The 205,592-nt window shown below is 41.7% G+C and overlaps 2 protein-coding genes across 2 annotated transcripts; one reads left to right on the top strand and one right to left on the bottom strand.

Moving 5' to 3' along the window:
• The first annotated feature begins 50,366 nt into the window (after positions 1-50,366).
• Positions 50,367-137,365, top strand: rab40c (RAB40c, member RAS oncogene family). Its single transcript, XM_060840908.1, has 6 exons — positions 50,367-50,949; positions 105,997-106,057; positions 114,254-114,314; positions 121,968-122,045; positions 133,009-133,231; positions 135,635-137,365. Exons 1-6 carry the CDS (start codon positions 50,784-50,786, stop codon positions 135,910-135,912), a joined length of 867 nt encoding a protein of 288 aa, XP_060696891.1. The 5' UTR covers positions 50,367-50,783; the 3' UTR covers positions 135,913-137,365.
• Positions 137,366-146,696: 9,331 nt separating this feature from the next.
• On the bottom strand, positions 146,697-179,930 carry mettl26 (methyltransferase like 26). The gene is made up of 6 exons (XM_060840380.1): positions 179,637-179,930; positions 167,473-167,635; positions 162,895-162,954; positions 154,145-154,212; positions 153,933-154,011; positions 146,697-149,270 (listed from the first exon to the last, which is right to left on the bottom strand). Exons 1-6 carry the CDS (start codon positions 179,834-179,836, stop codon positions 149,214-149,216), a joined length of 627 nt encoding a protein of 208 aa, XP_060696363.1. The 5' UTR covers positions 179,837-179,930; the 3' UTR covers positions 146,697-149,213.
• Positions 179,931-205,592: the final 25,662 nt, after the last annotated feature.

The raw sequence follows: 205,592 nt of genomic DNA, 5'->3' as shown, positions 1-205,592 counted from the left end.
GAAAATTTGAATTTGAAGATGAATGTAAATAGAGTGAGACAGGGTTACCATTTCAAGTCAATGTGACTGCACAAACTTCATAATGGACATGAAATGTTAACCATGTTTCTTTCTCCACAGCCAGACCTGCTGGGTTTCTCCTGTATTTTTTTGTTTTTATTCGATCTGCCCTATTAGTTAGCCAATCCTCTCTGCATCATATTGCCCCCCAATATCATGAGCACTTATATTTTACACAAAGTCTTTATGTAGCACTTTACAGAATACCTATTGGAAATCTAAATACGCTATGAGGAAAAATGTTGTTAAACTTGAAAGAGTTCAGTAAAGATTTACAAAAATGTTGGAACTCCCTTGAGTTACAGGAAGAGATTGAATAGGCTGGGGCTATTTTCTCTGGAGAAACGGAGGCTGAGGGGTGACCTTACACAGGTTTATAGAATCATCTGGTGCAAAGATAGGATGATTAGCCAAGGTCTATTTTTTCCCAGGATAAGGGAGTTGAAAACTAGAGGGCTGAGGTTTAAGGTGAGAGGAGAAAGATTTAAAAGGTATCCGGGGGCAACTTTTTTCACGCAGAGGATGGTGCATGTATGGAATGAGCTGCCATAGGAAGTGGTGGAAGCTGGTAGAATTACAAAGTTTAAAAGTCATGTGGATGGGTACATGATTAAGAACGGTTTAGAGGGATATAGGCCAACTGGGGCAGATTTATTTAGGATATTTGGTCAGCATGGATGAGTTAGATTGCTGTACAACTCTTTGACTCTATCTACTACTGGTTCCCACTTATCCACACATTAAATCTTCAAAGAACATGAATAAAATTGTCAAATGTTTCACAAAACTTTCACACAACCATGTTAGCTCTGCCTGTTATGATATGCTAAATGTCCTGCCCTTACTCCCTGAGTAATGTTTGCTGGCATTTCCCGAATCATGGATGTTAGACTAACTGCTTATAATTTCTTGCTTTCTGTCTTCTTCGATTTTTAATTAAGAATGTTACAGTTATGGTTTGCAGATACCCTTACAGATACTAGTGAATGTTTGAAGATTACAATCAATGTATCCATTATCTCTGTATCCACTTCCTTTAAGATGTGAGAATGCAGACCAGAGATCCAAGAGATTCCTAGCTTTTAGTCCCATTAATTTGCCTTTATTGACAGTAATTGTAGTAAGTTCTTCCTTTACTTTATCCCTTGATTTTATGCTATTATTCGGATGCTTTTAGTGTCTTCTACCATAAAGATAGATTTAAAAGACTTATTCAAAGCCACTTCCTTATTTTTCATTAGTAATTCCTCAATCATATTCTCTGAAGGACAAATACTTATTTTACTTATGCTGTTTCTTTTTATGTACTAGCAGAGTGAAATAACTCCAGCGAGGCCGATATCCCATTGCCAATTCACCCTTTATTTTTATGTAGAAAGTCCTTGACATTGATCCAGCTCCCTCAGAGCCTGCTCGGAGAGTGAGCAGAACCTCTGACACTCCTACTCTTATCTGTCAGCCAGGGCTCCCTGATGGGGCCAGGTTCACAGCCCCAATCACGGAATTCAAATTCTATGAGGTCCACCTGGATGACCTCATTACAATCAGCACATTTCTCCCTTCTGAATCCAAGGGCATAGGCCAATTCTTTTTGTTGAAGCTCCTCCTGGGGCATTTTAGTACAGGGTCAGGTTACCCCAACTCTGCCTTGGATACAGGTGATGAGTAACATACAGTAGCTCACTTCTTGCACCTGGAACATCTTGGAAAAAAAATACATTCTCCAGGCAGCAAAGGCATTGAGGTGGCGACATCCACAGTGTCCATCTCAGATTCCCAGGTATCTTCAACATTCGTTGGAGATAGAAAACCCACAAGTTTCAGAACAGTTGGAAAAGCTGTTGAGGAGCTGGGCATGTTTAGCTCCTGCAACATTTGTGAATTTTCAGCTTTCATATGGTCCAAATGCTTGTTCAGGACCATTGCACCTATCCGAACTTTATACGTCACTGGACCCGACCTTGTGTCAACCATTCCTCTTACCCATGCTGGCCCATTCCCGTGGTTCCTACAGCAAATGTATCCCCCTGAAGTAAACTGTCTGTCTCGCTTAGCAGAGTCTTGTGTCCTGATGCCATTTCACCCTCCCCCACCAGGTCCAGGAAGATCAGATTAAAACTGATGTGGAGTCTTCTTCCCATTAGCAACTCTGCTGAGTTACCCTGTTGTTGCATGAGGGGTGGTCCTGTAAATATATCGGACCTGGGACAGTTTGGTATCTAGTGAAGCTGTAGGCTGTTTCTTCAAGCCAGCCTTTAAAGTTTGCTCTTTCTGCCAGACCATTGGATGATAAATGGTATGGAGTTGTTCTTATATGCTGAATACCATTCAACTTGAGGAAATAGCTGAAAATGTGTTGCTGGAAAAGCGCAACAGGTCAGGCAGCATCCAAGGAGCAGGAGAGTCGACGTTTTGGGCATGAGCCCTTCTTCAGGAAGGAACTTGAGGAAATACTCAAATTCACTGCTAGTAAACAATGGCTCGTTATCTGTGAACAACACTTCTGGGGAGTCTATGTATTGCAGAAGATGTGCATAGTTTTTCTATCACTATCCCTGTGTTTGACAAATGAATGCTATGCACATCCAGCCACTATGAGTGGGCATCCACAATGGCCAAGAATGTTGAGGAAGGACATGCATAGTCAACGTGTAACCGAATCCAAGGCTTACTCGGCCTTTCTTAAAAACGTACGAGCTGCGAGTGGCAATTTTTGACCTTTTTGCGCCATCAACGCAGCTATGTTTGCATCCAATCCTGGCCACCAGACATAATTTCTCACCAACATCTTCATTTTGGAAACCCTGGCTGACCCTGGTGGAGTTCAGCCACTATGTGGCAGTGACCTTTGCTCATGACAATCACTCTTGCTCCTCATAATATATGCCACCCTCTACTTTGTCTGGTCTCGCCAGGTCCAAAAGGTTTTCAATTCTGGTTGAGACCAGCCTTTGGTTTCCCCCATCACCACCAGCTGTTTCAGTCCAGAACTTTCTGTGTATAAAGTCTGATATTGTCAGCTGCGACTGGAAGTGTGTCCAGAAAATTTAAAACAATTGCAAACTCTTCCAGTGGCAGTACCGCTGGTGGTGTCCGTGCCAGTGGGAGGTGACTCAATGCATCTGCATTTGCTACTTGGCTTCTCTGAACAGTCTTCCGTCTTTTAATTAAACACCCTTAAGTATTAGAGCCCACCACTGAATTTGGCCTGAAGCTATAGGTGGCATTGCCTTGTCCTCTTTTAGTAGACTTAGCAGGGGTTTGTGGTCCATAAATATTACAAATTTCTGTCCATAAAGGTATCGATGGAACTTCCTGACTCCAAATGTGGCAACCGAACCTTTCTTCTCTCTCTGGGCTTATTTACGCTATGCATATGCTATGGGACATTCCTCTCTGTTGGGCTACCTGTGAGCTAATGCTACCCCAGTGCCATAAGGGAAGGCATCACATGTCAACACCAGATGGAAGGATGTTGTGAAACTTGAAAGGGTTCAGAAAAGACTTACAAGGATGTTGCCAGGGTTGGAGGATTTGAGCTACAGGGAGAGGCTGAACAGGCTGGGGCTGTTTTCCCTGGAGCGTCGGAGGCTGAGAGGTAACCTTATAGAAGTTTATAAAATCATGAGAGGCATAGATAGGATAAATAGACAAAGTCTCTTTCCTGAGGGAGGGAAATCTAGAACCAGAAGGCATAGGTTTAGGATGAGAGGGGAAAGATATAAAAGAGACCTAAGGGGCAACTTTTTCATGCAGAGGGTGGTACGTGCATGGAATGATTTGCCAGAGGAAGTGGTGGAGGCTAGTACAATTGCAACTTTTAACAGGCATATGATGGGTATATGAATAGGAAGGGGTTGGAGGATATGGATTGGGTGCTGGCAGGTGGGACTAGATTGGGTTGGGATATCTGGTCAGCACGAATTGGACCAAAGAATCTGTTCCGTGCTGTACATCTCTATGACTCTATAGATTCTCAGTCTAACTAAGGTTTTGTGCAAACCTAAGGGTTGGAGGACAGAACAAATTTTATTTAAGGCTGGTTCTGTAATCACTCAAACGGCCGCACCAATATCAACCTCCATTAGAACCGGGTGACCATTTAACCAGGCATTTGTTTTGATTGGTTCTGATTTAATTGTTCCAAACAAGATGGAGGTGGGCATTCCAGAGTGTGCTGTCCCCTGGATACTTATTTTGATTATCCTTTGTATGCTTCTGACATTTTCCCAGTCTCTGGACTACAGCATTCTTTATGTTTCTCTTCAATCTGATCTGATCCTTAACTGATTAGTGTGATAGTTCATCCTTTTTATAGACAGTTTCTCAATGGAATACATTAACATGCTTGGATCTCGAGCAGGTCAGAAACACACAATAACACAATTATGTTGAACTCTGAAATTATCTTTTGTGTCTTTAAGTGCTTGGGTAATGTTCTCTTTCACTGATGTTTTTACTTGAAGGCTAATTAGCTGATCCTAAAAAAGCATTGTACTGGTTACTTTTCTCTAGAGGCCTCACTCTGAGAGCTGAAGAACAATCCAAGACATTCTCATTCCTTCAATACAAGCAGAACGGTAGATCTCCTGGTGGAATAATAGCAATTCTCATTTTCCATTTGGGTTTTTCAGAAATGAACCATAGGAATTAATTTTTAATTTTTTTTGTTGAGAAACTGACTGTAAAAAGAAGACAATTGACTAGCCAGGGAGGGAATGAAAGAAAAACAATGTGGCTTTCCAGAAAACTGTGATTGATAGATAGATATTCAGGGATTAACCCAAAAGCAAAATACTGCAAACAGTGGAAATCTGAAATAAAAACTAGAAATGCACCATTGATCAGGCACCATCTTTGGAGAAAGCAACAGAGGCAACAATGTTTTTAATCTCAAATGCATGAATATGGACACAATAGGGAGCTCTCTGATAGGAAGATGGGAGATTTAGTGCCAGTGGAGTTGAAGTGAATAGCCACAAGAATGTGACAAATAAAGAAACAAAAGATGGGTCCAGAGAAGGTGCAAGTGGTTGAATAATGATCAGCTGTTGTCCAAACGCAAAAACAAGATAAGCCGTTGAGGTAAACTGAAGAACTGCTGTGAAAATGAAACAAAATTGAGAAGGGTTGGCAGGGTGTGGAGAGAGAATTGCTGAAATGAGTGTCTGGAAATATTGAACTCAAGTTTGGGCTCAGTGGTTAGCATTGACGCCTCACAGCACCAGGGATCCACATTCGATTCCATGCTTGGGCTACTGTGTGGTATTTGCACCTTTTCCCGGTGTCTGCAGGTGCTCCAGTTTCCTCTCAGTCCAAAGATTGGTTAGGTGAAGTGGCCATGCTAAATTGTTCCATAGTGTGCAGGGATGGGATTGCAGAGTAACAGAGGGATCTGGGTGGGATGCTCTTTGGAGGTCGGTGAGGATTCGATGTGCCAAGTGGTCTGCTTCCACACTGTAGGAATTCTACAATTCAATGCTGAGTGCAGAAGACTGTCAATAATTGAGAGACAAGGCTCATCTAGCTTGCAGTGAGTCTCATTAGAACAGAGCAGCAAGCCAAGGACAATGAGAAATATCAGGGTGATGTGAACTGGCTGGGAAGTTTAAGGGCAAGCCACCAGTCGCTCAATCAGTCATAATTAATACTGACCCAGAGGTACTTTGCAAAGTAGCCAACCAATCTGAGATGGTCTCCCCAGGAGACAGCATCGTGAGAATTATTTACCAAATTGAATAAAGTACACATTACTTGATGGCTCAACTTGAAAGGGTTTGTGGGCCTTAGACATTGAGGAGAGAAAGAGTAAACGGTGCTGGAGCTCCGATGGGGGGGTGCTGGGGATTGTCATTCCACAACTAGGACTGCCACAGATTAGGAAGGCAGCTCACCATCACCTTCTGCAGGGCATTAGGGCAATAAATCTCACCACCAGCACCCACATTCTGTGAACAGATTTTGAAAAAGAAGAGATGTTTTTGAAGGGGATAGCAGAGTGGGCCCTGGTGTCAAAGAGGGAATGAGCCCTCAGAATGCTGAAAGTGGAGGACAGGGTAAGATGTATTTGGTGGTGGCCACATTCTGGAGGTAACAAAAACCATCATCTGGAGATGATGGTCCATCGAAAACAGAAGCTGGTGGGGGAGGAGAGTCCCATCATGATTCTAGGAGGGAGGGGAAGGGGTAACAAAGAATTGATTTTCGTGTCCAGGTGGACTCTGGCCGGTAGTGAGTGTGATAAGAACGATGCATGGCTGAAGACCGTGATGTTTCTTACCCTGCTAACACCAGCGAAGGCAGCGAAGATATCACAATCCCACGTTGACTTGTATAGTGAGTTAGAGGAGATTGCACTGGAAGATTCATGGAGCACAAATGAGCAAAAATTGGTGGGCATTGCAATAGAGGTCTGTTGAAGGTCTCACGGGAGGGGTCATGCCCCAGTTCAAATTGGGAGGACAGAGATCCAAAGTTCAGGTTCTCAGCATTTAGAAGAAAGATAATTTCTGTGCCCTAACTATTGCTAATGCATTAACCATCCCCTGACAGTTTACAAAATATTCAGTGAATATAATGGAATTTGTGCCCATTTTTACCAGATTTCCTTCTTGACTCCCTTCACTTAGTTTTCTGGCCTTTATTGTATTGGTACTTAATGTACCTTATTAAAATCGCAAATGACATTCATGGTGACTATGACTGTGGGAAACTTTACCTCTTTTTCTTTCTTGACCTACCTGTAGCATTAGCATAGCCAACCTCCACATCATCTTCTCCTTTCTCTCCTCCACTGTCCTGCTGTCTTGAATTGTCCTTGCTTGAAATCATTGTTAGTGCATCATCTAGTGTTACATTATCTTCCTATTCCTCCACCATTACTTCTGGAGATTCCCAATGAGATAAAATTGCCCTCCACCTTCATTTTTCATCTAGGTGATAGTCCTGAGTGATGTCATCTATTATGGACCAGGCCAGACCCCCTCACAATATTTTAAGAAGGTAGCCTAGACCCTAACTTTTTCTTATTTTAAAGGCAGGTGTGAAGTGGATATTCCAGGTGTGATGCAGCTGGTCAAACCACTCAGCTTTAAGCAAAACAGAATCTATTTAAGCACTGCAGTTAAAACATGTACAAATGAAAATGCAATTTGGAATAACTTTACTATTGGAAAGCTTAACTGACCCAATACAGCAATTTAACTAACTGTTCCAATCCAATAATATCCCATAAACTCAGCCCTTGGCAAAAAGGTAAATTGAAACACAGATTCTTCCAGGCAGGAGAGAAGAATTTTCCAGAAAATTTTCAGAGAGAAAGTCGGTCAGAAATCATTTGCTGAAGCTTGCAACCTTCCTGGACTCCAGCATCTTGTGACTGCCACAGCTAAACCAAACTAGAAAAAACCTGTACTGGGAGAACTAGCTGCTCCCCTGCTATTGTTAAAACAGTCTCTTCCTAAACCCCTCAGCACCTCTGCCTTTATGACCCGCTTTTTAAAAAAAACCCAAGGACAAAATAACCTTGTTAAAGTGATAGCATTATCACACATCCAAAAGCTCCCACAGATGTATTAACGTCAAAGTGCTTAATCTCATCATTATCTCTACAATCACCTTCACTAATTCCAATTTAGCACACTAGCTGCCTTTGTGAAGGGTATAAATTTCCACCACCTAAACACTGGTAAGTTATTGCCTTTGTTCCCCTTCACATACTCCGTTTCCTGTCTAGGCTGATGCAGACTGTTGTGTTTAATCCCAAGTTGAGCCTTTGACCACATCTCCATCAGAAAGACTGCCTACTTGAACCTCCATAACATTGCTGAACCCTGAACACTTCAAGCCCTATCATTGCCTCATCCCTTCAGTTCAATTGGAGACTCCAGAAATCGGATCAGACCATTCTGGAGAGATGTTAGGAAACACTTCCACATGTGGCAAGTGTTTGGAACTCTCTTCCACAAATGCCAGTGGATGCTGGATCAGTTGTTAATTTTAAATCTGAGATGGATAGATTTATCTAAAGCAAAGGTATTAAGGGATATGGGCCAAAGAGAAGTACATGGAGTTAGACCACAGATCAGCCATGATTTCAGGCTTGTTAAAGTGGCTTGAGGGGTGGAATGGCCTCCTCCTACTCCCAATTAAAAATCACACAACACCAGGTTATAGTCCAACAGGTTTATTTGGAAGCACATTGGAACCTATTCCCATGATCTCTTCCAATTCTGGCCACTTGAGTACCCTCAACTTTAATTGTCACTAAACATTGGCAATCATGTTTTTCACTGCCTTGATCCTGAAGCTTGTTGTTTCGAAAGGTCTGGCAAGGTAGCCTGAGACCTTATCGAACTTGGGACCAGGTAATGGCAATATGTTAAGGGATAGTTGGGTGAGAAGTTGGAAGGGTAGACCTATAGAAAATGGGGAACAAGGATTCAGAGAGGTGAAGTTAGTGGTATGTGTGTTGAAGTAAAATTCATATAAACAAGGAGCAGGAGTATCACTTATCCCTGTTGCACACTGCCCATTACATCTTCCCAGGACTCTTTCATGTCTACTCACTGCTTCCTGTTAGTCAACCAAACTTCTATCCATGCCAAAATACCACCCCTTAATCCATGAGCTTTTATTCGCACAATAACGTTTGATGTGGCAACTTATCAAATGAATTCTGACTTGAAAGGTATATGCCTGGACTCAGACTATCCAATAATTAACCATTGGTGTTTATCAGTGAACTCTGGGTTTTCCTCCTGAAACCTCCTACCTCCCTGCCTCTCTCTTTTACTATGCTCCCGTTTTGGTAATCTCTCCTAATATCTCTTTCCAAACAGTCTGGACAGAGTGGACAAGGAGAAGTTGCTCCTTCTTGTAAACGGAAGCTGACTGCATTCATGTAAAATATCTTTACTATATAAATGATAAATATATATATAAATGTAAATTATTATTTCTATGATGACATCTGTGGGTTCAAAAGTTATATTTTTGAGATAAATCCTAACCAGAAGGGAAACTGAGGAAAGAAATTGACTCTTCCAGTTTTAAAGGAAACTTAGACTGAAATTGATTGATTTATTGTCACTTGTACTGAAGTACAGTGAAAAGCTTTGTTTACAAGCAGTACAGGCAGATCATAGGAAGCAAGGATGTACAGAACAAAAGATTTAGACAGGGGCATAGAGGTAACATTGCACAGGGCATACAAGAGAGATCAATGTTAGCAAGATCAGCATTATTTGAAGCTACAGAGTCCATTCAATTGTCTAATAACAGCTGGGAAGAAGCTATCCTTGAACTACTGGTATGCACATTCAGACCTCTAACTTCTGCCTGATGGAAGAGATTTTAGGAGATCATTACCAGGTGCAAAGAATCTTTGATGATGTTGGTAGCCTTCCCGCAGAAGTGAGCTATGTAAATGGAGTCCATGGATGGAAGGTTGGCTTCCATGATGGCGTGGGCTGTGGACATCACTCTTTGTAGTTTCCTATAAGTCTGGGGAGAGCAATTGTAATACCAGGCCGTTATGCACCCAAACAGTGTGCTTTCAATTTTGCATCTGTAGAAGTTGATGAAGGTCCTTATAGACTTGCCAAATTTCCTGAGTTACCTGAGGAATAAGAGGCGCTGTTGCTTCTTGACTGTTGCAACTCCAGACACAGAGCAATGTGGTTGACTCTTAACTGCTCTCTTTAAAGATTCAGCAGGACATTAGCTTCAAAGACAATTAAGCATGGACCGTGAATGTTGGATTTTCCAGAGATGCCCATATCCTCTTAACAAAAGCAATGAGAAATAACTGCAATATCCCAAGTATCTTTAACAGTACAGAGCCGATTATGGTAACAATAAACATTCTCTTTTCAGGAACAAAAATACACCAGCAAAATCATAGAACCGTTATGGTGCATAAAAAAGCCATTTGGCCCATCATTTCTTCACTGTCTGTGTGGGTATATTAACTTCTGCCAATTTCCTGCTTTCTCCCTATAACTTTGCATATGGGTTGCATTTATATAGTCATCTCTTATTCTCTTGAATGTCTCAATCACCCCTTTCTGGACCACATGTCCAGGTAGGGCATTCCAGACTTAACAACTCACAAGTGATAAAATATTTCTCTTCTTTTGCAAAACACTTTAAAACTGTGCCCTCTGGGTCACTTTTTGGTTAGGATTTGCCTCAAGGATTACATCAAGATGTCATCTCAGAAGCAATAATTTACATTCATATATATCCTTTATGTAGTAAAGCATCCAAAGATGTTCCACATGAGTGCAATCAGCATCCATTTACAAAGGTGAGCAATTTCTCCCTATCTAATCTGTCCAGACCGTTTGTAATTTTGAAAACTTTGATCAAATCTCCCCTAAGCATTCTCTTCTCCATTCTATCATCTTCATTCTATCTTTATAACTAATTTCTCATCACTGAGTACTGCACTCTCTCCAATGCATTCAGATCCTTCTTAAAGTGGGGTGCACAGAATGCAATACTCCAGCTGAGACTGAACCAGTTTGCTATATAGAGTCAGTGTGACCTCCTTATAGAATGTCTCTGAATCACCTCCCCCAAGACATGGTTCATGCTGGAACTTGTGTAGGAACAGGATGTGATGTTACTCAAGTGGTAAGATCAGAAAATGGTTTTATGTTCTAATAACATCACTGTTTAAATGCTTCTTGAGCCTGCTGCAGATAGGAATTATTTTGCCTGTAAGATGTATCTCACTGTAAAAACTGCAGACTCAGTTCTAAGCACAAATGGAGCGACAGGAAACTAAAATCATTGCCATTGACTTTTAAATCAAGGATAGTCAATACATTATACTAATGAATAAATTGTTTCAATTTGTTTTATATGGTCTTTCTCACTGTGCATTCATTTTTGAGCTTTTATATCTTAATAAAAGACAAACTGTAATAGAACTCTAAAATCTTTTTAAGGCAGACATTTTACAAAGAGCAACCAATTACAGATTAGAATCATTTTTGTCAAACTCTTCCCATTCTGAAACAACGTAGGCCATATGGTGGTTTAGTGGTAAGGTCATGAGGTTAAGAGCTCAAAGACCCAGGATAATGTCATGAGGATATGGTTTTAAATCTCATCATGGCAAATGGCGCAAAAGAGTTGAGATGAGGTTCCCCTGAGAGAGGGCACTTGCGCCCACATTTACTGAGTCACTACCAATTCAACAATACTGCATTGTCATGGATCTTCAGAAAGGTAGACTATAGGAAGTCTATGACATGATTAAAGTCCCAATTAATATGGTGCATCAGCTTTGGGTATGAAAGTGCTGGTGCTCAGAGCTTGAATTACATCAGTTTATGTTCGAGTTGCATACACCACTGTCATCACCATGCTATAAATTTCATATCTGTCACATGAGCTAAAGATATGAGAAATATATATTCTTATATTTGTGTAAAGTCCGCTAAGCATTTCTTGGCATAGAATAGTGCCAAGTGGGCACTCTGATTGAGTTTCTGATTTACCCACAGCAGAGCTGGTATGTGACACTGCCTTTCCACACAACTGTTCTCAGGTCTGAGTAAATATCAAGACCATTGTGATTTCAAGCAGCTTTGTTCCTTTGGTAAGAACATTTGTTTTGCAATAAACTGAGTGTTGATTTAAGTCCTGGGGCTGCCTGGCACTCAAATATATCAACTCCAATTATGATAAATGTTATCAACTGTCAGGTGAAATGCTTAGGGCAACAGAGGCAAGATTTAAATCATTCATCTCTCCCTACCTCACGCAGACTGCCTGTTGGGCTAATAGAGCAGTATTAAATAGATGTTCACAGCGTGAATTATTCTGTGTGCCTTGTTAAAATAACAGAAAGTTGAAGTTTGAAAAGTGCCAAGAGCAGCAATTACTGCAGATGTGGAGTTATAACTCAGTATGGAATACTAAAGTGTACAGGGACCATTATATGCTTGACCGGTCAAATTAATGGGTTTAAAATTAATCAGAAATCCCATAGATATTCATGGTGCAATCTCATCTTCTGCAATGTTGGATGAATATATACAATTATTTTTTCTCCTTACTTCTACGATAAATTGAGTGCAAAATTGAGGAGCAATACATAACAATATGTGTATGATTATATATAAAGACCAAGGTTCAGTATCAGAGTAGGTAATTGGCACTAGCTGTACACAATATCAGGCCATAAATCTTCAGGTTTTGACATCAAGAGCACATGATGGTCAAGGGAATGTACTGAGAATTGTGTTCCAGAACACTACAACAGTAGGTTGTAATGTTCTGCATTAAATATTTTTTTCATAATCATACTTGGTTGATTAACAAGACAATAACTGTAAGGATGGTTTTTTTGTGTAGAATTAATGGGTTTCTGAGCAGAACCATTTATTTACAGGTCTTTTTGAATATAAGCACTTCATATTTTAACGCTTCCAGTTAAGAAAGTAGCAGATAAGCAGTCAGAATCCATAGTTGCTGGAGACGAAACTTTCACCCCTTTTGAGAAACAGGCCCCCAAAATGCACGCATGCTAATATTGAAGCAGGTTTAGGGACACAAAGCAGGAATCATGGCCCCATCTCAGGTTTTGTGCAATACTTATTCTTACGTCATTTCACATTCTTGTCAATAATACAATTATTGTCTTGAAAACTACACAGAAAAGTAGTTTAATGCCAATCTACACAATGGTAAAATCTACACAAGTTATTTTGAGATGTCTTCCTGATCCTGCTCCCCTAGTTGCATTTATTGCCAACATGACCAGAATATGTTTTCCATTCCTAGGTGTCCTTGACAAATTGATGATGAACCGCCTTCTTGAATTACCATTGTCTATATGGTATAGAGGCACCCACAGTGTTGTTACATAGTGGGTTGCTTACGATTGACTCAGAGACAGTGAAGGGACAATTCCCAAGGCAGGAAGGTGTGTGACTTGGAAGATGATGGTGTTCCTTTGTGCACCTGCTGCCCTTGTACTTTTGATGACGGTTATCATGGGATTCAAGGTGCTGCTGAAGAAGCCTTGGCCACAATGATGTGGCACGGTGGCACAGTGGTTAGCACTGCTGCCTCACAGCGCCAGAGACCCGGTTCACTGGGCAGCACGGTGGCACAGTGGTTAGCACTGCTGCCTCACAGCACCAGAGACCCGGTTCACTGGGCAGCACGGTGGCACAGTGGTTAGCACTGCTGCCTCACAGCGCCAGAGACCCAGTTCACTGGGCAGCACGGCGGCACAGTGGTTAGCACTGCTGCCTCACAGCACCAGAGACCCAGTTCACTGGGCAGCACGGTGGCACAGTGGTTAGCACTGCTGCCTCACAGCGCCAGAGACCCAGTTCACTGGGCAGCATGGTGGCACAGTGGTTAGCACTGCTGCCTCACAGCACCAGAGACCCGGTTCACTGGGCAGCACGGTGGCACAGTGGTTAGCACTGCTGCCTCACAGCACCAGAGACCCAGTTCACTGGGCAGCACGGTGACACAGTAGTTAGCACTGCTGCCTCACAGCGCCAGAGACCCAGTTCACTGGGCAGCACGGCGGCACAGTGGTTAGCACTGCCGCCTCACAGCGCCAGAGACCCAGTTCACTGGGCAGCACGGTGACACAATGGTTAGCACTGCTGCCTCACAGCACCAGAGACCCAGTTCACTGGGCAGCACGGTGGCACAGTAGTTAGCACTGCTGCCTCACAGCGCCAGAGACCCAGTTCACTGGGCAGCACGGTGGCACAGTAGTTAACACTGCTGCCTCACAGCACCAGAGACCCAGTTCACTGGGCAGCACGGTGACACAGTGGTTAGCACTGCTGCCTCACAGCACCAGAGACCCGGTTCACTGGGCAGCACGGTGACACAGTAGTTAGCACTGCTGCCTCACAGCGCCAGAGACCCAGTTCACTGGGCAGCACGGCGGCACAGTGGTTAGCACTGCTGCCTCACAGCGCCAGAGACCCAGTTCACTGGGCAGCACGGTGACACAATGGTTAGCACTGCTGCCTCACAGCACCAGAGACCCAGTTCACTGGGCAGCACGGTGGCACAGTAGTTAGCACTGCTGCCTCACAGCGCCAGAGACCCAGTTCACTGGGCAGCACGGTGGCACAGTAGTTAACACTGCTGCCTCACAGCACCAGAGACCCAGTTCACTGGGCAGCACGGTGACACAGTGGTTAGCACTGCTGCCTCACAGCACCAGAGACCCGGTTCACTGGGCAGCACGGTGACACAGTAGTTAGCACTGCTGCCTCACAGCACCAGAGACCCAGTTCACTGGGCAGCACGGTGACACAGTGGTTAGCACTGCTGCCTCACAGCACCAGAGACCCAGTTCACTGGGCAGCACGGTGGCACAGTAGTTAGCACTGCTGCCTCACAGCGCCAGAGACCCAGTTCACTGGGCAGCACGGTGACACAGTAGTTAGCACTGCTGCCTCACAGCACCAGAGACCCAGTTCACTGGGCAGCACGGTGGCACAGTAGTTAGCACTGCTGCCTCACAGCGCCAGAGACTCAGTTCACTGGGCAGCACGGTGGCACAGTAGTTAACACTGCTGCCTCACAGCACCAGAGACCCAGTTCACTGGGCAGCACGGTGGCACAGTAGTTAGCACTGCTGCCTCACTGCGCCAGAGACCCGGTTCACTGGGCAGCACGGTGACACAGTAGTTAGCACTGCTGCCTCACAGCACCAGAGACCCAGTTCACTGGGCAGCACGGTGACACAGTGGTTAGCACTGCTGCCTCACAGCACCAGAGACCCAGTTCACTGGGCAGCACGGTGGCACAGTAGTTAGCACTGCTGCCTCACAGCGCCAGAGACCCAGTTCACTGGGCAGCACGGTGGCACAGTAGTTAGCACTGCTGCCTCACAGCACCAGAGACCCAGTTCACTGGGCAGCACGGTGGCACAGTAGTTAGCACTGCTGCCTCACAGTGCCAGAGACCCAGTTCACTGGGCAGCACGGTGGCACAGTAGTTAACACTGCTGCCTCACAGCGCCAGAGACCCGGTTCACTGGGCAGCACGGTGGCACAGTAGTTAACACTGCTGCCTCACAGCGCCAGAGACCCGGTTCACTGGGCAGCACGGTGACACAGTAGTTAGCACTGCTGCCTCACAGCGCCAGAGACCCAGTTCACTGGGCAGCACGGTGACACAGTAGTTAGCACTGCTGCCTCACAGCACCAGAGACCCGGTTCACTGGGCAGCACGGTGACACAGTAGTTAGCACTGCTGCCTCACAGTGCCAGAGACCCAGTTCACTGGGCAGCACGGTGGCACAGTAGTTAACACTGCTGCCTCACAGCACCAGAGACCCGGTTCACTGGGCAGCACGGTGACACAGTAGTTAGCACTGCTGCCTCACAGCGCCAGAGACCCAGTTCACTGGGCAGCACAGTGACACAGTAGTTAGCACTGCTGCCTCACAGCACCAGAGACCCAGTTCAATTCCTGCCTCAGGCAACTGTCTGTGTAGAGTTTGCACATTCTCCCCATGTCTGCGTGGGTTTCCTCCGGGTGCTCCGGTTTCCTCCCACAGCTCAAAAATGTGCAGGTTAGGTGAATTGGCCACGCTAAATTGCCCGTAGTGTTAGGTGAAAGGATAAATGAAGGGGAATGGGTCTGGGTGGGTTGCTCTTCGGAGGGTCGGTGTGGACTTGTTGGGCTGAAGGGCCTGTTTCCACACTGTAGGTAATCTAAACTTGAATCTAAACATGACGAATGATACGTTCCATCACTATGGTAATGACCATGAGTAAACTAATGTGGCAGTAATTGGCCCAATTGCATTGTTGTGCTTTTTATCAGCAGGACATACCTGGTCTATTTTCCACATTGGCCAGATCGTTGTTAATGTGGTAGCTGTATGTGGAACAGCTTGGCAAGGAGCACTGCTAATTCTGGAATGCAAGTCTTCAATACCGTTACCAACATGTTGCCAGGAACAACAGCCTTTGCTGTATCCAGTGGCTCCAACCATTTCTGAATATCACCTGGAGTTATTCTAATTGGCTCAATGATGGCATCTGTGGTGCTGTAGAACTCAGAATGAGACTGAGATGAATTATCCTGCCACCGATGGAGTGGGCTCCCAACTTTCATTGAAGCAACACTGATACCATTAATTGGAGAGTATTCAATCTGAATATTGACTTGTGTCTTAATGACAGTTTGGAGGTGAGTTACACACCATAGAATTCTCAGCATCCGATCTGCTCTTGCAGTGAAGTATTATATGGCTGAACCAAAAATAGAAATTTCTGGAGTAACTAAACAGGTCTGGGTAGAAAGCAGAGTTAATATTTCAAGTTCATTGATGTTCATCAATATCCATGCTTGGGCTGACAAGGGGCAACTAACATTCCTGCTACTCAAATGCCAAGCTATGACTATCACCAACAAGAGAATCCAATCACTGCCCCGTGACATTCAGTAGTGTTACCATCACTGAATCCCCTATTACCAACATCCTTAGAGTTATCATTGATCAGAAACTCAACTGGACTCACCATATAAATGCAGTGTCAGAGACTAGGAATACTGCAGCGAGTAACTCACCTCCTGATTCCCAAAGCCTGTTCACCATCTACAAGGCACAAGTCAGGAGTGTGATGGAATACTCCCCACTTGCCTGGATGAGTCCAACAGTCAAGAAGCTTGACACCATTTAGGACAAAGTAGCCCACTCGATTAGCATTGCATGCACAAGCATCCACACTGTCCACACCGAAGTTCAGTAGCAGCAGTGTGTACTATCTGTAAGATGCACTGCAGAAATTCACCAAAGGTCCTCAGACAGCACTTTCCAAACCCACGACAACTTCCATCTAGAAGGACAAAGGCAGTAGATATGTGGGAACACCACCACCATCACGTTTCCCTCCAGGCCACTCACCATCCCAACTTGGAAATATTTTGCTGTTCCTTCGCCGTCACTGGGTCAACCCACAGGGTCAATTCACTCCCTAATGGCATTGTGGGTCAACCCACAGCAGGTGGACTGCAGCAGTTCAAGAAGGCAGCTCACCACCACCTTCTCAAGGGAAACTGGGCACAGGCAATAAATGCTGACCAGCCAGTGACACCCACATCCCACAAAACGAATCTCAAAAAACCTGACAGCAGCTAGGAAAAAGTGGTATAGACATTGAAGACAGGATTTTGGACTGGGTGGAGAGGGGTTGTGGGTAAGACATGAGCAGAAAGGTGGAGACAGAGCCTGGAAAGAGAGAGAGAGAAATAAGAGGGCTGAGCAGAAGAGGGGATTATTGACAGTAAGCCAGGACAGGAGAGAAGCTGAACAGGTAATGGTGAGTCTAAGAATAGGAGATAATGGGCAGGTTGTGCTGAAAGCAACCCATGTCATTACAGGACCAGGGTGTGTGGTGGGTAGAAAACATGGAAGGAGGTAATCAGGCTCTAAAGTTATTGAACTCAATGTTGAGTCTTGGTGGCTGCACGGTTTCCAAATGAAAGGTGAAATGCAGTTCTTTGACCTTTTGCTCAGGCTCACTGGAACACTCTAGTCCCAAGAAACAAATGTTGGCGCAGGAACACAATGGGATGTTGAAATGTCAGGCAACTTGAAGCTCGGGACCATTTTTAGGGGCAGGATGTTCTGCAGAGCAGTCGCTCGATCTGCGTGTTGTCTCCCCAGTGTAGAGGAGACCACATGGTGAGCAGCAAATGCTGTAAACAAGATTCAATGGGGTGCAGGATAATTAACCTTTCACGTATTTACTTTTTTCTCTCTCCATAGATATGGCAAAACCTGTTGCGTACTTCACAAATAATTTGCTTTAATAAGATTGTTTTGCTGGTGAGGAAATACTAAGAAACCTTCCTTCTGAGATTGACCCTCGAGATCGAGGATAACTTTCTGACACTCTGGTATTGTGAATCCTGGGGTGACTGAGTAGTCCAACGTTGGATCTGACATCTTATCAAAGAAAGGAAGGTAGTATTTGAAGAAGCAGATGGCTGGGATGCTCAGGTTTTGCTGCTCCTTTCACTGTTTTTGCTTGAACTAGATCTGGGTCTGTCAGAGATGCTTAAAACGTTTGGCATTTGGTGGATGCTTCTTCTCCAGTTTGGGCAGTCTTGGGTAAAGATTCTCACAAGTCAGTGGGCATGTTGCATTTTCTTGGGAAGACTTTAAGGACATACTTGAGTTGTTTCCTCTGTCCCCAGTAACCTCTTGATGAAGCACAACAAGATACTTTGACTAATTGTTTGCTGGTTGCTCTATCTTGTAGATAGAGTCATAGAGATATATAGCATGGAAACAGACCCTTTGGTCCAACTCGTCCATGCCAACTCAATTTAGTCCCACCTGCCAGCACCATTCTTCCCTCCCATATCCTTCCTATTCATATAGCCATCCAAGTGGCCTCTTAAATGCTGCAATTGTACTAGCCTCCACCACCTCCTCTGGCAGCTTATTCTAAAAACATACCACCCTCTGAGTGAAAAGATTGCCACTTAGATCTCTTTTATATCTTTCTCCTCTCACCCTAAAACTATGCCCTCTAGTTCTGGACTCCCCCACCCCAGAGAAAAGACTTTATCGATTTATCCTATCCATACCTCTCATGATTTTATAATACTCGATAAGGTCAGCCCTCAGCCTCCGACGCTCCAGGGAAAACAGCCCCAGCCTATTCTGCCTCTCCCTATAGCTCAAATCCACCAACCCTGGCAACATCCTTGTAAATCTTTTCTTTAAGGAAAGTCCTAATGTATTCTGCACTTACGTGAGAAATAAGAGGATGGCCAGAGTGAGTGTAGGGCCAATCAGGGATAGTGGGGGGAACTTGTGTCTGGAGTTAGAGGAGGTAGGGGAAGTCCTTAATAAATACTTTGCTTCAGTATGCACTAACGAGAGGGACCTTGCCATTTGTCAGGGCAGTGTGATGTGCTCGAACAGGTTGATGTTAAGAAGGAGGATGTGCTGGAAATTTTGAAAAACATGAGGATACATAAGTCCCCTGGGTCATACAGTTATAAATGTGTTGCTGGAAAAGCGCAGCAGGTCAGGCAGCATCCAAGGAGCAGGAGAATCGACATTTCGGGCATGAGCGCTTCTTCAGGAATGAGGAAAGTGTGTCCAGCTGGCTAAGATAAAAGGTAGGGAGGAGGGACTTGGGGGAGGGGCTTTGGAAATACGATAGGTGGAAGGTGTCAAGGTGAGGGTGATAGGCCGGAGTGGGGTGGGGGCGGAGAGGTCAGGAAGAAGATTGCAGGTTAGGAGGGCGGTGCTGAGTTCGAGGGATTTGACTGAGACAAGGTGGGGGGAGGGGAAATGAGGAAACTGGAGAAATCTAGGTTCATCCCCTGTGGTTGGAGGGTTCCTAGGCGGAAGACGAAGCACTCGTGTTGCTATGGTCTGGCGAATGAGAAGTCCAATGACCTGCATGTCCATGGCGGAGTGGGTGGGGGAGTTGAAGTGTTGAGCCACGGGGCAGTTGGGTTGGTTGGTCCGGGTGTCCCAGAGGTGTTCCCTGAAACGTTCCGCAAGTAGGCGGCCTGTCTCCCCAATATAGAGGAGGCCACATCGGATGCAGCGGATACAGTAAATGATGTGTGTGGAGGTGCAGGTGAATTTGTGGTGGATATGGAAGGATCCCTTGGGGCCTTGGAGGGAAGTAAGGTTGGAGGTATGGACGCAAGTTTTGCATTTCTTGCGGTTGCAGGGGAAGGTGCCGGGAATGGAGGTTGGGTTGGTGGGGGGTGTGGACTGACGAGGGAGTCACGGAGGGAGTGGACTTTTTGGAACGCTGATAGGGGAGGGGAGGGAAATATATCTCTGGTGGTGGGGTCCGTTCGGAGGTGGCAGAAATGACGGTGGATGATACGATGTATGTGGAGGTTGGTGGGGTGGTAGGTAAGAACCAGTGGGGTTCTGTCCTGGTGGCGATTGGAGGGGCGGGGCTCAAGGGCGGAGGAGCGGGAAGTGGAGGAGATGCGGTGGAGGGCATCGTCGATCATGTCTGGGGGAAATTGCAGTCTTTGAACAAAGAGGCCATTTGGGATGTACGTTATTGGAACTGGTCCTCCTGGGAGTAGATGCGGCGGAGTCAAAGGAATTGGGAATATGGGATGGCGTTTTAACAGGGGGCAGGGTGGGAGGAGGTGTAGTCTAGGTAGCTGTGGGATTCGGTTGGTTTGTAGTAAATATCCGTGTTGATTTCGTCGCCTGAGATAGAAATGGAAAGGTCTAGGAAGTGGAGGGAGGAGTCTGAGACGGTCCAGGTGAATTTCAGGTCGGGGTGGAAAGTGTTGGTAAAGTGGATGAACTGTTCAACCTCCTCGTGGGAGCACGAGGCAGCGCCGATACAGTCATCGATGTAGCGGAGGAAAAGATGGGGGGTGGTGCCAGTGTAGCTGCGGAAGATGGACTGTTCCACATATCCTATGAAGAGGCAGGCATAGATGGGGCCCATGTGGGTGCCCATGGCTACTCCTTTGGTTTTGAGGAAGTGGGAGGATTGGAAAGAGAAGTTGTTCAGGGTGAAGACATGTTCAGTCAGTCGAAGGAGGGTGTCAGTGGAAGGGTACTGGTTGGTACGACGGGAAAGGAAGAAGCGGGGGGCTTTGAGTCCTTCGTGATGGGGGCTGGAGGTGTACAGGGACTGGATGTCCATGGTGAAGATAAGGCGTTGGGGACCGGGGAAGCGAAAATCATGGAGGAGGTGGAGGGCATGGGTGGTGTCTCAAACGTAGTTGGGGAGTTCTTGGACTAAGGGGGACAGGACCGTGTCGAGATATGCAGAGATGAGTTCAGTGGGGCAGGAGCAGGCTGAGACAATGGGTTGGCCGGGGCAGTCAGGTTTGTGGATTTTGGGCAGGAGGTAGAAACGGGCGGTGTGGGGTTGTGGGACTATGAGGTTGGAGACGGTGGCTGGGAGATCCCCTGAGATGGTGAGGTTATGGATGGTCTGGGAGATGATGGTTTGGTGGTGGGAGGTGGGGTCATGGTCAAGGGGGCAGTAGGAGGAGGTGTCCGCGAGCTGGCGTTTAGCCTCAGCAGTGTAAAGGTCAGTGCGCCAAACTACTACTGCGCCTCCCTTGTCTGTGGTTTGATAGTGAGGTTGGGGTTGGAGTGGAGGGAGTGGACGGCTGCAAGTTCTGAGAGTGAGAGGTTGGAGTGGGTGAGAAGGGTGGAGAGGTTGAGGCGGTTAATGTCGCGGCGGTAGTTGGCTATGAAGGGATCGAGGGCGGGTAAGATGCCAGCACGGGGTGTCCAGGTGGATGGGGTGTGTTGGAGGCGGGATTTTTGCTGCGGAAGATGGACTGTTCCACATATCCTACGAAGAGGCAGGCATAGCTGGGGCCCATGCGGGTGCCCATGGCTACTCCTTTGGTTTGGAGGAAGTGGGAGGATTAGAAAGAGAAGTTGTTCAGGGTGAGGACCCCGAACTCAAATTTACCTGGACCGTCTCAGACTCCTCCCTCCCCTTCCTAGATCTTTCCATTTCTATCGCGGGCGACCGAATCAACACGGACATTTACTACAAACCAACCGACTCCCACAGCTACCTAGACTACACCTCCTCCCACCCTGCCCCCTGTAAAAACGCCATCCCATATTCCCAATTCCTTCGTCTCCGCCACATCTGCTCCCAGGAGAACAAGTTCCAATACTGTACAATCCAAATGGCCTCCTTCTTCAAAGACCGAAATGTCCCCCCAGACGTGATCGACGATGCCCTCCACCGCATCTCCTCCACTTCCCGCTCCTCCGCCCTTGAGCCCCGCCACTCCAATCGCCACCAGGACAGAACCCCTCACCTACCACTCCACCAACCTCCACATACATCGTATCATCCGTCATCATTTCCGCCACCTCCAAACGGACCCCACCACCAGAGATTTCCCTCCCCTCCCCTATCAGTGTTCCGAAAAGACTACTCCCTCCGTGACTCCCTCATCAGATCCATACCCCCCACCAACCCAACCTCCATTCCCGGCACCTTCCCCTGCAACCGCAAGAAATGCAAAACTTGCGTCCACACCTCCCCCCTTACTTCCCTCCAAGGCCCCAAGGGATCCTTCCATATCCACCACAAATTCACCTGCACCTCCACACACATCATTTACTGCATCCGCTGCATCCGATGTGGCCTCCTCTATGTTGGGGAGATAGGCCGCCTACTTGCGGAACATTTCAGAGAACACCTCTGGGACACCTGGACCAACCAATCTAACCACCCCGTGGCTCAACACTTCAACTCCCCCTCCCACTCCACCACGGACATGCAGGTCCTTGGACTCCTCCATCGCCAGACCATAGCAACACGATGGCTGGAGGAAGAGCGCCTCATCTTCTGCCGAGGAACCCTCCAACCACAAGGGATGAACCTAGATTTCTCCAGTTTCCTCATTTCCCCTCCCCCCACCTTGTCTCAGTCAAATCCCTCGAACTCAGCACCGCCCTCCTAACCTGCAATCTTCTTCCTGACCTCTCCGCCCCCACCCCACTCCGGCCTATCACCCTCACATTGACTTCCTTCCACCTATCACATTTCCAACTCCCCTCCCCCAAGTCCCTCCTCCCTACCTTTTATCTTAGCCTGCTGGACACACTTTCCTCATTCCTGAAGAAGGGTTCATGCCCGAAACATCGATTCTCCTGCTCTTTGGATACTGCCTGACCTGCTGCGCTTTTCCAGCAACACATTTTCACCTCTGATCTCCAGCATCTGCAGTCCTCACTTTCTCCTCATACAGGTATACCCAAAGTAACTACAGGAAGCAAGGAAAGAGATTGCTGTACCTTTGGTGATGATTTTTTGCATTTTCACTGTCCACTGGAGTAGTCCAGATGATTGCAGGGTGGCAAATGTCGTTCAAGAAAGGGAATAGGGATAATCCTGGGAATTACAGACCGGTCAGTTTTAAGTCAGTGGTGGGTAAATTATTGGAAAGGATCCTGATACAGGATTTATGATTATTTGGAAAAGCATACCTTGATTTGAGCTAATGAGCACGGCTTTGTGAGGGGCAGGTCATTCCTCATAAGCCTTACTGAATTCTTTGAGGATGTGACAAAATACAATGGTGAAGGTAGAATGGTGGATGTAGTGTACATGGATTTTGGTCAGGCATTTGATAAGGTTCCCCATGGTAGGGTCATTCCGAAATCAAGCATGCATGAGATACAGGGAAATGTGGTTGTCTGCATAAAGAATTGGCTGGCCCATGGAACACAGTGGATGGTAGTCGGTGGAAAGAATTCAGCCTGGAACTTGGTGACAGTGGTGTTCCTTAGGGATCTGTTCTGGGACCTCTGCTTTTTGTGATTTTTATAAATGACTTGGATGAGGAAGTGGAAAGGTTGGTTAGTAAGTTTGCCAATGACACAAAGGTTGATGGAGTTGTAGCTTGCGATGAGACATTGACAGGATGTAGAGCTGGGCTGAGAAGTGACAGATGGAGTTCAACCTGGGAAAGTGTGAAGTGATTCATTTTGAAAGGTCGAGTTTGAATGCAGGTTACAGGTTAAAGGCAGGATTCTTGGCAGTGTGGAGGAACAGAGAGATCTTGGAGTCCACATCCATGGATTCCTCAAAGTTGCTACCAAAGTTGATGGGGGTTATTAAAAAGACGTACAGTGTGTTGGCTTTCATTAGCAGGGGAATTAAGTTTAACAGGTGTGAGGTTATGCTGCAGCTCTTTAGAGGCCTGGTTAGGTCACATTTGGAATATTGTGTTCAGTTCTGGTCGCCTCATTACAGGAAGGATGTGGAAGCTTTCCAGAGGGTGCAGAGGAGACCAGGATGCTACCTGGACTGGACGGCATGTCTTATGAGGAAAGGTTGAGGGATCTAGAGCTTTTCTACAGCGAAGGAGGATGAGAGGTGACTTGATAGAGGTGTACAAGATGATGGGAGGCATAGAGTGGATAACTAGAGACTTTTCTCTAGGGTAGAAATGGCTATCATGAGGGGGCATAATTTTAAGGTGATTGGAGGAAGGTTTAGGGAGATGTCAGAGGTGGGCTTTTTACACAGAGAGTGATGGTTGTGTGCAATGCATTGCCAGCAGTGGTAGTAGAGTCAGATACATTAGGAACATTTAAGCGACTCTTGGATAGTCACATGGATAATAGTAAAATGGAGGGTATGCAGGTTCATTTGATCTTAGAACAGGATAAAAGGTCGGCACAACATCGAGAGCCGAAGGGCCTGTACTGTGCTGTAATGTTCTATGTTCTATGTTCAAACTATAGAATCAGGAAGTTGTAGGATTAAACCCCTCACCCTGAACTGAGCATGTTGGTATTTTACTCCAGTAATAAGGTATTGTTATGTTGTTTCAATTAAACTAGCCTGAAGGTAAACATTAAAAATCCCAAGGTACTATGTGAATGAAGACGATAACTGTCCAGACTAACATTTCTCTTAGAACCTTGGTGTGTGCAAAATGCTTGATGTGCTTAAGTTTCTTTGGGACATTTCTGAGCAACACGATAATGTGTTGTATAAATATATACTTTACATGTTACTGCAATTGGTCAGAAGCAGCAAGAACGTAAGTCATACCTTTCATAAACAAAATAAACAAGTAGACATCAAATATTTTTACATAAATATTGTGCCCATCAATATATGGAGTATAGGATTGTTAACAAAACAAGAGATGAAATTCGTAACAGATTCCTGCAATTTTGCTGCCCATCAACGCTAAAGAAAAAAACTCTTCAATTTTTTACATCCTAGACATTGGCATCCCAATAATTTAAATGATTTTTATCCTGGTAAGTTTTTATAATAGCTCCGAAAGGAAGGAGGAAGTTTACTGGACTTTCTAAAAGATCTCTCAACAGGTGGAATCTGACAGGGAAACACTAAAAGAGAAAGGCAAACTACATTTGGAGAGGTCTAACAATGGTGAGCAAAATGTTTGCTGTTGTGGTCTGTACCTGAAAAGGTCAACTGACATCACAAGATAAGATCCGCCCATCAGGATGTTAAGAACTATTCCTGGGAGTTGCTAAGCAGTGTCTTGCAGTGCCAGTTGCTATTGCTAATATCCGCTTAGCTAACAGAAATGTATACCCATTCTTTCATTGAGCCTAGTGCCTCACAATAGGCTATTATTTCTTTTAAATATAACGTGGCTACTAAATGCTAAATAATGAACCTATACCATTTATAAAGATAGAGCCTACCTTCTGCCGAATACTTCATGTGGGCATACTTCCCCACTTTGTATCAGTAATTGAACTACTAGATTCACTACCACCAATCCTTCTTATTGGTATTTGTCTAAGTTATTTATATCAAGTGGGGAAATCATTTAAATTAATAAGAAGGGATTGTGGCAGCAAACCTACCCAAGGCACCTGAAATGGTTCCAATGAACGCAACCACAATAATAACCTGTGCTGACAATGGACAGATTTAGCCTAAAATATACCAGTTTCCTGTATATGTAACAATAAATAAAAACAAACTGTATTTAAGGATCGATGTAGAATTTGTTTCACAGTTTTTTTTGTTACAACACCTATCCAACCTATCAAATCTGCGCCTGTTCCTACCTCATGAACAACTTGCCTTGTCACCTTCCCCTTTCCTTCTCCTGATAATTGTGCACATTCTTCAATTTCAGATAACCATCTCTTCATCCCTTGAATGTTTTGATAGAACCTGCCTGCACCAGACTCTCAGGCAGTACATTCCAAATCCTACCCACTTGCTGCATAAAAAAGTTTCTCCTTGTGTCTCTCTTGTTTCTTCTGCTAATTACCTTAAATCTGCACCCTTTGGTTCTCAATCCTTCCACCATTAGGACATAGAACACAGAAGAGTACAGCAGAGGAACAGACCCTTTGGCTCATGATGTTGTGGCGAACATTGGGAACAGTTCGTCTCTATCTAGATCTATGATTTTGAATATCCTGAACAAATTTCCTCTCAACTTTCTCTGCAACGAAGAAAGTGGTCCTAAATGGTCTCTAATTTATTTATTTAACTGAAGTTCTTCAATTCTAATAATGTGGCTCAAATATGCATGATAGAAGCTACATACTATATTCATATGCAGGAACCTCTCTTCTGTAAGTAAAAGGAACAAATCTAGGCATTGTACCTCTTTTGACTGAAACAAAAGTGTGCAGGACAGTAGTTTCCTCCATGATAATGCCTTGACCAATCAGATAGTGCATATAGATCATGTCTACCGCTCTGCCCTCTTCGTTACTTCTTCAAAAAACTCAAACAAGTTTGTGAGACATGATTTCCCATGCACAAAGCCATGCTGACTATCCTTAATCAGTCTTTGCCTTTCCAAATACATGTAAATCCTGTCCCTTAGGATTCCCTCCAACCATTTGCCCACCACCGATGTCAGACTCACCAGTTTTTAGTTCTCAAACTTTTTCTTACCACCTTTCTTAAATAGTGGCACCATGTTAACCTACTTCCAGTTTTCCAGCACCTCACCTGTGACTATCGATGATCCAAATATCTCAGCAAGAGGCCCAGCAATCACTTCTCTAGCTTCCCACAGAGTTCTAGGGTTCACCTGATCAGGTCCTGGGGATTTATCCACCTTTATGCATTTTAAAACATCCAGCACCTCCTCCTCTGTAATATGGACATTTTCTATTTCCCCATATTCTATATCTGTCTTTCTCCACAGTAAACACTGATGCAAAATACTTGTTTAGTATCTCCCCCATCTCCTGCGGTTCCACACATAGGCTGCCTTACTGAACTTTGAGGGACCCTATTTACTCTCTCATTACCCTTGACCCGAAGGGTCTATTTCCATGCTGTATATCTCTATGATGTTAACAGCAGATTTCGTTATTCTAAGGCTGTCTGGTCCCATTCCAATTCTCCTACTGAAGCATAACTATTTTAATTTGTTTAATCTTCTGAAATGGGTTATAAAATAGTTCATTTTCAGTATATGTTTCTTTCTTTTGACTGCGGGGACCTGCAGTGGTTTACTTGGTTTTAAACACAATTTCCAAACCACGGCTTGCGAGTGGGTGCTGCCCGAACATGTTCTGGAGGCAGCAGCTCCAGCAGTATCAGTGATGGCATCGTAACCCAATGTGGGAAGGGCAGTATCTGCGGCATCAATAACAGACAACTGAAGGCTCCCGAAGAATGAGATAAGTGCAGGACTCGTCAACGACTGTTGAACTTGAAACTGTATTCAAAATCAGAAGTTGCTGGAAAAGTTCAGCAGATCTGGCAGCATCTGCGAAGAGAAATAAATGGTCTGCTGAGCTTTTCCAGCAACCTTTTTGATCTTAGAGTCGGACAAAAGGTCGACACAACATTGAGGGCCGAAGGACCTGTACTGTGTTGTACTGTTCCATGTTGTTCTGTTTTTGTTTCTGATTTATAGCATCTGCAGTTCTTTCAGTTTTTTATTTAAACCTTACTCCTTTATTTTACTAGTTTATATTAGGAAGGACTTTAATGCCAAGTAGTAACTGATTTCTTTATTTTTCTACTTATTCTATGAAGAAAATGCTCAATTTGTTTGTTTCTTTTACTACTTTGTATCTATGCTTTTTATATCTAGGTAGGTTTGCACCTAAGATAGTGCCGTGATTGGTGACATTATATACTTTTTACTGTACACCTGTACATCTGTACTTGAGTACACATGATGATAAAATCAAAATATAATAAGTGTCATCAATTTGAGCTGCCAATGTGATATGGCCTTTGGCTCCAGTAAGGTTTTTTTTTACCCCAAAAAGCAATAATTATGTTAGCTTCCGTAACATAAAAATTAGTACTGAAAGATTCAACAGACATTTATTACAGCTTCTGGCATATACATGTATTACAGATATAGGCACTTCACGGTCTGGGCTAATACTTAGCTATTTGGTCACACACAGCAGCGCACTTTCATCAGCATGTCATGTTTCAAGTGGCCCCATTTAAGATGGAAATATGAGATCTTTACACCCTCAGGTCACAGGCCTGCAAAATGGTGCTGATATCATGAGCATGCCTCTTAACAATATACTGAATACTACCTCTGAGGCATCATACATTATCCACATGATTATTGAAGCAGGAGTGAGCCATTCATCCCTTTCAGCCTGCTCTGTCATTTAACTGCATTGTGGCTGATCATCTACCTCAATGCCAATTTCCCACACTATTTCTAAATTCCTTGGAGTCATTAATATCTATGAATATACAAATTAGGGGCAGAATGGACAACTTTGTTATTGAGCCTTCTCCATTATTCAGTAAGATCATGGATGACAGGAATGTTCCACAGTGTGATGCTGGAAAAGCACAGCAGTTCAGGCAGCATCTGAGGAGCAGGAAGGATGTCGATTTTCCTGCTCCTCGGATGCTGCCTGACCTGTTGTGCTTTTTCAGCACCACACTCTCAAGTCTAATCGCCAGTATCTGCAGTCCTCACTTCCTCACATCCTTGTCTGCCGCCAATAACCTTTCATCACTGCGATTAACAAATATCTATCTACTTTGACCTTCAATATATTCAGAGACATGGCTTCCACTGCCTTTCGAGGAGGGATGTTCCAAAGATTCATGAGTCTATGTAAAAGATTTCTCTTCATCTCTGATGAGGGAAGACCCTTACTTTAAACAGTAGCCACAAGTTCTAATACCTCCCAATAGTGTAACCATGCTTTCCACATTCACCTTGTCAAGATCTCTTAGGATCTTGTACCCTGCAATTAAGTCACCTCTTATGCTTCTAACCTCCAGCTAAAAGAAGCCTAGCCTGTCCAATCTTTCCTCATGTGACAATCTACTCATTCCTGGTACACCTTCTCTGAACTACTTTCAATACATTTATATCCTTCTTTAACATACAAAACACAATACATCAGATGATAGGGTGGTAATAGTAGGGGATTTTAACTTTCCAGAAATAGAATGGGACTGTCATAGTGTTAATGGATCGAATGGAGAGGAATTTGTTAAGTGTGTACAAGACATTTTTTTTATTCAGTATGTAGATGTATCTAAGAGAAGCAGCTTGGGAAATAAGGCGGAGCAGGTGACTGAGGTGTCAGTGGGGGAGGAATTTGAGGCAAGTGATCATAATTCTTTAAAATACTTGTGGAAAAGGATAGAATTGATCTAAAAGTTAGAGTTCTAAATTGAAGGAAGACCAATTTTGACAGTGTTCAGCAAAGTTGATTTGGGGTGGATAAAAGGATGGCTGGAAAGTGGGAAGCCTTCAAAAAATGAGATAATGAGATTCCAAGGACAGCATGTCTCTGTTAGGATGAAGGGCAAGGCTGGTAGATGTAGAGAAATTGAGTTTCTGGTCAGGAAAATGAAGAAAGCATATGTCAGGTATAAACAGCAGGGAGAAAGTGAGATGCTGGAGATCAGAGTCAAAGGGCGTGGCACTGGAAAAGCACAGCAGGTCAGCTGAATCCTGATGAAGAGCTTACGCCTCGAAACATCGACTTTCCTGCTCCTCGGATGCTGCCTGACCCGGCTGTGCTTTTCCAGTGCCACACTTTTTGACTATAGGCAGAAGGGATCGAGTGAATCTCTAGACCAGTATAAGGACAGTAGGAGTTGAAAACGTGTTGCTGGTTAAAGCACAGCAGGTCAGGCAGCATCCAAGGAATAGGAAATTCGACGTTTCGGGCTGATGAAGGGCTTATGCCCGAAACGTCGAATTTCCTATTCCTTGGATGCTGCCTGACCTGCTGTGCTTTAACCAGCAACACGTTTTCAACTGTGATCTCCAGCATCTGCAGACCTCATTTTTTACTCTAAGGCCAGTAGGAGTACACTTAAGAGGGAAATCAGGATGGTAAAAGAAGGGACATGACATAGCTTTGGCAAATAGGGTTAAGGAAAATCCAAAGGGTTTCTACGAATACATTAAGGACAGAAGAGTAACTAGGTAGAGAATAAGGCCCCTTAAAGATCAGCAAGACCGCCTGTGTGTAGAACCACAGAAGATGAGGGAGATACTGAGCAGGCGTTTTACATCATAGTGTTTACTGTGGAGAAGGATATTGAAGCTAGAGAACTTGGGGAAATAAATAGTGATAGCTTGAAAAGTGTCCATACTACAGAGGAAATGGTGCTGGACATCTTAAAATGTATGTATGTAGATAAACCGCTGGAACTCTCAAACTTGTGGGAAGCTAGGAAAGTGATTGCTGTCCCCATTGCTGGGATATTTGTATCATTGACAGCCACAGGTGAGGTACTATAAGACTTCAGGCCAGCTAACGTGGTGCCAATATTTAAGATTTAAACATAGTTTCTTAAGGAAATCATGTCTCACTACTTTTACATAGAATCCCCACACTGTGAAAGCAGTTAATTCAGCCCATTGAGTCCACAGACCCTTCCCACACAAACACTCCCCGCTTCCACTATCCCTGTAACCCTGCATTTTCCACGGCTAATCTACCTATCCTGCACATCCTTGGACCCAATGGGCAAACTTGTTTAGCCACTTTAACTAATCTGCACTTTGAATTGTGGGAGCAAACCAGACCACACAGATGCAACTCAAGCAGACACAGGGACAATATGCAAACTCCACAGACGCCTGAGGCTGAAATCAAACCTGGGTTTCTGGTGCTGTGAGGCAGCAGTGCTAACCATTGTGCCACTGTGCTGCCCCACTTGAAGGAGTTTTTTGCAGACGTGATGAAGATGATTGATGAAGGCAGCGCTGTGGACATTGTCTATACAAATTTCTGTAAGGGGTTCAACAAGGTTCCACGTGGTAGACTCGTTAACAAGGTTAGATCACATGGATTACAGGGAAAATCAGCCATTTGGGTACAAAATTGGCTACAAGGTAGGAGGAAGAGGGTTGTTTTTCAGACTGAAAGCCTATAACCAGTGGGGTGCTGTAGGGATCAGTGCTGGGTCCACTGCTTTTTGTCATTTATATAAATGATTTGATTGTGCATATAAGAGCTATAGTTAATAAATTTGCAGATGACACCAAAATTGGTAGCATAGTGGACAGCAAAGGAGGTCATCTCAGAATACAAAGGGACCTTGATCAGATGGGCCAAGGAGTGACAGATGGAGTTTCATTTATCATTTAGATAAATTACATTCAAAATTACATTTTGGAAGAGCAGGACTTACATATTTAATGCTAAGATCTTGGGGAATGTTGCAAAATGAAGAGTGCAGGTTCACAATTCCTTGGAGGTGGAGTCGTAGGTAGACAGGGTATTGAAGAAGGCATTTGGTACACTTGCATATTCTGGTCTCCCTGCCATAGGAAATTTGTTGTTAAACTTGAAAGGGTTCAGAAAATATTTATAAGAATGTTGCCAGGGTTGGAAGGTTTGAGCTGTAGGGAGAAGCTGAATAGGCTATTTTCCCTGGAGAATCAGAGGCTGAGGGGTGACCTTATGGAGGTTTATAAAATCATGAGGGGGCATGGATAGGGTGATTAGCCAAGATCTTGTCCCAAGAGTAATGGAGGCCAAACCTATAGGGTATAGGTTTGAGGTGAGAGGGGATGTGGATGTGTGGAATGAACTGCCAGAGAAAATAGTGAAAGCTAGTACAATTACAAGATTTTCAAGACATCTGGATGGGTTTAAAAATTGGATGGATATGGGTGAAATATTGGCAAATAGGACTAGATTAATTTAGCATATCTGGTCAGCATGACGGGTTGGACCAAAGGGTCTGTTAACTTCACGACTTTTGTGTTCATTCCCCTTATAATAAACAATGCAATTCTATCAACTTTTCTAATTACTTGTTATTCCTGTAAACTAACCTTTCGTGATTCATGCACATCCAGATCGCTCTGCAACCTCTCGCCATTTAGATCATATGCCTTTTTCGTATTCTTCCTGCTGAAATGGACAATTTCACATTTTCCTATATTATTCTGTTTGACACATCTTTGACGACAGATTTAACCTATCTACATCCCTTTGCATATGTCCACTTCACAATCTACTTTCCTACCTATATTTGTGTCATCAGCAAATTTCATAACCACAACATCTTCAGTATCTTCATCAAAGTCATTTATATGAATTGGTAAAAATCGAGGACCCAGCACTTATCCCTGTGAACACACTCATTACATCTTGCCTATCAGAAATTGAATCAAGTCTGTCTACCCTTTCCTTCCTGTTAGTTAGCCAATCTTTATCCAACATAGTCCCACTACATCACAACATTTAATTTTTCACAATAACTTTTGGTGTGTCATTTTATCAACTGCCATCTGGAAATTTAATGCATAGTATGTTCACTAGTTCCTCTTTATCCACCATACCTTACTTCTTCAAATATTAGTTAAACTTGATTTCCTTGTCACAAAACCATGTTGAGTTGCCTGACGATCTTCTCTTCAACTTTTTAAAATGCCATGCGATAACATCATTAATCATAGTTTCTAACATCTACCCTCTGACAAATGTTAAGCTAACTGGCCTGTAGTTTCCTGCGTTCTGTTTCAGTCCATTTTTGAATATTTATTACTTTTCATTTCAGTGGAACTTCTCTGAATGTAGGGAATTTTGGAAAATTAAAATCATTCAATCAAATATTATATTAGCAATTTATTTTAAATCCCTACAATGAAGTTCATCTGGACCTGGAGAATTGTCAGCTCACAGCTCCAATAATTTGCTTAAGTACCCTTGAGATTGTAATTACCTAAGTTTCTGAGTTCCTCCCATCCTTCCATTTTCTGCCTTACAGTTATCTCTGGGATGTTACTTGCATTCTGTACAGTGAAGGCTGATATAAAATACACGTACAGTTCTTCTAAGTTGCCTTATTTTCCATGATTAATTTCTATAGAAGCAACATTTGCTTTGAGAGCTCTTTTCCTTTTTAAGTATCCACTGAAACTCATTGTTTTTATATTTCTAGATAGCTCTCTACTTTTTCTCCTTGTTAATTTTTTAGTCAATCTTTCCTTTTTCTATTAAAACATTGTCCAATCTTCTGACTAGTTGCCCATCGTTGCACAATTATATCATTTTTCTTTAATTTTAATTCTATCTTTAATTTTTCTTAGTTACTAGTAGATGATGGGTCCTCCCATTGGAAGTTTTCTATTCTGTTGGAATATAACTATCTTGTGCTTTCTGAAATATCCTCTTAAATGTCTGTCTGCTACTGTATCTCTATTGATCTATCCCTTGATTTGTCACTTCTGTTTCGTTAGCTCTGCTTTCAGTATACTATGTCAGTGACCTTGAAAAGACATGCTCATGGCATCATCACTGTATCATGGCACATGACCTGCATCTTTCACCTGACCTGGAACATGTGAAGCACAACATGCTACTAGAAGCAAGCTCTTGCACTGTAACCAAATAGCTTGAAAGCAATCCAGGCAATGAGATACATAAGAATTTAATGTCTGTTAGGTATTTCAACACTACATCATACAAATCTAGTTTCTTATGTTGAGGGATAACATAAACATTGCCACATCAGGTTAAATAACTTGCTGGAGACAAAATCCACATTTTGGAGGGGGAGTGGTGAGGAGGTTTATGATACAAAGACAGAAACTGCTGGAGAAACTCAGCAGGTCTGGCAACTTCTGTGGAGAGAAAAATAGAGTTAACATTTTGGGTCCAGTGACCCTTTGTCAGTACTCAAACCAGTTGAGAAATGTTGATATTATGTTGATGGCAGCAGGTGGGGAGAGAGGGAGTGAGGTGAATAGGTGGAGACAATAGGAGCAGCCCTCTGAAAGCTAGTGCTTCCAAATACACCTGTTGGATTATAACCTGGCGTTGTGTGATTTTTAACTTTCCTCCATCTTGCACTGATTTTTGCTGAAGCAATGCAGTAGGCCTGATACAAAAATGTTGACATGGGAACACCATGGTGAATTGAAGTGGCTGCTAACCAGAAGCTTGGATTAGAGCAGAGGTGTTCGGCAAGGCAATCACCCAGTCAATGTTTTATCTCCCCAGTGTGGAGACCATCACATAATGAGCAGCAAATACAGTAGACTAAATTGAATAAAGTGCAGGTAAATCACTTCCTCATCTGAAAGATGTGTCTGGGGGCTTGGATAGTGAGAAGTGAGGGGGTAAAGAGGCAAACATTGTAACTTCTGCAATTGCATGGGAAGGTGCCATCGGGGTTGGGTGTTGAGTGGAGGAAATGTAGACCAGTTTGTCCCAGAGGGAACAATCCCTGCAATATGCTGACAAGGGAAAGCTGGTGTGGGTCTCCATCTGCTGCAGATAATATACAGGTGAGTGGAAGGAGGCATCTGAGTGCCTCTTAAAGGCCTCAATAGGTCCAAGCATGAATAGCTTGGCCACATGAAAGTGAGGAGAAAGTGAGGTCTGCAGATGCTGGAGATCAGAAAATGTGTTGCTGGAAAAGTGCAGCATGTCAGGCAGCATCCAAAGAACAGGAGATTCGACGTTTCGGGCATAAGCCTTCCTGAAGGAGGGCTTGTGCCCGAAATGTCGAATCTCCTGTTCCTTGGATGCTGCCTGATCTGCTGCGCTTTTTCCAGCAACACATTTTCACCACATGAAAGTGAGGCAGGGCTGGGGTGGAAATGTGAAGCAAATGTAACAAACACCATATCTAATTTGGCAAATGAATGGAATAGCACATACTAGTTAGGGTCTTCTTATCACAAGTAGCAGTGCAAAACATGAAAGCTTACAACCTTTTGTTACATACTTGCATTCTATAACTCATCAACACACTGAAGCAAAAAATGATTGCTATAAGCAATGGAAAACAAGATATTTTTAAGTTCCAATTTTAAGATGCAAGTTTTGCAAAAGACAAATAAGATTCTGTTTTAGTTTTGTTATGTGGCATGGGCCAGATCTGTGTTAAATACAGTAGTTTCCATGGTGATTGGTCTGGAGACAAATAATTAATTGATACGGGTCTCTGGAGATAGGTCTCTGGGCTTCATTCTATTTTGCACATTTAAATTTCTGATAATTTTATCTTTGATTGTAGAACTGTTGTTAGTCTAGTGCACTGTACTACAGCTGTGCCTGCTAGTCCTGAGGTGATCATGATCATTTTTGGATGGAATATCAGACAAGCAGATGTGAGCTAATTGTGAATGCTGCAGCCATTAACACAATAGAGGGTCTGATGAAATTCTAATAGCAAAACCAAACAATTAAACAGCTATTTGACCGCTACTACTTCCCATTCACTCAGATGTTGGAAATAATTAAGATTGGTTCCCAAAATGTGGGAAAGTGTTCAGGATTTTATCTACATTATTTGCCTGTGTTAAAAAGCCTTTGACTTGAAGTGCAATCAACCAGCCGACTAACCAAATACATTTCCTAATCTTCTGCTACATGTTCACTTGAAACTACAGTAATGTTATAGCAACAAGATGGATCTCCATGGAGGTTGCATTGAGAAAAAAATTGATAAATTAAACAACAACTATTATTAGCTGGTCAAGATGGCAGCAGAGTAGGGCTCCTGAGTTCAGGGCTTGCCCACTTTTCCTTTCTATCTTCTCTTTTCTTGTTTTTAGTTTTCTTCTTTTTTTACTTACCTTTTACTTTACTTACTATTGTAAAGAGCTTGGATGGCATTGGTGGCAGCAACTTACCCCTGCAAGTACTTGTCAAGGAGGAGAGTGAGCCCAGCGCTTGGAGTGTAGGGTGGGGGTTAATAGAGCGAGATCTGAGACAAAGTTGGCAAATTAGGTCCAGCAGCAAAAGATAGCACCTGAAGATGGCAACCTCATCATTGCCACTGGTGGTGGGCCCAGCTGCGAAAGATGGCGCCTGAGGATCAGCGACTTTGATGTTATTCTGAGCGCTGGCTCAGAACTCAAATGTAGATGGTCTTCTCTTTAAGCTATATCTTTTCATTTTTTTCTTATTCTTAAACTATCAAAGTGGCACTAGATTGTGTGATATATGAGAGCTTTTCACTGTATTTCATTACATTTCTCACTGTAAAATACATGTGACAATAAAATAATTCAACAGGGGGTCATTCAAAAATACTAGGACTCCGAAAGATTCCATCATGCTGTTATTTTAGCTTCAAGGATTGATCATAAGGATTAGTGAGGTTTAACTGACAAAGATATTTTAACTGCCGAATATACAAATTACAAAAATCATTTTAATTGATCACTATGACTCTATGAGTTGTTACTGTGATATTCACTTATTAGCATGGTGAAGAGTTTGCAGTGGGTAATCTCTATTATTTCCAGTGCATATTCACAAACACAAGATAGATTCCTAACCCTAAAATATGCTGTCCTCAAGCACTTTAAGCATAATGACAGATTCAGCTTATTGGATCTGTCTATTGCAATGGAGTGCATTGGGATGGACTGCAGATTGTAACATTATAATCATGCTATACAACAATAGAATGGATGGTTTTATTACTAATGCAATTACAGTATCTAATTGACCAAACTGTACAGAATAATTTACAATTGTAATTGATGCTGCTTTATATTTACAAAATGGTACATTGTTCCTAGCCAGACAATGTATGTAAGCATACGTGTTATTCTACTCATAACAGGTTAATGAAAAACATCAATGTTCATGAACCCTGCATAAGATTTCATTAAGCAACAAAATCAATGATTTATATTTAATCCAAAATAATGTTCACCTTTTAGAGAGACAAAATTATTGCATGGTGTTAACATGAATATGACACATGGTTCTGGGAAATGAGACGCATTATTAATTTGGTGACGTGAAGCAGTTTCCTAACATGAGGACAGAAATGTCAAGATAGCAGATAAACCTTTATTGCACAAAATAGTCAAAAAAATGCTAACATACTAACACAGAGATTAATAATACTTGCTGTTATTTTAGTACAAATGTCAACCAAGAAGAAACGTAATTAAATGCAGAAATCAAAACATTGTTGTCAGAGATGTTCAGTTTCATTGTTAGTTTTGAAAATCAGCATCTTGTTGTCCAGCTCACCTTTCAAAAACATTGAGAGGTGCAAGGTTCCTTTAATTGAACGGTATCTATAAAGTTATCACAAAAATACCTTTTAAAAATATGATGAATTTTAATCATTATTAGTCAGCCTTTCTGGCATTGAAAATGAATTACTGTACTTCAAGTGATGTTGGAAATCATCAAATTAAAAATTTCAACTTTTCTCTTTACTGTTATTCTCTGCTTTCCTAACCCAGTCATTTTTCACCCTTTCTTTCTTTTCCTGCACTTAATTAGACATTAAATTCACCCACTAAACTCTAATTTTCTTCTTGTAGTACTTCCATAATCTTTCAAGCTGGTGGGTTAAAGGGACACATCATGTCTGTTCAGTCAATACCCCAATAACCTATAGAAGGGACTGCTCTAATTCTGGCTCACCCTTCCAGTAACTTGAAGTGCAAATATTTAGGAGATTAAATGGGCAAACAAAGTCAAACAAATTGCAAGTGCCAATCACTGACTAGTTACAGCAAATTATGGGTCAAAAACAGGTTTTATATTGTTTTCAGAGGCAATATAAATGATAAAAGATCAAGATGGTGGTGACAGAGTAGCAGCATTCAGGCTCCTGCTCATCCATTGCTTTCTTCCATTTCTCTTTTTCTTTCTTCTCTGTCTCTACTTTCCTTTACTCTACAGTTCTCTCTTACCTTTCACCTTGGGGAGCTTGGTCACAGAAGAACCGGCAGCATTGGCGACAGTGGCAAGTTTGGGCCCAGCAGCAAGTAATGGAACCACAGCGTGGCAACTTTAACGTTGCTGGGCCCAGCACATGACTCACGTGGTGATAGCAGTATCAGCATTGACAGAGGCTCTGATGTCAGTGCTGATTCAAAGGGTTACTACTCTTGCACTTGTTCAAGAAGATTGCGGATTATGATACTTCAATTGATTCCAAGATGGCATCAGCGATTTGGGCCCAATAGCAAATGATGGCATTGGAGTGTGGCAACTTCAACATTGGTGAGTCTGGCGGCGATTACAGCGGTGGCAGTACTGTGGCGTTGATAGGTCCAGCACAGGCAGTGTTGGTAAGCCTTGGTAAAACTCTTGGCCAAGCCGGCATGGATGATATGGACATTTTCATTTCCTTTTGTTCCCATTTCTTTAACCTCAGTTTTTAATTCTAACTATTGCATCCGAAGATGGCTCCGGACAGTGGTGACACTCTCTGCACTCCTGTACACTTGTACTCGAATGCATGTAACAATAAAATCTAATCTAATCTAAATTCTTTAGAAGAAAACTTTAAAACTGGAAATTGCATCTGTCAGTGTTAAACAAAAAGGATAACATTTACAAGAATGGAGAAAAAGCAAATTCACAATGTTAAAAAATGACTTAATACTTGGCATAAATTGTCCACATCCTCAATTCAATGATTTATTAGAGGTGACAATATCTAGTCAATATAATTAGGGAACTTTATATGCTCCAACCCCCGTCTAGTTGGTTTAAGTTAGTCTATGTTTAAAAGTATCTATGTTATTTGAAATGCTATAATTTTAAATGATAAGCTCCTCCATTTCAGCTCTATCTTCATTTCATGGGAATAAGCTACATATATCTTCAGGGTAACTCCATTAGAAAACAGGTTAGCACATTTTTTATAGTGTCAGATCTAAGGAAAGGCTGCAACAACATATTTCTTCCATGTGTTGTGTCCGTCGAACAGTTGCCTTTGAGAATTGTGCTGCATATCCAAGATTGGAATTTCATATATACAGAGGGAATCACTTTGATCTTACAAAATTATTAGCTCTTCAAGAGATATTGATCCTTTCTTTTCTTGACTGGTCAATGGGCTTGTCAAAAGGAATGTGAAAAATTACATATCACAGAAAACAAAAGCCAGAATTCTAATTTACAAAAAATTGATTTTTTTTTAAAAAACGACGAATTACATATTGCATTCAGGTTTCACAGAAAACCACTTTGTAATTTTCACAACCTGGTTCAGTTTTAAGTTGCTTGTGGTTTCATTACGTTGGAATCCTTTTTCCCATTTAATGACTGGACATCAGTGATCAGTACCACTCAAAGCCCATTAGAATTTTAAGCATAAAAACTGAAAGAACTGCAGATGCTGGAATTCAAAAACAGAAATTGCAAGAAAAGCTCAGCAGGTCTGGCAGCATCTGTGCAGAGAAATCAGAGTTAACAATTCGGGTCCAGCGACCCTTCCTCAGAAATGGACCCAAAACATTATCTCTGATTTCTCATCATGGAATTCTAAACAGTTAATTTCTCAGTCAATTAAAGAGTGAAAGCAGCTACCTCTATCATGTGGTTCTTCCCAATAAAAGAATTTATAGTCATAGAGATTCATGTTGGAAGCAAAATTAGCAATATTACTAGGTCTGCTCACTATATGACTCTTGAATATTCATTGCCTGTAACAGGATCTCTTCCTTTGTTACCTAAGACAATCTTTCCCTAAGGTCTTTATTTCATGTCAAATTAAAGAAATGTGTAGTGTTCTCGTGATCTCTTGGAAATATCCTTTCTACTGTTGCTGGATTTTAATGCTTAATTACAATCACATATACCGAATTCTATACATTACTGTGTACAGAAAAGAGTTACTACTTATTTTGAGTAGGTTAATACCTTAAAAATTAAGGAAGAATGAATTTTGTGTGTATGAAGCTTAAAGAGCTAATATTAAATGTTATTTCTAAAATTTAAACTTCATGTGTCCAGATTTTCAGGCTAAATATTTCCTCCATTGGTTAAGCTTGAACCAGTAACTAATTAATGTCATTGAGAAAACCAATTGGAAACATTTACAATGAATTTAAAAAGTGTAGCTTCGGGTGCAGTTTTGAATACTTGAATAAGACGCACATATTTAGTAGGAACAAGAAATTCATAAAAACATATTATTAGTGACCCTCAGAACTTTCTCAATCCATTTGCATTCTTTATCAAGAATGAAGAGACAGACAGGAGACAAGAAGATAACTAATATTCAGGATTTTTATTGCTCATGAATGAATCTGCAGATGATTGATTGAGCTGTTTGAAGGCTGCTGAAGTGAAGGAAATTCCCCAGGAGTTTGCAAGGATAATCTGTTCTGTTTCAAGAGGCTACTGCATAAGTTAACATGATTCCTGCCGAGGACAGCACCTACAAGCAATGCTGACCCCACTATCACTGTCCTTTGATTTTTCTTTATCCTTTCATGGGATTCTCTGGAACAGATCCTATTGATTAGAGGACAGCTAATATAACCCCACTATCTACAAAAAGGGAGGCAGAGACACAGGAGGGAATTATAGAAAGGTTAGCCTGACATCAGTAGTGGCAAAAATGCTAGAATTCATTACAAAAAATTTAATTGCAGAACACTTGTAAAACAGGGACAGGATTATGAAAGGGAAACCATGCTCGACAAATCTATTTGAATTTTTTGAAGATGTTACAGGTAGAGTTGATAAGAGGGAGCCAGTGAATGTGGTTTACTTAGAATCAGAAGGCTTTCGTTAAGGGTCTATATGAGAGATTAGCATGTAAAGTTAAAACACATGGGATTGGGGAGTATGAGCTATGAGAAGGATACAGAGATGTTTCAGTATGAGTGGGCAAGTACTTGGTGAATAAAGTATCATGTGGATAAATCTGAGGTTATAAACTTTGGCAGCAAAAATAGGAAGGCAGATTTTCTGTCTGAATGGCAATGACATGGTGTATATGTTGTACAAAAGCCTGGGGTGTTCTTGTAGACCAGTCATTGAAGGTAAGCATGCAAATACAGCAGGTGGTCAAGAGGACCAAGGTACATAGCAAGAGACAGCAGCAGGGATGTATTGTTACACTTGTATAGGGCTTTGGTGAGATCACACCTGCAGTACTGTGTGCCAATTCAGTCTCCTTATCTGACGAAGGATGGTCTGTCTATGGAGGGAGAGCAATGAAGGTTTACCAGATTGATGCCTAAGATGGTAGGACTGACATATGAAGAGAGATTGGATTGGTCAGGACTATATTCACAAGAGTTCAGAGGAATGAGAAATAGAAATCCATAAAGCTTTAACATAATTAGACAAGGTAAACAGAGTAAAGATATTCCTGTTTACCGTGGAATCCAGAATTAAGAGACACAATCTAAGAATATGGAAAAGGCCATTTAGGACTGAGATGAGAAATTTCTTTCCCAGACTGTGGTCAGTCTGTGAAATTCTTTGTTACAGAGAGCGATTAAGGCCTAAAGATTGAAGGTTTTTATGGAGTTAGATATAGTTCTTAGGGCTAAAGGGATTAAAGGGTATGGGGAGAAAGCAGGAACAAGATATGATCAGCCATGATCATATTGAATGGCACAGCAGGCTCAAAGTGCTGAATGGCCTACTCCTGCTCCTATTTTCTGTGTTGTTGGTAAAACTAACATTTGTTGCAAATGTCTAAATGATGCATAAATGCCCTGGAACTGAATAGCTTGCCAGGCCATTAAAGAGCTAAAAATGTGTTGCTGGAAAAGCGCAGCAGGTCAGGCAGCATCCAAAGAGCAGGAGAATCGACGTTTCGAGCATGAGCCCTTCTTCAGGAATCTGAAATGTCGATGCTGCCTGACCTGCTGCACTTTTCCAGCAACACATTTTCAGCTCTGATCTCCAGTATCTGCAGTCCTCACTTTCTCCAGGCCATTAAAGAACACAGTTAAGAATCAACTACATTGCTGTACATTATCCAATGCCACAATCACTCCCATTAGTCTCATTTCAGATGGTCTTCCAACATGCATATTTACATTGGTTCACTGTTGAATCAGATCCTGCGAAAATAATCCTCCATATTCATTTAGAGACAGTTACAGACGATATAGAAAATGCCACAAGCAATTTAGTAGATATTGTCAATCAGACTACACTGATTTTGCCCAATCCAATGTGACTTTCCATTCAATGCCAGTGGAATGCAGCATGTGGTCCTGCAAGGAGCATGAGGGAACCAGGAAACAAATTCAATGATTAAATGTTGACAGATAAGCATAATCAAAATTGCAGCAAAAGGTTAGATTTGCCATGCCACACAAGAATTGAAATGATATATAGACTATTACCATTTTACCAGTAATAGATGCAGTTATTACGCTTCAGATGCAGTGACTTGTATTTTCCAACCATATTCCTATTTTTAATCATGTATAATATAAATTAGTTCTACTTCTCACAGAGATATGGTGGCTGTGGTTATGTCAATGGAATTAAATTTCATTACATCAATTATTAGAATCTAAATTTGATTAATAAATCTGGAATTCAAAGCTGGTTTCATGAAACTGTCATTGACTGATCATCTGGTCTGGCCTGGTCTGCTACCTCAGAGTCACATTAAGGAGGTTGACTCTTAACTGCGCTCTGAAGTGGCCTAACTAGCCACTTAGTTAGAAACAATTAGGAATGGGCGATAAATGATGGTTTTGTCATTGACAAGCTATGTCATTTAAAAATAAAACAGCATTGGCCCTGTCTTATTTGCTCAAATTATTTTAAAAAAACAGTGAGTTCTGGAAATACTCAAAGGTTAGACAGCATCTGTGAAGAGAATGACAGTGGCTGGAATCTGTCAGTGGACATTGGCGAGAACATTGGGAAAATTGTGTGGGATAGACAGCTTTTCTATGTTGAGAGGAAAATATCCCATTTTCCAACCAAATGCTGAATGGTGAGACAACATTCTTGCTGGTGGTACGAGAGGCCTGTTGGCTTACATAAACATCTCAATATTTCCTAAGCTTGTTTCATTAAGATGCAGCTTCCCATTTTCCAGTCTGTTGGATAGCAATTAGACAGTGACAATTCCCGATATGAAAGTCAAAGCGGGTACCTGGCAATGTCAGCTTGCTGCTTGCTTCTCTGGATCTCCCCCTCTGACACCAGCATCCAACACAGAGTCATCGAATCATAGAGATCCGCAGCACAGAAAAATGCACTTCTGTCCCTCAAGTTTGTGTTGGTCAATAACAATCACCTAACTATTTTAATTCTGCTTTCCAGCTTTTGGCTAACTGCCTTTTATTTCTTGGCATCGCAAGTGTGCATCTGAATATTTCTTAAATGTTAGGAGAGTCTCTGCTTCTACCACCCTTACATGGAGTGAATTCAATATCCCCATCACTGTCTTAGTAAAACATTTTTACTTCATCCTCTCTAAACCTCCTGCCTCTTCCGTTTAATCAAAGCCCTCTGATCATTGATCCCTCCACCAAGGGGAAAAGTTCCTTCCTGTCTATCTTATCTATGCCCCTCATAATTTTAATAATCTCTGTCATGTCCCCTCTCAGTCTCCTCTACTCCAATTAAAACAACGCAAGTCCAACCAAAGTCTGTTCATAGTTAAATTTCTCCAGGCAACATCCTGGTAAATCTCTTCTGCACCCTCTCCAGTGAAATCACATCATTTCTAAATTGTGGATTCCAAAACTGTACACAATACTCCGGTTGTGGCCCAAGCAACATTTTATTCTAGTATCATCTCCCTCCTCTTAAATTCTATGCCTCTGCTAATAATGGCAAGTATCCCATATGCTTTTTAACCACTTTATCTAACTGTTCCACTACCTTAAATAACTGGTCAGCATACACACCAAAGTCCCACTGATCACTGGTGTTTCCCGGGGTCCTTGCTTTGTTTGTCCTGTCCAAGCGTCCTACCTTACTTGTATCTAGATTGAATTCCATTCGCCATTTCACAAGCCATCTGGCCAGCCCACCTATGTCCTCCTGTAATCTAAGGTTATCAACACTACTTACCACCTCAACAATTTTCATCTCATCTGCAAACTTACTGATCAATCCTCTGATGTTCAAGTCTAAATTATTTACATAAACCACAAAAATCAAGGGCCCCAACACTGACCCCTGCAGAACTCCACTTGACAGAATCACAGTGATCATTACCCACTGTTTCTTGTCACTCAGCTAATTCTGGATCCAATTAGACAAACTTCCGTTGGCTCTTATCTTCACTAACAATCTCCCATGCTGGATTTTATCAAAAGCCTTGCTGAAGTCCAAGTCGAATGTATTGGCCTCATCTATACGCCTGGTCACTACAAGCTCCTCTACTCACTAGTTCTTTGTATTTCTTCCTCTCTGGAGTATTTGTTTTCTATCTTCTTCCTTATCCGTCCATCCTGCCACCACCCACCCCCCAGCCCCCACTCAACGTTTAACCAGTCCTGCGACTGGAGACTGGACAGGAACTCAGTGTGCATGCCATGTCCCTCAGCATCAGCAGAATGAGCACAGACCAAGTCACAGACCAAATCCCAGAGTGATGAGGGCAGCAGAGCAAGTATGGGCTGGGCCAAGTCCCACAGTGACCGGCAACAGGGGAATCCCAAGTCCCAGAGCGGCACGAGGTGAAAGCGAACCACGACATTGCGCACCCTACATTGTTGCTGCTGAGTGCTGGTGAAGAGCAGACTGGAGGCTGGAGTAATGCAGGACGTGGGGAGTTCTGAACACCAGAATGGCTGAGGTGAAGAGAATCCCAGTATAGCACAACCTGCCTTGTTGCTGCTGAGTGTTGGTGAAGAAAAGACTGGAAGCTGGAGTAATGCAGGACAGTTGTTGGACTTGGCTTAAAAATGTGTTGCTGGAAAAGCGCAGCAGGTCAGGCATCAAAGGAGCAGGAGAATCGACGTTATGGGCATAAGCCCTCCTGAAGAAGGGCTTATGCCCGAAACGTCGATTCTCCTGCTCCTTTGATGCTGCCTGACCTGCTGCGCTTTTCCAGCAACACATTTTTAAGCTCTGATCTCCAGCATCTGCAGTCCTCACTTTCTCCTAGTTGTTGGACTTGGGCCTGCTGCCACATGTTGAACGGCTGTTGTTTGGAATTCTTACTGGACTATAACGTAAATCCTTTCCACACTGTTATAACAACATCATTTTTAACCCATTCTCAGATACTGTATGTAATGTTGCTGCTCTCCTTTTAATCCATTTTTGTATAATAACTTTTTTTTCATTCTGTAAGATTTGTGCCTATGTACTTGTACCTAAAATGGGTGCTGTTAAAAGGCAGCCATTGTAAAAACTGTAAACCTGTACTGGAATACATGTGACAATAAAGGATATTCTATTCTTCAATAAATTTAGTCAAATTGCTCCCCTTAACAAAACAATGCCGACTGTTCTTGATTCTCCATTTCTCTGAGTGCAGATCATTGTGTCCTCCAGAATTGCTTCTGCTTCCAATAGTTTCCCACTGAGGTTAGACTGACTGGCCTGTAGTTTCTAGGTTTATCTTGCTCCCTTCATGAATAATGGTACCACACTGGCTGACTTCCAGTCCTCTGGCACCTCTCCTGTGGCCAAGCATGAACTGAAAAGTTTTGTAAGCATACCCTGCTATTTCTTCTCTTGCCTTACTCAACAGCCTTGATTCATTTCATCCAGTCCTGGATCTGGTTCAGTCCTATCTACTTTTAAGCCAGCCAGACCACTCAGAACATCCTGTCTACGCTAATTTATTTAAGCACATCTCATTTCTTCTCCCTAATTACTACACCTAAGCTGTCCCTCTCACTAGCAAACACTGACACACACATACAAATTACATAATGGGCCTAATTGTTTCCTAATGATTCTTTTACGCTTAATATACTTCAAAGTTTGTGAGAAGATTTGAAACTGACAACCGGAAGCGGCAGATTCAAACCAGTCTCCCATGAGGGACCTTGTCAAATGTCTTAGTGAAGTCCATAATAGATCATGTCTACCCATTGGTTAAGACCAATGGGATCTTAATCAGATGGGCCAATGGGCAGATGGAGTTTAATTTAGATAAATGCGAGGTGCTGCATTTTGGAAAAGCAAATCAGAGCAGGACTTAAACACTTAATGGTAAGGTCCTCAGGAATGTTGCTAAATAAAAAGACCATGAAGTGCAGGTTCAGTTCCTTGAAAGTACAGTCGCAGGTAGATAGGATAGTGAAGAAAGCGCTTTGTATGCCTTTCTTTATTGGTCACAGAATTCAGTATGGGAGTTGGGAGGTCATGTTGCGGCTGTATAGGACATTGGTTAGGACAATTTTGGAAAATTATGTGCAATTCTGGTCTCCTTCCTATCAGAAGGATGTTGTGAAACTTGAAAGAGTTCAGAAAAGATTCAAAAGGATGTTGTCAAGGTTGGAGTATTTGAGCTATAGGATGAATAGGGTGGAGCTGTTTTCCCTGAAGCATCAGAGGCTGAGGGGTGATCGTATAGAGGTTTATAACATCATGAGGGGAATGGATAGGATAAATAGACAGAGTCTTTTCCCTGGGGTGGAAGTCCAGAACTAGAGGGCATAGATTTAGGGTTAGAGGAGAAAGATATAAAAGAGACTTAAGGGGCAATTCTTTTCATGCAGAGGGTCGTGCGTGTATGGAATGAGCTGCCAGAGGAAGTGATGGAGACTGAGACAATTGTAGCATTTAAAAGGCATCTGGATCAGTATATGAATAGGAAGGGTTTAAAGGGATATGGGCTAAGAAGTGGCAAATGGGACTAGATTAGGTTAAGATACCTGGTTGGCATGGATGATAGGACTGAAGGGTCTGTTTCCATTATGTATAACTCTGTGACTCTATAACTGATTATAAACTGGGACACCATATTTCCAAGTTACTGAAACTGGTCATACACTGAGGTTTAATTAACCTGAATGTTCAACACAGCACTGGCAGGAGTTCCTTTAGCCATTGTCCAAACGTTGTTGTGCTACCCAACGGGTAGCAGGCTTTTGAGCAAGGCTAGCTAATTCCTAGATTGCTTTAGATTCAGATCCTTTGGAGTGTGAACAGTCCATAGGACATTAATTATGCCAATTCTATCCCAAGTACTCTTATCTGATGTACATGTACCTTTACGAGGGTGAGTTTTAAAATATAAGTGAAATTAAAACAGAAAATGCTGGAAATACTCAGCAGCTCTAGCATCTTTGGTGGTAGAAACATAGTTAACGTTTTAGGTTGATGACTTAATTAGACAATCTGGTCATTTTTCTCATTCTTATTTAAGCGAATTTACTGAATACAAATTGGCTGTTGCATGTCAGGAACAACAATTTCTATACCATAATAATGCATCACAAGCTGAGGAACCCCAAAAAATATTCCAGCATCTTTTGCCGGACAACAATTCATTCTGATTTAAATGTACTACATGCCAAATTCAGGAAGAAGAGAAATTAGAGGGAACATCGGCTCCAAGGTATTTCATAGTAGCATTAAAGAGGAAAAAGAAAATTCTGAATCATATAAGATGACACTAGGGCAGACAGCCAAAAAAGTGGTTAAAGGAGTAAGTTTGAATTTGTATCTTTAAAGGAAAAAAAATAGGCCCTGAGGGAGAGTTTAGGGCTGAGGTAGTTGGAAGTTAGGCAATTAAAATTGGTGATGCTCAAAAGATCAGAATTAGATGTGTACAGATGTCTGGAGGGTTGTGAATATGACGGAGAGGAGAAAGTCCATGGTAGGATTTGAAAAAAATTACAAAACAAGATATTGTGTGATTGGGAACCCAAGTATATCAATATGTACAAATATGATAATCCAGTAGGCTGTAGGAACAGTACAGGCTGGAGCTGACAATGTCAATAATGTGGGTTTTGGCAGCAGATAGCTGAAATAGCAGTGGTGTCTAGGACAGAAGTGAAGTCTGTCAATATTACAGAGGTGAAAATATGGTCTTAGTGATGGGATGATTATGTAATCATTGCTCATTTCAGCTTCAAATATGTCACTTTGCTTCCAAACAATTCAGTTTAGTCTCAGACTATTGTGAGGGACAGAAATGGAGTCAGCTGCTCAGGAACAGACTTTTGATTGGGATAAGAATTAATGGCTTTTAGATGTCCCATCGAAGATGATGGTCTTCATTCTGTTGACGTATTTATGGGCTCTTAGGTGGCTTATGAGTCCAATATCGGCTTTGAAAGTTCTTCTGCATTCAGGCCAAGTAGTCCCAAATGGCAGATCGGGCTTTGGTTGTTGTTGCCTTGTTTTCTGTTTTCTTCTCTTCTAGTTCTGCACATCTATTGGCTTCAAACGTTGCTGTTCCTTCTCGCATGATGGTTTACCAGAGTTTCCTGTCCTTGGCATTGGTTTCCATCAACTGTTAATGTTGATGTTACATTTTTTAATGTTGGCTTTTAAAACATCTTTGAATCTCTTTTGTTGTCTGGCTCTTTTATGTTTGCCTTCTTTAAGCTGGGAGTAGAAGATTTGTTTTGGTAGTCTTTCATCTGAACAACATGACTGGTCCATCTTAGTTGGTTCTTGATGACGTAGCCTTCAATGCTTGCTGTTTTTGCTTCATTCAGCATGCTGACACTGGTTCTTCTATCTTTCCAGCTGATATTCAAGATGTTTCGAACGCATCGTTGATGGAACTATTCAAGTGCCTTCAGATGTCGTTGGAATGTTGTCCAAGTTTCTGATGCATACAGGGATCACCACTGCTTTGTACACTAATATTTTTATATCTGTCCAGATGTCACAATCATGCAAGACTCTTGTTTGGAGACATCCAAAAGCTGTTCCAGCACATTTAAGACAATATTGGATCACATCATTAAGGTCAACATTGCAGGAGAGGTGATTTCCAAGATATGGAAAGTGGTCCATATTTCCTCGGGTTGTTTCACCAAGTTGTATTGATGGTTCTATCCAATTTGTCTGTAGGTGATGGTTGATAGATGATCTGAGTATTCTCGGAATTGATGTTAAGTCCAAGTTTCATGTTCAGACGATTTAAGGCATTCAGAATCTGTTATAGGTGATTTTCTGAGAGAACTGCAACACTGTTGTTATCTGTGTATTGGAACTCAATGAGAGAACTCATAGATGTCTTGTTTTTGGACTTAAGACAGGCAAGATTGAAAAGTCTGCCATCTGTTCTGTAGACAATTTCAATTCCTGGGGGAAGGTAGTCCTTGATGATGTGGATGATTGTCGCAGTAAAGCTGGTGAACAAAGTTGAGCAATCATGGGTCCCTATTTTACTCCTGATCTGACTTGAAAAGGCTCACAGTTACTGTTGCTGACCATAAATATGGCAAGCATGCAATTGTGGAGGAGTCTCAGGATTCAAATGTAGTTTTCAGGGCATCCAACGGTGGACAGGACATCCCATATGAGTTCTCTTGATACTGAGTGAGACTTTGGTGAGGTTGATGAATGCCATTCTTTACAGTGATAATGGTACAGGAGCAGGAAGAGAAGCCTTTGCAGGTGATGCTCTGGCCAGAAGAAGAGATAAGAATGGAAGATGAGCCAGTAAACTAGCAAAAAAAACCTCGTAAATAGGCATTAGAGGAATTGATGACATGATGGTTCCGACAGTACCAATGGTGACTATGGTTCAAAAACCTCATTCATTATGATTGGATTTTGGAATAGTAAGAGGCCAAGACAGGTACTGTGCAATATAAATCACAAACAAAATGAGGATAATGCTGGAAATATGAATGTTGATGAAAGCCTTTGAACTGAAGCCATAACTCCAATCCCCCTCCTTCCCCCCCAAACTGCTGAGTAATTCCAGGATTTTTTGTCTCTAATACAAACATATGCCTTTCCTTGTTTCCCTTTGAGATCAATTTTAGTTACAAGAAGCTTGCAAAATCTTTTCAGAGAGCACTATTTTTCCTTCCTTCGGATGTTATCAAGGCTGATACACCTGAATGGGGATGGTCTCCGTCATTTCCAGTACACTAAAAGGGGAAACAAGTGAGGGGTGAACAAGTAAACACCAACTGGAGGAGGGGACTGGAGATAACAAGTGATATAGAGAGAAATGCTGAGAAATACTCAGCAGGCCTCAGAGCATCTGCTGGGGGCGATACACAGAATTAACATTTCGAGTCCAATAAGACTCTTCCTCAGAAATCATGGATAGTAGCCTTCTTCACATGGTCAACCCATGACAACTGACATCAAGAAGAACGAGGGCACCAACGTCTGCAAGTTCCCCTCCAAAACGCTCACCATCCAGTCTTGGAAATATATTACTGATCTATCAACAGCGATGGGTCAAAATCCTGGAATTCCCTCCCTGTCAGTCAGGGATGTCTACCTGAACCCTATGGACTGTAACGATTCAAGAAGGCAGTTCACCACCACCATCTGAATAGCAACCACAAAACGCTTATTCCACGAATTAATGATAAACGAAATTAGGAATTTAATCCTAATTAATTTTGCCTGGACAACAAAAAACACTATTTCAATTGGATTACACGCAGACTTCCTCCGCAGAGCACCATCCACTAGCACCGACCAATCAGAGATCGCCGACGCGTCACACAGTCTGAGCCGCAGCCAATAGCAGCGCAGCTTGGAAGGAGGTGCAAGAACGAGCGTCAGCGCTCGAGCGCCAGTTTCTCTCAGGAGCGGGCGGGGGGAGGTTGTCTCTTCAAAAGACAGGGCAAAAGGGATTTCAGACGTTATTTCCACCCCATTTCAGCTTCGATAGAAAAGGCTTTGCGCCAAGTCGGGAGTTACCGCTAGATTTTTTTTCGCTTCCTCACGGCGCCCGCTCCTCGGAGGTGGCGGGGTCTACCAAACGCATGCGCGGGAGCGCGAGCGCCAGCAGTTGTTGTTGGAGGCGGTGGGGGTTTGTGCGCATGCGCGCCGCCGTCCGAGGGAAGGAGTGAGTGATTACCGGGCGCCCAGATCCCTCCCTAACCCTTCAGTCCCCGGCAACTCAGGCGGCCCGGTGACCGTGAGATGAATCACAAAACCGGGCCGCTCACTGGGGACGATGATGACGACGGCGGCGGCGGCGACGACGAGCCAGGGAAGCCCGGTGAAGACCTACGATTACCTGCTCAAGTTCCTGCTGGTAGGCGACAGCGACGTGGGCAAGGGAGAGATCCTGGAGAGTTTGCAGGACGGGGCCAGCGAGTCCCCCTACGCCTACAGCAACGGTAAGAGCTGACAGCTACGTGCGCAGCCTTTTCAGCGCTGGCAATTCCCCCAGTCCGGGAATTTAAAACGCTTCACTTGCAGTATAAGATCAGGTGTCTCCTGCACGTCCATCCTGGATGTGGCCAAGGAGAAACGTCCACGATGTGATCTGGGTCAAAATGAGACGCGGTTGATCCTTAATGCTTTTGTGTTTTTTTTTGTTAAATCACAACGCGGTTCATTCCGAACGCTTTTTCGTTTGGAACATCGCAATACACTTTCATTCCTCTTAACGCTTTTTCTTCTTTTATTTTGGAAACTTCGTACTAGAGTGTAAACATCAATGTCCTGCAGACACGTTCCACTTTCTTCCTCTCTTTCACTCTCTCACACTCACACTCACAAGATCTTCCCCCTCCCCAGGCCCCCTGTCAGCGTCTTTATTTGGAGCTGTGTGTGTTTCCGGATTTGTATCCAGCGTGCTCTTTTTATGTCAGTTTGCAAGTCTCTCAGATCGCAATCCCGATTTAAGCTCTTCATAGAATCTTAGAACAGATTTGTAAAGATTTAGTATCAAATGTCTTTCATTGTGGAATAGCACTAAAAGCCTGACCCAGTCTGCGGAAGTACAGATGATACCAAATTCTTTTATAGGGGTCATGGATTTGATGTTAAAAAGGTTAACACGTTGGGCCACATTGTAGCCTTAACATTTTTTTTTGTTTTGAAATTAGTTAGCAGCTTGACAAAGTGAAAGCTGTTGAAATAAGTTGAATGTTTGGAATCAAACTTAGTGTATTCTGTCATGCTGTTTAGTGTGGCTGCTGGTTTCTTTTTTATGGCTGAGGAATAGCAGAAATATTTCTGGCATAAACTTCATTGTGTATCATAGTTATGTTAATGGCTTCAAAGAACCTTTACTTAATTTTAGTTTGCTTGAAAGAGGCAGTGTCCAAGCTGTCATAAAGGACTGAATGCTGGCTGCTAATGGTACAAACTTCAGTATGCGTACATGATGTCAAGTTGCCAAGTCAACTGCATATTTGGTTAATCTGTTATATAAATAGACTCTCAAATTCAATAATTTTTTTTACTAAACATATTTGATTTGTCTTGCATAACGTTGTTTCACAACAAACTGTTTTGACATTTGAATATTTTCTTGCACTAAGATGTACAAGAAGATTGTACGAATCAGCTAAAAACAATTGAGACTATTTTGGTTATTGTGGACAAGTGCATGTTTGAATATCTTAAAGATTTAATGCAAATATCATTGTAATTTGTACAGTACTATCTAACATTTCAGGTTGATGCTGCTTGTCCTGAGTATTTCTGACCATTTTTGGTTAATTTATTTCAGCACCTGCAGTTAATATTTAATATTTTTGTGAAAAATCAATTGTAGTATGCATTTTTCAAATATAAACTGCACATTGTTCTGTATCTCCTTGCTGGGAGGGCAAGGTGATTTAGACCCACAAATGTTAGTGCCTATTCTGAATAGCAGTAGTGCACTGGTCGGAGCTTATTTGCTTTTGTATGACATTTTGTCTGACCAAGTTGTAAAGTACAAGTCACGAATTGAGACACCAGTTCAAGCTGTAGAACTTGTGACCTTGGAATCCCTAATTGGGTTGCCTCATGAGTAGCTGCTTTTGTTTTGGTTGTGTATTGTTGTTTTGGTTTTGAATTATCCTTTAAGACTTCCTGTGAAATTATTGATTTTCATGTAAAGTTGTGATAATTGCCGATCTTTGGTTGCAAGTTAGGGTGTAGTTTCATTAATACTGGCGTGTTTTGTAATTTAAGATGTTTGCAATATTTCTTACTGTGTATAACTGTGTATGTTGAACATTCATCCCATAATAAAATTGGAGACACTTGAGAGTTTGAGTATTTTTGAACTGACTACTGTAATGAGCATGACTTGAGGAATTTTAATGGTGAAAAATAAATGGGAATGGAGTACAGTATACAGTGGGCACCCTAGTATAGGGGCAAGCGCTCAGATGCTACTTTCCTTTATCACTTCTATTTCTGTCCTGAGCTTTATCATTCCATCTTTTATTTTTGCCATTGTCTAGTTGCCTTAAAAAAAAAATTGGATTTTGTCATGTGGGATTGGATTTTGAAAGAGTTTAACATAATGTGTGGTCTCAGGTGGCAAGTTATAATGGGTTTGACCAATATATTAGCTGTGCTATGCATTCATTATTTTTGTAACCTTCATTTGTCTAGCTCTTCGGTTCCTTGGTAATTCTATATGATTGTCAAGTAATGAGATGTTTGCTATGTTAAAACTTGCATTTTAAATTCACTAATCTCCTTAGCTCTAACTTTTGCTGAGTTGCTGCAGTCTCAAGTTTCTTTTTTTTGTTCATGGGATGGGGAAAACCTTTTGTTTTTAGTAGCCTTTTTTGAAATTCCATTTTTAAATGGGCATATTGATAAAATTTTATCAATATCAGTTTGTGACATTGTAAAGGGATATTTATAATCAACAGTAACTTAATTAAAAAAACTTAAAACAAAGAACAGCAGATACTGAAAATCTGAAACAAAAACAGACATTGCTGGAGAAACCCATTTGTGGAGAGAAAGCTGTGTTTAACGTTCTAAAGAAGGGTCACTGGACTCAACATTAAACTCTGCTTTCTTCCAAAGACAGAACATAACTGCTGCCAGATTTGCTGAGTTTCTCCAACAATTTCTGATTTTGTTTAATAAAATTCTTTGTGCCTTGACTTCAGTTTCACTGTTTTCCAGGTTTATTTTTGTTTTAAAACGTGATACTAAACTTTTTATTTTCAAAAGCCAAGAACTTGGCTGGGTGTGTGCTGCATGTTTTAGTAGTGGTGTGGTCTTAACACTCCCTTATTCCTGAATTAGGTTGTGAATTCGCATTTAACTCGAGATTTGAGTTGATAACCTAAATTGACATTTCAGCCAAGTACTGAGTGTTGCACTAGCAATTGCATTTAGATGAGATGTTAAACAAAGGCCTCTAGAAACAATCCCATTGTATTATTTAATGAAAAGTGGAGATGTTCTCCCTGGCTATTTATCCATTGGCCTATTTCATTAAGTTGCCATTTGTGGGATGTTGCCACACACAAATTGGCTGTCTTCTGTACATTAAGGTGTTGGTGGTTAGGCAAGAGATTTGTGGTAGAGACTGAAAGCAGTGGTTTCTGTCTCTTTTCAGTATTCAGAGGGAATTTCGTTCCTCAAAGGCGACATGCTGAAGCAACAATTCAGCCAGGAGAGGTGACAGTAAGTTAGTCAGATATTGTCGGCAGCTAGATGTTGGCTATAGTCAGGCGAAAGTGAGGACTGCAGATGCTGGAGCTCAGAGTCTAGAGTGTGATGCTGGAAAAGCACAGAAGGTCAGACAACATCCGAGGAGCAGGAGAATTGACATTTTGGGCAAAAGCTCTTCATCAGGAAATGGCTATAATAATCCTTGCCCCCCAATATGGTCTCCTATCTTCATACCCTTAACTCCAAGAGCTTAATTATTTCTGACACACAGCAGATAATTTATCAATCACCCTGTCTAATATGACTATGCTCAGTAATATCCAATTACTCTATCCATCTGGATATAGTGAGATATGGTGAAGTTGTGGTTGAAGGTATTGAATGGAGGGAATAGGTTCGATGGGCCAATGGTCTGCTTCTATATTTTATACTTTGCTTGTTGGAGTTCATACTGTGGAGGAAGGACAGCTCCCTTGGATGCATTTCACCATTTAAGTATCCCCCTTGAGGTCTGAAAAGGTAACAGATTTCTCCATAAATAGGATTTGAGACTATCTTTTCAAGCAAAGTTGCTTTTTCCTCTCTCCCATTCCAAGTAATCCATGTGTCCCCCAAGCTTCCCATTGCTCTTGTCCTGAACATCTATCCCTAGTCTCCCTGTCCTGTTGGAGTGTTTCTCTATATAGTAAAAAATGAGATCTGCAGATGCTGGAGATCACAGCTGCAAATGTGTTGCTGGTCAAAGCACAGCAGGCCAGGCAGCATCTCAGGAATAGAGAATTCGACGTTTCGAGCATAAGCCCTTCATCAGGAATGAAGGCCTGCTGTGCTTTGACCAGCAACACATTTGCAGCTGTGTTTCTCTATATGCCTTTTCTACAAGATCACTTTTCTCTCTTGATGCTATTTTTTTTTTCTGCAATAGAAAGCAATCCAAATTCTCTTGCTGCTGGCTATAGGGAGAGGCTGAATAGGCTGCGGGTGTTTGACTCAGTGTCAGAGGCTGAAGGGTGAACTTCCTAGAAGTTTGTAAAGTCATGAGGGGGCATGAATAGGTAAATGGACAAGATGTTTTCCCTGGGGTGGGGAGTCCAGAGCTGGAGCGCATATGTTTCGGGTGAGAGGGGAAAGGTTTTTAAAAAGGACTTAAGGGGCAACTTTTTCATGCAGAGGACGGTGTGTTGATCAGATGAGCTTCCAGAGGAAATGATGGAGTCTAATACAATTGCAGTATTTAAAAGGCATCTGGATAGATAGCTGAATAGGAAGGGTTTAAAGGGTTATGGGCCAAGTGCTGGCAAATGGGACTAGATTAATTTAGGATATCTGGTCAGCATGGAGGAGTTAGACCAAAGCGTCTGTTTCTGTGCTGTACACGTCTGTGATAATAAGTGTGTGAACATCAATAGTCATTTAAGTCTATGGCATAGAAAAAGATCCTTTGGCCCATCAAGTGCACTGGACAAAAACAAGCACTCAAGAATTCTAACCCCATTTTTCAGCGCTTGGCCCATAGCCTCATATGCCTTGTATCACAAAGGCAGATTAAGATAGTACTGAAATGTTATGAGTAATGTTCCTGTAAGCTGCAAGTGTACTCAGCCACTCTAATATTCCATGCATGGCAGTTGGTGTTCATATTGCCGTCACAGCATTGACGTCAGATTCTAGAATTGTAAGATGAAGTGGCCTATTGCCTATGTTCTCCTATCTCCTTTCCCTACTTGCCCCACATCACCCAATCACTATTAACTTTGAAAACTAAAAGCAAGGTCAGAACTGGGTTATCAAACAATAAGCAAATTGACTCAAAACAGTAAACTCAATGAAAACGAAATACTCAGGGTAATCAAAAAAACCGTTGCAAATTCAATCTTAAGATTCCCTACCTTTTGCATCCTGCTATATCTCCTCAGTCTGTTTCCCTTCTGTGCTTCTATTCCTATCTTGCTCACTTCTATCTGCCCTACCTGTCTCTTACTTGCTATTCCTTTCATGATCTTGCTTGATTTGTAAAATATTCTGGATGTTAGCACTCTCTATACCATGGATGAAGCTGTAGCTAATCAAATTATTGTAAAATAAAAAAATGCAAAAATTATAAAGGCCAAAACGAGTTGACATTTCAGATGTGCTCCTTGAACTGAATGCATCCTCCCTAAAATGTGCTGTTGACAAATCTGTATTTTATTTCGGATTTCTTAGCATCTATTTATTTCAGATTGAAGTAGTCCCTTTTTTAAACTACTCTATTTTAAAATAAAATAGAGCTCTGAAACAAAGACCGCAATTGCTGAAGAAACGCCACAGGTCTGGCAGCATCTAAGCGAAGAAAGAGTTAAAGTTTAGAGTCTGGTGCCTCTTCATCAGATGCTGCCAGACCTGCTGAGTTTCTCCAGCAATTTGTTTTTGTTTCATATCTCTAGTGCCCACAGTTCTTTTGTTTTAATTAATTGTGTTCAATATTTACCAAAGCATTTTGAATACAAACATTGTGTGTTTTTATACACTGTTATGATAGAACAAAATTAGGAGAGTGTATCAGTTCTCAGTTAGACCCTTTCCATTTCTTAATTGTCCTTTCTTCATGTGCAAATAATTACGCAACACCAGGTTATAGTCCAAACAGGTTTAATTTAAGGCACTAGCTTTCAGAGCGCTGCTCCTTCATCAGGTGGTGGTGGTGGAATATTCTGTGTCTTACAATCTTAAACTCCACAACCACCTGATGAAGGAGCAGCGCTCCAAAAGCTAGTGCCTTAAATTAAACCTGTTTGGACTATAACCTGGTGTTGCGTAATTATTTGTTGGTGTTTTTTTTAAACTTTGTACATCCCAATGTAACAAAGGCATCTCCATCACTTCTTCACTTATATGAAAGAACTAAATCCTGGCATCTGAAATAATAGCAAGTGAGAATAGCCTTTTTGGTTTTGAAGGCATAAACTAACTTGGCCAGTATTACAGTTCAGGGACCCTTTTTATCTGGACTTTGGATTTTGCCTAGAAATTCTAATCTGTACTTACACTGGATCCAAGTGTATCCAAGTCTGCTTCCAGCATTTTCTGCGTTTATTATTCCTTTTTTTCATTTAGTTTCATGGTGTGAATAATTGCATGGTGCAGTGCTTCCTAGACACAATGACCATTGTAGTAACAAAAAGCGTTAAATATTTGAACTAACTTATTCATGATTATCATCAAATACCACAAAATATTTTTTTGTAGCATTATCTGTTCCAACTAATCTTGTCTCATGCTGCACATTTTCTCTTCCATTTTCCAAAGTACATTCACTGGCATAATTAAACCTGAAGTAACCGGCAGTAGATTTAATGGGTAGTATTTTAAATATTTTCCCCTTTTTTTTTTAACTACACAGTTATACATGTGGCACTCTAGGAGGAAATGTGTTTGCCTGTAGTCAAAGCTTGATCTGATTAAAACAAGGTAATTGTTCAATAGCATTAAATCTGTGGAAATTTTGGATGAAATTTTGTGGAACAAGCTGTGGGCCAGAGGTTAGTAATCTAATTGTTTTGCTAAATACAAAGTAAATGGATAAAGTGCACTAATTTATACTATTGTCATATTCACACTGTAACTTTGCATAACTCCTCATTTACTAATGATAGGGACAGCCCCAATTTCAAAAACAGCCAGACACTATAAACATCTAAATATTTTAGCAGTAGAAACAGAAGAAAATCCTGGATTCTTGCTTTTTTTCCCTCATCTACTGATCATAAATCTTGTGCAATTTCTGTTTGGTAGTTTGACAACTTAATGCAAAAATAGACATTTGCAAATAGCCAAGCTTTTATTCAAGCTGTTATCAAAATGAAATGTTTATATTAAGCCATTAGATGTTGTCATTCAGTATTCATTTTCATTACTGGTGCATATACTGATGTGCAATGACTCAATAAATCATCCTTCCAAGTCAGGGAAATTTCAGTAAGACACATTTAGAATCCTGCTGTGTTTGGAGTAGTAGTATGATTTGAGAGCCTGCACAGATCAGTTCAGTAAACAGTTGAGGTGCCTTTTGTAGTGAACTGAGAGGTTTGTCAACCTTTAATTACATGACTCCTGGTCTCAATTTTGTTCCCTGTGTTCATATTAGTGATTTTATACATGCTGTGGACTTCTGCCCATTGGATAAATTATCCCCAACTGAAAAAGCAGCACAGGATTATGGTTCAGATATATGTGCCAGCACTGTATACAGTCTTTGTCATGTATTACAATAGCTTCTCACTGAGGCACTTCCAAATGGCATAATAGGCTTTGTGTGACTCCTAAACACACTTCCTGCGTAGCTGTCCATATTTAAGAAATACTGTCAAACAAGTTTATTTGGCATTCTGGTAGTGTTTATTTTCCAATTGAAGGGGAATGAGCTGTGTTGGAGAAGATGTGCTTTGTGTTCTTTGACAATTAAAAATGGAACTGCAAACTATATAGTTTTCATAGTCTGCTTCCTTTTTGAATTGTTCAGAGCAATGCTTTTTGTCATTAGTCTCTTGGCAGTCATGTTAAGTCTTTAATAACTTGCATAGTAAATTCATTCATTGTCCTTTTTTTTTGTTTTTATTTTCAAAAGTCAAATTATTTGTAAGTTCCAATGCTTGATATTACATTGGAAAAAAAACGAGGTAAAGATGATAGAATTGGTAATTATGTTCTTTATTTTTGAATAATTGTAACATGCTGGAAATAGCTGACACTACTTTGAGAATCTTCAGTGTTTCTCTTGAGACCATGGAATCTAATCTTTGCCTTGGGGAAATGCTGCTTAATGGGTTTGGCGCTGAGTTTTCATTACAGCTTCAAAAGCTTTTTACAAAGCTATGTTGGTCTTGGACTAAAGGATTGAGACAAATGCCTCATCTGGCAGATTGAAGCCTTTTGGCATTCTGTTCTCCATTTTTTTTTTGAAACATGAGCTCCAAATAATTGAGATTTGATATTTTAATCCTACTTGAGTAGATATACATAATAGGAACATCTGGTCTTTGTGTCATCTTGTTTTAAGTTATTTTATTTTCTCTGCAGTTTTTTTCTCAATCATATTTCTATACCTATTCATTTGTTAAAACATTGCAGTATTTCATCTTGTTTGATATTTTACGATTTGGTATAGAATACATCCTCTGAAAGTCTATTATGCATTTTGAGATACTAAAAAATCAATCTAGTATCTATTTTTCAGAATGGGGGTTGCGATAACGTTAGATTAGATTACTTAGTGTGGAAACGGTGCCTTCGGCCCAACAAGTCCACACCGACCCACCGAAGCGCAACCCACCCAGACCCATTCCCCTACATTTACCCCATCACCTAATACTATGGGCAATTTAGCGTGGCCAATTCACCTAACCTGCACGCTTTTGGACTGTGGGGGGGGAACCGGAGCACCCAGAAGAAACCCACGCAGACACTGAGAGAATGTGCAAATTCCACACAGTCGCCTGAGGCGGGAATTGAACCCAGGTCTCTGGCGCTGTGAGGCAGCAGTTCTAACCACTTTGCCACTGTGCTGCCCACAAATAGCAAAAATATTCATTGCAATAGAAAGCAAGAGACCTACAAAAATGTTTAGATTACTTGGGAATTTTTAAAGTAAACCATACTGGCTAGAGGGATGTAATTTTAGAAAAATCGGCTATTATTAAAATACATCAATCCTTTTTTTTAAAAAAAATCAGAGCTGCATCATTAATTTACTTGCCTCTTTTTTTTAAACCTTCTGAGATATTTCCACATCTCTATTCTGATGTCCACAGCATAGTGGCCATGTTTTTGCTTGTTTCAACCTGAATCCCTCTGGGTCATGTCCTCACTTTCCTCCTTTTTAAGGCAATCTTTAAAAAGGTATGTGATCAAGCTTTTAATTATCTGACTTGATATCTCTTTACGTAGTTAGTTGAATTTCTTAAATTTCCGGTGAAGTCAGGACCTTGGGATATTTTTAACGACAAATATGTATTGGCTATATCAGACAGTCCATTTGCACTCCAGTTTTCCCAGTGTGGTACCCTGTGCCTTTCTCTTGCAGGGACTAATTTGACACATTCTCTAGCTTCAAAGCAGCATGATCTAGGAGTGAGTACTACTGCTATCTGTGCTGTTGTGGAGGAAGGATAGCAGAACACCGTGCGACTATATTTACAAACTTATACTCTGCTTTGCTAATTGGCATTGCAAAAATGGGTATTACTGTATTTGCACAAATTTACAGTTTTAAACTTTACTGCTTGCAAATGATATGAGGCATAAGTGGTGAGAGTGCACCTCCTGGAAGTTCTTTGACAGCAAATGCATAAAATGCTCTGTAGTTTAACATAGGTGAGAGATACTGACTGAAATTGCAGCAAGTAAGCTTGTTGTCATTATATTTGAACTGTTTACAGAATATGGAGTACAGTTTCTTTCAATATTACTTGGGTGTAATCTGTTTAAAAAGTGAAAAATCTTAAACACAAAGTTCCTGTGATCTTTTTGCTAGTTCATAATGTATTGAGCTAAAAATAGAAGGTGTTCATTGTACTGTAATGTAATTAGAAAATTGCTCTTAACAGATTTTAAATCAAAATGAATTACTTTAGTTAATGGATCTAAAAGTTACTTGTTTCTTCTGAAACCCATTTTAATTATACTAATCAAAGTTCCAATTGCTAAAACCATAGAAGTATCAAGTTATTAAAAGGCTGCCTGTTTCTGAGAGGTTTTATATTCAGCTAATATTTGAGTCAAAAAGTTTGCACTTTTCAAAGTTAGCATTTTCTTTTGTGAAGTGAAAACTCTTCCTTCTGTCTATCCATAACATGCAGATTATGCATTAGTGTTTGTGATCTGGTACTACTATGAATTTTTAGGTGATACATAGAAATTACTCCATTTAAGGAGCTGCCATTTCTGAGGTGTTACTTTGGAAAAAAAACACTAACTTATCCCGACCACATGAAAAGTGCTCTCAGTAGTTTCTGGTCTAGAAACTGGAATTAATTTTTAGTTTTTTAGGTGGAATGTAGGAATAACAATGATGAATTGTTCAGGTTGATAGCCAAACCTCAATCCATTTACGCACCCTAATGGCCAGCCCATAAAAATAATTAGATAAATGACTTGTTAGTTCTCTTGCTTGAGAGCTATCCTTTTGAATTAGGTGCTAAGAGGGTTTGTGATTAGGTTATTGTGTAATGCATGGCATGTTGTATACTCTCATTTGGTTGAGTTGGATATGGTATGTGGTCATGTCAGCATTAAGGTGGTGACAGTCCATTTTATGCAAGCTTGCAAATATGTTATGTGTAACACTCATTCTGCTTATGAAATGTTATTTGTACACCTTAATAGAGAAGTCCCTAATAAGTATTAGCCATCATAGTGGACAGCGACAATCTATGCTTCAGTGTATCGTTGATGATCCAACATAAATGGGAACAAAGTTAGTCCATTTGGCCCCCAACCTACTTAATTACTTGGTATTATCGTAGCTGAGCTGAAAATGTGTTGCTGGAAAAGCGCAGCAGGTCAGGCAGCATCCAAGGAACAGGTGATTCGACGTTTTGGGCATAAACCCTTCTTCAGGAATTTTTAACTCCTGCTTTTATTCCTTTTGTTGATCAAAATCTGTCTTAAGTCTGCCTTGAATATATTCGGTGACCTAGTCTCCAGTGCTGTCTGGGGTCAAAACTTCCAAATAATGGGTTAGTCCTTACTTTGAAATTCAGGCCCCTGGAATCTTGTTTCAATAAAGTTGCTTCTCCTCGAGATGTACAGTATGGAAACAGACCCTTTGGTCCAACTCGTTTCATGTTGACCAGATATCCCAACTCAACCTAGTCCCACCTGCCAGCCCAAATCTCTCCAAACGTTTCCTATTCATATACCCATCCAGATGCCTTTTAAATGTTGCAATTGTACTAGCCTCCACCACCTTCCTCTGGCAGCTCATTCCATACACGTACTACCCTATGCGTGAAAAGGTTGCCCCTCGGGTCTCTTTTAGATCTTTCCCCTCTCACCCCTAAACCTATGCCCTCTAGTTCTGGACTCCCTGACCCCAGGGAAAAGACTTTGTTTATTTATCCTGTACATGCCCCTCATAAGTTTGGAAACCTCTATAAGGTCACCCCTCAGCCTCTGACACTCCAGGTAAAACAGTCCCAGCTTGTTCAGCCTCTCCCTGTAGCTCAAATCCTCCAACCCTGGCAACATCCTTGTAAATCTTTTCTGAACCCTTTCAAGTTTCACAACATGTTTCCAATAGGAAGGAGACCAGATTTGCTTGCAGTATTCCAACATTGGCCTAACCAATGTCCTGTACAGCCACAACATGACCTCCCAACTCCTGTACTCAATACTCTGACCAATAAAGGAGAGCATACCAAACACCACCTTCACTATCCTATCTACCTACGACTCCACTTTCAAGGAGCTATGAACCTGCGGTCCAAGGTCTCTTTGTTCAGCAACATTCCCTAGGATCTTACCATTAAGTGTCTAAGTCCTGCTAAGATTTGCTTTCCTAAAATGCAGCACCTCGCGTTTATCTGAACTAAACTCCATCTGCCCCTTCTTCAAAAGACTCAATCAAGTTTGTGAGACATAATTTCCCAAGCACAAAGCCATTATGACTATCCCTAATCAGTCCTTGCCTTTCCAAATACATGTACATTGTGTCCCTCCAGATTCCCTCCAACAATTTGCTCACCACTGATGTCAGGCTCACCTCTGCATAGTTCCTTGGCTTGTCTTACCACCTTTTTTTTTAAAACCGTGGCAACATGTTAGCCAACCTCCAGTCTTCTGGCACCTTACCTGTGACTATCAATGATACAGATATCTCTGTAAGAGGCCCATCGATCACTTTCCTAGCTTCCGACAAAGTTCTAAGGTACACCTGATCAGGTCTTGGTGATTTATCCACCTTTTTATGTTTCAAGGCATCCAGCATTTCCTCCTCTGTAATATGGACATTTTTCAAGGTGTCACTATCTATTTCCCTACATTCTATATCTTCTGTGTCCTTTTCCACATTAAATACTGATGCAAAATACTCGTTTAGTACCTTCCCCATCTCCTGCAGCTCCACAAAAAAGGTCGCCTTGCTGATCTTTGAGGGGCCCCATTCTCTCCCTAGTTACCCTTTTGTCCTTCAATATATCTGTAAAAACCCTTTTGGATTCTCCTTAACTCTATATTTGCCAAAGTTATCTCCTGTCTCCTTTTTTTCCCCTCCTGATTTCCCTCTTAAGGATACTCCTTCTGTCTTTATATTCTTCTAAGGATTCACTCGATCTCTCCTGACTATACCTGACAAAGGCTTCCTTCTTTTTCTTAACCAAATCCTCCATTTCTTTAGTTGGCCAGCATTCCCCATAACTACCAGCTTTTCCTTTCACCCTAACAGGAATATACTGTCTCGGCTCTCGTTATCTCATTTCTGAAGGCTTCCCATTTTCCAGCCTTCCTTTTTTACCTGTGAACATCTACGCCCAATCAGCTTTTGAAAGTTCTTGCCTAATACTGTCAAAATTCGCCCAGTCATCTTCTAAGATCTAAATATAGACCCAAGCTGTGCATCCTTTCCTCAATAGATAACTAGGTTTATTCCTGGGATGAAGGGGTTAATGTTCACTGAACGAATTCCCATGAAAGTATATCCACAATACATGCAATCTATTTGTAAGATCGTAGTTGACTCATTCTGGAGAACTCGGGGTTCTTTGTAGATTTGCATAGTGAGGCTATTAACTGGCTCAGTTGCCTCACGGCGCCAGGAATCTGGGTTTGATTCCAGCCTCAGGCAACTGTCGATGTGGAGTTTGCACATTCTCCTGTGTCTGCGTGGGTTTCTTCCGGGTCTTCAGGTTTCCTCCCACAATCCAAAGATGTGCAGGTTAGGTGAACTGGTCATGATAAATTGTCCATAGTGTTCAGGGATGTGTAGTTTGTGCATTAATCAGTTGTAAATGTAGATTAACGGGAATGGGCCCGAATGCGATACTCTTGGGAGGTCGATGTGGACTTGCTGGGCCTGAAGGGCCTGTTTCTACACTGTAGGGTTCTATGATCATGCACGTTGTGGCTTTTGAACGTATTGTGTATAAGTTGGCAGATGCTGTTGCCTAAATAGCTGCAGTCAATGCATCCAAAAAGTAATTGTTTATTAAACATCTATCCTGAAACCAACGTATGATATAAATACAGGTGCCTTTTTTCTACCTTTTCTGGCCTACCAGTAGCTTGAGTATTCAAATAATAGTTAATTTCATTCTAGCCCTTCATCTAGTGTCTAAGCCCTTGTTGATTTTCATCTGAACTTTTGGATGAATGGACAAGTAAAAGCTCTTACCTTTATTCTTCTGTGGAGACCTGCAATGTTACTGTATGGCTGGTGAGCAAAATACAGAGACTTCCACACAGCCTATCTGAGCCAATAAGACTAAATCACTAAATGTAAACTATTGATATCGTGGCTGCATAAATAATCTGAAAACAAAAGTACTGGAAGCACTTGAATAATGTTTAAGCTTGATTTTATTGACTCAAAGGCTAACTTGTCTTCTCCTCCCATTGATGCTGCCTGATGTACTGAGTATTTCCTGCATTTTTTTTGCTTTTATTTTTCTGTTTACTGCATCTGCAGTATACAAGTTTGTCTTGCTGATGCTGCTGAACAAGTCAATAAATCCTTACAGATTGGCCAACCGCTATTGCATTATCAGAGATTAAAACACTCTAACTGAGAACCACATACTGGCTCCTGTTTTGAGATCCTTTCAAGATGGTGTTATGTTATTTATTCTGCTGGGAATTGCGGTGAGTTTCTATTTTCAATGATCTGTCTATGATAAGAGTTTACATTTGAGACCCAATCCATTCATTATACACTGTCATTCTGAGTACATGTGCTGTTAAGGTTCTAGAAGCAGCATTGTGATACATGTGTTCATTGAGAGAAGACCCATGAAATTTTCAAATCATACTTTGTGAGTTAAGGGTTAAGGTTTATTGTGCAGGTAGTGTTACACCTCAGTAAGTCATGTGATCTATTAGCTCTGGCTCATGGCCCAGTCTTCGGGACTAGGTTACAAATGTAGTTACATCTGTCTACATAACCCTGGACCAGGTGAGTCTTGAACCTGAGCTTCTTGGCTCAGAGCTACATACGTTACCTCTGTACCATAAGAGCTCCCACAAATCCAATTTATAGTGCACTACCAAAATATCTGAAATAGTTTTAATTTTCTGAAATGAATACTCAGTATTTGTCACATTCTATTTTGATAGACAGTGGTATTTAAGATTGGGAAATATTCTGTAGAAGCTTTAGTGTTCCTGTTGTCACTTGGTGTTGTGATATTCAGAGTTTTCTTTCATTGTTGTGGAAGTAGAATTGCTGTGACTATTTATGTTAAGTCAGTCTTTATTTGAAGTTTAAATCAATAATTGTCAAGAATTATTCATTCCTGATGAAGGGTTTTTTAACCCCGAAATGTCGTGTTTTTTTTTCCCTGCTCCTCCGATGCTGCTTGATTTGTTGTGCTTTTCCAGAACCACTCTAATCTTGACTCTGATCTCCAGCATCTGCAGTCCTCACTTTCGGCAAGAATATGTTCAGTTCACTTAGATGCCAGCTCAACATATTTGTTGAATGAGTTGTCACTGTAAAGTCCTACTTGTAGGAACCTAGTTGTGTTGATTTTGTGATGCAAGAAAACAAATGGAGGTGCTTTATGCCTTTTGAATTTGGGGAGAAATGTGCTGTTTAACATTTGTGCATGCATTTATGAAGAGTCTAGAGTCTTTTAAGTTAATGTTTATGCTAACAAGTGTTGATGGGATGGTGTGTTAATGTGGGTTATTTTTTTTTTGATGGAGGTGATGGCCTAGTGGTATTATCATTGGACTGTTAATCCAGAAATCAAGGCAATGTTTTGGGGACTGGTGTTCAAATCCAGCCACAGCAGATGGTGAAATTTGAAGTATTAAAATCTGAAATTAAGAGTCTAACTATATCATCAAGAATCGATTATAAGTATAACAAAATCTGGTTCACTATTGCCTTTATTTTGGGGAAGGAAGCTGTCATCTTTCGGTTATGGACCAGAGCAAAATCCCTCAAAAATATGTTAGGGTAGTCTAGACTCTAACGTTTTTCCTTAGTTTTAAAGGTAGTTGGTGTTCTGGATGCAATTTGGTCAAACTACCAGGCTTGAAACAAAATACACTTTATTCGTACACCATAATTGAAATACAGACAAAATAAGAAAAATTGGCTTAACTGTAACTGTTGAAATGATTAATGAAATAGTATGTTAATTAGTACTAATTAACTAGTCTAATGTAGTAAAATCCCATAAACACACCCTTGACAAAGGCAAACTCGGTGAAAGAGACTCTGTCTGTCTGTCAGTCATGCAACCCCAGCTCTAAGCTGCAGCAAAGAGTGGAGTAAGGGCTTCCACGTCCAAATTCAAGACTTCAGAAACTGCCACTGAAGGCTTAAGCTAAAAATCCCGGCTCTGTGGGAGAAAGACCCCACCCATTCAGGCTGCTTTCTGTTGTTCTAACTGTTTAAAACAAAACCCATGGCCCCTCAAGCTATTTACTTTATTGGCTTTGGAGCAGACTTTGTTTGTTTGTTTGTTTGTCACCTCTGTTTTAACCTTTTTTCATTTAAAGACCAAGAGACAAAACACACCCTCCTTTTTCAAGCTATAATATTGTTCTACTTACCTGGTCTGGACTATGCTATGGACCTGGAGTCACAATGTGGTAGATTCTTGACTGCCTTCTGGGATGGGCAATAAATGCCAGCCAAGCCAGTGACACTATCACCCCACAAATGAATGGGGAAAAAAAAATTACAAGTTCATTGCTTAGTAAGCAGCTGCATGTCCTGTGTTTTAAGGTATCTTGATTGAATTAGGAAGGTGAGTTTATGCAAATCAGACCATCTAAGTACTTCAATAGTAAACAGTCTTTCTCAATTACATTCTCAGCAAAACACCAACATTAAGGATTCATGAATCTTGTTTTAAATTAAATTTCCTAAAAGACCACACTCTGAAGTGTTAATTTGTTCAATGTTGCCATATATGTTGAATCATTGAAATGCCATTTGAGCGTTTACTCTAGTATTATGCAATGGGAAGATGATGGTTCTTGGCTCTCATTAATCCCTTTTTTATTTTGGTAATTCTGCAAAAGGTTTCACTGTTTTGAGGTTGCTTATTTAGCACCTTTTCATTTATCTCTGTAGGTGGAAGAATGTCAAGTGGGAGATGAGTGCAGTGCAAATCTGTAAAATAAACCACAGAACTCTTATTCTTTCTCTATTCTCAATTTAAGATGAGGGCAGCTGGGTACATCAGTTTACTTATGAATCTCCTGCAGCTGTGTTGCAGCCCCATTCCCCTGCCACATGTTTATTTTACAAACCTACATCATGGCTTCTTGTGATCCAAGTACACTTAAGCACCTGTCACAGTGTGTGATTTTAAATTAGAAATTTATCATTTTAGAGTTTTCCTCCTCTAGATTGAGTTTTATCTTGCCAACAATAGAAGTCTTGATCTTTGACACTACTTAAGATGAGTAGATTAAAATAATTATTAAAAGAAACCAGCTGAGAGTGATTATCTAATAGTTGAGCAAGCTTTTTGTGATATGAAGTACATTATATTGTTGCAGTATAAATTCTGTTCATTTGGTGAGCAAATTTTGTTCTAAGGTTTATTTTTTAACTTTAATGTATTACAGCTTTTGATTTTGTATTTTGTAGTAAACTTTTTAATTAAAAGTTCATGTAGCATCTTAAGAAAATAAAGGCAATCATCAGTGTGCATGTTTTAATTTTCACCATTTAGCATTAGTCCTCAGGTTAATGTTCATGGTTTATGGCAGTACTCAAAGCAAACTAATAGATTATTGTTGCAAATGATTCACAAACCTAACTGCCCCGGTTGACCCACAGTCTCAACCTGCATCTGTCCTACTGAACTCATCCCTTCCAACCTTGACACTATCCTGTCCTCCTTAGTCCAGGAACTCTCCACCTCCATTCATGACACTACCTACATCCTTCACCACCTCCAAAATTTTGTTTCCCCAGCCCCTAACACCTCTTCTTCACCATGGACGCCCAGTTCCTGTGCGCATCAATCCGCCACAATAAAGGTCTCCAAGCCCTCCGTTTCTTCCTGTTGTGCTGTCCCAACCAGTACCCTTCCACAGACACCCTCACCTGCATGGCTGAACTGGTCCTCACCCTCAACAAGTTCTCCTTACAATCTTCCCACTTTCTCCAAACCAAAGGGGTAGCCGTGGGCACCCACATGGGACCCAGCTATACCTGCCTGTTTGTCGTTACATTGAACAGTTCATTGTCTGCAGTTACACCAGCACCCTTCCCCCTTCCTCCACTACATCGATGTCCGTATGAGGAGGTGAACAGTTCATCAACTGTAGTAACACCTTCCACCCCAACCTCAAATTCAACTGGATTATCTCAAAACTCCTCCCTCCTTTTTCTGGACCTCTCCATCACATCTACTCCAAGCCCATCGACACCAACAGTTTCCAAGTCTACACTCGTCCCACCTACCTTCTGTAAAAATGCCATCCCTTATTCCAAATTCCTCTGCCCCTGGATGACCAATTCCACCTCAAAGTCCCAGGTGGCTGCCTTCTTCCATGATCACAACTTCCCTTCCCACGTGGTTGACAATGCCCTCCAGCACATTTTCATCCACTTCATGCACCACCTCCTTGAACCCCACCCCTCCTAACGCAACAAGGACAGACCCCCCCCCCCCCCCCCCCAATCCTCCTCTTCCACCCCACCAACTTCCGCATACATTGCATCATTTTCTGCCACCTCCAAACGGGACCCCCCCCCCCCCCCCCCCCCCCCCCCACTAGCCCACATCTCGCTCCTAGCACCTTTCCCTGCTACCACAGGTAGTGCAAACCTTCGCCTGCACCACTCCCCAAGGGACCCCATCACATCCGTCAGAACTTTATTTGTACCTGTACCAATATCATCTACTGCATCCGTTGCACCCGGTGTGGTCTCCTCTACATTGGGAAGACCGGTCGCTGCCTTGCAGGTAGTCTCAGAGAACATCTCTGGGACACCCACCGCCCCACACTTCAACTTTCCAATCCCACTCCGTCAAGAACATGCAGGTCCTGGGCAGTGTCCACTGCCAAACTGTTACCACCCGACGCGCCTGGAGGAAGAACCCCTCATTCCACCATGGGACCCAGCAACCACTCAGGATAAATGTGGATTTCAACAGCTTCCTCATTTTCCCCTTCTCTCCTAAGTTATCCCAGTCCCAAGCTTTCAAGTTGGCACCACCCTCCAGAACTGTCCATCACTCCCCACACTGACCTATCATCCTCTCCCTCACCTTCATCCATCTATCAGTTTCGCAGCTACCTCCCCACCCCCTCTCCTATTTATCTCTCAGCCCCGGCCCACAAGCCTCATTCCTAATAAGGGCTTATGTCCGAAGTTCCTTTTTTTTGTTTTTTTTTTTCCCCCTGTTCCTCGAATGCTGCCTGACCTGCTGTGCTTGCCCAGCAACACGCACTCGACTAATAGATTATTGTTGAAACAAAAAACGGCATACTCTTCCAGTGTAATGTTGTACCATTCCTGTCAGAAATTCTGTGGAAGTGAGCATTCGATAACAGAAAACCTGCAGCTGGCTTTAAGTATGCCACAGTACTTTTCATCAACAGTTACTGTAGATATTTTAAGTTTCATTGTCAAAGAATTTTTATACATATTTAGTTTATGAATACTTGTATCAAAAATACCCCCAAGGAGAAACCACTTTATCCATATAAAGCCTCAGGTATTTCACCATTGCAGTGGTTTCTAAAACACTACTTTTTAAAATTTGTTCAATGGAAGAGGGTGTCACTGACCACACCAGCATTTGTATCCATCCTTCCTCACCCAGAGAGCAGTTTAAGAGTCAAAACACATTGCTGTGAGTCTAAAGTCACATGTTGGCCAGACCAGGAAAGGATAGCAGTTTCCTTCCCTAAAGGATATTAATGAACTAGCTGGATTTTTTTTTGACAATCAACAGTGGTTTCATGGTCATCATTAGACTCCTAATTCTAGATAGTTGAATTTGAATTCAATAAAATATCTGCTGTGGCAGGATTCAAACCTTAGACCCAGGTACCATTCTGGAGACAATGGATTAACACCATTCAATATAAGCAGAGCTAGAGATTTCACATTTGTCCAGCTTTGTTTTGATTATGATAATAAGGTCTTGATATACTTGAATGCAGTTTTTAGGTGTTTAAGGTATCTTAATGTTACTGTTTTTATTTTAAACAAGACCCTGATTGCAGTTCAAAAACATCAGTGAATTTCTTCCAAGGAACAGCATTCCTTCTTTGTATTGCTACATTGTACATAAAACATTCCAATTTATGTCACATTCCATATTTTTGGCTCTCCTGAGCCCATCTTTACTAGAGCTGCCGAGGGTATGGTCCTTCCTCGAGCTGCCACAATGGTATAGAGTTGTAGAGAACACAGGACATACCAGTTATTTTTATTATGGCTCTTGCTGTCATGTAGTGAATCTTTAAAATCCGGTTTGAAACTTGGTGAATGTGAGATTGGATGGGTAGTGGATAAGTAAATGGATGAGGTGGGTGTGGAATCAAAAAGAAGCGGAGATTAAGCATTTTGTACGGGCCATTGTGGGGATGGGTGTTAGTTGAGTACTTATCCAGCGATCAGATTACATTTAAATCATCTGATATTTCCTGGATAACTGAAAGTTACGAATGTTGGAAGTGACCAACTTGAATTCTGGAAGCAAGGAGATTACTCATTGAAGTTGAAACTTCCCGGGCAAATTCCAAGTCCGTCAGTGCTTCATAATTCCCACAGGGTCCTAATGCACATCTGTCAAATGTCTGATCTTCGATCTGGACACTGGGTGACTTGGACCAGTAAATTGTTGGCAACTTCCCCCAGCATTGAGGAAAAATGCAAAACTCTGAAGTCGGACGTAGCTTTTCCTTTGCGTATATTTGGCAATTTCAGTATGTATTCAGTAACTTTTTGAAAGGTTGCATGTGAAAGAAATCTTCATGTTTGTGCAGTAATACAGTGAAATTTGATTTTGAATACTAAAGATGGCTTTATCACTGATTTAATCATGTTAACCCACTAGTCGAATAATTAGATTTTTAGATTACTGATGATAGCTATTTGAGGTAGGATGCTCAGTTTCTTAGTAAATTAAGTAAAACTACTTTAACAACTCTTTATTCTAGCCAAAACCCCCAGCTTATTTTTGAGTCTTCCTTACAGGCCTACAATGAAACACTTAACAATTTCTCCTAATGATTAATTTGGGGTGATCAATTACATGGGATGTGGGTCTGGATCTAGTTGAGATGCTTTTCAGACTGGAAGAAGAGATCTTACAGAATACAGGGAAAATTAACCATTTGGATACGGAACTGGCTCAAAGATAGAAGACAGGATGGTGTTGGAGGGTGTTTTTTTTAGACTCTAGGCATGTAACCTCAAGGATTGGTGTTGGGTCCACCACTTTTCGTCATTTATATAAATGATTTGGATGTTAACATAGGAGGTATAGTTAGTAAATTTGCAGATGGCACCAAAATTGGAGGTGTAGTGGATAGCGAAGGAGGTTACCTCATTTGATAACGGGATCTTGATCAAATGAGCCAATGGGCTACGAAGTGGCAGATGGAGTTTACTTTTGATAAATACAAGGTGCTGCATTTTGGGAAAACCAAATCCGAGCAGGACTTGTACACATAATTGTAAGGTCCTAGGGAGTGTTGCTGAACAAAGGGACCTTGCAGGTTCATAGCTCCTTGAAAGTGGAGTCGCAGGTGGATAAGCTAGCGAAGGTGGTGTTTGGTATGCTTTCCTTTATTGGTAAGAGCATTGAGTATAGAAGTTGGGAGGTCATGTTGCAGTTGTACCGGACATTTAGTTAGGCATTCTTTTGGAATATTGCGTGAAATTCTGGCCTCCTTGAAAGGGTTCAGAAAAGATTTACAAGGACGTTGCCAGGGTTGGAGGATTTGAGCTAATAGAGGTTGAATAGGCTATGGTTATTTTCCCTGGAGCGTTGGAGGCTGAGGGGTGACCTCAGAGGTTTATAAAATCATGAAATGCATGGAGAGGATAAATAGACAAGGTCTTTTCTTTGAGGTGGGGGGAGTCCAGAACTAGAGGGCATAGGTTTAGGGTGAGAGGGGAAAGATATAAAAGAGACCTAAGGGGCAACTTTTTCACGCAGAGGGTGGTACGTATATGGAATGAGCTCCTAGAGGAAGTGGTGGATGCTAGTATGATTGCATTATTTAAAAGGCATTAAGTGTATTTGAATAGGAAGGGTTTTGAGGGATATGGACCAGGTGCTGGCAGTTGTGACTAGATTGGGTTGGGATATCTGGTTGGCGTGGACAAAGGGTCTGTTTCCGTGCCATCCATCTCTGACTATAAAAGGTAATGATTGATTGAACTTAAAATTCCACAATTCTTTTGTGCTAGTTACACCAATTTTTGACTGATTTTCTTTTTTAAAAAAAATACAATTGTAATTGACTAAAAACTCCAGGCCCAAATGACTTACACAAGATAGGAATAAATCATAACATTGGTAGTGCCCTTTTCTCTGAGCCTGAAAACCAATGGTCAAGGCTTGTCTGTTTCAGAGAGATGTCATAACATCTCCGGAACAATATCTATAGGTACATAAGCCCCTTTCTGCTCTGGATATCATGTTAATCCGTATGTTAACGCTATCTATCTGCTTTGGTTTTCTAACTCTTGCAACTTACACAGAAAATCTATCCAATTTCTTTTTGAAATTTTCTATTAATCAAACCCTTGCAGTTTTGGGCAGTGTTTGGTAACAGTAGGAGAGTTTCAGATTTCCACATGCCTTTTTCTATTGTGAAGTGTTTTCTGACTTCATCCACAGTAACCCAAATCTAATTTTAAAATTGTATGTCTCTGTTCTATACTCTTTCTCGAGAGGAAACAGTTTTTGTCAGACCTTCACTTGAACGAACTGATTTTTGTTTTTGCAATTAATAAACAGGATATAAATATGTATATGAACACAATATAAAGAAGTTAAGTTTGAAGTGGAACTTGGATAATTACAGCAACTTTAAAATCATAGCTGATAACTTGATTGAATTATTAACTTGTGAACAGAAATCACAGTTAACTATGTAGATTATCTTATCGCATCACTTGCTCATCCTTAACTGCTCTTTTTTTTTGTTTGTACCTTTGGCACTCTGCCACCTTCAAACTATGACCATAATTGCAACAGTGAAGTACAACTCTAAAATATTGAAGGTGTTTGAGGGATAGTATATGCTCTAGATTTTTATGTCCTTGATTTGACGATATAGCAATTATTTTCCAACATACTAGGAATTAATTGAAGTATCAAATGCCTTACTCACTGGACAGTCATTGAGTGTATTTATCACAAAGATATGTTTGTGATTAGCAAGGCGATCAAGGATTGCGAGGAGCCAGCAGGCGAATGAGTTTGGGTTTAGATTTGTTTTGTTGACACTTGTACACAAGTACAGAGGGGCACGAGTGAAAAGTGTACAATGTCGCCATTCCCAGTGTTGTCTTAAATACAAGTGTACCTACATACAAAAATAACAAAATAAATCAAGGTTCAACACTTTCTTTAGTTTTCTACTTTACACTAAGAACTTAAGTTAAACATTTTAGCCCTTGAGGCGTGGGCCTGCAGATGTTCCATGCTGGACTTGCCCCACATGGGCTTGCATTCAGTCGTGCCAGGCTTCGCCGTGGACTGCCAGTTCGCTACTGAATGCAACCAAGCTCTCCCCAGAAAAGAAGTTTTTAAAATAAAACACTTTTTTTTAAAAAAACAAAATCTAAAGAGGGAAGCAGAAAAGTGGACAGAATGGGCAAGAGCCTGGATGCCACATACTCTGCTGTTGCTGTCATCTTGAAAATCCAAAAAACAAAAATGAGAATGAGAAACCCATCATCCATGAATGATGGAGCAGACTCGATAGTTTAAGTGGCCTAATTCTTCTCCTATATCTTACTATCTTTCAAGACTCTGGGTTTAAATTACAATAGAATGTAAGCATAAGAGTCAAGATTGATACTCCAGTGCAGTACTGAAGGAGTCTGTGCTCTCAAGTGGACATTTTTTAAAAAATTCATGCCACTATTGTGAGAAGAACAGAAGTTTTATTCCTGATGGTTTGCCAATATTTTTCCATCAATTGACAAGATAATTCACACTGCTGTCTCCAACCTTGCAGCAATGATTATACTTCAAAAAGTACTTGATTTGGGCGAAAATGTGATTTCAAATATCTGATGGTGAAAACAAATAACTTGATGCAAATTCATTTTTAAGTAGGCAAAGTAAGTATAAATTAAGCAGCTTGTAAAGAGAATTTGGGTGCTAAGATAGTCAGTAGCAGAGCAGTTACCTCTATGGTTTGAAAAGTGAGAGTGTACACAGTCAATCAGTCAGGAATCGATCAAAGGCCTGAAGCAGATAGGATTATTTTAAAGTTAATGCAAAGTTGAACAGAAAGACCAATGGACGTTAATAAGTGCAATAACAATGTACGTAAGAATTAACATGAAATATACAGCTCGCGATCAGTCCATGCTTTATTTGAGCCTCTTAAACTTCCTCATCTAACTCTGACAGTCTAACCCTCCATTCCTTTCTATATAAATGGATCCACAATAGTTTAAAGGGACTGATAGAACCAAACACCAATATAATGCAAGGCTTATCTATGTAGCTGGCCTCGAGATTTGGAATGCACTGCCTGAAGGGCTGGTGAAGACAGATTCAATAGTAGTTTTCAAAGCAGAATTGATCTCAAACTTGCAGGTTTGCAAAGGAGGAGTGAGGGGATGCTGCCAGCTAAATTACTCTTGCAGAGAGTTATCGGGTACCCAGTAGGCCAAATGATCTCCCTTCATGCGTGAGCTATTTTATAATATGTTAAATAAGACCCTTCTCATTTTAACTCAAGTTGAATGGTACCAACAATTAACAGGCATCTTGCAGTGCACTATGAGCCAATACTCTAACAGCCATGTAAAGAGTTCCTTCTGCCAGATGGCTGTGAGAAATTAATACAACACCAGTATATCCCCCACTGTAATTAGTAGCTGCCTTGAATTTATTTGTCAAGGCGCAGTTCATGGTTTCCAGGAAACAGGATGTCCTGTCGCAGCCTCCTTCAGCCTGCCCAGTGTTACTTTACATGAAATGTAATTAACACTTGAGGCCACGAGTGTCTCTTCAATTCATTGTCAATAAAATTTGAGTTTTAGTCAGAATTTCTCTCTCAGTATTTTAATCTAGAAGCTTCACTGTCAAATTAATTCTGTCCTTTCAGCAGTTGAAGGGAATGAAGTGGTAGCTAAAGCCAAACAAAACAAAACATTTCTCTGAAGATATCTATTCTGACAAAATTTGCTCTTTACCTTGCAGCGTCTTATTGTACAATCTCCTTTTAGGAGATGGGAACTTTAATAATGTTTAATGTGTAAAGAAACCCAGTAGTAATAATTAAATGATGGTAGTGATTCTGTCAGTACCACAAGGAGCTTGGTTAATTTTTCCTGTACAATCTGGAGAAGGGCCCTTTTATTCGACCTAACCGTTTGTTTCAGCTTTTGACCACACTTCTCGACATTGTGACTCAGTTCTCTGATATCACATGGTATACCAAGGCAAGTAATACTGTCATATTGATTAACGCACTTCATTAAGTTGGTCACATTTTTAAAGTGGTGAAATCTTTCAAGTTAGGGAAATGTCACTTTAAGTTATTTGTCTTTCTGTCCTTTTTTTGTTTTGTTGCGCTCTTATAATAATGCGGATATACCAATAGCACGCTCTTGAACTGCATTCTTCACACCTTTTCCCCCCACCTCCCCAAAAAAAATGGAACTTCAGTTTCCAGCTGAAATGAGCCATCAACATTACAAAGAAGCTGGTCATAAGTGATGGAGATGTGAAATGGTGAAGACCTCAATTTCTACTGAAGCTTGCAGATTGTCAGGGAATGATATGTTGTATTGTTTGAAGAGGTTTCTAAACGCAATGGTAGATGGCTTAAAAATCGCTATCTAAGTCATCTTATTCACCATTATTCTCCAGTGTGGCTCTGATTAGCTCGCCGGGTTCTGTATAAGTATTGATAATTTAGAAGCCGATAGCCTTCATAAAGCTTTCCGAAAAAAAAATGCTGTCAGCAGAATTTTTAATTAACTGTGTGTGCAAGGTTGTCAGTGTTGTCTGCCTTGGGTAAATACTGATCAGTGTATAAAATGTGATTAAAGTGACCAAAGAAGGCCATGTACACTCATAGAACTGAGGTATATTATTCATGTTACCCATGGTTTAACAGCATATGTTGGGAATTGGTTGTCACCAATTCCTGTGGTTAGAGATAAGAGGCAATTTAAAACTACGGTTTTTTTCTAAAATGAAGTTGCTTTTCTTTATGCTGGGAGGAAAGGAGTCTTAATGGGACTGAAACAGTCATTCCTCCCTGATGAAGCAAACTGAAAAGAAGGGAACACCCTTGGAAGTCATTCGGAGTCTATTTTGGGACAGGAATGCGCAGTTTTTGGCCAGCTACATTAAGAAAACAAGCTGTTTAGCTTCCACAAAGTAAAATCTTAAACGTTATTAATAAACAGTTTTCCTCAGCCATTCTGCTGAGAGTTCCATGGGATTTAAAAGAAAACTTGGCCTGAATATACTGTAATTTTTTGGGTGTGTTATTGAAAACTACTTCCACATTGCTGCCATCTATAACTGGTGGTGGATTTGATCTCAAAGCTTGCCTTGTTGTGTTGTCCCTTACTTCCTTGGAAGAGCTGCAAACTATCTGGAAGTTGTCACCTGAGGTACTAATTTGGTGAAATGGTTTCCAGTTGTCAGTAGACTTCACAAGAATGGTGAGATTTGGTTAATGAATTTGGAGGTGTGACAAACCAATTCACTGTGGCTCTAGATGTCATTGCAGGCCTGTTGCCACTTGATACATCAAATTTTATTGCTGAAAATGTGTTGCTGGAAAAGCGCAGCAGGTCAGGCAGCATCCAAAGAGCAGGAGAATCGATGTTTCGGGCATGAGCCCTTCTTCAGGAATGAGGAGAGTCGCTATGGTCTGGCGATGGAACCCTCCATTGCCAGACCATAGCAACACGACGGCTGGAGGAAGAGCGCCTCATCCTCCGCCTAGGAACCCTTCAACAACAAGGGATGAACTCAGACTTCTCCAGTTTCCTCATTCCTGCCCCCCCCACCTTGTCTCAGTCTCAACCCTTGAACTCAGCACCATATTCCTAATCTGCAATCTTCTTCCTGACCTCTGCGCCCCCACCCCCACTCCGGCCTATCACCCTCACCTTAACCACCTTCCATCTATCGCACTTCCAACGCCCCTCCCCCAAGTCCATCCTCCCTACTTTTATCTTAGCCTGCTTGGCACACACTCCTCATTCCTGAAGAAGGGCTCATGCCTGAAATGTCGATTCTCCTGCTTCTTGGATGCTGCCTGACCTGCTGCGCTTTTCCAGCAACACATTTTCAGCTCTGATCTCCAGCATCTGCAGTCCTCACTTTCTCCCACATCAAATTTTATTCAAAAGGTGACTTCTTTAAGTGGTTTTTCTATAGGAATTCATTTTATTTAAAAATTGAAAAGTAATATAGTTATCCACGCTAGTCTTCATTTAATGTGAAACATTAACCTAAGCTTTTATTTAGAGTAGCTAATGTTTTAATTTAAATTTGTTCTCTTCATCTATAGTTTGCTCTGCAGAGTAAATACATTGTATTATACCTTTTTGAATGTGATTTTAATGATATGTGGTATCTATATTTCAATTAAATTCTCAAATGCTTCAGATTGATGACAGTCTGCATCTACCGCCATAGGTCATAGTGATCTTTTTAGTCCAACCCTTTTACTACCTTAAGTTTCAATCCCACTCATTAGTTGGTTCTTCTTAGTTTTGATTTTATTCCCAATTCACGTTTTAAGTGCAATTCTGCTTTCCCCTCTTAATTGCCATGTTGTGTTTCTTTTAACCAAAGCTTTACTGTTCATTTTTAGCCTGGTTATTGTGAACTTTGGCTGCTAGTCCAGCAATTTATTTACCACTGCTTCCAATAATACTTATGTGACATAAGAAATAAAAACACTGATATATTTATGTTGCACTGAATTAAGACTGTGTTCAGTTCACAAGGATCACTCCCATGATGCAAATTGCCTTTGACTTATATTTGAACTCTGAGAATGCTCTCTTTATGTACATTGGAAATCAGATGTAATTGCAGTTTTCAATCACATACATAATATATTTACTCTAACCCATTAAACTTCTACTGTTGTCTCAGCCACTTTATAGTTGTAATTCACATCTAGCAAACAGCAAGCAGGGAGTACAATCCATGGTCAATAGCATCAGCACTGACCTCTGTCTGGTCACCAGATACTCCCATCAAGTCTTTATGCCCCATCGTACCTTGTATTATCCTGACAACCTCTTTCCTACCTGTCTCCCGTACCCACTCTACTGAACTTCATCTCCACCTGTCCTCCTTGCCCTGAATCTCAACATTACACCTTTTACTGATGTCAATCATGGTCCGCTTTGTTTCTGCTGTGGAGGCTATGGTGATGATCACTGCCAATAACAATCATTCTTTTTGCCTATTTTAACTTTTTGCCCTTACACTTGCCCATCTTTTATACTTTGACTTTTCTCTTGTATCCAACTAAGCATATACCTCTGCTTCTCACCCCTCTTCCCCCATCTCGATTGCTCCACTGTTTTGGCATTTAATTCCCTGTCCTCTATGTGCCCCCTTTGCACCCTCCTCTTCACTGACCCTTGACTACATTCGTCCCAGGTCTCTGACTTCAATGAGCAGGTCCTAGACATGACTGACCAGACTGCTGTCATAGTAGTTCCCTGATTGTCAATATGTGATGGCTGTACATAATAGTCTACAGAGTGGACAGCAGTCAAATTGCATATATCCCCTCAATGTGACCAGCTCATGGGCAGAAGATTGGCCAAATCCCAGGATTATGTCTGTAATTGTTGGCACAGAGACTTCTTGACTGATACTCCCGTCCCTGTAGAGTAACCATACTACCTACTCCCATTTCTCCCTCTAAACTGCAGCTACAGAGGAGTGTACGCTGATGCATGGTTTTTGTTTTCAGAAGCCACTTTTGCAAATGGACTCCTGAGGTTGATGCTATAGCAAGAAACGTTTAAAGTGCACATTGGGAGCAATGTGGAGATAGACCTCACTGGACACCTGTTATGATTCTGCCATATTTCTCACCATAGCTCATGTTGTACCAGCCTGTATAATGCCTGACATAGCCCATTGTATTATGTCAGCCCACTTGTAACTGAAGAGTCCATTGCGGATTTAACATGCATGTCTACAGGGCTGGTAGCTCATGTTAGTGCTTGAGACCATTTCTGCAGGTACTCTTTCTCTGGCGTCCATCTGAGCACACTGCATGTTGGGTTTGGCAGAGAAAGTCCTTGAAATATACTGAACCTAATTTTAGCACAAACTTGCACGTGGACTTTCAATTTGTTTTAACTTACTTGTGTATCATTAGGCCAGTGTTATTGCCCTTGAATGTAGTGATAGTAGAAGATAGCCTTTTTTTAAATTACTGCAGTCCATGTGATGTAGGAACATCCATTGTGCTATTAAAAATAGTTCCAGGATTTTAATGCAGCTATGTGCTAGTGAGGCTAGGAATGGAGAGCAAGTACAAATGAATATATGGCTGCAGGGCTGTGTAGGAGGGAGGGAGGGTTTCAGATATTTGGATCATTGGGATACCTTCTGGGGAACATGGAACTTAGACAAGAAAGACTGGTTGGACCTGAACTAGGGACACCAATATCCTGGGTCAGAGGTTTGCTAGAGCTCGTCAGGAGGGTTGGCAGCGGTTGGGATCCTGTACTACTGATTAGATGGAGTAGCTAGTGAACAGCTCAATACAGCGTGCAGAGAGTCTGAGAAGGGAGAGGGACTCGATAGGGCAAAGCTACAGTCAATGTGATGGGTTGAATTGCGTCTATTTTAATGCAAGAAGTATCAGGAATAAGGGTGTCAAACTCTAGAGTATGGATCAGTACTTGGAACTATCATGTTGTGGCCATTACAGAGACTTGGATATCACAAGGGCAGGAATGGTTGCTGGATGTTCCAGGGTTTAGATGTTTCAAAAAGAATAGGAGGGGATGTAGAAGTTGGAGGAGTTGCATTGCTAATCAGGGATAGAATCACATCTGCAGAAAGGGAGGTCACTGAGGAGGGTTTGTCAAAAGAGTCAGTATGGGTGGAAATCTGAAACAGGAAATAAGTCATTTGGGAGGTTCCCACAGATCCCCTCAATAGCGATAGAGATACAGAGGGGTAGATTGGGAGGCAGATTTTGGAAAGCTGCTGAAGTAACAGGGTTGTTGCCATGGGTGACTTTAACTTCCTTAATATTGATTGGAACCCTACTTAGTTTAGAGAGCAGTTTTTGTCATGTCCAGGAAGGGTTCCTGACACAATATGTCGAGAGACCAACTAAAGGGGAGGCCATATTGGATTTGGTGCTTGGCAATGACCCATGTTAGGTGGCACATCTCTTGGTAGAAGAGTATGTTGGTGATAGTAATCACAATTTGCCGACCTTTACTTTCCCGTACAGTCTGTTCCTATCCTTCGTCATGAATATTTAATTGGGGGATGGAGAATTACAATGTTATTAGGCAGGAACTTGGGCGCCTAAATTGGGAATAGATGTTCTCTGGGAAATGCACAACAGAAATATGGAGATTGTTGAGGAAGTGCTGGACAGGTTTGTCCACTGAGGCAAGGAAGGGGTGATGGGTTGAAAGAACCTTGGGTGACAAGGGATGTGGAACATCTTGAGGAAGAAAGAAAGAAGCTTGCTTAAGTCTGAGGGGGACAAGGATTAGACAGGGCTATAGAGGGTTAGAGGAAGGAACTGAAGAATGGATTTAGAGCTAGAAGGGGAATAAAGCTTTAGCAGGTAGGATTTTGGAAAACCTTAAGGTGCTCTACACTTGCATGAGGAACAAAAGGATGGCCAGAGTGAATGTTGGGCCGATCAGGGATAGTGGAGTGAACTTGTGCCTGGAATGAGGACATGGGGGTGGGGGCTTAATGAATATTTTGCTTCAGTATTTACTACTGAGAGGGACCTTGATGTTTCTGGGGACAGCGTGAAACAGACTGATATGCTAGAACAGGTTGATGTTAGGAAGGAGGATGTGCTGAAACAACAAAAGATAGGGTATATCCCCGGTACAGACAAGATATACCCTAGGTTACTACAGGAAATGAGGGAAAGGATTGCTGCACTTTTGATGATTTTTGCGTCCTCGCTCTTAACTGGTATAGTGCCAGATGATTGTAGGGTGGCAAATGTTATTCCCTTGTTCAAGAAAGGGAATAGGGATAATTCTGAGAATTACAGACCAGTCACTCTTATGTCTGAGGTGGGCAAGGTATTGGAGAGGATTCTGAGAGACAGGATTTATGATTACTTCTAATCAAACTACGGATTTCCAAGTAATCAGCATGGCTTGGAGAGGGGCAAGTCATGCCTCACAAAGCATATTGAATTCTTTGAGGATGTGACAAGAAATTGTTGATGAATGGAGAGCAGTGGATTTTAGTAAGGTGTTTGATATGGTTCCCCATAGTAGGCTCGCTCAGAGTGAGGAGGCATGGGATACAGGGAAAAATGGCTGTCTGGACACAGAATTGGCTGGCCTGTGGACAGAAGGTGCTGTTAGTTGGAAAATGTTCAGCCTGGAGCTTGGTAACCAGTGGTGTTCCACAGGGATTGGTTCTGGGACCTCTGCTCTTCGATTTTCATAAATGACTTGGAAGAGGAAGTGGAAGGATGGGTTAGTAAGTTTGCTGATGACACAAGGTTTGGTGCAGTTATGGAGAGTGTGGAGGGCTGTTGTAGGTTGGCACAGGACATTGACAGGATGCAGAACTGGACAGATAGAGTTCAACTGGAAAAGTGTGAAGTGGTTCACTTTGGAATGTCAAGTTTGAAGGCAGGATTCTTGCCAATATGGAGGAACAGAGGAACCTTGGGGTTCATGTCCATAGATCCCTCAAAGTTGTTGCCAAAGTTGATGGGTTGTTAAGAAGGTGTTTGGTGTGTTGGCTTTCATTAGCAGGGAGATTGAGTTTAAGAGCTGCAAGGTTATCCTGCAGTTGTATACAGCCCTGGTTAGACCACACTTGGAATATTGTGTTCAGTTCTGGTCACCTTTATTATAGGAAAGATGTGGAAGCTTTAGAGAGGTTGCACAGGAGACTTACCAGGATGCTGCCTGCACTGGAGGGCATGTCTTATGAAGGAAGGTTGAGGAAGCTCGTGCTTTTCTCATTGGAGTGAAGAAAGATGAGAAGCACCTTGATAGAGGTGTACAAGATGTTGAGAGGCATAGATAGAATGGATGGCCAGAAACCTTTTCCCATGGTGGAAATATCTATTACAAGGGGGCACAATTTTAAAGTTTAAGGGAAATATCAGAGGTTTTTTTTTACACAGAAGGTGGTGGGTGCATGGAATACACTGCCAGCAGTGGTAGAGTCAAATACATTAAGGATCTCAAACAACTCTTGGAAAGGCACATGGAAGATAGCACAATGAAGGGTATGTAGGTTAGTCTGACCTTAGTAGGATAAAAGGCAAGCACACTACAGGCCCTTTGGTCCTCTCTTCTGTGCTGTACTGTTCTGTAAGAACATAGCACGTTATAGAGCAGTACAGGCCCTTCGGACCTCAATGTTGTGCCAGCCTGTGAAATTTAATCTGATGCCCATCTAACCGACACTATTCCATTATTATCCATACGTATGTCCAGTGTCCATTTAAATGCCCTTAACATTGGCAAGTCTACTACTGTTGCAGGTAGGCCGTTCCACACCTCTATTACTCAGTTAAGAAACTGCCCCTGATATCTGTCTTAAATCTATGTTCCCTCATGTTAGCTCTTTCAATCTGAGGAAAAAGGCTCTCACTGTTTACCTTATCTAACCCACTGATTATTGTACACATCTCAATTACTTCACCTCTCAATCTTCTTTCCAAACACTTCTGCAAAAAACATGGCTGGATCTGGAGCAGCTGAAACCAGGAACTCTCCACTGGGTCCTAAGCAAACTTCCTCCGGTTAATAAAAAAACCACATTAAATTGCCTGCTACTCTGGGTTCTAAGCAGACCGTCTGCGAAAATACACTAAACTGCAAACTACCTGCTTCACAGGGTCCAAAGGAAGAATCACCTTAACTGGAAGCAGTCACAATCCACTTCACCGGGCCACTCAAATGTAAGAAACCTGTGAGGAAATGGGGTAAGCGCGCCAGCCTGCTAATAAAACTGACACTGTGGTTTCAAGACCCTCCCTTCCTAGTTTATTCCTCGCAAACGTACAATTTCTGGAGAACCGAATAGATGAACTCCGATCACTGTTCAGCTTCCAGCATGACTGCGGAACTGTGTGAACTCTGCTTCACAGAAACCAGGCTTAACCCATCCATTCCCAATGCGCACTTCAGACTGATGGTTTGTCTATCCATTGTATAGACTGTATAGCATCCTCCGGTAAGACAAAGGATGGAGGTTTGCTTTTAATCACCAACTTGTGGTGTACGGACATTGCAACCCTGGGCAGTCATTGCTCCCCAAACCTTGAATTCCTCACTATCAAAGACTTGCCCCTTCTATCTACCATGGGAATTTACGTTAATATACTAACTGCTGTGTACGTACTGCCACAAGCAAAGGTTGAGGAACCTCTGGATGTGCTGTACTCCACCACTAACATCCTGGAGATGGAATACCCCAAGGCCCTGTTTATTGTAACTGGTGACTTCAATCAAACCAGTCTAAAGAAGGTGTTGCCCATGTAGCACCAGAACATTACCTGCTTTAGCAGGGGTCGGAACGTTTTAGACCACTGTGAAAGATGCCTACCACTCCTTCCCCTGCCCTCTTGTGAACTCTGACCACAATGCCGTATTTCTTCTCCTGGCTTACAGGCAAAAGCTCAAGCAGGGGACCCCTCATGGATACATGTTCAATGCTGGTCGGAAGATCAACTCAGGTTCTGTCTGGAATTGGCTGAATGGGCCGTGTTCAATCAGTCCAAAGGTACCTTGGACGAGTACGCCACCACCGTCACAGACTTTATCAGCAAGTGTGTGCAGAGCTGCATACTGACGAAGTCTTTCCGGTGTTCCCCAACCCTAGATGAATCAGGGCATACATCTGTTTTTTTTAGCAGATTCTGTAAGGCCTTCAGATCAGAAGACCCACTCAAATATATGACCTTCGCAGAGCCATTAAGACAGCCAAGGACCAATACCAATCCAAACTAGAGATCCAGACAGACACCCGGCGACTACGACAAGGACTTAATGACATCACAGGTTCTAAAAAGAGACAGTGCAAGACAGCAGATGATGATACATCCCTCCCAGATCTTCTTGATGCCCTCTATGCTCGCTGTGAACAGAATTTTGGTGGAGAGGTAACACCTATTCTGACGATTCCTGATGATCATATCCCAATTGTCACTGCATCAGAGGTCAGATCAGTTTTCCTTTGTGTGAATTTAAGGAAAGCTATGGGACTAGACTGAGTGAGAACATTGTCTGAATTACAAATTACCTCAGCACGTTTCATCATATTCCCATTTACAGACTCAATGTTCTATTGATGTATAATTTTCATAACAGGATCACTGTTGAATGCAGGATTTTACAGAAACAATTTAGCCTGTTGTGTCTCAACTGGCTCTTGAAAATAACTATTCAATAAGTTTCACCGAGCCAATTTTCCCCCCCATGACCTGTAAATGCTTAATTTTTAGTTACTTGGATTTTTGTATTGAACCTGCTTTTCTCTCTCTCCTTGCAAGTCATAATTCCCTTCCTACCACCACTTCTCATCTCCCTTTTGGTTCTTTGGCCTTTTTTTTTTAAAAAAATTGTCTTCCGGTTACTGACTCTCTGGTCATGAGAAAAATTCTCTACTTTGTTCCGTCAAAGCCTATTTCATTAATTTTTAAACAGTTTTATTAAATCTCGAGCTTCTCTGGTTTAAGGAGAATCCTAAAATCTTCAGTGTCCCTATATAACTAGATTATCTCCTTACTGAATACTCTGTGCCATCAAGGAATTAACTTCTTTCCTCACGTATGATGGCTTGAATTGAACCTAGTAATCCAGTTGCTTAGAAATGTAGAAGATACGAGCAAGAGTAGGCCATTCGGTCCTTTGAGTCTACTCCAGCATTCATCAAAATCATGGCCAATTGTCCACCTCAGTAGCCTAATCCTGCTTTCTCCCTCAAACCTTTAATCCCATTCATCTCTAAGGGCTATATCTAGCCCCTCTTGAATACATTCAATATTTTGGCATGAGCCACCTCCTGTGGTAGTGAATTCCCTGGGCTCACCACTCTTTGGGTGAAGAAATGTCTCCACATCCAGTCCTAAAATGGTTTACCTGGAATCTTCAGAGTGTGACTCCTGATTCTGAACGCACCCACCATCGGGAACATCCTCCCTGTGTCTACCCATGGCGTCCTGGAGATATACAGCTCATGCTAGATTAATTAAATCTAGTCCCATTTGCCAGCACTTGGCCCATATCCCTCTAAACGTTTCCAATTCCTAGAACCATCCAAGTGCCTTTTTTAAATGTTGTAAGTGTTCTAGCCTCCCCACTTCCTCTGGCAGCTCATTTCATGCATGCACCACCCACCACCCAAAAAAACTGTGTCTTAGTAGGAAGAAAGAAGATTTAAATTAAACTTCCAAGACGCGGGCAAAGATTTCTTAGCAGCATTAGAAACAACACCGAAAGACAACAGACTCTAGAAACCCAACAAACCATTACACAGACAGTTGCACCAACATTAAGCAGGAAAAAGGATGGAAACACACTATACACAAAGGAAAGCACTAGCAGGACTCGAAGATAAAAACATTGTTATCCAACCTGCAGATAAAGGATAGTCATTTTAAACTGAGCACGCTACATTGAGACAGCAAATGCATTGCTTGCAGATACCAACAGGTGGCGATAGACCTGACACCATCCCACAATTAGAGAACTGAATGACAGCTCTACTCAAAACTTCAGAAATCTGGAGAATTAATGAGACAGGCTTGCAAAAAATGAAACCAGATGGATCAAACACACCACACTTCTACAGCTTCCTCTAAATTCACAAACCTGGAGCTCCCTCAGACCCATAGTCTTGCTACATGGAGCATCAACATTCACAATAGCCAAGGAGCTACACCAAAAACTAAACTACATAGTATAAGACTCATGTCACTCCATTCACACCACCCACTAATTCCTGAAGCTCATCAAAGACACCAAGGTGGAAGAAGATGAAATAATGGCCTCTTGAAGTAACAGCCCTGTTTACATCCACCAACATGAACAAACGTAACACTGACTCCGCTATTAGCAGAACCAAAGACACGTACACCAAACGCCACCAACTCCTTCAGCAAGGACAACATCAAGCTAGTGGACCTATGCCTTACCACACACTTCACTTCCAGTAGCAAAACCTACAGACAAACCAATGGAATACTTATGGGATCTCTATCAGGGTTCTTAGCAGAGACAGTAATGCAGAGACTTGAACAAACTGTTTGACAACCATACAACCCAAACTTTAGGTCTGCTTTGTGGATGACGCCTTTGTCATCACTAAACGAAACAATTTAGAGGAAACCTTCAAGATCATCAATGTCCTTACTAGCATAAAATTCACTAAAGAAAAGGCAAGCAACAGACTACCGTTCCTAGATGTCACCGCTAGAGCGAACAGCCAATGAGGGACCTCACCAGCATCCACAGGGAAACAACACATACAAACCAAATACTGAACTACAGAAGCAATCATCACAATGCCACAAACGAAGCTGCATTAGAACATTATTTCAATGAGCCACCACACACTGCAGCACAGGAACTATGAAGAGCAGAGGAAAATCACCTATGCAGCATAGTCAAAAAGTGCGGTACCTAATGAACACCGTCTGCCGACGTTTTCCAGCAACAAACCCAAGCAAGCAGACAAGACGTGTCCAGAAACCCTGGCCACTTTCCCCTACGTAAAAGACATCTTTGAAATGACTGCCAAACTACTCAGACCTCTTGGCATCGTGGTAAGCCATAAACCCACTAACCCATTAAAACAGCAGCTCATAAACTTGGAAGATCCTTTACAGACAACAGACAAAACTAATGACTCTTACAAAATACCTTGCAACAACTGTGACAAACAGGCCAAAAACTAGACACCTGGATACATGAACATAACTAGCCACAAAAAGACATGAGCCACACTCATCAATATCCTTACATACAGATGAGGAAGGACACCACTTCGACTGGGGCAACACATCCATCCTGGGGCAAGCCAAATAGAGTCAGGCAGCATCCGGAGAGCAGGGAAAATCAATGTTTCGGGCAAGAGCCCTTCAAGAATTCCTGTGCTTTTCCAGCACCACACACTTTACTCTAATCTCCAGCATCTGCAGTACTCTCTCTTTTGCCAAGCCAAACACAGACCCTCATGAGAATTCCTCGAAGCATGGCATTCCAATCGGAACTCTATCAACAAACACGCCAACTTGGACCTCATTTACCACCCACTAAGAAAAAGTACAGCAAATTGTGTCACCACCACTCCAAGGAAACCTAAACACATAGAAAACGGATTAATAACACCAGTGTTTCACCGGTGGCTCACTGATGTTACCTAGTATGGTGAAGAAACGTCTGAAAATGAACCTTCCAGCTCAGCGAGCAAACGTGCATTCCAGAACCTCGACCCAACCTACAAATCTTCTCAAAACTCGTTACCACCCACTGCGTGAAAATGTTGCCCCTTAGGTCCTCACTTTTTTTTTTACAAAATCTTTCTCCTCTGCACTGAAACCTATACTCTCTGTAGTTCTGGACTCTCCCAGGCCAGGGAAAAGACCTTGTCTACCCTATCCATGCCCCTTTTTTTTTAAATAAGCCTCCTATAGTCCTGTTAGAATTTAAGACTGAAATCGCGCCTTTCCTCCACCCCCCCCCCCCCCCCCCCCCCCCCCCCCCCCCCCCCCCCCCCCCCCCCCCCCACCCCCCTTGCCTGAACCCGAATGAAAACAATCCTGACCTAGTCAATCTGTCCTCCTATGTCCAGCCATCCCCATAGTCAGCCTCGAGCAAGAGCATCTTTTCCACTGAAAAGGGGACCTAAACTACACACCATTTCCTAGGTGTGGCCTCACCAAGGCTCTGTATCACTGCAACAATGTAGCCTTGTTCCTGTACTCAACCAATGAAGGCCAACATACCATTTGCCTTTTATTTTAACCACCTGCTGCACCTGCATACCAACCTTCAGTGGTGCACAAGGGCATTCATGTCCCGTGGCGCACTCTCCATCCCTTCTCTTTTCCCCCCCCCCCCCCCCCAATTTACAGCCTTTTAGGTAGTAAAGTGCCACCTTTTGTTTTTGCTTTCCAAAATAAATAACCATTCATTTATCCAAATTATACTGCACCTGTCATTGATTTGCCCAATCACCCAACCTGTCCCGATCATGCTGAAGCATGTCTGTATCCTTGTCGCAATTCACACACCCAACCAATTTGGCGTCCTCTGCAAACTTTGAGATGTTACATTTTGTGTTCTCATCCTAATCATTAATATATATTGTGAATAGCTGGGACCCTAGCCGTAATCCCTGTGGCACCCCACTAGTTACTGTCTTTGAAAAGGATCCATTAATTCCTACTGTTTCCTCTTTGCCAACCAATTGTCTATCCATCTCCTATCCATATACTTTTCGCAATCCCATGCGCTTTAAGAAATGATTAGTGCAAGATTATTTTGTGGGACTTTGTTAAATGTTTTTTCTGAAAGTCCAAATATACCATATCATTTTATCAAGTGTGATTTCACCTTCATAAATTCATGCTGACTCTGTCACTGAATTGAATTTATTATGCCTTGGTACAGGTGACAGTGAAAATCTTTTACCTGTGAGTAATTAAAGGCAGATCAATTGTTAAATGGCATAGGTAAATAAATAGGTAAACAGCAGCAAAACAAAAACACAGGTACAGACGAATGTTAAGAGTTTGGTGTTAGAATACTGAATGGACTCACGGTATGGCAAAAATTGTTTCGAAACCAGTTGGTGCGTGTACCTTCTCCCTGATGGTAGAGGTTGTAGAAAAACATTGCCAGGATGGGATGGATCTTTGAGAATGCTGGTGGCCTTTCCTTGACAGCGGGCCTGGTAGATTCTATAAATCGGAGGTTGGCCTTTGTGACTGTCTGTCTGGGCTGAGTTCATCACTCTCTGTAACTGTCTCTGATCTTGAATGGTATAGTTGCCACACCAGGTAGAGATACATCCGGACTGATGGCACACCTATACTCAGCTATAAAGTCCTTGATAATGGTTTCAAGAAGTTTTCCCACTAGTGATGTTAGGCCTACTGGTCTATATTTCTCTTTACCTCTCTCTTTTTATTTGAATGTTGGAGTAACATTTGCTATCGTCTAATCTGCAGGGACTCATCCAGGAATGGAGAATTCTAAAAGATTACCACCAATGCATCCACTATTTCTAGATCCAGTACCTTAAGTGCTTTGGGATGTAGATTATCTGGACCTGGGGATTTATCTGCCTTCAATTCCCTCGATCTTTCCAGCACCATTTCTGTATTAATATGATCTCCTCCTCTCTGTTCTTCCCTCTCTCTAAATCTTGCCTTCTCCAACATTTCTGGTATCTGATTTGTCATCTTTGTGAAAACAGAATTGAAGTATGTATTCAGTTGCTCAGCCATTTCTTTGACTCTTTTCTATGCGTTTTCCCATTTGTCTTCACTAATCTCTTTCTCCTCTCATATGCTTAGAAACTCTTCGTGTCAGTCTTAATGTTCCCTGCAAAATTACTTTCGTACTGTATTTTGCCCTTCTTGCTCCCAATCGTCAGACCTATTATTTTTCTTGGTCAATCTGTATGCTCCTTCCTTGGATCAGATACTACTTCTAATTTCCTTCTGTAGTGCATGAATTGGCCCTCTTACCCATTTTGCTTTTGTGTCGGCCAGGAGTAAACAGTTGCAATACCCCCATGTGTTCCTTTAAGTGTTTGCCATCGCCTATCCATCTTTACCCCCACCCCCCCTCCATTGCTCTATTCCTGATGAAGGGCTTTTGCCTGAAACGTTGATTTTTCCTGCTCCTAGGATGCTGCCTGACCTGCTGTGCTTTTCCAGCACCAGTCTAATCTAGACTCATTGCCTATCCATTGTCAACCCTTAAAGTAACTCTCCTGAATCTATCAAAGCCAGCTCTCGCCTCTATCTTCGTATCTTCCTTTTATGAAGATTTAGCACCCTAGTTTACAAATCAGCTATGTCACACAGCTAGATTGGCAATGATTTCTTTTTCATTACACAGTACCCACTCTCAGATGGCCTGTTCTCTAGCTGGTTGGTTCCTCTACGGCATTGTGTCTAAATTGGTTTGCCCAATCTATGTGCAGATTAAAATCGTCCATGATCACAGTTATTCCCTTATCATATGCATCTTTAATTTCCTGTTCAATACCATGCCCAACATCACTGCAGTTTGGGGTGACACTGCGCTAATATGACACCCACTAATTTTTTTGCTGTTGTTTCTCACCTCAACCCATACAGACTCTACATTGCCAGAGCTAATATCCTTTGTCATTATTGTATTAATTTCATCATTAATCAGCAATGCCAGTCCTTCACCTTTTCAGTTTTTCCTTTTTTGCCTGTCTCTCCTAAATATTGAATATCCTGGGATATTCAGTTCCTGTTTCTGGTTACCCTGCAGCCATGTCTCTGTAATTCCAATTATATCCTAACAGTTTATATATCTCTCTGCTTTATATATCCACTTTATTTTGAATGCTTTGTGCATTTAGATAAAATACTTTTAAATTTGCTCCACCAGTAAGTTTCCCTATTTTATTTATAATTCCTTGGTGCATAAAGGTATTCATCTGTTCTGTCCCTCACCTTTATTGTCTGGTAACCATTTTCTATATCACCAACCTGCATTCTTACCTCTTGTTTTTTTTTCTAATTTTGGGTTTTCTGATCTCCCCAATAGCTGAACCCTTTCGCCCACCCCCATTTATCTTAAAGTCCTATCTCCGACTGTAGATATGTGCTTTGCTAGGGCTAAGGCACCAGTACTGGGGAAGAAGAGACCTGTTCTAATGGGACGGTCTTCATCCGACTCATGCTGGGACCAGTGTTCCATGAAATCAAACCCATTTCTCTCTAACCAATTTTTAAGCAGGTAAATGCATGTCTTAATCTTATTGGCTCTTTGCCAATTAGCTTGTGGCTCAGGTAGTAATCTAGAGATTAACTTTTTTTGGTTCTACTTTTTAATTTCGTTCCTAGTTGTTCATACTTAACAGAACCTCTGCCCTAGTTTTATCTGTGTCATTGGTACCTATGCGGAAAACGACCACTGGATCTTTACCCTCTCACTCCAGGTTCCTCTGCAGTCTAGGTGATATTTCCGATTTACAGTGACCTTTCTCTTCTCTGACATTTTGGGCCAGAGCCCTTCATCAGGAATGAGACATTGGGGGTGGAGAGATAAATGGGAGGAAGGTGAGGCAGGGGAGAAGGTAGTGGAGATTGCAGTAGGTGTGTGGAGGTGGGGTAAAGGTGATAGGGTGGAGATAAACAAGTGGGACAAATTATGAGGGTGGTGCTGACCTGGAAGGTTGGAACTGGGGTAAGGTGGGGGGAGGGGAAATGAGAAAACTGGTGAAGTTCACACATGCCCTGGAGTTGAAGGGTTCTGAGGCGGACGATAACCCCATGGCATCAGTGTGGATTTCACCAGTTTCCTAATTCCTCGTCCTCGTCCTTGTCCTTGTCCTCCACGTCATCGTCGGCGGCATTCCAGTTGCACACTCAGCACTGTCTGCATGACCTGTCCATCGTTTATCTCTCCACCCCTGAGGCTCCCAGCTTCATTCCTGATGAAGGGCTTTTGCCCGACACATCGATTCTCCTGCTCTTCTGCTGCCTGACCTGCTATGCTTTCCCAGCAACACACACTCCACACACAATTCAAGTTAGTTAGTCTAAGGGTGTGACTGTCTCCTGAAATGCTTTGAGTTAATGCCTAATAAGTGATATGTAAAGCTTTAGGTAAAATCTCATCTAGTTCTCTGCCTCTTTTTATAAAGCTATTGTTCCCAAATGCATTACTAGTCTTCTCAGCTTGCCATGCTTGTTTGTAATTTTTGCTCAAACCAGGTTTCAAAATGAATAGTAATGGGGATTTTCGTGGTTTCATGCCAAACTGATTCTCATTGATATGCAGCATGTTTTTGTAGAAGAGCATACTTATCATAATTTTCATGGAGCATATTACTTTAGGGATGGGATGGGGGATAGGGGGAGGAGGATTGTTAATGCTTAAGTATCTAAGAATGACTTTCAACCTTGTTTTTTTGGTGAAATTGGGAAGGTGCTGTGAAATTGAGGATAGGTTTTGAAAATCTAATACCAATCTGTTTTCACTTTACTGTTTGGAAAAATCAGTTTGAGTTGGGTGAAACAGCTTTTGTGGTCACATTACTGAGCTAGCTAAACTTAGCTTGTTAGACTTTGTACAGATTGGGCATTTTGTGAATCTCAGTGTCGCCTGTGCGCTACAGCAGCGTAGGTCAAAATGCAAATAGATTTTCGCCTATCCAAAAAGACCATTTTGGCGCCTCTCAGATGTAGAAACTTTTTTTAACCAATTCTCAAAGTAATGTGGACAATGAACTAAATGCTACTTAGCACTTTGTCTAATTACTAAAATGAGCAGCAGACTGGCATCTCGAAAGCAAATTCTGTCAATTTTTCAGTTTTTAGCTTGTGGTCTTGTAAATTGTAGGTGTAGAAGTTCTAAGTACTGCGTAAACTATTCAGTCACCACAATGTGGCATATTAGACCAAATTACATCATTCCATGATTGTGGAATTTAAAAATCAGTTACTTGAAGAGAGCAAGCTGTGAATACTGCCAGTATTAATGGTGCCAACAAATACTGACTGAATTTGTGAAATATGTCTGTAGTAAAGATAGGAAGCAAACAATTAGATACCTACCACCAGTTTTATCCCTTACTAGTTCATGTCCCATTTAGGCCAATAGAAAATGTAGAAATATGTTCGCAAAATGGGCATGTGTGGGTTCAGTGGTTAGCACGTGCCTCACAGCACCAGAGATTCAGGTTTGATTCCAGCCTTGGGCGACTGTGCAAACTCTACACACAGACATTCTCCCCACGTCTCCATAGATTTCCTCCGGGTGTTCGAGTTTCACCCCATAGTTCAAAGATGTACAGGTTAGGTGGCTTGGCCATGGGAAATGGCCAGTCTTGCCCATAGTATCCAGGGATGTCTAAGTTAAGTAGATTGTCCATGGGCAATGTAGGGCCACAGGGTTTGGGGAGAGAGGAAGAGTCTGGGTGGGATGCTCTTCAGAGAGTCTGTGGATTCATTGTTTCCACACTAGCAATTCTTCTACTAAAATAAAGTTGCATGGGGTATAATGTGAACTGTTGATTTTACCTGTTTTGACCTACTCCCTATGCCTAAAGCACTGTATTTGTTAGTTAATCCAGATTCTTAATCTCCTGGTGTGTATATCTATTTTATGGTATCCTTTTTAAATAAAACTACAAAAAATTACTATATAATAATATAACGACAAATGCAAAATATGATAGAGTCATAGAGATGTACAGCATTGAAACAGACCCTTCGGTCCAACCCGTCCGTACCGACCAGAAATCCCAACCCAATCTAGTCCCACCTGCCAGTACCAGTACCCTCCAAACCCTTCCTATTCATATACCATCCAAATGCCTCTTAAATGTTGCAACCAGCCTTCACCACATCCTCTGGCAGCTCATTCCACCCTCTGTGTGAAAAAGATGCCCCTTTTTTATATCTTTCCCCTCTCAACTAAACCTATGCCGTCTAGTTCTGGACTCCCAGGGAAAAGACTTTGCCTATTTATCCTATCCATGCCCCTCATAATTTTGTAAACCTCTATAAGGTCACCCCTCAGCCTCCGACACTCCAGGGAAAACAGCCCCAGTCTGTTCAGCCTCTCCGTGTAGCTTAGATCCTCCAGCCCTGGCAACATCCTTGTCAATCTTTTCTGAACCCTTTCAAGTTTCACAACATCTTTCTGATAGGAAGGAGACAAGAATTACACGCAATATTCCAACAGTGGCCTGACCAATGTCCTGTACAGCCACAACATGACCTCCCAACTCCTATACTCAATACTCTGACCAGTAAAGGAAAGCATACCAAAAGCCGCCTTCACTATCCTACCTACCTGCGACACCACTTTCAAGTAGCTATGAACCTGCACTCCAAGGTCTCTTTGTTCAGCAGCACTCCCTAGGACCTGACCATTAAGTGTACAAGTCCTGCTAAGATTTGCTTTCCCAAAATGCAGCATCTCACATTTATCTGAATTAAACCCCATTTGCCACTTCTCAGCTCATTGGCCCATCTGGTCCAGATCCTGTTGTAATCTTAAATATACCAGTGTGCTGCTAAACTCACCATTTGCTTGTGCTATTTTCTGTTCTACTTATGTCAAATTTTATCTGCTAAAATTGAAATTGTTTTATTTTAAATTCCAAGTTGATTCAAAAACATCCGGATGTTGATACTTGTGGCACTCTCCTAAAATGTTAACAGCACAGAATTTACATTTCTGTTAACAATTTGGTTATAAGTTTGTGATCATCTAGGTATAAGTTAAATACAGGTTTGCAAGGAGAAGAAAGCAAAGCTGATTATTAATGCAGCTGGAGCATTTATGTGGCCATATGACAATATTGAAATATTTACTTTTGTATAGCTCTTTTGTGAAGCAATTTCAGTCTTAATTGGACTTGTTTGTCGGTGTACATTATTAAACAAAGTTCTCCAAATTTTCAAGATCATGCAGTTGCTCTATATAAGAGCTTGGTCATTATTAACCACCATACAGAAATCACCTCCACATCTGCGAAACCAGAATGATCTCTTTTGATAGGTGAGAATATATGTGCGTTTTGACCTATGCTGCCTGTAGTTGACATTTGATAAATGAGTGTGATAGTAATGAACGGTAGGTGACTGTTGAAAAGGCAAGAGTAATCCATATTCTGTCAGAATGCAACTGATTTGTCACGTGGTCTGAGTAACTGTAGAGATTTGTGTACAATGTAAGAAGAGTCCTTTTGGTTAATTTGACTTTCATCCTGGCGAGGACAAGAAAGTGCAGTGCAATATAATGTTTCAAGATTTCCTTCATTCCTTTATGGATCTTGACCACCTTACAGCAGATGGAATAATCTTACTTCCATTAAGAGCAGATTTACCACTGCCTTTGATTTTAGCCATGTGGAATATGTTGGTGATCTATTAATAATTACCAAATGGAAGTTAGGTTGAATTTTTTTTTTAGCCACTTGTAGAATGTGGGTGTCACTGGCTGGACCAGCATTTATTGCCTGTTCCTAGTTGACCTTGAAGATGGTAGTGATCTGCTGTAGCTTGACCTACCATGCCAGACAATGAGGTTGCATAATGTGCTGGAGTACAATTTTGCAGCTATTGATGGCCCATAGTGCACCATTAATGTCCAGTCTTGAACTGCTAGATCTGTTTGAAGTCTGTCCTTTTAGCACCTGTGCCAGTTATTGTTCGTTGTTTTTAGAACTGAAGATGTTTGTAGTTAACAGCCAAAGAAAAAGACAGATCTGTGATTTAGATAATGGGCAGGAGTTATTTCCTAAAAGGGATACTGATGTAAAGTAAAATGAAGTTAATAATGACACACGCAAAAGGTGGTGGCAGGAGCCTGAAGTGGTCACAATTAAACATCAGAAGGGGAAGCTTTGCACATCTTGTGAATTTTAGTCTGACCAAGAATGTAGCAGAGAGGATTTGGCTGGAGTGACCTACCCACCTTTCTTCAATTTCCAATAATTCTGGTATAGCTATCCTTCAGTGCAAAAACATGTCTGACATAAAGGGAGCTCTGGGTAAGGCCTTAAGTCCTTTAACTTGATGTTAAGGCAATAAAGAAAGATGATATACTGTTCTTCAAATGTGAGAGTTTAATTAGTTCAGTATAGTAGACAGGACAGAAGGTTAAATTGGGATTGAGAATTGAGTTGAACAGTAATTTGAATAAATAAACGTGTTTGGTCTCCACAATTTGGAGAAGACCATATGATGAGTAGCAAATGCACTGTGCTAAGTTAGAAGTAAGTTGCTTTTCTATGTGGAAGATGTATTTGGAGCCCTAAATGTTAAAAAGGAGGAAGATGAATGGGCAGATGTAGCATTGTTTGAACTTGCATGGAAAGGTGTTTGCTAAACGAGAACTGTTGGAAGTGTAGACTGTTATCACAGAAGGATTGGTCTGTTTGCAGTAATGGGAAGAAGATTCTACTAGTGTATGCTGAATTGGAGGTGGCACAAATAGCATATGAAAAAATGAAGTTTTTCTGTGTTTGATCTCTAAAAGATTTCACTGCTTTTGTTTTAAATCAAATTACTCTTCAGTTTTTTTTTCTTCTCATCCTCAATCCCCTGTTTGCTTGCATGAATTTTTCCCTGTTTCTTGATCTACTTAGTTTATATTTTGACATGGGTTTCAGTATTCAGAGATGCAAGTAGCTCATCATCACCATCTCGAGGCACTTGTGGGTAGACTGTAAGTACTGGATTCTTTCTAGGATATTTTAAGAGCTCAATCTTGGTTGATTCTTCCTAAACTGTTTGGCACAGATATTTAAGATTTAAAGAAAGAAACTAATTGGTTTTACTGTAGTCACAGTAGACGATGTGGAAAAATCTATTAATTTTGTTGAAATCAGGGTGCTTGTGTATTAAAATTGTAGCCTGTCATAATTTCTGTGTTTTGTTTTTAACAGCATTATAATACAATAATTATTTTTTGAATTTTTCTTTTTACTCTATACCTTTTCATTGGTTTTACTAGTTTTATGCAATGGGAAATTGAAGTTAGTGCATTGTTGATCACTTCACTTCAAACAATAATAACTTCATTGATTTTGTAGTAGTGGTCTGTGAAGTTTCTTTACCTGATGGTTATTTGATATCCTGGACTTCTGCCTAGAGTGTGGAAAATATTTAAATTTGTGGATAAATGTACGTGGATAAAGCTTGGTTTTCAGAAATGTATGCAGACTATATATCAGAACATGGTCTAAATAAGTGAGTATATTTTCTTGAATGGTGAGGCTGGCATTGGCATGGAATTAGAGTCTAGATTAGAGTGGTGCTGGAAAAGCACAGCAGGTCAGGCAGCATCCAAGGAGCAGGAAAATCGATATGTTGGGCAAAAGCCCTTCATCAGGAATAGAGACAAGGTGCCTGCCGAGTGGAGAGATAAATGAGAGGGGGGTAGGGGTGGGGAGAAAATAGCATAGAGTACAATAGGTGAATGGGAGTGGGGATGGAGATAGGTCAGAGAAGCGGGTGGGGAATTAGCTTAGCGTAGTACTTTCTAACAGCATAAAAATAGGCTATTCAGCCCAGCCAGGTCATACTAGTGTTTATGTTCTATTTGAATTTCCTCCCACCTTTTGATAAATAGCAGTTGTTTGACGTGAAGATTTTTTGCAAGGAACAATACCCAAGGCTTTCATTACAAATGAAAAGTTCTATATTCTATCCATGAAAATTGAATTCAAACTTGTAAAAGAATATCAAATTACACCTGTTTATTGTTTGCCTGATTTGGAGCCGGTCAACTAGTAGAGTTCTGTTAGCCAGTGTTTGTATATTTGAGAAACAAATGAGGATAAAATCCAGCTGCTTGCCAAACGTATCATTTTGTGGTTTGGTCAAAAGTTAAGTGCAGGGATACGGTTATTATGCCATCTAATATGCTGAGAGCTCCATGTTTGAGTTACTTGACTGATGTGGGCTTTCTTGAAATTGAAAACAACAGCTGATAGCTAAAACGCTGAGCTCCATGTAAATAAGGAAAATTTTGAGGGTATCTTATGAAATTTGTATGTAAACTACTCCCTGAAAGCTAAACAGAAGACTCTGTGTACTGTTAGAGAGGCTTCTTGAACATACAATCTGATAGAATGATTAACTTTTTGGAGGAGGATTTAGGAAAGGAAGTTAATTGAATCCAGCGTTTAATGCAACATGTAACTTTGTTATTTGTATACCTGTTTGTTAATTCTATGTACATTGTGCAGTCTTTGTCCAGATGAATTTGTGTGTAAACCAACTTTTAAATTGCTTACAGTAGATGGAATTGTAAGATATGATGCATTGATTTGTTCTAAATTGCATTTTCCCTATGGTATTGAATAATTCAAAGGATTAATAATTCAAGATTATTCCCTGCATATTTCTGGAATGCCGCAATGGAGACAATAGAGGTTTTTTTTAATGATCCACTTTGAAATGGAAAAAGAGGCTAAAGGGCCAGTAATCAAATCCTTCAATCCCTGAAGTTCAAATTTATTTTGATTGATCTCAGTGCAATTGCCTGATGTTTGTAGGTTGCAAAAAAAAAGTACTGGTCTTTACTAGTGAGTCAATAACCACAAAACAAAATCGTTTTTTGGATAATGTATTCTTTTTTTAGTTTTCAAAATGTCTCCCCCTCTGCACCCCCCCCCCCCCCCCCCCCCCCCCCAAGCATAAGCTGTGTTTTAATAAATTTAAACAATGTGTGAATAATGCCATTTTAAAAAAAAAATCCACAAATTGGGTCAAACAATAAAGTCCACTTCAGGCTATGATGTGGTGAATGATGAGCAATCCTCCATTTACTTTCATCAACCAGTTTTTTGTAATGTTCAACTGGAGAATTTTAATTGTCAGAGATCTAATTCTGTTCTTTTTCAATTTACGTTGAACTCATGACGCCAGGTGAGGTGCAAAGTGTTATGAAAATCTGATTGTTTAAGTAAAATTGATTTTGTAATATAATTAACTGCAAATTTTAGGTGAATCACTGCTGTCATAGGTGAAAATTAGCCTGCAATTCTATACTAAATTAACTATGGACAGACTATGAGCTTAAAAGACCTTTTTCAATAAGTAGAGCAAAATTGTACAAAGAATACACACTCAAGGGAATACGGCTGTTCAGGATTTCTCTTCGCTGTATAGACTTTTTGCTTTTTCTGACGATATGGTGCCATGAGTAACTCTGCTTAAAAACAGATTAGATTAGATTAGATTAGACTTAGTGTGGAAACAGGCCCTTCGGCCCAACAAGTCCACACCGACCCGCCGAAGCGAAACCCACCCATACCCCTACATTACCCCTTACCTAACACTACGGGCAATTTAGCATGGCCAATTCACCTGACCCGCACATCTTTGTGACTGTGGGAGGAAACCGGAGCACCCGGAGGAAACCCACGCAGACACAGGGAGAACGTGCAAACTCCACACAGTCAGTCGCCTGAGTCGGGAAATGAACCCGGGTCTTCAGGCGCTGTGAGGCAGCAGTGCTAACCACTGTGCCACCGTGCCGCCCACCAGATCATCATGCATTTGTGAAAAAAGCAACTTCCTCGTGATAAAGCTTTTTAGTTTATGAATGCAGTGCTTTTATTGATCCTAGCATGCATAACAGGATGCAAAAGATAGCTACAGGCACATCTCAAAAATAAGCAAATGCTGTAATCCTGAAATGTACTTTGTAAGAAACAGCTGGAAACATTTCAGTTATTCTGATTTTTTTGAGAATTGTTGTCAACAGTCTGCATTTGAACTATATGTTTACTGTTACTGCCAAATAGTTTTTGGCTTCAATATTTGACCTTCACAATGCAAACTATTTTCCAATAAGCTAAAGCTGAAACCTATTGGATATTTTCAGTTGTTAGTGCTAACAGAAAATGTTACATGTCCACTTGGCCATCTCACATAGTAGACAATGCAGATAAATGAATGATGCATTAATATAGAGTGACCTTTTTTGATTGTCAAGTCAAGCTCATTCTAAATCCCGTTTGCTATTACCTGTTGGCCTTTTCACATTTGCAGTCTGAACTCCTTTATACAACAGAGCATCTTTGGCTCTCCATTTTAGGTGCACAGTGAATTCTGAATTGATAGCAGTGAAGCCATTTCTGTGTCAAACAAGGTAGAATTGAAAGTATCCAGTGTCGTCCTTAGGATCAATAATGTAATTAGTGCCTAGAACTGACCTTCTGCATTCTGGTTGTTGTAAAGGACAAAGAAGCTCTCAGCTGGCTCATTTTTGCAAGGGGATATGATTTTCATCTCCACTCTAGATCTTTCATAATTGGCGAAGCATAAGTTTCACTTTTTTTTCTCTCTTTATTTGAGGTAGAGCAAAAACAATGCTTCTGTTAGAGGTCACCGTAGTAAAATATACTGCTAACTTACTCTTCAGATATCAGACAATCATTAAAACAAAATTAGGCACATGTATCAAAGAATGTGTGCAGTAAAGCATGTTGAAATTTCTTGGTACATTTTTATCACAGATTTGAAAATTGTGTAACATGGTAATGTAATGGGCATGAGTCTATCCTTTTTGACACGAAAGGTCTTCTACATTAATTTGCAGACAAATCAGATGTTGCTCAGAGCTATTTGGATGTTTTACCAGGCCAGAGCTACTATAGCATGTGGAACATGTAATCCTCCTCCTATGGATCTCTATCTTTCAGACTACAAAGTATTATTAAGTTAAACCCATTCAAAGTTTAATTATTTTTAGTTAAGGGAATTTTCAGTGTGTATGTGTGTGTTACGTTAGTGGTCATGATCCCTGAGCCACTTCACATCCCACCCACAATGTGTCTCAGACACTGTGAACAAGTTAAAAAATCATAGAGATATACAGCATGGAAACAGACTCTTCGGTTCAATTTGTCCATGCCGGCCAGATATCCTAATCCAATTTAGTCCCATTTGGCCAATGTCCCTCCAAACCTTTCCTATTAACGAACCCCTTTCCTATTCATGTGCCTATCCACGTGCTTTTTAAATGTTGTGTTCATACCAGTCTCCACCATTTTCTCTGGCAGCCCATTCCATACACACACCACCATCTGTGTGAAAAAAGTTGCCCCTTGGGTCCCTTTTAAATCTTCCCCTCTCATCCTAACCTATGCCCTCTAGTTTTGGACTCCTCCCAACCCACGGAAAAGACCTGGTTTATTTACCCTATCTATGCCCATCATGATTTTATAACCCTCAATGTCACCCCTCAGTCTCTGATACTCCAGGAAAAATAGCCCCACCCTATTCAGCCTCTCCCTGGAGCTCAAACCCTCCAACTCTGGCAACATTCTCGTAAATCTTTTCTGAAACTTTTCAAATTTTACAACATCCTCCCTATAGGAAGGAGACCATATTCTACGTAAAAATAACGTCAGAATATATTTTTGCACTTTGATCTGAAGCTCAAGCATCATGTATGTTAGTTGCTTAAATATAGCACTGTATTTAAGAACAATGATCAAAATGTCTGTTTTTCTTTTTTATACTAAGTTTTTTTGATTTATATGGGTGTAGACAAGTGACTTGTGTTGATCAAGTACTTTGTGGTTGAGGAAAGTGATATTTGTGCTGTTCCATTTCTGGAAGTGAGAGTTGATTGCGGTGAGGTTATCTGGGATGTTGGTGAACAGCAGGGCTAATAGTTTTGTCTTGTATCCTTAATTAATCCAACAATTACAATGGTTAAGAAATCAGCAGTTTAGCATTCAATCATGCGCAAGTAAATAGTTTACTTCAAACAGTTTTGCTTAAGGCACAGTATGCACAAACACACACCTATGCATAGGACAGCCTTCTGCCTGCAGTTCAAATTGCCAATTGCAGATGCTGCCTATTTCAACCCCATTCTAGTTGTGTATTCTTATTTTGGAATGATTTACATACCTCAGTTTTCTTGTTTTGATGCTGTTGATAAATTGTTGCTGCATATTCATTCGCAGTGTGCCAGACTAGTTTGTTTCAAAGCTTTCACCACCACCTGCGTTTTTGTCTGATTTCTATGCAGTGCACAATATGTTGCCGGTTGATATCTGACTTGCTGAGATGCACAGCTTTCACCCTGTATGATCTGGTTGAACAAGTGTGAAGTCAACCAGATTGTCATCTCCCAGATGAAGTTGAAAATTGCACGACACCAACTTATAGTCCAACGTGTTGGACTGTAACAGTGTCATGCACAGTCATAAAACTTCTCTACTTTTTTATATTATTTTCCATTTGCTGAATCACTTGCTGTACTTGCATAGGAGCTAAACTAGAGTTCTGCAATCTCCTTTTGAATAATATATTGACTTATTATTCATCCTGCAAAGTGAAGTTTACATTCTCCCATATTTATACTTGTCTGCCAACCATCAGTTTAATTTATAACCTGATTATAATTATCCTTCACACAACTTAATTTCCAGTCAGTTTCTATTCAAAGGTCATAGAAGTATAAATAACTGTCAAGTTTTTTGACCATCAATGGAAAATTGGAATTGCCTGCCAGTTACTTTGAGGTTAACTGAAGAGGAATGCAAACTATCCAGCAATTTGGGGCACTTCTTGCTACAAGTTGTAGAATTTTGTTTACACTCTAACTGCACACTTAACTCTAACTTGTTAGAATATTCTGGGTCTTTTGTTAACTGTCATGTTGAAAGAATTGTGCTTCATGAGAGGTTACATATTTGTTTTGAACATACATATGAGGAACAGGGGTAGGCTACTTGGTCTTTCAAGCATGCTCTTCGATCATGGTTGGTCTGATTTTAACCTCAATTCTACGTTTCTGCATATCCATAGTAATCTTTCATCTCCTTGGTAATCAAGAATCTGTCTATCTTTGCCTTTGAAAAATATTTAAAGATTGTGCATCTGCTACCCTTTTTTAGGAATAAAATTCCAAAGATACAACTCTTGAGAGGAAAGAAAGCCTCCTTATCTCTGCTTCACACAGGCACCCCTTATTTTTAAACCATGAGCCCTAGTTCTATATTTTCCCACAAGAAGAAATTCCTTTCAACATCCACCTGATCAAGTCACCTCAGTCATAATCATAACATGGAAACAGACCCTTGGGTCTAACTCATGCACGCTGACCAGATATCCTAAATTAATCCAGTCCCATTAGCCAGCAATTAGCCCACATCCCTCTAAACTCTTCCTATTCATATACACATCCAGATGCCTCTTTAGGGGCAATTACACCATTTAATGATTTTATAAACCTCTATAAGGTCACCCCTCAGGCTCCCACACTCCAGGGAAAATAGCCCCAGCCTGTTCAGCCTCTCCCTATAGCTCAAATTCTCCAATCTTGGCAACATCCTTGTAAATCTTTGAACCCTTTCAAGTTTCACACCTTCCTTCTGATAGGAGGGAGACCAGAATTGTCCACAGTATTGCAAACGTGGCTTAACTAATGTCCTGTACAGCATGACCTCCCAACTTCTATACTCAGTGCTCCGACCAATAAAAGAAAGCATACCACACGCTGCCTTCACTATTCTATCTACCTGTGACTTTACTTACAAAGAACTATGAATCTGCACTCCAAGGTCTGTCTTGTTCAGCAATACTCCCCAGGACCTTATCATTAAGTATCTAAGTCATGGCCTGATTTGCCTTTCCAAATGCAGCACCTCACATTTATTTAAATTAACTTCAACTGCCACTCCTTGGCCAATCTGATCAAGATGCTGTTGTACTCTGAGGTAACTTTTTTCGCTGTCAACTACACCTACAATTTTGGTGTCATCTGCGAACTGCTCGTGAACCATGTTCACATCCAAATCATTTATATAAATGACAGAACACTGTGGACTCAGCGTCAATCCTTGTGGCACAGCACTGGTCACAGGCTTCCAGTCTGAAAAGCAAACCTCTACCACCACCCTCTGACTTCAACCTCCGAGCCAGTTCTGGATCAAAATGGCTAGTCCTCCCTGTATTACATGTGATGTAACCTTGCTGGCCAGTCTACCAAGAGGAACCTTGGCAAACACCTTACCGAAATCCATATAGATCGCATCCACCGCTCTGCCCTCATCAATCCTCTTTGTTACTACTTCAAAAAACTCAGTCAAATTAGTGAGGCATGATTTTGTACACACAAAGCCATGTTGACTATCCATAATCAGTCCCTGCCTATCCAAATAATGTAAATCTATCCCTCCGGATTCACTCCAACATCTTGCCCACCACCGATGTCAGACTCCCTGACTTTTCCTTATTGCCGTCGTCAAATAATGGCACCAGTTAGCCAACCTCCAGTCTTCTGGCACCTCACCTGTGACTATCAGTGATCCAAGCTTCTTTGCAAAGGGTCCAGCAATTACTTCCTTAGCTTCCCACAGAGTTCTAGGGTACACCTGATCAGGACCTGGGGATTCATCCACCTTTATGCGTTTTAAGGCATCCAGCACTTCCTCCTGTGTAATATGGATATTTTTCAAGGTGTCACCATCTATTTCCCCACATTCTGTACCTTCCATGTCCTTCTCTACAGTAAACACTGATGCAAAATACTTGTTTAATATTTTTCCGTCTCCTGCAGTTCCACACATTAGGCTGACTTGCTGATTTTTGAAGGGTCCTGTTCTCTCCCTAGTTACCCTTTTTTGTCCTTAATGTATTTATAGCATCCCTTTGGATTCTCCTTGACCCATTTGCCAAAGCTATCTCGTGTTACCATTTTCTTGCCCTCCTGATTTCCCTTTTAAGTATACTCCTACTCTTATAAGGGTTCACTCAATCTTGGCTGTTTGTACCTGACACATGCTATTATTCCTCATTTCTGCTGTGTTTGCATGCCAATATTATCTGTTATATCACAAACTTTTACTTTGCTATAACCTTTGCCATGACACCTTATCAGATGCCTCTGGAAATCTATATGTGATATAACCCTTTTATCTACAGTGCAATTTACTTCGAAGCTCCAATGAATTAAGCTAAACTAAAACTTGAAGCTGCCTGGGCTAGCTATTGTTTTTGCAGTACTGCTGGTTCAACCAGTCCAAGCAGGTTTTCCTGGTCTGCGTGCTTGCGTGAATTATACGATATTAAAGAGGAATCCTTCAATGAAGTAACTTGCTTTCAGAAACTAGGAAAAATACTTACATTAATAAAAGCAAAATACTGTGAATGCTAGAAATCTGAAATAAAAACAGAAAATGCTAAAGAAACTCTGGTCTGACAGCATCCATGGAGAGAGAAACAGTTAATAAGCTTGACTTTAGTTCATGGTGCGTGTGGACCTCCAAGGCCCCAACAAAACGAGAAGTTGGAGGCAGTGTTGCTTTAACCCTGACTTATTTTAACCTTCTGATAGGGATGGCATAGTTAACTGGCCTGACCAAAATTCAAAACATTTTCAGATTTTTGAAACACATTTTGTTTGTGCAATTTCTTCACATTGAATTTCAATGCTGAAGTCAAATAACACGCAAGGGACAATTGTTTGTTTCTTTCTTTTGCAGGAATTGACTACAAGACCACTACAATCCTGCTGGATGGCAGGCGTGTAAAGCTAGAGCTCTGGTAAAATTAAATATTTTGTTTTTGTATTTTGTTATTATTTATTATGGCTGTACTTCCTGAATGTTGATGAAAAGTTGTTCAATCTACCTACTGTCTTACAACAAGTATTGGCCACATTGCTTGATTAATTTATCCCTTCTAAAATACACCTTCCTCACAGGGTTATGTATTTTCTGAGTCCTAAACTATTTTCCAATATGTCTATCATTATTCGTAATCCATATTTTCTGCTAAATACCTTTCCCAGTCCACACCAGCTAGTCCTTTTCAAGCTTAGTACAGTTGTTGCCAACCCAAGCTCTTAACACTCAAATTGAATGCTACATTGTACCATGTTGTGGTCACTGTCCCTCAGAAATCTTTTACTCTGAGGGTATGAATTAAACCTGCCTCAGTATACATTCAGATCTAAAACTGCCTGATCCCTGGTTTGATCCACAGCTTTTTGTTCTAGGGAGCTGTCCCAAATACTACTAATGTCTTCCTTTGGTTACCTCTGACCATTTGATTTTGCCCAAAAAGATTAAAGTCACTCATGATTAATATGCAACTTTTAAAATATGCTCTCATTATCTCCCGGTTATTCTGTCTGACAGTATTGTTAGATAGGTATTCCAGTGTCATTTTTCCCTTGTAATTTCTTACCACTGACTGTATGGATTCCACATCGACCAATGCAAGGTAATTGCTTATCATACTTGTGCTATCAAAACTGTTCTTTTTCTGTCTGTCCTTTCACAGACCCTTGAATATTTATTTCCCAGCTTTAATCCTTTGTAATCGTGATTCCATAATGGCTATAAGATTACACCCATTAACATTTATTTGTGATGTTAAATCATTTAATTTTGTGACAAAAATGCGACATGAATTTAAGCAAAGAACCAATAATTTAGCCTTTATTTCACATTTCTCCCCCTTTGACCCTGTTTGGTGTTTTTGATGTTCATTTACAAAATCTTTGCATGTCCCACTTTATTTTTAATCCAATCTCCAATCTCCAATCTGTGTGTTCCTCTCCTCCCACCCACCCACCCCCCCCCTCTAATTATATTGCCCCCTGCCAGTACTGTGTTCCTGTTTTCTCCCCAATTGGTCTGTTTAGTTCAGTCATTCTCCAAGCAGTTCCCCCTCTCATGCACACAGCTTGCAAGAACATTGCAACTCTTGGACAATTGGAAGTGCTAAGGGGTCAGTTGCACACTGCATCCAGAGTCCCCATACTGCCTAGCAGTCACAGATTCCTGTCCCTGATCACAGACTAAATTTGAAATACTTAATCTTGGGGAGGGAGGGAGCAAACTGTTCGGTAGCTTTCCCATTTCTGATGTGGTCTAATGTCAGCAGCTAGGACTCCAGCTCCTCCACTTCGATTGAAATTTTGTCACTCACTATTTTGTGATTAGTCCTCTTTGAGAAAAAGAGATCGATTCAGAATTCTGCAGCATGATGGCTCAGTGGTTTGCACTGCTGCCTTGAACTGCCAGGGACCTGGGATCGATTCTAGCCTTGGTCAGCTGTCTGTGTGGAGCTTGCACGTTCTCCCTGTGTCTGTGTAGGGTTTTCTCCGAGTGCCCTTGCTTCCTCCCACAGTCTAAAGATGTGTAGATTAGGTGGATTGGTTATGCTAAATTGTGCAGACTGGGAGAGGTAAATGTGGGAATATGAAGATAAGGTGGATACTCTTTTGAGGGTCAGTGCAGACTGAATGGCCTCTACATATGTCAGCTGATATTTAGAATTGTAGAATGTCCACAGTGCAATTAAAGATCATTGATTTGTACAAGTTTGAACTTCTGAAAGTTTATTTTATATTGTGCACGTGTATTGTTACTGTGGAAGACTTGCTTGAAGCACTGCGTTTACAAAGCCCACATTTCCCAATCGAGTGTAACTCTGTTTTGTGATAGAAGGTAATATTATTATTGATGAGGCTACCTTGTGTAAAGCAATCTCCCAATATTGACATTCTTCACTGAGAGCTTCAGGATGTCTTTTGAAGCATATTTTCTGGCCTCCATATGAACGTTTCTTTGAATTGCCACATAGTTGAGTTGTTTTGGCAAGTGCTCATTCTGGTTATGTATTGCCCATCTTATCTGCGCTCTCTAATAGTGTGGATAGTGTGAATAGTGTGGCATTTGCCAAGAATGAATAATAAAAGGAAATTCTTTCACGGGATGAAGGCAATTAAGAAAGCAGTTGAGAATCCACCACATTGCTGTGGGTCTGGACTCACATGTAGTCCAGACAGGTAAGGATAGCAGTTCCCTTCTCTGAGGGGCGTGAGTGAACCAGAAGGGCTTTTTCCAACAATCGCAATGCTTTCATAGTCATTGTCAGACTCCTCGCTTCCATGTCTTTATTGAAATTACATTCCATCATCTGTGGTGGGATTTTGAGCCTAGGTTCCCAGACCATTACTTGAATCACTGGATTAACACTGGGAACCTTGGGATTGATTTCCCAGGGTATTGCAGTCCTCTCGGCCTGCTTGTCATTTGCATGAAAGCCTGCAGTAAAGGCTATTGGAGGGGGGAGACAAGGCTTTGAGAAGCCTTTGGCCGAGGGATAAAGGGAAGTAGTGTCTTTGGTGGGGGAAGGTTCCCCTCCAGTATTTCTCGGGTAACTAACCCTACCCACCACGAACCTGTGTAGAGAAATCTGCCAAAGAGGAAGCTTGGCGTGCTTAAATTCTGAGGGCTTCGAGTTGGGAATCAAAAGCTGGTAAAATTGCAATAAGGGGTAAACAGTGAGCAAGATGGGTGAATAAAGAAAGGATGCCAGTTATCATCTTACCCAATCCCCCTCCAATCCTGAAGCTTAACAACTTGGGGTATTCCCTCTGAAACTACAACCAATTGGAGAACCTGTCATGAGCTAGATGTACCAAATTGGGGCCATTGATTTATTGATTGAAACTGAGGTCAATGAAGCAGAGCTGTGGTAGTGAGATTAAAATCAGAGCAGCAGAAATTAGAATTTCAAACAAGTGTGCGCGCGCGCATGCACGTGCACAGAGACGTGTATTTCTGGACAGGAGTTTGAACTAAGACTGTTTGAGCTGAGGAACAAGAACACAATGATGTCCCCAAAGACAAACTGGCTGAGATACCAGGGCAGAGGCAACTGTTTGCTCAATTAATTCCTAAGCTGGAGAAGGTAGAGCTACAAACTACCACTACCCACAGTTTTGTACAGCTATAGCATAACCTCATGGTTCTGGAACTCAATCCCTCTATTAATAAAAGCTAAAACACTGTATGCCTTCTTAACAACCCTGAAAATGTGTTGCTGAAAAAGCGCAGGAGGTCAGGCAGCATCCAAGGAGCAGGAGAATCGACATTTTGGGCATGAGCCCTTCTTCAGGAATTTATGCCCGAAACATCGATTCTCCTGCTCCTTGGATGCTGCCTGACCTCCTGCGCTTTTCCAGCAACACATTTTCAGCTCTGATCTCCAGCATCTGCAGTCCTCACTTTTTTCTTAACAACCCCGTCAACCTGGGTGGCACCTTTTAAGGATCTGTGTACCTGGACACAGAGATCTCTCCGCTCATCTACACTACCGAGAATCTTACCATTAGCCCAGTACTTTGCATTCCGGTTACTCCGACCAAAGTGAATCACCTCACACTTGTCCGCATTAAACTCCATTTGTCACCTCTCAGCCCAACTCTGCAGCTTATCTATGTCTCTCTGTAACCTACAACATCCTTGGTCACTATCCACAGCTCCACTGACCTTAGTGTTGTCTGCAAATTTACTAACCCACCTTTCGAAGCCCTCATCCAGGTAGTTTATAAAAATGACGAACAGCAATTGATCCAACTCTGACCCTTGCTTAATGATACTAAGCTAGTTGGCAGGGTGAAATGTGATGAGGATGTTAGGAGATTACAGGGTGACCTGAACAAGTTAGGTGAGTGGTCATATGCAGTTTAATGTGGATAAATGTATGGTTATCCACTTTGGTGGCAAGAACAGGAAGGCAGGTTACTACTAAATGGAATTGATTTAGGTAAAGGGGCATTTCAGCGAGATCTGGGTGTTCTTGTACACCAGCCAATGAAGGTAAGCGTGCAGGTACAGCAGGTAGTGAAGAAGGCTAATAGCATGCTGGCCTTCATAACAAGGGGGATTGAGTATAGAAGCAAAGAGGTTCTTCTGCAGCTGTACAGGGCCCTGGTGAGATCACACCTGGAGTACTGTGTGCAGTTCTGGTCTCCAAATTTGAGGAACGACATTCTGGCTATTGAGGATGTGCAGCGTAGGTTCACGAGATCAATTCCTGGAATGGTGGGATTACCTTATGCTGAAAGACTGGAGCAACTGGGCTTGCATACCCTTGAGTTTAGAAGACTGAAAGGGGATCTGATTGAGACAGATAAGATTATTAAAGGATTGGACACTCTGGAGGCAGGAAACATGTTTCCGCTGATGGGTGAGTGTCGAACCAGAGGACACAGCTTAAAAATACAGGGTAGGCCATTTAGGACAGATGAGGAGAAACTTCTTCACCCAGAGAGGTGGCTGTGTGGAATGATCTTCCCAGAGGGCAGTGGAGGCCCATTCTCTGGCTTCATTTTAGAAAGAGTTGGATAGAGCTCTCAAGGATAGTGGAATCAAGGGTAATGGAGATAAGGCAGGAACAGGATACTGATTATGGATGATCAGCCATGATCATATTGAATGGTGTTGCAGGCTCGAAGGGCAGAATGGCCTACTCCTGCACCTATTGTCTATTGTCCTTGCGGTACACCACTGGTAACTAGACTCCAGGCTGGACATTTCTCACCAACCACCACCCTCTGTCATCTTTCATTTACTGATCCAAACTGCTATATCTCCCACAATCCCATTCTTCCGCATGATGTACAATAGCCTACAGTGGGAAACCTTATCGAACTCCTTGCTGAAATCCATATCTACTACATTAACCGGTTTACTCATCTAACCTGTTTGGTCATCTTCTCAAAGAACTCAATAAGGTTTGTGAGGCACGACCTACCCTTCACAAAACCGTGCTGACTCTTCCTAATCAAATTATTCTTTTCTAGATGATTATAAATCCTATCTCTTATAACCTTTTCCAACACTTTACCAATAACTGAAGTAAGGCTCACTGGTCTATAATTACCTGGGTTGTCTCTACTCCCCTTCTTGAACAGGGGAACCACATTTGCTATCCTACAGTCTTCTGGCACGATTCCTGTAGACAATGATGATTTAAAGCTCAATGCCAAAGGCACGACAATCTCCTTCCTGGCTTCCCAGCAGGTTCTAGGATAAATCCCATCCGGCCCAGGGGACTTATCTATTTTCACACTCTGCAGGATTTCTAATACCTCTTCCTTATGAACCTCAATCACACCTAGTCTAGTAGCCTGTATCTCCATATTCTCCTCGACAACATAGTATTTACCCTAGGAAAAGACAGTCGAAAAATATTCATTAAGTGCTTCCCATATCTCCTCTGCCTCCACACACAACTTCCACTACTATCCTTGATTGGCCCAAATCTTACACTCGTCATTCTTTTATTCCTTAAATACCTATAGAAAGCCTTAGGGGTTACCCTGATCCTATCTGCCAACAACTTCTCATGTCTCCTCCTGGCTCTTTTAGGTCTTTCCTGGCTATCTTGCAACCCTCAAGTGCCCTAACTGAGCCTTCACATTTCATCGTAACATAAGCCGCCTTCTTCCTCTTGACCAGAGATTCCAATTCCTTTGTAAACCGTGGCTCCCACGCTGTACAGCTTCCTCCCTGCTTGACAGGTACATACTTACATAGGACACACAGGAGCTTTTCCTTGAATAAGCTCCATGTTTCTAATGTGCCCACCCCCTGCAGTTTCCTTCCCCATCCTATGCTTCCTAAATCTTGCCTAATTGCATCATAATTGCCTTTCCCCCAGCTGTAACTCTTGCCCAGTGTTATACACCTATCCATTTCTATCACTAAAGTAAACATAATAGAATTGTGATCGCTATCACCAAAGTGCTCACCTACTTCCAAGTCTAACACCTGGCCGGGCTCCTTATCCAGTACCAAATCTAATGTGGCTTCGCCTCTTGTTGACCTGTCTACATACTGTGTCAGTATGTGCACTCCTGCACACACTGGACAAAAACTGACCCACTCATACTATAGTATTCCCAGTCAATATTTTAAAAAGTTGAAGTCCCCCCTGACAACTACCCTGTGTGTCTCACTCCTATCGAGAATCATCTTTGCTCTCCTTGCTTCTACATCTCTGGAACTATTTGTAGGCCTACCTAAGCCCATGCTACCTCAGTTGACGAGCCCCCAAACATTCTTTCTGCAGCTGTAATACTGTCCTTGACCAACAAAGCCGCCGCCCCCCCCCCACCCCCCCACCAAACCTTTTACCAGCTTCTGTTCTTACCGAACTATCGAAATCCTGGAACCTGTAACAACCATTCCTGTCCCTGCTCTATCCATATCTCCGAAATGGCCACAACATCGAAGTCCCAGGTACCAACCCATGCTGCAAGTTCACCTACCTTATTCCGGATGGCGTTGAAGTAGACACACTTCAAACCAACTTCTTGCATGTCGGTGCCATCTTGTGTCTCTGAAACTTGATTTCGGGCCTCCCTACTCTCAACCTTTTCTGTACTCGAAATACAATTTTGCTTCCCGTCCCCCTGCTGGATTAGTTTAATCCCACCCCAGTAGCCTTAGCAATTTTCCCCTCCCCAGGATATTGGTATCCCTCTGGTTCAGATGAAGACCATCCTGCTTGTAGAGATCCCACCTACCCCAGAAAGAGCCCCAAGAATCCAAAACCCTCCTTCCTGCACCATCCCTGTAGCCACGTGTTCAACTTGGCGCTCTCGCTCTCTTTTCCCCCCCACCCCCCACCCCATTCCTTGCCTCACTAGCACGGGCAACAAACCAGAGACAACAACTGTGTTTGTCCTAGCTTCCATCCTAGCTCCCTGAATTTCTGCCTTAAATCCCCATCGTTCTTCCTACCTATGTTGTTGGTGCCTATGTGAACCACGACTTGGGGCTGCTCCCCCTCCCCCTTAAGGATTCCAAAAACATGATCAGAGACATCACGAATCCTGGCACCTTGGAGGCAGCACACCAACCGTGAGTCTCTCTCGTCCCCACAGAACCACCTATCTGTCCCCCTAACTATGGAGTCCCCAATGACTATGCTGTGCTCCTCTTCCCCCTTCCCTTCTGAGCAGCGGGGACAGATTATGTGCCAGAGCCCTGTGCCCCACTGCTTTCCCCTGGTAAGTCGTCCCTCCCCCAACAGTGTCCAAGACGGTATACTTATTGTTGAGGGGAATGGCCACAGGGGATCCTTGCACTGCCTGCCGGTTTCCTTTCCGTCCCCTGATTGTAACCCATCTACCTTTTTCTTGTACCTTAGGAGTGACTACCTCCCTGTAACTCCTCTCAATAACTCCCTCTGCCTCCCGAATGATCCAGCTCCAGCTCCAATTCCCTAATGCAGTTATATTATAATATTTTGGAGGGGAAAGAAAGATCGAGGTATTGCTTGTCATGTTACATATTTTGTAGGGATAACACTGATACAGAATTTGTAAGAGACATTATGGAGATGCAGCCTTTATAAATGACCAAATGTATAAAAAAACTGAAAATAAATAGGTACACTACAGTAGCACAGAATACCATAAAACACTCAACACAAAGTGCTGAAGAAGCTCAGCATGTCTGGCAGTATCTGTAGAGAAGCAAAGCTAATGTCTTGAGTCCACAGCCTGAAGAGCACCTCTTTCCGGCTGTTTTAATTTCATTTCTGATGAAGGGTTGCTGGAGTTGAAGCATTAACTCTGCCGTTCTTGCGCATACGCTCTCTAGATGCTGCCAGACCTTCTGAGTTTCTCCAGCACTTTTGCTTGCATTTCAGATTTACAGCATCAGCAATTCTTTTGTTTTTCTTTACTATACATTTCTATACTGATTCTTTAAAAAAAATCTAATTATTTCAAAATGGAAAAATGTCAGTATTTTCTCATTTTGATTTTAATCAAATTGTTAAATTATTCCTATTAAATTTGGAAACTCATTTACTGATCTTGAAAGAGAAATTTTAATAAATATATTAAATTTTCCCCCGCATGTTTTACCCTAACAATGAATTGCTTTGAAAGAATGTTTTTGTTGATAAATTTTTTCTTTGTTTCAGGGACACTTCAGGTCAGGGGAGGTTTTGCACAATCTTTAGATCCTATTCCAGAGGTGCACAGGTATGCAATTCAAGATAGAATCACTTAATCTGATAAAGGTTTGACTACATGTGTTTCATAACATTTGCCATCATTTGAAATTATTCTTTGTTTCAGTTGCAAATTAATATGTTCATTTACTAACTTGCTAAAAGTCTTTAAGCCAGAGTATTGTTGCAGTTCACATGTGACTGATGTAATTGTGGTCTGTGTGGTTATATGTTTATAAATGTGCAAGATAAATGACACAGGGTCTGCTGTATCTATTGATGAACTGCATCATAAAATAGTTTTAATTAAATGTCTTTTACCAAAATGAGACCAGTTCATGAAATTAACTATGGAGATCTGATGAATAGAACTGCATAACTGTCTTGGCATTGAAGAAGGTTTAGCTGAGTCTTTTAGTTTCATGTATAGCACCTCTGCATCGATTTTCTGACTTGTGCAATTAATAGTTTGTATTGTTATCCCTCTGTTAATTAAACTAAACACAAAGAAAAGCTCACCTCTCCTCATAATCTATTAACTTGAGTGACAGAACTCCCAATTTCCACTATTTTAAAGAAAATAATATCAATTTATTCTTTAACTCTAAAAGTGAACATTAAACAACTGTTCACAACTCTTAAATAGTTAAAAGAAAGGGAAACTTATTACCTGCCTCCAACTCTATAACAATATACTGTTCCAATAAAACACTTTCTTAATATTACATCAGCTATATGGTCTTAAAATAAAGCTAAAGATCTCCCCTGGTCGTCATTTTTTCTTCTTCTTGTGAAGATATTTCATATGAAAAGGTACCTTTTGATAGAGACTCATTCAATGTCTTGGGTCTCTCTCTCTGGCAGTTACTCTGTCTGATTTTCAAAATGCCTGCTTTTCTTTCTATCACCAACATCAGATCATCTCATTGTTTTGATGTTGGCAAAACAATAAATTCAAACTCAATTGGGTTTTAGTATTCTGGTGCATAATTTAAACTGGTTTATGATTTTTGAGAACTCTCTCTGATTTATATTACCTAGTATGGTGACGATATGTCTGAAAACAAAGCTTCAAGCTCAGCGAGCTAATTTTACAGATTAAACTGGTCTATTTGAATTGTTGTCAAAATAGCAACCAACTCTGGTATCTATTTCGAAGCCAAATGTTACATATTTTCAATTTTCGAGTACACTCTGAGACTGCTCTTGTACTGAGAGCTTACAGAACAGCATTCACTCTTAGAGGTACAGTATACGCCTTCAACTTATAACAATATATTTTGGATTTCAGATTTTGTCAAGTTAATTAAATTTCTAGTTTACTGCTTAAAGCAAATTAATTAGTAATGCATTATTAATATTTGGTGGGTACACTACTGAGGTTACAGATGTTCTGTTACCTTGGAAACTACTGTTCATCTAGCAATGCTATGTTGTTCATAGATTCTTGAATGCAGCAGGTGGGTAAGCTGATTAAGGTGGCATATGGGATTTTTGAATTTAGTCAAGGCATTAAATAAAACAATGAGGAGGTTAAGATTGAACTATATGTAAAATTAGAAATAATATTAATATAATTCAAATCACTATTATGAGAAAAATAAGTGCTGTATAGTGGGTATAGAGGAGATTCACCAGAATGTTGTCTGAGGAAGAGTGATTCAGCTATGAGGAGACTAGATAGTCTCGCATTATTTTCCCTTGAGCAGAGAAGGCTGAGGGGCAACTTGATTGAGGTGTACAAAATTCTAAGGGGCATAGATAAAGAGGAAGCTTTCCACAAAAGGGTCATTAATCAGGGAGCACCATTTTAAGGAAAGGAGCAAGAGGTTTAGTGGGAATTTAAGAATCTCTCTTTCACCCAGAGTGTGATGTGTACAGAACTCCCTCCTACTGCCCCCTCGACCACAATCTCACCTCCCATCACCAAGTCGTCAACTCCCAGACTGTATGCAACCTCATCACCTCAGGGGATCTCCCACCCACAGCTTCCAACCTCATAGTTTGGGAACCCCGCACCGCCTGATTCTACCTCCTAACCAAGATCCACAAACCTGACTACCCTGACTGACCCATAGTCTCGGCCTGCTCCTGAATTCATCTCCACGTGCCTTGGTACCCTCCCAACCCCATGGCATCAATGTAGATTTTACCAATTTCCTAATTTCTCCTTTCCCCCAACCCCCCCCCCCACCCCCCCCCCCCCCCCCCCACCTTATTCCAGTTCCAACCTTAAAGCTCAGCGCTGTCCTCATGACCTGTCCATCTTCCTTCCCACCTATCCACTCCACCCTCCCCTCCGACCTATCACTTTTACCCCCATCTCCATCCACTTACTGCGCTCTCAGCTACCTTCTCCCCACTCCCTACCATTTATCTCTCCACCCCCAAGGCTCCTAGCCTCCTTCCTGATGAAGGGCTTTTGCCTGACACCATTGATTTTTCCTGCTCCTCTGATGCTGCCTGACCTGCTGTGCTTTTCCAGCACCACGTTTTCGACTCTAATCTCCAGCATTTGCAGTCCTCACTTACTTACACCAATATTGAACTCACTGTATTAAAGGGTGGTACAGATGTGAACCCTCAAGACGTTTAAGTATTTAGATGAGCAGTTGAAATGCCACAGCATATAAAGCTAAGGACCGAATATGAGAAAGTTGTTTTCAAATATCTAGATGTTTGATGACCAGCATGGATGCTGTGGGCCCAAGGAAATGTTTCTGTCTTGTTTAAAAACACTGATTCTGTTACTGAAGAGCACTTGACACCAATATGGTGTGCCCAAACTTGGAAAATGTTCTATTCTCCATCTCTGCAGTCACTCTGCTTAATGAAGAAAAATAAAATAATTTTTTTTACTGAAATAAAGTTTGTTGTCAGCTGTTACAGTAGTAGTAGTGACAATGAAATGATAAGGATCCACATCGTTACGCCTCTGAAACTGGCACAACATTTTGATTTTTTTTTTTGCATGCGCAGACTCCCCAAGTGATTGTGTTCTCCAGAGAGTATGCTGTGAGGCAGCCCAAAACTAAAAAATGGGAATCAATTGGATTGATGGAGCTTCAACTCTTGTTAATGAAACTTTAAAAATCCTTAAGTTGCACTGTTAAATGAGGTTTAACTGGGTTTTAATGGTACACAAACTTCACAATTGCACCTAAAATCTACCCTTGCTCTGAAAAAGCTGATTTAAAAAAAAATTAGGTCAACAGTTCTTTTGTAAAATCACTGATTTTGTATCTTCAAAGTTTATCTTTGAATAATGATAAAAACTGAAGTAATAATTTATTTTGCTATCTGAAAACTTAAAGTTGACGGATCTTAAGTGTTTCTAGCTCACTGGTTTGCTGCGTATGAATATTTCCGTGCGATTGAAAACCTGCCTGCTTGCTAACATTGGCTGTTGCTGTCACGTGGCAAGTGATCCCCTTGGTAGCTCTAGTTTAAATTGCTGTGAGAAAAGAGAAGCTTGCGCCACAGAAGTGATGAGATCTTTGTGGGCAGCTCCCTTCAGTGACTTGTAATATTGGAAGAAGTGTTTGAAAATTTTTTTTAGTTTCATTCCAAGTGCACATTGAGGCAATTAATTTCATGTTAGTGCTGGAGAATAAAATACTTACCAATTTTGTGTATTAGCAAGTCTTTGAAATAATAATAAGCACTTGCTTTGTAATTGATATCTGTCAATAATTTCTTTAAATCATTGCTTACCTCCTCTTCTACTACTTTAACTATTTTGACGAATTGAAGTCATTAACACATGTATTTAGTTAATAATATGTCATTGCGCACACGTGATTCTGTAAGGCCACCTTTATAGAAGTACACTTAAGGTGTTTTTACCATTGCATTTCAAGTTTGTCCCCTTCGTGACATGAACATATAGTGGCCATGCTCAAGGGAATTTATTTTGATTAAACTGAGGTAATACTAAGGTGTACACTTTTCTAAAGAATTCCTCTTGTGGGCTATGTTATAGTTTTCAAGGCCAGTTTGTAAATCTCATTTAACTCTTTGATTAGATTGTGCAGTCATGTAGTAACTATATCTTTTGTATTTGTGATGATGTATAGAGTCTTTGGACACCGCAGATTTAGAATATATTGCTATCCTCAATTATCACTGAACCTAAAACCACAACATACAAGGAAGGCATTAATTTCTTACTTATGTCCATTATTTTATGTCAAGTTAATTATGCAAAATAACTGACACACACTTCTGCTCACAAAATAAACACACCCTCTGGAGACTGAAGTCATAGCATGTATTTCCAGTGCATGTTTACAAACCTGGAATATTTTTGAACAAATAGTTGGTACTCTTTTTACTGTATCTCTTAACTTTATTGCAGTGATCTCCGCTGCACTTTCCTCAAAATACTGCTCCAAAACACATGCAACCTTATTTATAAATAATTAATTACTTGGTGATTTGAAGTTTTCCATCATTTAGCTGACTGTTCGTCCACCCCAAAGCCCTCCTTTATAGCTTCCCTACTCCAATTGTGCTAGTCACTGAACCCAGTGGACAGCTACCTGATAAAATTGTACCTCTGCACTCCTCTTTCCAGGCTTAGCAGAACTGGACTGGCTCCCAGTCCCAGCCCTAGTGTTTGTCCCCAAATCCTAGTCCAGTCTCGAACTCTATGCTGCTCTGGCCTTTTCTCCCTGGCCAATCAACAGCAAGCATGGGAGAGAACTACTTTGTGTTTGGAGGACCAGTTCTTTTTTTTTTCCATTCTATTGAAGAGGTTTTAAAAAAACTAGACTAAAAATGTTTTTAACTGAAAATGTGGTTAATGTTATCAAAAATGAATGAATTGTACTTGACTCTATATTTGATGCCCCTGACTTTGGTGGGAATGCATTTACTGTCATTACCCAATAATGATCCAAATGGACATCTGGCACCTTGTGAACGATTGACTGCTAATTGTAGCCTTAAAATGAGATTTAATGAGTGCAAACATAGAAAAATGATGAATCAGCCTTAACTTTCTGTAGCATATTTTAATGGGAAATCAATGTTCATGTGTAGCAACTTCACAAAACTTACAGGGAAGTTTTGTGGTCAGCTGCCACTGCAGGAAGGGTACTTTCATAAGAACCATGTAATAAAAATAAGTAGTAATAATCATTCGGCTTTAATTCTCATCTGATTGAGTAATCCTTATCACTGACTTAGTAGTACACTCAGACATTTAATTCCAGAACTGTTGGAGGCAGGGGAATCTAATCTTGCAAAGAAACCAAGAAAATTATACCAGTCAGAAATAATTTGAATTTAAAACCACAGAACACTCCATGGCTAGCTAATAATTCTGCTTCCGTAAAATTAAAATAGCTGTGAAAATAGAATTTTTAATATGTATGTTAATAAAAGGGATATTGCTGTTCCATTCAGTTTTATTGATTTCATCTTCATAATTGAGTTGTACATGAAATTTAAAAATACTGTATTTGTGAGCTAATTTTCATTCTGGCTGTTTGATTAGATTAGGTTAGATTACTTAGTGTGGAAACAGGCCCTTCGGCCCAACAAGTCCACGCTGACCCTCTGAAGAGCAACCCACCCAGACCCGTTCCCCTACATTTACTCCTTCACCTGACACTACGGGCAATTTAGTATGGCCAATTAACCTAACCTGCACATCTTTGGACTGTGGGAGGAAATCTGGAGCACCCGGTTTGCTGCAGTTTGCTTCCTATGTAAAGCACAGTGCTACGAGGCGTCCGTTAACGTCATTGGACGGTTAATGCAGTGTGATAGCAACAGCCGTTCAATTCCCACACTGACTCTGGTTTCTCTTAGAGATCTTCTCAACCTCACCTCTAGCCTGAGATGTGATGACCCTCATTTGATCAAGTTTTGTGTGCGCTGATGATTCCTGCCACTCGACCTCTGTGATGTTAAACTGTTTGCCAAATATTTAATTCAAAATGAGTTGTAATTTCCACTGTTTTAAAGGAAAGATTTGTAGTTGTAAATAACTTTTTTTTCATAAGTTCAGAATATAGCTAAGCACTTTACCGCCAGCAAACTACTCTTGGAATACAGTAACTGTTATGTATGCAAATATAGTACTACTGACAGCAATGTGCTGTAAGCAGCAGTGAGATAAGACTTAAATCTCATTTGATTTAGTTATGGTTGTTGGGAGAGGGAATATTAGCTTGGCCTCCAGAACTCCCCTGCTTCACTTCCATTCCAATGACTATTTGTTTGTCAATACATGTATATTGACTTAACTGCACAGAATAGAGAGATTTGGGCTCCTTTACCCTGTTACACACATCTGTCTTAAGTTTGCACGCCATTCCGATGACAAAGCTAGTGTCAACTTTATACCTGGGTAATTCAGAGGAAAAATCATGATTTTATCAACTGACATTGATGCCAAAGAGTCCCATCACCAGAGGCTTTATTTTCAGTTTGTACTCTTCCATCTTAATGGAATTTTAGTCAAAAATAAGTCTTGTGCCTTCAGTCTAGTTTGTGTGAATTGGTGCATACGAGTGTAGAAATGTTCCAGCTCTCTATCACCACCATTGTTTTATGAATCCACTTTGCTTGCTTTTCTTTGATGCAGTCTTCCAAAAAAAAAAATTCTCAGTCTCCAGGTCCTTTTGCTAATTATTATAAATCTGGCCCACTTGTCAGAGGGAATACATTCCTGTTTTATCAAGGATTCTGGTCTTTAAAATCTCTCTCTAGTCTGCTTATAGTCTTTTCTGTTCCAAGAAGTATCCTAAATATAGCTCCTGTTGTCTTTTAAAATGTGGGTAGGTTTACTGTTAAAAGATTTTTGAATGGCATCAAGGGGATAGTACTTTAACGTTAATTTACCTTGCAGTCTTCTGCACAGCAGTGCCCATATGTAGCCTAATGGGCGCATTGCTTATAGTTGAAACTTCTGCCCAGTCATAAAGTCATGACATCTTTGAAGTATTGTGACCAGAATTGTCCACAATATTCCAGCTGAGGCCCAACTACTGATTGATGAAGTTTTAGTGTTGTGTGCTTGTATTTATTCTGTTATCTGTAAACACATGGTACCCTACCAGCATTAGGTTACCTTAAAGATTTGTGTGGATATCAGGCCTTCCTGCTGCTAGAATTCTCATTTATGCCATTCATAATATACTGCCTTTCCATGTTGGCTGTCTGATATGTCACTTCTCACTTCTTCATAAATAAGTCCATTTGTTATAATTTCTTCACATCCTTAATTAACACATTGCGTGGCTGCCATTTACTGGTTTTTGCTTCCAAAATCATAGAATTGCGCTATCATTTAAAAAGTGATGATGGTAAATAAGTCTCATTTAATCATGTTCTATTATTCATGTTAAAGGCATGTCCTTGCAGCTTAGTCTTAATGAAGCTGCTTTATTTAAATTGTCATTGTACTTCAAATACTAATTGTGCAGAAAAACACTGAAATGAATACAAATGTTTATTCAAAGTTGTGGTTTTCAGAGGATTGCATTGTAACTCTGGGTTTTGTCTTGCTGCCTTGGAAATTCCCATTGTTTCCTTCTGTTTTTCCTTTATTCCCATTGTAAATTCAGGACTTGCTAACTACAGGTTGTGAATAAATCTCTATCTTAATGTATTTAGCTGTTTTCTTGAGAAAAAAATAATAGAATTGTAAATGGAAAATTGTTTTGTTTCTCAGGGTATACTCTTAGTTTATGACATCACTAATCGATGGTCCTTTGATGGAATTGACCGCTGGATCAAGGAGATCGATGAGGTGAGATGTTCTTGTTTGTCAATGAATAATGAGAATTGTGCTGGAGTTGCGACTTCAGCTAGTTTATACCTTTTTTTTGCTTGTGCTTTTTTTTGTTGCCTAATTTGATAAATCATGCTGGATTTTTTTTTCAAAAGCAAAATTTTGCAGGTGCTAAAAATGGAAGATATTAAAATGTGCTAGAAATAGTCAGCAGTCCAGGCAACACAAGTGGAGTGAAATAGCTAACATTGAGTCTCAAGTCTTTCATTAGAGTTTATTTCATATGAAATGCAGCCCTGCTGTGAAATTGAAGAATACAAGAATGAGCTACATTTAAAAAGACTGAATTAAGATTCTGAATGTATATAAAGAATGTGTGAAAATCACTATGCTTTTAGGATTGTGAAAGGAAAGAAGACATAATTATTTTATCCCTTTTTGGGTAAGCAAATGGTCTTGTTCAATTTCTACATAGTGTTCCAACGCTTAGGCCAATAGTTGATTGTCACAGCACCAATGTTGAGAAAGATTTCCTGTGAATTTGTGGTAAAAATGTCAACACTGCAAAACAAAGTTTTCATAAATCACTCAATTCTTTTTCTTTATAGAAAAACTGTTGTTAGACATTCACATAATGTGATGTATGTACTTCCTGCAGTTTGGTAGCAGCAAACACAGCCATTGTAACTATTAAAATGCTGGCACAGGAGCAATGGACCAAATGACCTCCTTTCTGCGTTTGTACCTTTCTATGATTTTAATTTTCCACGTGTTTTAAAATGTGATTGATTTCACTTCTTTCTTCAATAAGAATACAAAGATAACAAGACATACTGCAGAAATTTCAGCCTATAGAAAGCTGGTACTTCCATTCTATATCTGTTGTTGATTCATTGCATGTGCAGTAAATGATCTTAACATTTCTAGTCATTGTTTGTTGTTTGTCAACTTTGTTTATTCTGTCATCTTTCAATGGACAGTATTTCAATGAGGCTGAAATGCAAGTATTTTCGTGTTAATTGTACTGAAGGTTATGTAATACTCAGTGATAGAGATGTATATCACAGAAACAGACCCTTCAGTCCAACTCATCTATGCCAACCAGATATCCTAGATAAATCTAGTCCTGTTTGCCAACATTTGGCCCATATCCCTCTGAACCCTTCCTATTCATATACCCATCCAGATGCCTTTTAAATGTTGTAATTGTCCCATCCTCCACCACTTCCTCTGGAAACTCATTATATACACGCACACCCTCTGTGTGAAAAAGTTTCCCTTTAGGTCCCTTTAAAATCCTTTCCCTCTCGCTGTAAATTTATGTCCTCTAGCTCTTGCCCCCTCCCCCTGCCAAAACACCCTCCAAAAAGGGAAAAGACCTTGACTGTTTATTCTATCCAGACCTCTATAAGGTCACACCTCTGCCTCCGACGCTCCAGTGAAAACTGCCCCAGCCTATTCTGCGCCTCCCTGTAGTTCTATAATTGATAAAACATTGAGATGATAATGTCATGTTATTCCTGCTCGAGGGTGTGTGTGCTTTCTGCAGCCAGGATGAATGACTTATTTCCTGCTTTCCTCCCTATAGAAAGGGGAAAAGAAAACTAGCCTCCCTAGTATTTCAAAGGCTATTACATTGTCAAATTATTATCCTCGAAGTCCATAAATGGCAAAATAGGTAAAACTAGAATTTCCATTAAAATTGGGTTTGAAATTTACAAGCTAAACTGCGCGAAGAGTATGGGTAGATGGAACTTAATGCAGAATAACATCATCATATTCCATATGCCATAAATTATGCTTCATTTCTGGCAATTTAGCTCATTTATAGATCTGTTATTCCTATTGTGAAGAACAACCTGTGTCTATAAAGTGTCACCTAGTATCTATATTAATTTGCTGCATTTATGCTCAATGTTTGGGGGCAGGTATGAGAAATGAAAAATCCAAATGGAATTTCACCATTTTTCTAAAGGGCTGGGGTGTAAAAGGGACAAATATTGCTTTAGCTCAATATAGTCAATGTCCTGATGCTTTATTTGGAGTACGCTGCACACTTCTGTATTTACTGCATCTGCTGTGGCCACCTCTATATCGGGGAGACAGGCCCTCTACTTGCGGAATGTTTCAGAGAACACCTCTGGGACACCCGGACCAAACAACCCAACCACCCCGTGGCTCAACAGTTCAACTCCCCCTCCCACTCCACCAAGGACATGCAGGTCCTTGGACTCCTCCATCGCCAGACCATAGCAACGCTGGAGGAAGAGCGCCTCATCTTCCACCTAGGAACGCTCCAGCCACAAGGGATGAACTCCAGATTTCTCCAGTTTCCTCATTTCCCCTCCCCCCACCTTGTCTCAGTCTAATCCCTCAAACTCAGCACTGCCTTCCTAACCTGCAATCTCTCCCTGACCTCTCTGCCCTCATCCCCACTCTGGCCTATCACCCTCACCTTGACCTCCTTCCACCTATCGCATTTCCAACGCCCCTCCCCCATGGTCCCTCCTCCCTACCTTTTATCTTCGCCTGCTGGACACACTTTCCTCATTCCTGAAGAAGGGCTCATGCCCGAAACGTCGTTTCTCCTGCTCCTTGGATGCTGCCTGACCTGCTGCGCTTTCCCAGCAACACATTTTCAACACACTTCTGTATACCACTACTTTTCAAAAAACTTCTATATAAAATTTATTCAAAAAAATATATTCACTCATGGGATGTGGGTATCACTGGTTGGGTCATCCCATTGGTCTTGAATATGGTGATGAACTGCAGTCAATTTGGTGTAGGTATATCGAGAATGCCTTTTAAAGAGGGAGTTTCAGGATTTTTACTGAGCACCATTGAACAGCTGATGATATATTTCCAAGTTGGGATGGTGAGTGGCTTGGAAGGAAACATGCATCTGTTCCCATGGGTGTTCCCATGTATCTGCTGTCTTTGCCCTTCTAGATGAAAGTGGCTGTGGGTTTGGAAGGCCCTGTCTAAGGATCTTTTGAATTTCTGCAGTGCATCTTGTAAATGATACACACTGAACATTAGTTGTGGATGTGATGCGAATGAAAATTGGCTGCTTTTGTCCTGGATAGTGCCAAATTTCTTGTGTTATTGGAGTTGTACCCATCCAGGTGAATGGCAGGTGTTCCATCACGCTCCTGACTTGTGCCTTGGGAATTTGCCTGGGTTAAATGCGAAGCAAATTCGTGACACCATTAGCTGGGTTTTAACAAAAAAAATTAGAATGTAAAATGTTAATTAGTGTTTGCAATTTTCAAAATTTTGAGAGAACTGGATTGAGTGGGTGCGGGACGACCGTTGCTATTTGTAAGGGAGTTTCTTTAAAATCAGCGCATTCCATTGTGAAGTGAAAAAATGTTTGGGAATTGATATGAAGTCTGAGATCCATGCGTTTTTGATAGTCAGACGGTATTATGGACTAGGAAACCATATGGAGTTAGGTTGGTGCTATTGAAAGCATTGACCTTCAGGATCTGAATGGACTACTCCTGTGTCAACATCTTTCAGTCTTTTCCTCCACAACCGGAAAAATGCTTGAGATACAAATTATGAATGCATTTGACATAGTTAATCAACACCATGTTGGGCTAGATTAGCCTGGATTTCCAACCACCTAGAAAATACAGAAGAGCATAAGACCCTTATCTTGTATCACAAACTATTTAATCTGTTGCTTTTCCAGCTTCATTTTTTATATCGACATCCTGACTTCCAACATAAAGTGCCACTTTTGTCACCCTAATTTTACCAGTTCATTCTCTATCAATCATTTCTAAACCTAACTCCTCACCTAGTAATTTTCCCAGTTCAGTATTCAACAAAGTCAAGTTGACTCGTTTTGCTCCTGTTTAAGAAAGCAGTTTCATCAACTTTTTCAACTATAGGTCTATCAGTAACCTTTTCAAGAATCCCTTATTAACTTGTTCTAATTGTGTATCCTATTCCCTACTTCTCTCATTGCTTACAAACTCTGCAACTATTAAGGAACAATGACATATTTCCAAAGGCTATGCTTGTTGACATCTGAGCTGTTTGGGTGGTGTTGGAGTTATACTGACAAGGAGAATTATTAGACTCTGATCAGCTATTGTAGCCACACTACCAACAGTATATGGCTGGCTTAGATCAGTTTTGGGTTAATGGTAACCTCCAGGATGGTGGGACTCAGTGGTAATACAATTTTTTAAATTTGAGGGATGATGGTTAGGTTTCTCTCAAGTTTGAGAGTTATTTCCTGACTTGAACTCTAACTCAATTGCAAGTTATCCAGCTAAATCTGGATGTCGTCCAAGTCTTGCTGCAAATGGGGATGGACTGCTTCACTATCCGCAGAATCAAAAATGAATAGCGTATTGCTGGATGTTGCAAATCATCAATGAACATGCCCATTTCTGACCACCTTTTTTTTTATGATGAAGGGAATGTCATTTAAACATTTGAATGTGCTTGGGCTTAGGACTATCTTGAAGACCACTTGCACTGGGGTGCACAGATTGTTGGAGGTCAATCAGCTCAATCTCTCTTACCCTTTTTTAAACTAAATATGATCCAAACAGCAGAAAGGTTCCCTTGTTTTTGCCATCTTTACACTCTCTCTTTCCTAACAATTGGAAGCAGAGTCTTTCAGCTTTTTTAAGGCAGATGTAGACTGATTCTTGCTGGTGTGGAAAGGTTATTGGTAGGCGTTCATGCAGAACAGGTTGGAGATAACACTGACCATCAATTTGATCAATTACCACAGAGTCTATTTTTGATCAAGTTGTATTTGTCCTTTTTTGTGAGCAAGATGTACTTGGGTAATTTTCCATACTGCTATGAAAATGTCAGTACATGAACAGCTTGTCTTAACAGTTATTTCTGGAGCATAGGCTTTCAGTATTATTGCTGGCACTTTGTCAGGGCCCATCGCTTTTGCAGTGCCTAATTCCCTGAACACTCTTGATGCCATGTGAAGTGAATTGGATTGGATTGACTGAAGGCAGGCAGCTGTGATGCCAGAGGTCAAAGTGGATCACCACTCGGGATGGATGCAAATTCTTAAAACTTGTCTATAGCATAATGTGCTGAACTTGCCCATCATTGAGGATCAGCATATTTCTATTGTTTAGTTATCCACGATCTGTCACAACTGGCTGTGATAGGACAGTAGAGCTAGATCTGATGTGTTGGTTGTGGAATTGCTTAGGCCTATTGCATGCTGCATCTTCAGATAGCATGTATATAATGCTGTGGTGTGGCTTCACTGGGTTGGCAGCTCCTTTTTTAGGTATGTTTGATGTTAGTACAAGAGGCCATGCCAAGACTTTCTTAATTGGATGGGGGATCTCCTGGCCTAATGGTAATGTTGGGGGATGTATGAACTGAGTTTGCAGATTTGTGGTTGAGTACAATCTGCTGCTGATGACCTATAGCAACACTTATATGCCTTGTATTTTGTTGAGTTCCTCAACACATTATGTTTGTGGTTATAATTTCTTCCTTTAATTTCCTTTTAATCCATCTGAGGTGTTCTGCATGGTTAACCCACCTCAGTTGTCTCTCCTCAGTGGTTTTCTTTTCCCTGTCACAGCAGTGTGTTGCTTAGTTGCTGATTCAAGATGGTGTGTATATCTCCTTCAATTACCTTTTTGGTCTGCCTTACAGTCTCCTGCTTAATCCTTTTTTTTCCACTTTGGAATAATTTGTAAGCCTCAGACTGGTTTTCATACTATTACTGATCACACTTGACTTTATCATTGTCACCACCCCCCATTTTAAATCATAAACTAATCTATGGAAAGACTGAAGCCATCATATCCTGTTTCTGTCAAAAGTTCCACGCATTAATACATTTCCCTCTGGATGTTTGCGAAGGCTGAAACATTGTGTAAAACTGCAGTATCCTGCTTGACTTTGAATTGATATTCAAATCCCACATTTCTCCTCATTCTATTACCTACATTCACCATTCCCTAATTTCTGCTGCCATGGAAATACATTATCCACATCTCAATTATTCCTAATATTACTAAACTTAGTAGCTCGGATACAAATGGCAACCTCCTCTGATTATCCATCCTTTGGTCAGTGAAGGTCAAAACCTTGATCTGTGTAGATTCCTTCATAGTAATACTCCTTAATATCTCTGCAATCTTCTGCAGCCCTACTATCTTCTGTTGTACAACCATTATACTCTTTTTTGAAACTGGCATTTGCATTCCTATTCTGACTGCTCCACCTGCATTGATGGAGCCTTCACATCCCCCTCAGTCCCACACATTGGTGCAAACTCCTACATCCTGTTGTCTTGCCCTTTCTTTAAAAAGTATTCTTGCAACCTAGTTTTCTGTAAATTCTTAATCTCCTGTTTTCCCCCTGCAACTGCACCCACATCCTACCACTACCACTAACATGGTTCTGTCAAGTGCTTTGGGATATTTTGACTTTTAGATGATATTGCGAATATGAAGCTGTGTACTTTAATGTCTGGTTGCTGAGATTAGCTAACTTGCACATATGAGGGAACAACTGGAAAGCTCTGTCTGACTCAGCTACTTCCTTGATAAGCTCCCCTAGATACCAGGGAAGAATGCTGTACATCTTTAGGGATTAGGTTTTTAATTATTGTAAAGGATACTTGTAGGGTGTGGTGAGTAAATGCTGAAGCTAGAGCCTTGTAATTACACGAGTCATTGCAGAATGTAAGGTCTAATAAAGGTGGCATTGCTTTTTGTATTGCAGTATCTTTCAGCAGCATGACTAGAAAAACCTGTTAAAACACTTTAAACTGAAATGATTGAACATTTTGGCGGCAACCAATTGCAACACGGATCACACATTTACCATCTTTTAAATGAAGTAACTGGAATCCATTTTGGAAATAATCTTTTAATGGCATAGCCTATTCGTGCTGTTGTACTCCTGTCATATTCCAACAGTCTTATTATTTATACATGGATTGCTGCAAAGTCAGCAAATCCTAATTTTATTATTGGTTTTTAATGTCTGTATGCAAATGTGTATTGAAACAAAATGTATGATTCTGGAATTCTGCAGAAAACTTATTTCAAAAAGATGGGTTAACAACTGCATTGAAATAGCATACAGAGGAACATACAAATATTTTTAAAACATTTGTCTAATATTAGCAGTAGTTACATTAGAAGTTTGTTAAAGATGTTATAATCCCAGCTGATGTTACTACTTGCCAAGTCCGATCCCTGAATGAAATCTGGCCTGATTAATTACATGTTTTTGCTGAACTTAAGATAGCAGTCATTCACGGAAACATAAGCAGCCCAGACTGCAGATTTAATTTTAACAATAAAGCTAAAATTAAGTATGCAAAAAAGTGAAATAAAATAAAACAAGCTAAGCTATCTAAATATAATGTGGCTTAAAAGATTTCAAACACTCCAGTGTAACACATGCTCGTCCATTCCTAAGCACTAACATTTTTAATTAAAATCCAGAGTAACTTTCCTTTGCCATCAAATCTAGAGGTCGACTTAACTTTCTTGACAATTCCAGTCCTGTGATAAATGTGAAGCTCTTTTATTTTGACTCGGACAACTGAGATATTTGATTATTCAAAACTGAGAAAGTCTATGTAAATTTCAAACCAAACATTGGTCTGCAGATCTGTAGCTTGGGACTGGTTGGATTCATTGTTTATCTGTGAGAGAGTTGGGATGCAGGTTGGAAGGTTGGGCTGGGGGTAACATAGCTGCAAAGGCGATGGGGAGTGATTGTGATAGGTGGGAAGGAAGATGGACAGGTGGGACACTTCAAGAGGGCGGTGCAAAGTTGGAGGGTTGGATCTGGGAGGAGAGATGAGGTTGGTCTGTTCACCGAGCTGGCAGGTTTGTTGACAGGCATTTCATCCCCTTTCTAGGTGACCTCATCTGTGTTGTGTTGCCTCCAGTGAAGCACTGCTGTACTGTTCCACCTTGAATTGATGTGGTCCTGTTTGAGCTGTTTCCAATTGGTGCAGGTTTCAGGTTTTCCATTGACCTGAACCATTTTACAAACCGTTGCAAAGTATTTGTTGACAGAGTCAGAGGATGAGTACCAGGAATGCGTCCCTTGCTGTTCTTTGTTTGACCTGACCTAGTATCATTGTTTTGTCCCAGTCAAACTCATGGTTCCTGTTCGTGTATGGATACCAGGGAGAGTTGGTTATGCCATTTGGTTGCTAGTTGGTGTTCATAGATGTGGTTCACTAGCTGTTTGCCTTCCATAGTGCTTAGTGCATTCGCTGCATGGGCTTTTGTAAATGACATTGGTTTGGAAGTTTTCATAAACTGAAAACTCTTACACTGAATTATTCTAATCATTAACTACTCTGGCCAAACTTCATTTTTTCTGGGAGAAATGTCTCTAGCATTTAACTTCAGTCAGGTCTCTTCCAAAATAATTCAAAAGCTTTCAACTAAACCTGCATACCTTCAGTTTAAAATACAGACTCCTCAAACAAATTATATGCATAAAAATAAACCTTTCATCACAAGAATAAACTAGCCTTGGATAATTCACCTCTGCCATGTGTATGGCAAATAAGGCAGACTCTGAATTTGAATGGAAATAAATTGAGCTTTTCTCATTTTCTGGATTAGATGTAATGCAGTAATTATTCCATTCTCTTATGAAAGCCTGTTAAGTAAATGTAAACAGAATGAAAAAAATCCTGAGTTCAGGAGTATTCATAAATACCTACATAAATAACAATGTTAATCTGCAGAGTTGCCTTGTAGTTGTGAGGCTATTCCATTTTTGAAATGATCTTTATCAATTTACAATGCAAGAGCTGTTTAGACTTCATTTGTGTAGATGACATGATTGGTATAACTTTGCTAATTTGCTGAACCGTCTTTGAATCTGTTCACTTATTTGCCAGAATCTTGACCAATTAGTCAAAAACTGCCTCCTTTCGTTTCAGGGGATACAATTTTTAATGTTCCAAAGAATTCAAATCAACGAACATAATTGTTTTTATTTTAGAATTTTCCAAAGTTATGGCCATTTTAAAAAGGTTTTGAGTAAAATCACTGGCCATATAGAAATACTTGCAGTTTAAGGGAGATTATTGTATTTTTGGTGTAGGGCAGAGACCGTTCACTGCAGAAATTGCTTGTTATTTCGCTAGTATGTTGCCGTTGAAAATACAGTAGCACCTCAACATACAAACGACCCGTTCACGAACAAATCGATTTACGAACAGGATTGTACGTAAAATTTTGCTTCGTACATACGAAATTCAAGGTACGAATGCAGGTACGAGTGCAAAAAGCTCGTGTGCGACCACGTGGTTTCATTGTTCTGCTTTGCTACGCGCTTGTTGAACGCAAAAGCTCTTGGGTCCCGCGCGATCTCATTCAGTTCACCTTTGGCGCATGCACTGTAAACAGCATTCGTTGCTATGTCCAAGCATTCTTGTGCTATCCGAACAATGGGGAAAAATTGATTCAGTTCGCAAACTTTTCGGTTCGCGAACCGGGTCCCGGAATGGATTAAGTTCGTAAGTCGAGGCGCTACTGTACCTGTTTTCAAGAATATTCTTCTGGCAATCGTAGATCAGTTACATTTTAATAGGAAAATGTTATTATTCCAGACATTAGAATCATAGCCACATAACATTTCAATGCAGATTGGTTAATTATCTTCTGAATACATATTATGGTTGATAATATTCTAAAAGAATGATGGGCAGTCATTTCTGTAACATTAAAATTGTTCATCCTGACAGATTTAAAAACATGTGAGGATTTTTTTATTCTAATCTTAAAACTCATTTTTCTTTTTAGTGCAATTTATAAATTAGGAGGTTCACCTGATCAGTACTGCTTCTGTTTTTCATTCAACACAGTTACTGCATTTTCACCAAGATTTGAGTTATTTCAATTCTGCGTTTAAGTCTTTTTAAAATGCTTCCTCCTTCCTACCTGTCTTGCTGCCCTTTGCCAAGCCCTGGGTGTGAACAGTGGCTTTAGAGAGGTGTAGTGAGAAGCAAGAATTGAGTGTAATGGGAAAGGGGAGTAGTGAACATGAAGAAATGAGGAGTTCAGCACAGTGGATCAACAAATGGAAGGGAAAAAGGGAATCAGGAGAGAAAAGCAGTAAGTAGGAGAGAATGAGAAGGTCAGAAGAAAGAAGCAGCTTTTATGTAGCATGCTTCAGATAATTTACTATGAAGCATGAATTTTGATGTTGTGCCAGATGAGATTTGGATGTTTAACCAGAAGTTTGGTTGGATGGATTTTTAAAAGAATCATAGTAGGAGCGCAGGTGTTTAATATTTGTGCTTTTTATGGGGGTGGGTGGAGGCCCTTGGCAGATGACAATCACTTTTTTTCCCCCTTTTGGCTATGTCAAAATCAGAGAAGATACCATAATTGGATGATTGCAGATATTTGAGTGGTATAGGACTGGAGCAGTTCCAGAAATGGAAAGTGAGGCCAGGAGGGATTTGAAAATAAGGATGAATTTGAAAAACCTAGTGCAAGAGAAATTCTGCAGCACTTTTTTTTTTATTTTAGATTTCCAGTACTCGCAATATATTTAAGTGAGGCATTATTGAACTGATAGCCAAAGTAGATCAGTGAGAACAAGGATGCTGGATTTACAGGACTTTGTATGAATTATGATGTAGGCAGCAGAGTTTCTAATGTACTAAAGTTTATGGAGGTCATTGTGGAGAGCAGTAAAATATTCAAAGTTAATGTTTTTTTATTTTCAGAAAGGGCATTAACATGATAGGACCCCTGACAGAGTCAGCATGTATTGCACTCTAGTCTGTGGGGCTTGGAGACCAAAGTGCTGTCTGGCTAAGTTTCCTATTGTCTGGATGTCCATTAGAAGTAATTTACACCAGAAACTAATTTTAAAGGATCAAAATTGCTTTTTGAAGAAAGACAATCTAACTGATTCAGCACAATCAAATGTGCAGCGTTCAAACTAACATTGGTTTCATACTTTATCTTCTCAGCACGCTCCTGGTGTACCGAGAATTTTGGTTGGTAACAGGTTACATCTTGCCTTCAAGAGGCAGGTTCCCACTGAACAGGCACGAGCCTATGCTGAAAAAAATGGGATGACATTCTTTGAAGTCAGTCCACTCTGCAACTTCAATGTAACTGAGTCATTCACCGAGCTCTCTCGGATTGTGCTGATGCGACATGGCATGGAAAGGTTCTGGAAACCAAACAGAGGTGGGGAATGTTCTCTTTTTTCATTTTTTTTTGGGGGGCTTTTAAATAGAATACTTAACTTATTTTAATGTATGTTTAATACACTGATCAATGGGAAGAAGTGTTTTTTTTCATAGCTTATCTGAACTAACCTTTTTGCTCCTGCTTGGAAGTCTGACGAGATCAAGATTTGTCTCTGCTCTAGTACTTTCATGTTTGAAATAGAATTACCATCTAGACTTGTGTGTGCCAGTTGAGTGTGGTACGACGGGGCCACCAACACCAGTAAAATTTCATTTATTCATAACTGCATAAAATAGAAGCAAAAAAAAAAGAAAATGACCCTTGTCTGAATGAAGAGTGGGGGAGAAATAACTGTATACACTAACTGAAATTGAGGCAGATGTTTAAGACATCAAAGTGGCATCACTTTTTTTTTTGACTTTTAAAGCTGTTTTGTCACGCCTCACTGCCTTTGGGCACCCTTTGCATCTTTGGTATTTTGCAAAATTACATAGGATATCCTGCACTTTTGAATTGTACGATTTTTTCAAGCAATGAGTTAGAATTGGACCACTGTGTTACAGTTGTATAAGACTTCTGATCGGCCACATTTGGAACACCGCGTACAGTTCTCGTGACCACATTAACGAAAAAGATGTGGATGCCTTGGAGAGGGTGCAGAGGAGGTTCACCAGGATGTTGCCTGGTTTGTAGGGTGCTACCTCTGAGGAGAGGTTGAGTAAATTAGGCTTAGTTTCATTGGAAAGGAGGATGTTGGGGGGGGACTACAAAATCATGAGGTGGGTAACAAGAAACTTTTTCCCAGAATGGAAGACTCCATATGAGGCGTCATGAGTACAAAGTGAAAGGGGAAAAGTTTTTAGGGGAGATGTATGTGGAAAGTTCTTCACATGGAGGATGGTGGGTGCCTGAATGTGTTGCCAGCAGAGGTGTTAGGGGTGGGAATGGTAGTGTCATTTAAGATCTATATAGGCAGATAGATGAATGGGCAGGGAGCAAAGCGATAAAGATACTTAGAAAATAGGCAATAGATTTAGCGGATATGGATTGGTGCAGGTTTGGAGGGCCAAAGTGCCTGTTCCTTTCCTGTAATGTGTCCTAAAATTCCTTTGCAGCGGCTAGAAACAAATATATTGAGACGCAATCTTAAAATGATATAGATAATAGCAACTTCCAGGGACTTGGTAGGCTTGAAGTGCAAATGTGTTTAGAATTACTCAGCCCATTCTCCTGATATGCCATCATCACTTGCTTAAGATTAAACTTGGTATAAGTTTGATCTTTGAAGTTTGGCGTGACTTTTCCAAAGGCTACTTCATTCTTTTGGCATTTTTCAGAAATGCACAGAGAAAAACTACTGGCGTCATATGTTTTGTATTGATATTGGCGCAATTAATGTAAGGTTGCAGTCATCTCTGCCCCCAAGTGAGCAGACCTGGTAGTGCAAGGAAAAACAATAGACTTTGAACGTCATGTTTCCATTTTAGGAGATTTGTCAAATACTCTGCTTTGGATTGATTTGCTATGTCAACCTTTACATTTATTGATGTTTTATTCTAAGATTAGTTATCTTAAATTGTCCTACAAAATTGCCCTATAAAATTGTCAGACTCCAATGGGAGAAAGCAGAGTTTACTAATAAAATTGAAAAATTAAAATTAATTAAAAAATTCAACAATTAATTTTCCTTTGGCAAGACCGAACCTGGGGTTTTATTTTAACATTCATTGTCAATGTGGAGGTGGTGATGCTCTCCCAAATTGTTATTAAAATAACATTTATATGCAGTGGTCAGAAGGAAGAACTGTACACTAGACTAGAAACTGATCTACAGAAAGTTGTGATCACTTTTTAATTAAAAAGAATAAAGACTAATTTTTTGTTACAAAAGGAAGCACTGACACTTAGTTTGCCATTTTGTCGGTTACTGGGTCTTTAACCAAAACAGACACACTGGCTTGCTATTTAATAAAATCCAAGAAATCATCGATTCCTTGTAATTTTAGCCATTTGCATGGCTTCTGTTGTTTCCAGTTTTTTTGGCTTGAAAAATAAATCTTGAAGACTGGCTTGTACACTGGGTGATCTTGTTTGAAACTGCAGTATCACGAGCTATCTTAAATGGCTTTTGCATGGGTTCAAACAATTTTGAAAATTGTGGCAATTTTGCAACTGTTATTACTCCATTCTTATGAAGAGTAAACTGTTTGAAAATGTTGAAGGGTTCACGGTCTTCGGTCTTCTGTATTTTAACTTTATAACACCTTTCTAAGTTACCATTTTCAAAAGAAATTTATAATCCATTTTTTTTCTGGATGTTTCAGATGAATTTTAAACTGGAGTTAATATTAAAGTAGTACTTAAGATTGTGTTTAATGTTTTCCCTTTTTGTTTAAACAGTCTTCACACTGCAAGACCTTTGTTGCCGAGCCATTGTTTCTTGTACACCTGTTCACCTTATTGACAAATTACCACTACCTGTTGCCATAAAAAGTCACCTCAAGTCTTTCTCCATGGCCAATGGGATGAATGCTGTCATGATGCATGGCCGTTCGTACTCATTAGCTTCAAGCAGTGGTGGAACCAAGGGCAACAGTTTGAAGAGGTCAACCAAACCCCCCCGTCCACCACAGAGTCCACCTCAGAGTTGCACACGCACTAACTGCAAAATCTCTTAGCGAAAATGTTTTGTTTCAAGCTCTCTCGTTTGGCAAGAACTTTGTCAGCTGGTCAAGCTTGAAACCTGAACTCCTATGGAACAGTTCTTGCAGCTTCTTACTGGACCAAATGAAGAAGTGTTCTACATTTTTCAAAGGAATTTTTCCCTCATTGATCAATGAGTAAACACGCTAGTTGAAACGGGCACTCGTTACATTTTGTTTTGACAATTTGCACTGAAATTTCGAACTAGTGTTGTAAGGAGGCTTGCAGGTGCCACTGTTAATAAAGGGACAAGCAGTTTTTTTTTAAGGAAGGTGGTACTGGCATGTTTACATGGCTTTGATCAGAACTTAATTCTTTACCTTTGTCCTCATGACTAATATATTATTGCTGTGTGGTGGAAAGAAGAATCTCTGGGAATTGAACCAGTACAAATGCAAAGAATGCTCTTGCTATTATAATTCTACTAGCATCACTAAACTTCCGTGCCTTTTTAATATTATAGACTATATCTAGCCTGCAACGGCCTGCATGTGGCCTTTCATACCTTAACCATGCCTTGCATCTTTAAATTGTAAAGACCAGGACAACTCTTAAGACCGATGGTTGACTGCCAAGGTCATAAGTTTTCCACAATTCTTACTACAAATTAATAATATGTATTACTATTTAATTTATATGTTATAGACAACTTGTAATATTTTTTCTGTCATAATGTATGATACCATCATTGATTTTAGTGGTTGTTTATCTGTCTTCCACATTAGCGAAGGTTGTGGTGATCTTGGTTCAAGTGATGGGGATTTCATCTCCATCTCCAACTTCTGGACAAATCAAGTATGCTGTCTTTTTTTTTCAGCTACATTAAAACAAACTGTCAAGTCAACAACAAAAACATCTCCAGGTGAAACTGAAGTCTAAGTGAAAATCAGCTGAGCAGAAAACTTTAGATTTGATCTTGTCATGTCCTTTCAGGTCGTTTAGAAAAAAAGGTTTATAGCAATGGTTTTAACAACATTTGTAGTATGCCAGGAGCACCCTATCACTTTTCTCTCACCTCTTTTCCCCCTTTCTAACAAAAGATAGTAAATAGATCTGATTCCCTGTTTGTAAGTAATTACTATAGTATTTCTCTTCTTTCTATAAGAATCTTTGCATTTTGGCCAATAATTATGACAGCTTTCCCCAATTGTCAAAAGTAAGCTGACAAAATGGAAAGAATGCATAGGAGAGACCTAAAGTAACACTGAGGATAGGCCACCTTCTGCACCTGAACTGGATAATAGTTGCAGCATCACCTAGTCTTTCTGAGAAAAAAGGGAACAATTGAAGTAAGATGTTTAATTATGTAAAACACTATTTCACATTTATTATAGCTGCTGTGACATTTGAGAATGATTTTGTTTTATTGGCATTTTTCTTTGTACAGTTTCAATGTTCAACTGTGAAATACATTTTTTTGCAAAATAAGTGCTTAGTTTGTTTTCATTAATTGAATTACCAAACGCACTGCACCAACATAACTTCAAGCATGACAGTCCTTCTGAGGAGTTGTGAAAATGTGGGTGAGACTTTTGAAATGTTTGATAAATTCAAAATTTTTCCAATAAGTGACTATTGCCATCTCAATGTGCAATTCTAACTGGCTACCGTCCTGTTTGGGTTGTAAGTTTGCTCGCTGAGCTGGTCGATTTGTTCAGACGTTTCATCACCATGCTAGGTAACATCATCATTGAGCCTTCAATGAAGTGCCAGTGTTCTGTCCCGCTTGCTGTTTATCTATTTTGGTCTGATGTGGTGGATGATATCACTTCCAGTTTATTTTTAAGCTACTTTTTAAGGTTAAATTTATGAGGTCCACTATTAACTGGATACTGCTTTTGAGGGGCTGAAATTCATGCTACAGTCCAAAATTCTATATCGTTAGCAGAAGCCCAATTGTTAGAACATTACAACGTAGTACAGGCCCTTCGGCCTTTGGTTTCACAGGTTGGCGCAACAATCTGAAGTCCATCTAACCTACACTATTCCATTCTCGCCATATGCCTATCCAATGACCATTTAAATGCCCTTAAATTTGGCAAGTCTACTACTGTTGCAGGCAGTGCGTTCCACGCCCCTACTACTGAGTAAAGAAAATACCTCTGACATCTATACTATGTCTGTCACTCCTTAATTTAAAGCCCCTCGTGCTAGCCATCTCCATCCAAGGAAAAACGCTCACTATCTAACCCTCTGATTATCTTTTTATGTCTCAATTAAGTCACCTGTCAAATTTCTTGTCTCGAATGAAAACAGCCTCCAGTCCCTCAACCTTTCCTCATAAGACCTTCCCTCCATACCAAGCAATGTCCTAGTAAATGTCCTCTGAACCCTTTACAAATCTTCCACATCCTTCTTATAATACGGTGACCAGAGCTGTACACAATACTCAAATTGCGGCTGTACCAGAGTTTTGTACAGCTGCAGCATGACCTCCATGGTTCCAAGACTCAATCCCTCTGCCAATAAAAGTTAGCACACTGTATGCCGCCTTAACAACCCTATCAATCAGGGTGGCAGCGTTCAAGGATCTATGTACATGGACACCAAGATCTCTCTGCTTATCTACAGTACAAGAATCTTAACATTAGACTAGTACTTTGCATTCCTGTTACTCCTTCCATTAGTGAATCACCTCACACTTTTCCACGTTAAACTCCAATTGCCATCTTTCAGCCTAGCTGTACAGCTTATCTATGTCTCTGTAACCTATAAAATCCTTCAGATCTAACGACCTGAGTGTCATCTACACATTTATTAACCCATCCTTCTTTGCCTTTATCCTGGTCATTTATGTAAATGACAAACAGCAGTGGCCCCAAATCAGATTACACCACTAAGTGACTGAAGTCCACGATAAATATTACTTCTCAACCACCACTCTTTGTCGTCTTTCAGCTAGCCAATTTCTGATCCAAACTGCTAAATCCCCCTCCATTCCATGCCTTGCTATTTTGTGCAATAGCCTACTGTGGGGAACTTCATCAAACACCTTACTTAAATCTATTTACACCACATCGACCACTTTACCCGCATCCATCTGTTTGATCACCCATCTCAAAGTTTTGTGAGGCATGACCTACCCTTCACACAGCCATGTTGACTATCCCTAGTCAACTTATTCCTTTGGAAAATCCACCTACATCTGGTTTGGAACAGTTGGATTGTTTAACAACATGCAAATCACTTCCAATCAAAATAAATAGCTGGTTAAGTGGTACTCAGTTGTGATGGAGGTTCATATAGATGTGGCTGTTTCAATGATTGCAGAATTAGTCTTTAATGATATTCACTCTGGTCTCCAACCCTTAAGTTTGTGTCAAATTGGCTAGACGGAGAACCTATACTTTGGTTCCAGTCTCATAAGCAGCAGCTGAGTCAGTTCCCACTGATTGTTGGGTCTGAGCCTTTTGCTACATTGGGGTGAAATTGGTTGAGAAAGATTCACTTTGACATTTTCTAGTTGAAAAATGTTGAGCCAACCTGTGTGAAGTCTGCATTAAGTACCCAGAAGATTTTCGGGAAAGTCCAGGGACTTTCAAAGGACAAAAGGCCACCTTTACGTGGTGACCAGGAAGCAATTCCAAGATTCTACAAGGCCTGTCCCAGTACCATTTGCCTTACGGGCAACAGTAGGCAGAAATCGGGAGGCTGGAAAGTGAAGGAATCATCAAACCCCAGTCCAGTTTGTGGAATGGGCAGCACTGATCGTATCGATTGTGAAGCCCAAATATTAGTTTGCCTTTGAGGGGATTTAAACAAATGGTAAATGTTTTTCACAATTCAATACCCCATCCCTCGCTAAGAGGATTTATACACAAAACTAGCCAGGGTGGGGGTGCTGGCCTTCATGAGCTGGACATGAGCCATGTGCACTTGCAATTACAGCTAGATGAGGATTCAATATTAATTGCATGCTACAATTAATACACCTTGGTGGCAGCGGGGTAGTACTGGCTCATGGGTGGCCCAATTGAGAGGCACACCCATCCTGGCACGCTTGCATCAACTTCGAGACCAGAGTCAGCCTTGGAAAGCCATACGTTTCAGGGAAGTGAAAAAGCAGCAATCGTCCTCTAAGATATTGGCACACTATGATCCCAAGCGAGATCTGTTACTGCCACTCAATGCCTCCCCGTAAGGCATCGGGGTGGTGTAAGCTCCTAGATGGCCCAGTGAAGACGAATGCACAACAGCGTATGCATCCAGGATTTTTGCTAATGCAGAGGCTAAATACACCCAGATCGAGAAGGAAGGTTTGGAGTCAGGAGGTTCTGCCAATACATTTATGGACATAAATTTATTGTCATAACAGACCACAAACTCCTGCTGGGTCTAATTAGAGAGGACCAGGCAGTGTTGCCCATAGCTTCAGGCCGAATTTAGCAGTGGGTTGTAAAACTAAGTGTGTAATTACAAGTTGGAACACTGTCCAGGAGGCCAGTAGTAGATGCAGATGCATTGAGTCACTGTGCACTGGCAGATACACCACCAGTGATAATGCCACTGGAAGAGCCTGTAATGGTTTTTAATTTTCTGGACACACTTCCAGTCACAGCTGACAATAGCAGAGTTTGGATGCAGAAAGATGTGGTCCTGGCAACACTGAAACAGCTGGTGGTGAAGGGGGAAAGCAAAGCGCTATCACAACCAGGCCTGAAACCTTTTTGGACCCAGAGAGACCAGATCACAAGAGAGGACAGTGTATTATAACGGGAGAAGAGCGATCGTCCTGAGCAAAGGTTGCTGCCAGATACTGGCTGAACTCCACTGGGGTCATCTGGGGGTTTCCAAAATGAAGTTGGTGGCCAGGCCTGGATGCAGACATAGCTGCAATGGTGGGCAGTGCCCTTAATGCCAACAAGGATAAAAATTACTGCCCACTGCTGACGCACGAGGTTTGGTTAGGAGTGACGGTCCTGAACAAGCACGTGGCCCATATGAAAGCCATGAAATGGAGTGGGAGCAAGACATGTCCAGCTCATCAGAACAATTGGAACGGCTGCCGGAATCCATGGGTTCACTCTCTCTGTGTAAAAAATGAGGTCTGCAGATGCTGAAGATCACAGCTGAAAATGTGTTGCTAGTCAAAGCACAGCAGGCCAGGCAGCATCTCAGGAATAGGGAATTCGACATTTCGAGCATAAGCCCTTCATCAGGAATGAGAGAGAGTAGCCAAGCAGGCTAAGATAAAAGGTAGGGAGGAGGGACTTGGGGGAGGGGCGATGGAGGTGGGATAGGTGGAAGGAGGTCAAGGTGAGGGTGATAGGCCGGAGTGGGGTGAGGGCGGAGAGGTCAGTAAGGAGATTTCAGGTTAGGAGGGCGGTGCTGAGTTGAGGGAACCGACTGAGACAAGGTGGGGGGAGGGGAAATGAGGAAACTGGAGAAATCTGAATTCATACCTTGTGGTTGGAGGGTTCCCAGGCGGAAGATGAGGCGCTCCTCCTCCAGCCGTTGTGTTGTTATGTTCTGCCGGTGGAGGAGTCCAAGGACCTGCATGTCCTCGGTGGAGTGGGAGGGAGAGTTAAAGTGTTGAGCCACGGGGTGGTTGGGTTGGTTGGTCCCGGCGGCCCAGAGGTGTTCTCTGAAGCGTTCCGCAAGTAAGCGGCCTGTCTCCCCAATATAGAGGAGGCCACATCGGGTGCAGCGGATGCAATAGATGATGTGTGTGGAGGTACAGGTGAACTTGTGGCGGATATGGAAGGATCCCTTGGGGCCTTGGAGGGAAGTGAGTGTGGAGGTGTGGGCGCAAGTTTTACATTTCCTGCGGTTGCAGGGGAAGGTGCCGGGGGTGGAGGTTGGGTTGGTGGGGGGTGTGGATCTGACGAGGGAGTCACGAAGGGAGTGGTCCTTGCGGAACGCTGATAGGGGAGGGGAGGGGAGAGAAATATATCCTCTGTGCAGTGTTGAAGAGACCTCTGAATCTGAGATGGACACAGTGAAAAGGCTGAGGGACTTACTGCTTTTCGGCGGTAGAGTGGGTAAGATAAAAAAAAATAACAGGAGTATTGGAGGTTATGTTTACTCTGAGAGCTGCCTCTGAGGGATCTGCATCAGTGTATGAAGGACTCACCACTTTGTGTTTTAGGTGGAGGGAACTGACCTCTGAACTGCCTGGAAAAAGAAAAAAGGAAAATAAACAGGAGTGTCCAGGAGGTGGCACAGTGGTTAGCACTGCTGCCTCACAGCGCCAGAGACCCGGGTTCAATTCCTGACTCAGGCAACAGACTGTGTGGAGTTTGCACTTTCTCCTCGTGTCTGTGGGTTTCCTCCCACAGGCCAAAGATGTGCGGGTCAGGTGAATTGGCCATGCTAAATTGCCCGTAGTGTTAGGTAAAGGGGTAAATGTCGGGGAATGGATGGGTCGTGCTTTGGCGGGTCGGTGTGGACTTGTTGGGCCGAAGGGCCTGTTTCCACACTGTAAGTAATCGAATTTCCCCCTCCAACTCTATTTTCATTTAACCCCTGCCCTCGCCTCACTTTTTGATCATGCAGTATTGCCCTTTGAGAAGGGCACTGCTTGTTACTGGCTACTCTGGTGTTTCCTTTCTTCCTGGTGGCGGAATATTAATAGAGATTTACCCAGTTGGTGTTCTTCACTGTGTCCTATACTTGCACACACGATATGGGTGCAGGGGATAAATAAGCACTACTGTTGTAAGGCAGTACTGTGGGGAATAGAAGGAGGGAAAAAAAACAGGAGATTCAGAGTAAAAAGAGAGATAAACAGGGGTGTCAGAGGTTCTGTTCACTGAGACGTAGCTCTGAGGGAGCGAAATCAGTGTTATGTGATCAGATTTTATCAGCAACATTCTTCACTAGCTGTGAGCTAAACTGGTCCCAGATGAGCAAACTCCTTTTTTACATAGTCCACCAGGTCATAAATTCCAAATTTCCTTTATTCATTTTCTACATTCACCTTCATTCACCCAGCCTAATGGATGCATATGGACAATTCCTTTTGGAATTTCTCCTTTGGCAAAATCTTTCTCTTAGAAACCACCATTGGTTTTAACATAATGCCAACAGCCATACAAGAAAGAAATAAAGTAAGCTTACTTTACTCGTGGTCAGTAATTCTCAACAGTACTGTTTATTTTTTCTCCTTTTTGGTTTACAGTTTGGTTATCCAGCATGTCGAGAGTAATAGGTGTTTCATTCATGTTTCCAATGCATGTTAAATGAGTCGTAGAGATGTACAGCACGGAAATAGATCCTTCCGTCTAACTCACCCATGCTGACCAGATAGGCTAACCTAATCTAGTCCCATTTGCCAGCACTTGGCCCATATCTCTCTAAACACTTCCTATTCATATACCCATCCTGATGTACCCACCACTCCCTCTGGCAGCTCATTCCATACATACATCACCCTCTGCATGAAAGAGTTGCCCCATAGGTCCCTTTTATATTCCCCCACCCTAAACCTATGCCCTCTAGTTTTGGATTCCCCAACCTCAGGGAAAAGACCTTGTCAATTTTCCCTATCCATGCCCCTCATGATTTTATAAATATCTATAAGATCACCCCACAGCCTCCAGCACTCCAGAGAAAACATTGAATATTACAGTGCAGTACAGGCCCTTTGGCCCTCAATGGTTTCACAGGTCAGTGCAACAATCTGAAGGCCATTGAACCTACACTATTCCATTATCATTAATATGTTTATCCACTGACCATTTAAATGCCCTTCAAGTTGATGAGTCCACTACTGTTGCAGACAGCGTGTTCCACACCCATATAATTCTGAGTAAATAACCTCCTACTTCTAATATCTGTCCTATATTTATCACCCTTCAATTTAAAGCTGTGTCCCCTCATGCTAGCCATCACTGTCTGAGGAAAAGGCTCTCACTGTCCACCCTGTCTAACCCTCTGATTATCTTGTATGTCTCTAAGTCACCGCTTAACCTTTTTCTCTCTATTGAAAACTGCCTCAAATCCCTCAGTCTTTCCGCATAAGACCTTCCCTTCATACCAGGCAACATCCTGGTAAATCTCCTTTGCACCCTTTCCAATGCTTCTACATCTTTCCTGTAATGCGGCGACCAGAACTATACACAATACTCTAAATGCGGCCATACCAGAGTTTGGACAGCTGCAACATGACCTCATGGCTCTGAAACTCCATCCCTCTACCAATAAAAGCTAACACACCATATGCCTCCTTAATGACCCTATAATAGCCCCAGCTTATTCAGCCTCTCCCTATATATCAAACCCTGCAACCTTGGCAACACCCGTGTAAATATTTTTTGAACCCTTTTAAGTTTCACAACATCTTTCTGATAGGAGGGAGACCAGAACTGCACACAATATTTCAAAACTGGCCTAACCAATGTCCTGGACAGCTGCAAAGTGAACTCCCAACTTCCTTACTCAATGCTCTGTCCAATAAAGAGAAGCATGCCAAACGCTGCCTTCACACTTCTATCTACCTGTGACTCCACTTTCAAGGAGCTATGAACCTGCACTCCAAGGTCTTTTTGTTCCACAACACTCCCTAGGATCTTACCATTAAGTGTCTAAATCCTGCTCTGATTTGCCTTTCCAAAATGCAGTACCTCACATTTACCTGAATTAAACTCCATCTGTCACTCCTCAGCTTACTGGTCCATCTGATCAAGATTCTGTTGTTACTCCAAGATCACCTTCTTCACTGTCCACTACACCTCCAATTTTGGTGTTATCTGCAAACCTACAAAAATACCTTCTATGTTCACAGCTTGTGGACTTCCTTCTGCCAATTTCTGATTATAAACTGGTGAAACTGTAGTTTAGCAGCAGCTGTTGTGCAATCTATATTCTCTGCCAAAGTACTAAGTCATGCCTTCTCGTGAATCTCGTGCACCATCCAGCAGTTGCCTTAAAATCTGAAATTCCATCCTATTTTTTGTGCATTGATTCGGATGGCTTCATGATTAACACATTTTCCCATTTTGACAATTTTCAAGTACCCACTCAGTAACTTTTTTTTCTAATTGTGGCCACTTGCTAGGTTTACCTATGTTGGCATACACCCTTTTTGGCATTGTCTGAAGTTGATTCAATGTCTTTCTCCAGCTTCTTTGAAACACACAATCCTTTCACTACTACAGTTATTTGGCTTCTCTGCAACTTCAAAAACTTTCAGTTAAACACTGCTATATATTTTTATTTTCCCTCTGGAGAGCATTTTTACATAAAATGAAGAAATTTCAAAATGTCAACATGGAATATCATTGTATACCATGAGGTTGCTTGTCACTTGACTCTTTCACACCGAATTGGTATGAATTGTTCATCAAATCGCACAGCACACACAAAAAAATCCTTACTTGACATTTATGTTCAAGGATGATATGTGACTCCCAAATGTCGATCAGTTATCGATGAAGAACTAAGATCAACTTCTACATGAGATCAGTTTTTACTCGAGTATATACAGTAAATGTATTTGATAAACTTTTATTTTCAAAAGTGTAATGATTTGCACTTGGAGCCATACAAAATCAAACCAAATTTGCAGTATCAAACAAGGTGAAATTGATAGTGTGGTGCATGGAAGGGTATTCTGCAAGAGGCTAGTAGGAGACAGTGTACTGAACAGTTTAAAGAGGAAAACTAGTACCAGCTTTTGAACTAGATTTGGAGGTGAAAACAACGTCATGCAAAATTACTCAGCTGTTCAGACAACACTATGGGCTGACTAGGAAATTATAGAATCATTCCGAATTACTGAAAACTTGTTTCTCAGTGCAATCAAAATACTGCTTTATGGTGTATTGTCTACTGCAATATATCTGTGTCAGGTAGCCAGTCACTCAACTTTTAAGAATCTCATACATGCATGTTGCAAAGGTTCACAATCAAGCAATCATATAATATCTCAATGGGCAATAGCTGAACTTGCTGAACTGTATTTGTAGGCTGCAGAAACATTCAGGCTTAAATGCTATCAAGCCAGCTACAAAGTGTCAACCTAATTCCGTCATGAAGAACAGGACAGAATTGTGAAAAGCAATCTTTTATTATGCACCATTAACCATCAGGCTGTCATAAATTGAGCACAAGGTTGTACCCTAGTCGCTTTTATATGAGAAGGTAACTTCCTTACTGCTAACATGTGGGTCAGGTGCAATAAGGATGTAATGAAACATTAGTGGACCCAGTGAGGAGTCCACAAGTAGAATTTCAGAGACTGCCATATCTGCTGACAGCTTGTACAGGAAATGTCAATGTTGTTTGTGAATTCTGTATAAATTAGGGATGTCTCTAATTTGTAGCAATGTTGGAATGGGAACAAAATAATATCAAGGCAATCCAAGCATCATCCTCATAAATAGAGACTTTAAATGTTAAAATGCCACTTTATGATGATAAAATAATTTGCGACAATACATAATTTCACTGAATATAAATAGACATTCATAGCTAAATGAACAGGATGCTGAGTTGGATTATCAGTCAAAATCATATTGCTTGGGTCAAGTCGGCAGAAATGGCTAAATGGCCTAATACAGATGTTATTTTCTACATTTCTACTCAAACAGGTAGGGTCATTATTGTGCAAAAAACAGAATCTGTTACTGTAGCATCCTTTCATTATTGTACCTAAAATACCACCAGACATTACATGCCCAAAGCCGAGAGTGTCACTCAAACGTATAAACATCTGACTCAAAAGAAGAAAATAACCAGCAGTCAACAAAGTGATTTTTAATCCAGACACCATCAGAAACTGAGACATGAATCAAACTAGCAAGGACACAACTTGCAATCCTTTTTTAAAAACTTGATTTTATAGTTGCATTATCATTTTGCAGAAGCACACCACCGTAACATTACACTAGTATTAAACCAATAACAGTCTTCACACTGGAATAATTTTGAAACAATGTACACATTGCAAATTGTGTAAAAAAATGTTTGGTCCAATTATTTTCATGTTCTGTAGAATTGGTTTTTGTCTAGATTCTTCAGATGGAGGTGACACTGGCTATTCTGACATGTAGTAGCCATCCCTTCTGCAGCCTTTGTGACAGAGGAGGTATCCCAGCCTGCTGTCAGGCAGGGCTTTTAGAGTAGAGCCATGCTGAGCAACAACAAAGAAATGGTAACACATTCAGATAACAAAGCAGTGTGATCTGAGAGGAACCTTGGAATAGTGTATCTATTGCTCTTAGCCTTAAAAGTGGTAGATATCATGGGTTTGAGAGCTGCTGTCGAAGAATCCTTGGTGAGTTGTCACAACACATGCAATGACTCCTGCAAGCACAGTATAAATGATGGTATAAAAACAGAAACATATTTAAAATACTCAGCAGGTCCAAGTGGAAAGAAACAAAGTTTACATTTTAGCTCTTATCAGTTTTAAAAGCTTTCACCTTTATCAGTTCTGATGAAGAGCCATCATCAATCTGAAACATCAACTCTGTTTCTTCCCAAAGCTACCTCCTGACCTGCAGAGTATTTCCAACATTTTCTGTTTCTATTTCAGTTTCCAGCACTATTTTGGTATAAATTATGGAACATGCATTGTTGTTGCTGCTATACGCATTTCAACAAGTACTCAATCACATTCAGGAGCTGAGCCTTTTAGGTGCTGAAGCAGCTTAGGGAATCAGCTGCTGGATCACTTACTGCAGAAGACCTGGGTGGTCAAGAGATGGAAGTACACAGTCCAGTCAAATTGGATCAGGAATTTGCTCCTTTCACACCTCCAGTGATGTTGCTGATGAAAGACCCAAACATGTTAAATGCTTTAATATGTCAAGGAAAAGTGTTCACCCTCAGAAAGTCATTGTGCAATATAATTGCCAGGAAAACATTACTTGTATCTTATCAGCGATTGGTGTTCTGGAACTTGCTGCCACTCACAGACCTCAGAGGTTCCACGCAATTGAAAACATTAGCCGATCAGCAGCGTTCCCACTAAAGTTTGGAGATTGTGGAAGATGCTGTACATGGGCAAGGATTGTTTCATTATTTCAGGAATTGAGAATGGAGTTGAAGAACACAACCATTAACAAACAGCTCTACTTCAGATAATGGAAGGAAGGTTGTGGGTGAAATAGCTCATGATAACTGGGTCTGGGATGCAAATGAGATGTTTTAACTACCAGATTTGTTTAAATTTAACTGTCAATCATTGTTAATGGCAGCACCTCTAGTTTGTTTCCCCTAATTGGTATTCTTGCAAATTGTCCTGACGAGTGCAAGATGAAAAATTTTAACAAAATACATTTTTTTCCAGCAATTTTGTACTAATAAATACATATCCACTAGAAATCTACAGATAACAGGTCACAATAAAATAAGGCTAGAGCACTGAGGTCCCAGAGCAGCAATACCCTCTAGCTCTCCCCCACTCTGTCGCTGTAAAGCTACAGATGTGAGGACAGGGCACAGCAGGCTGTTGCAGGTTTCTTTTTTAGATGTAATATACATATATCAGAAACTTGGTCACAGTACAATACCGATCAAAGGCAATATATTTTACATATATCAGAAACTCGGTCATCGTACAATATCGAACAAAGGCGATGTATTTTACACATATCAGAATCTTGGTCACAGTACAATACTGATCAAAGGCACTCAATAACATGAAAGATGGTTTGTTTTCCTTCAAGAATTACATCAACACATACAATTCTGGATTCACTGAATTACAGGCTATTTCAGTGCAAGCCACATCAAATGCAGACACAGCATATTCCAAAGTAACAACAAACATATGCTATATGAACATATAGGAATTCCTCTTTTAGAAAGTTACTGTTATCAACCAGAAATTGGTAGAGCCGTTGGACACAATAGCAAGGCCTCCATTTACAGCTTTAGACTTGGAAACTGGGAAGGAAGCTGGTAACTTCCTCCCACTTCATGCTTTGTATGATCAGAAAAACCATCAAGGACAGAGTGTGACATACAGCCTGCTTGTAATAACATGGGTGAGGCACAGGGTGTTGGGGAGCAAGTCTGCTCCTCAAACATACACTCTTTTTAACAATTAAAAAGACAATTTAATTCAGAGCTATTCAAAATAATTCATTCTAATGGGTCTGTATATTTTCAAGCATAAATGAAAAATTTAATTCAATCATTTTCAATTCTTGGAAAACGAATCAGTCAGTCACTGTATTAATCTTAATCAAAGTCAGCTATTTGGTTTAGTTGAACTAGTTAAAAGAGGTTTAACAGCGCTTCCATATCATGACAGATTGGTACAATAATTCAGAATTAAACATTGCATCGCTCCCCTAAGTCCTAAAAGTGCAGGTGAGAATGACTGCTATACAGTTGACCATTTCTGGAAGATCACGCATTTATTATTGGCTGGCATGTCAACCTGAAAAACAAACCACAAGACCATGAACACACTAAGGCTACTGACTGACCCCTGCTGGCTATACAGTAGTATTACCACAAAAATAAACAAGCAGTTTCCCTTCCAAACTAAAATGTACTTTCCAGTTTGACAAAATGTTTTCAACTCATTTCGTTTCCAATCCTGTCTTCAAAATATAAAATGGTACAGTTGTGAAATATAAATCAACAAACACAATCCAGTAAAAGGAAGCCATCTATTTTCCCTCTTGAAATTTTATGCCATGAACTGCTGTTGGCAAAAAAATTACAGTCTCTTCTTTATTAAATAAAAAAAATTGTAAAAAGACAGTGCTGATTTACTTACAGTTTGGTGAGTTTCACGATGAATCTTGAAAGATTCTGGATTCTAAGTATTTTAAAGAAAATGTTACTGTCTAGACAGTGTAAGTGTTGGGAATTGGGTTATTGACATTTTCCATACTTTTCAATTGGTAACTGAGAGTTTAAGAGGATCCTGATACTGATTATGAAGCCATAATGCTGCTTTCTTTTCCAATTAACATAGAGAGAGAAAATCCTAATATATTCCCACATAATTATCAAGGAGGAATATCAGTGATATGCTTAGCATTTTACTGCATTTGTGTTAACAAACACATAAATAAAGTACAGCCGGACATACTCAGCTCAGGCTTCCTTAAGCAGGACCAGTACTTACATCACAATCAGGCCCTCTAGTCCAATCTGCCTTTGTAGTATTTATGTTCCTCCTCCGACCTTGCTTTATCTAACCCTAACATCTCCATTTCATTCTCGTTAAGTTTTATCTTGTTCCTCCTTCGCTGTATCTATGCCTCAATATGTCTTTGCCAGCAAGTTTCATTCTAGCCCCATTCTGGGTAAAGAAGCATCCTCCCGAATCCCCTATTGGATTTATCAGTGACTATCATGTATGTAAGCTCCCCAGTTGTAGATTCAGGTTAAACATCAACTTGTCCCTCCTTCCAAAATGTGCTTATGATTAGATTCCCTACAGTATAGAAACAGGCCCTTCAGCCCAACAAGTCCACACCGACCCTCTGAAGAGTAACCATCCCAAACCCATTCCCCACATTTACCTCTGACTAATGCAACTAACACTAGGGGCAATTTACCATGGCCAATTCACCTGACCTGCACATCTTTGGATTGTGGGAGACACGTGCAGACACGGGGAAAATGTGCAAACTACACACAGACAGTTGCCTGAGGCTGGAATCAAACCCAGGTCCCTGGCGCTGCGTGGCAGCAGTGCTAACCACTGAGTCACCGTGCTGCCCCTTAGCAGAAGAGATTCTCGATTGGCCAAGAGAAGGAAATGAATTGGATACTCTACCATCACCATTGATACCTCCAGGCTACAGTATGCCATATTAAGGTCTGCAGCTCTATCTTCCACTCGTGACCTGGACTCCTCGGAGCTGAATCAAGTCAGTGTCGACACTAAGGGGAATTCAAACCCAGGGGAACCTACCTTCTTGTTACTGCGAGACCAGGTAAGTATGGCAGATTTCTTCCCTAAAGGTTATGAGTAAACCAGGTGGGTTTTCCCCAACAATCAGCAATGGATTCATGGTCAAAATTACACCATCGGCCGTGGCAGGATTCAAACCCAGGTTGCCAGAACATTACTCGGGTGTCTGGATGAACAGTCTAGCAATAATACCACAATAATACCACAAGGTCATTGCTTCTGCGTGATCTAATCCTTCACTTTACTACCTGCTTCCTAAATCAGTGCACATTAACTATGGTCTGTAGAACAGTTGTTACTACCAGCTGTCAAGCGAGTGCTGCTTCAACACCTTGCCCCTTCTTCACTCTTATTAATTGATGCAAGAAAGATACTACCTAAAGACTGAAAAGTAGACAGTGTTTCTTTCCTCATTCTAAGTTGACTTCTTTCGATAAATCCAAGTAATTTTAAGTTATAGAATCCCTAGTGTGGACGCAGGCCATTCGGCCCATCAAGTCCCCGATACTGATCCTTTGAAGAGTATCTCACCCAGACCCACCCCTATAGCCCTGCATTTCCCATGGCTGACCCATCTAGCTTGCACATCCTGGGACACTATGGACAAGTTAGCATGGCCGATCCACCTAAACTGTGCACCTTTGGATTATGGGAGGAAACTGGAACATACCGAGGAAACCCATGCAAACAGTTGCCCAAGGCTGGAGTCGAACCTGGATCCTTAGCATCAAGAGGCAGCAGTGCTGACCACTGAGCCACCATACTGCCCCAGTCAAATCGAATTTTAAAAGGAACATTGAGTGAAACAGGTAGCTGAAGACAATAGAAGTGGAAAAGGGAGAAGGAACCTTTCAACTCAAGCTGCCTGACCATAGGAGCAAACCAGCAGATTAAAAGGGGTAGACAACAGAAAAATGCATTCGTTACAACTTCCTTAAAATAACAAAACACACACAGGAATGAATCAAACAAAATTTGGTAGGGAATCACAATGAGACCATACTAGGTGAGTTAAGCTTGACCAAAGAGGTAGGTTTTAAGGAGTGTATTAATTTTTGGTAGACAGAGAGGCTTGAGGGGACTTGTGAAGGATTTCAGTTTGTAAAGCCCAGACAGCTGTGGGCATAGCCACCAGTAATGGAGGAAAAAGAAACTGGGATTGCACAAACATCTAGAATTTGAGGAGCAAAGAGATCTCTGATGGAAAGGATTAAAGAGATAGGGGATGTTGAATTAGGAACGTTACGAAAGTTAGTAAAAACTCTAACACCAAGGTTTTGCCAGACTTGAACTAATGGGTGGGGCTTGGAGAAGACAAATTATGCTTGAGGATTTGGAAGTCGGCAGTCTCAGGAACGGCAATTATACCGGATCAGAAGTTCAGCTCAAAGAGAATGCCAAAATTATGAGGAGTTGAGTTCAGTCTCAGACAGCAGCCAGGAGATAGATGAAGTCGATATCTCAGGACTGGTTTTTGCGGGGAGTAACAGGAAGACAAGCTCCAAGGTACTCCCAATAGAAAATTCCACTTAAGAAATATGTAATCAAGACCAGCCACCCTGTCACTCTTGTGGTCTCTCATATATACTGGCAATGACACAATATTAAAATTTCTCATCGTCATTTTGAAATCTCTCCATGGCTTTGCCTCTGCCTATCTTTGTAGAATCATAGAATCCCTACGGTGTGGAAGCAGGCCATTCGGCCCACCGAGCCCACACCATCCAGTATCCCACCCAGACCCACTCCCTACCCTATCCCTCCATGGGCAATCCGCCTCACTTCACATCTTTGGACTGTGGGAGGAAACCGGACGACCCAGTGGAAACCCACGCAGACATGGGGAATGTGCAAACTTCACACAGACAGTCGCCTGAAGCTGGAATCAAACCCGGGTCCCTGGTGCTGTGAGGCAGCAGTGCTAACCACTGTGCCACCATGCAATCTCCAGCTCCATAACCTTCCAAAATATCTGCACTTTACTACTGGCAATCGGACCTCAGATGATACCATCTGTAAAGCCCTCAATCCTGCTTTCCTCCTTTCAAACGCTCCTCAAAACCTACCTCATTGACCAAGCTTTGGTCATCTTCCCAACATATGCTTTGTAGATTTAGTCTCACATTTGATTCCATATTGCTCCTGTGAAATGTTTTGGGAACTTTCATTATCTCAGAACTATAAAAGTTGTTGTTGCTCAGCCAAGATGAGCGATTGATGAGACAGTTCACAGGTGAAGAGGTGCAGGAGTGTTAGGAGTGTTAGGAGTTGGCAGGTGGTTAGTATGGGAACCAAAAAGTTGAAGAATGTACTGAGAGGCAAGGGAGATGTTTGGAGGATAGTAAGGAAATGGCGACATTGGGCGTCACAATTACTTTGCAAACCCTACTAGTTGCCGACTTCTTTCTTTGGCTAATTATCATTCAACACCTCCAACTAAAAAGGAGGAAAGAGCAGGAAACAGAAGGGGAAAAAAATAGACAGAATCAGAACAGGAAACACAGAGAATGAAAGGTAAATGAGAGACTATAACCCTCTTCCTGGGCATTGAGGATGACTTGCTTTTATTCCAATTCAATGGATTCTGAGAAACTGCAGGGTCTACAAATCATGAGGGGTGTAGAAAGGGTTAATGGTGGGTGTCTTTTCCCTAGGACAAGGGATTTTAAGGTGAGAAAAGAGATTTTAAGAAGACATGAGTGGCAAATGTTTTTTTACACAGAGGGTGGTTCGTGTGTGGAATGAACTTCCTGAGAGAGTGATGGATGTGGGTACAATTACAGCATTTAAAAGACATTGGGATGATGACATGAACAGGAACTGTTTGGAGGGAATGGGCCAGGTGCAGGCAGATGGGACCTGTTTTGCTTAGTTTAGCATGCTATAGTTAGACCAAAGGGTCTGTTTCCGTGCTGTATGACAATGTGGGACAGGTGTATCAGGAGATGGTTTGTTTGGATCACTAAGAGCTCCTTCCAACACCTCAACTTCACATGGCTTCACAGCAAGCAATTAAACAGCAAACCAACTGGTGTGTAACAAGCATTTGTAAATGTAAATGTAAATACATTTTGTGTGGTTGACAAAACAGTACAGGGGGACTTGTTTGTATTGGTTTTGTCAACATTTCACACATTGATGCAAATTTAAGAAACAAGTAGCTCCTACCATCTGCTTGAACGTCATCCCATTTTCTTCAGCCAATTTCTTTAACAAGCTTATGTCTCTCAGACCCCAGCTTGGATTTCTTTTAAAAGAAAAGTGTTGAATTTTATTAGGGCTGTTCCAAAAACCATCACTTTTTTTTAAAATTGTCTTTTAGAATAAATGATAAAAAGGGACTGGGTAAAAGATTTAAACAAAACTGTCAGCAAACTTACCTTTGCCTCAAACTCAAATCAAAATCTATGTTGCTTTGTGGAGTAATCACACCATTGATCGCGTAGGGCTGCGGAAAAGAACAGTGTTAAATTACAATAGTCAATGCCTATCAAAATATCCCTCCAGCCATCTTACTTTCAGGTACTAGGGCTCCCAGTTTGTTGCATCTTTCAGTTACCAACCAGTGTTGCTTATTGTTGTCAGTCTTCCTCAATTCTGGATATGTTCTTAGTTCACCACCTCACAGATGTGATTGCACACCTCTGCAGCAGGTTGGACTTGAACCCTGGCCTCCTGGCTCAAAGGCAGGCATAATACCATTATACCCTTCATATTCCACCCCAGCTCCTTTCAATGCTGAGAGTAAGGACCTGTCTCATTATCATTACAGAAGAATAGACCGGTAAAAAATCTTAGCAAGAGGAGGAACCATAATATTCATTGCATATTCATAATATGCAATGAATATTATGCAATATTTATTGCATAATAACAATAGCTACAATTAACATGAACATGTTTAGAATAATTACAACAATAAGGGGTTAGGCATGTCACGTCTGGCTCTATAGGGCTACATACAAGACTGTTGCTCCACCTAAAGACCGTCTCCCATCAACAATTTGGGCAGAGCTCCATATAGCCCAATATTAACCCGATCTGAATCATTCACTTTTACAAAATCAGCAATGCTCCTTGAAACAGTGAAAAGACTCAATAGTATCACACATAATGGATACTAGATGAATGAACATGGGTTATGAAGGGACAAGGAAGGGAGCAGAAGAACAGGTTTGAGGGTTAGAGGACCTCACACTCAGCTGCAGAGCTGGGCTCATCATCAATGACCATCTCAACATCGGCCTTTAATTCTTTCGTGGGATGTGGCTATTACTGGCAAACTTAACATGTTGCCCATCGCTAATTCTGCTTAAACTGAGTGGATCCCCAACACCAACTCAAAGGACACCACCACAGAAATCACACCAATTACGGAACTTGCCCATTATCCCGACTCCCGGACTCTGCCAATTTCAGAAACTTGCCTTCAATTGCATCAGTCTTGACTTTAGTCAACTGTCTTTCATGAGGGACATTATCAAGCCTTCTGGAAGTTCACATAAATAGAACTCCCATGGACATTCCTTCGATCCAAAATCGAAACAGGGAGTGCTGGAAAAACTCAGCAGGTCAATTGCCTCCATGCAGACAGAAACAGAGTTAATTTTAACTCTTTATATCTCTTTCCATTGCAGCCAGACTTAGTGAGTTTTTCCAACACTTTCATTTCAAATCTCCACCGTGTGAACTTGAATCATTGCTTACTGCTGCCCCTCCGGCCCCTTGAACCTGCTCCACCATTCAGTAAGATCATGCTGATCTGATTGTGTATTGGATTCCACATTCCCAACTACCCCAACAATCTCTGACTCCCTGCCTCCTGAATATCAATCTATCTTTGCCTCCTGTTTCTATATTCTATGATGGCTGTACCACTCAAACCCAAAAGCACCAATCTGACATTCTTCCCTCTGCAGGCTGGTGCAGGATCAGAAATTACCTGGTGCTGGACTTGTCCTGACCCTTATTTTGAGGGACTGAAATCATTGAAGATGATAGCATCCTCACTAATAATCCACTCTTTAACATCTCACCTCCCACTCATCCCAAACTCTCCTCGCATTTCCAACCCGTAGACAGGTGTAAGCCAATGCTTCCCAAACTTCCTCAAAGTGGGGGGGCATTGTGGCTCAGCGGTTAGCACTGCTACCACACAGTGGCAAGGACCTGGGTTCAATCCCAGTCTCGGGTGACTGTTTGTGTGGAGTGCGCACATTCTCCCTGTGTCTGCGTGAGATTTCCCTGGGTGCTCCGGTTTCCTCCCACAGTCCAAAGATGTGCAGGTTAGGTGGATTAGCCATGCTAACTTGCCCATAGTGTCCGGGGATGTGTAGGGGAGGTGGATTAACCATGGGAAATGCAAGGTTACAGGGATAGGGTGGTGGGTGGCGGTTATCCGGTGGCAGATAGTCTGGATGGGTGGTATTTGGAGAGTCTGTGTGGACTAGTTGGGGAGAGTAGTATGTTTCCACACTGAGGGGATTCTATGATTTTCTCTCCATGTTGAGGTCTGAAAATTATCATGATCCTTTGGTGCGAATGGGAGGACACCTACAACTGGTATAACTTTGCCAGGGCTCCATGGCATTCACTGCTACCACATGAGCTTGCCGGCCTATTCTGGAGTCCTGATGCCCACTTTGGGAAGTCCTGCAGTAAGCAATGTCTCTCATATCTCACCCACTCCCCCACATCCCAATCACAGCAAGGAACTCAACCAAATTGCTCCACATCACACTGCTCCAGCATTGATACCAGATTTGTGTGAAATCCAGTGTAAGCACTGAAGTGAATAATTTAGACTCATTTCAGGAGCTGGTTTCAGTAACAACCAGTTATGTGGATGCAGTGTAACCACATTATTAATTTCTAAGTGTTGCAGAGCTTAGTGCACAAATCAAAACTAAAAAAACATCGTCAATTTATCATTCTTCTGTGGGTGGGAGGTCACATCTGCTTTGCTATGGCAACAGCTTAGCCTGGTTACTGATCTGATAAAACATGTTAGCAGGTGAATGGCACTGTCAGATGTGAAAACAGACAGTCACCGTTATACCTGCAATACCCACAGACAATGAAGCATGAATATCCCCTAGAGGACCAGAAGTCTTTTTTCAAACACAAACTGGAAGCTTTCACACCCATGTTGAATCAGATATACAAATGTAACACTCCTTCCATGAAAACATTTTCTGCTCTCATATGATCATTTTATCATGAAATTTGGAAATTAAAGCCTTTATTGGATCTCGGGAGTCAGGATGTGGAGGTGCCAGTGTTGGACTGTGGTGGACAAAATCAGTAGTCACACCACACCAAGTTATAGTCCAACAGGTTCATTTGAAATCACAAACTTTCAGAGTGCTTGCTCCTTCATCAAGTGAAGCACTCCAAAAACTTGTGATTTCAAACAAACCTATTGGACTATAACCTGGTGTCATGAAGAATCGTTGCTGCATCCACTACTTTTTGTCATTTATATAAATGATTTGGATGTGAACATAAGAGGTAGTTAGTAAATTTGCAGACAACACCAAAATTGGAGGTATAGTGGACAGCAAATAAGACCACCCTTGATCAGATGGGCTAATGGGCTGAGGAGTGGCAGATAGAGTTCCAAAGACTCACGACCCTCAGAGAGAGGAAACAAAAAGCCTCATCAGTGCTCTGTTAGGGTGACTCTGAATTTTTAAAACATTTACCCCTAGTTCTTGATTATCCGAGAAGAGGAAACATTCTTTCCAGGTCTCCCTTTGTCAAGATCCCTCAGTATCGTAATGTTTCAATCAATTTGCTCCTTAGTCTTCTGTGAGTACAAGCCAAGTCTATCCACCCTTTCCTCGTAATATAACCCATTCATTCCAGGTATTAGGATAACACACTGGAGCGGTACAGAATGATGTCTATACTATAAGAGGAGTCAACTTCAGAATTGGTGTTAAACTGAGACTATGCCTACTTTCTGAAGTGGATGTAAAAGTTCTAATGGCACTAATTCAAAGTCAAGCAGGGAATTGTCAGCCTAATGTTAACTCCTCAATCAACATCACCAAAACAGGTTATCATCGTCTTCACATTGCTGTTTGTGAAAGTATGTCAAATTAGCTACCATGATTCCTACATCATTTTAACGACACTAAAATGCTTTAGAACATCATGAAATGCAGATCTTTCTTTCAGCACCTCCTGGCATTAGTGGGGGCCGGTGGGTAGCAGAGGAACGAGTGAACATCGAATCAGTCAGAATTCATACACTGTACTGCGATGCACAGACACCTGCTTGAACATCCGTGCTAGAACATGCCCAGTGCAGACATAACTAGCTTCAAGTGTGATATTCAGCAAGTAACATGCCCAGGGTAGCACAGCGGTTACCTCACTGGTTTAGCAAACCAGAGGCTTGGACTAACAATCCAGAGACAGGAGTTTAAATCCCACCATTGCAGCTGGAGAATTTAAATTTCAATTCAATAACACTGCTGCCTCACAGTGCCAGAGACCTGGATTCAATTCCCACCTCGGGCAACTGTCTGTGTGGAGTTTGCACATTCTCCCCGTGTCTGCGTGGGTTTTCTCCGGGCGCTCCGGTTTCCTCCACAATCCAAAAATGTGCAGGTTAGGTGAATTGGCCATGGTAGTGTTAGGTGAAGAGGTAAATATAGGGAAATGGGTCTGGGTGGGTTGCTCTTCGGAGGGTCGATGTGGACTTGTTGGACTGAAGGGCCTGTTTCCACACTGTAAGTAATCTAATCTAATCAATTAGCTGAATAAAATCTGGAAAATAAGGTTTGTGTCTGTAATCATGAAACTATTGCACTGCCATTAGAACACATTTGATTCATGAATGTCTTTCAGGAAAGGAGATCTGTGACTTCTGACCCATGGCAGTCCTGGTCAGTGATTCTGAAATACCCTATGAATTGCCTAAAAGATCTTTTAGTTGTATTCAAGAAGCAATCTACCACCACCCTCTCCATGTGGGGTTAAGTGTTCATTAGCAGGAGGTCACCTATGTAATACTGATGCTGTGAGACTTCAGGACAGATTCAGAGTCAATGTTGAGGACTTTTGAGGCAACACCTTTCCAAGTGTGCCACCACTTCAGCTGGGTCTGTCCTACCTGTGGAACAAAGATGGTAAATGTAGTGATAACAACAAATATTGGACATCACAGCAGGTCAGACAATATCCATGGAGAGTGAGCAAGCCAACAAGCAAGACTCTTCATCTAGACTTGAAACATTAGCTTGCTTTCTCTCCACAGATGCTCTTTGACCTGCTCTGATCTCCAGCATTTGTTATTTTCAGTACAGTTTCCAGCATCTGCAGTAATTTGTTCCAACATGGTGAATGTGGCATCTAGGATGCCATCTCTCAGGAATAATTCCATGAGTATGATTATGTCAGGCTGTTGTTTCACTAATCTGGGAAACAGCTCAGCACAGGTTCCCACCTTTTAGCAAAGAGGACTGGGTGGAATCAACATCTCCTAGGGCAATACTGAGAGGTCTGTGCAGTTTCATTCCTTTTCTTCAGCTAATTAGTGGTTTCATACATCATTTCAGATGGCAACTGATCATTAGATTAGATCGTTTAACTTCCAGATTTCTAAACTGAATTCAAATTTCACCATCTGTTGAATCTATGTCCCAGAGCATTATCCTGGGTAAACTGATCATTAGTCCAATGACCTCTGCCTCTCATTCTCAGATCCCTTTATTACAAAACCTAGGATTTGAAGCAAACCCCAGAGCATTAAGCCCAGATCCCTGGATTGCCAATCCAGTGGAATTAACACTCTTCCACTAATTGTAGATGAGGGTCCTCTGAATACCAACATTTCCCACTCATTCGCCATGTAGATAAACTATTCTGTTTTCATCTTTTTGTTAGCACTGTGGATAGGCGTTAACACACATCCGCATGATATTACATTTGTCACATTCCTTGCAATTCAGCTGACCCTTCTAGATCTCTTTGTATCCTTTTCATTATTTACTTTCCCATTTAACTTTGTATTATCAACAAAGTTGGACATGTTACCCTAACTCCCTTCATCACTTGATGACACATTTATTGAAATAACCCACTTATCCTCACTCGTGATTCCTGTCCCTTAACATGAGTGAGGATAAATGGGTTATTTCAATAAATAAGTTTCCTATCCCTGAACTATTCCTATATCCTCTCCAACGATGCTGCCTGGGCTGGAGGGTCTGTGCTATGATGACAGATTGGATAGGCTGGTATTGCTTTCCTTGGAGCTGTAAAGGTTATGGGAGACCTGACAGAGATGTATACGATTGTGAATAACATAGAATGGAAAGGAATGCACATTTTCCATTAGATATATAAAATGTAACAGAGAGGCAAGAATGGACATTGGACTGCAGGAAAATGAGCTGGAGAAGTAGTAATGGGAAACAAAGAAATGGCAGAGGACACCAGCAGTGGAACAGAACTTCAAGAGAGTCAGAAGACAGAAGGGAGTGGAGTGGCCATTACTAAAGAGCAAGTGCTCGGGAAGCTGAAAGATCTGAAGGTGGATAAAGCATCCAGATCAGATGGACTGTACCGCAGTGTTCTGAAGGAGACTGTAGATCTTTTAGGAATCATTGAAGCGAGGGAGAATCCTAGAGGACTGGAAAATGGTTAATGTAATACATCTGTTAAAGAAGGGATCGAGGCAGAAGACAGAAAACGGTTAGCCTGACCACGGTTGTGAATACAATTTTAGAATCCTTTATTAAGAATGAGATTGTAGATTACTTGGAAGTGCATGGTAAAACAGTGCTGAGTTAGGCTGGCTTCATCAAGGGGAAATCATCCCTGACAAATCTGTAAGAACTCTTTGAGGAGGTCGTGAGTAAGTTAGACAAAGGAGAGCCAGTGGATGTGATCTATTTGGATTTTCGGAAGGCCTTTGACATTGTGCTGTTGCTGCATTGGAGGCTGCTCAATAAGATAAGGGCCCATGGTGTTAGGGGCAATGTACTGGGATGGATAGAGGATTGGCTAACTGGCAGAAGGCAGAGAATAGGTGTTTTTCAGGATGGCAACCAGTAACTAGTTGGGTTCCATAGTGTTGCAGCCAGAAATATTCACATCATACATTAACGATCCAGACGAAGGAACTGAGGGAATTGTTGCTAAGATTGCAGATGATGTAAAGATAGGTGGAGGGACAGGAAGAAGCAGAGAGGCTGCAGAAGGGAGAGGGGAAGGTCAGGAGAGGGGGAAAAGAAGTGTCAGATGCAATATAATGTGGAAATACATGAGATTATGCACTGTGGTTAGAAGAATAGAGGTACAGACTATTTTCCAAATGGGGAAAGGTTTCAGAAATCTGAAGAGCAAAGGAACTTGGGAGTCCTAGTTTAGAATCCTCTTAAAGTTAACATGCAGATTCAGTTGGCATTTAGGAAGGCAAATACAATGTTAACACTCGTTTCATGATGGCTAAAATACAGCAGCAGAGATGTACTGTTGAGGCTGTATAAAGGTCTCGTTCAGACCACATTAAGAATATTGTGAGCAGTTTTGAGCCCCCTATCTAAGGAAGGATGTTCTGGCATTGGAGGGTGTCCAGAGGAGATTTATAAGAATGATTACAGGGATGAAGGGCTTGTCATATGTTGAGCGGTTAAGAAATCTGTGTCTATACTCGATCGGGTTTAGAAGGATGAGGGGGGATCAGATTGAAACGTCCAAAATACTAAGAGACCTGGATAGGGTAGACATGGAGAAGATGCTTTCGCCAGTAGGGGAGACTAGGACCTAAGGGCACAGCCTCAGAGGGAACGGACAACCTTTTAGAATTGAGATGAGGTGGAATTCCTTCAGTCGGAGGATGTGAATCTGTGGAACGTATTCCCGCAGAGAGCAGTGGAGGCCAAGTCATTGAATGTATTTAAGACAGAGGCAGATAGACTCTAGACTGGAAAGGGAAACAAGGCTTACAGGGAGAAGGCATGAGAATGTGGTTGAGAAACATATCAGCTGTGATTGAAGGCAGAGCAGACTCAATGGGCCGAGTGGTCTAATTCTGCTCCTATCTTGCGGTCCTAGTAAAGGAGCTGAAAATGTGTTGCTGGAAAAGCGCAGCAGGTCAGGCAGCATCCAAGGAACAGGAGAGTCGACGTTTTGGGCATGAGCCCTTCTTCAGGCTCCTTGGATGCTGCCTGACCTGCAGCGTTTTTCCAGCAACACATTTTCAGCTCTGATCTCCAGCATCTGCAGTCCTCACTTTGTCCTAGTAAAGGAGTCAAGATTAGGGTTGTGCTGGAAAAGCACAGCAGGTCAGTCAGCATCCGAGGAGCAGGAAAATCGATGTTTCGGGCAGGAGCCCTTCATCAGGAATGAGGCTGCCTCCAGGTTGGAGGGCATTTAACTCTCCACCTTGGAGGCTCCCAGCCTCATTCCTGATGAAGGGCTCCTGCCCAAAATCTCGATTCTCCTGCTCCTCCATGCTGCCTGACCTGCTGTGCTTTTCCAGCACCACTATAATCTTGACTCTGATTTCCTGCATCTGCAGTCCTCACTTTCACCTAGTCTTAGTAAAGGAGTCAATAACCAAGGAACATTAGTTTATGGTAAGAGGTGGACGGCTAAGAGGAGAGTTGAGGTGTAAGATTTTCACTCCAATGATTGGACGAGTCTGGAACTCACTGTCTGAAAGGGTGATTGAGTCAGAAACTCTAGTAGCATTTAAGCAATATTTAGATATCCACTTGTATTGTCATAGCCTTCAGGGTTTTGAGTCTGATAGGATTCTTCTTCAAAAGTTACTCAAGGATGCATTTTGAGGTTTTCAGTGTGAGTATGATAACCTTCCTTCAGTTTGGACAACAGTACTGCACATAACTTTTCCTAAAACAAATGGCTTGGCACAGCTCTGAGGAGAGTCAATGTTTCAGGCATAAGCCCTTCATCATGCTGCCTGACCTGCTGTGCTTTCTCCAGCCCACAGTTTTCAAGTGACTCTGACTCTCCAGCATCTGGAGTCCTCACTTCCTCCTACTACTCTGAGAAGGGAAAAGAATATAAAACCTAATATAATAACGCTGGTTATGAAAGGTGGTAATAAATCATTCCATTGTTAACTAGTCTAATGTAATGGATTACTTACGCCATACGTGATGAGTAAGGCCTCTGGTTTTAGCAATTGGCCAGCACCTTTGAACAGGCCCTGCAGAAAACAGAAGATTATAAATAATGTTATGCTCATGGCAAAGTGGGAAACATTAAAGATAGAACAAATACAAGAAAGCAGGAACAGACTGTACAGTCCCTAAAGCCTGCTCCACTATTCATTATCCTCAATCATGGCTGATCTTGGGCTTCAAGTCAATTTTACCACCCATTCCTTATATCCCTTGCTTCCCTGAGAGACCAGGAAATATCTTGACCTTAAATATGTTCAGCAATGGAGCATCCACTACCAGAGGAAGAAAACCCCTTGATTGGAGTGATTTCTCTTCATCGCAGTCCTAAATTATCGGATCCTTATTCTGAAACTGCCCATGTTTTCAATTCCACCACCAGTGGACACAAACTCTCAGCATCTATCTGATCAAACCCCTTCAAAACCTTACTTCACCAAGATCACCTCTCAGTCCTCTCAACCCCAAAGAATATGGACCCAATGTGCTCAGCCTTGATGGCATGGGGCTTCCAATGAAAGGTATTTAAAGAAACAAAGAGATTGGCTGCAAGGTATTTGTCCCTTTGACTTACATTGAAGTCAGTGCCCCCAATGACTGGAAAAATCCATAACCAACGATGAGAGCAGTAGTTCCCGGCACTGAAACTCTTGAAACTCGCTCTGGCAGAATACTGTCAGCCTGTCCTGCTACTCGGGTGAAAAGTTGAGTGTGGTGCTGGAAAAGCACAGCAGGCCAGGCAGCATTTCCTGGAGCAGGAGAATTGACATTTTCTGTGGTGGAAGTGCTGAGAACTAATCCTGGCTCCCAGCAACAAAATTACAAATTTTGTTACCTGCATAGTAACATTAAATTCTGGATTATTACCAAATGTTAAGTCAGGTTAGAAAATGTAGGAAAGGAAACGTGAGGTTTGTAGGTTCAAACAGAAGAGAAGTTTCATGTGAGTTGAGATACAACCCGTTTGTATGGGAAATGAGAAAGCCCCTTTTCACACAATGGGGGTGAAAATGGGGTCTTCTTTTCCCAATAGCATTGAATGCTAGGTTTATAGAAATTTCTGAGACCAAATTGTTAAGAACTTTATTCAGTAATTGAATCTAATAGCGTGGAATAAAGACAGGTAAATGGCATTTTGATGCTGACATATGTAATTGAACTGCAGAACAATCTAGAGCAGTGCCTTACACGTATTTCACTGTGTGACCCTGATTTACGGTCTGACCCCTCAGCAAGGCCTGTTACAGTGGAAGGACAGCTGGAGTTAATTGGCTGGAGCTGGACAGTGGCCATTGCTGCCTCAGGGATCGTGACCCCAAACGTTTGACTCAAGCCCACTTGCTGTCCTGATACCCCACTTTGGGAAGCCCTGATCTCGAGGAACTGAATAATCTTTTCCAGTTCCTTTGTCCTTATATAAATCCCACCATAGAATTGAGAAAATGAGTTCACTCATTTCAACTATGCTTGCATTAGCACCGAAAAACAATGAAAGCTTAATATCATAAAAACTGAATTAATTCCCAAATGCCCTTCGGGCCTCCTGTGGTCCCCAAACAATAAAACAGATAATTTGGACGTTTGCAGACTCAAAATTCAGAAATCCCAGAGAGAGCTTGGGGTTCAAATCCATAGCTCCCTGAAAGTAGCCAGACAAGTTGATAAGGAGGTTAAGAAGATGTATGACATGGTTGGCTTTTACTGGTTGAGGATTTAAGTATAGAGTCAGGATGTAATGTTCCAGCTTTATAAGACTTTGGCTAGGCCACACTTAAGAGTATTGCGTTCAATTCTGGTTGCTACATTACAGGAAGGGTGTGGATGCTATGGAGGGGGTATAGAGGTGGTTTAGCAAGATGCTGTCCAGATCAGATGGTATGAGGGTATGAAAAACTCAGGTTGTGGTGGAGCTGAGGGGAGACTTGATAGAAGTCTATAAAATTGTGAGATGCATATATAGGGTTGACAGTCAGAATCTTTTTTCCCAGAGTTGAAATGTCCAATACTAGAGGGCACATATTTAAAGTGAGAGAGGGAAAGTTCAAAGGAGATGTGAAGGGCACGTTTTTAGACAGTGGAAACAGTCTGGAACACGCTGCTAGGGACAGTGGTGGAGGTAGATACCACTGGGGCGTTTATGAGCTTTTAGGCAAGCACATGAATATGCAAGGCATGGAGCAATATGGAGCATCGGCAGGTAGATGGAATTAGTTTCATTTGGAGTCATTTTCAGACAACATCATGGGCTGAAGGTCCTGTTCCTAGGCTGTATTGTTCTATGTTTTAAATGTAGTATACCATGAGGAAGACGGTAACAAATAAGTGAAATGAGCAGCACAAAACAGCTGAATTTAACATTGAGATGTGTGAGGTGATGCAGAACAAGGCAATGTAAAAAAAAAATTACAATTCAAAAGGAGACGCTAACGGAGTAAGACCAGGAGGGCTGTATGTACAAACATCTTTGAAGGCATCAGGACAACTCGAGTTAGCTGCTGTAAGATAAATGGAATTCCTGACTGTACACATAAACATTACATGGGCAAGCAAATTATTACTGAACCTTTATACAAAGAGCACAGATTTATGTTTCAGTTGGAATATTATGACAATTTTTGTCCACCAGTCTTCAGAAAGGGCCTGACAGAATGCAGGGTGATTTACTAGAATGGTACTGGAAATGAAGGCCTTTGATTAAATGTCAAGACAAGAGAATATTTGATTGATCTTCTCACAGCAACAGAAGGGGAAGGGGTCATTACGAATGGTTTAATACATACGTAAACCATAAATAGGAGAAACTGTGTCCAATAGCAATAAGGTCAGCACGAAGGGGACGCAGATTAAGGTAATTTCCAAAAGAACTAGGAGGTAGCATAGAGATAAAATACTAATACAATGAACTGTTGTGATTTGAAACTCACTGCCTGAATGGGTGTTGTTGTTATAGTAACTCAAAAAAAAACTGCATCATGGAATGAACACAGAGAATCATAGAGTCATACAGCACAGAAAGAGACTTTTGGTCCAATCAGTCCAGGTCTAACATAATCCCAAACTAAACTAATCCCAATTGTCTGCTCCTGTTGCATATTCCTCCAAACCTTTCTTATTCATGTACTTATCTAATTATATTATAATTGTAACTTATATTGTAATTGTGCCCACATCCACCACTTCCTCAGGAAGTTCATTCCAGTGACAGAGAAAGAGTCCAACAGTGGGTTCAAGTGGATTGTTCTTTGGAAAAAGGTGCACAGACATGGAGAGCCAATTAGCCTCCTTCTGCGCAGCATCACTCTATGATCACTGCGAATGGTGACTGGACTGACTACAATGTTCCCAAGATTAAACAGTCTATCAGTACTCAGCATCTAGGGCCACATGTTAAGAATGGAGAATTGGAAGGTGGGACATGATTTTGGAACTCGACTTCAATAAAACCAGTCAGCAATATCAAACATTGAAAAGTGGAAAGAAGATCGGTTTTCTTAAAAAAAGGAGAAAAGGCTGTACTGTGGAACTCATGAGAGGAACCACATTTGCATAGCAACTACTGCAATGAGAAGGAGCTAAATTAGTAACATTCAATTGCTGCTGACATCCCCATAGTAATCAACTCAGCAACTCCTTACAGCCATTTTGTTCTTGAATCTTATCTTACGCCTCAGCTTGCTCCCTTTGTGCTTTTGAACACAGATAGCATCTCTGTTTCCACTGTCTTCAACAGATAACACTGCCTCCAGTTATTGTGAAGCTGCGCTTTGAAATTCTGCATCTGATTGTTTTCGCCTTATTACTGCCTTCACCTTCAAATGTCTTTTCAGAATTTTTCAGTTCAGTCATGACACCGGGGCCTCTCCCAAGCTGAACTCTTAGGTGGTATCTGATCAAGTATTCTGTGAAGCAACTTGAGGGAGGGTAAAGGTGCTGCACAAATACATTTGTTGTAATCATCAATATGGTCATTTGCATGAAAGGTTGGATAATGCTACCAAAATAGTCATCTGATCAGTTTTATATCTATCCATCATTTATTCAATTTTAAACAAGATTAAAGATTTAACAAATTCCTAAACTGATGTTTTATAATACACTTTGATCGATGATATACCAAAATAATGAATTGGAAAGCTTTAGTTCTTTGGGACAGTTAAAACATTTAAGGGGAAAGCAATTGAATCATGAGACTATTAATTAATATTAAACTGGAGTCCTATCCATCATAGGTAAAAACAAGGACGGCAGATGCTGGAAACCAGAGTCTAGATTAGAGTGGTGCTGGAAAAGCACAGCAGGTCAGGCAGCATCCGAGAAGCAGGAAAATCGACATTTCGGGCAAAAGCCCTTCCTATCCATAATAGACATGCAATCAATTTTAACTTTACTTCAGTCCATCATTTACTGTAATTGTTCAACTGAATGTCTGGATTAGCTGCTTGTTCAACATCAGATGTCTTGAACATGCAGGGCAATGTGATTCTTTGGGAATGGAAAGAACTGATCCAACACAGCGAATTCACACAAATGATCAGAACTCTCACCTCAGTGCACTTTATCTCTGTGATGTGAATCATGTTAATATTTACAATAAGATCAAACGAATTTGGCTTCAATCCTCCCCAGGTCTCCCAACTCTGCGAACAGTCAATGTTAAGTGGCTGCTCTACGTTTGACACTTTCGTTGCTGCAATATATGCCGAGATGCTAAAAGAAAACAATTAAACCATTTTAGGACAAGTCTTTTTAATAAGACAATAATTTGAGAAAATAAACAGCGAGAAATGCACAAGCAAATCATTCAGACAATCACCTCTACCTCAAATCTGACCCACAAATGTAGCAATTAGCAGAACAGCATCTCGTGCATGCGTGAAATGCATAGCAAAGTCTGCATCATTCTCTGAAATGTCACACACATACTGATGGCTGTCACATTTCACATTTGGTGATTAATTGAGCCAATTAAGTCAAGCATACAAATTCACTCAAATAACGGCAAGTAGGAAAAGCCATCATGCAGCAACCAACAAGATAAACAACTTACAAGATATCAAGGTCACGCAATGTATTCCAATTTCCCAATAATAACAATAGTTGTATTAGTTTCTCAACCAACGATTGCAAACAGTGGGCTCAGTGGTTAGCACTGCTGTCTCACAGCGCCTGAGACCGGGTTCAATTCCTGCCTCGGGCGACTGTCCGTGTGGAGTTTGCACATTCTCCCCGTGTCTGTGTGGGTTTCCTCCGGGTACTCCGGTTTCCTCCCACAGTCCAAAGATGTGCAGGTGAATTGACCATGCTAAATTGCCCATAGTGTTAGGTGCATTAGTCAGGGGTAAATGTTGGGGAATGGGGTCTGGGTAGGTTGCTTTTCGGAAGGTCGGTGTGGATTGTTGGGCCGAAGGGCCTGTTTCCATACTGTAGGGAATCTAACGTAAACACTTAAAAACTAAAATAACACTAAAGGAAAAGGCAGTATAAAGCAAACATACCCAAACAAAAAAAATCAGCTGTGTTCGGATAACAGCAGAGACATGATTACAGGTTGCAAGATTTTTTCTTTGGTCTGCAAGTAAATCCTTGGAAGATCATTGAAGCAGCACCATGAGATCATGGCAAGGCACGGACTAGTTAGGTCAATGGCCTGTTTTTGTTAGTATATTCCATAACAAAGGTAAAATTGGTTTGGTCTTATCAGACATTAGGGTTGCTTGCTCATTAGAGACAGATGACCAATGATGGTTTAATCTGAAGGTCACCATGCCTCAGGTAAGGAGAGCGGTTAAAAATGAGAGTCCTGAGTGGTAACATTAATAATGTTGATTTTTCTCTTCTGTACACTAACGCAGGAAGTTGTGAGGGTATGAAGTTGATACATTTTGCTTGATACTTGTAACTTTAAAGCATTTCTTGAGTCTCTTGTTAAAGTGCTATCATTCATGCAACAACGTGGTCATTCTACAGATTCATTGTTTCAATTCGCAGTGACTTCCCCATAGTCTAGGACACTGCCTTAACCTTGCACCTACCTCACTTAAATATCATCCCCAAATCTATTCTCTGTATAATTCAGTTAATTGAATTTACTGCTCCCTTCGTTCCCTCTACTAAATCATTACACATATTTTTAATCAACCTGTACAGCAGTGTTTTGACATACATCCGAAGCAGGTGGGACTTGAGCCCAGGCTTTCCTGCACAAAGGTTGGGACACCACCTCTGCGTCACAGGAGCCCTTATTAAATAATTATATTGCAGACCTCCAACATTTGAACATTAGGTTTGGAATAATTACTATACATCCCTAAGGATAATTTTTCAATCATTTGCAATGGACCTGCCAGGATATTAACACAAGTGATACTTGCAATAACTGCTTTTTAAAAACGGTTCTTAATTATCAATTATAAAAGCAAAGCCAGTGATGATATAATTTTCTAATAAATTCTAATGATAAAAATCTCTATCTTGGGGCTTTCCTTCCAACTGGGTGATACATTAACAGCCAAGTACTTATACATTACTTCAACTCTCTCACTTCCAATTTCGTGAGATAATTTGAAGTTTATTGCAAATTGAGTGTTAACCATTTAACGCATTCATTTCTCATCAAGACAATGAGTGGGTCAGTGTGGAGAACAGGTTTGCATTAATTCCCACAATCTGCAAGTGGATTCAGTGATTAAAATGAATATGTTCCAAAGATCATTGTATTTGTCAGGGAACGATACATCCATTTTTTACAGACAGTGGGTATCGCGACCAGCATTTATTGCCCATAGGGCAGTTAAGATTCCACTAAATTGTTGCGGATCTAGAGTCACATGTTGGCCGGACTAGATAAGGAGAGCAGATTTCCTTCCGTAAAAGGCATTAGATGAACCACATGGACTTTTTCCAACAACAAAAATGGTCTCCTGCTCGTAACTTGACTTTTAATTCCAGATTTTTGTAATTCAAACTGCACCATCAGCTATGGTAGAATTTCAACATAGGTCCCCAGAACATTACACTGGGTCAATATTCTAGCGATAATATCACCAGGCCATCGCCTCCCTTACTTACACACAAAAAACATTAAAGTACAAGCTTTTATAGACATTTAACAGAAAATTGTGACAGAAACAGAATTAGTTCTTCAGGTCATTGACCTTTCATCAGAATTGGGAAACATTAGAGATGTAATCGGTGTTGATTGAGAACAGAGACAGGGAAGAGTGGAGGAGATGACCAATGAAAAGGAAATGTCAATGGTAGACAAGGCAAGAGAGATAGGCAAGGTTTAATGGATCCAGTAAAAAGGTGATAAATAGGCATTAAAGCTGACTCGAGAGTAGGTATAAACAGGAAAAACATCAGCAATATCTCTGGTAAAAAAGAAGGATTCGGATAAGATATGAAATTGTTGAACTCCAGACTGAGTCCAGAAAGCTAAACAGTGTCTAAATCAAAGCTGAGGTGGTGTGGAGCTTCATTGGAACATTGTTATTGAGGGACTAGGTGAGTGGGCAAAAACTTGGCAGATGGAATATAATGTGGGGAAATGTCACAATTTGCATTTTGGCAGGAAGAATAGAGGAGCTAAATATTATTTAAATGGTGAAGGCATCCAAACTCAGTGACTAATAGGAAAGGTGAATGGAATGTTGGCCTTTGAAGGGAATGAAGAATAAAATAGGGAGGTTTTGCTAAAACTATACAAGGCATTGGTAGTCAATCAGGCCCCTTACTTAAGGAAAGATACATTTGCATTGTAAGCAATCCAGAGAAGGTTCACTTAGCTGGTATCAGGTATGAATGGACTGTCTTATGAGGAGTGGTTGAGTAGGTTTGGTCTGTACTTATGAGATATAGAAGGAGAGGTGACCTTATTGAAACACACAAGATTCTGAGAGGATTTGACAGGGTGAATGCAGAAAGGTTGTTTCCTCTATTGGAAGAAGCTAGGCCCATACAGCATAATCTGAGAATAAGGGGCCACACATTTAAAACAGAGATAAGGAGCAATTTCTTCTCCTGGAGAGCTGTGTAACTGTGGCATTCTTTATCACATAGGGCTGTCAAGGCTGGGTCATTAATTATGTTCAAGGCTGAGATAACCAAATGTAAGGAGCTCAAGGGTTATAATGCAAAGGCAGGAAAGTTGGGTTGAGGATAATCAGAGCAGACTTGATTGGCTGTGTGGCCTGGTTCTATGCCTTATGGTCTAAGAGGGTGGGGTCTGAGAAGGAATTGGACAGACAGATACAGGAAATAGAAAATGAAATAACTCCACAGAGGCCTGTATCCTGTCACCGTGTCGCTGCTTATTTACAGGTGGAGAGTCCTTGACTCTGATCCAGTTCCCTCAGAGCCAGTTGTCAGAGTGACGCTCCTGTTTATATCATGGCTCCCTGGTCAGAACCGGTTAATAGCCCCAATCAGGGAACTTACATTTTATGAGATGCATTTGGCTGACCTTGTTACAAACACTACAGAAAGTTCAGGAACACTATTGTGCAGTTAATAGACGAGTGCCACAAAGTGATCACCCATGTATTTGGTTTAGCGAAGCTGTATACTCATAATATTAAACCTAAATTATTGTCACAATGATAGAAGATACCCTTCAAAACCTTAGCTTTGTTTCTTGCTTGTTTGACAGAATAAAACACAAAATTAAAGCAGATAGAGAATTAATCAGATCAGAATAATTTTGAATGGAACAAGGTCTGGCACTGAAGACATTTTTGACTCAAGTATCTCAAGAGAACAATATCAAATGCACAACCGTCACAAAGCGGAATTGTACAAAAATTATAGTTATCGAGTAAAATATTCATTAAAAATGTCCTCACTTCATCACTGTTCCCTGCCCACATATATACGTACCAGTAACATTATTCATCTTGATTTTTTATAATGAAAAAAGATGAAAGTTACAAATGGCTGCTAGCTGGAACACTATGCGATGAATAACAAAAAAAACTCTGAAATGGACTGATGTATTAGTGTCATTTTAACTCAATCAATCAATGTCAGAACCTTCGGAAGAAACTCAAACATAACCTGACAAAATAATTTCTCTACAGCAGGGTAAGCACCATGATGCACCTCACAAATAAATAAATAAAACATCATCTGGAGAAAAGACGTTACATTGCAATTTTTTTTCCTGACATCTGGTATTTTCATAGATTTAATTTTCTTCTTTTATTATTTCACAGATGTAAGTGTTGCTGGTTAAACCACCCCCTAACTGCGCCTGAACTGAATGGGTTGCCTTGCCTTATCGGACATTAACTATCGATTCCAGATTGATTCATTGAATTTAAATTCTCACAATTGCCATGGTGGAATTTGAACCCATGACTCCAAAACTTTTGGTCTGGTCCTCTGGGTTACATAACCAACTGCCTCAAAAGTTAATAATCAATTATGTCACTGGGTGAAAGGCAATACATATCAGGATGGGGCTGGGAATCAGAGGTAGCAGGGCACAGGGGTCATAGTGTCATACAGTTATATAGGCCTATCCAGCCTATTTTCATAACTCAAATCTTCCATTCCCAACATCCTAGAAAATATTTTCTGACCCCTCACCAATTTAATAATATTCTTCCTGTAGCAGGACAACCAGAACTGTACATAGTACTCCATAAGAGGCTTCACAACCACAAAATGACGTCCCAACTCTTATATTCAAAGGTCAGAGGAATGAAGGCAAGTGAGCTAAACTCCTTCTTAACTACCCTATCTACCTATGATGCAAATTGCCAAGAATTATGAAGCTTAGGTCTTTCTGTTCTACAACACTACCCAGGGCCCAGCCATTAATTGTAAAAGTCCTACTCTTATTTGTTTTATCAAAATGCAATACCTCGCATTTTTCCAAATTAAACTCTATCTGCCACTCTTTAGCCCACTGACCCAATCAATCAAGATCTTTTTGCAAGCTAAGCTAACCTTTTTCACTGTCCACTATATCACCAATTTTGGTGTCACCTGCAAATGTACTGACAATGCGTCCTTTATTTGGATGAAATCAAATCATAAATGACAAACAAAAGTGGATCCAGTACCAATCCCTGTGGAACACTGCTGGTCACAGGTCTCCAGTCTGAAAAACAACCCTCACCATCACAGTCTGTCTCCTACTGTCAAAACAATTGTGTATCCAACTTTACTAATTAGTCTACCATGCAGAATCTCATTAAAGACTTTACTAAAGTCCATGTAAAAATATCTACCTCTCTGCACTCATCAATCGTTTTGGCTACTTCCACAGGTTGTGATTAAAGACGGGCAATTCTCCTTTTTGGGGAGAATTCTCTAATGGAGTAGAACATAAGCCCTCCACAACTGTTTCTGGCCCAGCCCTGGCCCATTCTTGAACCTTCCCTCATGAAGCAGAGTGGAGAGGATTCCCTGCAAGGTTTTACAGAATTGTTATGGTGCCTCTGGAGGCCATTCACCCCGTCTTGCTTGCACCGGTTCTATCCTCTAGTGCCAATCTCCTGCCTATAGCTCGTATCCCCGCACACCATTACACACAAATAATCACCTAATGCCTCTCCTGAATGGAACCTGCCTCCATCACATATACATTCCACATCCTAAATACTCACTAAGTGAAAAAGTTCCTCCTCATTTCATCCTTGCTTCATATGTACATCACTTTAAATCTAAGCCCTCTCAATCTTTTTTATTTATGAATATTTGTACATTGCAGAGAAGAGAGATTTAATTCAGACCATTTTATTTCATGATGCGGTTCATCAGGAGATACAGCTGATCCCATGTCTCATTTATTGTGAACATTTCAAACATGTAGTCAGACAGAACACAATTACATCGTTCGAAGGTATACTGCAATAATTCCTGATGAAGGGCTTATGCTCGAAACGTCGAATTCTCTATTCCTGAGATGCTGCCTGGCCTGCTGTGCTTTGACCAGCAACACATTTTCAGCTGTGATCTCCAGCATCTGCAGACCTCCTTTTTTACTATACTGCAATAATACTCTGCCCAAAAGAGACTTTGCAGCATGTCAGTACATGTACAAATCATGATTTGCAACTGAATTGACCAAAATGATTTCAAATGGTGGCAAATGTTTTGAAACACAAGGAAGCATATTATAGAAATATTTTTTATCAGGTTAAGTGATCCTTTCTTGAATTGCATGCATCAGCCATTTCAGACATCACTGTCACAGTAACATTCATGCCACTTAATGCCAAGTAAAATATCATAAATGAGAATTTAATATCTCCTGTTGATTTCCTGATCATGCTATAATGGCCTGAATTCCCTATTATCTGCTCCCTGGGTATAACCATTGACCAGAAACTAAACTGGACTAGCTGTTTGCAGTGGGAGAAAGTGAGAACTGCGGATGCTGGAGATCAGAGTCTAGAGTGTGGTGTTGGAAAAGCACAGCAGGTCAGGCAGCATCCATGGAGCAGGAGGATTCCTGATGAAGGGCTTATGCCAAAAACATCAATTCTCCTGGTCCTCGGATGCTGCCTGACCTGTTGTGCTTTTCCAGCACCACACTCTCTACCTTTTTACAATGGCTAGAACAGCAGGTCAGAGGCTGGGAATTCAGCAGCAAGTAACTCACATCTGTACCCACCAAAGCTTGTCTACCATCTGTAAGACACAAGTCAGGAGTGTGATGAAATACTCTCCATTTGTCTGCATGGGTATAACTCCAACAACACTCAGCAAACTTAATAGCATCTGGACAACTGGCTCGGTCGTAATGTTGGAGTGGGAAATATTTTGGGCCATGAAGTTAGAGGTTGGTGGTTGAATACAAATTCTGCTGTTGCTGATGGCCCTCAGCATATCCTGGATACCTAGTTTTGAGTTGCTTTGTCTGTTCAAAACAGATCCTAATTAGCTTAGGGGTAGTGCCACAAACAACACAATGGAGAGTAGCCTCCAGACCTTTACTTTGACAGCGAGAAACTAGTCATTCAGCTATGCACAGTAAACTAGTAACCCAAAGGTCAACAGGAATTCTGTAGCTCTTCTGCAATCTATAGACAACACAAATGATGTATCATTGATTTACAGAATAGTTACACAATATCACTGCTAAATCACCAGCTTCTGGCTAATCATTTACAACTTGTGATCCAGTTTAGTTGAGCCGCAGGATTCTAGTTATTCCCAAGTTTTAATCACTTTTCCTCAAAATAAAGGAATAAGCTCAGAGTTGTATATCAGCTCTACACGACAATACTTGATGACCTAGAAGAGACCAGCAGCAGAACACATAATTTTTTTTTCTAGAGGTTGCCCTGGGTTCATTTCGATTTGAATTGTCATGGACAAGTAAATTTCTGAATTTTTAGAGACAGAAAGGAACACTGCATATTGACATGCTAAGTACACAAATCACCAAATTCGAATGAATGACTCACCAATGTTTCAGCTGAGTGAATGAGTTCACTTAAAGCAAAATGGCCATTACCAAATGCTGGAACTACTCATGAAAGGAGTGACTAAAAGATTAATTAAACTGATTGACTATTGACAAACAATGTGATTACTGACAAATGTATTAAATATTGATGAACAGCGTAACCATCGACAATCAGGGACAATAGACAAATGTGGTGATTATTAATGACCAGAGCACAGTTGACACAGAGTGGCTGTGATGTGGAGTGATGACAGGAATGGAATAGCTGATGGCACTCTGAGTAACTGTAGAGGCACAGCATCTGGGGGTACAGAAGATATCCAGGACCAAAGTGACTGTGGAGACAGTGTCCAGGAACAGGGTAACTGCAGACAGACAGAGAGACTATAGACAGTGTCCAGGAACAGGTTGAGTGTAGATACAGAAAGAGACTGGAGACAGTGTCCAGGAACAGGGAGACTGCACATGCACAGAGTGACGGCAGACAGTGTTCAGGAATGGGGTAAGGCAGACAGAGAGTTTAGTCAACGTCCAGGAACAGGATGACTGTAGATAAACAGATGTGGAGGTGCTGGTGTTGGACTGGGGTAGACAATGTCAGAAGTCCCACAACACCAACAGGTTTATTTGAAATCATTGGACCACTGTTCGTTCATGGAGCAGCGCTCCAAAAGTTTGTGATTTCAAATAAACGTGTTGGACTAGACAATGCCCAGGAACAAAGTGACTGCAGACAGAGAGACATGGACAGCATACTAGAACAGGGTGACTGCACTAAATGTTCATGAACAAGGTGACTGCAAACTACAGAAAGACTGTAGACAGTGTTTGGCAACAGGGTAAATATAAACACACAGAGAGATTACATACAGTGTCTAGGAACAGGGTGAATGTAGGCACACTGATAGATTATAGACAGTGTCAAGAACAGAGTGACTGTAGAGCCATGGAGTGACTGCAGAGACAGTGTCTACAAACAGAGTGAGTCTAGAGACAGATTGTAGGCAGTGTCCAGGAACAGGGTGACTCTAGATACACAGGGTGTGAACGTCCAGGAACAGGGTGAATGCAGACACTGCAGACAGTACCCAGGAACAGGGTGAATGCAGACACTGCAGACATTGTCCAGAAACAGGGTGAATGCAGACACTGCAGACATTGTCCAGAAACAGGGTGAATGCAGACCATGTAGGCAGTGTCCAGGAACAGGGTGAATGCAGACACTGCAGACAGTGTCCATTAACAGGGCGAATGCAGACACTGTCCATTAACAGGGTGAATGCAGACACTGCAGACAGAGTCCAGGAACAGGGTGAACGCAGACAGTGCCCAGGAACAGGGTGAATACAGACACACAGAGAGACTGTGGACAGTGTCTAGGAACAGGGTGAGTGCAGACACAGTGATTGTTGATGAACAAGATGATGCAGACAGAGGGATTGTTGGTGAACAGGGTGACTGCAGACAGAGGGATTGTTGGTGAACAGGATGATGCAGACAGAGGAATTATTGGTGAACAGGGTGATGCAGACAGAGGGATTGTTGGTGCACAGGGTGATGCAGACAGAGGGATTGTTGGTGAACAGGGTGATGCAGACAGAGGAATTATTGGTGAACAGGGTGATGCAGACAGAGGGATTGTTGGTGCACAGGGTGATGCAGACAGAGGGATTGTTGGTGAACAGGGTGAGTGCAGACAGAGGGATTATTGGTGAACAAGGTGATGCAGACAGAGGGATTATTGGTGAACAAGGTGATGCAGACAGAGGGATTATTGGTGAACAGGGTGAGTGCAGACAGAGGGATTGTTGGTGAACAGGGTGAGTGCAGACAGAGGAATTGTTGGTGAACAGGGTGAGTGCAGACAGAGGGATTGTTGGTGAACAGGGTGATGCAGACAGAGGGATTATTGGTGAACAGGGTGAGTGCAGACAGAGGGATTGTTGGTGAACAGGGTGAGTGCAGACAGAGGGATTGTTGGTGAACAGGGTGATGCAGACAGAGGGATTATTGGTGAACAGGGTGAGTGCAGACAGAGGGATTGTTGGTGAACAGGGTGATGCAGACAGAGGAATTGTTGGTGAACAGGGTGAGTGCAGACAGAGGGATTGTTGGTGAACAGGGTGATGCAGACAGAGGGATTATTGGTGAACAGGGTGATGCAGACAGAGGGATTATTGGTGAACAGGGTGAGTGCAGACAGAGGGATTGTTGGTGAACAGGGTGATGCAGACAGAGGGATTATTGGTGAACAGGGTGATACAGACAGAGGGATTGTTGGTGAACAGGGTGATGCAGACAGAGGGATTGTTGGTGAACAGGGTGATGCAGACAGAGGGATTGTTGGTGAACAGGGTGATGCAGACAGAGTGATTGTTGGTGAACAGGGTGATGCAGATAGTGATTATTGGTGAACAGGGTGATGCAGACAGAGGGATTGTTGGTGAACAGGGTGATGCCGACACAGTGATTGTTGGTGAACAGGGTGATGCAGACAGAGGGATTGTTGGTGAACAGGGTGATGCAGACAGAGTGATTGTTGGTGAACAGGGTGATGCAGACAGAGGGATTGTTGGTGAACAGGGTGATGCAGACAGAGGGATTGTTGGTGAACAGGGTGATGCCGACACAGTGATTGTTGGTGAACAGGGTGATGCAGACAGAGGGATTGTTGGTGAACAGGGTGATGCAGACAGAGGGATTGTTGGTGAACAGGGTGATGCAGACAGAGGGATTGTTGGTGAACAGGGTGATGCAGACAGAGGGATTGTTGGTGAACAGGGTGATACAGACAGAGTGACTGTTGGTGAACAGGGTGATGCACACTGAGTGATTGTTGGTGAACAGGGTGATGCAGACAGAGGGATTGTTGGTGAACAGGGTGAGTGCAGACAGAGGGATTGTTGGTGAACAGGGTGATGCAGACAGAGTGATTGTTGGTGAACAGGGTGATGCAGACAGAGGGATTGTTAGTGAGCAGAGTAATGCAGACAGAGGGATTGTTGGTGAACAGGGTGATTCCGACGCAGTGATTGTTGGTGAACAGGGTGATTCCGACGCAGTGATTGTTGGTGAACAGGGTGATGCAGACAGAGGGATTGTTGGTGAACAGGGTGATGCAGACAGAGGGATTGTTGGTGAACAGGGTGATGCAGACAGAGGGATTGTTGGTGAACAGGGTGAGTGCAGACAGAGGGATTGTTGGTGAACAGGGTGAGTGCAGACAGAGGGATTGTTAGTGAAGAGGGTGATGCAGACAGAGTGATTGTTGGTGAACAGGGTGATGCAGACAGAGGGATTGTTGGTGAACAGGGTGAGTGCAGACAGAGGGATTGTTGGTGAACAGGGTGATGCAGACAGAGGGATTGTTGGTGAACAGGGTGATGCAGACAGAGGGATTGTTAGTGAAGAGGGTGATGCAGACAGAGGGATTGTTGGTGAACAGGGTGATGCAGACAGAGGGATTGTTGGTGAACAGGGTGATGCAGACAGAGGGATTGTTGGTGAACAGGGTGAGTGCAGACAGAGGGATTGTTGGTGAACAGGGTGAGTGCAGACAGAGGGATTGTTGGTGAACAGGGTGATGCAGACAGAGGGATTGTTGGTGAACAGGGTGAGTGCAGACAGAGGGATTGTTGGTGAACAGGGTGATGCAGACAGAGGGATTGTTGGTGAACAGGGTGATGCAGACAGAGGGATTGTTAGTGAAGAGGGTGATGCAGACAGAGGGATTGTTGGTGAACAGGGTGATGCAGACAGAGGGATTGTTGGTGAACAGGGTGATGCAGACAGAGGGATTGTTGGTGAACAGGGTGAGTGCAGACAGAGGGATTGTTGGTGAACAGGGTGAGTGCAGACAGAGGGATTGTTGGTGAACAGGGTGATGCAGATAGTGATTGTTGGTGAACAGGGTGAGTGCAGACAGAGGGATTGTTGGTGAATAGGGTGAGTGCAGACAGAGGGATTGTTGGTGAACAGGGTGATGCAGACAGAGGGATTATTGGTGAACAGGGTGATGCAGACAGAGGGATTGTTGGTGAACAGGGTGATGCCGACAGAGGGATTGTTAGTGAAGAGGGTGATGCAGACAGAGTGATTGTTGGTGAACAGGGTGATGCAGACAGAGGGATTATTGGTGAACAGGGTGATGCAGACAGAGGGATTGTTGGTGAACAGGGTGATGCAGACAGAGGGATTGCTAATGAACAGAGCGGGACACTGCAGTTTGGAAACTCTGGCAGGTTCTGAGTGTGGGCCTGTACTCTCCCACCCTCCCCCTCCAGGACTCACCTCTCCAGGGCCCGGGGCTCCACTTCAGACGGCTGCCACAACACACTGGGCAGAGCCTGGGCGAAGTGCACCAGGTGCTGCCCGGACCCTGAGGCTAACTCCAGCGCCAGAGCAGGGGCCCGGCCTCGGGAGCTCAGCTGCTGCCGGATAACAGCCAGGATCGGCTCCTTGTTCCTCTCGGCTGCCGGGGCCACGATCATCCTGAGGCCGGAGCGGGAGCAGCTCCGGAGAAACAGGGAGAGAGCAGGAGCCAGTCTCCGCCACAAACTTCGCGCTGCCCCTAAACCTCCTCGGCCGCTCCGCACTCTGGGAACTGTAGTCCTCCTAGGCCCGCCTTCCCATTCCTGCGGGTAGACCTCTGGACAAAGGCGGACTACAACTCCCAGTGGCCAGCGCGCCATACCATTGCGCCTGCGTAGTGACAAAGGGTCAGTTAGACTCTGATCTCTCCTGACAGATGCTGTCAGACCTGCTGAGATTTTACAGCATTTTCTCTTTTGGTTTGTCATTCTATCCTTTTTTTTGAATAGAATAGAATATCCTTTGTTTTCAGGTGTACAGTGAAAAGTTTTTACAATGGCTGCTTCTAATGTTGTCATCTTGGATATAAAAAAAGGAAAAGTAATAGCATTATGTACAGTGTCTAAAAAAAAAGTTGAAAATAAAATAATTTTAACATTGTTAAAGGATTGACATTACATCCAGTAAAGGGTTTCCAGTAGTAGCAGCTCAGCACATGGTCTGACTGCCTGCACCAGGTACCAGTCCCACTTCGCTCCAACCCTCCAGTCTGCTCCACACCAGCATTCAGCTGCAACAAGGTAAAGCCCTTCACTAATATTCAAACTCTTTTCATCTTTCCAATGTTAGCTGTTGGTTGTCCTAGGTCAGCACTTTTTATAAAATTAAGCTTACATAATGTAATAATCTTCCACCTTCTCTTGACATGCATCGGTCCTAAATGCATCTTCATTGATTTAGAGTGTCTGGTGTCTCTGTCACTCCCAACTTCTCTTTTCTTCCTAACACTACAACAGGCCGTGATCATCTTTGATATTCCTTTCTGAAGAGCAGATCCAAAGCAGACTTGTTCAACAGATAGTGCTGGAGCTGCTGCTGTATTTCCAGCATTTTTTAAATGTAAAAGCTTGTATCACAAGGTCATTGATCTGAAATTGGGCAGAACTTATGTTCCCCCTCCTCTCCCATTTGGTGAGGGTTTGGGGGTGAGGCCGAACATCTAATCTAAGTGAAACCCCAGTCAACACACTGTCACCCTCACCTGATTAACTCCAGAGTGGAATGACTCATGGGCAGCCTTCCAGCCGAGATATTGATTGAGGACCTTAAGGATGAAATCATTGTCCATATAAGTACCTCATCTCATCACCATTGCAATTCAAATAGTGATGGTCAGATAGAGTGAGTGCTTGGTGAAACCCAAAAAGCAGACCAAGTGACATTATCAATGGATCTTAGCTAACTCCCTTTCTTCCACCTCTCTCTCAAACCAACAAGCAATCTTCCCCTATCCTACGGGCCCCTTCCCTCCCTCGTTAATCAGACACGTGTCCCTCAACAATCCTGGGCCAGTGCAGAAGACAAGAGTGGCAAAGTCCATCCAGATTGATCCCAGAGGTAAGGGGTTTGTCTCATGCAGAGAAGTCAAGCACTTTAGGCCAACACTGTCCAGAATTTAAAAGAGCAAGAAAAGATCTTATTGAGGTAAATAAGATACTGAAGGAAATTGTCAAAGTAGACAGTGAGCAGATGTTTCGTCTTGTGGGTCAACCTAGACCATTTAAAACATGTATTAAGTTACACAGACTGAGCTGGTGATAGACTCGATTCATGCTGGGAAAACTGATGTCAACTCATATAACCGAGGAGTAAAAAATGAGGTCTGCAGATGCTGGAGATCACAGCTGCAAATGTGTTGCTGGTCAAAGCACAGCAGGTTAGGCAGCATCTCAGGAATAGAGAATTCGACGTTTCGAGCATAAGCCCTTCATCAGATGAAGGGCTTATGCTCGAAACGTCGAATTCTCTATTCCTGAGATGCTGCCTAACCTGCTGTGCTTTGACCAGCAACACATTTGCAGCATATAACCGAGGAACTGATGAAAATATTAAAACTGGGCTCTCTCTCTCTCTGAAGTTAGTTCCATCATTATTTCACTGGATGTAGGTGTTGCTGACAATTATTCCTTATCCCTAATTGCCCTGGAAAAAGTAGTGTTGAGCTGCCTTTTTGAACCACCGCAGTCCATGTGATATATGTAGACTCTCAGTCGTGTTAGGAAGAACATGAGAAATAAAAGTAGGAATAGACCATTCGGCCCATTGAGCCATTCAATTGAGATTACGGATGATCTTCTACTTCAACTAATCAATGACGTTCTGTTTCCTGCACTATCTGTTGCTGTTTTTAAAACATAGAAATCTATTGATGTGTATCATGAAAGCACTCAATACCCCACAGCCCTCTGAGGCAGATAATTTTAATGATTCACCACTCTCTGAGTGAGGAGGTCCCTCCACATCTCAACCTAAGTGACCAGCTTCATGTTCTGAAACTGTTCCTTGGTCTAGAACTCTGGCCAGGGGGAAACCCCTATCCTGCATCTACCCTTGTAAGTATTTTGTGTGCTTTTCATTGTTTCTCATTCTTCTAAACTCCTGAGGATAAAGACTCAGTTTATTCCATCCTGGGAAATGCATTGATGAACCTTCATTTCATTCCCATCATTCCTTAGGCAAGGAGCTCATCCATGCGCACAGCACTCTTGGGGTAGCATAGGGGTTCAGTGGTTAGCACTGCTGCCTCTCAGTATCAGAGACCTGAGATTGATTCCAGGCTTGGGTGACTGTGTAGAGTTTGCATAATCTCCCTGTCTGTGTGGGTTTCCTCCAGTTTCCTCCCATTGTCCAAAGATTTGTAGGTTAGGTGAATTGGTCTTTGGATATACAGAGACACAGGAATTAGATAAGGGGTCAAGTCTGGGTGGATGACATGACCTGGTCAAAACTTTATATATTTTCAGTAAAACATCTTTGCTCCCAACCTCAAATTTTATAATGAAAGCCAACAAACCACTTATGTTCCCTTATTACTTGTCATCCTTGCATATTAATCTTCAGTGACTCATCAATGCTGAGGGAGTTGAACATTGCTCAGTCTCTCGCTGTTTAAGAAATACTCTGTCTCTCTGTTTTTTCTGTCAAAGTGGGAAACCTCACATTTCTCCACATTTTATTCCATCTTGCCAAGTTTTTTTGCTCACTCACTTAGCTGCTCCAAATTCTCTTGAAGCATTTTTGCATGCACCTTATAGCATACGTGCCACCTCATTTTGTGTATCTGCAAAAACTAAAAATATTATATTTAAAGGGAGTTGAAAGAAGCAGGATTTTGACTCAGTAATACTGAAGGAATGGAGAGGAAATTCCAAGTTGGGACAGTGTTCCCGTCACCAGGTCACTCTTTATTTTAATGTGGAAAGTTCTTGATACTGGTCCAGCTCCCAGCTGTCAAAATGAACAGAACCCCTGAAACACCTGTTCATTTCTTTCCCCCGAATCTCTTGTTTTTTTTGTTCTATTTCCCACACTACCGCCTAACTGCAGCAGTGAGTCATAGAGTCATAGAGATGTACAGCATGGAAACAGATCCTTTGGTCCAACCCGTCCATTCCGACCAGATATCCCAACCCAATCTAGTCCCACCTGCCAGCACCCGTTCCATATCTCTCCAACCCTTCCTATTCATATACCCATCCTTATTATTTTTTTCCCCAGCACCCATGGTGTGTGTGTGCAGGTGTGAGACACAGTGAGAGACACAAGGTGCACAAATCTTTATTCACTTTCCATCACCAGGAAGAAAGGAAACACCCGAGTGGCCAGTGACAAGCAGTGCCCTTCACAACAAAGGGCAATGCTGTGTGATCAAACAGTGAAGGGGAGGGCAGGGACTAAATCAAAATAGAGTTAGAGGGGGGAAATAAATACTCCTGTTTATTTTTTTTCTTAATGCGAGATGATATATGTGGGCAGGGCAAACAAGGCAAGGGAATACAGGATAAATGGTAGGACCCTGAGAAACACGAGGAGCTGAGGAACATTGGTGTCTGTGAAATACTCCACAGAGACTAGTAACCTGTCACCAAGTCACCCTTTATTTGCACGTGGAGAGTCCTTAAACCTAATCCAGTTCCTTCAGAGCCAGCTGTCAGAGTGAACAGAAGCTTTGACAACACTGTTTTGTTTTACTTCAACCCCCACACTATCGCCTAACTGTGGTAGTGCTTATTTTTTCCCCAACATCCATGTTATGTGTGTGCAGGTGTGAGACGCAGTGAGAGACACAAGGTGCACAAATCTTTATTCAGTTTCCACCATCAGGAAGAAAGGAAACACCTGAATGGCCAGTGACAAGCAGTGCCCCTCTCATCAAAAGGCAATGCTGTGTGATCAAACAGTGAAGGGGAGGGCAGGGATTAAATCAAAATAGTGTTGGAGGGGGAAATAGATACTCCTGTTTATTTTTTTCTTCTTCCTTCTCTCACACTGTCTGTGGGCCAGCTAGTCTCAGAATCAATTCCCCCTTCTCCTGAAGCACTCAAGAGGAGAGTCCTTGAATACTGGTCCAGCTCCCTCAAGAGCCAGCTCTCAGAGTGAACAGAACCTCTGACACTACTGTTTTTTCTTTTCCCCCCACACTACCGCCTAACTGCGGTAGTGCTTATTTTTTTCCCCAGCACCTATGTTGTGTGTGTGTGCAGGTGTGAGACGCAGTGAGAGACACAAGGTGCACAAATCTTTATTCAGTTTCCACCACCAGAAAGAAAGGAAACACCTGAATGGCCAGTGACAAGCAGTGCCCCTCTCATCAAAAGGCAATGCTGTGTGATCAAACAGTGAAGGGGAGGGCAGGGATTAAATCAAAATAGTGTTGGAGGGGGAAATAGATACTCCTGTTTATTTTTTTCTTCTTCCTTCTCTCACACTGTCTGTGGGCCAGCTAGTCTCAGAATCAATTCCCCCTTCTCCTGAAGCACTCAAGAGGAGAGTCCTTGAATACTGGTCCAGCTCCCTCAAGAGCCAGCTCTCAGAGTGAACAGAACCTCTGACACTACTGTTTTTTCTTTTCCCCCACACTACCGCCTAACTGCGGTAGTGCTTATTTTTTTCCCCAGCACCTATGTTGTGTGTGTGCAGGTGTGAGACACAGTGAGAGACACAAGGTGCATGAATCTTTATTCAGTTTCCACCACCAGGAAGAAAGGAAACACCCGAGTGGCCAGTGACAAGCAGTGCCCTTCACATCAAAGGGCAATGCTGTGTGATCAAACAGTGAAGGGGAGGGCAGGGATTAAATCAAAATAGAGTTGGAGGGGGGAAATAGATACTCCGTTTATATCTGTCTGCCAGGACTCCTTGTTTGGACCAGGTTAACAGCCCCATTCTATGAGGTCCACCTGGCTGATATCATTACATCCCTTTCCCCGTGTCTGAGGACATGGGCTGCTCCTTTTTTCTTGTAACGGCACCTGGGATGTTTTTGCATCGGGTCAGGTTCCTCTGTTGGATATGGGCGGTGTGTAATACACAGTTGCTCACCTCTTGTGCCTGGAGCACCTTGAGAGAAATTCACTCTCTTCCAGCAGCAACATCCACCGTGTCCATCTCAGATTCAGAGGTCTCTTCAACACTGCACGGAGAGGGTGAACCCATGGGTTCCGGCAGCCTTTCCAACTGTTCCGAGAAGCCAGACACGTTTTGCTCCTGCACCACTTCACTGCTTTCATATGGTCCACATGCTTGTTCGGGACAGTCACTCCTACCCGAACTTTATACGTCACTGGTCCTGACCTTGTGTTGACTATGCCTCCTACCCACATAGGGCCGTTCCCATTGTTCGAGTAAAAAGTGAGGTCTGCAGATGCTGGAGATCAGAGCTGAAAATGTGTTGCTGGTTAAAGCACAGCAGGTTAGGCAGCATCCAAGGAACAGGAAATTCGACGTTTCGGGCCAGAGCCCTTCATCAGGAATATACCAAACTTCCACCCCTGAAGTAAACGGTCTCTCCCACTTGGCAGAATCTTTTGTCCAGCATTGGTGCTCCTGTTTCATCCTTCCCCCCCACAGGTCCAGGGTCATCAGATTCAACCTGCAACTCTGCAGGAGCAATTACTGTAGTTGCATGAGGGGTGGTCCTATAATCAAATAGGAACCAGGACAGTTCGGTATCTAGCTAAGTTGTTTTTTTAAGCATGCATTTGGACTGCTCTTTCTGTCAGACCATTGGATGATGGATGGTATCGAGTTGTCCTTATATGTAGAATACTATTCGACTTTAGGAAATACTCAAATTCTCTGCAGGAAAACGATGGCCAGTTAGCCGTGACCAACACTTCCCGGATTCCATGTATTGCAGTTTTTCTGTCACCATCCCTGTGTTTGACCAATGAACTCTATGCATGTCCAATCTATTTGACTGGGTGTCCATAATGACAAAGAACACTGAATCCATGAAAGGACCTGCACAGTCAATGTGTAACCAGGTCCAGGGTTTAACTGACCATTCCCACAGAGCAGGAGCTGCTGGCAGTAACTTTTATCCTTGTTGGCATTAAGGGCACTGCCCACCATTGCAGCTATGTCTGCATTCAGGCCTGGTCACCAACTTCATTTTGGAAACCCCTGGATGACCCCAGTGGAGTTCAGCCAGTATCTGGCAGCAACCTTTGCTCAGGACGATCGCTCTTCTCCCGTTATAATACACTGTCCTCTCTTGTGATCTGGTCTCTCTGGGTCCAAAAAGGTTTCAGGTCTGGTTGTGATAGCGCTTTGCTTTCCCCCTTCACCACCAGCTGTTTCAGTGTTGCCAGGACCACATCTTTCTGCATCCAAACTCTGCTATTGTCAGCTGTGACTGGAAGTGTGTCCAGAAAATTAAAAACCATTACAGGCTCTTCCAGTGGCATTATCACTGGTGGTGTATCTGCCAGTGCACAGTGACTCAATGCATCTGCATCTACTACTGGCCTCCTGGACAGTGTTCCAACTTGTAATTACACACTTAGTTTTACAACCCACTGCTAAATTCGGCCTGAAGCTATGGGCAACACTGCCTGGTCCTCTCTAATTATACCCAGCAGGGGTTATGGTCTGTTATGATAATAAATTTATGTCCATAAATGTATTGGCAGCACCTCCTGACTCCAAACATGACAGCCAAACCTTCCTTCTCGATCTGGGTGTATTTAGCCTCTGCATTAGCAAAAGTCCTGGATGCATACGCTGTTGTGCATTCCTCTTCACTGGGCCATCTATGAGCTTACACCACCCCGATGCCTTACGGGGAGGCATTGAGTGTCAGTAACAGATCTCGCTTGGGATCATAGTGTGCCAATATCTTAGAGGACAATTGCTGCTTCTTCACTTCCCTGAAACCTATGGCTTTCCAAGGCTGACCCTGGTCTCGAAGTTGATGCAAACGTGCCAGGATGGGTGTGCCTCTCAATTGGGCCACCCATGAGCCAGTACTACCCCGCTGCCACCAAGGTGTATTAATTGTAGCATGCAATTAATATTGAATCCTCATCTAGCTGTAATTGCAAGTGCACATGGCTCATGTCCAGCTCGTGAAGGCCAGCACCCCCACCCTGGCTAGTTTTGTGTATAAATCCTCTAAGTGAGGGATGGGGTATTGAACCAGTTGCGAAAAACAGTTTACCATTTGTTTAAAATCCCCACAAAGGCAAACCAACATCCATTTCACAATCGGTATGAGCGATGCTGCCCATTCCACAAACTGGATTGGGGTTTGATGATTCCTTCACTTTCCAGCCTCCCGATTTCTGCCTACTGTTGCCCGTAAGGCAAATGGTACTGGGAAAGGCCTTGTAGAATCTTGGAAATCCTTCCAGGTCACCATGTAAAGGTGGCCCTAGAATTCTGTGGGAAGCTCAAGAAGTTATTGCTGGGCCCCTTGCTGAGATATTTGTATCATCAATAGTCACAGGTGAGGTGGCGGAAGACTGGAGGTTGGCTAATGTGGTGCCACTGTTTAGGAAGGGTGGTAAGGACAAGCCAGGGAACTATAGACTGGTGAGCCTGACCTCAGTGGTGAGCAAGTTGTTGGAGGGAATCATGAGGGACAGGATGTACATGTATTTGGAAAGGCAAGGACTGATTAGGGATAGTCAACATAGCTTTGTGCATGGGAAATCATGTCTCACAAACTTGATTGAGTTTTTTAAAGAAGCAACAAAGAGGATTGATGAGGGCAGATCATTGGATGTGATCTATATAGACTTCAGTAAGGCGTTCGACAAGGTTCCTCATGGGAGACTGGTTAGCAAGGTTAGATCTCATGGAATACAGGGGGAACTCGCCATTTGGATACAGAACTGGCTCAAAGGTAGAAGACAGAGGATGGTCGTGGAGGGTTGTTTTACAGAATGGAAGCCTGTGACCAGTGGAGTGCCACAAGGATCAGTGCTAGGTCCTCTACTTATTGTCATTTATATAAATGATTTGGATGTGAGCATAAGAGGTACAGTTAGTAAATTTGCAGATGACATCAAAATTAGAGGTGTAGTGGACAGCGAAGAAAGTTGCCTCAGATTACAATGGGATCTTGATCAAATGGGCCAATGGGCTGAGAAGTGGCAGATGGAGTTTAATTTAGAAAAATATGAGGTGCAGTATTTTTGTGAAAGCAAATCTTAGCAGGACTTATACACTTAATGGTAAGGTCCTAGGGAGTGTTGCTGAACAAAGAGACCTTGGAGTGCAGGTTCATAGCTCCTTGAAAGTGGAGTCACAGGTAGATAGGATAGTGAAGAAGGCATTTTGTATGCTTTCCTTAATTGGTCAGAGTATTGATTACAGGAGTTGGGAGGTCATGTTGCGGCCGTATAGGACATTGGCTAGACCACTTTCCGGTCTCCTTCCTATCGGAAAGATGTTGTGAAGTTTGAAAGGGTTCAGAAAAAATGTACAAGGATGTTGCCAGGTTTGGAGATTTGAGCTACAGGGAGAGGTTGAAAAGGCTGGGGCTGTTTTCCCTGGAATGTCGGAGGCTGAGGGGTGACCAAATAGAGGTTTATAAAATCATGAGGGGCATGGATAGGATGAATGGACAAAGTCTTTTCCCTGGGGTCAGGGAGTCCAGAACTAGAGGGCATAGGTTTAGGGAGAAACGGGCAAGTTATAAAAGAGATGTAAGGGGCAACGTTTTCATGCAGAGGGTGGTACGTGTATGGAATGAACTGCCAGAGGAAGTGGTGGAGGCTGGTACAATTGCAACATTTAAAAGGCATCCGGATGGGTATATGAATAGGAAGCATTTGGAGGGATATGGGCCAGGTGCTGGCAGGTAGGACTAGATTGGGTTGGGATATCTGGTTGGCATGGACAAGTTGGACCAAAGGGTCTGTTTCTGTGCTGTACATCTTTTTGACTCTATGAGTCTAATTAGGACTTCACACAGGTAGCCACTTTCTAATTGAAAAATGGTGAGCCAATCAAAGTGAACCTTTCTCAATCAATTTCCTCCCATTAGTGTTGGACCTGAGCCTTTTACTACAATCAGTGGGAACTGAACCAGCTGCTGCTCATAAGAGTCTGGAACCAAAGTTGTATCCTTAAATTGTAAAGGTTCCCCTGTTTAGGCTCTCAGTCAAGCTGAGGTCTTACACAAACTTAAGGGTTGGGGTCCAGAACAAAAATTGTTGAAGACTGGTTCTGCAATCACTGAAATAGCCGCATTTGTGTTGACCTCCATTAGAACTGGGTGACCATTTAATCAAATGTTTATTTTGTTTGGTTCTGATTTGGATGTTGCTAAGCGATTTAACTGTTCCAAACCAGGGGTAGGTGGATTTTCTAGGGGGTGCACTCTTCTGGATACTGGCCTATGAGTTTTTTTTGCTCAGTTTACGTCTAGTGGGACTGCTTTGCTATCTCGTGTCTGGCAGCAACTACAATCGCTTGCTCCTAAAGAAAATATTAATGGTTTGGCCGAGGCTTGACTTTGTGTTAGAATTTTTCTGTGGGCTGACCTAGAGTTTGTCTGATCAGGATGTGTCCTGAATGAGGCAATGAAATTGCCTTCACTCAAGTAGTGTTCCCCAACCTCAGTCAATCTGGCGAGGGTGTCCACTTCCATCGGACCATCCTGCAAGTTATATGCTCCACGTGCTGCATTTTACAATGATAAAGCCAGTTGTAGGGCCTGTTTGAAGTCCAGTTGGGCTTCAGATAGCAGGTGCCTTTGCACATCATTAATCCCAAATACCAACCAATATCTCATTAAGAATAAAACCAAAGTCACAGGTCTCTGCCAGTCTTCTTAACCTAGTCAAATGTCTCAGTACGGATTCCCCTGTTTCTCAAGTAAAATTAGCATCTCAGAATTAGAGGAGGTTTGGAGTCAAAATATGCCTTAACAAAATCCATTAACTTTTGAAAGGTTTTAGCATTGTTGCCTCCTAAACTAGACTCCTAATAACTGAAAAAGCTGCAAGTCCACAAGCTGTCAGGAAAATTATTTATTGCTTTTCATCTCCCCAATGTCATTTACCCCGAACAAAAAATACATTCTTTCCACCTATTGGGCCCAGTCTTTGATGGCAGGATCAAACAAGTCAAGCTTCCCAAATAATAGAATGATGCCAGAAATGCTTACCCCAACTCAAAGCAGACTGTGTTGAGCATGTTTCTTCAGGAATGTGCATTACTTTTGTCGCCACTGAAGTAACTCTACGGAGGCCAGCATCCTGACAACATGTCTTCCTTTATTAACACGTGCAAAGTCCTCAACACCAGTCCAGTTTCCTCAGAACCAGTTCAGAGTGTCGGATTGTCTGACACTCCTCTTTTTTTGTGTGTCAGCCAGGGTTCCCTGATTGGACCAGATTAACAACCCCAGTCAGGGAACTCGTATTCTATGCAGTCCACCCATCTGACCTCATTACAATCACCACATTGAGAGTCATGGATTTAGAAAGTGCTGCCTTAAGGAGTCTTGGTGAATTTATGGAGTGCTTGTCATGAGTAGTACAGACTGCTGCCATTGATTGTTGGTATTGAAAGGTGTGAATGTTGAAAGTGGTGGATGGAGTACCAATCAAGCGGGCTGCTTCATCTTGGATGGTGTTAGGTTTCTTGAGTGTTGGAGCTGAACTCATCCAGGCAAGTGGGGAGTATTCCATCACACTCCTGACCTGTGCCTTGTAAGTGTTGGACAGACTTTGGGGAATCAAAAAGTTAGTCACTCACCTCCTAGCGTCTAAATTGCTCTTTGTTGCCACAAACTGGCACTTACTGTGTGAAACAGTGAACAAAGTGCCATGGCATTACAGCACCTGTGAGCATGTATCGCGGCATTAATCAGCACCTTCAGATAAAGAGTAGAGAATGTGGGGCAAACGTTCTGTGAAAACGTAGAAGTGAGTGTTGAGTTTGTACGCAAGTGTGAAACACAGGCATCCAGTACCTAAGGAAAATAAACACAAAGAGTAGACTCATTGTTCACAGATTGTGCCAATACAATGCAGTAATTAAACTCATTCCTCAACAGGAAATGAGCAGTAGGGCTCTGCACATTTAAAATCCAATGCTGCACATTGAGTTTCTATGGAAACCTAACACTCTCTTTTACAGAGTGTTTAATTTCTTACTGACGGCAGAGAGAGTCCGCTCATTTATGTTAGTGCTTCTTAATGGTCAAAATGATTGACCTTTGAGAAGTTATGCCAAGAATCTGTGTGAATGTGACCATTATTCTTTTAATAAATTATAAACTAATTATGGTAGTGACAAATACAATTGATCTCATAGAAAAGCTGAAGTATATGTGATTAATGAAGCAATGGCTGTACATGACATTGGTGAGGCCACTTTTAGAATACTATCTACAATCAATCTGGTCACCCTTCTATAGGAAAAATGTTGTTAAACTTGAGTGGGTGCAGAAAAGATTTACACAGATGTTGCCAGGATTGGAGGTGTTTTGTTATTGGGAGAGGCTGAATAGGCTGGGGCTACTTTCCCTGGAGTGTTGGAGGCTGTGGTGACTTTATCGAGGTTTATAAAATCATGAGGGACATGGATAGTGTGAAAAGCCAAGGTCTTTATCCCCAGGGTAGGGGAATCTAAAACTAGAGAGCATAGGTTAAGATGAGAGGGGAAATATTTAATAAGGATGAGAGGAGTTACTTTTTCAAACAGAGGGTGGTGTGTGTATGAAATGAGCTGCCAGAGGAAGTGGTAGAGGCTGGTACAATTACAACATTTAAAAGGTCAGAAGTCACACAGTGCCAGGTTATAGTCCAATAGGTTTATTTGAAGTCACAAGCTTTCGGAGCACTGCTCCTTCATCAATTCAACACCAGCACCTCCACATCATGGTTACCAACATTTCATAAGTTCATAAGATATAGGAGCAGAATTAGGCCATTTGGTCCATCGAGTCTACTCCGCCATTCGATCATGGCTGATATGCTGCTCACCCCCATTTCCCTGCCTTCTCTCCATATCCCTTCAACCCATGACCAATTAAAAATCTGTCTAACTCCTCCTTAAATTTCCTTACTGTCCCAGCATCCACTGCACTTTGGGGGAGCAAATTTCATAGATTCACAATCTATGGGAGAAGTAATTTCTCCTCGAATCTGTTTTAGATTTGCTTATCCTAAGACTGTGACCTCTCATCCTAGAATGCCTCACAAGAGGAAGCATTCTCAAATACCTCAATTTGATCTTCCCTCATTCTTCTGAATTCCAGAGAGGCCTAAACTTTTCAATCTCTCTTCACATGACATTTGGATGGGTATATGACTATGAAGTGTTCAGAGTTGGACTGAAGGGTCTGTTTCCATGCTGCATGACTCTATGACTCCATGGATGTGTGAGTGCAAGATTGGTTGAGGTACATAAAGCAGAGAGTCGTGATGAATAGTTGTTTCTCAGACTGAAGAAGGACTTATAATAGTGTTCTCTAATGGTCACAGGACCACAATTCTTTTTGATATATATGAATGCTCTGGGTTTGAGAAGAGTCATTTCAAAGGTTTTAAATAAAATGACATTTGGAAATACAATAAACCACATGGAGAACAGTAGCAACCTACAGGAGAACACGGAAGAAAAGGTAGGGATTGAGATTTCTAGCAGAGAAGGTGAAAGATGTATTTTGTGAGGAAAATGACAGGCAATGTAAACTAAATGGAACAAGTTTATAAGCATGTAGGTAGAGAGGCAGAGGAGTGAGAAATAATGTGGAGGTTAACATGCACCAATCTTTGAAGGTGGCAAGACAATTGTGTAAAGCTGTTACATTAGCATTCATGATTGTGATATTTATATTTGCTATCTGGCTAGATTCTTCATGCATCTATCCATGGTGGTGGTGAGGCAAAAGGGCAAGGAAACTTAACAATTATGTTAACAATCAGCCTGCTAATCCATGTCTCTTGGCAGTGCCACCTTGGCTCTACTTAAGGAAATGGCCTCCAGCTGGTGCTCACCTCCTCTGGTCCAAAATACAGGGCTAGGCTTTTGCCATAAGGTCATAACTGATCTCAGAGTACAGGGCATAGAAAGGAAAATAACAGGGGTTGGAGGGTTTGAGCTATAGGAGAAGCTAAATAGACTGGGGCTATTTTGCCTGGAGACTGAGGGGTGATCTTATAGAGGTTTATAAGATCATGAGGGGCATGGATAGGGTGAATACTCAAGGCCTTTTTTTCCCAGGGTAGGGGAGTCCAAAACTAGAGGGCATAAGTTTAAGGTGCGAAAGGAAAGATTTAAAAGGGACCTGACGAACACCTTTTTCACACAGAGAGTGGTGTGTGGATGGAATGAGCTGCCAGAGGAAGTGGTGAAGGCTGGTACAGTGGCAACATTTAAAAGGCATCTGGATGGGTACATGAAAAGGAAGGGTTTGGAGGGATATGGGCCAAGTGCTGGCAAATGGGACTAGATTAATTTAGGATATCAGGTCAGTAGGCCGAGTTGGACTGAAGGGTCTGTTTCTATGATCTATAACTTGATGAATAAAAGTAAATGATTATTACAATTCTCCTGATCTTCCATCTACCAACTCAAATGAACAGAAAAGTTGGACAGGCTTCATGATGGATACATGACCTTTTCTAGCTAATTATCCTTTGAATCCAGATGAAATAACACAAATGTTAACCCAGACAGTCTTAACTCATGAGAAATCCTATAGCAAAAAGCTGGAATCAAGCAGACAGATTACCAACATTGTTTTATGTTGGGTGAGTTATAAGACTCTTGACACTTAAAGTAATTTATTTCCCTGGCAACTACAGCTTTAGAAAATTAGAAAGACATAAAATAGAAGAACAAAAAACACACATCAGATTATCTGTTGGATTAGCGTAAACATATGGCATGGTCAGATTGTGGTAAATGATGCTTGAGACAGGAATTTGATGATGAATATTATTATGTATAATATAACAACACAAATTCAGAAAAGAAACAAATCTGTGATAAATGTGTTGCATTGGTTCTTTTTTAAATTATTTATTGTGGCGTCGCTGGCTGGGCCCAGCATTTATTGTCCATCCCTAACTGCCCTTGAGAAGGTGGTAGGGAGCTGTGTTCTTGAAACACTGCAGTCCACGTGCTGTGAGTTGACCCAGAACGCAATTAGGGAGGGAATTCTAGGATTTTGATTCAGCGACAGTGAAGCAAGTTAAGATGGTGAGTGGCTTGGAGGGGAACTTGCAAAGAGTGATGTTGCCATGAATCTGCTGCCCTTGTCCTTCCAAATAGAAGAGGTCCTAGGTTTTGAAGATGCTGACTCAGGATCTTTGGTAAATGTCTAAAGTGCATCTCTTAGATGGTACACATTTCTGCTGCTGATACAGTGCCAATCACATGGGCTGTTTTGTCCTGGATGGGGTCAAGTTTTTTGAGTGTTGGGGCTGCACACACCCAGGCAAGTCACACTCCTGACATGTATCTTGTAGATGTTGGACAGATTTTGGGAGCGAGGAGGTGAGTTGCTCACAACAGTATTCCTAGCCTCTCACCTACCCTCGTAGCCACTGTTTATGTGATGAGTCCAGTTCAGTTTTTGGTCAATAGCATGTTGACAGTGGGGGACTCAGCGATGGTAACACCATTGAATGTCAAGCAAAGATGATTAGATTGTTTCTTATTGGTGATGGTCATAGCCTGACATTTGTGTGGCCCTGATGTTACTTGTCATTTGTCATCCCAAGCCTGGATCTTGCCCAGATTTTGTTGCATTTGAACATGGACTGCTTCAGTATCTGAGGAGATGTGAATGGTGCTGAACATTCTGCAATCATCAGCAAAGATCTCTACTTCTGACCTTATGATGGAGGGAAGGTAATTGACAAAGCAGCTGATGATGGATGAGTCTAGGACACTGCCCTGTGGAACTCCTGAAGAGATATACTGGAACTGAGATGACTGACCTTCAACAACCACAACCATCCTCATATATACCAGGTATAACTCCAACCAGTGGAAGTTCTGCCTTCAATACCCATTGATTCTAGTTTTGTTAAGGCTCCTTGATGTCACACTCAGTTGAATGCAGCCTTGATGTCAAGGGCCGTCACACTCTCACCTCACCTCTGGATTTCAGCTCTTTTGTCCATGTTTGAACCAAGGCTGTAATGAGGTCAGGAGGTGAGTGGTCCTGGTGGAACCCAAACTGGGGTCACTGAGCAGGTTATTGCTGAGCAGATGCTACTTGATAGCAATGTTGATGACACTTTCCATCACTTTACTGATGATTGAGAGCAGATTGATGGGGTGATAATTAGTCGGGTTGGATTTGTCCTTTTTTTTTGTGTACAAGGGCACACCTATGCAATTTTCCACATTGTTAGGTCGATACCAGTGTTGTAACTGTACTGAAACAGCTTGGCTCGGGGAGCAGCAAGTTCTGAAGCACGTCTTCATTACTACTGCCAGAATGTTGTCAGGACCCATTCCTTTCCAGTATCCAGTGCCTCTGACTGGTTCTTGATGTCACATGGAGGGGATTGAATTGGCTGAAGACTGGTATCTGTGATGCTGGGGACCACTGGAGGAGGCCAAGATGGATCATCCACTGGGCACTTCTAGCTGAAGATTGCTGTGAATGCTTCAGCCTTATCTTTTGCATCGATGTACTGGGCGCTTCCATCATTGAGGAGGGGAGATATTTGTGGAGCTTCCTCCTCCAGTGAGTTGTTTAATTGTCCACCACCATTCACTACTGGATGTGGCATGACTGCAGAGCTTAGATCTGATCTGTTGGTTATGGGATCACTTAGCTCTGTGTATCACTTGCTGTTTATGCAGTTTGGTACACAAGTAACCCTGTTCAGTAACTTTACCAGGTTGACACCTCAGTTTTTTTAGGTATGCCTGGTGTTGCTCCTGGCATGCCCTCCTGCACTCTCCATTAAACCAGGGTTGACCCCCGGCTTGATGGTAATGGTTGAGTGGGGCAGATGCCGGGCTATGAGCTGGCAGCTTGTGCTGGAGTATAATTCTGCTGCTGTGGATGGTCCACAATGCCTTATGGATGCTCAGTTTTGAGTTGCTAGATCTGTTTGATGTCTGTCCCATTTAGCACGGTGATAGTGCCCCACAACACTATTCTCAATTTGAGGGCAGGACTTTGTCTCCACAAGGATCAAGATTAGTGTGGTTCTGGAAAATCACAGCAGGTCAGGCAGCATCCGAGGAGCAGGAAAATCAATGTTTCGGGCAGGAGCCCTTCATCAGGATTCCTCTCCACAAGGACTGTGCAATGGTCACTCTTACTGATACTGTCATGGACAGATGCATCTGCATATGGCAGATTGGTAAGGATAAGGTCAAGTGTGTTTTTATCTCTTGTTGGTTCCCTCACCACCTGCTCCAGAGCCAGCCTAGCAGCTATGTCCTTTAGGACCTGACCAGCTCAATCAGTAATACTGCTGCTGAGCCACTCTTAGTGGTGGATATTGAAATCCTCTACCCAGAGTACATTTTGTGCCCTTTTGCCATCCCAGTGCTTCGTCCAAGTGTTGTTCAACATGGCAGAGTAGAGTCATTAGCTGAGCGAGCATGGTACATGATAATCAGCAGGCGATTTCCTTACCTGAAGCCATGAGACATCATGGGGTCCAGTGGACTCACAGGGCAATTCCCTATCTACTGTGTACCGCTGTGTCACCACCTCTGCTGGCTCTGTCCTGCCATTGGGACAAGACATAATAGGGGTTGGTGATGGTGGTGTCTGGGACATTGTAAGGTATGTTTTGTCTGTGAGACAGCCCTCCCAATGTTGGCACTAGCCCCCAGATGTTAGTAAGGAGGACTTTGTAAGGTTGACTTGGTGCTGAGGTTGATGGCAGGTGGTCCATCCAATTTCATTTCTTTGAGGCTTCGTAGTCATTAGTACAACTGATTGGTTTGCTCGGCCATTTCAAAGGGTAGTTGAGAGTCAACAACATTGCTGTGGATCTGCAGTCACATGTAGGCCAGACAAATGAAGATGGAAGATTTTATTCCCTAAAGGCCATGAGTGAATCAGATGGGTTTTTTTCCAAAAATCAATTCATGGTCATCAATATATTCTTAATTCTAGATATTTTTATTGAATTCAAATTACACCATGGTGGGACATGAACCCAGGTCCACAGAACATTAAGGTGTTCATTTAAGATCTATCTAGACAGACACATGAATGAGCAGGGAGCAGAGGGATATGGATCCTTAGAAAATAGGCAACAGGTTTAGATAGAGGATTTGGATAGGCGCAGGCTTGGAGGGCTGTAGGGCCTGTTCCTGTGCTGTAACTTTCTTTGTTCTTTGTATTAGTGGAATTTCCAGATTAATAATCTAGTGATTAATGGTCTACCACTAGACCGTTGCCTACCCAATTCATGAATATTTAATTTGTTGGAGTTCGGAGAAAAAAATGGAAAGAGTACTTTGTAAATGGTGTTTTCATGAACTAAGCACAGCTCTTACAAACTACAGTAAGCAGTGTGATTCCTAAATTTTGTTATCTCACCAAAGCAGGTATTTTTGAATATTCTCTGGCAATACTTCTATCAGTACTCTTCTTTCATACAGAATAAATGTTATTTTCCCTTTTCTTTGATTTAGACTTTTAAATTTTTATTGTCATGTGTACTCAATAACAAAAGTAGAGGAGTACAGTGGAAAGTGTACAATGTTGAAAATGTGTTGCTGGTTAAAGCACAGCAGGTCAGGCAGCATCCAAGGAACTGGACGCTTGGATGCTGCCTGACCTGCTGTGCCTTAACCAGCAACACATTTTCAGCTCTGATCTCCAGCATCTGCAGACCTCACTTTTTACTCAAAGTGTACAATGTTGCCATACAAGGTGTCGTTAGAAAGAAAGAACAAAGTTAAATGTAAAATAAAGAAATAAAACTAAAAGTCAAACATTTCTTTGGATTTTCTTGTGAATTGTCCTGATTAGAGGAAGACCAAATGCTTCAACAAAATGCATTGTTTCTTAGCAACGCTCATTTACAAATAATTTCAAACCTATAAATATCAATGGGCCTGAACTGATGTCAATTCTACTGCTTGTTACGTACAGAGAAACTTAAAAGCAATGGATAAGGGTCCACAGGGGGTTAAAAAAAGTCAAACAAAAGATGATGCCTCTCCTCAGGCTATCAATAGTTAGCTCAAGAAATCATGCCACATTTAGGAAGAATAATTGAGCCCTACTGTTCCACAAGTCATCGCTAATGTGTAAGCACCCACTCAAACCACCAAGCTGATTAATTTGCTTAACTGATTTCTATTTAGGTCAAAGCTAATTCACATCAGGTTTCATTACTAGGAAAATAAATCAATTTATTTTAAAGAAACTTGTTCTTTAACAAATGAGACAATGTTTAGTAATTTATTAATATGTGTATAATAAACTATACTCCTTTAAACCTTAGACACATACCATCACCCATGAATAGAACAAAGCAGATGGTTTGACAAAACTATTAGGGGCATAAAATATAAACATTGAAAATGATTTCTAAAGATCAAAAGTCTAGGCCATTAGATAGGGAGTTATTACTCCCAGTTCTTCTGTTTTTAGCAATGATGATGTTGTCTGCGAAGTGATATTTGATCTTTGAGTTGTTGATCAGGTATATCTAGCTCTTTTCTTATCTAGAATTATTTCTTATTAGTAAGTAGATATGTTTTCTTCTCACTTACAGAGAGAAAGGGAGGGAGATTCTGCCTGTCTGCAGGCTTCTGGAGCTCTCTGGCAGTGCTGCAGTCACAGGTCTGTCTGTAACCAACCAGCCGCAGCCCAAATCTGACAGAAGTCATGGGACAGTTTTGTCAAGAATTATGGTGCCACTATGTCTCAGAACATATTCACCTCACTGGTCCAAAACGTAACACCTCTTACAGAGCTAAAGCACATGCCACACAATCCCACTGGGTCTTTAAAATCCCCCTGGTACTTTTTTAGCTATATTGACGAGTCCAATTTCCATTTTCCAGTTTGTTGTCCGAAAGGAAAAGAATGCAGTCCCTTACAATAGGAGATGTGAGGAGACTATTTGGCCCATCAGTGTGATCATGGCTGATCTTCTGCCTTAATGTTATTTGTCTGTACTGTTCCCATATCGCTTGATCCATTAGAGTCTAGAAATCTATTCGTCTTAGTCTTGAATATACACATTGACTGAGCCTCCATAGCTCTCTGGCATTGAGAAGTCTAAAGGTTCATAACCCTGTATGGAGAAAATTCTCTTCATCTCAGACCCTCTTATTCTGAAACTGTGTCTCATGCTTCTAAAACCCTACCATTCCATCCCTAGATAGCGGAAACATCTTTCCTGCATTTACTAACAATCTAAGAATTAAACATGGTTCAAGTCACAAATGAGATGAAAAACCTATTGGTTAAAAGCATGGGCTTTAGAAAATGTTCAGGAAAATTTTTGCCCTGATAGCAGAATATATTAATATCAAAATAAATATAATTCACACACCAATAGAAGCACAACATTGCATCATCAAATCAAGTGTAATTGTAGCTTTCAAAGAGTCTAAAGACCACAGCTTAAAAATGCTTAATGTGACATTGCACTGTATTTTCCAAAATGTAAATAATTAAAACTTGTCACTGTGATGAGGCAGGGTGAACTGAATTAATTTCACTGTCCTCCTCTCCTACAATAACACAGTTTGTTTGTTAAATGTTCTTTTCCTGTTTTTCTTTTTATTTTTAAAAATAGGCTTTGGTATGTTTCCTCAAACCATGTTTGTGAATTCCAATTTCACAAGACCCACAGTAAATTATTTTGGATTGTAACAAAGTAAGATTTATTGCTGCATTTAGGATTAAGGGGAAGGGGCTGTGACACATATTCACACACAGAAGGATCCAAGAAATATACTGTAGATGCTGGAGATCGGAAATAAAAACAGGAAGGGTTGGAGAAACTCAGCAGATCAGGCAGCATTTGTAGAGAGAGGGTGAAACAGAGTCAGTTTTCGGAGTTCAATGATTCAAATTTGTTGATCTAGAAATGTTAGCTTTGCTTCTTTCTCTGCAGATGCTGCCAGAGTTGCTGAGTTTCTCCAGCATATCCTGGTTATATCTTGGGCTGGGTTAGCTGGAATGTTTATAAAATGCAAGAAATGTCACATTACTGAAGGATGATGTAAGCCTTTGCCCTCTGGAAATTGCTGGCAATTTATAGAAAGTCATACAATCCCCTACGGTGTGGAAGCAGGCCATTCCACCCATCAGATCCATACCAACCCTCCGAAGAGCATCCCACTCAAACTCACCTCATTCCCTATCCCTATAACCCTGCACTTCCCATGGCTGTACACCCACCTAACCTGCACACTACAGGGCAATTTAGCATGGCCTATCCACCTGACCTGCACATCTTTGGACTGCAGGAGGAAATTCGAGCAAACCCACGCAGACACGGGGAGAATGTGCAAACTCTATGCAGACAGTTGCCCGAGGGTGGAATCAAACACAGGTTCCTGGCGCTGTGAGGCAACAGAGCTAACCACTGAGCCACCATGCCACTACTGTAGTCATTCTGTGTTCAAAAGCAGCTATGTTAAAATTCCAGTAATTTCATAGAATTGAAGGAAGAGAATACAGTTTTAAAAAATCAGCAAAGTTTTTTATTGTCGTCTGGGCATTGCACTGTAGGTATTTATTGGGAATACATTCTTCTTCATGATTATCTCTCATGCCTTTTGTTTAATCTGTAACTTGACTTTTGTCGTTATGAACAACCATTAAGAGCACGTGAAGCTATTTACATTATATGGGCTAGCAGCATAAATTAAGAATGTATCCATAAATCAGTAACAGAAATGCCTTTATAGGCTCTAACAAATCAAAACAAACAAGGCATTTATTCACAAGTGTTTATTTTTCTATAAAAAAGGAAATAAATCACCACATTGCGCCACAACATATTTGAATCCCCAAGTTGTTAATGCCCTGGGCTAGTCCACTTCCTCCAGTGTCAACCACACTAACACTTTTCCAAAAGTTATATCTTAATGAAATGCAGAAAGCTGGTCAGCTTCAAGATATGCAATGAGAGCATGAAAGGCTGTTGTTCAGGGAGAAAGGAAATGAATTGTCTGTGATAAAGGTTATACCATGTTTCCTATTCCATGCATGCTTTGGCTGTCTGTAATGAATGTTAAAGTGGAAAAAAATGTGTATGGGTGAAGTATAAAAGCCTATGAAATGTAGACCATGTCAACACAGTGCCATTTCTCACAAGTGCACTGATGGAATCCAATACTTGACCACCTCTCTGTGCCAACACAAAGACTGTTATTTCCACCTCTGTTGTGTTGTCAAACTCTACCCTTACCTCAGCCTCTCTGCTGTTAAAATCCTGCCTTTGTTTCCTCCAGATTTGACTATTGGCCAGTCTCTCACATTTCACCTTCCATAAACCTGAGGTCATCTGAGTTTTGAGAAAGAGTCACTCGACCTGAAACATTAAATGCTGATTTCTTTCCACAGGTTTTCCCAGACCTGTTGAACTTTTCTAGCAGTTTCTATTTTTTTTATTTGTGGTTATCTAGAACTTGGCTGCTCACGTCTTGTTTTGTACTGAGTCCTGTTCACCTTGTCACTCTTGTACTCACTGACCCACACTGGCTTCCTGACAAACAAGAGCCTGCATTTTAAAATGCTCATCCTTTGTTTTGCCCGGCTCCTCCCTGTCTTTGTACCTTCCAGCCCTACAATCCTTCAAGATATCTACACTCCTCTAATTCTGGTCTCTTAGGCATCCTCAATGCCAATGACTCTCCTACTTATCACAGCTTTCTGCTGCCTGGGCTTCAAACTCTGGATTTCCCTCCTTTTCTACCTCTTTATGCTCCTTGGGACTCCTTGCCCAGGCTTTTTGACCATTTTTATTCACGTGAATTGATGAGTTTTTTGTTCTTTATGATGCTCCTGTCGTTCTGTGACATTCGAGACACTACACAAATAAAATTGCTGTTCTCGCTGCATATGACAGTGGCAGTGAAGTGATGGAGCGATAAGGCATCTGACATACATATGGATATTAATGCAACAGTGTAGGTTAGATGGGCATCAGATTGTTTTCACAGGTCGGCGCAAAATTGAGGGCTAAAGGGTCTGAACTGCGCTGTAATGTTCTATGTTCTAAGGCAGAGTGGGTTGTGGAGTGATGTATAAATCAGGGTATAGATAACTATGTCACTGTGTTAATATTCACTGATCTCCTATGGTTACTGAAGCATTTCCTGTACTGAGTTCAGTGCTGTTCACCTCTTCACCTTACTTGAGAAAAGGCATATAGAGCACTGGAGAGGACACAGAGGAGATTCATTGGGTTGATTCCAGAGGTAAAAGCAATGACTGTAGATGCTGGAAACCAGATTCTGGATCAGTGGTGCTGGCAGAGCACAGCAGTTCAGGCAGCATCCAAAGTGCAGCGAAATCGACGTTTCAGGTAAAAGCCCTTCATCAGGAATAAAGGCAGAGAGCCTGAAGCATGGAGAGATAAGCTAGATGAGGATGGGGGTGGGGAGAAAGTAGCATAGAGTACAATGGGTGAGTGGGGGAGGGGATGAAGGTGATAGGTCAGAGGCGGGGGAGGGTGGAGTGGATAGGTGGAAAAGAAGATAGGTAGGTAGGACAAGTCATGGGGACAGTGCTGAGCTGGAAGTTTGGAACTAGGGTGAGCTGGGGGACTGGGAAATGAGGAAACTGTTGAAGTTCACATTGATGCCCTGGGGTTGAAGTGTTCCGAGGCGGAAGATGAGGCGTTCTTCCTCCAGGCTTCTGGTGGTGAGGGAGGGACGGTGAAGGAGGCACAGGACCTCCATGTTCTCGGCAGAGTGGGAGGGGGAGGTGAAATGTTGGGCCACAGGGCAGCATGGTTGATTGGTGCGGGTGTCCCGGAGATGTTTCCTAAACCGCTCTCTTAGGAGGCAACCAGTCTCCCCAATGTAGAGGAGACCGCATCGGGAGCAACAGAGACAATAAATAATATTAGTGGATGTGCAGGTAAAGGTTTGATGGATGTGGAAGGCACCTTTAGGGCCTTGGATGGAGGTGTGGGCACAGGTTTTGCTGTTCCTGCAAGTGGCAGGGGAAGGTGCCAGGATGGGAAGGTGGGTTGTAGGGGGGCGTGGACCTGACCAGGTAGTCACGGAGGGAACGGTCTTTGCAGAAGGCGGAAAGGGATGGGGAGGGAAATACATCCCTGGTGGTGGGGTCTTTTTGGAGGTGGCGGGTTGCCTTATGAGGAGAGATTGAGCAGACTGGGACTACATTTATTGGAATTTAGAAGAATGGTGGGGGTGGGGGGGGAAATCACATAGAAACATATAAAATTATGAAGGGAATGGATAAGATAGAAGCAGGGAGGTTGTTTCCACTGGCGGGTAAAACTAGAACTAGGGGGCATAGCCTCAAAATAAGGGGAAGCAGGTTTCGGACTGAGTTGAGGAGGAACTTCTTCACCCATAGGGTTGTGAATGTGTGGAATTCCCTGCACAGTGAACAGTTGAGGCTACCTTGCTGAATGCTGTTAAGGCAAAGATAGATATTTGAACAGTAAAGGAATTAAGGGTTATGGTGAGCTGGCAGGTTAGCCACCATCTTATAGAATGGGGGAGCAGGCTCAATAGGGGCTGTGGGCCTCTTCCTCCTGTCTCTCTCTCTCTCTCTCTCGGACTTTTCACAGTAAGTGGCAGCACAGAGACAAGCTTTTACCGTCTGGGATGCCAACGACATCCCTTTGGCCTCTAACTCCAAAATAAAGCCTTCATGCTGCATGGGTGGAGTGTCCCTTTAAGTATGGAGCTGAGATTGTATTCCGTGGGTCAATGGCGATCCTGTTGCTCTTGACTGAATGGAAATCCCAGAATCAAAACAACGAGGGGCTCTTGTGAGGCGGTGGCAGTATCCTTCCCTTTGAGGCAGGAGGTCTGGGTTCAAGTCCCTCCTGATATCTGAACAGGTTGATTAGGAAAATATTCTAGAAATAAAGCAGCCTTGAGGTGAGTGAGGTACAGTCTGTCAGCAGGCGTTTTGAGTTCATTTGTGGTTTCCTGTGGGATATCAGCCTGGTTTCCTCTCTGCTCCCAGCACGTCATGGAATTAAACTTGGGGCCAGGGAAGCATAACACCACACAGCCCAGACAGAGGACCATTTGCTTCTTGTGCATGGGTTCAGTCTTCGGATTCAGCCTAGTTTCATATTCTTTTCCTATAGCCCTGTAATTGCTTTCCCTCTTCGACTATTTATTCAAGTCCCTTGTCAATGTGATGATTAAATTGACTTCTGTTAAGCCTCGGGCTGTACGTTCCACATCACTGTGCGAACAAAGGTCTCCTCATTTCACCTCAGCTTCTCCTGAGGAGCCACCCTCCTGCCATTCCGTTTCCCCTCATTTATCACATCACTGTTTATGGAACCAGTGGCCTGCAAATATCGGTTGCTACGTTTTTGGTTTCTTTTTGTTTTACATAACAACGCTTCAAACACTCCCCGGCGTGCGTTTTGAGAAATCTTCAGATCATGAAACGTGCTCTAATGCTCTCCCTGCAAATACAAAATAAAAGTTCCTTGATAAAGGGACAGGGGAGAAAGCGATACAACCCCCCGTTTCACACCATCGACAAACCTGAAGAGTGTGCAATGCGAAGTCTATCTCCTGATGGCACCTTTCCCTCCTGAAAAGTTAAGAAGGGACGGGCTGAATAAAAGCTATGCAAATGCACCGTCTTCAACGCAAAAGAGAGAAGAAAGGCGTGCATTTATATGGCGCCTCACACGGGATACCTCAAAGCACCTTACATTCAGTGGAGGGCACTATTGATACTGTAGTCACTGTCGGAAGTAAAATACAATGGTGACCAGAGGTTGGAATGTGAATTTAACCTTTAAGTTAAGACTCTATATACTTGACTCAGCCACAAAATGTTCAGGCCAAATGCTGTGGGTGTGAACTTAATGAAAATGGGTGGACTTAGATAGACACAACCAAAACTGACTGACTGCATAGCTCCTGGCACTTACAATCCCCCTCTGTTTAAAGGCAGCCTGTGGTTGTTGTATGGTTAAGCAAACTTCAAAGCAGTGTGGGAAGTGGCAAATTCTCATTCTGGATTAGTGGTGCTGGAAGAGCACAGCAGTTCAGGCAGCATCCAACGAGCAGCGAAATCGACGTTTCGCGCAAAAGCCCTTCATCAGGAATAAAGGCAGTGAGCCTGAAGCGTGGAGAGATAAGCTAGAGGAGGGTGGGGGTGGGGAGAAAGTAGCATAGAGTACAATAGGTGAGTGGGGGAGGGGATGAAGGTGATAGGTCAGGGAAGCAAATGTGGCTGTGATAGCGAGTTTGTTTGACATGGTTGAAGAGCTTCAG

The sequence above is a fragment of the Hemiscyllium ocellatum genome, chromosome 20 (genome assembly GCF_020745735.1).
Source record: "Hemiscyllium ocellatum isolate sHemOce1 chromosome 20, sHemOce1.pat.X.cur, whole genome shotgun sequence".
Taxonomy (NCBI): Eukaryota; Metazoa; Chordata; class Chondrichthyes; order Orectolobiformes; family Hemiscylliidae; genus Hemiscyllium; species Hemiscyllium ocellatum.
This window is presented reverse-complemented; position numbering and strand designations above follow the sequence as displayed.

What these genes read in the sequence shown, in the direction of transcription:
- mettl26 (XM_060840380.1), bottom strand. Translation starts at nt 179,836, where the DNA reads ATGATCGTGGCCCCGGCAGCCGAGAGGAACAAGGAGCCGATCCTGGCT. An exon ending in CCTTACTCATCACGTATGGC is followed by an intron (nt 154,213 to 162,894) that starts GTAAGTAATCCA and finishes TCTTTTCCGCAG; the next exon opens with CCCTACGCGATCAATGGTGT. An exon ending in GGATGACGTTCAAGCAGATG is followed by an intron (nt 149,271 to 153,932) that starts GTAGGAGCTACT and finishes TTTGTTTTTCAG; the next exon opens with GTTGACATGCCAGCCAATAA.
- rab40c (XM_060840908.1), top strand. Translation starts at nt 50,784, where the DNA reads ATGATGACGACGGCGGCGGCGGCGACGACGAGCCAGGGAAGCCCGGTG. An exon ending in GGATCAAGGAGATCGATGAG is followed by an intron (nt 122,046 to 133,008) that starts GTGAGATGTTCT and finishes TTATCTTCTCAG; the next exon opens with CACGCTCCTGGTGTACCGAG. An exon ending in GTTCTGGAAACCAAACAGAG is followed by an intron (nt 133,232 to 135,634) that starts GTGGGGAATGTT and finishes TTGTTTAAACAG; the next exon opens with TCTTCACACTGCAAGACCTT.